Source organism: Neodiprion fabricii, chromosome 4 (assembly GCF_021155785.1).
Source record: "Neodiprion fabricii isolate iyNeoFabr1 chromosome 4, iyNeoFabr1.1, whole genome shotgun sequence".
In the NCBI taxonomy this organism is placed as follows: domain Eukaryota; kingdom Metazoa; phylum Arthropoda; class Insecta; order Hymenoptera; family Diprionidae; genus Neodiprion; species Neodiprion fabricii.
In genome coordinates this window covers 15,808,126-16,055,276 of record NC_060242.1, presented here as the reverse complement: position 1 = coordinate 16,055,276, position 247,151 = coordinate 15,808,126, and the positions used below count along the sequence as shown (strand labels likewise).

General features: G+C 39.2%; 28 protein-coding genes, 6 long non-coding RNA genes and 1 other non-coding gene across 72 annotated transcripts; 21 read left to right on the top strand and 14 right to left on the bottom strand.

Moving 5' to 3' along the window:
- Positions 1-3,811: 3,811 nt before the first annotated feature.
- On the bottom strand, positions 3,812-32,811 carry LOC124179523 (tyrosine-protein kinase Src64B). Of its 3 annotated transcripts, XR_006870088.1 has the most exons (8): positions 32,578-32,811; positions 24,361-24,715; positions 24,006-24,212; positions 23,015-23,225; positions 22,366-22,619; positions 21,574-22,284; positions 20,567-21,495; positions 3,812-3,823 (listed from the first exon to the last, which is right to left on the bottom strand). XR_006870088.1 is itself a non-coding variant. In XM_046564004.1 (7 exons), the coding sequence occupies exons 2-7, from the start codon at positions 24,401-24,403 to the stop codon at positions 21,281-21,283; spliced, it is 1,641 nt and encodes a 546-aa protein (XP_046419960.1). In that variant the 5' UTR covers positions 24,404-24,715; positions 32,578-32,811; the 3' UTR covers positions 19,408-21,280. The 3 variants fall into 3 exon arrangements, 2 of the variants coding, with proteins under 2 accessions (XP_046419960.1, XP_046419961.1); XM_046564004.1 differs by lacking the exon at positions 3,812-3,823 and having other exon boundaries at positions 19,408-21,495; XM_046564005.1 differs by lacking the exon at positions 3,812-3,823 and having other exon boundaries at positions 19,408-21,495; positions 24,078-24,212.
- Positions 7,273-13,175, top strand: LOC124179525. Its single transcript, XR_006870089.1, has 2 exons — positions 7,273-10,473; positions 11,201-13,175. It is a non-coding gene; the product is annotated as an uncharacterized LOC124179525 (long non-coding RNA).
- LOC124179524 lies at positions 15,304-18,439 on the top strand. Of its 8 annotated transcripts, none has more exons than XM_046564009.1 (3): positions 15,304-15,436; positions 16,193-16,283; positions 17,222-18,439. In XM_046564009.1, the coding sequence occupies exons 2-3, from the start codon at positions 16,213-16,215 to the stop codon at positions 17,967-17,969; spliced, it is 819 nt and encodes a 272-aa protein (XP_046419965.1). In that variant the 5' UTR covers positions 15,304-15,436; positions 16,193-16,212; the 3' UTR covers positions 17,970-18,439. The 8 variants fall into 8 exon arrangements, with proteins under 8 accessions (XP_046419965.1, XP_046419968.1, XP_046419967.1 ...); XM_046564012.1 differs by lacking the exon at positions 15,304-15,436 and adding an exon at positions 15,567-15,761 and having other exon boundaries at positions 16,196-16,283; XM_046564011.1 differs by lacking the exon at positions 15,304-15,436 and adding an exon at positions 15,567-15,766.
- A 3,392-nt stretch (positions 32,812-36,203) lies between the features above and the next one.
- Positions 36,204-38,176, top strand: LOC124181373. Its single transcript, XR_006870437.1, has 3 exons — positions 36,204-36,600; positions 36,758-37,745; positions 37,850-38,176. It is a non-coding gene; the product is annotated as an uncharacterized LOC124181373 (long non-coding RNA).
- Positions 38,177-44,018: 5,842 nt separating this feature from the next.
- Positions 44,019-45,056, bottom strand: LOC124180675. Its single transcript, XM_046566419.1, has 2 exons — positions 44,434-45,056; positions 44,019-44,358 (listed from the first exon to the last, which is right to left on the bottom strand). Exons 1-2 carry the CDS (start codon positions 45,054-45,056, stop codon positions 44,019-44,021), a joined length of 963 nt encoding a protein of 320 aa, XP_046422375.1.
- Positions 45,057-54,181: 9,125 nt separating this feature from the next.
- Positions 54,182-55,954, top strand: LOC124181374. Of its 2 annotated transcripts, none has more exons than XR_006870438.1 (3): positions 54,182-54,325; positions 55,089-55,222; positions 55,310-55,954. It is a non-coding gene; the product is annotated as an uncharacterized LOC124181374 (long non-coding RNA). The 2 variants fall into 2 exon arrangements; XR_006870439.1 differs by having other exon boundaries at positions 55,296-55,954.
- A 614-nt stretch (positions 55,955-56,568) lies between these two features.
- On the top strand, positions 56,569-61,353 carry LOC124181371. Its single transcript, XR_006870435.1, has 3 exons — positions 56,569-56,916; positions 60,877-60,996; positions 61,220-61,353. It is a non-coding gene; the product is annotated as an uncharacterized LOC124181371 (long non-coding RNA).
- On the bottom strand, positions 57,618-63,978 carry LOC124181363 (jouberin-like). Of its 5 annotated transcripts, none has more exons than XM_046567869.1 (7): positions 63,917-63,978; positions 61,515-63,512; positions 61,252-61,400; positions 60,770-61,123; positions 60,520-60,675; positions 59,991-60,439; positions 57,618-59,878 (listed from the first exon to the last, which is right to left on the bottom strand). In XM_046567869.1, the coding sequence occupies exons 2-7, from the start codon at positions 63,397-63,399 to the stop codon at positions 58,663-58,665; spliced, it is 4,209 nt and encodes a 1,402-aa protein (XP_046423825.1). In that variant the 5' UTR covers positions 63,400-63,512; positions 63,917-63,978; the 3' UTR covers positions 57,618-58,662. The 5 variants fall into 5 exon arrangements, with proteins under 5 accessions (XP_046423825.1, XP_046423824.1, XP_046423822.1 ...); XM_046567868.1 differs by having other exon boundaries at positions 63,660-63,933; XM_046567866.1 differs by having other exon boundaries at positions 63,770-63,933.
- Positions 63,979-63,987: 9 nt separating this feature from the next.
- LOC124181370 (adenosine 5'-monophosphoramidase HINT3-like) lies at positions 63,988-65,297 on the top strand. The gene is made up of 4 exons (XM_046567885.1): positions 63,988-64,199; positions 64,289-64,409; positions 64,510-64,703; positions 64,819-65,297. Exons 1-4 carry the CDS (start codon positions 64,125-64,127, stop codon positions 64,855-64,857), a joined length of 429 nt encoding a protein of 142 aa, XP_046423841.1. The 5' UTR covers positions 63,988-64,124; the 3' UTR covers positions 64,858-65,297.
- On the bottom strand, positions 64,990-67,840 carry LOC124181365 (mitochondrial enolase superfamily member 1-like). 2 transcript variants are annotated; one of them, XM_046567875.1, is made up of 7 exons: positions 67,703-67,840; positions 67,345-67,599; positions 67,167-67,269; positions 66,971-67,086; positions 66,359-66,513; positions 65,709-66,292; positions 64,990-65,623 (listed from the first exon to the last, which is right to left on the bottom strand). In XM_046567875.1, exons 2-7 carry the CDS (start codon positions 67,426-67,428, stop codon positions 65,325-65,327), a joined length of 1,341 nt encoding a protein of 446 aa, XP_046423831.1. In that variant the 5' UTR covers positions 67,429-67,599; positions 67,703-67,840; the 3' UTR covers positions 64,990-65,324. The 2 variants fall into 2 exon arrangements, with proteins under 2 accessions (XP_046423831.1, XP_046423832.1); XM_046567876.1 differs by having other exon boundaries at positions 67,694-67,822.
- A 573-nt stretch (positions 67,841-68,413) lies between these two features.
- On the top strand, positions 68,414-70,227 carry LOC124181372. Its single transcript, XR_006870436.1, has 3 exons — positions 68,414-68,580; positions 68,963-69,564; positions 69,973-70,227. It is a non-coding gene; the product is annotated as an uncharacterized LOC124181372 (long non-coding RNA).
- Positions 68,735-71,829, bottom strand: LOC124181364 (dipeptidase 1-like). Of its 3 annotated transcripts, none has more exons than XM_046567873.1 (9): positions 71,714-71,829; positions 71,357-71,598; positions 70,954-71,077; positions 70,627-70,798; positions 69,958-70,389; positions 69,601-69,859; positions 69,409-69,493; positions 69,203-69,278; positions 68,735-69,132 (listed from the first exon to the last, which is right to left on the bottom strand). In XM_046567873.1, exons 2-9 carry the CDS (start codon positions 71,441-71,443, stop codon positions 68,898-68,900), a joined length of 1,470 nt encoding a protein of 489 aa, XP_046423829.1. In that variant the 5' UTR covers positions 71,444-71,598; positions 71,714-71,829; the 3' UTR covers positions 68,735-68,897. The 3 variants fall into 3 exon arrangements, with proteins under 3 accessions (XP_046423829.1, XP_046423828.1, XP_046423830.1); XM_046567872.1 differs by having other exon boundaries at positions 71,700-71,828; XM_046567874.1 differs by lacking the exons at positions 71,357-71,598; positions 71,714-71,829 and adding an exon at positions 71,191-71,212.
- Positions 71,830-72,297: 468 nt separating this feature from the next.
- LOC124181367 (E3 ubiquitin-protein ligase rnf146-like) lies at positions 72,298-76,157 on the top strand. The gene is made up of 3 exons (XM_046567880.1): positions 72,298-72,760; positions 72,968-73,210; positions 73,417-76,157. Exons 1-3 carry the CDS (start codon positions 72,610-72,612, stop codon positions 73,716-73,718), a joined length of 696 nt encoding a protein of 231 aa, XP_046423836.1. The 5' UTR covers positions 72,298-72,609; the 3' UTR covers positions 73,719-76,157.
- LOC124181368 (nucleolin-like) lies at positions 74,769-78,605 on the bottom strand. Of its 2 annotated transcripts, XM_046567881.1 has the most exons (5): positions 78,357-78,602; positions 77,513-77,758; positions 77,280-77,420; positions 76,780-76,907; positions 74,769-76,522 (listed from the first exon to the last, which is right to left on the bottom strand). In XM_046567881.1, the coding sequence occupies exons 1-5, from the start codon at positions 78,462-78,464 to the stop codon at positions 76,504-76,506; spliced, it is 642 nt and encodes a 213-aa protein (XP_046423837.1). In that variant the 5' UTR covers positions 78,465-78,602; the 3' UTR covers positions 74,769-76,503. The 2 variants fall into 2 exon arrangements, with proteins under 2 accessions (XP_046423837.1, XP_046423838.1); XM_046567882.1 differs by lacking the exon at positions 74,769-76,522 and having other exon boundaries at positions 76,780-76,921; positions 78,357-78,605.
- A 107-nt stretch (positions 78,606-78,712) lies between these two features.
- Positions 78,713-80,643, bottom strand: LOC124181369. 2 transcript variants are annotated; one of them, XM_046567884.1, is made up of 3 exons: positions 80,412-80,643; positions 80,033-80,320; positions 78,713-79,941 (listed from the first exon to the last, which is right to left on the bottom strand). In XM_046567884.1, the coding sequence occupies exons 1-3, from the start codon at positions 80,506-80,508 to the stop codon at positions 79,808-79,810; spliced, it is 519 nt and encodes a 172-aa protein (XP_046423840.1). In that variant the 5' UTR covers positions 80,509-80,643; the 3' UTR covers positions 78,713-79,807. The 2 variants fall into 2 exon arrangements, with proteins under 2 accessions (XP_046423840.1, XP_046423839.1); XM_046567883.1 differs by having other exon boundaries at positions 78,713-80,320.
- Positions 80,644-80,707: 64 nt separating this feature from the next.
- LOC124181366 (epimerase family protein SDR39U1) lies at positions 80,708-83,294 on the bottom strand. Its single transcript, XM_046567879.1, has 6 exons — positions 83,116-83,294; positions 82,673-82,779; positions 82,297-82,567; positions 81,383-81,648; positions 81,172-81,285; positions 80,708-81,087 (listed from the first exon to the last, which is right to left on the bottom strand). The coding sequence occupies exons 1-6, from the start codon at positions 83,138-83,140 to the stop codon at positions 80,980-80,982; spliced, it is 891 nt and encodes a 296-aa protein (XP_046423835.1). The 5' UTR covers positions 83,141-83,294; the 3' UTR covers positions 80,708-80,979.
- A 1,011-nt stretch (positions 83,295-84,305) lies between these two features.
- LOC124181220 lies at positions 84,306-94,390 on the top strand. Its single transcript, XM_046567558.1, has 8 exons — positions 84,306-84,478; positions 86,842-87,079; positions 87,605-87,822; positions 88,477-88,859; positions 88,959-89,224; positions 89,298-89,593; positions 89,787-90,173; positions 93,398-94,390. Exons 1-8 carry the CDS (start codon positions 84,441-84,443, stop codon positions 93,852-93,854), a joined length of 2,283 nt encoding a protein of 760 aa, XP_046423514.1. The 5' UTR covers positions 84,306-84,440; the 3' UTR covers positions 93,855-94,390.
- Positions 85,146-86,958, bottom strand: LOC124181226. Its single transcript, XR_006870419.1, has 2 exons — positions 86,821-86,958; positions 85,146-86,184 (listed from the first exon to the last, which is right to left on the bottom strand). It is a non-coding gene; the product is annotated as an uncharacterized LOC124181226 (long non-coding RNA).
- A 1,137-nt stretch (positions 94,391-95,527) lies between the features above and the next one.
- LOC124181221 lies at positions 95,528-101,889 on the top strand. Its single transcript, XM_046567559.1, has 6 exons — positions 95,528-95,656; positions 95,894-95,906; positions 96,253-96,553; positions 96,645-96,940; positions 98,198-98,428; positions 98,502-101,889. Exons 2-6 carry the CDS (start codon positions 95,897-95,899, stop codon positions 99,554-99,556), a joined length of 1,893 nt encoding a protein of 630 aa, XP_046423515.1. The 5' UTR covers positions 95,528-95,656; positions 95,894-95,896; the 3' UTR covers positions 99,557-101,889.
- Positions 101,890-102,035: 146 nt separating this feature from the next.
- On the top strand, positions 102,036-104,447 carry LOC124181225 (TBC1 domain family member 7). Its single transcript, XM_046567569.1, has 5 exons — positions 102,036-102,261; positions 102,352-102,701; positions 102,797-103,072; positions 103,184-103,313; positions 103,413-104,447. The coding sequence occupies exons 1-5, from the start codon at positions 102,220-102,222 to the stop codon at positions 103,527-103,529; spliced, it is 915 nt and encodes a 304-aa protein (XP_046423525.1). The 5' UTR covers positions 102,036-102,219; the 3' UTR covers positions 103,530-104,447.
- A 3,374-nt stretch (positions 104,448-107,821) lies between these two features.
- Positions 107,822-113,625, bottom strand: LOC124181222 (hippocampus abundant transcript 1 protein). 7 transcript variants are annotated; one of them, XM_046567561.1, is made up of 9 exons: positions 111,856-112,454; positions 111,007-111,508; positions 110,418-110,819; positions 109,686-109,907; positions 109,315-109,598; positions 108,864-109,161; positions 108,626-108,758; positions 108,133-108,295; positions 107,822-108,015 (listed from the first exon to the last, which is right to left on the bottom strand). In XM_046567561.1, the coding sequence occupies exons 2-8, from the start codon at positions 111,133-111,135 to the stop codon at positions 108,141-108,143; spliced, it is 1,623 nt and encodes a 540-aa protein (XP_046423517.1). In that variant the 5' UTR covers positions 111,136-111,508; positions 111,856-112,454; the 3' UTR covers positions 107,822-108,015; positions 108,133-108,140. The 7 variants fall into 7 exon arrangements, with proteins under 7 accessions (XP_046423517.1, XP_046423518.1, XP_046423520.1 ...); XM_046567562.1 differs by lacking the exons at positions 111,007-111,508; positions 111,856-112,454 and adding an exon at positions 113,366-113,625; XM_046567564.1 differs by lacking the exons at positions 111,007-111,508; positions 111,856-112,454 and adding an exon at positions 113,366-113,625 and having other exon boundaries at positions 108,876-109,161.
- A 55-nt stretch (positions 113,626-113,680) lies between these two features.
- Positions 113,681-117,048, top strand: LOC124181224 (tether containing UBX domain for GLUT4). Its single transcript, XM_046567568.1, has 7 exons — positions 113,681-114,095; positions 114,172-114,227; positions 114,331-114,580; positions 114,659-115,078; positions 115,166-115,523; positions 115,610-115,775; positions 115,851-117,048. Exons 1-7 carry the CDS (start codon positions 114,009-114,011, stop codon positions 116,047-116,049), a joined length of 1,536 nt encoding a protein of 511 aa, XP_046423524.1. The 5' UTR covers positions 113,681-114,008; the 3' UTR covers positions 116,050-117,048.
- A 144-nt stretch (positions 117,049-117,192) lies between these two features.
- Positions 117,193-117,265, top strand: Trnar-ucg. Its single transcript has one exon. It is a non-coding gene; the product is annotated as a tRNA-Arg (tRNA).
- Positions 117,266-117,823: 558 nt separating this feature from the next.
- On the top strand, positions 117,824-122,493 carry LOC124181253 (akirin-2). Its single transcript, XM_046567622.1, has 5 exons — positions 117,824-118,244; positions 119,135-119,328; positions 119,424-119,586; positions 119,691-119,747; positions 119,874-122,493. Exons 1-4 carry the CDS (start codon positions 118,076-118,078, stop codon positions 119,699-119,701), a joined length of 537 nt encoding a protein of 178 aa, XP_046423578.1. The 5' UTR covers positions 117,824-118,075; the 3' UTR covers positions 119,702-119,747; positions 119,874-122,493.
- A 419-nt stretch (positions 122,494-122,912) lies between these two features.
- LOC124181251 (arrestin homolog) lies at positions 122,913-125,281 on the top strand. The gene is made up of 7 exons (XM_046567619.1): positions 122,913-123,066; positions 123,138-123,259; positions 123,333-123,632; positions 123,707-123,934; positions 124,012-124,200; positions 124,258-124,426; positions 124,499-125,281. Exons 1-7 carry the CDS (start codon positions 123,000-123,002, stop codon positions 124,642-124,644), a joined length of 1,221 nt encoding a protein of 406 aa, XP_046423575.1. The 5' UTR covers positions 122,913-122,999; the 3' UTR covers positions 124,645-125,281.
- LOC124181250 (general transcription factor IIE subunit 1) lies at positions 125,019-128,341 on the bottom strand. The gene is made up of 8 exons (XM_046567618.1): positions 128,149-128,341; positions 127,481-127,614; positions 127,227-127,393; positions 127,029-127,157; positions 126,720-126,946; positions 126,431-126,638; positions 126,114-126,342; positions 125,019-126,038 (listed from the first exon to the last, which is right to left on the bottom strand). Exons 1-8 carry the CDS (start codon positions 128,178-128,180, stop codon positions 125,863-125,865), a joined length of 1,302 nt encoding a protein of 433 aa, XP_046423574.1. The 5' UTR covers positions 128,181-128,341; the 3' UTR covers positions 125,019-125,862.
- Positions 127,617-129,626, top strand: LOC124181252 (rab-like protein 3). 2 transcript variants are annotated; one of them, XM_046567621.1, is made up of 5 exons: positions 127,617-128,116; positions 128,452-128,661; positions 128,745-128,893; positions 129,079-129,192; positions 129,285-129,626. In XM_046567621.1, the coding sequence occupies exons 1-5, from the start codon at positions 128,071-128,073 to the stop codon at positions 129,351-129,353; spliced, it is 588 nt and encodes a 195-aa protein (XP_046423577.1). In that variant the 5' UTR covers positions 127,617-128,070; the 3' UTR covers positions 129,354-129,626. The 2 variants fall into 2 exon arrangements, with proteins under 2 accessions (XP_046423577.1, XP_046423576.1); XM_046567620.1 differs by having other exon boundaries at positions 127,618-128,116; positions 129,305-129,626.
- A 246-nt stretch (positions 129,627-129,872) lies between these two features.
- LOC124181247 (putative ATPase N2B) lies at positions 129,873-134,341 on the top strand. Of its 7 annotated transcripts, none has more exons than XM_046567615.1 (8): positions 129,873-129,900; positions 130,609-131,033; positions 131,741-131,926; positions 132,003-132,244; positions 132,314-132,482; positions 132,596-132,736; positions 132,852-132,971; positions 133,100-134,341. In XM_046567615.1, exons 2-8 carry the CDS (start codon positions 130,623-130,625, stop codon positions 133,220-133,222), a joined length of 1,392 nt encoding a protein of 463 aa, XP_046423571.1. In that variant the 5' UTR covers positions 129,873-129,900; positions 130,609-130,622; the 3' UTR covers positions 133,223-134,341. The 7 variants fall into 7 exon arrangements, with proteins under 7 accessions (XP_046423571.1, XP_046423570.1, XP_046423572.1 ...); XM_046567614.1 differs by lacking the exon at positions 129,873-129,900 and adding an exon at positions 129,962-129,978; XM_046567610.1 differs by lacking the exon at positions 129,873-129,900 and adding an exon at positions 130,009-130,344.
- Positions 134,095-141,702, bottom strand: LOC124181246. The gene is made up of 5 exons (XM_046567609.1): positions 141,283-141,702; positions 139,783-140,006; positions 138,637-138,919; positions 138,309-138,495; positions 134,095-138,216 (listed from the first exon to the last, which is right to left on the bottom strand). Exons 1-5 carry the CDS (start codon positions 141,507-141,509, stop codon positions 135,076-135,078), a joined length of 4,062 nt encoding a protein of 1,353 aa, XP_046423565.1. The 5' UTR covers positions 141,510-141,702; the 3' UTR covers positions 134,095-135,075.
- A 17,196-nt stretch (positions 141,703-158,898) lies between these two features.
- LOC124179582 (40S ribosomal protein S4) lies at positions 158,899-174,962 on the top strand. Of its 2 annotated transcripts, none has more exons than XM_046564136.1 (6): positions 158,899-158,903; positions 173,357-173,615; positions 173,904-174,001; positions 174,079-174,250; positions 174,373-174,502; positions 174,785-174,962. In XM_046564136.1, exons 1-6 carry the CDS (start codon positions 158,901-158,903, stop codon positions 174,909-174,911), a joined length of 789 nt encoding a protein of 262 aa, XP_046420092.1. In that variant the 5' UTR covers positions 158,899-158,900; the 3' UTR covers positions 174,912-174,962. The 2 variants fall into 2 exon arrangements, with proteins under 2 accessions (XP_046420092.1, XP_046420091.1); XM_046564135.1 differs by lacking the exon at positions 158,899-158,903 and adding an exon at positions 172,683-172,771.
- Positions 174,963-175,372: 410 nt separating this feature from the next.
- LOC124179580 (transcription elongation factor SPT5) lies at positions 175,373-182,565 on the bottom strand. The gene is made up of 14 exons (XM_046564134.1): positions 182,396-182,565; positions 181,733-182,000; positions 180,152-180,243; positions 179,990-180,077; positions 179,722-179,889; positions 179,363-179,595; positions 178,788-179,286; positions 178,360-178,711; positions 177,909-178,274; positions 177,604-177,827; positions 177,151-177,509; positions 176,646-177,047; positions 176,383-176,558; positions 175,373-176,213 (listed from the first exon to the last, which is right to left on the bottom strand). Exons 2-14 carry the CDS (start codon positions 181,966-181,968, stop codon positions 175,971-175,973), a joined length of 3,438 nt encoding a protein of 1,145 aa, XP_046420090.1. The 5' UTR covers positions 181,969-182,000; positions 182,396-182,565; the 3' UTR covers positions 175,373-175,970.
- A 909-nt stretch (positions 182,566-183,474) lies between these two features.
- LOC124179999 (probable NADH dehydrogenase [ubiquinone] 1 alpha subcomplex subunit 12) lies at positions 183,475-185,159 on the top strand. Its single transcript, XM_046564944.1, has 3 exons — positions 183,475-183,832; positions 183,983-184,065; positions 184,729-185,159. The coding sequence occupies exons 1-3, from the start codon at positions 183,738-183,740 to the stop codon at positions 184,965-184,967; spliced, it is 417 nt and encodes a 138-aa protein (XP_046420900.1). The 5' UTR covers positions 183,475-183,737; the 3' UTR covers positions 184,968-185,159.
- A 5,037-nt stretch (positions 185,160-190,196) lies between these two features.
- On the top strand, positions 190,197-197,528 carry LOC124179950 (neural/ectodermal development factor IMP-L2). Of its 2 annotated transcripts, XM_046564836.1 has the most exons (9): positions 190,197-190,398; positions 193,680-193,794; positions 194,134-194,355; positions 194,697-194,761; positions 194,847-194,931; positions 195,300-195,489; positions 196,073-196,272; positions 196,354-196,476; positions 196,574-197,528. In XM_046564836.1, the coding sequence occupies exons 3-9, from the start codon at positions 194,134-194,136 to the stop codon at positions 196,592-196,594; spliced, it is 906 nt and encodes a 301-aa protein (XP_046420792.1). In that variant the 5' UTR covers positions 190,197-190,398; positions 193,680-193,794; the 3' UTR covers positions 196,595-197,528. The 2 variants fall into 2 exon arrangements, with proteins under 2 accessions (XP_046420792.1, XP_046420791.1); XM_046564835.1 differs by lacking the exon at positions 193,680-193,794.
- A 23,117-nt stretch (positions 197,529-220,645) lies between these two features.
- LOC124179563 (lysine-specific demethylase 4C-like) lies at positions 220,646-230,174 on the top strand. 4 transcript variants are annotated; one of them, XM_046564097.1, is made up of 12 exons: positions 220,646-221,023; positions 221,582-222,453; positions 222,530-222,735; positions 222,963-223,318; positions 223,413-226,072; positions 226,192-226,374; positions 226,498-226,797; positions 226,984-227,175; positions 227,275-227,388; positions 227,858-227,950; positions 228,027-228,068; positions 229,764-230,174. In XM_046564097.1, exons 2-11 carry the CDS (start codon positions 221,674-221,676, stop codon positions 228,066-228,068), a joined length of 4,926 nt encoding a protein of 1,641 aa, XP_046420053.1. In that variant the 5' UTR covers positions 220,646-221,023; positions 221,582-221,673; the 3' UTR covers positions 229,764-230,174. The 4 variants fall into 4 exon arrangements, with proteins under 4 accessions (XP_046420053.1, XP_046420052.1, XP_046420051.1 ...); XM_046564096.1 differs by lacking the exon at positions 228,027-228,068; XM_046564095.1 differs by lacking the exons at positions 228,027-228,068; positions 229,764-230,174 and adding an exon at positions 228,484-229,437 and having other exon boundaries at positions 220,646-220,810.
- Positions 230,175-230,260: 86 nt separating this feature from the next.
- LOC124179564 (nuclear nucleic acid-binding protein C1D) lies at positions 230,261-232,961 on the bottom strand. Its single transcript, XM_046564098.1, has 2 exons — positions 232,531-232,961; positions 230,261-232,013 (listed from the first exon to the last, which is right to left on the bottom strand). Exons 1-2 carry the CDS (start codon positions 232,742-232,744, stop codon positions 231,802-231,804), a joined length of 426 nt encoding a protein of 141 aa, XP_046420054.1. The 5' UTR covers positions 232,745-232,961; the 3' UTR covers positions 230,261-231,801.
- Positions 232,962-247,151: the final 14,190 nt, after the last annotated feature.

Below are 247,151 nucleotides of genomic sequence, written 5' to 3'. Positions count from 1 at the left end.
GAATTTTTTTTAATGTTTCAAATCCAACTTCTCGAAAATTTTTCTTTGCATTATTCTGAAACTAGGCACCTGATGTTTAATCGCAACGCAATTTTCAGTAATTATTTTCAATATCAAACTGGACAAATTTCTTGTAACCCTTACTTCGATTGAAGATTGTTCCTTTTTCTTCCTTGGCATTAACATGTTTTCATTTTTTATTAACACCTGACGACTATCGTATCACCTGGCCGCCTTACAGGAATTGTGCGAATAATTTCCTCTCACTTTCCCCGTTCGCCCAGAGTCTAATATTGGTACGTACGTGTGTATAAACTTATAATGTAATTCGTATATTTAAATGGTTTCGGCTATTATTAAAACGAACATTCAGCTGATTATTGGTATCACGCGTACATAATCTTATACATTATACTGCAGACAGAGGAATGGGATAGGTAAAATTATATTTTTTCAATCAAATTCGTTCACAGTTTTTAAAGTACATGGGTTTAATGCACATTTGCTTATGGTCAAAGGGCAATTTTACGCCCAATATCATCAGTTAGCCAATTTTTAATCCAAATTACGCGAGTTTACATAACGTATATTCCACTTTCTTGTCATGTTGTTTGTTTCTTCTCTGTTTTGGATGCGTATATTTCAGGTAACAGAAGCGTGACGAATAAGGGGTGATTAGACCCTACTATCTGGATCACAACTGACACGAATTAACCTTTAGATGACGGGGATTTGGGATTCTTGGTCTTCTTTAGAAAATGCATAAAAAAGGTATCTAATATGTTAAAACTATCACGAGTAAAGTGTCGATCATGCGTTTTTCCCTTCCTCTGAAGGTTAATCAAGGGTTATCAAACGTGGGCGTAGCCGGAATCAAGATGGTGGCGATCATAGCGATCAGCTGATCGTTTTAGACTACTCATATTACGAATAGCAGAGTATGAAAGGATTCAAGTGATTCTCCGCTGTGTACAATAGAGCTGGGATACTTAGAGAAGCTGGATGTGAAGTAATAATAAGAGATCAATAACACGCGCTATTCGGTAAGAGGCAACAGCACAGTTGGCTGAAGAGTTTCATACCATAAACTTAAACAGATATTTTCCTGACAAGTGTAATAGTTGGCAATTAGGAAACTCGTCGTATACGGAGAAATTGACGAGCGGTGGAAGCGACGGTGGATGGCCGGACAGCCCTACAGTGACGGCTCGAAGTCTCGATTTCTTCAGGGTGCCTTCGCGTCAAGCCGAGCTCCGCGAAACCGGCGCGCTCGTAAAATCCTTTGATTTACGTCCGAACAATTTCGGATCACCCGTGTCGCCTGACAGCTTGACAGTTACGAGCTTCGGTTCTACCGTCGTTTGACGGCTGCATGTTTCAGCTACTACAACTCGGTTTCGACGCTCCCGATTATTCCTTTTTTATAATTTCGTTTTCTAGGTAGAAAATGGAGGAAGCGAAGAGGAAGCAAAAGAAGGATAAACGAAGAACGCAGAGAACAACCGAAGCTTGGATAATCCAACGGTAAGTGCAATTATTATGTTTGAACTTTCTTCTCGGTCGCCGCGCAGCTTCCACTGCATTCATAATCGTATCTCTCTTCTAGAGATGAGGATCACCCTGCGTGTATGAGTACAGCACCAGCGGCACAGCTGTTTCCCTCATGACGGATCGCGTCCGCTTGTATCCACTTTGTACGAGTTTCAAACGCTCGCTACAAAGTAATCCTGTTTATTATTTATTAGCCTGAACGCGTTTGAGATCATGCTTCAACGTTGGAACGTGTACAGCGTTCACCTATAGCAAACTTATTTTACGCATGCGACGAATTTTCTTCTTATCTACTATACATTATCACTGTAATCCTACAGGAAGATCTTGGACTCGGTTTTCATATTCCTCCTATATGTACGTATCGCGTCGATCGATTCTAACGCGTTCTTCTCATCCTTATACGTAATCTGTGCTTCTCTTCACTATTTCGTAACATGAAGTTTGGTTCTCTTATCTAAGGAAATATCAAGTACTGGTTCTACCTACCAGAAGATGGGGATTTTCGAGTGGAGCACAGACCACATCGATTTCATGTAGCGAGGCAAAAAACAATTTTTTTCTCAATGCTCGTATATATTTGAAACCTCTAGAGATTTAGAGGAGTCGGTGATTATTATATTATTCTATCGGCAAAACGTGACGCGATCTCTGTTTGTTATTGCGGCGAAAACGTTTGCTGATGCATTTCGGGTAATTGGCCAGATGTTGCAGTTTCGCAATCTCACGCCATTGCACACCAAAGGCGACGATGACGGTGATTTCGCACAACTGCCTCTAAAATATCGAGTCAAAATGCGTTTCATGTGTACGTAATGTACGCGCAGCTTATTTCGTACGCATCTCACACCTATTTAACGCGATTTTCTCTCCCTGAACTATTTTTATCGCGAAGGAAGTTTAGCCTACTTTGATCTCGCTTCTCTGTCTCTCTCTCTTCTCGATTATTTGAGACCACGGAAGGGGAACGGAACCGACGGCGGGTCTGGTTTAGATTATAATATCTTGATATATAGTTTTCGACGATTGAATTTGACGGTTTTCGCCTTTGTGGTATGAGCCAAGCCTCCACTGCAGCCTGCACTCAATTTTCTCGAATTTTTATCACGTTGGGAATTTGAATTTCTTGGCAAAATTCAATGCTACCAGATTATATTTAGTGTATGTACCTGTGAGTTTCACCGAAATTATATTAACGAGGTACGAACTTCCGGCTTTGGTTTTGATTTTGGCCTACGCAGTATCCGATCCGCGATGCTGGAGAGCTATTCGCCTTGGCTTTTCTCCAGGCCCGCTTGTTTTTACCCGGAATAAATATTATCCCTGAATCGGAGGGCGTTTCCGTTTGCTGAATTATGTCAGCCGTGTCTAAAACCGTATTTCCACCATCCGCTACACCTCATATCATCATAACTTATCTTTCTTCGTTGCATATACCGGTTTTTAGCGATCGTCATAAGTTAAGTACTTTTTATTTTTGTAAAACGTTTTTAGATTATTGGGTTCGATTTTTAATTCGACTTTGAACAGCTAACTTCGTGCCAAATTTTATACCGATTTAGAATAATTTCGCTGCTGTTTTTATGTCAAGTTTGAAAAATTTGAAACTCACAAATATGAGGCAAATAATGTACCACGGTAGTCGAAGAGAAGGAAAAATACTTTTGAAACTATTCCAGATGGTTTATCTAACCGTTAGATTATTACACAGCAATGCAGGAGATAATGTTTCAACGTTTCAAATAAACATCAGTATAATCCGTGACTGAAAATAGCCTCTGTGCAATAGCATGAGAGAAAAATAGAAACAGCTAATTGCATCGCGTCAAAAAATGACGCTGACCATAATCTTTTCCGCAAATCGAGGTGTTACGCACATCGACGCGATTTCGAACCGGAAGCGAGCGACGGGGCTTCCGGAATCAGGGGAGGGGGGGGTGAAGGCTTTTTCGCGGGTTATTGTGTTTTATAAATTAATCGAAATAGATCCGCACAGCGCAGGAGGAAAAGGAAACGGGAGGACGGCCGCAACGGCGAACGGAAGGAAGAAATAAGGAAAGAAGGAGCGCCCGGCGCTTGCGCCGCGACGTCGACGTTGACGTAGCCCCTCGTCGACGCCCACGATTCTGATCGTGAATGGACGAAACGGAGTCAGTTCGCATCCAGGCGTTAACTGTCGACGGCGGTGCGTCCCGGTGAACACTTCCCGAGGGAGAGGATATCAGCCGTCGTTCGCCGATCTTTCACCTCCGGCCATCTGGCTCTTGCGATCCTCAAGCGACCTATCGATCATCCGATAGTCCTACGGCATCGCCGGAAGGATCACGTCCACGTGGTCTCCGGCCGAAAATCGGAAAAGACGAAACGATCGCCGTCAGGATATTCGCCGCGATTGATTTACGAAGTATTATACCTACCATCATTTTTTTTTTTTTTACGAAACACACGGTAGGCGGTTCGCTATTGTCATTATACCTATACCCTTCGTTACGATCATGATTATATCGATGAACGCGTGATTTTTATTCACTCGTTCTTGTGCCTCGACGAGTTTCTTCTTTCTGTTCATTGTTTGCTCCTGATTTTTGTTTCTCAATTTGCGTTTGTGCGTGTCCGTGTTCGTTTTTTTAAATGTTCTTACAAGCCTCTCTTTTTCATGTATTTTATGCTTTTATCGGATGCGAGGCGGGAAAAATTTTTTAATCGCGATTGAAAAACGCCGACCGATTTTCAACCGATTGTTGTTTTTATAACCGCGGTTTGCGAACGCACGATTTGCAAAAACAGTATGAAACAGTGATCTAAGCAATTCACTCGTATAGATGTGGTTAACAACATAACATAATTGTAACAGATGTTTAATATAAAGGAAGAAGAGAAAATCGAGGCTTTCATCCAACTACATGTTTCGAATGTCATATACATGGTATAGGAAACTGTTATGTACGATGATAAAAACAAACGAAATAACACCATTAACAACGACACATAAAATTATTCCGATCCCAATGAATGTGTGTGCCTTCATACTTTGAACTTTGCATGATTAAATTTTTCTTATCTTCTAACCTTGGGTACAGGTATATAATATGTAATAATTAACATTGGTCTTTTTTGTATAACTTGAGAAAAAAATAAAAATAATAACAATAACAATTACCACGGAATTATCGTGTGCTATTTGTACATCTATATTCCCGTGACGATTTTTTGTTCAGTAATATAGATTTAATTACGTAATTTATACATGATATGAATAGGAAAATTTTCAAGTTAATTCTTACAGTTGTTATTATCAATGTAGCAACTCGTTGGAAAAATCTGGCAAACAAGTTGTGGAACAACACGTGGAGTGGAGCGTCTATTAAATTGTAGTTCGGAGAGGGAAATTTTCTCAAGATATGATGTAGAATCTTTGCGCCAAAAACAGAACGATTATAGTTTTACATTATGACAGGCCTGCCGGCTATAATAACGCGTGTGATTCAAGATAAATCCGCGCCTCGAATTGCCGGTTACTCGCAATGTGTTCTTGCCGTTGTTTATTCGTTTCGCAAGTCGGACTAGTTTTCTCTGCAGCATCCGTATCGCGCGGTTTGTTTGCCTTGGAACATACCGTACTGATCGTCACTCATCGCCTCAACCCGCTTGTTTGCTTAGGGATATATAGATATTCGCGGCAGCCGCGTACGTGCAGCGGAAAACGAAAATACAAGATTTACAAACAATGCATCGTACCTTTAAAATCCTCTTGCCGCATAGCTCGACGATCATTTGTAGTACATTCACACTTTCACGCGGCTGGACGACGCGGAATTTCAAAAATCTTAAAAATCCGTCTCTCGCTCTGTGTAGAGGAATTTTGTAACCTGCGAAGCGAAAGATGAACGAAACAATTGACGATACCGATGTGCAAAATGTGACCAACAAGACGCGATCTTGGATCCGTAATATACCACAAAAGAAATTCATGACATTCGTTACCATCAGATCTGAATCGCGAAAATGAAACCTTCGTTTCGCATGGTTGCAGATACCTGCGTTATACTTGCGCCGTAAGCATATATACGCCATGGAGTCATACGTACGACCGCGACGGGTATAAAATATGAGTTAGTCTTACATAAGCGGCAGGCTTAATATAGCCAACACTTGCTGGACCTAAGCCACGATATTCGTATACATTTCATGTACAACCGCCCGCGCTTCGCCAGCCACCAAACAGATGCGCTCGGCGCAGGAGAATTGCACCATGATTCAGAAAGCCGGAGTTAAAATTCAAAGATTGGGTGGAAAATCGAAGCAACGGTAAGTCGAGGAAAGCTCCGTGACTAAAGAAACTTAAATTTTCTCAGAATCATCACTGAATATTATCCTTTTCGACTATTTATCAGCTGTAGGGTTCATCTATATGTTCGATTGCCCTGCGGAAATACGTCCTTTCGAAAATCATCTCATGCGTTAATAGCCGAGGTTCATGTATGGTCGCATCTTTTATCTCGTGACATGCCGTGCATAAAATCAGGCGACGATTTCCTGGTCCGGACTCTACGTGCAAAGGTTTAGACTGATTCTATCCAATATTAATAATTCCGTATACCTTTATTATTAGAATCAGCACATCCGTCCACCTGCTCTCTCGCACTGCGGTAACGACCGAATTAAACGGCCACGCACCTATAGCCGACACTCGGTTTTAGGCGGATTGAACCTCGCCGAAAGCTTCCACTTGGCATTCGATGTGGTCGAAGAAAGCTTCGTAAAACTCGAATCACAAGATCGGTTCACGCTGTCCGATAGTCAAGATCAATTACTTGTTGACTCTGGTCCCCATTTTTTCCCGATTCATTTCTAACGGATTTCCTACCTTTCAGGCGAGGCAACGAAACGTACCGTCGTCGATGCAGCGGGGTTGAAACCTGAAAAGGACGCCGAATGATATGGTGGTGGAGTGTTGGCCGAGGGTGTGTCTTTTTCCGCTTTGCTGCCGCTGAGTTGGAGACCGCCAGCAAAGGGGAACAGGCCGACTCTCCCGCACGATATTGCCAAACTAATTGTTCGTTTGACCATCCGCCTCATGCGGAAGCTGAAACGACCAAGAACACCGTCGACTGGACATCTAGTCAAGATCCCACTGTCAATCCATCGTTCACAACCGGCAGACTGGACTTTAAAAACGATTTGTGTACTATCAAAGCATACCGAATTGATGTACCGCCCGAAATTTTCAACGTCGGGGCTAAATTTTACGAACGCGTGAAATCCTTCTGAGATAAAGGAGGAAATGAGTCGGTTCCATTTCGTCACGAGATAATCGAAGACAGTAACGTCAACGTATAAATTGAACGTGGTGAAGGGAGCATAATCAGTATTTTCCAACTTGAGGACATCTTTGAAGGAGTTGACTTTGCAAAATATACCGGGTTATTCCCGTGATGTATCGTTCATTTAAACCGTGCAACAGGCGTGATTCGTGAATTCCGATTTCCCTACTACTTCCCTCTTACCTCGCTCCGGTCGAACCTTCTTCAGGATACAGTCGACCGATAATTCCCGCGGCCTATTATTAACCCGAAAGTATTTCGGTCGTTTGTGCCTCTCTCATTTACACCCGCCACTTTAACTGACTACATCCTCCCATCGTGCATACTGGTGCAGTAAGTGGGCTTGATCCCTTCTGCAGTTGAAAGTTTAAAACGCGTTCCGTGTCAGCTGATATTCGAAGTGGTTCCGGGGCTTGATCGCTCACTCCGTAAACAATCACCCGCTCACTTTCGGTGATTCATAAACGCCTCAAGTGTATCTCAGCGATTCGGCTTAAATCGATTTCCCGCACTCGAAGAGTGTACGCTTCTAAACCTTTGATTAAGGAACCAAAGTTCTGCACGGCGAACCGTACAGTCGAAGATGAGGATAAACGGAGTTCAAGTTCGTAGCGTTAACATTACAATATCCTTTTTGGAACGACTCCTTATTTCACAACATCAGGATTGTCCAAGATTCAATAAATCGTAATCGAGCAACAACAAATATCGCATAGTTATACAGACCTGAGATGCGCGGCATAGGGACCCCTAATTATAGGCAAATCAGGACACACATCAACTCTGAGCAGCTCCGAGTTTCACCGAGGCGACATCAGCCGCGTGATAACAAAAGAGCATCGGAGCTGCTCAGGGTGGACTTGTACCCGGGTTTGCCAACAATCAGGCGCGCATCGTACAAATAACCCGCTACATTATGCAAGGTCAACTCCTTCGAAGATATCCTCAAGTTGGAAAATAGTGATTCTGCTTCTTTCATCGCGTGTCGTTCATACGTTAACGTTACCGGCTTCAATTGTCTCGTGACAAAAAATAGTCTTCTTTATCCCAGGAAGGATTTCACATGTTCCTAAAATTTACCCCCGACGTTCAAGATTTCGAGCGGTATATGAAATCGGCATGCTTCGGTTGATCAGTAGCCGCATGATGAGTGCGAAGTCTCGTCTCCTTCTTCGGGGCAATAAAGATGGCTGCGATGGCCCCCGGCTTCTGTGTCATTCGACTGCATGGAGACGGCATTCACACGTCTGAGTTATACAGGCGTGTTACACACACCGTGACGTATATCCAAAACTGTTTAACAACCCGCTAACTAACGCCGACCGTATACCTCGCGGCCCATTTATATTTAACTTTAACTTTATTACCGAAACTCTGCACAGGCTCGCCGTACCTCATGGTGTTGTACGTGTGTGTTTGTGCGTCTGTGTGTCTACAGATCGCCGAGCAGAGTTAGGAGTTGTCGGCTATTAAAATCGTTTCATCGTCGTTGAAAATTCCTGACGAATTATTGTACATGTATCATGTGGCATCCGTTTTAGTTATTGGCTGCAGAACGTGCAATTGTGACCTTATGCTCTCTGCAAAATACGATTTTCTTACAATTAGATTTTCCTTCAGTTCTTCTCAAGAAAAATAGACAAACCAAACCACCTTGTCGGATACGTGGAACAATCTTTACACCGCGGGCTTGTACAAACAGACGCGATTTCTTCGCTGTATAGCAGATTGATTATAAATCTTTCATAACCGCGGAGTTTTAAATATTTCTTATTCACGGTAATAAATTTTCACCCTCACGTTTCATATACCTACGCCAGAAACAACACGCGGTTCTAGGTGTCTGGATAAATTAATCGACCTCTTAAATTAAACAACGTTATATCGTTCTTCTGTATCCCCGCGCACGCGTTACACATAACGATCATGACGATGAAAAGTTTTCGGTTTGACTCGATTCTCGAGTCGATAGAAAAATTTTCACGCAATTACACCATCAACGATGAGAAATGTTTGAAAAATTAGAATTCCCTGGTGCTTTCGTTTTTCTTTTTCTTGTTTTTTTTTTCACAGAAACTTCTTGTTCGTTCTTCGCTCTTCGTTCGTCGGTCTTCTTCTTTGCAACTGCATGTGCTACAGCCTTTGATGGTTCAGACCGCCGACCGGCTGCTGCAGTTATACCTATGCATATAACATGCCGCAACCGTAGTCTGATCAAGACTCGTGTCGCTCTCAGCGATTTATGACTAATCGTTAGCCAGTCAGCTTGTGTTTTCCACCGCCTAGTACGTGACGAGGGGTACGTGCCTCTTTTGTCAGCCGATGTATCAGGTCGAAATTAGCACTATATGCAACGTTACATATTGTCCGCAACGTTCCGTTTAGTTTCGTGTTTAGTTACCAAATCCCACGTTGCGACGTTTGTGTCTTTCTATTTCTCTCCATCCTCGTTCGGGCTATTTCGAGTTTAGTCAGTCTGCACTTTGCTCACCAGTCCGTAAACCAGATCGTAAACTTTCCTGTATGGCAACGAGACGCTTACGCCACCGCTCCTTACTTCCTGTGCACCTTCACCATACGAATTTAACGTGTGCAGTACGTGACACCCAGCCGTTTCGGTCTTTTGCACCCTCTGTTGGATGATAGCCGAACAGTTCACCAGTGCAAGTGTCTTATTTACCAGTATTACCGTGTATGAATGCACCTGTAATATATGATACGATGTTAATTGTTTCGCCTAGGATGAAAAGAACGAAGCTTCGTCATAGTCAACTCGCACGCAGGCATGTGCTACCATGAATCTCATGTCTCGTTTTCTTCTTTTCTCCCGAAGACGTTAGATTATATTTTTTCATCGGCTTCTCAACTTCCAGACCGTGAGGCACGGCTGCAGGGATATATTTCACCGGGCGCAATCTGTTTGGTGTTAACTGGCTGGTAGAGGTCTTTCGACGCCACGGCTTCCCGGCGCCGCGACGCATATGCCGCAAGGACTCCCTCGCACCAAAGAACTCGAAGACCGCGAACGGAAGCGAACGGAACGGAACGACCGCGATGTTGGTTCGTTCGTTCGTGTGGGTCCTATTTTTGGATCAGGAGAGGTAATATTTCTGTTGGCAGTAGGTTTCTACAGCGCGGAACCAAGAATAGAAAAGAACACGTTAGACTTCTAGTCTCTTGTACGATTACCACGAGCATGACGATGCTGCAGGATCGTCCCGAAGGATGTGCTACCGCTGTGCGCAACTCTTCGTGATCCTTTCATGCTGCAGACTTTTTACATCCCTGAGCTGAAATACCGAACGATGCAGCTGGCTCTCGCCATTGCGAATGATAAATACGTATTGTTATATGATCGTCTGGGGGGAAACGGCGAACGGAAACGTGGAAGTAGTTTATCCGACACCGATGTATAAATAACCGTGCCTGAAGGATCGGAAAACAGCTGGACCTTGAGTGTGGATTGGGTGATCCAGTTCTTCAAGGTAACCGCGGTTGTGTGCTTCGGGAACTTTGAAGGGTTGAGATGAAAGATCCGAGCGAAACCGCAAGCGTGTAAAACGCCAAAACGCAGACACCGAGGTAACGGGAGCGAAAGGTAATAAAATTCTAATGACCGTTTTCTTATTTGACGATCCAGATTTTATCAGAGGGAATTACCCATTATAACATACGAGGGAATTGTTTTTACCCACTGGCTCGAGCTTACATCACAAACCTCGAATACAATATACTCGTACACGAATCGGATATCGTGTAAATATTCGTGTAAAAATTGACGTAGCGTTTGTTGATTAAATCACACGGTTATATGTTTTATCTCCGGCTGAAAGACCCCTTTCATAGCTAACCGCAGAGAAGGAAAGGAAAAAGAGGAAAAATTGAAAAGAAGAAGATGAAGTAGAGTCCAAGGGGAAAAAAACCATTTCGTAGAATCACGGTGACAGCCAAAGTCCAAGATCTATGAGATGTAGCGTAGCGGTTCTCTAAATATCTCTCTTTCTTGTTGTGGAGCGAGGACTGGCACTTGGGGAGCGATACAATAATGACCGTGGTACCAAATTCTTACCCACCAATGTAAAAGTGCACCAACCATTCCTCTCCTTCTTCTACTTCTTCATCTTCTCCTTTTGAGGTGAAAGATGAATAAATCGTTGCATCATCGCCGAGTACGTGTATCCCAAATATCTGGATGTCGTTCAATTATAATGTCAAGCTCCGGAAATGTGCAACGTCTGCAGTCCGTTAATTTGCCGAAATTATGAAGGACAATAACTTGCTTCGAAAATTTGGCACTGCGGTTTATCTATAACTTGTTCTCGTAGAATACCGAATTGGAATAACCGACGGTACGCATCAGCGGCATGCTGCAACCTCACAGTCTGCAACAAAGTTCGCGATAATTTAGTGTCGAGAAATGAAATCAGCCGTATCTTCCCTCTCCCCCCGCCCTGCCCGCTCAGGTCTTATTCTTGGCAGCATAGGCTGTTCCATTTGTGATGAGCAGTGCATTACGCAGGTCTTCTGAAAGCTTGGAAGACCATAGTTGAATCATGATTCATGCCAAGAAGAGGACTGCAGGACAACACGGCTTCGACGACGAACGAATTTTCGGATCTCTGCTTACAATGTGTCGGATTTATGGATGTGCTAAACGATCACTCTCATCAGCCGTCGAGAACGTGCATGTACAATGATGGAGTGGAATCCGTTGATCGAAACTCGTACAGCTAGTTCTGGTTGTTGAGATGAGTGGAGAGTTTGGCGCCGAGGCTTGTGATATGATTTACAGTCCAATCGCTTAACACATCGATGTACCTACTACGAACATTTATGCATCGTGTACACTGTTATACGCGTTTTGCGTGCGTAGATGATCTTTGCCCAAATGTATGCGTGCATGTAACGATGATGAAACTTCTTCTGGCCACAAATTTAAATAAAATTATGTAGACGCGACGCTGGTGGGGGACTTGGGAGGAGAATGCGTTGACGTAACTAGTCCGCGTCTTTGGACGACGATCGTTAAATCGAAATCAAAAGTCTAATTTACGAGTTCTAAAATTATTACATCATTGAAGTTGGCCCGCCTCGGTTTGCCGTGCAATTTTTCACGTCATTCATACACCGGTGTCTGGCGTCTTTCGGAAAATTAACGAGAGCTTCTCCAACTGGTGTTGTTCAGTTTCATTGTTATCGGACCATGCTTTGCAAAACTGTAATATGCACTCATCGTGAATTTCCGCGGAGTTTGCAAGCCTGGGGATAGACAAGGCTTGTAAAAAAATACAACTCGATGGTTGCATTATTTTTTTTATTCTTATTATTTCCGAAATGTGCTGTATGCTCATACGATCAATTTAGTAAAGCCGACTTGGATATTATATTGGCACAGAAATCTTCACTTGAACTTTCATATATCGCAACATATATCAAATGCCAAAGATTTTGGCAGAGCGCTCGAATTTAAATGGGATTTTTTAACACGAATATTCGACTTTCGTGTGTCTAAGCTTTATTTCAATTTGTCAAAGTGGACACCTTTTGACCCCTTCAATCGTGCCAACTAAGATGGAATTGAAAGATGAAAACCAGAAGTGAAAAATTATTGGTCACATTGTATTACAGAAAATCCCGCCAAACACGCAAAAATTTATTCCGATGAATCTGTTACATGCATAAACCAGCTCAAAACTTCCGCAGCATGATTTTAACACGTGTTCGATAGCATCTGGCCACCGATACTTAAATTAGCTGATCACAGCGAGAAAAATTGTTGGTATTATCGGTATACCTAGGAATGAGAAAAAGATGGATGAACCGCGTATAGGCAGCTATTTTTTGGTCTGTGTAAACACGATCACTCCAAACCGCTGTTCTTTTTCGTTTAGACTGAAACTCGGGCGGATTCTTTTCTCATATTCTTCCTTTTTTCTCCTCGTGATGTCACGTAAATTGGCCCGAAAAAGAAAGCACAGAAAAATACAATTGTAGAAAGCAAGATATAACTGATAAAGCAGAGGAAAACAATTAAGTACTGTAAGAATTAAAGGGGCTGAAAGATAATCGTACTGATTGCCGTGGATAATTGCGGATAAAATGATCAGAGGTCATGTGACGAATAATAAGAGCGGCTGGCTTTTGATCCACGGCTGCGCACTGGTTTATATATAGATATAATAATGTATAAGCCTGTGAGGTGCATAACTGAAGAGCATTGCTTTACAACTCGAGCTTCAAGTGTGCAACATTGTGAATTTTTCGGGCCAACGGAGATATTAAATAAAGTGTTGAAAGATATTAATTTTCCTTTCTCTTTTTTACCTCTTACCGACATGACGATTTATTTCAAGGAATTTGCAAGGAATGTCCGAGGCATTTTTCATCGTTTCTTACATTAGCCAGCATGTGTGGCATAACACTTACACGATCAGCAAGCAGGGTTCTATTTGAAAGGCAGTTAATTTATTCAATCGGAATTTTAGAATCGCGCACGTACGTTTACTTTATGTACCTACATACCAAAGGGGCGGCTATCCGATACCACGAATTCTGCTTTATGCACGTATGTACAGGCATATATATGTATATATATATATATATATATATATATATATATATATATATATATATATATAAATGTAAATATGTATATATATATTTATATATATAATGCACAAGCGTAAATCTAACCCGAAGCAGAATTTTCTGGAAACAGGTGTAGTTCTGTAAATAATCGGATTATATCAAAGAGTCTTTGGAAATGATAGAACGATATTGTACGTCGGCTTCGATTTTATTTTTTTTACGTCGTCTAACAACAATTATATCTTATACATTCAAGAGAATCGCGCATTGGCGTTCTTATTCGGCCTGCAGTCTCGGTGGAAGATCATATAAAAACGGAAAACGAGGCTTGAGGTGAGCTTTCACGGAAATTGTACATATTTCGCAGTCCGCTTAAATAAGCTCTCGGTGAGTGCGTCAGAGCTGACGACCGCGGCCGCGTATTTGAAAACGTTCTCGTAATATGCTTATAGCTGAATCATCCGGCACTTTTTTAGCTCGCCTAGGATATACATCAATGTATACGGGCATAATAAACGCGGCACGGTTGTAATCAAGTTTCGCTTTTAGTCCGACGAAACCGCGAAGAGTGCAGGATGCGAGTAACGACATTGCGAAATTATTGCGAATTTCGACAGTTTTATCTCGTATCAAAAGACCCGTCTACCGTTCAATGTTTCCGTTCCTATAAGCGCTTATTCACTCGAACTGCGTTCTGCACGGTCTCAAGGGCTTTTGCACCACACGAGCATGCAATGAGATATGGCGATACAGGGTTGGAACAATTTGACAGCGTTAAATATGGGAGATACGTAGTCACGATGATCACGGCACTCTTACGTGCTTCACAAATGCCGAAGCTTATGAGTATCATGGACCACAGGCGTCGAAGAGAATGATTTCCTGGTTATACGCGGGATTAGGGATACAGTCTAATCCCCGAGACTTTGTCGCGCTTTCGGCGTGACGATTTGTCGACGATGTCTCTGAAGGTTTTTTTTTTTTTTTCCTCTCCTTCGGATGATTGATATTTTTTTATAATATATTATGTATGTGGATCTTCAGTTTCCTTTGTAATTTTAATTTTTCTTGGTAAACCGAAAAGATGTCAGAGATCTTTTACTCGCGAGTGGGACGCACGATGTATGCATATGTGTAACATTTATAACGCGGTCCTCGATGGTTGACCGGAAATACAGAATATTATACATGGAAATTTACGACTGACGCCTGCGGAAATTTTGTAGCAAATGATGTTATTTTGATCGTTGGTCAGGAACCGATTATAACTGTGAATCCGAGAGTTTAGAACTGTGTTTCATCAATCGTAATTCGGTGTTGGATGAAAAAAAACTAAGCGATATTAGACACGGTACTGTACATATAATTTAGGAAATTCGAGATTTAGACGAATCCCGCATGAAAATTTCCCCACAAATTAGATTTAGAGCGAAAAACTTGAAACAGAAGACACCGTGTTCTTGTTAAAATAACGAGAATTCACGAGCGGTGAAACGTTCCGATAATAATCACGAACAAACGAGGATAGTCGTTATATCGGGCGAATAGCTGCAGGCGGCGGATCGTTGACGAGTTACAAAATCTCTAGAAAAGCGTAGAAAAGGTGAGCAAGGACTAGAAGGGGACAAAAGTAAGTATAATATTCAGACGCCCCGCCTTTCGTACCCGTGAACATCAATCAATCGTCAAGCTTTAGCTGGAAGAAATCGGATATCATTGTTCATTAAACGGCATTTATTCTCGAAATTGCAGTTTTGTCATGTCTGTTTCAACGCTCGCATAAACGCGTCGCGCAAACTGGTGCCGCGTCGCGACGCCACGGACCGATGCCAAAGAAATGGAGCGGGCGGGGTAGGTTCATCATCAGTCGAGCACTGAGCGACCCGCGAGACGGTTGTCCAAGTACAGAGGGCCATGAGAGTTCGATCGATAAGCGTGTTCGAGCGATGTGAAGTGAGCGGGAAACGCAGTCGGTAAGTGGTAGCAAGTGGAGTGGTAAGGATGCAGGGAGCCCTGTAAGGATGATAAGTGGAGTGTCAGTGTTTCAAGATGGCTGACCGTAAGTGTCGCGATGCGCGCGCATGAACCTCGCGATCGGAAATAGTCACTTCCGTTATCGTACAATCGTATTGGGCACACACAGTTGGTAGAGTAAGATGGACGCGGTTGAGTGTTGTGCGTAGTGCTGTGTTGCGTGTTTATTTATGACGTACGTCGTTGAGGCTCATCGCTAGTTGACGCAGTTACAAGAAAAGTTTGCGTATCGGATCGAGGATTATTGGCAAGGAATGCTCTGAGGTTAGGTAGTAATGCCCTGTTTTTAATCGCGGTGTTATAACCTACGCTTGCTGCCAGTTTATGGCAGGGCGTCAGAGCGTAACCCGGAGTAGGTGCTACGCTGCTTGTTTATTGACGCTCCCGCTCTCTCTCGCTTCTCTTCATCTCTCTCCCCTCCGCTAATTTTCATCGTCGTTCTCAAATCGTAAGGCTCAGACACTCTACTTATTTAATCTTACGCCGTTGTCAAATATGTGTATTTTAACTTGGACGTCGAAACTAGAGCTCGAATTTTCCAGAACGTGGTGCCAAATTCGTTCGCGCTGGATGCCCACGATGTAAACAAGCGTTGAAACTCCAGTCCAAAAACGCGCATGTCCTCCCCTCTATCTCACTCTCAAAGTCGTAGTAAACACAACGCGGTCTTGAATGCATCAACTATATTGTTTCAGCGGATACAATCCTTCAAACGATGGTTGACGAAGTGTTGCCGGCTAGCTTGGAGAGGCTGGAAATTGATCGAGATTCCGTCAATTCTGCTCGGTGAGTTGTATACCAGATATTTTTCCTATCTCTCTTTCTTAAGGTTTGATTCTTCGTTGGATCCTATTTTTATACACCATGTTTCCTCTTCACTTCCCTTCTCTTGTCACTCTGTTCTGTTGGCAAACAGAAGCTGCCCCCTCTTTATCGTTGACCGAAATGCTTGACTTGAACATTGGAATATTTCCAGTTCTTGATAGCCGTAGATTGTAGTGCAAATGAGTGCAAAGCAATTTTGTTTAAGCATCTGATTCAGGTATAATGGTTATTATTGAGCATCGCCTTTACATTTCAAGGCTTTTTGCCAAGAGCTATGAGTCACTGATCTGTATTTGGTAACTGGTTTGGTCTACCTTGTTTCTGTTTATTTTTCTACTTTTCATTTCATTTAGTCGAAATCTGAGGTGTTAGTTACTTAAAAACTTGTCTGTCGTGATTTTGCAAGCACGTTCATTTTTACATCAACTTCTGACAACTACCAGGATTTTTTTTGTGTATCAAGGTGCACGATTGAATGTCAAAAATGATTTAGCATCAGATTACTTCATCAGACAATATTAAAAATCTTTTAATAAAAGATCGCCACAAAAAATTCTGGAAAACAACCAATTGTTATTATCATAGGACATTTTCTTGTGTAAAAGCTTAATCGTAATGATGAACTTACGTAACAATATACTCCGTGATGGTTATAATATATAAGTAGTAATATTGTTAATACCAACAATACTATTAGTAATAATTTTGCAGCACGATCGAATTAGGTCTAACTATAAATACAGTACATTTAACATTCAGGTCAAGTGCTAGTTGCTTATGAAACGATACGAAATACTGAATAATACGGAGTACCCTAAAATCACAAGACATGTAGATCGGATTGAAAAGAAAATCAAAGTCTGCTTTAATCCTGACAAGTAAATAAATTTTTGTTGCAGTGTAAAACCAACGGATAAAACGAAGCCAACGAATCCATTTCGAATAACAAGTAGAGGTATTAGGTCTGATACCAGTCATTTATTCCCTCGAAGATCAATGCCTAACAGCAGGCTAACGACATCGTTGTCATCATTGTCTGCAATAAATCCAAGGGGTGTTAGAAGTACAACAAATTTCAAACCGTGTAAACATGAGAAAGTATTAGACAAGCCTAACAAAAAAAGAAATTCTATAATTAAAGAGGCAGTCTTAAAATTAAATAACACAAGTTCGAATAGCGTGAGTTCGAGTTACTTGAGCGAAAATTTGGCCAGCACGTTGCTGGAAGAGGTCTGCAAACGAAGTATCTGTAGTAGTATAAATTGTAAAACCTTCGGTCGAGGCTCTGTTACCAAGGACTTTAAGGCTCTAAACATCAGCCCAACAGAGTTTAGACTTGCTAAAGACGACGCCAGCATTGACGACAACTTTCACGCAAGCATCTTTCAACGTGCCAGAAGCAATACCATGCCCAGCCTGAAGAAAGGACCCGGTCCTGGTGGGGGCAGCGCTTTACATGCTGGACAGAACGACACACAAAATTCCCCAGGATCAAATCAGAACTCGAGTTCCAGCACTTGTTCAATACAGGCCAGAATATCACCACCGCCTTGCGATGTAACAATTGACGAGTTAGCCAGTTACTTTGACGAATTTGTTCATATTCCAAAGAAGATGTCACACATGGCCGAGATGATGTACATTTAACAAATCTTATTCAGCAAGATTTTGTTCAGAGTTATATTGCCGATCGAATGAGGGGGGTGGGGGGGGGGGGGAGAGAGAGATTTATAATAGAGTATAATTTGAACTCAAAATTAAATGGCTCTGTTTCTGATTTGATTTTTTTCACAACAGCGACAAACGGGCAGTCAATTCTTCTTGGTAATATCGATTAATTGTTTAATCAATCACTATTGTTTAATACTATGTATTTACTATTGTATTATGATAACCATGATTTTGGTGCACCTTAAATTATTTTTCAAATTACGTTATAATGTTACTAATATTATTTGGAAGAGAAAAATTGTTAAAAATTTAAAAAAAAATTTACACGTTCATATAATATCTTTTTCTTCTTTTTTGTTTGATTCAATTCATTCTTATGATATATTGATCCAATGGTTGAACGAGAATTATGGTACAAAATGAATAAATAAATGATACGAAACTCACAAAACTTTTTGATCATTTCATCATTTATGATACGTAATATATATATATGTATATATATTTTTTGTCTGCAGTTTTACAATAATTATGTTCACCTAATAGTAGTAATAGTAGTAGTGTATAAAGTAATAATTTAAATAATTAATGATAATAAGCTTTGGTACATAAGCTATCTATGACGACGTTATGACTACTACCGTTGTTATTATTATTATTATTACTATCATCATCGTCACTATGTGAAAATAATTTCATTATTTTATTTCCATATCAGTTGGTGATAATAATGATAATAGTAATAACACTAGTTCTTTTAATATTATATTATTCATAATAGTTAGAATAAACACAGAGATCATTGTCTTCAGTCGAAAAAAAATAATTCAATTTTATTTTTCTTCTCTAAACACGTTTCATTATTAATTAAGTAGAGTTCGTTAAAGAAGAATAAATAGTGTATTTGAAAATGATGTTTTCACATATGATGTGAGAAAAGAAAAGTTACGTACGTATTAACGGAAAAAAAATATTCAATTTTACAATTTTTCTCTCTTTTATTATCAAAAACTAATGGCAGTAAGTGTGCTTTTGGTTCTGGTCAAAAAACTTTCCCAAAGTTTGTAATTCTGTTCTTTCTTTTTTCATGTAATCAATTCAATCCATTCGGGAAGAAAATTATCGTTTTCCTCTCATTTTCAGTCCAAGGTTTATTGTGAAGTTTTTTTCAACTCAAATATACATATATGCTGATCAAAAAATGCGAGTATGAATTACGATTGTGTAATTTACACGTAAAATGTGTGTGTATTATGTACAATTGATATATAAAAAAAGATCAGTAAAGTAGTAAGTAATTTATGGACTTCTCTTCTATATAGTATTGTCTTTCTTTGCTACGTCGGAAATGGATGTTTCGATACGTTATTTATTAACGCCGAGGTTTCTTCTGCTTTCTTCGTTCTCGTTTTTAGGTAAGGTGAGTACGTCTTTCGTTTTCATCGTATGCGTACGCGAGATGTGAACTTTAACTTTTTTTTTTTGTTTTTGTTTTTTGTTTTTTTCTCCTTGGTTACTTTTCGTTCTCCTATGTATTGCCGGTACAAGAACAAGAAAGATAAGTTACTATTACATCACATACATAACAATTTACAACTATACTGCGTTTAACATTAAAACCGAAAAAAAATCTTCACTATACCATATTGGAAAATACACATTTGAACATTTTCTTTCAGTTTCTATCTTTTTTTTCACGAGAGAGCCAACATCGAAAAAGTACTTAGTATAACACGGAATTATAATTAATATTTGGTCAGTACAAAACGCTCATAGAAAAATGTATTTGGACGTATATTATCATGTACGCTCTATGTTCTACTTTTTAATTCTAAATTCTCTTTGTCGCTCGCTCTTTCGCTCTTTTCCTTGACGCAATTTCGCGAATCCGTATTTCTTTCGCCAAATTAGAATTACATCATTTATACTACTATAGTATGTAAACATCATTTTACAGGTAAATATGATTTCTATAACCTGAAATACTTCATCGATTATACACCTACTACTGTAATATTCGCGTTATATACTATAGGAGCATTTCAGAATATTGATCGCAATTATTCGTGTTACTTTTATTATTATTATTTCGTCCGTTTATAAAAGATGCTATTATAATGAATTTTGTCCACTAAAGCTTCAACCGCTGTTCAAATGGTTTACCTTAAGAACGGTTCTTTTCATTTCTTTTCCCTTCGAATTTTCGTTTTCAGAAACTTTACACCTTTGCTAATTTCACCACAACTAACTCGTTTTGGTTTTCCGTTCTTTCTACTATATTTTGTACGATTAACATTGATGACTAACATTATTTTATATTATGTACTTATCGTTTGGAATCTTATAATTTAAGTTTAGGATAATTATTATATCGTCTTTCTCTTTAAATACCGCTACTGTATAAAATTTCTTATCTTAGTTTTTCGTTTTTTTCAGATTATTAAAATCAGTAATGCACAGCTCGATCACTCTGTTTGTAGAGGAAAATTATCACTCGCATATCATCACTGAGAGATTTGCTAAGAAAGCTTAAATCGCAAAAAATAAAATAATTTTAGTCAAAGATTCGACACCCTCGTTAATGCGGTTACTTAAAATACCCCGTGTTACAATATATCAATCCAACGACGACTAGTTTTCGTCACAATCTATATCTCACCGGTCTGTGTTCTCGAAGTGTGCTAAAATTATTCAAGTAACATAATTATCTCTACAAATCCATCGTAGTGTACTATTTTACAAAACATGTAGCTATTATTTGTCTTGATTTTCTTGGTTTTATTTTTGGTTCGTCAATTTTTCTAAAAATTATCCATTTTATCAATCGGAGTTTAGAAAGTAATCGATCTGCGCTGGCTGCCCTGAAATTTGCGATAAATATTCTTCTTTGTAAACGTGTACCACACAAATTCTTCATTGGCAGAGTTTTGACAATTCGCGCAGAACTAAACAGTTGTTTTCGTCGCTATTATTATCAGTTGTACGTTACGATGTATGAACAAGATTTAGTACGTTATATGAAGTGAATTGTATTTTTCCAATCGATTCTCTGGCAAATGTCATGCGCCGCATTTACTCCGTTATTTTTCGTCATCTTCATCACTTTCAAACATCATTTCTATCCATGCACTGTAAAAAAGTGTTCGAGGTTCTTTTTAATACATAAATAGGTAAACGAGACTTGTTCAGCAGTAGATCCCGTAAAATTCCATGGCACAGTTAATGTGCGCCGGGTGATAGTGTCCCCTTGGAATCATGTGGCTCTGCATGTGGTGGTGGGCCGTGTATCAGTCCGTTGGCGGTTCTAGGTACGGTATTTCACTCGTAACATTGAACGACTCGAAATAGTGATTAAGGTATTCAAAAGTCGGTCGTTTTTCCGGACTCGCGTCCCAGCACTGCAGCATCAGGGTGTATATGCTGTCCGGTAGCGGGTGATTCGCCGGTTTTGGCATCCTGTAACCCTTCTCAACGTGCTCGACGACCTCGCGGCCGTGCATGCCTGCGAAAAAACGTATCACTGATTAACCGAGGAGAGAAAAAGAGAGAGACAGAAGTGACAATCGTTGATTCCACTTACCCGGATACGGCACTTGGCCGTAGGTGAAGAGTTCATTGAGCAAAATGCCGTAGGACCAGACGTCGCTCTTTATGCTGAACCTGGCGTATATTATGGCTTCGGGAGCGGTCCATTTTACCGGAAATTTGCTGCCCTGTTTCGGACAGTACTCGTTGTCCTTTATCACCCTTGCCAGACCAAAGTCGCATATTTTCGCCTTGTTCTTCTCGCCTATGAGAACGTTTCGCGCAGCCAAGTCCCTGTGAATCAGCTGTTTGCTCTCGAGGTATTCCATGCCCGAGGCTACCTGCGACGCGATGTAAATTAGGTCCTCGAATTGCATGTACCTGCCGTCCCCAGTCCTCAGGAAGTCGAGTAAGCTACCGTTGCACATGTACTCTTGGACTATGTATATCGGCTCCTCCTTCGAACAGACCGCGTACAAGGCGACTAGGTGTCTGTGCCTCAGGTGTTTCATTATAGCTGCTTCCTGTAAAAATGCCTCAGAGGACATCGTTCCCTCGCGCAACGTCTTCACCGCCACTTCTATCTGGTTTCGCCATTTTCCGTAATACACTTCGCCGAAGTTACCGTGCCCCAGCTTGTTTATCAGCTGTATTTGGTTCCTGTTTATCTCCCATTTGTCACGCAATTCCGGTCCTAGGTCCCACATGTCCGGCAACGGTTTTGGACACGGTTTCGCCAACACGTGACAAAGTCCCAGGGCATTTTCTGAATAAAATCAGACAAACAATGTCACAAAACCAACAATCATTTTTCAGGGTATTCCGTGTCGCGGCAGTTTTCACTTACTGCTGTACGCCATTACGAGGGCTGGTAGAGTGGAGAAAGTTTGATTAGTCGCTATGTAAAATCCACCGTTGTCCAGAGGTTTGATTTTGTAGTGTTTCACGTGATGCCCGCGTCCCTCTTCCCAATCCTTCACCGAAAGACTGTATCCCCTTGGCGTGTGTTCGCTCGGTCTAACAAGAAACGTACCCCGTGGATTTTCGTCGACGAGAAGCAATTTCCCAGCCTCCTTCCTCGATACGTTGTCGAAGAACCAACTGTTCGATAAATATACCATATTCATGACGTGTGAATAAAACACGATATTAATTACCACCTCGTTTGACAGCGAGTAATTCGCTTCAAAGCAGTGAGAAAAAAAAATACCCGGACACTGTCATTTCCTCTCATACATTGAAAACTATCAGATCTACAAAATTTATTATGCATTATATATCCGCATGTGTATACCATACGTAATCAAGTGTAAAATCCTCTTGTGTGTAACGAATGGTGTAGTGGTTGCGGAAATTCCAGAACAATGGAGTCAACTGTTTATAGATATATTAATATAAACTTGACTCTTTGGTTTATTTTAGTAGTTCAATATACGTATACAGTTTTCTTTCTTTTGCAATTCCTATCCAAAAGTCCTTATATTTTTTATACTCACTCCTCGCTCTCGACGGAACGTTCGACGGCGACGAAATTCCACGGTATCAATCCCTCGTGCAGGGTAGTCAGGTGAAGTACTTTCCACCAATCCGGTTCCGTGTCATCCAGCACCTCCATCCTGTCACCCTTCACAAAACTCACGTCGGTGCTTTCCCTCGCCGCATAATTGTACAACGCCACCACAATTTTGTTCGATCTTTGCGAATGTGCTGCAGTGCAATGGAATAAATACAGAGCATTGAACGAATAAATCATCGGTACACGGTAGAAATTAGTTGAATCTTTTGTTACTGACAATAACAACGAGAATGACGCATCACCTAAGAATACATTCTGTGAAACGATAAACATGCGTTCATGCTTAAATTTGTTTGCGAAACATAGATAGATTCAAAAAAATCCTAAAGTATCCATATTCGCACACGAATAAAATCCATTTGATCGATATTTAGATTGAAGTCTGTTAGATTAGTGATGACGGTATGATTTGATAGCCAAAATGATGATCGTATTGAGGAAAGAAGAGAAAAAGCAAAAATCATCATCAACTCATTGCCACATTAACAAAATGAAGCCTAAGCCTACGAGTTGCATGAATCGGTTCGAAAGTTGGTTTTTTTTTACGAGTTCTTATTATATAACTCGTCTTCATTTTTGATCTGGTAGTACTAGCTGGAAGGTCGATTTCATGTCTCAGTTCGCAAGAAATTGGAAAAACCGAGATGCCAGTGATTTGAGTCGGTTAATTGGAGGTTAACGCCGTCCCGATACGATCAGCTGATAACCCATAACGACGCCATTTTGCCCTAGCTATGCCCATTCGTTGGATCCGAATAACGATAAAAAAATCAGTATTATTATGATGGCAAATAAATGAGATTAAATTAAATCTACTGATACATACGATTACACTGACGTTAATGAGGATGAAGTAATAATAATATTAATGATACTAATAATAATAATAACGAAAATAATAAATTACACACATGCAACAGAAAAAGACGGGGAGGATGATTCACGCAGATGAATCGATTTTGGGATTAAAATCGGAGGCTCACAGGGGGTCTGTCTCGGGCGAATAATGTCGACTCTGGTCTGAGGGCAGCGCCGATTTGGATCCTCCGAATATCTCTTGTCGAGGGAACTTCCGTTGCTGTGCGCCGAGTTGAGGCCAATTTCCGATTTCTTGTAACCTGACCGAAAATAGAGTAAGAGCGTGCGTATTTCACCGAATATAGAAGGAAAACATATTTGTGTCTAATATCCATGCATGTAATATACTCGTATATTAATAGAATAAGGTAAAATGGGGAACTATTATTATTATTTGATAGCCCTTACCAATTGGCTGAGGCTCCTGCCTCTTGCTGCAACATTTCCCCATTGTCGCCGTTGATTCGCGGTACCGCAGATAAAAAAAAACAGCCACAGCTTTCCTCTTTCCTCGGTGATGACGATTCGTTGTCTAGCAAAGTATCGTGGGAATGATGTGATATATCTTCATGATTGCGATTTTTTTTCCCTTTTTTTATATTCTTCTTCGTTCCGCTCTGTGCTTTTTTCGCCTTACGGATCAACAAATATTCCCGTATACACACAAGCCTTTCGCGAAATCTCTATGTGTAAAGATCAATCCCGAGGATGGCGTTTGAAGGCTTTTCCACCAGCGTTCAGTTTACCCTCGGGACCCGCGCAACTGTGGGGAAAATAGAAGATTATAGAATATTTAGAGCTACAGTAGGTGAGGTTATTGTAGAATTGTCGCTGATTTCGGACAAATTCGATTTTATTCTCATTCCGATTTGCCAATTATTGCAGTTCATTGCCATCCGAGCCGTTTTCAAAATCCGACCGAAAGGATCATTTTGGAAGTTTCAAACATGTCCAAATTATTCATTCGGTCGAAATATTCGTGCTGTTCCGTAACTGATTTTGAACATTTTCCCTAGCCGAAGATTCGTTGCCCTGTTGAAATCGAAAACTCGCATTCGGAGAACAACGAGGAGAATGGCCGACCCGAGGTGGAGGATGCGAGGGGTGAGCTGCAGGTTTGGGGTTAGTCAGACGTTATTACCGCATGCGCGCAAATATCGGGGTGCACAGAATTTCTAGCTTCTAAACCCCGCTTTCCCTAATCCACGTCGTTGCACGCAGTGTACTGCTGTTTAGTTATGTTCGTATACCTGTAATATTTTATGTAGACGATTCTGCGCGCAACTAATTATGAATTCTCTGCTATACAACAACTGTATAATATATTCAAAATAAATTCCATCACTTTTAGTTGCAATTTTTGTAAGCCGAGCTTGCAAAATTATTGTCGCTGATTTTTGTACATGGAAAAAATATTCTATGTAAATTATTGACAAAACAGGAAATTGACTGTTTGTTGATTCCGTAAAATGAGATTTTTCAATTTAATCAAATACAAGAATCCCATTTTATACGCTTATTTACCGAACCAAATTGTATACAACTGATTACTGAACTGAATAGCATTTCTTTTTGTTTTATTCCAGTCAGAAAACCACTCGGCTGAATTTGTTTGTATTAATTACGTATTGCCACCTTGCTTCGACGAATAGGCTGCTCCTCCTTCTGCAGTGTGTTTTTACCGCGCCCAAAACGGAAACCAGAATCGGGGATCTGTGGACACTTTGTACACACAATGTCGCGTGACTCGCATACTGAACGTGAGTAAACTTTTTTTTTTATTCTCTCCCTAATCGTATATATCAACATGTACATACATATATAGGTATACATATTATACGTATTGTGTACAAGCTGACGAAAAATAATTAACAACCGTTTGTTGTAAACTTGTTGGTAAAACTCAATTTTGGGTTGATATTGATTTTACTCAAGCACTTTCTCTACATCGTTCTTGGAAGTGGTCTAAAATAAGAAACGCGGTTGAATTTTTCACTTTTTCATTTAATACTTAAATTTTTCTCAACAATATGCGACGCATAAATGCTTATCCTGAAATATCGTTCCGATATGGTTTCAACGGTCAAACAGTCCAGACTTTATGCATCAGTTTTATTCCTTTATTTTTATGATTTACTGACACAATGGAGCGAGAAACGTGCAGGGCCTGGTTTACAACATCCGGTTATGGCACTTCTCCATGTAGGATACATGTATTCATGCATACTCATATGTACACTGTGCACATGATGTACATTCATTTTCCTCAATCTGTCTTGCTGCACGTATCCCTTATACTTTCTGTTTCCCGGGAAAAGTAATTGAAGTGCTGGAGAACATTTTTCATCCCTTACTGCAATCAATGTAAATTTTGAAAACGAGTGTATACGATTCAAAATTAAATCAATTCTTCGATTTCATTAAGCTCGACCTTCTCAACGGAAGAACGTTACAATATATTTGCAGTGGAACTGCAAGACAAATTATAGGAGAAAAATATTATTAGGTTCAACAAATTCATAATATGCGGAAGATGAAACCGACTCATGAATGCTGTAGCTCAATTACGCTGCATCTCATGACGTGTGCATGTGGTGCATATCACTTAGAGATGTATCTCTCTGCAACGAATATTATGAAATGCAGTCTGCGTACACAAGATTTCTTTTTTGTTCCTCTCTTCTTCCTTTCCCCTTGGTTTTTTTCTTTCTTTTTTAATACTTGTTGTACACGGTGCAGGTATTGCCGCTGCGGTCGTAATACATATCTGTATATAACACACGAGGGGAGAATCTTTACGATCGGATATTATTTATGTGCTTATGTATTGTACTCATGTTTACCGCGACGAACTATGAATAGACGGGCATAATTTTCAATAATTTCTTTTATTGAAATGAAAGGAAATTTTGAAACATTTTTCTATTATTCCAGAGAACATGTATAAACCTCGCAAATAAAATACAACTGTAAATTTCGATTCTTTCTTTTGAAAAGAAAAAAAGTTTAATCGTCCGTAGTGCAAGCTTATTAGTGCAGAATTACCATGTGATTACGAGTACCTAGTCTTTATGCTGTGCAAAGACATGCGCAACGTACAAAAGTCGGCGAAGCTGAAGTAGCCTCCAAATTGCGAAAATAGATTTGAACCGACAGCGTTGTTACGTGCAAAAAGATAAGAGAAAAGAAAACGACGAGCCAAATAAAACTAAAAATGAACCGTCTTAGCGTACGGCTGAAAATAGGCTGTTCTCCCTAAGAGTCTAAATCCTAATATAATACGAGCGAACAGCGGCATCGTTGCATGCTGGGCGTAATCAATCGATCGTTAATTAAATTCTTAATTAAAAGCTGTAAGATAATTTGAACTTGTGTGCAGAATCCACGATTTTATCGGTCGTTCTTCATATTTTCATCTTCTCAACTTGTCAATTGTGTATTCTATACAAATACAATCTTGCTGACGATAGTGACGATAATATTGCTACATATGAAAATCGGAGACTTTCCTATTACTTAACGGGTGAAATGATTATTACTGTATGAGGGTTCGTTTACCGCGGGCGTAGAATATAACCGGGTCATTTCATGTGCCCTGTAACGCAGATTTGTGTACACCTACGTTGAAACCGAGATGCGCGAACTTGTAATGGGAAAAAAACACGTTATATACCATTTGCCAGCGAAAAAAAAGAAAAGATGCGTAAAAAACTCGTCTAGACGGCTCTGTTGTTTCGAACGATCCTGTTATACACCCTGCTCAGCCCTGTCCAATGTGCTTTTATACGTATAACTACCCAATGCGCCTTCTATAACACAATGTCTACCCATCTACTCGCGATATTTTAATGCCGATCAGGTAATCGAGCATTAGGCGTACACAGAATGTCGGAAAATAGGAAAGAAAGCACGAAGGATTGGTGGGGGGGATTTTGCCAAACGCTGTAATGTCACAAAGCTGCAGAAACAGACGAGACATACAGAATTGACAATCCGTGTCAGTTGTTTTTTAATTTCCAGTTTCTCTGTCAGAGAAAAAAGAAAGTTTTGTAATCACCCGGAAAATGAAACGTTGAGTTTTCACTAGATCTCGACGTTTCAAGGTCTAGAGGGTTACCCCCAACCATTTTCGGACGGATGTCTGTGGTAGTTTTGGTCCCAATCAACGCGGCTTCTTCAAATTTAGAACTGATTAGATTTGGGCTTTGATCGGTTTGGTACTATTTCAATTATTTAAACAACAAAATTTCAATACATCAAATAAAAATTATGATACCTTGAGAATGAATGAATGGATTTGAACGAAAATTGATACCGTGGGGTTTTTTGGGTCGCTAATCACGAATCTAAGGTCAGATTTGCAAAAATTAAATTTGATATATTCACTAAGCTGAAAAAAAGATAAAAACATTATGCATTTTGATGAAAATTGATACCTTCGGTTGGTTTCGTGGTTGATCACGAATTCAGATTGCGAATCTAAAATGGCGATCCAATATAGTGCAAAAAATCTAAAAATATTCCGATTTTGATAGAAATTTGTAGGCGGAGGTTTTTTGGATCACCGATAACGAATCCAAGGTTAGAATATCATATTCTCATAATTCGTATAGAATCGAACTCGCATTTTGTTTCGGACTGAAAACAACTTACAATTAGTCGGGAGGTTAAGCCAGTAATGTATATTGTACGGTGAATACTGTATTCTCAGGTGTTTTTCCATGTGTAGTAGTTGTTGTTGTTTTAATCTGAATTATATATCAAAACTGCGATCCAGTGAAATATGAGTAAAGCATCGAACAGAAAAATTATTTAGAAATGAAAAGCAGAAGAAAAAATATCTGAGAGATGGTTGCAGGTAAAAGTGAGCCAGTTAACAAGGAGAACCACATATACGTGACATACACATATTTCTCCGTGCCTATGTAGGGATATACGTGCTATAAATAACGTAGCACCCTCTCGTCTCCCCTGTGAAACTCTCTAAACAAGATCTTGAAGAAATGCTTCACCTCTATGTGTACATATATACTCATACATACTTTATATATTGCAGCTTCGAATGTAGCTCTGTAGACAAGGGCGCGCGGCTACAAAGTTCAGGCTAAGCAAGCGAAAAGATCGGACCACAAAGGTGCGACTACTTTTGCCGTCTTCCAGATGAGTGCGAGGTAAATCCAGAGTGTAAAGAACCAATGCTTCTTCGATCCGATTCAATTTCTTTCATTTCAATAAATTTTTCGGTAAAGTAATGAATTTTAAAAGCACCATCAGCATAGGGTGCTATTTTACTCTTGATCAAATCTTACAATTAGTCAGGAAACTGAACCCCGCCTCTCTCTTTCGTCTCTAGTAAGGCTCGATTGTCGGCGGACGGTAGAAAGAAAGAAATAGAGAAAGAGAGAGAGAGAGGGGGAAAGAGCTTTTTGATGCAGGTGCATACAGAGGTGTGAAGTTTGCGTATGCACCTGGCAACTCAACAGAGAGGGCCATTGAAGCTGCTGCGGTTCAAGAAAGGGAAACAATTGCCGATAACGCAGCCACTGCTGCACGAAAATGGGAGTTCCTAAACAACTGGCATATCTTTCCGCTTATCTCCACCTCTAGGTAAGGGCATTTCGCCCAACGTACATCAGAAAAAAGATCCCTTGCGAAAAACTGAGGCGAAGGTACTTTAGCGCAAATGCCGAACGACGCTCGGTTTCGTATCCGACGAATCGGCACGCTGCAACGTCAGCTGATCGAACAGCTGACCGGTCGCCGATTGGCCGAAACTAAAACTCGCCGAAGTCGAGAACCGTCCATCGTGCGAGGTTCGCGTAAACGGTGTTCAGGCTTAGAGTTTTTCGGCAAATCTTCGGAATTTTGAAGCTCTTTTTTATCGAAGGTGAAAATTCGTCTATTATCTGAAGAGTTGCCTGCACACGTGCCGGCCAGATGCTTCGAGCAAACCGCTCTAAGTTTCGAGGGGCGGACGGACAAGCTCCGTGTGTGTCAGAGTGACGAAGAGGAGGAGGAGACGGAGAGAGAGGCCGACCAGGAACCGACCCTCGTGCGTTGCTGACAATCAGACACCCACCCACTTACGTTGTGCGTACAGGAGTCGCGTTGACGGGCGCTATAACTGACTAGTATTACTCTTGAACTGGGCACGTAGACGTTACATGTTGAGAATTTCGACTTGAAAAATTAATAGTGACTAAGAATATTGATTCCGAGAAATGCGGGAATACTGTAACCGCAGCGACGTTCTTCGGTATCATTTGAACTCCACACTCTACGATTCGTCCAATGATTTTATTTTATTTACAGTACGAACTTATGTAATTATTTGTTTTAAAGTTATACATGAAATCTATAAGATTTGGACGAGGAAATAATAATGCATATCTTTAAGTCCACTGCGATATTATGCATGTCACAAAAAAGAAAAACGTCACTATCGCAAAAATGTGGGTTAAAAGCAAACAAAACCAGGGGAAATACGAACGTTGAATACCACGGCAACCGTCTTACGTCAGAATTGTTTATTTCTGTCCCATATCGATCGGTGCAACGATGAACGTATACGTCGGTGTTTCTTCCCGTATACACGACCCTCAGAGCTGCATACTTTGGATCGACAAGGCAGAACCAATGGACGTTGAAAAGCCGGGCAACGTAAAGTAAAGTAGAGCAAAGCTAAAGCAAGCCGAGATGCATATCGGGCGCACAAAGCCCCGTAGATTTTCCCCATAAGGGGGACTCACTCTCACTCTTTCTCTTTCTCTTTCTCGCGATAATTCGCTTCTCCTCTTTGCCCCTTGCGTAGGGTGAAAGAAAAAATCAATATCTGCATACGCGGACCATGTCTGACCGTTATAACGCATGTATTTATCACACGTTATGTATGCACGTACGCTCTGAAATTCCATACTCACTTTGGTTTTCTTTTTATTTTCACGTTATCTTCTATCGCCAAAGATTATATTTACCCGATCTTATCATATTATAGGCGCTCGATTCCGCCGATTTTACACCGCGAATGGCACGAGATAGCGCGATCGCTCAGTTGACGGATTTGTGACACAATATTCTAAGCGTTCAGACCTCTTCAAAAACCAGATCCGTTTTGCGGTTAGTTGGTGAGATCGACGTAGCAATTCTATTCGTTATTCAGGCAATTCGCGATTGATGCCAGTGCGTAGCATCGATCAATCGTTTTTGCTTTCGTGATCATCGAGGTTGTTTTCCATTAAGATGACGATTTCATCTTCCCATGATCGACGACCGCCTCTTTTTTAGGAATCGGCATGAATGGAAAATCCGATATCGGTAAACTTACACTGACTGGATTACGCAGTATGCAAACATGATATTTATCTTGAAACGTAGGTATTAATGTAATGATTGAATCGCTCGAATACGTGATAGTTATGGAAATGCGTTTCTCCCATATGAATTTAGAAATTGAACGAAGCATTTTTTATAACTATACCGTGTCTGATTAATCCTCCGCAACGCTGCGAGTGTGACATGGTTGTGATTATCAGTGTTATTATTTGCATGTTATCCACTCCTGGTGTATATTGTAATACAGTATCGACAACTGTTGAAGAAGGATACATTATATCCCGAGAAGATAATAATACCGCACGCAATCTAACCGCTGGCAGTGTGTTACGGTGATAAAATTAGCATTTCCTCATTTTCTTCTTCACGTCGTCGTAGTCGGTCCTTTACATATAAGAATTGAGAGAGAGCGAGAGAGGGAAAAAGGAGTGAAGAAAGAAACAAAGAAGGGTTAACAACTATTTAACGTGCGTAATTGTCGCGGCGTTCATTCGCATCGCGTTTATACAAAATTCCAATTACTTTTTCAGTGACGCTCAAGTTCCATAATTATAATACTGCATGCGGCAACTCTATTTTTTTTCCCTTATTTTGTTTCCCAATTACGCAACATACAATTGCTTGGACTAAGGCAAAAAATAATGATCGTCTGTTTTTCAAATTTTACGATCTCCATCCCTGGACTTTGCATGTCTTATGTATGGGGAAATTCGTCACTATACTAGCAGAGAGCATGGCCGTACAAAGGGGATTGCTGAGAGGCCAGCCAATCCTGAACTTGGCAATATACAAGGGGGGTCGTGATCCCTATAAAGACATCTCACATGCGTCGTCGTGTGTCCATGTAATTTTGTTTTTTCTTTGCTCATCGCACCGTTATATGTTTTGTACTTGTTTCTCACATTTGTCAAACGAGGATAATAACCCGAGCCTAGAGAGTGAAATACGAATCACGGAAAAAGATGCAAACAAAGAGACGCTAAATGTACGAACAATTTCTGAACCTGCGCGTGTCGTTGCACGGAAATTGTTGATTCGAGTCGAATAATAGCTCGAGAAGGAACGACTACGCGGAGACGTCGGTCGCGCATCATGCACGTATGGAGGAGTTGGTTGGGTCTGGCTACAGTTGTCAACTCTATATAAACATACTATTCCGTGTTCGATAAATGACTATCTTTTGTTTACCTACGACGATTGTTGCAGCAATTGACGTTCGATTTGAATAAAAATTTGAAACTAGATTCTGTCTTATATCTAATTGTAAATCTACGTACATAAGCGTATTTTTACCTGAATTTTCGGAGCATGTCTTCGCGTAATCCGGTTTCGGTACTTTCGGCGAATTTTCAGTCCGGCTGAACTAACTGGTCGACATGTCCCTTAACACTCTCACGCACTCCGGTAATATTGGAAAAGGATCGTTATGCGATTACCATCGTTCAACCGTGTCACACTCGCACGCTTTACACAACGTTCGAACTGTAACTGACAGCTAGTCCAGAGTCCTCCAGGCCGCCCACGGCTCATCCGCCACGCTCGCCCCCCCCCCCCCCCCCCCGCCCCTGCCACCGCCTCTTCTATGGAAAATCCACTCGAGGGTGCTTTCAGCTTCAGAATTTAGGGAGCTGTCACATGATAACGACAGTTTGGTGGATCACGGAACAACGGAACGAAACAAACAAAAGTCACTAGATTCCGAATTTCATTGATGGCATTCCGTCAGGTTTGCATGGGTTTTGACGGAACCAGCATTCTGTTCTTAGAGCATATAGACATGAAAGGAAGCATCTGCGCTAAAAAAGTGTCCCTGAGCTAGTGAGAGAGAGGGATGTGTGATACTATATACATTTCCTTTCTGCGGCAGAAGCGTACCTATCGTACTTGAGTGCCCCGAGCATTGCATTGACATAATCCGGATGATATGAATACATATTATACACTAGTACTTAGTGGGTCAGGCTATTGAAACAAACAGTCAATAATATCAGTGTATAACATATTTTTTAATGAAACAATTTAATTTGTCAATGTGGAACAGGCATTCTCGCTGAAAAGTCTGATAGAAACGCGACGTCTCAACGGCATGATTTTAGTAAATAAATTAAACTTAATAGGTACAGCAGGTTTGTATGCTCCCTATATGTAATACATACATACTACGGGCACACAACTAACAAAACCTCAGAGCCAGGCGCCAGAGTCCTGTGGAACGAACGTGAATGCTCAGAGCGCTGCGCGAGTCGGCCAATCGGGGCCTGCGAGACAGAGAACAAACATACTATTACTATCTCCTTCTCTGTATCTTTTTCCACTGAAGTTTCCTACATTTCTATACCGGAAAATCTCTTAAAATTGAAAATCAACTGCGCATGCGCGAGTTTTATCGGCTGTTCGTGCAGACTGGCCATCCCGTGTTTTCATCTGTCAAACTGTTTCTGGCGGCTCTGTAGTTGATACGAATTTTCGAGGTTAGAATCTCAAATATTTGAGCTAGTGGCTCGGAAAGATTTGGGAAGCATTTGTTATTGGATCGGAAAATTGGTTCTTGAAAGAACGGTCGGAATTTAATGCTTGTACTCTTTGAAAATTCAAAAGTACACGCTTTGTGTACGTTGGCCTCCTGCATCGCAAACAAAAATATCGTTGTGGGCATAGCTTAAGGTGTAAGGTGTGCTCGATAGAGGACCAATTTTCGTACAAATTCGCTGTGAGCCTCGCTCGTGCCGCTACCAAGCGGTTTCAAAAGCTAAACAGCCGGCGTGTTAATTTACATTAGAGACATACTGATAAATATCCAAAACAGCAAAATATTATCAAATAAGTGATATTTCCATTGTAACAGTGAAGTGAAAAGTTGAAAATAATGACGAGTTGAAACTCCAGTAGTATGTAGCAATATAATATTAATAAATACACAATGAAAACCACTACCTCTTACGAATAAAGGTTTTTATTATTCTACTTGATAGTTGTTGTTTTATTAGAAAAAATTGGTGGCTGTAAATTCACTAATACGCAGATAACATGAATAATATTATCGATGCAAAAGAACAAATTTTCTGGAATTTTATACAAAATTTGATATGTTTTAAGTCGTTGCATAATTCTTTCGACATGAATTCGAACTCTTGCGATGTTGTAAGTCAGATCTGTTTTTTCTTTCGAAAATTCTGATTTTTTTTCCAAAAATGGTGGCATAATAAAAAATACTCATTTACCACTTGCATCAATGATAGATCTGATTTGAAAAAAACCTTTATCTGCTAAAACCACATCACCATCTTCCAATGAATCTACGAAATTCGATTCAATAGTTAATTGGGAATCACCTTTTCTACCGCCAGCAACTTTCGATTTGAAACAGATGAACCCAGATGGTGTGATACCAATCAGTTCTTTTGCTGTAAAACCTTTCTTATAATGAGAGTAACAGTAAATACGGTCGTCAACACTTGATGGAACATCTATCTTGAATTCAGTGCAGTCTATGATAACCCGAGTATTAGAGTACTGAGGTTTAAAACATTCCGGCATAGTTTTCTGTACGGCAGCTCTACTTGGCCAAAACACTAAATTTGCAGTTGACGAACTCAAATATTGTAAAGTTGAAAAGAATATCTTGGAGATAGTTGACCGATGTAAAGCAAAGAGAATTGCTATGGCTGAAAATGTGAGGCCAGTTTTTATTTTCACTAAAAAAATTAAAAGCCTCTGTTTTCTTGTTATTGTAGATCTTTCCGATGGGTTTTCAGTTTTAGATAATAAAAAATTGAAGTTCTGGAAGTTCACTCCAGCAATATCTAATCAATCTTCATCGGTCTTAATAGATGGAAAACCACAGAAACTACGCTCTTTCCTATTTTGAACTATTTTATGTGATGCGGTTGGAAACTTGTAAAATATACAATCACTAGTTTTACCGTTATTTTTGCAGTTAACAGCATAACAAGTGTAATTCCACATACCGTCTATTATTTCTCATACAAAATGCTATCACAACATACGCTGGATCAACTCACTACTCGCCACCCCGCGCGCTGCGATCGTTTCGCAGGTCCCCTCCAAGCAGCGACTCACAGCGAATACTCCTTACACCATGGCTGCGGGAAGATTTCGCCGACCAATGAAATTGAATTATTTGGCGCATGTGTAGTTGATTTTCAAATTTCACGAGATTGTCCCGGTATGTTCTAAGATTCCGTTGCACTTCGTCAAAACTCTCCTGAGTATAATTTTTGCTATGCTAAATCGGCAGATTTCTGGGATCTACTAGTAATTTCAACATAGTATTTAGCATGACTTTCGAATCCACGTTTTTTTATTTATAAATTTAAAATTCGAAATAATGAAGGATAATATGATGAACACACGTATGGAGTTTTGGAGTTCCGTTCCATGTATACAGAATTGCTTATGCCATGTGACAAATTTCAAACTAAATGACGGAACGTATTTTATACTAACCTTACATATGAAATTCTGATGAAATAGTATCAATATTTAATTCGTAGAAATACCGCAAATTTGCATTGATTCCGTTTCGTTATTCCGTTCGAAAATTGCCACATAGGACTTTAAAGCATATAGGGTGCTTTCCATTTACTGACTCAAATCGATTTGTGTCGCTATTTCTGGTGTATTCCTTTGCCCAGATTGGCCGGATACACCAGAAATAGCGACACAAGTCGATTTGAGTCAGTAAATGGAAAGCACCCATACTGTGGCCGTGTTCGTAAATTGACTGACAGCACTGAAAATTTCCTAGGACAGAGTCAGAGCTATTCGCGAACTTGGAAGCGCAAAAGAGATAAAGGATTGCTGACAGTACTGTCAGTCAATTTTCGAATACGGCCTGTATATGCTCAGCATGGAACCATAAGGCAAATTAGCGTACGGAACGGAATTCTCAAAGTAACTAGATTTCGAGACCAATGATTCCGTTGTTCCGTGATTCGTCGATTCGTCGCTGACATGGAACAGCGCCCATACGTTCGTACGCAGTTAGCGCGCCGTCATACCCTCCTCATTTGCTCGCGCCGCCCTGCGGTGCTGATTGTGGCCATTTGACCTCCTTCATTTTGTGTCGCCAGAGGGGATCCACGGAGGAGTTAGCGGAGTCAGGCCCGATTCCTCCTAGGTTAATCGAGTTCAAAATAAGTTCAGCCTATCTCCAAACTGTACAGAAAAAATTGAGAGCCGTTTAAACTGTGTCGGAGGAAACGGGCTTCAGGAAACCCATGCTCACATTTTGCATGTTTCCAATTTTATAGCGTCCTCTGACGGGAAATAGGTTTTTGGTTGCTAATTTTCGAGGTATTGTATATCGGCGACTGACTAATACTCTGCCACATTTAGCCTCATGAAAGTAGTGAATAATACTAAGCATATTTACTTTAGTAAAGTTGTAAAGTACGATTGTAGTTGTCAAAACTGAACAAATTACAAATATTAACGATTATTATGCCTGCAGTATGAAAAAATACTTGAAATATTTCCTGACGTCAAAATTTACTGTGCAACATTGTACATCAGATACTAGTAAATCTCCAACGAAGGGTTGAATATGGGTTTACGAAAAGGATTGAGCAACAGCACACTGTTATACAAGAATTAACCAATACCAATTAGTGTTACCGCTGTTCTTCATTCAAAAAATCAATTTGGTAAAAATCTACAGAAATGATGTTGGAGTAGCGTCAATTTGATATCTTATAAGTTCAATCAATCCCACAGTACGTTGCCACGGTTAGTTGACTGAACGGTGAATATAGTTATTAGACTCTCAAAAAGTACTCATTTTCATTAGTCAAATACTGATGAGCTGTAGTTTCTCACACTACAATTTGGTTCTTATATCTATTGAACTAAAACTTAGGCTTCAATATTATATGTACAGCACGTATGAAATCGTGATGAATTCAGGTTTCGCTAGTTTTGTTAGAATGAATCTTATTAAATAATTATATTGATGTTTCAGAATGGCTGATGAATTTTAAACTTTGTAACAATTTACCGCGTTAGAGAAAATGGGATTCACGTCTTCTTTATAATAAATAAAAGAGATCTTTCCATAAATGCTGTAACACTCAAAACGCGTTCAGCGTGATCCACTGTTTAATAACTCGCTCTGGGCGTCTTTTTAGCCAAATTCAACTGTCGACAATTGATCTGATTTAATCTCAGAAATATCAGTTTCAAAATGAACTAGCCGTTCCTTTCGGAACTTCATTTAACATGTCAACTACAGGTTTTTATTTATTCACCATCAGTGTCTTCAAAATTGAGTATCAATGTATATTCTTTTCCATTTTCGCCATCCACAAAGGAGATTTGAATTGCGCTGAGAGGATGGTCTGCAGATTTTATTTATAAATTGAAGTTCTGTATTATACACTGTTCGTGGCAGAGTGCCTGAGTACCTATGTGACGTTGCCCTGCGACCATCGAATTTCTTAATAGTATGTATGCCACAAAATTGTTCCCGAATTGCTCTCAATTGCTCTCTATTTTTTATTATTTACTCCGACATGGTTTTCGAGATAATCCAAAAAAAACGTTGCAGGTACCATGAGTCAGTAACGTTTCCAGTAAAATGGCGCCAAATTCAAATGAATGTTGTTGACAAAACCTTCGTTATTCCACCCGTTGACTGAAGAAAATAAAGACCGTTGCCCTAATGGGCTTTGGTGTGACAACCGAGAATCATCGTGCGCTTGCGTCCTCTGAGATGTTTCAACAGTAGAGTTGAGAACTTATTGCAGAACATCGGAGAGTTACCGATTTCGGCGTGATGCTGGCTGCATTCACCTTCCGCGTAACAGTCTTCGCAATGGTAAGCCCAAGCCGGTACTTAGCCCGTGTGTACTTACCGACTTGTCGGCGATAGAAGAAATTAATAATGAGAATAAATTTCTTCCAAAATTCGGAGCAAAACGTTGATTTAATTAAAGTATGGGTACCCGAGAGAAGAATGTATACATAGATTACAAATAATAATGGATCAGATGTAATAATGATGCAGAGCCCAAAAATTATATATGTATATGCGGTCCACGTACGATATTTATATACATGGTCGATTTGGGATTAACACCCCTCACGGAGAAAACCCTGAATTTTGATGTAAATTCGTATCCTCAACCCATAGGTAATGCTAAATCCCCGTGAGAAAAAACTTGAGGTTACGAATTTACACCCAAGTCTAGGGTTTTTTCCGTGAGGGACGTGATGTATACTATATATTTTATAATTTTTCAGGAGACAAACTCGGTTATCTACAATAATACGGCTATAATATGAAAAGAGAATTATTCATTTCGAACTGGGATCCTATTCGACACGTGCTCGATGTATTCCATAACATTAATATTCATAATTATTCCAACAACTTTTCATATGCTCTCTCGATCTTGAATTTTCGTAGGCATTGAATCGAATCGCTGCTTTAGCTAGTCGCAAGTGAAGTATCTACGTTGGGTAGACAAGCAGAATTGTTTTTCGAAAAGTGTTCCATCGGAAGAATATTCAGAGTAACAGTAATATATCACGGATGCGCTAATTTTGATAGATATGAAATGGATGCTCCATATATGAAACAGTATTTGACGCAGTGTAGTGATTCAATGACGAAAAAGGTGATAGGGAGAGGAAGACCGAAGCTTCTTAAAACTTCAAGTGTACTTGAACACACATTTGAAAGGTACGAGCATAATTTTTTATCATCCAACTGTCACAGAACGGCAGCGTTATTAGCTGACCCGTTTTAACTGAAGAATATATCTTTATTCAACGGCTGACTATCGAAGGGCCTGGCCGCTTGAGTCTGGAATTGGCAGGAATGATAAAGTGCGTATTTCTTGTATGAAATGTGAAAACTGAAATCATTATACATCATATCATATCATCTTACATCATATATCATACATCATAGATGACATCATACATCATCATTCATGGCATTAAAGTTCGAATCCAAAGTTTGGATGTTCGGATGTTCAGAAGGTGACGTCACCCAAATTTTTTTTTCTCTTGACGTTATCAATCTAAAATCAGCCCACCGAATTCCTCAGTCTGGACACGACCGCGCAGTAGAGAGGACGTATGAGAATCGCGCTCCGCAGATTTCGAGTATTGGGTTCTCTACTTCCTGGATCCTGCCATCCAGGTGCGCTTCCCGATGCAACTCGACTTCAGGGACGAGCGCTCCGTGGTTCCTGCGCTCCAGGTACGCACCTGGTGAAGTTCAACTTCGAGGACAAGCGCTCCGTGGTTCCGGTTTCATGTTTACAATTAATTATTTTAATTCATTTTTCGCGCAAGCCCAAATTCAGTAGCCATCAGTGCGCTAATGAAATTTCTATAATCTTTTATAATTTTCTCATAATCTTCTTGGTTAAATGTGTCGATACAAAAATTATAATAATCCTTACGCAATATTTTTGATGTGTTCTAATACTGAAAATATGTATTAGTATTCGAGGTATAACCCGAGGTAGGTAGCGGTTGTTGGAGGTGGTTGGCGGTGGTTGGTCGTGGGAGAAGGTGGTTACGGGTGGTTGCGGGTGATCGAGGTGGACGAGGAGGAGGACAAGGAAGACGAGAAGAACAAGGTGGACGAGGAGGACGAGGATTCATGCACGGTGAGTGAAACATTTTTATATTATTGAACGGCAATTGTAATTATATATCGTCTAAAATTTTTCGAACTTGTCATATTCACAATAAGTTATATCAATTCATTTTTCGCGTAAGCCCAAATTCAGTAGCTGTCAATGCGCTAATAAAATTTCTATAATTTTTGATAATTTTCTCATAATCTCCTTGGTAAAATGTGACAATAAAAAAAGTATGTGAATCCTTACACGATGCTTTTGATGTGTTCTAATACTGGAGATATTTGTTAGCATTCGAGGTATGACCCGAGGTGGTTAGCGGTTGTTGGAGGTGGTTGGCGGTGGTTGGCGGTGGTTGGACGTGGTCGAAGGTGGTTACGGGTGGTTGCGGGTGATCGAGGTGGACGAGGAGGAGGATAAGGAAGACGAGGAGAACAAGGTGGACGAGGAGGACAAGGATTTGTGCACGGTGAGTGAAACATTTTGATATTATTTAACGGCAATTGTAATTATATTTTATCTCAAATTTTTCGAACTTGTAATGTTTACAATAAATTGTATCAATTCATTTTTCGCGCAAGCCCAAATTCATTAGCTGTCAATGCGCTAATAAAATTTCTATAATTTTTGATAATTTTCTCATAATCTCCTTAGTAAAATGTGACAATAAAAAAAGTATGTGAATCCTTACACGATGCTTTTGATGTGTTCTAATACTGTGAATATTTATTAGTTATACCTCATGGCCTGAGGTGGTTGGCGGTGGTCGTTGGAGGTGATTGGCGGTGGTTGCTGGTGATCGAGGTGAATGAGACGGAGGACGAGGAGGAGGAGGACGAGGATGTAGAGGATTTGTGCACTGTGGGTATAATATTTTTGTAATATTTCATACAGTGGGAGTAGGATCAGGAGTGGGAGTAGGAGTGGAAGAAGGATCAGAATCAAGACCAAGAGTAGGAGTAGGAGTAGGATCAGGAGTAAAAGTAGGAGTAGGATCAGAATCAAGAGTATCAATGGAAGTATAATCAGGAGTAGTAGTCTCAGGAGTACGATCAGGAGTAGTATCAGGAGAGGTATCATGAATAGGATCAGGAGTAGGATCGGGAGTGGGACCAGGAGTAGGACCAGAAGTAGGAAAAGGAGTGGGTTCAGGAGTAAAATCAGGAGTAGGATTTGAAGTAGGATCTAGAGTAGGACCAGGAGTAGGATCAGAAGTAGGAGTGGGATCAGGAGAGGAAGTAGGATCAGGAGTTGGATCGGGAGTACGATGAGGAGTAGGATCAGAAGTAGGATCAAGAGTAGGACCAGCAGTAGGATCAGAAGTAGGAGTGGGATCAGGAGAGGAAGTAGGATCAGGAGTTGGATCGGGAGTACGATGAGGAGTAGGATCAGAAGTAGGATCATGAGTACGATCAGGAGTAGGTCCAGGAGTGGGACCAGGAGTGGGATCAGGAACAAAGTCAGGGGTAGAATCTGAAGTAGGACCAGGAGTAGGATCAGGAGTAGGAGTGGGATCAGGAGTAGAAGTAGGAGTAGGATCAGGAGCAGGAGTAGGAGTAGGATCAGGAGTAGGTGTGGAAGTAGGGGTAGTAGTAGGAGTAGGAGTTGAAGTAGGAGTAGAAGTACAAGTAGAAGTCGGAGGAGGAGTACCGTCCCCTACCTTTTTTTTTTTTCTTTGTTGTCGCTGGAAAAATGCCTTTTGCACACCCCGAGGCTTCGCGCAAGGACCCTCGGGGTAGTGTGGGACTCGCACCCACTAAAAAACCAGCGGCCATCCTGGTGCGGGTAAGGTGCTCCCCGGAACTGCTCGGAGCATATCTTCAGGGAGCCCCCGGGCACTAATACGCGGCTGCGTGTCCTGCCAGTTGGGGCTTGCGCTTCCCCTTGCCCCCTCCCGCTAGCTGCTATGGCTCCCATCCTCGTGGGTAACCACCTCCTAACCGCGCTGTGGCTGGCGCTTCGTGAGGCGAAGCCGCCCAGTGCCGAGGGCGATTCCCACTTTGCGTCCTCTAGGACCAGGACTACCCTCGCGGAGGTCGGGGCAAGACGGCGCGGCGTCGCGCTCCAGTCGCCGTCCCGGGGGGTTGGGGCCGGTGATGAAGATGAGGTATTAAGCGGAGAGGCCCTAGCCCTAACCGGGAGCCTACTACATCCTACTCTGGCACCATCTATGCCTCTCCGCGCTTCCCCCGGCCTGCCCCGAGGGACGGAGAGGAGCCCGGCCGGCACCCCACCCCGCCGACCCGTTCGGGTCCTCACATGTCCGAGCTACCCGTTCGGCCCGTGTAGCCTGCGCTACCGGGTCCCATTCCCTCCACGCTGCGGGGCCTGTTGCCGCGCTCTCTCCTCAAGTTCTTTCGCGGCGATCACCCGTTCCGCGAAGCGGGCCACCGCCGCCCATCCCTCCCCTGAGCTCGTCATTGCCCGTATCAACCCTGTCAGAGTCAGGTCCCCCCCAACGGCCTCCCGCAGGGCCGCCCTATCCACCGCCCACGCTGAGCAGGTTTCCACCGTGTGGCTTGACGTGTCCGCGGCCCCCCCACAGTGCTGGCAGTTCCACCGTTCCGCCCTCCCTATCCTGTGCAGGAAGTCGGCGAAACAACCGTGGCCCGTCAGTACCTGAGTTAATCGGAAGGTCAGCCTTCCGTGACCCCTGCCGTGCCACCCATCCCAGTTATCCGCGGTCGCCACTCTTAACCTCCCGCTGGGAAGGTCAGGACCCTCCAGGGGCCTCCTCCGACGTTCGCGGGTAGCGAGGAGTTCTCTCGCCCTGACAGTCCTTGCTTCGTCAGCAGAGCAGCATCCCGTCGTCGCTCGCGTCTCCCGCATCCAGCCGTATGCTCGGTGATAGGCACCAGCCACCAGGTGTAGCGGCGTCGTTCGGGCTAGCATTGTGACAGACACAAAGGACGCCGTCCGGTATGCCGCAACCACCCTCGTGCAGATTCTCCTCTGGTGCTTTTCCATGGCACGTTGTATGGGCTTTAACGTTTGCGCCACTTCCCCCGATACCGGGGCCCCGTACAGAATGGCCGCAAACAGGGTCCCAGCGTACAGTCGCCGTTTCGCCTCCAACGGCCCCCTGAGGTTCGGCATCAGTCGCGATAGGGCCCTCGTGATGCCCCCGATCTTCACTTCCATGGCCGCGAAATGCTCCCGGAATGTGAGACCGGACTCCAGCCATATGCCAAGATATTTCACGGACCCCGCCAGTGGAATCCTCTCCGAACCCACCCTCAAGTCCGGGATGTGTTCTACCAGTTTAACCGTTCCTTTTCCTGCGCGGCCGAAGAGGACTGCCTCCGTCTTGTTGGCCAATATCTTGAGCCCAAGGCCTGATATGCACCGGCATACCCTCGCCACCATTACGTTGGCCAGCGCCACCGCTGATGCTGGCTCCACCGCGGAGCTCAAGACCAGGGTGTCGTCCGCGTAGCATACCACTGCGGTGCCTGGCTCCGCTCCAACCCGCAGGACCTCGTCGAACGACAGGATCCACAGCAGAGGACCTAGAACAGACCCTTGTGGAATTCCGGCTGTCACCGCCAGGCTTCTCAGTCCCCCGCCCTCCGTTGTGTACTCGACGTACCTGTGGGAAAGATAATCGTTAATAATTTGCCGCATGTACGCGGGTACCCCGTTCGTCGCGAGCACGTTTCTGATAACAGGCCATGGGAGGCTATTGAACGCGTTGGCTATATCCAAAGATACAGCCACCGCGCAGCCTCCCGTCCTTGTAGCGCCCTCGACGAACTCGCGCACCCTGATTAGCGCGTCGATTGTTGACCACCCTTTCTGGAAGCCATATTGCTCGTCCGATAGCCGGGCCCTGGGGTTCTCTTCCATCCAGTTCCCCAGTCGAGAAACCAGAAACCTCTCGAAGGCCTTCCCCAGTTCGCCCAAAAGGCATATAGCCCTGACCTTTGGAAGAGATCCGCCGGACGTGCCTCCTTTGGGGATAAGCACTAGGCGGGCCCTCTTCCAGGATCGTGTGATGTACCCCTCCCGTAGACACACCATGAATGTCCTAGCGAGCAGCGTAGTCATCCCCTCGGGGACTCCTGCCCACGCGGCTCCTCTAATGCCGTCTAGTCCCGGGGCGGTGTTTCGCCCGCTCCCCTACTTGATCGCGGACCGTACTTCGTCGACCGTGACCGCCCATTCCTCGTTCCAGCTCCGGTCTCCCTGGCTCTCCAGCTCGCTGCCCTCTCCTCTTGGGAATAGTGCTGTGAGGAGCCTCCCCAGGGTCTCGGTGTCGAGGATTTCCGTCAGCCCCCTCGAGGCGGTGCGGAGCCTGCCCAGCACCAGCTTGTCAGGTAGGCCCCATGGGTCCGATTCCACGGAGCCCACGAGGTCTTCCCAGGTCTTGGCCTTCGCTGCTTTTATGCTGTCCCGCAGCCTCCGCTTACTGGCCCGGTATTCGGCCTCTCTGTCGTCGTGGGGGCCGCTGGCTGCTCTCCTGTCCTCGGTGAGGCGCCTTCTTGCTGCCACGCGGCGCCTACGTTGTTCGGCTAGGTCCTCGCTCCTTCAGTACGTGGTCCTCCTATAGCTCTTGGTTCGAGCTCTGGGAGCGGCCACGTCGCAGGCCTGCGTCATGGTCCTCTCCACCCATGCAGCGAGGCCAGCCGATGTAATCTGGTCCTCGCCCGTTGGTCCCCATGCCAGACAAGTGCTTAGGGATTCCCCGAAGCATTCTACGTTGAATCTGCGCCAGTTCCACCGTGCGTGTCCACCCCCGTCCCCAGATTTCACGCGCTGGGGGCCCTGTATCTCATACGCTATATAAAGGTGGTCCAAGAGCGTCTCCCTCTCCGTGAGGACCCGCCACTGCTGCACCGTCGGCGTCAGGCTCGGCATCGACCACGTCAGTTCAACAACTGATGAGTCCTGCGCCCTGACACACGTTGCCGTACTCCCATCGTTGTGCAGGCTTACTCCGCACGACGCCGCCCATATCTCCAAGAGCTCCCCCCTGCGGTCGCTCCCCGTTGGGTCCCATGTCGGCGAGCGGGCATTGAAGTCGCCGCTCACCAGTACCCCCCTGCCGCCGTCGCCTGCTGACCGGACCACCCGCGCCAGGTCGTCCATAAACGCCTCGAACACTTGATGGGGACGTTGGGGGATATGTAGCCAGACACGACTGCTATGTTTCCGCATTTGGCCACTACATACCCCCTTCCCCTCTCCAGTAGGGAGCACCGTGGTACATCGGCCTCCGACTTCCAGCATATGACCGCTAGGCCGTCCTCGCTGCCCAGCCAGTTGTCTGCGCCCGGGATGGAGTGTGGCTCGGATATGAGACACACATCCACCCCCTCTTCTAACGCAAACTGGCTCAGCAGGTCCTGAGCCCCCCGGCTATGGTTCAGGTTGCTCTGCAGGAGGAATCTGGCCATCTACGGTGTCCCTGGCTGCGGGCCCCCGACCCCGTTCACTGACCGATGCGCAGCGTCCCGATCCCATCCTGTGGGCGCTGTTCCTGCCTTTGCTGTCGCACACCGCGCATTTCGGGGCGGATGTGCAGCTTCTCGCCTGGTGTCCGTCACTGCCACACCTGAAACACGCACGCCCACGCGCTGCCGGTGCGTTGCACGCGGTGCCTATGTGTCCAAAGCCCAAGCACCTGTAGCATTGACGGGGCCGCGCCTCCAGTAGCTCGACCCTGGCTATGGTCCAGCCTATTTTAATCCTACTCTTCGCCGCCACGGTTGTGGCTGCCCTTAGAGGGCACTGCACCCAAGCGCTGAAGAGCCCACTAGCCGTTCTCCGAGGAGGGCCTACTCGGATCTCCTGTGAACCGCATCCTCCCTGCTCCGCTAGGGTGCGGGCCAGCCCATCTGTCGTCACCGAGTCGTTCAGCCCTTGTACCCTCAGCTCACCCTTGGTTGACGGTCGCGTCACCTGGACCGCGTCGCTGTATTTTTTCCCGATTACATCGGAGAGTCGCTCCACCAGAGCGTCCGCCTTCTTCGCGTTCTCGGGTCTGGGTATTTCTATGAGCACCCCGCCATTGGCTGCTCGCCGAACCCTGGTCCCCCCTATGTCCAGCTCTTCCAGCTGGATCTTGTCGCGGGCAAATTGCAGGATTTCTGCGTAGGGGGCGCTCTCCCCTCTGCATTTGATCGCGACCGCCGCGGTTCTCGGTGCCTTGCGGGTGGCTCCGAGCGGTTTGTTCGCACCTGGTTGCGCCTGGGTCGACAGTAGGACTCTTGGCCTGGCCTCCGTTGCCAACCTGCTGTGATTTACCCCTCCTGGGGTGTTCTTCTTAGTCAATCTCTCCTCCTTCTTCTTCTTTCCCTTCGCCGTCCCGCCGCTTCTTCCCACTTCGACCCAGGCATCGTCGCCTACCTCCATTGGGGAGCCTGCCGCGCCTGGGGCCTTTTCTGTGGGTTCTGCGGTATCTCGGGCTGCGCTAGGTACCGCGTGCGCCCTGTTGGGCGGTCCAAGGCCCGCACCTTTTTCCCTTACGGCATCCGGGGTGGCCGCGGTATGGCTTGGATTTCCCCCGTCTCCTGTGCTGCGCAGCATGTGGGAGATCCGGCTGACCTCCTCTCGCACTTGCCTGAGGGCCGCGGCTTGCCTGGCCAGCTTTTCATTCCTGGCCCTGTCCTCGTCCGGGACCAGATATAGTTCGGAGTCCGTGAGTCGGAATCCGAGTTCCGAGGCGCCGGTCGATTTCGCTGTCGGCTGACCCTCGCTGGTTTCCCCCGCCGTGTTTACCGCTGCCGCCTAGATGTCGAGCGACAGTGCTGTTGGGTGTATCCCCCTGGTGACCCTCGCGTAGGTGTCCACTGCGGGGGTTTTGGCCCCCGCCTGGGCTCTCCCTAGGGCTGCACGGTACTCCTCGAGTCTTTTCTGGAGCTTCTCCCTCTCCCTTAGTCCATCCCGGACCTGGGTCTCCAGCTTCCTTTTTTCCTCCCGTAGCTCTGCGGGACCGGCTGCCATTTCTGCTTTGCCGGTAAGGGTGAGCAGAGCTTCTTTCGCCCAGCCCACTCTCTTTTTTACTTCGCCGCTCGGTCTGTCGTTCATTGACTTGCATTTCCACCTAATGCCGTCAATTTCTTCCATCCATTCCCTGATCTGGGCTCCCAGATCTGCCACGGTCATGTACCTGTACTCGACGCGGCCTATCCCCTTCGGAACATCTTCTGGGAAGCTCGTTACCACACCGGTGGCCTTTTTCCTGGCCTTCGTGGTAGTAGGGGGGGCTTTTGCCATCCTCAGACGCTGGCTCTGGGTACTTTCCTCGGATCCCGTGTCATCGGTATCTGAGCCCCTTACTGCGTAGGCCCCCTTATTGAGGACAACGCGCCTCTTCTTGTCCTTAGGGCGTGTACCTGTGTTCTTCTTCTGCCCCTCTCCACTCTCTTTGGCTGGAAGCATGGCTCTCGCCTCTCCAGCCCCGCTTTCTGTGGCTCCCGTTCTGCCCCCCCCCCCCCCCCCCCCCCGCGTACTTCCCGGCCTGTGCGGCAGGGTCGGCTCCTCTTCGTCTGAGGAACTCGCGGCTCTTGGTGGGGTGACCTCGCTTCCCTATCTCTTGCTCCCCTGCTGGCACTGCGGTTGCGGGGGTTGCTTATCAGCACGCGCCGTTGGCGTGATCTCCTCTTTCTCTTCCTTCCCGGTGGCCTTAGTCGCAGGTGCCTCTGCCGCTGGGTCCGTTTCCGTCCTTGCCGTAAGGGGGGGCCAGCTAATTCCCCTTACGATCGGACGCCCTCGTGTCTCCCTGTCCTCAACTCCTTGCTTTGATTTGGGTGGTGTTGTAAAACCCATGCTCAAACAAATAATATATATCGACGGTTCGGCCATCATGGCAGCCACACCGCAGTGTGGCATCTCTCCCCGCCGGTAAGATCCCTACCCCCTCGCATGGAAGCCGCTGTCGGTTTGTCGGGTGGTCTGCCCTATCCGCTCGAACCCCCCGTCCCTACATCTTTAGCGTCGCCAGGCCGGGGATTCCCCTGTCAATCCGAAACAGGGTAGGCCCCGACCCAGTAAGACGTTGCCGGATTTGACCTACTGGACGTCGGGTATGAGGAAATACTGACCGGGTAATTCTCCACGCATGCGCCCAGGGCCCCAGGTTTAACTCCCAGATTGGCTCCAGACAGCCGCGGGGAGCAGTTCTCCCACGTTGAACGTGTGGTTTCCTGGGACCTTCGCCATGGAACCGAGGTTCCGTGGACTTACGTTTACCCGTAGTACGCCACAGAGGTCCGGTAAAGGTACTGACTTCACCCGCAGCCTGGTTGGTCGGCAACTACTCCTTCCTTGGTTAGTCTCTGAGAAATCACCCCGGAGGCCCGAGCCGCATCCCATATACACATCGCTCATTCGAACCAGCATTCATACACTTAGCCCCAGGGGGCTGAGCCGACTCTTCTTAGTGAACACTCGTCTAGAGTCACTCCCGCCACGGAATTTTGAAGTCTCGGGGCGTCGGGTTCTCAAGATTCATCGCGACCATCAAGCCCCTACACCGCGACAAGGTGATAGCCGACGTAGGGGACCCTACCCTACCCTACCCTACCCTACCCCACTCTACCCTACCACACCCTACCCCGCCCTGCCCCAACCTATCCCACCCTACCCTTTTTTTTTTTTTTTAGCTGCGAAGGGGAAATCTTCAAAAAGACATCCGGATGTTCAAGTAGGTGTCTTCGGATGGTGCCGGATTTGTACCGGCTCAAACCCCTCCGCCGCTCATCATCCAGGACGAGGCGGAACCGCTTTCGCATTACTTCACCTCGTCCCTGTGGCCGGCTTGTTGTCATAGCCTCCATCACCTGTCCCGTGGTTTGACCTACTGTCGGCTCGGGGCTTGCACTCGCATGCTCCTCGCCGGCCTGTCGGCCCCACATCTCGGCTCCCGTCACCCTTGCTCTACTGTCCTGTTTATCCTATATGTCTGGTGAGTCCCCGTCAGTCCGTTAGTTAGTTTGTATGTCCTGTCCATTGTTGCTATGTTATTTTATTACATGTCTGTATTGTGAGTCCCCGTCAGTCAGTTTGTTTGTCACTTTGCCGTGTCGTTGTTACGGCTCGCGTCCTACTGCCGGCACAGAATTTGCTAACGCAGGGGTTCCGCGCCGGTCAGTCTACTCCTGTCCTACAGTTTAAAAGCCGTCGCTTAGATTTAATCTTACTCTATAGTGTTAGTACCATTTACCGCCGCCCATTTTATTTGCCTGCTAGAAGGCAAATACCACACAATACAATACAATATATTAAATATGTACACAGTACCCGCCATTCTATCACTCACTTGCCGTAATATTACGGCTCGTGACCCACTGCCGGCAACCCCATCCTACCCTACCCTACCCTACCCTACCCCATCTTCTATTCCTGCTTCTACTTCTACTCATTCTCCTCTCCTACTCCTACCGCTTCCTTCTCTACTCCTGATCCTACATCAATTTCCATTACTCCTACTTCTATTTCTCTTCCGAATCCAACCCCTACTTCAACTCCTATTCCTACTCCTACTCCTGATCCTACTCCCACTACTGATCCTACTCGCATCCCTACTCCTACTTTTTTCCCTAATCCTTCTGCTCCTACTACAACTACTACTACTCCTACTACTACTCCTACTCCTCCTCCTACTGCTACTCGTACTACTACCCCTAAAACTACTCCTGATCCTACTTCAACTCCTACTCCTACTCCAACATCTACTACTATTCCTACTCCTACTCCTCATCCTACTCTTGCTGCTCATCTTACTCCTACTGCTCATCTGACTCCAACTCCAACTCCTATTACTCCTACTCCTACTCCTATTCCTACTTCAACTCCTACTCCGACTACTACCCCTATTTCTACTACTAATTCCACACCTACTTCTATTCCGACTCCAACTCGTACTTCTACTTCTACTACTATTTGTCACGATCGAGCTTATACGCCACCTAGCGGTGACGCCTACAGGCGGACAAAATAAAAGATGGCTGCAGGCCGAACACGACAAAGCGTCCGCCACCTCTGTAAAGTATTATACTATCAATAAAGAAACATTAAACACGACACGAGCACATTTATTACACTATTCCCACTTTTACTCCTATTTCTACGCCTACTCCTGACCCCACTCCTACTCCTACTTTCACACCTACTTCTGATCCTACTCCTGGTCCTACTCTTGATCCTACTTCTGATCCTACTCCTCATCGTACTCCCGATCCAACTCCTGATCCTACTTCCTCTCCTGATCCCACTCCTACTTCTGATCCTACTCCTGGTCCTACTCTAGATCCTACTTCAAATCCTACTCCTGATTTTACTCCTGAACCCACTCCTTTTCCTACTTCTGGTCCTACTCCTGGTCCCACTCCCGATCCTACTCCTGATCCTATTCATGATACCTCTCCTGATACTACTCCTGATCGTACTCCTGAGACTACTACTCCTGATTATACTTCCATTGATACTCTTGATTCTGATCCTACTCCTACTTTTACTCCTGATCCTACTCCTACTCCTACTCTTGGTCTTGATTCTGATCCTTCTTCCACTCCTACTCCCACTCCTGATCCTACTCCCACTGTATGAAATATTACAAAAATATTATACCCACAGTGCACAAATCCTCTACATCCTCGTCCTCCTCCTCCTCGTCCTCCGTCTCATTCACCTCGATCACCAGCAACCACCGCCAATCACCTCCAACGACCACCGCCAACCACCTCAGGCCATGAGGTATAACTAATAAATATTCACAGTATTAGAACACATCAAAAGCATCGTGTAAGGATTCACATACTTTTTTTATTGTCACATTTTACTAAGGAGATTATGAGAAAATTATCAAAAATTATAGAAATTTTATTAGCGCATTGACAGCTAATGAATTTGGGCTTGCGCGAAAAATGAATTGATACAATTTATTGTAAACATTACAAGTTCGAAAAATTTGAGATAAAATATAATTACAATTGCCGTTAAATAATATCAAAATGTTTCACTCACCGTGCACAAATCCTTGTCCTCCTCGTCCACCTTGTTCTCCTCGTCTTCCTTATCCTCCTCCTCGTCCACCTCGATCACCCGCAACCACCCGTAACCACCTTCGACCACGTCCAACCACCGCCAACCACCGCCAACCACCTCCAACAACCGCTAACCACCTCGGGTCATACCTCGAATGCTAACAAATATCTCCAGTATTAGAACACATCAAAAGCATCGTGTAAGGATTCACATACTTTTTTTATTGTCACATTTTACCAAGGAGATTATGAGAAAATTATCAAAAATTATAGAAATTTTATTAGCGCATTGACAGCTACTGAATTTGGGCTTACGCGAAAAATGAATTGATATAACTTATTGTGAATATGACAAGTTCGAAAAATTTTAGACGATATATAATTACAATTGCCGTTCAATAATATAAAAATGTTTCACTCACCGTGCATGAATCCTCGTCCTCCTCGTCCACCTTGTTCTTCTCGTCTTCCTTGTCCTCCTCCTCGTCCACCTCGATCACCCGCAACCACCCGTAACCACCTTCTCCCACGACCAACCACCGCCAACCACCTCCAACAACCGCTACCTACCTCGGGTTATACCTCGAATACTAATACATATTTTCAGTATTAGAACACATCAAAAATATTGCGTAAGGATTATTATAATTTTTGTATCGACACATTTAACCAAGAAGATTATGAGAAAATTATAAAAGATTATAGAAATTTCATTAGCGCACTGATGGCTACTGAATTTGGGCTTGCGCGAAAAATGAATTAAAATAATTAATTGTAAACATGAAACCGGAACCACGGAGCGCTTGTCCTCGAAGTTGAACTTCACCAGGTGCGTACCTGGAGCGCAGGAACCACGGAGCGCTCGTCCCTGAAGTCGAGTTGCATCGGGAAGCGCACCTGGATGGCAGGATCCAGGAAGTAGAGAACCCAATACTCGAAATCTGCGGAGCGCGATTCTCATACGTCCTCTCTACTGCGCGGTCGTGTCCAGACTGAGGAATTCGGTGGGCTGATTTTAGATTGATAACGTCAAGAGAAAAAAAAATTTGGGTGACGTCACCTTCTGAACATCCGAACATCCAAACTTTGGATTCGAACTTTAATGCCATGAATGATGATGTATGATGTCATCTATGATGTATGATATATGATGTAAGATGATATGATATGATGTATAATGATTTCAGTTTTCACATTTCATACAAGAAATACGCACTTTATCATTCCTGCCAATTCCAGACTCAAGCGGCCAGGCCCTTCGATAGTCAGCCGTTGAATAAAGATATATTCTTCAGTTAAAACGGGTCAGCTAATAACGCTGCCGTTCTGTGACAGTTGGATGATAAAAAATTATGCTCGTACCTTTCAAATGTGTGTTCAAGTACACTTGAAGTTTTAAGAAGCTTCGGTCTTCCTCTCCCTATCACCTTTTTCGTCATTGAATCACTACACTGCGTCAAATACTGTTTCATATATGGAGCATCCATTTCATATCTATCAAAATTAGCGCATCCGTGATATATTACTGTTACTCTGAATATTCTTCCGATGGAACACTTTTCGAAAAACAATTCTGCTTGTCTACCCAACGTAGATACTTCACTTGCGACTAGCTAAAGCAGCGATTCGATTCAATGCCTACGAAAATTCAAGATCGAGAGAGCATATGAAAAGTTGTTGGAATAATTATGAATATTAATGTTATGGAATACATCGAGCACGTGTCGAATAGGATCCCAGTTCGAAATGAATAATTCTCTTTTCATATTATAGCCGTATTATTGTAGATAACCGAGTTTGTCTCCTGAAAAATTATAAAATATATAGTATACATCACGTCCCTCACGGAAAAAACCCTAGACTTGGGTGTAAATTCGTAACCTCAAGTTTTTTCTCACGGGGATTTAGCATTACCTATGGGTTGAGGATACGAATTTACATCAAAATTCAGGGTTTTCTCCGTGAGGGGTGTTAATCCCAAATCGACCATGTATATAAATATCGTACGTGGACCGCATATACATATATAATTTTTGGGCTCTGCATCATTATTACATCTGATCCATTATTATTTGTAATCTATGTATACATTCTTCTCTCGGGTACCCATACTTTAATTAAATCAACGTTTTGCTCCGAATTTTGGAAGAAATTTATTCTCATTATTAATTTCTTCTATCGCCGACAAGTCGGTAAGTACACACGGGCTAAGTACCGGCTTGGGCTTACCATTGCGAAGACTGTTACGCGGAAGGTGAATGCAGCCAGCATCACGCCGAAATCGGTAACTCTCCGATGTTCTGCAATAAGTTCTCAACTCTACTGTTGAAACATCTCAGAGGACGCAAGCGCACGATGATTCTCGGTTGTCACACCAAAGCCCATTAGGGCAACGGTCTTTATTTTCTTCCGACAACGTAGGAGGTGTTTGGCGGCGGTTGGCGGCGATCGGCGGTGGTTGGCGGTGATCGGCGGAGGTCGCGGAGGATGTGGACGACGCGGTTGACGAGCAAGCGGGGCGGGGGGGGGGGGGGGTGGGGCGACATGGAGGCCACGGAGGACGAAGGTGGTCGGAGGTGATCTGAGTTGGTTGGAGGAGTTCGGAAATGGTAGAAGGCGGATGGCGATGGCAGGAGGAGGTAGTCGGTGGTCGGTGTTGTTCGGCGCCGGCAGGGGATGGTAGGAGGTGTTCGGAAGAAGTGGTCAGAGCTTGCAGTAGGCTGCAGGAGGTGGTCGGTGGCAGCAGGGGGTGGTAGAAGTCATATGGAGATGGTAGGAGGTGTTTGGAGTTGGTAGGAGATGGTAGGTGGTGTTTAGAGGTGGTAGGAGGTGGTAGGAGGTGCTTGGCGGCGGTTAGCGGTGATCGGTGGTAGTCGAGGACGACGATGACGACGAGGGGGCGGCGGCAGAGGCGGACGAGGAGAACACAGGTGGTCGGAGGTGGATGACGGTGGTTGGTGGTACTCGGAAGTAGTTGGGGGTGGTTGGCAGTCGACGCGGATACGCCTTATCTCACGGGGATGATCGAGCTGATCTACATTCCTAAGTCGCAGTTGACAAGCAGTGCTACGTACTCACTTTGTACCAACTCAATCTCAAGTTTTCATACCGACACTACTTTGGCTACTAAGAATGTCAGTGCGAGTTCGTTAGGTAGAGTCGATAGAGCAGAACCCTTCTACGCTCCCAGGCCCACCTGGGCTCACTTGCCCGCCGAAAACTGGTCACAAAAATTTACCCAGGGGTATCAGTCTTTATGTTCTTCAGTCAACGTTCCACCTGAATACGATCAGGTTTGAATTGCTCCTTGATTGCTCTTTCTTATTTTATTATTCAAATGGATTACTTCCGCATAGTTTTCGAATGAATAAAAAAAAACCGAAAAGGGGATTTTCGCAAGGCGGAGTGTGGTCGAATTCATCTTGATTTCTCTCTGAGGTGAATAAAGATGTGAATAATCTGGTAATTTTTCCTAATTCCTCTTCCCTACATAAAAAATCCGACAGACTTCTGTCGGATTCGACACAGATCCGACACAATATCCGATGTTATCCTCCAGGTGAGAGACAAGGATAGAAAATGTCAACGGATTCTATTCGGCTCTGTCATAAATGAATTCGGTTTGCGGCTTGATGACCAAAATTTTATTTCGGAACGTGTCCGGTTTCTATTCCCGCGTCCCGATGAACCTCCCCTACATAAAAAATCCGACAGATCTCTGTCGGATTCGACACAAATCCGATACAAATGCCGGACACAAGTCGGACACAAAATCCTGTCGAATTTTTTTTGCAGGGTTGAATCGCCAATAATTGCTCCGCTAATCTCGTAATTTGCTGCTTCATAATTTTCGTTAAAATTGGGAAAACAACACAGCATCTGGCTTTTAGGTTATGTGGACAAGCGGCGGAATTTGCATCCGAAACAAAAAATATCAATTTGGTCAAATTGACAATTGCTTCTGATTGTTCCTCGATTTTTGATCAATTATCTACCAGTTTCCTTATTTGCTCCCTCACATTTTCCAAGAAAACTGGGAAGAATAATACGAACTCGTTGCGTGACGGAGGATCGGGTAGTAGCAGTTTTAACTCATGCATCCGATAAAAAAATTATAATCTGGCACCGCAGTATATTGCTCTTAATTGCTCCGTGATTACTTGACAATTATCTACCAGTTTTGTTATTTACTTCATCACAGATTCCGAGAAAACTGGAAAGACGACACCAACTCGTTCCACAGCGGAGTTTCGAAGAGCGGTTGATTCGAACTCGTATCGGTGTCAAGAAAATGATACTTTGGTCCAACTTAAATATGCTCGTGATTGTTCCTTGGTAATTGATAAGCATACATACGATTTAGCAACTTGCTCCTGCCTAATTACCGAAAAAACTGGAAAAACCAAAGCGTATGGTCCGTAGGTCATGCAGACGGGCGGCCGATTCGATTTGTATCCAGAATAAGAAGATCTCGACTCGGTCCAAGAGGCACAATTGCTACTGATTGCTCCTCGATATCCCATCAATCATCTACCAGTTTCCTCATTCGCTCCTTTACAGATTACACGCGATTGATTACACCATACAAAAAAAAATAGTGGTCCGTACATTTGACCAGACCCATTTAGGATTATGTACTTCGATGCGCTGAATCCGAATCTGAAGTTTTTGGATCCATACACCTTCCAAATTTGAGTAAATTGCGAAATAATGTTAAAAATAGCACAAACTCGTAAAAAATAGCCATGAAATAGCAGAAAATATTAAAAAATAGTATTGTTCTCACCCACAGCAATAAACTAAACATGGGTACTTATATTATATAGATTGTAATTAAAATGTAAAAAAAAACGACCTTCATTGATTTTACACTGTTCTTCGATTGTATCGAACTCTTTTGAATTTTTTCTTTGAATTTCTCTAAAACAGCGTAGGAGCAAATAATGAAAAATAGATAGCAATTAAGAGATTTTCGTGAGCAATTTTTTTGGTATCCAGTTTGCGAAGAAATTCACAGGCCAGCTTCACATAGGTACGGGCAATATGGCGTGTGAGAACTATCGATACAAGGGTATTGCAGAGAGAAACCTGGTATTGCACGTTATGATAGTAACTGTATACATTGGTATTGGTCTACGAGCTATGGTAAGAGTGCATAAGGCGCTCTTATGGTAACTGCACGTTGGTAAAGGTAGGGCGCAGAGAAGGCGCCGCAGTAGTTAGCGGTTGGGATGTATCGCTGATATTTTATAAATTTATGAATTAATGTCTCAAATGTCGTGTTCCCCAGCTTAAGATTCAGTTTGTTTGACAATTAATGAGCTCAACTTCTTTTGACGATAAAAAATAACTATTCTTGCACACATGTTCCGTTGTCACGAAAATGCGATGCCAGCTGATGCGCCCGACGGCTTGATTTTAGTGGATGGGACAAATTGTGACTGGTCAAAATTTTAAAACTTCCAAAGTGATTACAGCGAATTGAGTAATATGATCGACTTGCTGTCAACTGAATTAATTAGTTTCAACTTTTTTCCAAATTCAGTGCTATAGTTTTTGCTTTTGCTTCACCTGGTTCTAAAATCGAGATTTTTCCAAATTTGAAATTGCATTAGTTGAGTCGAGGTTTGAGTAACATTTAGAGTACAGATTCTGACGGTTCTCAGATGTTTCGCATAGTTCTGCATACTAAAACATGTTTCCGACATATCAATAGTAATAGCTAGCGTTGATAATTTATTTCTCAATGATGAGCAATGGATCATTGGACACAAAAGATTACAAGCTTTTGGAAGAATTTGCAACCAATAATCTACTTTTTCATAATCTCCATATGAAATTCCAAAGCCATGTGTCTGTACTTTTTGGGTTGACATGCTTTTCACTTAAGAATAATAAAACCTATCACACGCACTTGTAACACGAAATATTTCAACAAAGATATTTTCATATGATGATGATAATTATGATTTGTGACAAACTGATTTGTATTATCAATTATAACTCCACAGGATTGCTATTCATAAAAGGTAGGCAATACGTTTAATGCAATAGGCGAACCTTTATAAAACTTGCAAAAAAATTCTCAGGTTACCTTTTTGCTATATTACTTTCGATTACCGTATTTGGTACTCTTTTTATTACAGGTGGCTACAAACCACATATCTCTTTTTGAAGCGTCTCTTCGACTTTTTCAACTCCACCTTTCGGACACGTAACAATATAGGGAATTCCTACTTCTTGAAATTAAATAAATATGCAACCGTGCAAAGTGTAATTATACTGAGTAAATATCATTCTTGGATATGAAGGTCAGTAATAAAAAAAAAAACATTTTTTTTTGTCGTTTCAGCTCGAATGCGGGCCCTCCTTAGAACAAGTATACTCCCTTCAATTTCTTTTGATGTGGAATAGCAGATTATAACAGTATGTTTTGGCAAAGTAGCGATGTAACAGTTCTTGTATTGTCTATTATCTTAATTTCCTCTATGTATGCTTTCACCTTTACAAAACCGCAGTTGCCTTTCTGATCTCTAGCAATACTAGCGAAGTATATATTTTGATTCATTAATCATCATCCCGATTCACTCACTCCCGTCCTCTATCACTAATTCGCGGATCCCACATCAATGAACAAGTATTTATCACTATCTCTCTAAATACTATGAGTATCCTTTGTTGACAGTAGTACATACAGCCAACAGGATAAAAATTGACTTCACGAATAATGTTGTGTTGGAAACAGGATTTAATGATTTGAAAGCCAATGGATTACACCAGTTAACATGAATTTTGAGTCTGTTCTAATCTGATACAGTTTGCTTTTTCTCTCTGCGTGCTGCTTATACTATGAACCAAGTATTTGAAGACTTATTTATCAACATCACAAAGAAAAAAGCATACTTTATAAACAATAAATGGAAATTTTGGTTATTATTCGATCCATGGAATAAAAATTTATTCATTTAAACATAAGGTTAAAAAAAAAATTTTTTTTCTGTGACCTGTGTTATTCCTTTTGAAAGTCAGTTATTGAAAAATAACCGTTGATTTTTCATTTATATTATTTATGTAATACTGAATATTTCAAAATTTGCCCTGTCAGAAAAAGATGTTTTCCCATCCGTTTTAGCAATTTGAAAAACCATGAATAGAAAATAATTAATGTTTGGTATTTCAATAATTGAGAAGAAAAATATGACTTGTTACGTAGATCAATATTATACAGAGGAGAAAATAATTTTTTTTGCTATTTTTCGTCACATTTCCAAAGATGTGTATTACTGAAAGATAATTTTAACACCTTGTCAAAGTTAAAAACAAATTCAAGACTTATTTTTAGTTCCAGTTAATTTCCAATGAACCTCATAGTATATATATTTTCATGATTCATTTTCATATTCATTCAAGCACCTGTGTAATTTTTCTCAATTCAAACCCAATTACCGCTTCCAAATTTTAGGATTAACTCAGAAAATAGGTTCAGCCTTCTACATATTTTCGACGTGCTTCTAGCAAAGCGAAAAGTGAAAATTTATTGGATAAATATCGTTTAGAATAAAACTTGAGATATTGCATTTTCGATCCATAATTTTGAAAGTGCGTAACAAATCAATAAAACATTCTTCATATGAACATCCTTGAAACGATAGGAACTAAAAATGAAGTAGTTCATAATTTTACCAAAATATTTGCAGCTTGCAGTTGACTTTGTAAAAAACATTGAAAAAATAAATTGAGCATCTTAGAGATGCTACTGTTGCATATCGATCGATTCAAGTTAGATCATTTATTTGCGGTGTATGCGAATTGTCGTTTTTTACTTCATTTTCAACAGTAAATGTAACACTGCTTTTTGCCGAGCTACCCGAATCGCTAGCCACCCTGCTTTTGTCTAATATTGAAAATCTAATATCCTTTTTCTTGTCAACGATGTAAGTCCCTGTGCTACCCGGGGTGCTGGTGTCGCTGGGCAAACTGTCTGCCAGGTTCTCTAAAGTTATAATGCAAGTTTCGCTGCTGTGGAAAATCTTGTCGTCCGATGATCCACGACGTTTCGTTCTCCCACGATTTGATTCCACATCAGCCTCAGATTTATTCTTTCCATACTTTTTTTTAAATAACTCACCACCATGTCTATGGATGGAACGGATTTCGTTGAATTCCATGTCACTACAGGACGAAATATTCTGACGATTTTCTGCATGGATATCCGACATTCCTACTTTCCGCAATTTCTCACTGTCTGTTGACTCGTCATTGCCCAACAAACTAATATCCTGCATCTCGTGAAGCTCTCCACTAGTTTTTCGTAATCTTACAGTTGCATCAGTGTTCATAGTTAAGCTCTTGTCCCTGCTTCTGCTCATCTGAGATCTTGATACAACGTTCCGTTCATACTTTTTGCTACAAACGCTTTTCTCGGCGTTGGGCGAAACTGCGCCCAGATACTGGCTGGGTGCGTCGTTGAGACTACACGTTAAACCCGTATGTCGTGTTAACGCCGTATTCACAAGGATTTTGTCAATTTTTTCTATTATGTTATTCAATCTGGCAGCACTTCTTGACTTGAGACCCTCCTTGGAATAGTCAAGTCTCTCTAATTTCTGACGCAATAGTTCTTGTCTAGAAAGAGGATTTTCATCCGTCACATTTCGTGTAGCGTAACTCTTACCAAATTTTACAGTGATCTTAGTATCGTCGTCATTGTCCGGAACCTCATTATTAGCAATCAAACTTAGACCGACACTCTCCCCCGTTGAATTCTTACTGAAGTTCATTACGTGAACAGTAGATGTGCTGCCGAATGTTGAGAATGCCAGAATATGTTCAAAAGGATGATAAGCAACGCAGGCTACGATTTTCGTATCTTGTACCAGATATTTAGCGACTCTCTTTCCGTTCTCGACGTTCCATATATTCAAATACGAATCTTCCCCACCGCAAAGAACAAACCCCCCACAAGGCGACAAGCATGCAGTTATTTGTAATCTGAAACATTCGTAGAAGATCCGATTAGTTACATTAAATAATGCGTTTTAGAATATGAACTTGACATTTTTGTTTGGGCAACACATTTTGTAAAATGATCGTGACGACGTACCTGCAATTTCTGAGACTTTTGTATCGCTGCAAAACAACTCCCGTGGCGAGGTCGATCATTCGCAGTCCGTTATCCCGCGAGTGAACCAAAATTCGCGATTCCAGGGGTTGCGAAAGAACTGTGTTGACGACAATATTCTCGATTTCATTATTTTTAATTATCTTGAAAATGTTCCATTCCCTTGCTGACGAAATGCTAGCTGCCTTCTTCAAAGTCCACAGTATTATGACACCAACGCTATCGGCAGTGATCAGACCACCGTCCTTCTGAAAACATATCGAATTCACGTATCCTTTGTGCTCGTCTAATTCTTGGGTGAGTTCGTAACACTTGCTTTTTCTGCCTTTCATCCAAACTCTGGCAATGCTGTCGCAACACCCTGTCACTACAACGTCTTTGTTCCTAGGGTAAAATTTCCCGCAATAAACGTACGACGGGTGAGGCAACATCTAAAATTGACAATACATCCAAAGATTATCGCAGTTGCTATTTCAAAGCAATTATCACAGGATTGTTAAAGTTTACTTGCCTGGATATGCTGAATTATTTTGTTTCCTACGTCCCAAATGCATGCAGTTTGATCCGAAGATACAGACAGCAAGTACTTGTCGTCGTTTGACCAGTTTAGACCATAGACAAAATTGTTGTGCCCGATGAACCGGACACATATCATTCCCTCAGGAACCTGCTTGAAGAACAATAAATAATCTTTTTATTAAAGCAATCTACTCCGAAACCTATTTTAAAGAATTTGTCTAGTACGAAAAGTAATCTCTTGCCGTGTAGACGATGATTGGGTAGTTGCCATCTTCCGAGCCTACGCAAGCAAGGTATTTGCCGCTGTTGCTGAATGTGACGTAAAAGCAGCCATTTTCAAACGTTTCAGATTGAAACAGGTGGTTGTTTGGAATCTTGCAAGACTGTGCAGCGAGTCTAGTCCACTTTGGCAACTGCAATAGGTCCGAGGCTTTCATCAAACTACCGCAAGACTCGTCGTCTATCTCAGGTAATTTGTTCAGGCTAAGACGATCGTAAAGAACCGGATCTTCAACTGGCAGTTCAACAGGTTTCAATGTCACGTATAACGTGCTTGGATATTTCTCCCTATTATTGGATTTCCAACTGTTGAAGACCTGTGAAACATAGAAATGATGAGAGTGTACATTGACTTGATGCACCAAGTTTTTCAAACTTTGACAAGTGTGTTTTAAGCAGAAAATTGATTTCAGTTTTAGTCGATCCCAGCAGGATCTGAACCCACCTCGCATTGCCCAAGTCTTCCGGATTTTTTAGAAGCTTTAGACGGCTGGTACAGTTGAAGTCTGACTTTCTTGTTCATGTGAGATGTCCCATTTATTCCGACTGGCCTCAGAAAAGCCCAAGCAATTTTATGCCAACATCCTTCACTGCCTGGAAAGAACCATCAAAACGCTGTAAGCCTGATAAATGTTACCTCAATTTTACTATGTGAAAAAAAACTAGTATTTAGCAATATTTTTGCACGTTGTTTTCATTTCTACCCACCCAAGATGTTATAGTTGAATCTGGCCTCGGCAAAATTCAATAAATCCAATACTTCAAACAATATTAATGTCGGTTTATCATCCATTCGAATAACATCGTCAAAGTTGTAATCAAATATCAATTCCTCCTCCCAATTAGGCACGATAGATTTATTCTTCTTGAAGTCAAACTTCCCAGTGATCATTGGTTGCAGATAGCCGCATCTTTCACGATCATCATTTTCTGCAGTCTTTAAATAATTTCCCGTTTTCATGTCCACAATATGAACCTTCACCATTGGGTGTCTGGTAATAAAATCCGTTTCCAATACATCTGCTTTGTGAATGGTGATGGATATAAACCGGTCCGATTTGTCTGCATTATACTCAACCGAATCATCTTTGCTACTTTGCGTACTTGTATTCTTCAGGCCACTACTCGATCTGGATTTTAGCACACACTTTTTAGCAGAATCAACTTCCCGCCTTGAGTACTTTGACTTCTTTCCATCTTTTTTCACTGATCTCCTTCTAGGCAAGTCAGTGATGTCCATCAACAAACAACTGGTATCAATGTTTGCGGAATCATCTTCAGAGAACGGCCGCCTTTTACTCGCTGATGCCTCATTCCAGATTTTTTTTTCACGCACAGCAGACTTCAAAACTTGGTCATTGCTTTTTGAGAACTCAGAAGTTTCAAATGTTGTGCGAGAGTTTAATTGCTGCCTAGACTTGATAGGAGTCAACTGAGCTCCAGGATCCCCGTCTCTCTCGGCATCATGAATTTCAGTTTCAGAATTACCAGAGTCTGAAACCTCGAAAACTTTGACCACCTCGTTGTTGTCTCTGCGATTCGTGTAGTGAGAAAAATCGTCTTTCGATTGGATTGAGTTTGTTTCCATCTGTCTAACACTCTTGGACGAATCGTAGAAACTGCTCATCTCTATCTTAGTACTCTGTCTGTATTTTTGACTGTTATTCGATCCTCCTTGAGGTTCGTAGACCTCCGTTTCAATTCGAAGCACTTCTTCAGCATCGGATCGAAAAGCAGTATTGTCAAACACCAAGCTAGACTCATTAGCCAAGGATTTAGAAAATTTCTTTTTTCGTGGAGCAGGAACCGGTCTAAGCTGAGGATCAGTAAAGAGATGAGAATCGGTATCCACCGACCGGTTTGTGTCGGAGGAATTTGCTATTAGCTCTTGGGTCAAGTGTAAATTCTTCTCACCCTTGGACCACCGTTTACGTCTCCGCTTAGGTGCCTCCATATTCGTCTTCCAAGGTTCTGGTTCAGGGTCTGAATTCCCAGCAGTTGTCCTCAATATTTTCTCCTCAGATCCAAAAAGTTGGGTATAATTCTCTTCAGAGTTTGAATGATCAGAAGATTTTGAAAATATCGTAGAAGGTTCTCGATCAGCAGAAGACATGAAGACTTTAGAGTCTTCTGCAAATTCTTGGATGGTATCGATCGATTCTTCAATTTCCCAGGCCATTCCTTCCATGGCACTTTTCTTTCTTTGACTTCTTGGGGGATTTGCCTTGTTTTCACAACTTATGGCGTCTAACCAGCAGACATTAGCATCTTCAACAATGTTTCTTGGCTTGAATAACTTTATTTCCTTATTTTCGCTGTGAACATCAACAACAATGACATCCAGAGGTCTATGGGCTTTTGCGGTATTTTCAAGACAGTCATTACTATCTCCACTATCGATCGACTCGTCATTATGACACAGTATTCGTTCTGATCGCGATAACCCAACTTCCTTTCCAGACGTAGCGGGCCTTCTTCTCATCTGTCTAACAGAAGATTGTGATTTTTCCCCATTGTTAAAATCTCCAAGAGACTTGGAGCTCCCTTTCCGAGAATCGCGACCTTTTCCGCTTGATTTCTGACGCTTGGTCATCCTGCTATGTGTCGAGTCAACCTGTTTACTTTCACCCAAGCACTTCAACTTGGACAGAGAGTTCGATGAATCATACCCGAAACTTTGTAGTTGCACCGATCATCAAGTATTTGCTAAAAGATGCAGAATAATACATTATTGCTTTACATGGCAGACGAGGAAATATAATTCAAGGCATGAATAAAAAAAGAGATCTTTGAGAATTTGAAGAAAAACTTTAATTTTAATGTCTGAAGTCATTCGCATAAATGTAACAGAACTTTGCAGTAAGGCAATGAGGCTGAAAAATGTGATTCCAAGCTGTATGGTTTAAGATTGAATGTATACAACATTTTGAAAAGCATAACAACACTGAACAACATGACTTAACCCCATTCTTTAATCATTTCATCGATTTATATGTTCAGTAGACATAAACTGACGTCAGTTTACGAAAAAATGAAAATTTAATGACAACGATTTGCGAGACCGTTTTATACGGTGTTATTTAATACAGTTAAAGATATTTATCTTAAACCATGTAGCATTTTTGAGGCGACGCCATGTTATTAGAAACTCATAACCTCGGTTAGGTTAGTTAATCAAACCAAAGCTTGCCTGGCTGTCAAACGAAGCAGCCGACAGGCCATTTGTGGAAAAACTAATATTGCTCCTATTTTTCTTAAGCTTGGTAACACGTAAAGAGTAGAAATTTAAACCAAATCCCGATTTGAATTGTCGTACAAATGTCTGGGGAAATGGATAACTGTATTTTTTGCAAAATCATCGCCGACCAAGCACCCAGCGAAAAGATTTACGAGGTGGGAATGTGCACATATCACCACTTATCATTCATCAGATCAGCTGTCTGAAAATATTTAGAATTCTAATTTTCATATCTAATTTCCAGGACGAAGTTGTAATTTGCATAACAGACATTAAACCAGCCTCCAAGCACCATTATCTTATCATACCGAAGACCCACATAGAGAATGCAAAAACTATGCAAGGCCCAGAGGACAAAAAGACATGTGTGTAACGTAGTTTCATTTTTTAATTTAAATTCCTGTAACAGAGCCTCCATTCACAAATTGCCTGTGAACTTACTTATATTCATTAATTCGTTCGCAGTTGAGCATATGGTCAAAGTTCTCACAACGATCAGTGAAATGAAAGGAATTGACTTGAATGATGCAAGGATAGGGTTCCACTGGCCTCCGTTCAACTCCGTCAACCATCTGCACCTTCACGTTATTTCACCTGTAGGGAACATGGGGTTCCTCGGGCGGATGATATTTCTACCCAACAGCCTTTGGTTTGCTAGCGTGAGTGACATTTTTTCTCTCATTAAATCGCATTACATTGAAGTCTTGACTGAGCGATATACTCCAATGCTTTTTAATCTGCTTTCTCCATCACCCTAATTATCTGCATTTTCAGATTGACTACGTCAGATCTCGTCTACAGACTTGCAGCTAATGCTTCCTCAACTTAGACATGGTACAGCAGCTTGCCAATCTTGATTATGGTTTCTGAACTGGTACCAAAATTATGTAACAAATGTCAAGGGCTGGCTATTAAATTACCCTGTTAGCGAATTTATTCCAAATCACAACGAACGATGTATTGCTTACAATTTATATTAGGACCTTTTTTATTTATTTTTTTTTATAACATTAAATAATGTACACAATAGTGCAACTACTGGTTACTGTAGCTAATAGTTATACAAAACAATCTTAACGCTCAAATTTACTAAATTTTCAACCTTTATTCTGATAGAAGTACAAATAAGTTTTTCGATATTGGAGGTATTTTGGTCGCAAATAATTGCTAAAAATCTCTGTGAAAGAATTCAATCTTTGTGTACACGCATATTTATGTATATTATGTATAAAATATATCCAAATTGGACAGGAGCAGACTTGAACAATTTTCTCTAAGTTTCAATCAACTGGTTCAGGAAAGATTCCTTCCTTAAACATGTGCTGCCACGCGACACCATTTGGATACTCGTATTCAGCAACGCTTTGCTTTTTGAATTTAGTCGAGTAGCCAGGAGCAGTTGGCGGCATGTAATGAGCATTCTGGACATTTGTAGGATCTTCAAAGTGCTCGTGCTGCTGATCGACGTATTCAATGACTCGGTTCTCGCTGGTTCCGCTCAACGCGACAAAATCCCACATTTGGAGGTGCTGTACCATTTCACACAAACCTACGCCTCCAGCATGGGGACAAACCGGCACTGTAACCAGTTAAAAAAACGTGCAGTTCTTGTAAAAACTGCGTAATTTTCATATAGAAAAGCAGGCGCAACAAGTTATGATTACCGCCCAGTTTTAGCGCCATAAAGTAGACTGACAGAATCTCGTTCACGCCACCTATTCTAGCTGAATCAATCTGGCAGTACTTGATTGCCCTGGCCTGAAGTAGCTGCTTGAACATAACTCGATTTGCGCACATCTCCCCAGTCGCCACACCTATGCCATAAGGTTCCAACTCTGCAGCGATCCTGGCGTGTCCTAAAACGTCGTCAGGAGAAGTTGGCTCCTCGATCCAGGTGATTTTGAATTCCGCGAGTCGCTTCACCCAATCGATTGCCTCCTCGACTTCCCAAATTTGATTTGCATCTACCATCAGCTTATTTTTGTAGCCGATTACTTCCCTGATCAGACGACACCTTTTTATGTCTTCTTTTAAATTGATTCCGACTTTGACTTTGAAAGCTGTGAAGCCAAGCTCGAGGTATTTCTTGCAAAGGTCTTTGACCTTTTCGTCCGAGTAGCCCATCCACCCGACTTGAGTAGTGTAAGCTGGATATCCCTTTTTCAATAATACTTTTTCCCTCTCCTCTTTGCCCTGTGCGTTGCTCTTCAGAATTGCCACCGCTTCATCTTTTGTAATAACGTCAGTGCTGAAAGTACGTCAAATGTTGAGCGGACCTTGTGAATAGCGGCAGAAAGCTGTGTCTCATACTTACATATACCGAAAATCAATAGTGGAGACCAACTGCTCTGGGGTCAAATCTACGAGCAACTTCCACAGAGGCTTACCTTCGATCCGAGCCCACAAATCCCAGAGAGCATTTATAATAGCTGCTGTAGCCAAGTGGCTGACACCTTTCTCGGGTCCAATCTGTACCCAACAATCGGAAAAGAATACAAACGGATTGAGATTTTCAATACGATCTATTCCGATTTCTTTATGTAGATACACAGATGTTTCATATTGTTTGAAAAGAATTAATTCGGATAGAAAGAATTGAATCGGATTGATAATTGCTATCCCTTATTCTAAATAAATAACTGAAACGAACAAGCTATTAGAGATGGCATTGTCGCGAATATGACCGGATGGGAAAGAACAGATAAAATCGAATAGAAACGAATAAACACATTAAAACGAACAGTGTCTCATTGGAATAACTCATGCTTAATTCCGAAACTTAAAGAAATGGGATTCATAATTCTACTAATCGTTCCGTTTCTATTCTTTTCCGATTGTTCGGTAGAGATCAAAAAATAAAAAATATATTAAGAAATCAGTTTAGAGAAAAGAAAATGGTAGTAATCATACTATTTATTACACTCACCCATCTCATTTGGGAATCGCTTGTTAATGCTCTCCAGAATGATGCAAAATCAGAATAAATTTCCTTCACATTTCTACCCTTGACAAGTCTGAATAATGATTTGCAAGCCTGAGTGACTGAAATCGATATTGAAATTGTAAGAAATAATGAGAGTAAACAATTTTGCTAGTTACCTAGGAGAGTTATAGGAACGTACCAACTTCTGTTCCTCTGCCTAGGGTAAACGTCATACCGTGCCCTTCGAATTCTGTGTTAGTAACAATAATAACGTAGGCACAGGAGTAATTGGGGTCCGTATGCTAAAAATGGATTGAATATTAGATGATCTGCCAACTTTAAATCAAGAGTAACGCGTTCAAACCCATAGACCTTACCATAGCATCGGTTCCGTCAGCGTTTAGCGAAGTTGGAAAGCGAAGATCTTTGACGATCGCATCAGTGATTGTTGCGTTCTCCATATTTCTGTGTTTTGCTAACTAATCTAAGTTTTGTGGAGAATTATACGTCCGAATAAAGTAGCTCAGCTGGTGCCTCTCGAAACACATACGGTAAATGTGCCAATAACTTGTGCTACAAGGCAGTACATTTTATTATTGTTCGACTGATAACAGCTCGGCCTGTAGATAACTCTGCAATGAGGCAATCGGATGACATGTACGTACTGATTAAATACTTATGATCAAATCTCATATGTAAGACAACAAGAAAATTAGATATAATTACTATTATTACATCATCGTGATGACGTTATTTTGATTATGAATGCTATTATCAACTTATACAGATACAGTATATCTCGATTAAAAGAATAAATCGACAATACTTTATACATGTACAATTTGCAATTTGCGCATGTACCAACATTTGCCACAGACCAATTTCCCCCTCTTGCCAAACCTATTACGCAATTTTGATCAGTTCATTTTCAGTATTGCCACAGGTGCGTCAACGAAATTGATATTTTTATCCAGAATGCGTGATGATGTATCTATTAAAAAACTGTAAGGAATTATAGATAATTTAGGCAAAGTATCAATAGTAAAATATGTTTGGTGACTGAAGGTCTTTGAATATCGCGCCATCGTAGTTTCTCGAGATCGCCGCGCTCTATTGACTCGTGGCAGCGCTGGTGTCTGATTTTCGCGGATAAATGAGCAGACGCGCGCGCGAATTTGTAGCAGTTGTCAGAACGATTCGCTTCGGAAAACACGTTGACGATGAGGCCTAAGGTTGATACACATCCAACCTAACGAGGTTCACGAAAACAGTTCTTGTCATAGAGATGGAAAGAACGACAACGGCTCGAGATTCTTCGATCCTTTGACAATGAACTTCTGACCGAGGGGACGGCAACGCCTCAAGATCCCCCGATACAGATATACGAAAATAATCCGAAAACCAACGTATCATATACGCGAGATTGCGATGGTGCGAGTTAAACGGGCGATGTACATTCTCCTTAGGCCGACTTGATATCATGTAATGATAGGATGTACACGTAACGATAATATATGTAAAATAAGATCGTTGCAACGTCATGGGTTTTTATGCCTTAGGCTTTTCCCATATGAGCTAATAAATGATATTACGATTCGACAGCTCGAATCATTGTGAGTTATCATTCAAATTCATAATAGACCTAGAACTCCCATCCTAGATCATTGAAACCAATACGAAAATCTGAAGTAACTTCGAATTGAAGAAGCTTCGAACATACAAGATATGCTGTGATATTCTATTACCATACAGTTAAATTTATGAACGTTACAGCAAACATTTCCTTTTATTAAAAAACTTTGAATATTTCCACATTTACAGTTGGATGTATATCAACGGAATAGAGAAGATAATCACAGTTACTATGAATTATAATTATACAAGATGAAACCCGCTCATTTCCGAATTTTTTTAGCATCGCGTTAATTCTTCACGCATCATGATACCTGCAGTAAGCGGTATCCTCAATTAACTCTTGCGCTATCCATTCCTCAGATGGTTGCTGCGCCAAAAGGGCCAAAGACTGAGTCTCTGCCTCTTTCAAAACTCTCAACAAGTTTCCACCAGCAAGCTTCTTTATGTCAGCTGCTGACCATCGCCTATCTCTGGTCAACTCCGCCAGTAGCAAAGGGTAGCCAGAGACGTCTGGCAACTCCGCCGGAGGGCTGTAAAAACTTCAATATATAGACTAATCTTGCATCGTTGTCATAACTTTGAATTCATCATGAAGTGTACCTAATAATTCCATCGTATCCAGCTCCGAGTCCAACGTGATTGACTCCCGCGGTTTTTCTGATGTGAGTGATATGTGCTGAAATGGAAGTAAATCGTCAGATTACTCCATCCGCACAATATCGATTAATCGCAAATTAGACAAAAGTCTACTTGTCATCTGTTGCAGACTCGCCAATCCTGCAACAAGTGAAGAACTTAAAGCTCACCGATTACGTCGTGCATTGAAGCGGAGCTGCTGCAGCTTAGATGGGCACTGTCGAAGCTCACCATCACTAATCCTCCGTTAATGGGCTAAAAATAAAAATTGAAGCATAATCTGTATTTGCGTTGCCATGCTTTGCAATTGGAGCGAATCGCCAAGGGTTGGTAATAGTTTGAAAAAACCGATCAATGCTCACGAGATAGCGAAGAATGTCGTCCGGGACATTTCTTGACGAATTGCACAAGGCTCTAGCTGCACTGTGTGAAAAAATAACAGGTGCTTTAGTCACAGCCAAAGCTGCTCTCATCGTCTGAGTAGAAACGTGAGAAAGATCTACCAGCATCCCCAGTCTGTTTAGCTCCTTGACAATAGCTCGCCCGAACGTGGACAGACCACTACTGTGATAATCCAGAGGCACATCTTCGTTCGGGTCCTCTACTAGACTAGAATCCGCCCTGAAAAGTTAAACAACAAATTGCAAAAACAATTTCAGCTAGAATTTTAGACAAATTATAGCTCGTAAAATCGCAACAATTTTTACATGATTTCTTACCACGGTGTGTTGCAGCGATGCGTTAAAGTCATGTATCGAGCACCCAAGAGATGAAAACTGCGTAAAACTGCCAGTGAGGAGCCAATGCTGTGGCCGCCTTCCAGACCAACGAGACTGGCAATCATGCCATCTCTGTGAGCTCCCTCAAGCTCTGCACTCGAAGTTACCAGACGCATACCCGTTGGATGTTTTGATGTTAATCTTCTGACAAGATCGATCTGTTCTAACGTCAGTTGAACGGCATCCAGAAACTGAGCCTCGCAAGGAACGTAAGCCGACCAAAATTGAGCCCCAACATTACCCCGTCTTAGACGCACTAAATCTGTTTGCCACTCTGGACCCCACGTCAAGTTCTTAGAAAGATCATCCTCGAAGGGAAAGTTTCTCGCTGTTCCTCCCCGCTGGCGCAAGTTCCAAGCAAAATCGTTATGCCTGGAGGAATAAATTAAATTTGAAAAGGCTACTGAGGGAGTATTGGTTACATTTATTATCTTGGTGTATTCTCCCGGCTAGGGATAAAAAATTCAAGTGCAGAAACATTTTCTAGGGACATGCATGTAATAAAACAGATTAATATATTTTGTTGACGAAATTCAAGAATTTCGTATTATATAAGAAATTATTTCTAAAGTGACTATTAACCATGGGATATCAAAAATGAATACTGACCCGTCAATAAGTGGCATTTCTGATAGTATTCGTTTAACAACGAGTAGTCTGGCTTCCAATAAGTGTGAGCTGCGAAGTTCGAGCGCCAATGGTAAGCCTACACCGGCAACTAGGGCGCAGCCCAGAAAGAGCAGTCCAAGAATGACGAACCATCGCTTGCCCAATTTAGTTCCTGCAAAACATTAAGGATTAGAATTAGAATAAAAAGTTGGGGAGTATTAATAGATTGAGAATAAAATGAGGATATGACTAGTCGTTATACCTACATAAACAGCTAGCCAGGATCTTATCCAAAATACAGACAAATTTGAAGGAGATTCGGCTTACCATCTTCACGAGAGCTTTGGTTTTCCTTTCTCGAGGAAGAAGCCAGACCCTCTTTAATACGCCGGCTGACATCTCCGTTAGGCATTTTGCAAATGAGCTCTGGTGACGAGAGTTGCAGGCATGTCTGAAAAAACGAGTATGTACTGTAGTTTCATTGTTGGCATTGGCTTAGTCACATATTATTCATGGATTTATAAAAGTTACAACACATAAATGAGTACTGATTCAAATCAATACCTGAGAGAAAGTTCTTTAATAAAATTTGATCAGACATAGTTGGAGATTTTGATAGGGGATTATCGTCCCAGCGAGAGGAGTGGTAAGCTTTGTTTATGTCGTCAAATAAAGAACAACAAACCACATCAGAATGGACGAGTAAAATTCAGATTTATTATAGATATACCTCAAGAATGTCAACCTCTTTTTCTCTGCGATGCGACGGGTGATATCCCAATCCGTCAGCACGCGAATCTTCGTAAAGTTGAAACATTATTTAAATGTTTTATTTACAGTCGAGGGAAGGTGTGTTGTGTGGCGATTCAGCCGCTGGCTGTCAGGACGCGGCTGCGTGAACCGGTCAAATCGTATCGACCGTATTTCCCGAAAATAAGCCAGCGTGATCCGGTCTTGGTAACATCTTCGTGACTAAACATGTTCAAGTTTATCCTTCAAAATCTGAGAGAACGAGACCTATCACAACTGAGCCACAAGCGTACATTGGGCACTATTGGGACTTGGGAGCTTACCTTAACAAAATTACGTTTTTATTTCAGCCCAGCTGTTACTGCAGACCCTGCAGACGATGTTCTCCTGTTTTATCAACTGAAAATATCCGCGGCACTTCTTTCTTACCGAATGCGTTGACTGAGGATTCAGTCAACGACGTAAACAAATAACTGCCTAAAGGAGGAAGTATGAGGCGCCAGTTTGAATTGAAAACTTTCTACCAATCTCATTGCAAGACCATCGATTGGTCGATCTGGAGCATCCCTGCAACCCCTACAACCAATGACACCGGTGCAAAAAGAAAACTAGCGACGCTAGTGGTAAAAAAAATGAACCTCAATTGCTGTACAAGTTTTGTCAATTCTCCCATTGGAGTTCAGTCTCCTTGTAGCAATAATCGGTATTTAAATTTACATCAATCGAAACCACTTTTTAGGAGTATTGATGAATAACACACAAAAATACGTGTTTTATATTTACTAATTGTGTTCTAATTGTTGTTTCGCTTTCGAAGCCGATCGCATATCGGTAAAGTAGAATCAAATGTTAACGTATATACCGACGATTAGACGAATGTAATTTCGAATTTCGACCATAAGGTGCGCAGAAGCAAGTGAAGCCATCTGTGCAGCTTCTTCCGCGGTTTGGTATTTTTTAACTGATAATTATTTCGAACAAAATTTGGTTAAATCAGTGTGATTATAATTCGTAGTATAACGTCAAGCGATTAATTTTTCACGTAGTTTTCACACTTAAAAGAAAAGAAGGCAATATGCGTTGGCAAATTCGGTCGCATTTGCAACCTCCGACGGAAGAACAACACTGAGATTTACAAGACTCAATTATCCCTTCCTTCTCGGAGGTTCCTCCCACGAAGGAGAATTACAAGCGGTAAATAATACTTCGGCAGTCGAACTGATTGCTTAATACATGAAACGTACAAGGCTATGTGAACCCGTCAGATACTCGAAAATACAAAAAATTCACGCAATGGCCGATGCGGTGATCGATTTAACAGAGGATCCACCCGTCAACGAGTCAAGCGAAAAAGACTTCGGTGCTGAAACAGAAGACAGCGACGGTAAACTCCACCTTCTATCTTCAAGGATTTGAGTTACAGATCATTACCAAAGTGTCTCAAAAGATATGAGTGAAAACACTCTGTGTCACTGGACATTGTTTACATCCTTCAACAATTAATTATTCTGAAGAAACCCATCTCCGTTTATCCGCCTGGTTGAGAACCGATTCCATTAAATTTTCTCCTAAGGTTGACAATTATTCGCAGGTCCGGAATGCGCAGTTTGTCTACAGCCCTGCGTTCACCCAGCTCAGCTTCCTTGCAGTCATGTATTTTGCTTCCTCTGTGTGAAAGGGGTCGCAAACCAGAGTAAACGGTGCCCAATGTGCCGGCACGAGATCCCACCTGACTTTCTTGAAAAACCTCGGCTTGTGGAACTTGAAGAATTGGTCAAAACCATTCAGGTTACAGAGGAGGAACAGTATCGCTGGTTCTACGAAGGACGCAATGGTAGGGATCAAATTTTGCTGTATATCTTCTTCGTGAGTTCACTACCAACATTGTAGCACTGTTTAACTTTACTATCACATTTAGGAGAAACCTGCATGTTCGAATTTCCTATGCCATATTTCTCGTGATTACCTCAAAACTAGACTTGTTAACTCAGTTGCCTCTCCTGCCATTTTCTACCCGTAAATTTCACTGATTTGTTTCAGGCTGGTGGCAATATGATCAGCGAACAAGTTCAGAACTTGAAACAGCGTACAAGCAGGGACTAAGATCCTGTGAGCTGCTCATAGCTGGTTTCCTATACATCGCAGATTTTGGATGCATGCTTCAATTGCGTCGTAATGATCCTTCTAGGAGGAGAAAAATTAAACGCGATCTATGTACTATACCTAAGAAGGGAGTGGCTGGATTGAGACTCAATGGAAGGGCAGAAGAGCCCATTGTGAGGGAAATAAGAGGCGCAGAGAGACCAGCCAGTCCTGTGAACAATGCCGCCAATACTACCTGATCATCACGTACATGAAATCCATGTACAATTTAACTATAAGCACGTAGAATATAAGAGATTGATATACAGTATACATATTAGGGTGAGCCAAAAAAATCGACTATTTTTTTTTCACTTTGTACTCCCAAAACTTGGTTGGTAGAGACCTCAAAAACATTCTCTCGAAGTATGAGCTCTTAATTTTAATAGGAAGGTCCTCTGCCTCGCAGTTTTCTATTTTTTTTCTTATGGTGAGGAAGAAAAATACATATCTCGGTATCTATATTTATAAAAAAAAATATGTATCATATTTTCGTAGGAAATTGAATTCTCTACAAAAAAAGGTCTGTTACAATTTTTTTGTATACCTCACTGCTCAGAAGATATTCACCGTCAAACTTCAATGCACACTATTTTTAACAGTGGTGTTAGTTGCACAAGACAAACAGACGAAGCGATAGGATTTAAAACAAAAATCCTCTCGAGCGAAACATTTTATGTATAATTTGTGAAAAAAAGTTATAAAATGTTCTCTGAACAAACGCCATAAAATTAATTAAGAGCATCATTGAGATTTCAAAATATTAAAAAAAAAATTTGTAAAAATACTAAAAAAATGATAAATTACAAAAAGTTTGTGAAACAGAGAACTTCTGTTATAGTTACTTCGACGACAGAACCTGAAATTTGTACAGATTTTCCCGAAACTCATGAAATAAATTGAAATTATTTGAATTATTAACAAAAAACTGTTAAAAATAGTGTGCATTGAAGTTTGACGGTGAATATCTTCTGAACAGTGAGGTATACAAAAAAATTGTAAGAAACCTTTTTTGTAGGGAATTCAATTTCCTACGAAAATATGATACACATTTTTTTTTTATAAATAGTAGATATCGAGATATGTATTTTTCTTCCTCACCATAAGAAAAAAATAGAAAACTGTGAGGCGGAGGACCTTCCTTTTAAAATTAAGAGCTCATACTTGGAGAAAATGTTTTTGAGGTCTCTACCAACCAAGTTTTCGGAGTAGAAAGTGAAAAAAAAAATAGTCGATTTTTTTGGCTCACCCTGATACATATATTATAAAACAATTTCGTATGAACGTTAACCACATTTTGAAAATATTGAATTTTCCTTCTTACCAAGTGGCAATCAATGATTTGTCTTCAAACGGAAATGTACTTCACCGACAGTCCGTTTGTTCATAGTCCAAATATGTCTCTCAAATTATCTAATTGATACGTTTTATTGTTTTCTCATGCTTGTGGGCCAGCATTTGAAATGTATAATCTTTACTTTGTACGGTACAACGTTAACTTTGAAATAAGCTATTCTTTGAGGAAGAGGTGGAAAAGGTTCCGAGTTAAGTAAACATGTCGCTTATTTAGACAGGCAAGAAAGATTACCGTTTTAAACCTGGTAAGAACAGACTATTTATTAATCAGGATACTGAATACAGAAAAACTTTGTGGCTTCATTCTTTTTAATGCATATAGAAACCTGTTTCACAATTTAGTATGATATATACGCGATACATTAACTTCGCATTTATAATCAATAAATCTTTTTCCATTTTAATTTGTTTCGTCTTGAAAATTTATTTAATTTATACGTCTTGACAAAGGATATGGTTTAATGAACTTGCTTGGATCAATTTCAGTACAAGTTTCATATTTGTTTGAAATAAGTTACTACATTACTTGTATAGATATTTTTGTCCAACCAGACAGTAAATGTTCTAAAATGAATTTCATTTCTTGCTTGAAGACTTATCTCTTGGTAAAAGTATATGATCGACATCCTTTAATGACTGATCATTTGCAAATTCATATCCAATAGTAGTATGTAATCAGGAAATGTTCACATTTATATGAAGAATCGATATAAGAGACTGAATGTTCAAATTTGTGAAAGAGTAATAAATAGTTTTTATTTTCAATAATCGTCCATGATTCAATCATCATTAGTACCGCTGATGATATATGTATGTACGTAATTATACGGTTCTTAGATTTGATTACCCTATTCGCAGTTGGGGTCACAAGAGTAAAAAACCATACTGAAAAGAAATTGATTAATTCCAATTTAGAAAAACCCAACGCAGCGTTATCAATATCAATAATATGCTGTCCTTTAAATGAATTCTCAGCCAAAGACGGCGTTATTTTGAATGCTTAAGATTTTATTTAGAAAGACTAATTAACAGGTCCCTTTCGTCTGTGTTATAAAATCAAAACATAAGATGCTTGCAGTTAGAATTGATTTGTTATTTACTAGTTTTTTAGATTAATCATTATTTTTTATGTTTTTTAATTTCATGTTGTGTTTTCTTATTTTCGATATTCTTACAACTAGCTGCAGTTGCGTAGCATGGCCTAACACTAGCACTGAGCTCTAAAGACTGTCAAACAGCTAAGACTCGAGGTGTTGAAATACCAATAAAAGTTCAAGGAACAAGGATGAAAGAAAATGCCAAAGAACGTAAATAATTGTTCTATTGTTATACTGGAATATGATCATGATTAGATTAAAACACAGGAGAAAGTAAACTTACTCGCCTATCCCAGTTTTCGAGTATTCAATTGTGTTCGAATTTCGAGATCTCAGCATTACCAAACTCGTATGGAAGTACAATACGGTAATTATAGAAAAGTCGGCACAAATTTTCTGGGAGTCTAGTATGTTTTTCTTTCCATTTTGGTATTAATTAAAACACGTTAGACCACTTTTCTACTAACTGCGTTTACCTTACTTTATCTTAAAACATATATAAACAAATACGAGGATGTTTGTAGTGTTGCACTTAATCCTCTTTTTCTTCTCTGAAAATAACACATAAAATTCGTTCAATGATAGCAATGATGATCGCCTTATAAAAGCAGTCTGGTCTCAGCATCAAAGATAACATAAAATTGAATAATCGGTGATGCTGTTATATTATTTAACATCAAAGTTTGAGCAAATAGAATACTTAGTACTTGACTTGAATCAATACGAAAAATGATTTCTGTCATCCCTCGGCGTCAATCCAAATGCTAAAGGTGCATGCCTCATGTTAAACAACAGCGTGAATACTCACTTGACAATTTCTTGCTGTTGTTGCCGATCCAGGTGTAACTCAACGATAGTCTCATGACGATTTTGGACCTTGAATGTGACCTGTGCTGCCAAGTACTTATCTTTGTTGTTTACTGACCAGCCAGAATACTGAAAGAAATAAACTGTGACTGTTAAAATCGCATAAAATTCGCACACAAAGAAATTTTGCGATATATTCAGTATTTTAATACTGATAGTGTTGATATGGATAAACTTCCACTACATGCAAAATAAAATTAAATACATTTCTTCAAATTAATGACCTATCAAACTTCAGTCTGCCCTACGTAATTCATGATTAAACTGCAATTTTGCAAGATTTCTGAGCAGAAAATTTTTATATGGCAAATATTTCTTAATTTAATCTAAAGGTTTGAACAAAACTTTATAGTTGAATAAGTAAAAAGTTATGATAGCTTCTCAAGAGCAAATTAAAATTTAGAGTTCTCATTGCTACACAAACCAAATACCAAAACTCACCGTGGATGTGCTTTTGTAAACAGTTTTGTCGTCCTCTTTGCAAGGCAAATATTTTTGGAGAAGTGCTTTGCCATCTATCCTCCACAAGGTAGGGTCTGTATCTCCGTTAATATCTGCTTTAGCGACAACAAAGGCGCCAGACTGAAAGAAATTCAAGAAACTAATTTTTAACATCTGAATACGACGTGATGGATCAGTCACTGTGAAGGTAAAACTAAGGCAACTATGCTCACGGTATAATCCTTTGGTGGTACGCCAGAAGGTTCATTAAAACTGTTGTCATCGGAGTCATCTTCGTCTTCTTCCTCCTTCTTTGAACGTCTCTTCTTTTTTGGTTTCTTGCCCGAATCTGAATCCGACTCCTCATCCTCCTCTTCATCTTCTTCTTCTTCTTCCTCTTCTTCCTCTTCCTCGTCTTCCTCTTCCTCGGAGTGCTGTCTTTTCTTGGCGGCTCTTTGCGGCCTCTTTTTGGTGCCACCCTGAAAAAACCAAGCTCTGGCTTATCTGAAATTCTACGCTATTGATGTATAAGTATGATCTACGAAGCACAATGCCAATAGAATGCTTATGACAAACTCATAGAAAAGTGCAAATGTTTCTATTATTTTAGCTGCTAACACAAAGCAAATCAAATTGGGAATGAAGAAAACCAGTATGTAACTGGATTTAAATCATGACGCGAGTTCGAGAAACGTGAGCCGGCATTCGCGATAACGCTCGGTGAAAATTTATAAGTGAAAAAATGGGTGCAAAAGAATTAACGACATAGAAAATGAATGAAATATCAGAGAGAAAAGCCGGGTATACGAGTTGCGAAAAATGGTGTAAGTGTATTAGCGGAGAAGAGTTGATATCGTGTTGAGCAAAATAAAAACTTTATTAACGGATAGAAGAGTCGGCGAAGATCACCGGCGAGCGGAACGCGAGACGATTTCGAATACGGTCTAAGACTGCAAGATCTTCGGTGATTTGGAGGTCGAATATTGCCGTAAATTGCTCGCGGGCGTCGCGATATAGAGGCAATAACAGATCGTAGAACGATCATGGAATATGATCGGTGGCGTGGGCCTCCCTCACCTCGGCTCCCGGTTCGGGCGTCCATTCGTCTTCGGATACACCTTCGACTTCCTCAGGATCGTCTGCTGAATATTCGTCTTCGTCCGACATGTCCTTCGTCTTCTTCATGCCGCCTTTTCGCGAAATTTTGTTAACTATTCCTCACTAACACAATACCGAAAACGAAAACTACCGATTGGCACAAGAGGACCGACGAACGCGAAGACCGCAAACAATATGGCGACTACAGCGGCGCGACTCGAGTGAAATGGTACGCTCTTGACGCACACCGGCTGCGCATCCATGCCGCTATACGTCACACCCGACGCGGCTGCCGGAAGCGTTGCTCCGCTGCTGCCGATCGACGCCGCCTTGTTTAAATTCGTCTTGAAAGCGATTCCCGAATTCACGAACGTCCGTTAAACGTTTAACGGGTGTATTATGAAACGTATAACAAGCATAAATTTGACAAACAGGAACAATAAAAACAAAAGATTAGGTCTCTTCTATCTAGTATAAGGCATTTTTTTTGCGAGCCACTAGTATAGCAGCCCTAAGTGTACCAGAAGAATATTGGGTGTGATGTAAACTATACTTTGGTTCATTTTGGTACCTACACCAGCGGCTTTCTAAAAATGCCTGTAATAATTTGGTTTAATTGCACCCTTCGCTGCGGGATTCTTGGATAATTGAAACTCTCAATTCACGAGCTGAAAACATTGGGTTCGACCATTGATACACTCGAATAATTTGGTACCGAATCGAACGGTTTTAAACGCCAATTTACTTTCGATTTGACTTCACTTTATGTGACACAGGGTGCGACTATGGACGTATTCTGAAATGTATGCTAGCACATGCGACATTTCGGAACGTTCCGAAATGAATTGGACTCACTGAACTGTCGTAGCTACGTTCGATATTTACATCTGATTCCTCGACTACCGCGAAACGCGTGACGAGCAGAGAGAAGAAGCGTCGCATTTCGAGGTAATCGAGGAATCAGATATAAATACCGAACGCACTATAAAGATATCATTTTCGGTACGTCTGTTCTAAAATGACAAATCATGCATATTCATTCTAGTTACGAAACGACCGTCCCGAAATTTTGCACGTATTAGTACACATTTCGGAATACTTCCTTTATCACCGATTAAAAAATTTTACTCTGACGACATTTTTCAGTACGGAATCAAAAGTTCATCCTGCATACACCGGAGAATCGAATCCAAAGATATGTGCCGTCAGGTTGAAAATCGACTACTCCATGAAGATGTATCTTACTAATTTTCCACTAGTATCTACTTGCCGATTCATATCTACCTACATTTTATAAGAAGTTTTTATGAACAGCATACGGAGCGGCAAATCGACTAGAAAATTTCGGTCGTTACATATGCACTAAACATTAATGCTAAAAATCGTCTTGCACTTGATTGAATATCTTTTTCAAATGCACACAACTGTAGTCACTCCAACATATCTTTATACATCCTGTTAATTTTTCGTTTTTCCAGCAGTATCGAAGATTTCATCGTCCGAGTCTGACGGTATGAGCAAGCGATTGTGATGATCCGGCGGCAGTTTATCGAGACATTCAATTCTGGTTAGATTCAAAAAATTGTGAACTTCTCGACGCATTGTTTGAATTTCCTCCCGATGCAGCCCGCGCGTTGACAAAGAAGTAGTTTTACCGTTCTTTAAAAGAACGAACAGCCCCAAAGTCATGGAAACACCAACGTGTCGAATTTTGCTCAATTCCATTGTAACTACTGATTTTTCACCAGCGGAACCCAAGCACAATTTATCGCTCCAACTAGACCGCCTGAATGTCGCTTTATTTGCGACTTTATCCAAGACGAAATCCTCCCAATCTCCCAATGTGTCCAATACAAACATTATGTCTCCAAAAATCAACACTGTTGATACAAAGACATTTTCGGAGAGACGACGACAAAGTTCGACAAAGACAAGAACAGACACTAAAACAGAAATTTCAATACTCGAGATAATTCGGAAACAATTTTGACATCAATAAATGTAACTTTTATCAAGGTTTTTGTCATTTCTTACGTCCGAGAAACAGCCAGGCGGCTGTACCAGGCCGACGAGAAATGTGTAGTTTCTCATTATCGACAATTTTAAGCCTTGCCTTCGTGGTCAAAAACATTTTGGGGACCCTTGTCTTATAATTTACAAAAATTTATTAACCCCAGAATTATATGCAAATGCTCAAGATTGATTTTGACAGATGACAAAAAAAGAAGAAAGTCGCGCCTGCAGCCGTGAACGAAATACTGATGATACTGTATGAGTAAGAGCTGGATTGGTTATTCGCGGAAAAAGCCAAACATGATAATAACAGCGAGTTCTCTGCCAGAATTTTAATTGTAAAGATAAGTAACTGACTGTGATATAATGTGTTCCGTAAGCAAACCTGTTTCAAATTTTCACAACTGACACAAGATCTTCGTAACAGGTGATTATAAATGCGTATATTTTGCATTTCTATCAAAACAAAGAATGCTTCTATAAGTACAAAGATGACTGGAACATCGAAATTCTTCCACAGACTATGCTAGCACTTTATGACTGATAATTCGATTCGATATTCCTTCGGTCAGAACTGCCGAGTGCTTCATCACCATTTTGCAATATCATTGCAGGCCAAATCGATCGTTGGATACTTGTATTTGAATCCCGACTCCAAGACCCGTTTTGGGATAACTTTTTGTCCTTCCGTCATGATCTGTTAAAAATTCATGGTAATAATATTGTTTTATTCCATAATTTATTTTAGTAAAGAATATCGAAAAAATATCAAATGTCGTACCTTCGCCCTTTCTCTGTTAAATGCAAGCGCTAGAGCAAATTCAGGAACTGGGATTTTAGCCGGCCTCCAAAGTGCAGAAGCGAAAGCGTCTGTGAATTCTTTGTTGGTCACAACCTAAGCAAGAAATACATACAGATTAATTCTAGCTACCTTCGAAGAAGCAATCGCATTTCCGGAGACGCACAATATGGGACTATTAGATGAAATATACCTGAGGCGCAACTCCATTGAATATACCGGATACATTATCGTTTTCCACAACATTTACGAAAATGTTAGAAATATCATCGATGTGTATCCAAGGCATGGGCTGCTTTCCACTGCCAATGGGACCACCTAGTCCTACATAAAACGGGATAAATATCTGCTTGATCATTCCTCCCGTTCTACCGAGCACGACACCTGATCGAATTATGGCCTGTCGCACGTTTAGGTCCTTTGGCAGTTTAGCCGCATCTTCCCACTCGTGACAGAGTTCTGGCAACAAACAAATAGTCGTTATAATTTTAATAACAGGATTGATAATCTAGTCATCAGATCTGGAGGGAATACCTATAGAAGCACGGACACCGATTTGACTGCGAATAAAATCAGAGAAATAAGGATATGTTGCATCTAAAATAGTTGTGTGCTGATTTTGCAACAAAGTAACTACTTGGTAGCTACTTCCAATGACATATAATTTTAGTCACCTGTTGAAGAATTCAGCTAAAATGCAGCCAAATCTGTATCCATAAGTCCATCAATATCCTCAGTCTGAGGTTTAATGAGTGAGAAGAGTGATGGCTGCAGCCAGTAAACCAGAAATTTCATTAATGATGACAAGGAGTGTACAAAATGAGATGTGCATTGCGCATGGGGCGAAGATGAACGAACAAAGGACTTTAACTGTGAAATTAAAATCATCCGTATTTGTAGTCTAAATACTGGATTTGCATTTTATTTCTTTTTAACCTCAAACTTGAAAGAATTCTTGAAACTAATGTTCGTGAAAATTGGATAATATATCAAATGATTTCTGACAAACTAACAGACAATGAGTCGAACAAATTATCTAATTCAGGGCAAACATTCAATTGTCAAATGTTAAGAAGCCAACTAGTTTGAAGGTCCTATTGTCCTGACCTGATAAAAAATCGTACTTGTTACAGATGCTTTCTTCGTTGTATTCCTTTTCGTCGGGTGGATAATAAGCGACGCCAGATATTGTGACAAAGACTTTGGGAGGACAGGCAGTGACGGCCCGAGCCAGTAACTTCGTAGTTTCAACTCTGCTGTTCCATATATTTTGCTTGAATCCAGGAGTCCACCTTTGGGTTGGATCAAGTATATTCTGTCCTGCAACATTCACCACTGCAGTCGTATTCTTTGGTAGACCATCACGCTCAAGATCATGCTGAAAAACAAATATTCCAAATATGGTACAATCTGTTTCTCAAATTGGACTGTTTTACCAGGGAAACTTGGAGTTCAGTAGCGGTAAAAATTGAACAAGTCTTACCCAAGACATGCGAAACGGTCCTGGCATACGAGATATTATAATTGGACAGAAGCCTCGCTGTTTAAAAGCATTGACCAATGCGGTTCCTATGAACCCCGTTCCACCACCTAGAATAATTCGTAGAAAAGGCGTAAGATTGATCTCGTTGTTCGTTGCAACAAACGTCGTTCTTTCATTAAATTCCAATTTCATATTAACGAAATTTCAAGTTCGCAAATTAAATGTATATGAGAAGAAATGAATAACCTTTAAATTTTAATTCATAAGTAAACATATGAGACTAATTCTTGAAAATCGATATGATTTTACAGCTACTACGAAAATTTCGTATACAATAAAAAGATGTATCGTACATACTTTTGAAATGATACTTGATTTCGAAGTTCCCTTTAGGTTATATTACATAATTTTGTAGAAGATAAATTTTAGCCGGTGATACGTACCTATCACAATGTGATTCACAGTCATTGCTCAGCCCAGCGTAAACTAAAATTAGTTAATTGTACTGGAATTGATTCGCTTCTGAGCTTTTCAAGTTCACATCGAGGAAATATTTACAAAGCAGACAGATTAAAAATATCGCGACGCACAGCTGTTAGCTATCAAATAGTCGGTAATTGAAATCTGGTCGGTACATTGACAGAAATATGGTCGATAAATCAGTCACGCACGTCGGCAATGCAGAATTGATACTGGCCGGCTATTCTTGTATCTGTTGGTAGCTCGATATTCATTTTTTTGGCAATGTGGGTAATTCAATATCTCTCAAAATTGAAAGTAAACGATGCTCTATTGAATCATCGTACCGAAAATGAGTACTGCACAATATTTTCGCCACAAAACTTAGTAGAGATCTTCTGAGATAATAATTGTAGTTTGGCGAGAAGAGCGGCATGTCGAGAGACGCGCCTTCATTCAAAGAACGTTCGAGTTGCGTGCATCAATACGCAACGTAAAAAACGCCTTGACCACAGTTACAGAATTGCGTCTAGGATTAGTTGATGAAGGAGATAGCCCCGTTTAAATTTAGTGTGTAACCTACTTACAATTAGTCCGCTTAAGGCGATGATTTATAGGCCAAACTTGATATAGCAAACGAGGACTCGTCCGGTATCGCGGTCAACAATATGCGACATTACATTACAAATGAGCTGTAATGCCATTAATTATGACTGTATTGATAGAATATTTTTTTTTTGGAAGCTAATTAGTTCTTGACGGATGAAAATTTGCTGCTGGAAAACCGATGGTGCAATTGACAATCGGATAGTCGAACTTTGGAATACGTTTGATAATTCATTCGTAAAAATAGCATCCATGTAAATTTAAAATATTTACATGAAACGTCGTGACTTGATTTAAAGCCTCTTCTAATAGGTGTGATTCTTCGCGAAATCAAGATAAATTTTTCATAAGTGTGTCGGCGAAAGTATAAATTGTGGGTCAAGGACGATCGCGAAGTCCCCCGCCTGTGTTTCCGCCGCCGTAAATACACAGGGTGCATGTCAAGAGGCAGGAGTATTTTGCCATTCCTCGAAAGACTCGGGGATATACATAACGCACGCTCCTCCACCTTCGCCACTGCGCAACTTATACATGTATTCTGCAGGTTCTAATGGCTCCTGGTGCCCCAGTCACGCTATGAGGTCGGCCGATACCAGACGCGTTCCGTGTCTTAGATTCGTGCGGTACGCAATTCGTTGATTCCTGTAAAAGGTTTATCCTACAAGGTGCAGTCGAGTAAAACTGCATCAGGTGCAACAATGCGATGGGCGAGACCAAGAAAAAGGATCAGCCCACCAAAAGGTAACGATAAAAAAAAAAGATCCCCGATCTTCAATCACGTTTACAGTTGAACTATATGGAGCCGCAAAAAACTGGAGATGCCGGGGATCGAACCCGGGGCCTTTCACATGCAAAGCGAACGCTCTACCACTGAGCTACATCCCCGATATGTTACATGCACCAAGTATTCCAGATCCCGTTAACGCTTGTAATTCGTCACCGAATTCACCGCGTGAACATAGTTTTGATGAAAAAAATCATTCTAGAGCATCGAAACTATTGCAAAAATACACGTTCATCGTACTAGAGAGTTAATGCCATATTCGCCACGTATCTACAGTGATAATCAAACTTAAAAAAAGAAACTGTTATTACCCACTCGTCACATGCTGTTTACTCAGGTTGGCTCACGCGCCGTTGAGTTACCTTCGCATGCGACAATCTATATATTCATATATTTCCCGCTATTTTTTTACACGAAGATTATCGATGAACCGCAGTGCAACAGAGCGGTCGGCGTTGTTTAATTCTGGTCCTGCGCGAGCGTTTACCAAAGCCCATCTATATCATGCATAGTTTATGTCGTATTAGTTGAAACGACTGGCAGCACTGACCGTCGCGCTACGGCGCCTGATATTCAAACCATTTGAAATTCGAACCAGGAAATAATTTTTACGTACCGTAATTGCATTAACTGCCGGTCTTACGTCGATCAAATTCATTATTAGTATAGAACTGCTCAAAAATATCTACGATACAAAATCACTGTATTATCTGGAATACTCAATTTATACCTACAAGCTGTCCATCAGAAATGAAGATTAAAAGGAAAACGTAAACCTTCTGCGATGTTTCGGGTATCGAGAAGAAAAAATCTCTGAGGTTTGTATCATTCTATCTATATTGATGATAAAACTTGGCAGATTACATCAACGAGGCAGTTAAATTATGCAGTTAATACCGCTAAGTGGGTATATTAGAGCTGAGCCGATCATCGCGTGATCCGGTAAAGATGAGCGATCATCCACGGATTAGGAGTAAAGCGAAAAGCGCTTTACATACGGACGAAGATAAAAGGCAGGATGGCGGCTCGTCGAATAATTAATTGCCCGAAACGTGATTGGCACCGGTGTATTTTTGGTCCACTTTCTGGATTGCCTCTTAATTCGATTGCTTCCGTGTCGGGAATCCATTATACCGCATAAACCGGATTTTATTTCTCCTCGTGTTCTAAATCGATGTTCCCCGTATGCGGAGATGCCTGTGACGGCATGTACCTTCCTCCCGACGCCCATTATCCTCCCTGCAGTCGTGCTCAGTTTGTTTCGAACTCTCGGCCCGGCCCGCAGCATGCCTTTTGCGAGTTTTTAACACGCGATTTCTGCCGTCGGCATCCTGCAGCTTTGGTAACGCGGTCGCGAGACTTCGCTTCTTTGGAATCTATTTCTATATATTTCTCTCCCTTTTCGTAAGTTATTTTTGTCATTTTTATTCGCAAAATTAAATTTAGACTCACTGCAAGCTAGCGATGAATGGTGAAAACGATTCAATATTGTCTTTGAATGTGAGTATATATGAGTATATTTAGAGGAAATTAAAGATAAAGCCTAAGAGTGCGTCAAGGTATACAGATTACATTGGATTTTGCGAAAAACAATTGAAAAAACAGCTTCTCTAAGCAACTCCTTCGTCCAACTCAATTATCTTCAATCTTCCCGAACGAAACTCTGCAACAAAACTTTCTCCTAATCTATACATTTAGCTGCCTGTTTGGGGCGGGGTATGAAATTCTGAATTTAAAAATTTCCGAAAACTCCTAGTTCCGAATAATTTGGTGGCTAAACGTGAAGTAAAGAAATCAAACTTTTACGAAACAACAAAGTTTCGAATGGTTGGAAACTCGACGGCTCAAAGTTTCGAAAACTCAAGTTACGATAGACCAAGGTTCTAAAAAATAAAGTTTCGATAGAGTAAAGTTCGGGACATGAAAATATACTTATACAGCGTAGTTTACTCAACGACCAGGTGTAAAAAATCCAAAAAAATATTCAAAATCCAAAACAAAGAAAGTTCAAAGCAATGAAATTTCACCAAACCAGAAATTCACAGAACTGAAGATTTTCGATCATTCGGAATTTCTATGATTTAGATTTTTAAATTTTCTAATTTTCGCACTTTTCGAACTTTGACTTGTCGGAGTTACGTCCTTCAGCATTTTGTCATTTCAGAACTCTGCACTTTCGGAACTTTGAGCGCCGAGTGTTGGACCATTCGAAATTTTGATGTTCGTCAAAATCTGATTTCTTTATTTCAATTTTCGAACTTTTAAAATTCGGAATTTCAACACCGTCCCGCCTGTTTACCTTCTTGTGCAATAATTCTAGACGACGGCAGCTCTGCGGGTTGGGCAAGTCTTCCTCCGACTCTGAGATAGCGCGAGGCAAGGGCAAAGAGCGATGGCCATTCCCACAGAGTCTGACGGTGGACGAGCTCGCTCGTTATCGCCGAAGACGGGTCCAGGGTCGGCCCAAAGACAGCCTCTGCAGGGCGGAAGGCTCCCTCGGGAATCTCATCACCGAGTATCGCAGGGCGTTCCGTGCTAGTAGCGAGGACATCTGGAAGGTAACTGGTACAATCACTGTCGGTAATGAATTAATGATTTTTCATTTTCATTTTGCCTTTTGCGCAATTTCGTAGTTCTTGGTACGAATAAATTTTGCAATCAATCACGCTTTGTGAAGCCTCGTCTACAGGGTTCTTATCCATTCTACATTGCGTGGCTCTGGCGGTGTGGAAAAGTACGCTTAGTATCTCGTGCGTCTTTTGAAGAATATTGATTCCTTAAATCCGAGCTTATACAATGAAGGCGAATAAAGAACGTAAAAATAACAAAACGGATGTTCAAAATAAAGGCTGTACAGCTGCGAGAAAGAAAAATATTGATCAATTTCCACCTTCCAATATTCATCGCTCTGAATTATAAACGAACTGAAATCGAAAATCGACCGATCGCTTAGCCCGAATTCTATATTCTGCTCTATTCCACATTTCAGCACGCATTCCTAAACCAATTATAGATAATCCGAAGCTCCGCAGACTTCTTTGAAATCGTGCAACATTTATATTCCAAAGTTTCATGGATTGCAGGAGCGTGCCGCCGCGGGATTTGTTCCTGATTCACTCAACCATCACGATGATCCGAGTCTCCTGACGGAACGAGCGATAATCAAGGCGGAAGAAAGGAGCAAGGAACCGGCGTGCAATCCGGAGGTTGCTGACGCTCAAGAAGTTATGGAAATGAAAACTGAAAGTTCGCGATTTGTACCTCATTTGAACGCTCCAGGTCGGCCACCGCTCTTACGGAGGTGCGATCATGTTCATCATTTTAATTCTAGGTCAAAGGATGAAAAATCAGTTCTGCAGCGTATTATCCAACAGAAGTATTCTTTAGCGAAGAAGAAAAAGAAGTCTGTGAACTCCAATTAATGAAATCTCTGTAACAAAAGGATGAAAATTTGAGTGAATGTATAGATTTCTTGGGTGGAAAAACAATACGTCGTAAATAATGAGTCACAGTTAAAATCCTGCAATGAAATAAACCGAAAAATTTTTTACCCTCACGGAATGGCAGAAATAAAGAAGCGACTCGACCGTTGCGAGACGATTAGAATTACGCGTTTCTGCTGTTCAGAGCCGCAATTGATCCCTTCGAAATGTATAATCGTGTAATCTTAAATTCCGGAGTACGCAACGTCGTAGAAATAAATCGATCAGACGCTTCTCTCGGAATTATACTCGGAAAGCGCGGTGCCTTGCACGAAATACCTCTGCACCCTGGGGCCATACGAATTATGAATTTTGCCCCATAAATCATAGCTCGTCGCGGGAAAATCCAAAAAGGAATTTATTCTTCAGGGTGACTCAAAGGTCGCGTTCTTGGCGTTGTTATCGTTGTAGTATTTTCTCATTTTTGCGAAACAAATGGAGACAGAAAAATTACTACTCTTATCTTAATCCAGGGGCACTAGTCTGAAACACGAGGGAAAATTCATCGCCGACACGGAACAGTCGTGCTACGTTGCCCACGAGGGTGTTCACCGCGCGGAATTGGCGCGGCGACCGACGTCCCTGAGGATGGAAGGTGACATGAGCATGATGTCGGAGAATTGCGAGAAATTCATCGAATGGCTCAACGTGAGTCGCCCGGAACTGGCCAGACTTCCGACTCATCTCAGGCTGGAGGGTGACTTCGAAACTTCGACCGAAAACCACGAGAAATACGTGCCGTTCGTCGGTGCGAGAAGACCGGAAATACTCAGGCAGAGCGCAAACTTGAAAATGGAGGGAGAGTCTCGCCACATTCCGGAATACAAGGACGTATTTAGGAATCACAATCTGAGCGGTGAATGAGAAAAAAATTATCATTCGTACATATGGATTATTTTCAAAATAATTAATATTTTCGGTTACGTATATTGTCTATGTGTTGAAATTTTCGCAGGGAAACGTTCTTTGAAGAAACCGGAAACGCATCTGACGACCGAGGGTAATTTTTACAATACGACCGAGACGTCGGAACAATTCGTCAACCCGCGATCAGTCGGCGAGGCGAATTTGGACGGCGAAGAAAACCGAAAGCTAGACACGGATGACGAAGATGACGTGGAGGATTTGACCAATACGGACAAGATTGAACGCCTTGCCGCGGATATGAACGAACCGAAAGGACCGCCTCTCGAGATTCCGGAGTACAGGGATGCCTTCAAGGTAAGATTGGAAAAATTCGGTCCTCGATAAAACCCTTTCGATTCTTCTACTCACCCATTGTCCTACATATCAGGATTTCCCAAGAGAGCGTCCGAGGCTGATGAAGCCTGACGACGAGATCGGTAGATCGGACGGTTCTAAGATATCGTCGTCGTCACCGACGCGTGCGAAATTCAGCACGAAAATCGACATGGACCCCGAGTACAAGTCCAAGTATTTAGACTACTCCAAGGACTCGCCGGTTTACCGGAAACCGCCGTTAGCGTTGCGGCCCTCGGGTAGAAACAGCGGTCTGATCGACAGCGTTGAGAGAACAGCGCGGAATTTGGGTAGCGGAAACCGATCGTCGAGACCGCGGAACGACGCAAGGTTCGAGCTTGTCTAGTAAAATTGATGAAAAACCATTATTACCGGTAAAACATCTGCACTGACAATTACAAAACGATTCTCCCAATCGGCGCTCGTTAGAAATTGCCGCATATAACCGGATCAACTGGTGTAAATTGAATATTTGTATAATGCAGTAAGAGAAGCTACAGAGTTTTTTTTTGTTAATCCGTAGAGATGAGAATTTCCGCCAAAAGTTGTTCGAGGCTACGACCGAAGTGCGGTCGCAGTACGTTCCGTACGGAAATATTCCGCGGGTCGAGTCGGTCAAAATGCCGGCCCACTTGCAGCTCGAGGGTAGCATCGACTTGCAGCCCGAGTATCGGAACGCCTACTGCACCCAAAGGAATCACCACTTGCCGACGGGAGAGCCCAGGATGCATCGCAGACGCGAAAGAAGCTCCAGCGAGTCGAGGCGTAGGGACAATTATTGGACCAACAATAACAACACCGAGAATTTCGGCCGTCCGAATCCCGGAGACGACCAAGACGCCTTCCAGGTATTGCAGACGAGGGTCCATGAGGACAGCCTCGTTGGAAAACCACCGTCTGGCAGTCGGAGGTAAAAATTCGCAGTCTATGATGTTGCTAATATTGTTCACCTGAAATATTTTCAACGATTTCGTAGTATGAATCGGCCAGAACGTCTGAATCAAAAGTTAGCAAAGGAGGACAAATCTTTTAAAAAAATCTCATGTATTATATATGATAGAATTAGATTAGTCTGACAAAGGAAATTCGAATAACTACAAGATAACCATATACACCAACCATTTTATGTAATATTTTACAGTGAGAACGTTTGGAACGATTAAACTCTGCTATTTTCGAACTGATTCAATGTTAGTTTCATTCGTGTTCTCTATTATTGGCACAAATAACATATTTGCTCGAAATTTTCTAAACGTTCTTTTCTCTCTTCCGAATTTTTTATTCATCATCAGATGGTCCGGCCGATTCGTCAATAATTATACTAAAATGCGCGAAAAAGTCATTTTTCTACCAATTTCCCACTATCGCAACTCCGTAGCTCTTCCTATATGTATATATATATATATTTATATGGGCTATTCCGCGTCAACCGGATCAGTCATCTCTCAGATATTTTTTTAATTTGGCATGTGGATTGTGTGGGAGGAGTTAGATTTTTGTGCCAAAGCGCGAATCTCATAATGCAAAATTCGATTTTTTATTAACAATAACAAATTAGACTCCCATTTTTTTCAAAAATTCATAACTTTGGCAAAAAATTAGATACAATATTTTTTTTTTTTTCAAATTACGCGGAAAGCTCCATAGAATTTGAAAAAAAATACGAAATGTTAAAAAAAAGTTGTTATCAATTGTTTATTTAACAATTAATTTTTCAAAGATTTTTAAAACAGTGACTGACACGATCAAAAAATTTTTTTAAAATTCTGACATGTTCCTTGAACTGTACTACAACCTGTGAATTAATTCCAGAGGGGTGTTTTTTTTCGTTTTCGAGTAAAAAATCATTGAAGGTGTCGATGCGCATGAAATTGCGGCGCGCCGAGTCTCTACGTAATGGCGGGCGGCCGGTTGCCGTCCACCGCTACCCCGCGGCGGCGTCGCAGCGTTATTTTAGAGTCATTTTCACGATGTAGGACACGATTGAAGAATCTGAAAAAAATACTGTACCTTCACAAGGCCTGCTCAAAGCGATAAGTGAAGTTTCAAGAATGTGTTTTTCACCGTTTTTTTATTACAGAGATTCAAAATAACGGTTACACACCATGAGAGTGCACATAAATGATAATAATTACATAACTTGCTACTTATTTCAAAATAAAAACACATTCTTGAAACTTCACTTATCGCTTTGAGCAGGCCTTGTGAAGGTACAGTATTTTTTTCAGATTCTCCAATCGTGTCCTACATCGTGAAAATGACTCTAAAATAACGCTGCGACGCCACCGCGGGGTAGCGGTGGACGACAACCGGCCGCCCGCCATTACGTAGAGACTCGGCGCGCCGCAATTTCATGCGCATCGACACCTTTAATGATTTTTAACTCGAAAACGAAGAAAAACACCCCTCTGGAATTAATTCACAGGTTGTAGTACAGTTCAAGGAACATGTCAGAATTTTAAAAAAATTTTTTGACCGTGTCAGTCACTGTTTTAAAAATCTTTGAAAAATTCATTGTTAAATAAACAATTGATAACAACTTTTTTTTAACATTTCGTATTTTTTTTTAAATTCTATGGAGCTTTCTGCGTAATTTGAAAAAAAAAAATATATTGTATCTAATTTTTTGCCAAAGTTATGAATTTTTGAAAAAAATGGGAGTCTAATTTGTTATTGTCAATAAAAAATTGAATTTTGCATTATGAGATCCGCGCTTTGGCACAAAAATCTAACTCCCCCTACACAATCCACATGCCAAATTAAAAAAGTATCTGAGAGATGACTGATCCGGTTGACGCGGAATAGCCCATATTAGACCTGTCCTTAAGAAGGGCAAAATCGAATTTTAATGGTCTTACCCCCCAAATTGGTTCGTAATAATTCAAAAAAAATGTCAGAATTTTAAAAAAATTTTCCCTCCATATTTACCCACCGCTAGGAAGCCTTACTTTTTCCCATAGGAAAAGCATTGATTTTTCGTGATTTTTAATCTTCTTTTTACCGCTGGCCTAATTATCAGCTAAAAAATCGTAAATTCTCAGAAAATGTTGACAGTTATGTTACCTTTTTGACGAATTTTTTGGAATTCGATACAAGCATTATTGGGCTAGATCAATCACATCTTTATTCTCTGTATGTTGCGAAAAAGGCGGAAAAAACCAAAAAAAGTCGAAGAACGTCGTTTTGAGAGCTAAAAATAGGAGGAATAAAATGGCAGAGGTTACAAAAAATAGGAAACTTTTCGCTGAAGATGGTAAATTCTCAGAAATTGCTAAAAATAGAACAAAAGTCGAAAAGTATCTTTCAGAGGTATAAATATAGAAGTTAAAATCGGTTGAGTCTTCACACATTTTTTTATTATTATAGAATAATAGAACAGAACTTCTATATTTAGACCTCTGAAAGATACTGTTACAAAGGGTAAAATCACCCGTTTGGTCCCCTTTTTAATGATCTAGTAGTCGTCATAGATAAAAGACGTTTATAAATCTCTTGTGTCTTTCAAAAGAATAAGGTTGCTGCGTCAACCAACATTATTGTAAAAACAGTCTATCTCGAGACTTTAAAAGGAGAGCTTCGTCACAAAATCAATCCTTTTCCTCTCTTAATTTTCCGCTTTGTAACAATACTTTTCGACTTTTGTTCTATTTTTAGCAATTTCTGAGAATTTACCATCTTCAGCGAAAAGTTTCCTATTTTTTGTAACCTCTGCCATTTTATTCCTCCTATTTTTAGCTCTCAAAACGACGTTCTTCGACTTTTTTTGCTTTTTTCCGCCTTTTTCGCTACATACAGAGAATAAAGATGTGATTGATCTAGCCCAAAAATGCTTTTATCGAATTCCAAAAAATTCGACAAAAAGGTAACAACTGTCAACGTTTTCTGAGAATTTACGATTTTTTAGCTGATAATTAGGGCAGCGGTAAAAAAAAAGAGTAAAAATCACGAAAAATCCATGCTTTTCTTATGGGAAAAAGTAAGGCTTCCTAGCGGTGGGTAAATATGGAGGGAAAAATGTTTAAAAATTCTGACATTTTTTTTGAATTATTACGAACCAATCTGGTGGGTAAGACTATTAAAATTCGATTTTGCCCTTCTTAAGGACAGGTCTAATATATATATATCTTTTTTCAGAGGATCGTTGGGCCTGCAGCGTCCGACGACGCACGTCGAAGCGACGGATCCGTCGGTCCTGCGACGACGCTCGCCGAGTCCTACGTACCGGCTGCACGTCTGTAACGTGGACGACGAGCCGCGTGGTTTTGGCCGCAACAGACATCCAGGTCCTGGAGTAGTTCCAGCGGAGGTTTTACCGTCAGAGAATGAAAGTATAATCTACAACCCTAAGAGTCAGAGGCCTTACTCGCCGAGCTTTGGGAGGGAGGATCCCAAGTCTTTCGTTGTCCTGCAGGACAACGATTCGGCACAGGCGAACCGCGACCCGGTTACTTCTCGCGGGCGAAGTCGCGCCACTTGGAAACCGAACATTGATAAAATTCCTGGAAATGTATTGGGCAGGGAATTAATCGGAGGCAGCAGTAGGACGCCTAAAAGTTGGATGCGCCCCTGGTACGACAACGCTGGCAACTGAGAAGTTCCAAGACAAGATAATTTAATGAACTGCGTTTTCAGGCCAGATTTCTATCACCGATATCCGTAGAAAATAGGTATATTCATACGAGGCTAAGGCGGATCCGTATTTTTGCTCTCTAAAAGACGGGGAGAACGTCGAGGTAAAATAAATATAAGAGAGAGAACAACGACAACGCGCTTGTATTAGAGATTTTAGAAGCAAATTTACACATGATAAAGTAATCGTTGTTTTATATAATATATATACCAATAAAGTGTAGTGAATATGTATAATTCAAATGCAGGGTACGTATACCTGTATTCAAAGGATAATTAAGATTCCAGATTTTCTAATCAATTTACGCGCAACATTATACACATTTCAAATTCCTTCCATAGGTACGTATAATATAGTAGTATAATGATAGACTTGTATAATTTGTTATAGTCGCTGATATTTTATGAAGATGTGTTTATACGCCGATTTGAAATTTAAAGCAAAAGAAACGGACAAAAAAAACCTTGAAAGAAGCTGCGAAATCAAGATTATAAACAGTATACTCAGGTATTGACTGTAGATGTAAACTCCAGAATACACATTATATACTGCCAATATTAACTATAAATTAATTTATTACCCACAAGAGATGTAAACAAGCAAAAGATTGAATGAGAATATCTTATGTTATATAGTAGTAAATATATTTATCGCGGTGGATCCGATAAAATAACATGAATGTACGCTGTAGTTGTTATGATTAAAATAAACTTGAAAAAGACACACAAAAATAATCATAATAAGAACAGCTGTTTGCTAAAAACATGCGTGTTATAAATGCTAATTCCTTCATCTTCCGTTGGATCGATAACATTTATGGTGCAACAAGTGTCACTCAGGTAGCCCCGGCTGCCGAACACTAGGCGGGACATCCAACACCGCATTCACCATAAAGCATTGACAATTATCTGCACTATACACCTGCAATTTTTTAACCCACAAACAAATAACGACGCGTAATATATCTGGCCTCTTTTTTCTACACTAATCAATAAACAAAAAGGCTCAATTAATTAAAACCGAGGAACGCTTCCTGATCAACAAATCTCCTAGGCTCGACCTTGTTATTGTTGTGCTTACCTCAACCCATGCTCGTCACGCGATTCGCACTGAACTGATGGCGCAGATCTATGGCGCAGATTTTTGCAGCCCCCCCCCTTCACCCCGCCGTGCAACACCTGTCGCTCCGTTATATGCATGTGTAAACACACATACTTCCGGTCATGTGATCCCATCGAAAAATTCGTTGTCGAATCATCACTTCGTCTCCCTCTTTTTATCTAATCTCTATCGCAGTTTGATTCAGATGTTGCCTTGAACTAAATTGAGTGATTCTATAGACATTGTCTCTAAGTGTTTAATCACATTTATAAGTGGTGAGTTACCGTGAAAGGAATTGCATGATAGGTGAATTCTATTTTTAGATGTAATGGCCATAAATCTAATTATCACGCGTGATGTATGGAAAATTTATTGATGGTGGTGGTCAACAATAATCGCGCGCCCGTTTATGATCCGTCACTGGGAACTCGGGCGATTGTGAAAGGCGAGCGAGAGTCAAATGAAACGTTGAAACGGCGACGTCGTTATTACTAATGAGTCAAGATTGTAGTGCGGATCTCGAATCGGTTGTTCGCTCGATTGATGCTCTGCCATACGTTCCCACTGTCCAGCTTTGTGCGGTGTGCCGAGTGTGCTAGTTGATTGTAAGTTTGTTGGGCAGTGTGTTTGGGCTGTTACAAAGCGCGCGGGGTGAAGACGCGGTAAGTAAACTATCGCCGTATTCTTTATTGTGCACAATTAACGAGGAAAATATTGAAGCGCTAGTTCGGCAAATGCGCGACGATACGTCTGTGTTTATCCCAATACAACCATCGATCCTTATACGCATAACCTTATATTCAATGTCCAATTGTCTTATCGCTTAGCTTAATTTATATCTGCGAAACTTGATTTTTATTCCTTCTTTTTTGCGCTATCGCCACCTTGAAATCGGGCAGGAAATGGATCCAGGTACGATATTGTATATTCAATAACAAAGTTACGCCTACACCGTTTTCTGCACTGTATGTTCAGTTGGGTTTGTTACATAATTTGACAACCGCTGATCCAGCTTATCGCCTGTTTTCGTTTTTATCATAATTTTATTTCTGTTCTTGTTATTCTTCATTCGACACCAAGCACTTTGTTATTTCTCACATTGCTTTACTCTTTCTTTTCAACAATCGAAAGTGTCAAATCGTGTTATATTTGGTCAATGATTGACATCAATTTTTTCCAAAAAAAAAAAAAAACAGAAAAGAAGGGCTCTGTATAAATTCTGTTCTGTTTAAATACTGATGCTTGACCTTATGTGCAGAAAACATCGGAACTGAGGCCATAGTTCGAGTGACACATTGGCTGCGTGGTATTTGGGAAATGAAACGGCGGGCCAGTCCGGTTCAACAATGGGTTGACTCTATTCCGTCCTACGAGAACGCAAAACCTCCATTTGACCAGGGAACCGGCAGTACGCAAACACCAGGCAATTTACAACCAGAAAATACTGCAGAGGCACATTCGTTCCTTAAGAAGAAACATCAACGAAAATCAGATATGACCGCCTCGGCGCCTATCACTATTCCTAACTCTCCGGCCATCACAATGACTGGCCCACTCAGGTAGGGCACGCAGAATGATTAATTCAACTTATCGCTCATTACATCTGGTGTTGCTTAATTTCCTGTTTGTTGTTTCTGTTGTTGTTCGAAGCTCTGTTCCACACAACAGACTCGTCAGGGATCTCAGTCTTCAATCTGACAGCAGCCATTGCAGCAGCGTTGAGAGTCTTTTGGAATGGCGAAAGGCTGATCCAGAAGCGATTCTGCTGAGTCTTGGCTTTGGGTACAATAACAGTCCTCAGGAGAGCGGGTCAATGCCTAGAATACCAAAGAGATTTTTGCAGCCTTCTAAGTTGAAGGGAATTGTTATAAATGATTTCCTCAAACAGCAGCAAGAGGACAGCGAATCACTCGACACCGCGTCTCTGGGATATAGAGGACTCACTGGTAACGATTGTTTCCATTCTTTTTCTCCTTCTTTTTTTAAAGAAGCAGAAAAATAACAGGAACGAGGATAAGCAGAAGCAAAATCATTCGCTTTCATTCAATCATGCAGCTAACATGCTACACAAGTTGACATGAAGAAATCTAGCATCTCAACGCGAACGGAAGCTTCATATATATTTGCTAATATTGACAGCTGTCAAGTATTTCGAGATTTGGCTAGAGAATAGAACTGCCTTTGTCACTAACAACATCGCATAATCAATTTCATCAATTTCGTTTTTATAATGGTTATAGGAAACGATAGCACTCTATGTGTGCCTCCGTGTTTTCCGAGGCGTAGACATTCCGGGCCAAGCGATTTAGTAAGTGTTCCCATCACGACGTCGCTAACAAATTCTATGTGTGATTTCGTTTTTTCGTTATTTGATTTGCAGTCCACTGTTTGCTTCATTAATTTTTCTTTTCTTTTTCTCCCCTGCATCAGATACTCAGTACTTGTATCTGTGTTTCCCGATTATTTTTTAATGGTAAAGCATGTTTATTGTCTTCACTATGACTTGCGTTTTATCTTTGATATTATTAACGAAGAGTGTGAAGATTCATATTCTCTGATTGGCTAAATTTTGTAGTTTATCGAGCTCAATCATCGTACAAACAGCATCTTCACGTCGGGCCGTGTTTCATAATGTACGTAACAAAATGAACTCAAATTTGAATTATATGGTTAATGGAAGACACAATTTAATTTCTGTTTCTATTCTCTGGTAATAATTGCAAATTCCTTCCATATAATCTTTTTTATTGGATAGTTGTCCTATCTGAGGACTTTCAAAATTACGTTGCATGCATAACGAACATAGAAACATCTAGTTGGGCAATTATTTTTGTTTCATGTAATTCATTAGGTTAAGTAAATTATTCTTTATGCAAATTATTTTTCACCTCTCTACAGTATTACAAATTGTCTCTGTAAGGATTGATCTATTTTTTATTGTGATCACATATCCAGTACAAATACTTCCCACTGTACAAGAGAACTCTAAACCAGAGGAGGGAAGGTGTTTATCTATAATTTACATGATACACAAATTATCTCAAATTTGCGTACCACCAAATACATCCATATTAAAAATTTCCAGGATTAAATCAATTGCACAAATCGTTTCACCGTATGTTTTATCGAAAATATAAATACGCAATTCAATTGAATTCTATCTCTTGGTGGAAAACTCTAATTTTTCCTGTGCCTTTTGACAGGCTCCCCGTACGTAGCTCCATCGGAGATTGTACAAAAGATTATGGAACGCCTACGAGAACACGAGAGTCACGAAAATGATTCTTGCACCAATACAAACAGCAGCAGCAGCGAGCTCTTCGGTTCCATGCAACAGGAGGGCCGATTATCTGTTCTTTCACCAGATAATAGGCAATACCTTGAGCGACCAAGATCGAAGAGTCCTGATATGCGTAACAAACGGATGATCATAGGTAAAGTTTGTTCTTGTAAAGATTGAATATAATAGCGAAGGAGTTTTGGCAAGTAACACTTCTTTAATTCTAGGTGAAAAATCATTCGCCTTTGGAAAACATGGAGACTTAATAGAAATGAAGTCATTGGACATCACTGAAGAAACCAATTTCGATGGAGACACCAATGACTTTCAAAGCAAGTCGATAGATCCTGTTGACAATTTTGACGAAGATATACATGAATTAGGTCAAAGTCTTGAACATATCGCACAAAGTGTTGATGCAGTGATTGACATTGAAAAATCTAGAAAAATGTCTGCGAGAAAATTGGCAAAACAATTATCATTCGACGAGGACAACTTGAAGTATGGGCAACACATAATGGATACGGAAGGAGAGTTTGCGTTACATTGTGAGAGACTGAGCAAAGATCAGAGCGATTCGTTAGCGACGGTCGTCTCGAAGTGGTCTGACACTAATGAGACCACCACCGACGGGAACGAATCGATTAATCAGGATCACGACGGTGACCAGAAGGCAAATCCGATATCACGGCGAGCAAGCGATAGCCTATGCGAAATGCAAAAGAGATATCTTGTACCACCAGGTGAGGAGAGAAGGCTAAGCGACAGTACAATACACAGTAAATCAGAAAAAAGAAGACTGGTTGATAAAAAACCAAGCCTAAAGCGACAAGCTAACGTGACCGATTCTGATCCAATAGTATGTGAAAACTTAGGAGATCGTATTACGGAATATGAAATGCACAGTGAAGAATCCAGCACGCCGGATAAATATGGTTTAAAATCTGTAAATACCTGGGATTCTAATTCTGGCGAAGGGAACTGTGATGCAGAACATGAATCGGGTACGCGTAAAGATGCGGAAAAGTGGAAAGTTTGCTGCTCTGAGAAGGCTGATCTATGTTGTAAAAACGATGAACTGGATCAGATCTGTGAACACGAGGAAACGTCAATAAAATGCTGTTGTCACGCTAACAGTACAAATTGCTGGCGAAAAATGTCGGAAATAATGAAGAAGAAACAGAAAGTGAAAGATATGGTAGCTAAAAGTAAACAAGAAATGGACGAGCTTCGAGAAATGATTAACAGCGTAATGTCAGTAACAATGAAACCCGGATGTTGAGAGCCATAACTACCAACATTAGTTGCAACAATGCGAACTTATGGGACAAACAGAAAATATGAAACAGCGTTTGTTGTTTGGAAGTCAAAGTGTGACGCATATGAAACGTCCGTCATTAGTAACTCATCAAATTCTGTCTGAAGATACGTTCTTCCATAGATTTATCGACGATATGTGATATTTTACATTCCACAAAGTTTGACTTTTACTTCATTTATACACTGCTAGCCAAAAGTTTGGGTATACCAGTCGAAATTTGGTGCCGCACTAAAAATTAGATAGGAGATTCAAGGATAAAGATAATCAAACGTTCCAAGCGGCGTTTTAAAGAGGAAGAATGTATCTTCATTTTGCCTTTTTGGAAAATTCCTCACATTTTTTTTTACTCTGTTACGTATTTTTGACGTGGCGATTTGTCGGTTATTTTTTAGCCGCCGAAAGTTAACCGGACAGCTTAAAGAATAATTTTTCCTCGGTTTCTACTATGGTAAACCTCAAAAAAATATCAAAACCTATATTTTTATTTTTTAGAAGGTTCCGTAGAATTTTTTTTCATCTCAGTATTGCATTTTTAGCTAAAAGACATGTTTAATAAAAAAGCTGTAATTCAATAACTAGGGGGTTTCAGAGGAAATGTCAAGAGGGTAAAAAGTTGTATAGGTTCACACTGAAGTAGCTTGAATTTTTTCAAAATGTTTGGTCGCGACTCTGATGAGTGGAGAGACTCTATTTGGGAATTATGTGGTCTAGGACAATATATCATGAGAGAAATTTTTTTTGTTTTTTTATTTTTAATTAACAATAATTTTTTCAGATTATTTCTTTTAAATTCTAATAATTTCTCCATAATCTAAATAAAAATTATTCTAACACATTTTTCAAATTTTTAACGTGGAAAATTGACTGAATATAAAAAACTTGGTACTAAAAAACGAGGCGTGATTGTTACTTAACGTAATCATGGCATGGCAAAGGTGATTTTTTCTATTTTTCAGCACAAAACTCTTACAGATAAGATAAGAGACGTGATTGACTATTTTTTTTTTGCGTTAAAAACAATTTCAAGAGCTTAAAGCTTTTTCTTTATGTTGTCTTAAGTCTGATAGTTCTCGCGACATAATAACTCAACTAACGATGATTTTTCGAGTGCAACCGAAAAAATTGCCCCTCCACTCATTAGAGACTCAGTCAAAAATTTGAAAAAAAATTCTGAAAAAATTCAAGCTACTCCAGTGTGAACCGATGCAACTTTTTACTCTCTTGACATTTCCTCTGAAACTCCCTAGTCATTGAATTACAGCTTTTTTTAACCATGTCTTTTAGCTAAAAATGGAATACTGGGACGAAAAAAAATTCTACGGAACTTTCTAAAAAATAAAAATGTAGGTTTTGATATCCTTTATAAGTTCAGCATAGAAAAAACTGGTGAAAAAATTTTCCCTGACCTGTGGGGTTAATTTGCTGTGGCTAAAAAATAGCCGAATAACGGCCATGTTCAAAAATACGTCCGAAGGTTAAAAAAAATTATGGAAAAGATTAATTTTTCCTCTTTGAAACGCTACTTGGAACGTTTGATTATCTTTATGCTTGAGTCCGCTATCTGACTTTTAGTGCGAGAAGAAATTTCGACTGGTATATCCAAACTTGTGGCCGACAGTGTATGTATGAATGTATACATTATTTGCACTGTAGGTGTATTTATAATGTGATATATTAGTTTTAATATTGGAGTACGATCGTGAATAGATAAGAGTGAAATACTATTTTGCGGAACATAATACTAGAGAAATAAATAATTGAAAATAGGTAATCATAGAAAAATTCTTGCCATTCATATTATAATTGTGGGTTTTACCAGGGAATCGTATGACGAATATTCTAACATTCCAGTGCTCATTCCAAGAATAAGCTGTTGTATGTACTTGATTATACATATAGTATACCAGGTCAATTTCACTCCTCATGATATATTCTAATAAGTCGCATAATATTTCACGTAAATTTGGATATTGGGATATATTTTATAAGTATTTACGTCATGTCAGATTTGCTATTCAAAAAGCAGAGAAAATTTCTTAACAATATCTTTGTATTATGATATGTTACATACATGTGATCAGGATTCTAATCTGATATTGAATCCGACCAATTAGATTTGCCTACGAACGCGCATTTTATGCAATTTAATTATTGTTTTCTCGTCGTAAGATAACGGCCATAATTACAAACACCATAAATAATAAGAGTTTTGTTTCAGAGTTTTATTCCTCGTTTGTAGATAATGTTCAAAGACTCGCCTATAATGATAGTAATAAATACGATTGCTAATACCACGAGAATAGTTTTTGTTTTCGAAAATTCAATCTCCTCACCGCCGAGCCTAAATGCCAATGCAGGTGTGTATTTATTCGGAAATCTATCTGATCGGTATTGCAGAGCTTAAAATAGTCGTGGTTGAGAATAACGATAACTGAGGGCGCTGCTACAATCTATCGAGAGAAATGAAAACATGGAAAATTTGACAGACACAGGGGGCACCGGAGTGCGAGAATTCGAAGAATTCGGAACAAGTCATTCCAAGCGATTTGTGCAAGCCTACCGAAGCTGAATGCCAGATCCTTTACGAATGACAGCGACGAGCTGATTTCAACTGAAATCGAAACATGACAGACGAGCGTAATTTCCGGTCATCCTATTACGAAAAGGTTAACAATGCATGAAAAGTAATATTTTCTCAGACTCTTATGGGTGATTAAATTAAAACTAAACTGAATTCAACACCTGAAAATCGACAGGTGGGATTTCGCAGTGTCGAAGAGAAGAAATCCCTGGAAATATTGCTGAAGGAGCGTCCGCTTGACAAGGCGAAGCTTAAGCAGTTTTGCCTGAGGTTCGCAGTACCGGCAATATACAGAAATTTACTATGGAAAATAATCCTGGGTGTCGTGCCAGTCTACACCGAAAGTCATGCATTTGTTACAGCGCAGAGAAAAATAGAGTTCGATGACCTGAAACGTGCACTTTGTACGATCAAAACAGTCGAAGAAAACAGCAAACCTCACCATCTTTTTTTAACGATGTGGATTTTGCGATCAAGACGTGTGAGCTTAGACATGAACGCCGTATTAGAAACTCCGCTACTAAAGTAAACTGATTACACATACGATCGGAGTATTCCAACTGGTGTGTGACTACAGCATTTTCATGTACTCACATTGTTCTGGTTCGTTTTTGCCTCAGGGCTATGAGTCAGCTGGCTGAAAGTGTCACACAGATCATAGACGCCACTCACGAACCGGTTGACACTTTCTGGGTGCTTGGTGGGCTCCTGGACATCGTGCAAAAGATTCATGGCGACGTCGGGAGGCTCCAGGAGTGCACCTGCACATTATTGGAAAGAGAAGACTCCGAGCTTCACAGACACTTGGTGAAGATCAGCACGCTACAGTTTCTGCCGTACGAGACATGGTTTTGCTCCTGTTTCGCAGGGACGATTAGCGATAGCTCCATACCAAAGTAAGTGCTGTGAAAACGGAGAATTAAAGCTGGATGAGCATCTGCTGTTCTATCATGTTCTTTCCACCATCGTTAAATTATGAGATTATACATTCTTTTACCTGAATCCAGAATCTGGGACAAGATAGTTGCCGGATCCTATAAGATTCTGGTCTTTGTCACCCTTGTGACTTTGACCAGTTTGAGGCGGCTCTTGCTTCGCTGCGAAGGAATAGATTATGTACTTGACTGCATTAATAATGTGAGAGTTACTTAATTCAGAATAACAATTATGAGACTCGAAGCGTACGTACGATGTTAACTTTTTTGCAACTAATCAAACGTTCATTTTTGACAACAGATATCCGAAGAGACTGCTGAGATGATAGTAAACAAGGCGATTGAACTGTGGCAGCAAAGCGGTTCCGCGCTGGCATCCATGTCTCAAATTACAGTGAACTCTGTACAGAATACCTGAAGAGATTCTTTCATTATTTGCGGATTTTCTGCAATAACGATTAGAGGAGTTGCTCGTAATACCCCAACGGCAATGACGGTTTCAACTTTGATTGTATCATTTTTTGGAATCTCTGATGTGACGAAAATCGTCTTGTATACATGAAAGTCTTGCGCATATCAAAATTTTGTCAATATCCGGTGTATCTAATAAGTGGCTCATGTATTTATCAATCTTAATCTCATGACTATTTCTGCTCATACACTAATATACTAATTTCACTCAACAATGGTTTTTGAAATTTGAGGAACAGGTAAAGGTTCCATCACAATGCTTTTTTTTCTAGCAATAATATCTCCTCAAACATCTAAGAGCCATAGAGTTTGGAAAAAAGAAAATGGATCTTGCAGATAACAAAGATCGAAAAAAATGAACATCAATCTTTTTTTCTTTATCTTAAAAATAATTGGTTTTTATTGACGCATCCATTATCGTACAATTACATACAGTGTATAATCAACTACGTTAGAAGCTAGAACTATATAATAATCTATATTTATAATTTATACCGCTCTTGAATGTCTTTTTATTTAATAATAGTTTTAAATCTATGGTGCAGCGGGTGTTCATGTCCTGAGCTGCTTAGAGACATAAATTAATAGGATCCCGAGTACGTAAAACAAAAACCTGAAACTATACAATACGAGTCTGTACATCTTGCAAATTTGTCAAGAATACTGCCGATACAAATTTAAAGAGTACGTTTGTGCAACAAAGACGCACTCGCCAAAACTTCATCGAAGGAAACCTTTGCCAGTCCACAATTTCATTAAAAAACCAACTGACGTAAATGTCCACGTATTGTTACTTGATTTCAGCGTGAAAATGTTTAACCACGTATCAGTTACCGAGGAACATGCGTGCATACGATGAGAGCATTGGTCGATGCAAAAAATCGTTGTAGTTTGGACCAAAATTATGATTTAATCATCTCTTGCCCTACAATTACATTACGAAAATAGATCAATCGTCAACTCGCAGTTACACAATCGTTATGGTAAGGACACAAGGGAAATGTAGCATAAATTAAACAGTTTGGAACACGGGATGATATTGTTGTATCAACGTAATCGTAGTATCAGATTATGCATCAGTATTACCATTTAAAATTACCTCTTTTTCACACAACGTTAGATTTATCTAACTAATGGCAATGCTCGTGTACTTATATACGGATATGGAATTTGATTCTTTTTTCAAAATTTTTGTTTTCCACTTCGATTATTGTTAACAGTATTCTTCCAAACATGCATTAGCTAGTTATGCCTGATTTTAAATTCCACTGCACGACAATTATATAATAAACCGCCGGGGTGCCTGGCTATGCATTATAAAAAAAAAATTTTTTAAAAAAGCAGAATATTCATTAATTACTCAATCTTTGGCTTCCTGGGAGGCTGCTTCTAAAGCGCCTCCATTATTTTCATTCGTAAGTTTATTTTTCAGCATATTTTCTCTCTTCTTTAGTTAGTTATTGTATACTAATAGTTATGCGTTCGCACAAGCTGCAACTTATGGCAAGAATAACGGAAAATCTAGCAGTGCGAAGGTTCTCGGAATTCTAGTGAATCCCCAACGGGTACAGGGAGCTCTCCGTCAAAGGCCAAAGATTTTATGGAGTGTGTCTTCAAAACTTAAAACTCTGCATTTCCTAATTACAACCTTGCATACTCTAGCATGGCGTTAGTAATCTTACAAATATTATTTGTATCCGTTGGTTCACTAATCCAAATTCAAGTCTATTATTTCTGGTAAAACTTGATACTACAGGCATGAAACAATACACAGCAAAACAATTACTAATACCAACATAATGCAAGTATGACACTATGCTTTAAATGAAAATGAAGAAGCAGCTCGAAGCCAATTAAATACAAGGCAGCAGAGGAAAAATTGAAGGGAACGAATATCTCTCTCTCTCTAACCTCTAAGAATTCTTGAACCTGCACAATACTAATATAATCACAGATTACAATTGCATTTTATTTACGAATATTGAAACGCAAATACAAGTCTGCAAGTGCAAAACATACACACGTAAAAGTAGAAAGCTTTTGCATCAGGCAGTAAAGCATTTTTGTATTTCAACAGAACGATAAAAGTATAGCTTTCTAAAATCATTTCTTACATCAAATATTAGTCATGTAATCTGTAATCATAATTTGTAGATCAAGATATTGAAAGAGAAAAGTAGAAAACGTAGCATCCAGTATGATTGGCACGAGTATAGTGTCACAGTAATCAATTGAAAGATTCGTTTATACTTTGAAAGCAGATTCTGACAGGGTGAAACACTGCATTAAAAAATACCCGGTGCATTATCACTGTATTTTATCTTCACAACGAAGAAACAAGGAGCTTAAGTAAAAACACAAAATTTGTTAATGCCGTTTTGAAAAATCTAGGCATGCATGGTTCCAATGAATGTTTGAAAATTTTTCGCCGCAATATTCGAATAATCACTCTGATCAAATAATACATGCACTCGAAGAAAAAAACCTTTTTCTTTCTACAAAAACCGCTTCAAGAAGTGATATTTTAATTTGGATGATGATGTTTTTCTTACTTGGAGCAAGAAAGGATTCAACGACCTTATCGCATTAAGGATTTATTTTTCGGTGATATAAGAAAAGTATAGATTTCGGTTAGCAATCGCTTTTTCTAATTTCAACGAATCTTTATGTCTTCGAACCTGTAGAATCCGAAAAACAGATTTTTAGAAAAATGTCGGTCTCTCCAACAAGTTCCCACAATGATCTCTGAAACTGCTCGACGAAAAAATTCGAAATTAACAGGACTTTACAACCAAACAATGAATAAGAAAAATTGCCATATCCCGTTTAATTTGAACTCCCGGTTCTATGGAAAATGAATCGATTTTCAATGTTCTCCTGTTAAACATATACTTTTTCCTCTCTAATACTTTTTCTGAATGAACGATTATGTTTTTCCGAGTTGTATATTTATTTTTTTAAATGTTATAAATTTTTTTTTTCAATAATTTTTTTTCTAACTTGTCTTTCAATACTTTTTCAGTTAGCTGCCAAGTCCTGTCAGTTTCAGATTTTTCATTTTGTCGTTTTCGAGATCATCACGGAAGTTTGTCGGACAGAGCGGCATATTCTTTTCTATTCATGGTGGTGAAAAGTATCGTGAAAACTCTGTTTCTGGCTTGTTCAATTTGAACTTATGGTTTACATGCTTGTTTCGATGAAAGAAAAGGAGAAAAAAAATTAAAATAAATGTGTATATATATACACATCAACCTCTGCATAATGTCCAACGCCAATTTGTGTACGAGAAAAATTCTTGAAAATAGGCTGTTAAACAAAGTTCCCACTCATTACTGGCCAATAGCCCAGAACTAGTTCCTCAACCAATAACACGCGCATTACATACGCTCTGCGAATCGTATAGAAATAAAGTATGAGACAATGAAGTACATGTGAATGGGGGAACGCGTTGGAATAAAAAGTTATGCCACAGGCACTTACCGGTAGGCTGGTGTGTATATATCATGAAAACAAAAAAAGAAAAACTTGGCGGAAGAAACAATAATACCAAAAGTGAGAGTAGAATTTAAGTAGTAAAAATAAATAAGTAAGTTAGTATTTATTTTACGGAAATACTGATCGCAATTTTTATTAATATTTTCATCAACGTTATGCCGAATTCTCATCGTCATCTTCTCATCTTTATCTCTATGGCTAAGCGTATAGCAACAACAGGAAAAGCAATGGACGTCAGCTAGTGATCCTGCCAAATAAGTAGTAGGGTATTATGATTTTGTACAATTTCACGACAATCAATAATAGACTGTGTATCTGTCTCTGTTAACAAGCTTATATAGCTTATTCATGCAACAATAAACAGGCTTCTTCAAACGTATCGCATCAGTAAAAATAATCGATAAGAATTCTACTTACATATAAGAAAACTGAAATACTTAAATCGGCCCTTTGTAGGATAGAAATTATACCTTTACACTTATTTAGCATGTTATTATCTCGTAGATGTTGGCAAAATAGCGATTAAAAAAAAAGTAAAAAAAAAAAAAAAAATAGAACGTATCATATAATAATACGTTTGAATTGGCTTCCAGCATTCGACGTCTCACCGCGCTCTCTCGATTTATAGCCAATCTCACAACCAAATGTATTCTAGATGTAAAAAAAAGTAATTAAATCTATTTTTTCCCACCACAGTGGTCCGGCGGGGGGGGGGGTATCACCACGAATCAACAATGGTACATCTCGATATTATGATGTGTTATAAACACACCCCGTATATTCTTTCATCTTCGTCATTTGCAGCACATCACTCCCAAGATATGAGATTGGTTATAGAGCGGCTGAGTTTGAACTGTCAACCAGTGGTGACAATGGTCCAACTTTTCCCCTGGAGCCAGCCACTCTCTCTGTCTCGTAATGAACATCCAATGAAAGGCCTGAAATATACGTACATGTATTTTTAGAATAAAAATAGAATATTGTGAGTTAAAATAAGTAAATCAATAAATAAAAGAAGCGGTCTTTTGTAATATTGTATGCAAATGAAAACGTACGTCAGAGTTTAGTAAGATACTGAACACCTGGATGAAACGTTCCGTTTCGAGCATAACTGCGTTGGACATCGCAGGGATTGAGAGGAATTGAGGAGCATTTTTAGCGATTCATCATCACGATAAATGCTTGTCGGGTAAAGCGGTATGTTAACTTTGCTGTAATCTAAGGATGTTGGGAGTGGGAAAACGTCACAATCGATCAAAACGCGAAGTAATGAACAGGTAATTCTCAAATGAAACAGTTACCATAATGTGCATAGAACTACAATCGAGTGCTTCAAGACTGGGTGGAATAACCGTAACCATAGTCACAATACAACAAGATCAATGACAAAAATAGAGACGCGCATACACCCGCACGCACACACACACACACATGCCGTGCAAATCCAATTTAAACCGAAAGCATCCATCGGTCGTTGTATTTTTCTTTTTGGTTTTGTTTTTTGTAATCCTCAAACTTATAACGTACATTTTTGATATGCGTATTTACCGGAGGGCCTCCGGGATCCAGAAGGATGCGCCGATCCGAGCATAGTCGATCCTGAATCAGGTATAAACGCGGCGACGAGGAGCGCGCAGATTACCAAGAAGGCTCCAAAGACAAAAGGCGGTCCTGGTATGAACTGAAAAACGAACGATGAATAAGCACATTAGAGATTGATTGAAGATGCGCACGAAGCACATGGAAGTCTCGAACCAAGATAAATTTTCGTTAAACTTGCACTCGCCTGTGGAATTACCTCGAAATGCGTATTTGACGATGTTCCATTCGCATCACCTGGTGACGGCGGTTTCGGGGTGTTTCTGGGTGAACTCGAGGAATCGTCGTTGAGGTCAACGTGAAAGAGGTAGAATATTACACCGAACATTGCGGGTCCGAGGCCGTTACAGAGACCTCGCATACCGGTAACCATTCCCTGGACGAGACCTTGCTTATCAGCATCTGAGTGCATCGAAACAAAGGCTGATATTGCGGGATACGTGATGCTCGAAACTGAAGCGAGACCTCCGGCGGCCCACATCATCCTGAAATTAATGATCATTTTCAATAATTAACAGTAATGTAGTAAAACTGAAACAATTGTTTTTAGAAACAAGTGTTTTATCTGTGAGAGCCAACTCGCAATAATATCGGAGATGATAATGGAAGTGGTAAAAGCATGGAAAGGGATATATTACCAGGTCTGCGAGCCAAATCCGTACCACATCAGCTGTAGCATCTCAAAGAGAAGACCGAGCATAATTGTGTGCTTGCTTCCGAGGGTCTTCATCAGAGGCCCAAGTATTATTTGTGCACAGACACTTAATATTCCAACTACCGCTATAAATACTGCCACCATTGTGGCAGAGAAACCCATTACTAATTTAAGGTAGACAAATATACAGCTATACTGGCCTGCTTCAGGCAAATAACTCAGGAATACGGTGACACATAGCATCAAAATTGTATGATCCTTGCCCACCTAGAAAAAAAATGCACCGGTTATCAATCTGATAATTCTGAAGGCAGAGTGCGGCTAAATGCGAATAAAAATATTGAATTTGCCAACCTTTCCCAAGGCTGCGAAGGGATCTGCTTGTTCCCAAGAAATAGGGGCTGGAGGACGAGCTTTTTCAGGCAAGCTTTCCGGCACAGCAACCAATATAAAGAAAACGTCTAGGATAGCAATGGCTGTTGCCAAAGCAACGGGGAAATTTTGTTCGTAAACTTCCATCAGGTACGAACCGAGCGCAGGACTAATTACCATACTAGCTGCGAACGTGGCAGACACCTGAAAAACAGAAAAATTAATCAATACGAAATATTGAATGCTGAGCAGTATACGTGAATCAAACAAAATCAAAATATTCTGCCCCTTTTTGGTTTTAAGCATCAAACTTTTTTATTTGTGCCAACAGCACACGACATGGATCAGATTACGAGAAGATTGCAAGTAACATGACGAGTGACGTTGTCTGAAGTTGCAGTAGATTACAGAAAAACATATGGTTTAAGCTATATTTTGATCAGTGTTAGATATTGGACATTCATGCCTTTCGTTATCTAATCAAAATGAACGCAATCTAATCCTTATATGGCCAATGTGTCACCAGGCTAGAATACAGAAAACGTGTTGAGACACAAGTGGACTTATAGGGATATTAATGCTGCTGACTAAGCAAATTCCAATCTAAGATTAGCCAATAATGACTGTTGGAAAAAAGACTCAGCAAGTTACATGTGGAATTTTATCGCCAGATTTGTTAATTTTCGATGTGCAGATATGCGCGAAAATACTTACCAAACCGTAAGCCAGAGAACGTTCGCTCTCCTCGGTGACGTCAGCGACGTAAGCAAAGACAACCGAGAATGTGCAGGCAAATACTCCGCTGATTGAAATCATGGCGAAAAACCACCATGTATTTATGCTCATGAGTGGTATAGGCGCACAGGTAAAAGCTACAGTGATAAGCAGGAAGAATTTCCTTCCCCAAACGTCGGAGAGCGCGCCGATCAGTGGAGCTGAGAGGAACGAGAGAATCCCTTTGATGCCCATTATCAGACCGTTCATCAGAAAGGTATGATCGGGAAATGTCTTGTTGAGAACGGCAATAATGGGCATTGTCAGCAGTCCCCAGGCAAAGAACTCCAGGAATATGACGACAAGGGCATGATAAACGCTGGCTTCGCCGATTCCCGAACTCTGAAACAATGGAAATGTAAAGAAAAGTTAGAAAATTAGAAGACATTTATCGGCAGGATGCTAGCAACGTCAAATTCTTACACAGCTGTGACGAAAAACTGAACAGTCGAATCAAATATTTGCACAACTGACTTCTCAGTGGGCGGCGCTGCTCGTTAAGCTATAGAAATTTATACTACCAGCTGACCTTGAGATGTCTGTAGCAACGCTGAACGGGCGATAATAAGGGTGGAGGCTTAGTCAGCGCTGGCTCCTGGCCATCGTGAGCTTCGGAGCACGAAGGGCCCTCCGAGCCCCTGTCTGCACCAGGGGGCATCGCCCCTGCTCGCCCCTAAGTTCTCAATAGACGCATCTGCTCATCGACGTGATTTTTTTTTAAATCGAACCAGTGTTCTATAATGTCTCAAAAATGACACCTAAACCGTGCAAGTTTTTCAGAGCAGTAAATACCTCGTTGCGTGCCGTTTATTGGCCAGGAAAGACGTTACTGTTGGAGGTATCCAGCTTTTCTGTATGCTCTGAATTAATTTTATCCGCATTTTCATTGATATATAAACTTGATCATAATGTTCGTTTTGTTGAAAGATATTTGATTATATATATCACCGTATTTGACGGACGGATTTATAAGTGTGCCCTGTATTTACTAAGCTAACTAAACTTATTCGCACCAGTGTTCCTCTTAGGATCTATCGAAAAATAAATCCAAACAACTTGATAGATTTATTAGAGTTACGAGTTGTAAAGTTTTTCTTTTTCACTGTAATAATTGCGTGCAAAAACTAATCGAATGTCAAAGACTGTTGAAAGTAGTCAATTGAGGTTTGTTTGGCCGCTGGGTATTATATTCTACATTACATCAGTGATGCAAATAAAATTCTTTCCAAAAGTTAGAATAATTGTATTACGACAGATGTACTTCTTCCTTGGCTGGAAAATAAAAAGTCGCGTTTTTTCTATTCCTATGCAAAATTACTTGTGGATATGGAAAAGCGATGCACCGAGTAAATATATAAGGGGAAAAATATTTTTATACCAACGTAACGAGGAGGGAATCTATCAATCAACGTAACTCATCACACACGTTTCATCACACAGTTGGTGAGAGTCAGATATTGCTAAAAATACACACGCAGCATTGGCTGAAGGCCTGTAAATTTTCGTTTGATTGAAACGCGCTGGTCCATCGACTGTGTCTCCGAAAATTGGTGAACGTCAACTGGGGAGGCGCGATGTCGCGGTTAAACTCGGTAAATTTTTGTCGAGGACCGTGAGAAACACGCTCGAAAATGCGACGACAATGCCGATGATATGCGGTGAAACGCGAATACACGGGGTTACGGAATCCTCGAATCATGAGGCCGTGGCGTAACTTTTTCGGCGAACGGAACAAATTCTGACGAGCGCATTTTAAACTGACGTCTGTCAGCTGTGGGCCAACGTCAGTCAACGAGTTGTCAATAAATCTCGCCCGGTAAACATTCGCCGCGTGAGTTGGACATTGCGTCTTAATAACGGCGATTTTCCTTCTTTCCTTCCTTCGTTCGAGAAGAGGGCGAAGTATCGGAGAATTTTTTTACGCAAGAGCACCACTACTGCGGTAGCATTTCCAACCCCCCTCCCGCCGCGAAGCTGGTGCCCAACTACCCTGCTGCGGCCCCGCCATCATCGGGATTTTTCGTACGCGCATGATTTCTTCTCGTCAGCCGCTACTTGAGGGCACAGGTATATCAGGCTGAAGTTAGTAACGTTAGTCTAACGAAACCTCAGGCTAAAATGTTATCGTTATTGGGTAATTCAAGAATGACTTTCAAGGAGATGACTACAAAATAAAAATATTATGTTTATAATGGTTTATTACATTTCGGACATTTCTGAAGAGGCGAAGTAGCGATTTTCACAAGCATGTATCGTTACAGTAACAATACCAACTTCATCCTCATACAGATACCGCAAACGGGTTATGGGCATAGCCTGTTTGCGGTAATGTAAATACGAAGATCATCTCGGCTGATCGACCAATGCCTCGGGATGATTCCAGGGACGCCCGTGTGTGCGGGACGTCAACGCGATGGTGATTCCAGAAAGAGTGGGGAAACCGCGGCTGGGTGTTGGATGAGAATTAAAACCCCTCGACCACACGTCATCGGCAAGGTTATGATGATAACACGTATGTAATATCGTTGCTATCCTTGACGCGAATAACCGCATTGCAACAGGTAAAACAGCGAGTTGAGGTGAGTAATGCGGACAGGTTGCTGGTTGTTGGTTGGCAGGAAAATAGGGACGCGAGATAAAGACTGGGATAATTAGTCTTGGAAAAGCTTGTTGCCGTACAAGATAAGGGGATATTTGTACACGGATCTATCGTTGGACGCGCGTCGCAACTTGACGAGCAAGTACGAGAACGATGCTTCAGCGTCGAGACGTCGCTGTGACAAATGATTTTCCGAGGATGATGAATCTCTCGGTTTTTTCTTTCCGTCTGTCACCCAGCTTGTCGATACCTCTCAACATTAAAGGAAAAAACCAATTGAAATACGTACCGTGATCACACCATCCTTCATGATGGATTTTCGACTCCTGATTATCATCCCGACGACCTTCTTCGACACCTTAGCGGGCATACTAACGCACTGCACGCACCAGCTCTTTCGCTTTTTCAATTTCATTAAAAATTCAACGTTTATTCACCACATTTTTTCAATCATTTATCGTCGAGTACATAGGCCCGACTTATTACTCAATGCACTCTCATGGCGATATCAGTTCAACTGAAGTTCTAACTTCAGACCATGCACCTACGGCGCCGCACATTTGATTAAATACCCGTCATACAGATACACCTAGCGGGATTATCCTCAATCCGCTGGCGCAACTCACTTCTTCGTCCATAGATTCATAAGTCTCAAGAGATGGGAAATCGCAAAAAGTGAAAACTCAATCAAATCTCCAATGAGAACTAGCTACGGTTAATTAGCCAATTTTCACGTTGTCATCCCTATTATGTTTCTAAATGTTTTTACGGCGCAAGTTTCACCGTTCAAATAACCCAAATCGGCTTCGTCGTTACCGATAGTGGCGCTATGTAAAGAAAACTAGCGAGCGTTATGACGTCATGCAAGACCGCGCGCAAATGCTGAGGAATGATTAAGCAAGACCGTCAGCTGTTTTCGAAGAAAAACAAGAATGGCGGCAAGCAAAAGTGTCATTGTGCTCGCGCCGAATGGTCGCCGACAAACCGTGAAAGTAACGCCAAACACGACAATATTGCAGGTATGATTCATTTCTTAAAATTTGTTAAATCAACGTGATCACAGATATACAACTGATCCGATCAATTATTCTGTAGATACTGGAACAAGTGTGTCAAAAACATGGCTACGAGACCGAGGAATATGACATCAAGTGAGTCTTACCAGGATAACTATGCTCCTTTCCATGCCTGCTTATGCGCCGATCCCTGAATATTTTGCCGCCAAATTATATCTCAGTCTTCGTCAACCCTCAGGCATTACAATCGCGTTCTCGACGCCAATGCCATCTTCCGATTTACCGGTTTACCGAACAACGCTCAACTGGAGATGGTACCTTGCACCAAAAAGAGACTTGACTCAAATGTGATGGTCGGCATTCAAACTGAAAGCGGAAAGCGAGTGACAGGTGAATTTCAGCCTAGTAATTCCTTGGCTCAAGTTCTGAATCAGCTGTGTCCGGACCAAATGCTACCAACTGCAGCTCTTATCTACATGCATCGCGAGGTTACATTGTTACGCTAGTTTTCCAAGCCTGTGTAGCCTGTCATTGATCAACGCTCGATTAATAATTAAAAATCTCAGGTCTGCGGGTTGGACCTACTGGAACAAACGACGCTCAGATCGCTGGGACTGAACTGCGGCAGAGCTATGCTTAGATTAATTCATCGCGATCCTGAGCAACCCAGAACTCAGGCTCATGTGTCGGCTCCTTTGGCTGCAAGGCCGTCTCAAGAAAACATTGACTTGGCACGCCGTATGGCTGAAACTAATCGACAGACAGCGGCATTGCGAGGAGGTGCACAGAAAAATATAGATCCCATATCAGTCCTGAAAACAGGAAAGACTGTACAGCATCATACACAAGCTTCAGTTTCAGAAAAGATCCCAAAACTTGATTGCGATCTGAAGGTTGAAGAAAAAACGGATGTAACTGAAACTGAAAACACAGGAATACCAATGGATACATCTGAGAGTAGTATAGAAGAAACAAAAGTTGAATTCGTAAGATTCCAATCTTTCTTTTCTCTCAGCTTATTTTTCATTTCATTATATTCGCAGCGCAAGAAATTAATTATTGATAATTTTTAGCTGGGAGAGAGAAATGCCCTAGTGTTTAATCAGGCTGGAGCAGAAGCCTTGCCACGTAATGAATTACCCGACAACTTTTTTGACCTTACTGTCGAGGACGCTCGGCACTTACTGAAAGATGCTATCCGCCTTAGAGCAGAGCTGGATGAGGCTCCACTTCTAACTTCGGCTCAGAGACAATTGGACGAGAACAAAAGGATTTTGCATCATTTACATAAATATCGTAAAACCGTGATTAGAATTCAGTTCCCAGATCAATTGGTACTTCAGGGCTTGTTCGGCCCGCTTGAAACAGTTCAGGCAGTTAAAGAATTTGTAAAAATTTACCTTGCCAATCCTGACGCCGAGTTCATGCTTTGTAAGTATTTCTGCATACCTATATTTCTCTTTTTGATGCACTTCTTATGCAACTGCAAATCGTATTACATAGTTTTAATGAAACAGATACAACACCTCCACGTACTGTACTGGATCCCGGTGCACGGTTGGTTGACGCCAATCTAGTGCCCTCAGCTATACTTCACTACTCTGGCCAGTCTAGTTTGAAATCTGAACTAAACAACAAACTTACCGATCCCAGAGTTGCTGGTATTCAAGCAGTAAAATCTAGGTGAGCAGAAAAAATGGCTAATTGTGTCGCCACAAATACTTGAATAAATAATAATGATGATAATTTAATCGTTAGAATGGCAATGGCGCGGAGAGGTGTGGACAGTTTTGAGAATGAGGATATACCTGACATCAGTATGACACAGGAAAACAGACTGGAAAGGGTAGTAGAAACACCAAAGCAATCAGAACCCACACCTGGACCGAGTCATAGAAACCTTGCACATGCAACCAAAGCTAATGTACCGAAATGGTTTAAGCAGCCGTTTAAATAATCATTGAACCTTTTCTGAGATATCCTGGTATGGAATACCTCATTGAAGCAGTATGACTGAATAATGAGCTGTCATTTACGTGTTTACTATTGTTATCTATTATTAAAATACAGCAAGAGGAAAAGCTGTTATCCCGATTTTTCATGTTAAGACCCTGTAGTAGTCCTGCCTTTACCGTCCGAGCAAACTCATACCTTTTCTTCGTATATTAAATAAACAGAAGGGGTTCAAGTCTCGACGGTGCATCATTCTTTCGTAGCGGATTTCAGGAATGTTACTCGTATTCCAAAAATCATCAAAAACATGATTTTTTAAAACATTTTACTATTTCAACATTTTTCGCATCTCAGGGGCCAAAAAGTGCATGGTTGAGATACTTTCCGCAATTCCAGCAAGAATGAGAAATAAAATGAGACATCGCAAGACTGCTTTCGTGCAATATTAAGGCCGCTCAACGAAAACTAGGAATTATAGTAATTTTGTAGATAAATGACGCTCTCACGCTGTGCTCGGGCGACCATACCAACCAAGGAACTTCGCGCCCAGCTGATCGCTAGAGCATTTTTTATTTACGAAATTATTTGTATCCCTAGTTTTCGTATAGCGACTTCAATATTGCATGAAAACAGTCTGACGATGGCTTATTTTAGTCCTCATCCTTTCTAGAATTGCGGAAGGTATCTCAACTGTGCACTTATTGGCCCTTGAAATGCGGGAACTGTTTAAATAGTAACGTGTTTCAAAAAACCACTCATGTATTTAATGCTTTTCAAGATATGAGTAACATTTTTGAATTCCGCCATGAAAGGAGCGATGCACCGTCGAAACTTCAAGCCTTTCCGTTCATTTGTTGATTTAATATCGGAGGAAAAGGGATGAGTTTGCTTAGTCGGTAGGGGTAGGCTGTCACAGGACCATAAATTAAAGATTGAAATGATTTTTTGTAACAATACAGTTCCTCACAGGCCTTTGTAAAACAATAAATGATCTTCAAATTTATCACATGCAATTCATTTTATATTTTAAATATGTCATACGGAAACTTATATTGATTTTGTTCCTGTAAGGCTGAATTTGTGCAAGGTTGTTAAAGAAATTTTTATCATGAAGATACGTACAATTCTACGGCCTAGACCATCAACAGACCGTATGGCCTAATGGATAAGGCGTCGGACTTCGGATCCGAAGATTGCAGGTTCGAGTCCTGTTACGGTCGAAGTAAATTTTTTAGTTCTTCAAACAGTATTTTCACACAAGTAAATCGCGCAGCACATTCGAAAAATTCAGATTATCGTTTCAAAATCGATCCTGCAAATGCTAAAAGATTCGAAGAAGTTTGTTTTGCAAATCGATGAAAATTCAAATTATCCTTGAGCGGATGTCAATTTATCGCGCATTTTTTCAGCGTTCTATTTTCATTTTTAACTCTGCCCAGTTTCGAAATCTATTCTTTGCATTTGCGAGCATCATTCTTTGCAGTCAGTTGGTCGAGATACGATTTTTTGCCATTCCGTGCATCTTTAACGTGTGCGTGCAATTTCCGTCAGTCACGTGCGACAGCTGACAGCTGCATCTGCATCCCACGTGACTATTGCCGGCGCTGCCGTAGGCTGAATATCGAATGAACCGTTTCGATCGGCCACCCCTGCCCTTCCTTATCGATGCAGCTGCGTCGTGACGCACGATGCAACGGCTCGACCAATGAGAAAACGCGGAGAGATGACCAATGGCAGACTAGGCTAGGTAAACGTTGTGGAAAATGTTCAAGTCGCTGCGGCTGACGAAGTGACGACGGAGGAGGCCATATTGTTTTACTGCAGTGTTTGTTTTGGTGCTGCGGTGGCCAGTCTTAAAATCCAGTTAAATCAGCCTGGAAACTTGTCGAAAGTCTTCGACGAGACCGCTAAACGAAAAGGGAATACTGTGCAATTTGTAGTACCGATATATTTTCGGGAAATAAAACGCCTTTTGCGGTTCCTCGGCGATTTTTTGGTGTCAGTCGCGTACGAGACTGTGAAGAGTAAAAATGGCCTGCGCCACCCTGAAGCGATCACTCGAGTTCGACCCCGTTCACAGCCACGTAAGGCCTTCGAAGAGGCGAAGATGCGTCCCGATGTGCATGTCGCCAAACACACCGCCGGCGAGGAATCAGAACCCATCAGCTTTCGGCGAAGTTACACAAAAATTGACGCCTGGTAATTATATTCGGCCATTTTTTTTTTTTATCACGGGGTGTTAAAGGGGGAAGCTAGCTGCAAACGTAATGTATAGCGATTTAAAACTCGTATATACTATGGACGGAGGCGTGAAGTGGGGTGAGGGGAGCGTAAATCATATGGAGATACCGACGTAACGGTCGCTGCTGATTTTCACTATTTTTACAAACAGCTTTCAAACTGGTTTTCCTCCACTCATCGCGCAATTTGAAATATACGTTAGAATGACCGTTTTTCTTCACAAAGTTTTTTCTCATTCGACAATTCCCCTCATTACCTCGGTGTTCAAACGCGCTTTTATGTCACTAAAAAAAAATTCTCCATTGTGTGAGTTTTGCGTACCCAGGCATTATTTCATTCAATAATGTTGAAGTTCGAAACGGGAGAAAAAGGACCAAGCCGAATCGTATGCTTGTAATCTTCATTTACGTATTCATCAGACATAATATTAGCATTTCCATGCTCAGTCTGATACATTACCACGAATCTATTGAAAATACCCATCAAAATTCGACCACCGCAAAGGCAGACTATTGCAACTTCACTATTTGCATAACTGTGAAAATTTTGAATGAATGCATGGAGTTTGTTACTCAACTTGAACATTTACATGAGAATTAAGCATTCTTACTAACCTCTTTCAGCCATTGCCAATAACTTGGAAATGATGTTGCAAAGACCTAATATTGTTTCGGTTTTCTTATTTATTATTTCCAAGTAATTTCACAATCCGTTATTTGAACATCATCAATCAAAACAATGCCTGGTTGCAATTGTGATTGCGATCCGTCAGGCTTGGTTATTCAGTCTAAGAAACTGAGGTCAGGTATCTGAATTGTTTACACCGATGCTGTAAAATGTTTTCATAGAAAAAATGGCTGCCAATATTAGAGAAGAGATCCGCAGGCTTCACCGGCGCAAGCAGCTGCATTTCAACCCGCAAAACAACAATGGTGGAGATTCTTCAGATACTGAAGGTCCCGCCAGTCCATCGACTAGTGGGCCTAGTGCTTACAGTCATAGCCCAAGCGGCAAAGAAAAACCACTGTTCACATTTAGACAGGTGGGTGTATTTTCAAAATGAAGAATGAATGGATATCGACATAATTGTGAGATCGTTTATTTGCTACAAATAATGGTTAACCAACTTGTGTTTAGGTGGGATTGATCTGCGAGCGGATGCTGAAGGAACAGGAGACGCAGATCCGAGAAGAATATGACCAGATTCTCAACATGAAGCTCTCCGAGCAGTATGACGCATTCGTTAAGTTCACCTATGATCAGATTCAGAAGAGATTTGAATCTGCGGCTGCACCGAGTTGTGAGTCCTTGAATACTTGGAAACTTGTAAACTTGTAAACTCCTGATTTCAAGACTGGTGACTCACATGCATTGTGTTTTTTCTAATGTTTGATAAATTTGTAGATTTGTCCTAAAGGAGATTTGCCACTTCCACGGATGTGTTTCTTCAAAGAACGTTAGGTAAGTATCCTAGCATGTAAATTCTGTAAAGTTGAATCGTGACTTTACATGATAATCGTCTAGGTAATGCGGCGAATGATTCAATTGTTATTGTCAAAAGATACTCTAGTGGTTTTCTCATTACAGATTTCTATGATATAAGTGAGAAAATAATTTTGCTTGGAGTTATGAGGGAAGAAATGCGCGGTGATGTTACCTCGCTGTGGAGACATGGGTTGATTAAATTTGAAAAGTAATTTCATTCGAAGTATAAAATAAACAGATGCAACAAAAAACATAATTAAATAATTTAACAAAAATATCAATAAATAAAAACATTTCAAAAAAGGTAATGAGGTGTGCGTATATATATATATGTGTGTGTACCCTGCCATATATGTATATATATGCGTATATAGGAAAGTAAGTTATAGAAGTAGGCTGACTTGCGGAGAGCGACCAGACTAAAAAAAATCGACAACGTATACTACTAAATTAACCATATTTGTACCATCCGGTTTTCAAAGTACGCTGTTATCAGGGAATCAAATAGAAAATTTACAAAGCTAAAGTAGCACAAGTATAAAAGTATTTGTAAATAAATTGCACACATGTGATCTGGTGTTGATACTACATACACCGTGGTGGTGTGAATTTCCTACTCTTCGAATTTCCTGAAACCAATTTTTGCAAATTAATTGTAAAGCCTCTCGATAAGGATCTGATTACATGCGATCGATTGTAACATCAATTTCTCCCAACTGACCAACAACGATTAATAACGTACGGAATAAGATTGGTGGTGGTCACAGTTACTTTGAGTATCGATCAATGATGTGAAATCTAAGGTGTAACGTGATTTATTGATTTCGTCTGTTCCGATGAAATTTCTCTTGCAACAATTGATTATGTTATAATCATTTTCTAATATTTTTATTTCTCTACTCTCGCAATTACAATAACAAGTAAAATCTGCATATTTGGATGGTGATATATAGGTATATACGTTTTTGTAATGCTATGTTATTAGGTCAATCTCAAAATTATGAAGAATGTATTTTTTAACGAATATATTCCCTTATTTCGGGGTATTGCATTCATACTTTTATTAGAGCTTTTAATTTGTCATCTTGACCTTTCCCTCTTTAAACAAAAGTTTTCTGCTGGTAGATAAATTTTTCATCCTTGCCTTATTTTTTCTCTTTGATTTTTCCTTTTTATTGAAATGTAGCATTTATAAGTGTATTCTTAAATTATACGCGTTGGAAGAAGTAGAAAATTTATAAAAAGAACTGTGCACCATGCTAGGGCGAAAATTCAAAAAGAACTGATACTGTTTTCACATTATTGTCATTATTATTATTATTATTATTATTACTATTACTATTATTGTTGTTGTTATAATTTTTTCCCTGACAACAGCAACTTGCCATAGCATAATGAAATTAAATGCAGAATAATGAATATACATACTATTACCCATACATTTACTGTGCCTATTATTAGACATATTTATTACAATTACCCAACACTGCTATAATTATTACTTATTACTATTCATCGTAATTAAAAAAAAAAGAAAAATAATATTGAAAAAAAAAATTATTTTTAGTTGATAATGATTCTACATATGCGATGTTCGTTTTTTTTCTTTTTTACGTATACGTACTATTCATATACATAGGTATAAATTAGGCGCATAATTTTCTCAAGATGAATCCGATAATGATAATTCGTCTTGGTTACCATATATATTTCTCTGCTATTCACGCGGTTCAAAAATTGAACGAAAGATGATTTCTAAGTATCAAGGAAGAGACTTAGCAAAAGAGTATGAGGAGTTTATGAAAACAGTTATTTTTTTTTTTTTTGTTGAATGAAAATTTAAGGAGCCGTGCTTCGTTATTTGCCAAATTGAAATTCGTTAAGTTTTATTCGTTCGATCAACAGATACTTGAAACTAGTTGACTGGAGAACAAAAAGTAGTTAAATACAATTCGTCAATGATATTTGGATTTTGGGGCGTAGTGACGACCTTGTTATTCAATACCAGGCAAGAATGCCACATCTTCTGATCTTATTACTGTATTTAGTTCAAGTGATAGCATAGTAACTTTTGTTGAGCTAAGAAAAACTTGTGGAACGAGAAACACTGCGATCCTTTGAAAAACGACTCGTATTTATCGTAGTACAACAAGGGATTAAATACTTGTACAATTATCTTATTACTCCTGCAAGACTATGCTGAAAACCAGATAAACTGTCATAGCTATTGTAAAACCTTAGGTAATAAATGTAAATTAATGATTGTGTAAGTCTTGAAATCAACAAAAGTTATTGCGCGAACTGTACGTTATAATAATTTTAATATTAAGAAACGTAAATAAATAAAAAAATGGAAGTTGTACGGAGTATTTCGTCAAGCAGCATAAATATATCCTGATGACAAGGAAGAATAAGTTACAATATTCTGAAGAGAAAAAAAATTATGAATGATGTATAAATATGGAAGGGAAAAACAAAACGAAAAAAAAAAAAACAAAAAGAAATACAAATAAATTTAGTTAGTATATTGAATAATGAATAATACCTAATACTAATGATTAATAATGATTATATTAAGAAGCAACGATGAAGAAAACAGCTAAGGTAATTTCCTTGGGAGAAATCAGGGAAGATTTGATTTCAATGATTAAAAATACCTCCATATTAATATTATGTAAACACTTATTAATGAAATAAATATAAACCTTAAGACTGATTTTTATCTGACTATCTATAAATAATTCCACATCCACTTTTGCTATGCTTCTATTTGTATAAAAATTTTAGCCCGCTTTTGCCGACGCAAATAATCAATATAGATCTAATTATCAATAGAAATTCGATATCGAATCGTTTCACCCCTCTAAACAAGGCTTGAAATACTGAAGTATGATCTTAATGAAAGTAGCTCTAGTTCTCAGTTCACTGAAGAGTACTTCAACTATTCTAAGACACTGTTGTCGCACACTCTGAAGAATGGAGAAAGAAATTGTCATAGAATGGGATGGAAGACGTCACAAAGCGAGCCAATTTCTTGAAATTCCTATATTCCGATCCTGTTAAGAGACTTATTCAATAGTATAATCGCATTAGTCTGGATATGGCTTCGTAGTAAGAAGCCCCATTAGATCTATAAGAGTAGATGTACGTCAGAGGGCCTCTGTCACTTCTGGGCGGGAAACAACGCTCGGTTACACAGATTCTTTACAGTCCGACACTATCGGTCAAATGTTTCCTCTCTTGTTCTTGGCCTATGTCGTGGCCATCAAGGTTTTCAAGAAGACTACTCCAAATGGTGAGTTTCAAGTACCATCCAAAATACTTCCAGCACTCCGTAGTGACACGCTCCTATCTTCTGACCAATAGGCAAAGTCACCGTCTACCTTGGTAAGAGGGACTTCGTCGATCACCTAGAGTCGGTGGATCCAATCGACGGCATCGTCGTGGTTGAAAATGATTATCTACAAGGAAGAAAAGTCTATGGCCAGGTACGTGATGAATTTTTTCTAAACCACAATTCCACCCCGAAACCGAGACTCTTCAATCCTCCTTGAATCCAAGGTGATCACGACTTACCGCTATGGTCGCGAGGAGGATGAGGTAATGGGAGTGAAGTTCAGCAAGGAGTTGATCATCGCTCGTGACCAGATCATCCCCATCAAGAAAGAGAAGCAGGAGACGACTCCCATCCAAGATCGCCTGCTCAAGCGGCTTGGACCAAACGCCTATCCCTTCATCTTCCAGTTCCCGCAGAATGCTCCGAGCTCCGTAACACTTCAGCCCGGTGATGACGACAGCGGAAAGCCTCTTGGAGTCGAGTACACCGTCAAGATCTATGTCGGGGAAAACGAGGAAGACAAGGTACAGCGGTTTTTATACTTACGTTACGTTATTAAGATTAGCGTCGTTTTCATGCACATTACACTCTGCAATAGGGACACAAGAGGTCGTCAGTCGCTCTGGCTATCAAGAAGCTGCAATTTGCCCCGGCAATGCGAGGACGCCGCCTGCCGAGCTCCCTCGTCTCTAAGGGCTTCACCTTCTCCCAGGGAAAATTGAACCTCGAGGTAACGTTGGACAAGGAGATCTATTACCACGGGGAGAAAGTCTCTGCCAATGTCATTGTCACCAACAACTCTCGAAAGGCAGTCAAGAACATCAAGGTACATGGTGACAACCCTCAGCCTCTATTTGGCAGAGAGAATATCATCCTCACGATGTGTCTTTTACTCTCCGACAGCTCTATGTTGTCCAACATTGCGAGGTGACAATGGTGAACGCTCAGTTTTCACGGCATGTTGCAAGCTTGGAGACCCGCGAAGGCTGCCCCATCACACCTGGTGCTTCGTTCACCAAGCAGTTTTATCTCGTTCCATTGGCCAGTAGCAACAAGGATCGTCGCGGTATTGCTCTTGACGGACATCTGAAAGTGAGGGAATTCATGATCTTTCCTGTATCGGCATATCTAAGCGTTCATTTTTTTTAGGACGATGACGTGAATTTGGCCTCCTCCACATTGGTTGCTGAGGGAAAATGCCCTGCAGAGGCAATGGGTATAGTCATTTCGTACTCCGTTCGCGTAAAGCTGAACTGCGGCACTTTGGGAGGTGAACTTGTCACAGATGTTCCGCTCAAGCTGATGCACCCTGCTCCTGGTTAGTTGAGTGGCTGAACATTATTTTACCTGAGTACGCTTCATATCTTAATCGTCATTTCTTCTGCGACAGGTGCCCTAGAGAAGGAAAAAGCAGTTTTGAAGAAGAGCAAGAGCATCGATCGTGCACGCTATGAAAACTCTTGCTACGCCAATGACGACGACGACAACATTGTCTTTGAGGACTTTGCTCGCTTGCGTCTTAACGAGCCAGAATAAAACACCGAGGAGTATACGCTGCACATGCTATGAAAAGAATGTAAATTTATCTACTTTTGCAATGGATATGCATCGTAGACGACTTCGCACTATGAATATTCAATTGTTGAAATTAGTCGCACCAATTTTACGTTTGCAAGTGAGTCATAGAAGATTGTTAAGTCTTTATTCTAATCATGCGTCTATTCTCATTTTCGAGTTGACAGCTTGTAAGGGCAAAATATCAAATTGCCTGGCGTAACAGTCTAAGAATTTTGAAATGCAAGTATGAAAATGTAATCCTTTCAGAAGTATCAACAATCAGAAAATCTGATCAGATTTTGTTGATGTTACCACGAATATTCTGAAAGCCGATGACATTTTTGTATGATCTAATGTATAGGACGTGAAGAAAAATTATTGAGGGGGAAAAACGATGCGCGATGCCATTGCTTGTGTGATATTATGCGATGCTTGGGTTCTTTTCAAAGCAAGCAATGAAAAGTAAGTAGTTATAAACCAAATTGTAGAGTGATATATCAAGTCTCGTAAGTCAAGTTATAATGTACATAAAGTTACCTCAAATAACTTGTTTACGATAAAATTATTACCTATTGAATTATCGAAAAAACTGATAAAAAGAAAAAAAAACGAAAAATATGCAGAAAATCCTTGTTCTATCATCCCCAAATTTGGGTTCGATTGTGGTGGTCGAGCAAAAATTTTGAAATAGACGAGCAAAAAAAAAGATATCCCCAAGTAAGTTTTACTTATTATCCAGTGCTTACATAAGAAGTTGGTAGGGAAAGAAAAACATTTAATATAATATAAATAATGATATTTCCCGTTCTTACCAGAAGTGACATGTATTATTATTGATTAATTATTTTAGTTCTTTTATTGTTAATAATTCAGTGTTATTTATTATCACGTATTCAATATATTTTCTTCATCAATTTATCGTTAATTCCACATGTTATTGGATTGATATTATTGTATATTAGGTTTCAAGTATGTTAATAAATTCTTAAATTTGACCAGTCTTTCATGGCAATTATAGCTCAGTATCACATGAGTCAGCTGTTAAAGGCAAATTACAAAACACGGAGCTGTGAACAATGGATTTTTATTATATTCATACTTATACAAAATATTCTCATACTCCACGTATATGTGTGTAAATTCACAGTCATCGTACAATTTAATTTAAAAATATAACTCTCGCAAGCTGTTTTCAGACTAATCGTACATGTGCGAATAATATTCTTGATACGTTTGAATGTAAGCTTCTTTCTCTGCCGGTGTCATATCGGCAATCAAAGTGTCATTGATATCTGTAATTGAAACTGTTTTTCCTCCCACACTAACCGTGGGCACCAAGTCGTCGTCCTCTGAATCCATCGTCTCTACATCACCTGAATCGTTCAAAGAAAGTGTCTCAAATAAGCGTCTTAAAAAGCTGAGAAATACAATCATCTTGCAGCAATTACCCATATCGATAGCCTGTATCTCCGTAACATCCTCATTATCGCTACTGTCGCTAGATTCTTGAGGTATTACAGTCTTAATGGCATTGGCAGCATTAGTCCCTCCTTTTTTCTCGTGCGCCAGTAGCACCGACATTATGTCTTCGCCCTGTTTATTCGTTGCGTTCGTTGCATTCGTCGCGTTCGTTGCAGCCTTATCAAGAATACTGTCCTGGCCTCCAACCACGTCCGTCTGAAATAACAAAAACAATTTTCTCAAATTCAGCTTTCTGAAATTCGTTGCCGAATTCACATTCTCTACAATATCATCATTTACACACCTGCGATCCATCTGTGTTTACCACAGTGCTTTCCATCATCCAAATCGGCCTCTCTTTTCTACGATTGGCAGTGTTATCATTGGCCGATTCATCGCCGATGGTAACATCCACTCTCGTATCTTCGACAGCAAATCCAGACGACCTCGTCGCCTCTCCTGACCATTGTTCACCCGGAGCACGAAGCCCAGTTTGCTTCCTCGTATCGATGCTGTAATGTCAATCGAATATAAAGTTTACTTGTCATTTGCAGCTGTCCAACAAGAGTGAAAATTATATTTTTATTGCTAACCCTCGTATGGTATTGATGTCAACAGGTTCAGGCTCGAGAATTTCAGGTGCCAATTTTATACCCTCGACTTCTCGCAGCAGAATGTAGAGTGGCTCTAATTGTTCGTTAAATTTTGCCAGAAGTAGCCTGGAGTCTTTTTTCGGAAGAGCAGATTGATCTTCCTCAACGATGTTCCGACAATAAGTACATCGGAACTCGTCTGTTGTCATATCAAAGAGTTGATCTGCCTGTGAATAAATATTGTTTGCCATAAAAAAAATTGAAATTGTGATTGTGTCCATCAAGACGTTTGTCTATCGCTAGATTCACCTCAAGGTCCGTGAAAGTCTTAAGACAATTTGTGCACTTGAAGCTGGCTCTGCTGGTCGCGTCTCGTTCTTCCGTTTCCATTTTCTTACGCATGTGATCCAACTTGTACTTGACAACGTTGACAAAAGTCTAAAGGATTAAGATTAAAATTCAAAATTTAGCAGGCATTTTGGAGGGAAAATCTGAGACAATTTTTACCTTGTAATTGATGAAATAGTAGTTCACTTTCTGCGCCTTTCCATCAGATCCAGTTTCCATCTTAAGTCTAACTTGAATGAATTTGTCATTCCTTAGCGTAGATATTCTAGCTCTCAACATTTTTCGCTCGAATTTTAGCAGCTCGCATATGTCGTCCTCCTTCATACCTGATAGAAGGATACAAACAAAACTACAGTTGAAACTTTTTAGTTGGCTGGGATGAGCGATGCCAAATTAAATAGATTTAAACTTACAGGGATTTCTGACCAGCATGTCAACGATTAAGGCATCCTCTATGGTATAAAAACCGCGAACAACAAGCCGTGCTAGTTGTTTCAAACTGCTAGGCACTTCGGTGACAAATCTTTCCTCCCCACTCATTTCTCTGCTAATAATTCGAATACAATAATTCCCACCATTTACTCGGACTGTTAGTGAGAGGGATTTTTTTAGGGCGTTGATGTGGTCTTATGCATTTCTTAGGTGTAAAAACATTCAATTCGTTATCTACTTATTCGCCATCACAACGATATTATAACCTTCAACTATCGGAAAAACCCGGTTCTTCTTATTTCGACGGCCTATTTGCAACTCCAATTAACGAATATTGCCGCATTCTTAATTAACAGTTCCAGCGGTGGTACGATCACGAATGAATAACGCGTAATTGCATAGTTTTTCGGAAATTTAACACAGGGTGCATCGACGGCTAGAGTCGTTATTTGAGGTTATGATGCCGCGTTCGGAGGGGAGGTGGAGCTTGTCAAACAAAAACTGTACCTAGATTCCGCTCCGCCGGTTGCTGTCAGGAAATTCAAGTCAGAATTCGAATGTAACTGTACAAATGGCAGCGATCGATAAGGTCAAAATAATCGTTGTCGGAGATTCTGGTATAATTATCCTCTGCTAACTTATCACTTACCCATTGACGGCATTCTTCGTTCTTAGGATCATTCGCTAAAAGAATCTGTTCACAGATCGTGATCACCACGTATACGCAATTCACTTTATTTAATATTTTCTTCGTTTGCATCGCCGCTTTACCGTTCCTCCGGCAATAAATCGTAGATTTAATTTGGTTACGAATATATTCATTCATGGGGAAATCACGAGGTTTTTAAGGTTATTTACCCATCTATGCACTGTACATGCATATTTTGATCCACTTTTGTTGTTACTTATTATATAAACGGTCTGTAAGCAAGTCTTCCTTTTATTTTTACAGGTGTTGGAAAAACCTCACTGACTCATTTAATATGCCATCAACAACCGATAGGGAATCCGTCGTGGACAGTAGGATGTTCGGTTGAAGTAAAGCTGCATGAGTACAAAGAAGGCACTCCGAATCAAAGAAGATACTTTATAGAGTTGTGGGACATCGGCGGTAGTCAGAATCACCAAAATACTAGATCTGTATTTTACAATCCGACAAATGGTATGCAAAGTACTGTGTAAGAATCTCAGAAATATACGTGATAAACTTGTGTTCTGATTATAACAGAATTTTCTCATTTTCAGGTATTATCTTGGTTCACGATCTGACTAATAGAAAGTCGCAGCAGAATCTCCAGAAGTGGCTTCAGGAAGTTCTAAACAAGGACGGTAACCATTCCAAGTCTAAATCTTTCGACGACTTTGATCCCGAACAGTTCGTCGGTTCAACACAAGTAACTATTTTTTAATTGGCTGCTTACCCGATGAAATGAGAATCTGTCAACTTTGAATGATGGCTTGAGAATTGCTTACAAAAATGTATAGTTTTACAAATTTCATTCATAGATTAGTAATGTTTTGACAATTATCAAAATTAAAATCACCTCACAAGAGTCAAAACCTGAAATTTTATTTCCAGATACCAATTTTGGTAATCGCAACAAAGTTTGATCTGGCCGCAGAAGTGAGGTCAAGTGTTCATCGACGTTCATCTACAATTGCTGAGGAATGTGGAGCGGACGAAATATTCTTGGTAATAAAATTAAAAGGCAAACAAATTCGATGCCAAATATTGTGTATGTTCGTTTCATTGGGTTGAAATTAATTTTAATTTTTAAATTAAAGATTTCTTTGATCATTGTCAGGATTGTCATCAAGTCAGATCCTTGGCTGCAGGCTCGAGTTCTTCGGTGAAGCTGAGCCGATTTTTCGACAAAGTTATCGAAAGACGGTATTACTCAGCGAGAGAAGGAATCAGCCCAGACAAGCGAAGACTACCAGTATACTCTTCGCAGTATAGTCCAAAATTTTATCACAATGACTGAACGAAGACCCTCCACATCATATTTATTGTAATATATTTCACTTTACTCTCCCTTGTACCCTATTTTACGGAACTACACAAAAAAAAAATATATATATATATATTTCTGAATAAAGAATCAATACATTCAGAAGCTCACTTGAGACTCGAAGGCCGTTATCAATTCCGTATTGAGGGGTTTTAGTCTTGAAGCAAAAGAAACTGATTTTCGCAGTTACTGTGAAAAATTGTTTCTTCTTTTCCTTTCATATCGACGAAGCAGTATTCGATGAGAGATTTTCATTCCGTACAAACGATTTCATATTACGCGGTTTTTACGGTAGCTTCGTAGCGCCATGTGGTAGTGGTACGAAAGAAGCGTTCGAAAATCGTTGGTCATTACGAATCGATACTCGACAACGCTCGACATTCCTCTCAGTTCGTTTTTTTTTTATCCATTTCATTACACCGCACGACCGCATGTAACGTGTGTGTGTGTGTGGAAATTTGTAGAAGGTGACATGTGATAAAGGCGATATGAGTGTTCCGCGTGTGTGCGTGCGTGTGGCTAGATTTCGTCACGGAACTTCAGTGTCAAATCAGTAGCGAGACAAGTCGCAGCGCGGTCTTGGGATGAACGTTTAAATGTTGTGCTAACGACCGCGAATTCGCAGAATAGGTCCCACCAAGTTTCCAGTGCAAAGTCACGCGTATCATGATTCGGTAACGATCGGCGATAATTCCGCTCCTACAGCGACTTCATTGATTACATAAAAGTTTGAAATATTTCCCTTTTGACGCGCGCCCTCCCTCGATATCGTAAGTATGTATGTTATATACTTCAGCACACGGTAGAACATGCGGTAATACATATGCACACAAGTAGGTATAACACTGCGGGAAAATTTTTCGCAGGGCGTGTATCTATTTATATACACACTCGTGACAAATCTTCAATGATAACTTTACGTAATTAAAGCTCTCCAGACTGTTTCTTCGATCTATTGTCTATAAAGTTTAAATATGTGAGTCGAAATAGCCACCCTTGAAAACGTTCTAGATGATGAATGATTGATGATTAAAAACCACTGAAACGATTGATTGACTTATAAATGTTTAGATATAATGATTCTCTGCTATTTTCAGATAACAACTTAGCCATGGCATGTATCACGATGATAAGACCGTCAAATTTGAAACACTTCTACCATTTACTGTCAAAAAATTCTCACCCCTTGCTGCTTAGCTTGAAATGTTGCAATTATTCTGAAAGCTCGACAATGCCTGTCACTGATGGACCAGTTAAGCTCTTATCCGATAAGATAGCGCGGGGTGATTTAATCCGCGACGATCACCAATTAAGAATAGCGGAAAGCCTAGAAAGGGTTTACCAAAAATTGAGAAATTACACCCCGCCGCCGAAGCCCAATTTTTGGAACAGATTGATCGGGAGAGTTAGGGGAAAAGCAAGGGGGAAGAAAGATGATAAAACGCCAAAAGGATTGTACCTCTATGGAGCTGTGGGTGGAGGTAAAACAATGTTGATGGACCTATTCTATAACTGCTGTCAGGTATCTGCTCACATCTTAAGTAGATTACATGCGAAGAGCCAGAAATATAGTATACATTCTTTTCATGTTTGGTATCACACGTTTTTTACCACATTTTCATTGTCAGGCTGTTCAATCAGGTTTTTAAAATTTTTTCGTTCTACTTTCTGCAAAATTAAAATTATACCAATTCTGTCTCTATTTTTACTTTGGATAATGCGCAATTGTTCAATGAGAATAGAATATAATAGAATTCAGGTAAACACTCACTTTTAGTTTCACACTTCCTTGACTGTCCTGTCTTGCTTCCTTCTTCGGAATGTCGAAATAGAATCAAGAGTTTACCACGTTCTCAGGATTCTGTACAACTTTTTAAACTGTATTTTTCTAATTACAGAAGGAAGCTCTGTAATCCAATGAAATGTGACGTTTAAATTACCCACCGGCTCGTTTTACATAAGAACAATATTAGCCAAATGACACAGCAGTAGAATTTAGTGGAAGGAACATGAAAATGACTGAATTCATGTATTTAATGAAATGTAGCTGCTGTCAAGAACTATTCAAAATCATACATGACTCCGATATTTCATAAATTTTGTAGTCCACACGCACCAAATGTATACAATTTGGTCTTTCATTTAAAATAAGAAAACTCACTTGTCTCAAGAGTTCACAAATCACAATATCATTTGTGCATTCACACATCATGCATTGTTTGCTTACAGGTTGAAAAGAAAAAACGGGTTCACTTCCACTCGTTCATGCTTGACGTGCATAGCAAGATTCATGATGTTAAGAAAAATGTCGTTAGAGATCACAGTAGCACCAAGCTTCAGCCTTTCGACCCGATTCCACCAGTTGCCGAGGCGATTAGCGATAAGACTTGGTTGTTGTGCTTCGATGAGTTTCAGGTAATCAGAATTTCTCTGAAATAGCTTCCAATCTTGAGAAATAAATAAATGAATTTAATTTTAATCTTGCTTTCAGGTTACAGATATCGCCGATGCTATGATCCTGAAACGATTGTTCACCGAACTCTTTGACAACGGAGTGATAGTTATTGCCACGAGTAATAGGGCACCGGATAATTTGTATAAAAACGGTTTGCAGAGGGCAAACTTCTTCCCATTCATCCAAATCCTAAAAGATCACTGTATAATCGAAACACTCGATTCAGGCATTGATTACAGGCAAAAAATTGGCCCTGGCAAAGACAAGAACTATTTTATGTAAGTCTAGTATGAAACCTTCACCTTATTCTCTGTATTAACTTCATTCTTTTTCCTTTTTATTTCCAGCAAGGGGAAAGACGTGGACGACGGTGTTGACAAGCTGTTTAAATATTTGTGCTCCATGGAAAATGACATCGTTAGGTCTAGAACCATCAGCATCAAGGGTCGTAATGTTACGTTTTCTAAAACATGCGGGCAGGTTCTTGACTCTACGTTTGACGAGATATGTGATCGGGTAATAACTTGAATAGTTTTAAATTAGAATATGATTTTCTTTTCCTTGTAACATTCAAAACTCACTGATAACTGTATTCAGATTGGAAGGTAACATTTTTTTTTTTCACAAAGCCTCTCGGAGCCAGCGATTATCTCCAATTATGCCAGTTCTTTCATACTGTGATTATTCGAGATGTACCACCACTGAATTTCAAGCTCAAATCTCAGTCTAGACGATTTATCACGCTGATTGATACACTCTACGATAACAAGGTGAGAATCACGAACCTTGGTTGCTAATTTCAATATTATTTTCACCTACACCTTATATACACACACATATATACAACTGGAATGATATCATCTGTCTTTTTGGCATCATTCGCAGATTAGAGTAGTTATATCTGCTGATCTTCCGCACATGCAATTATTTACTCCTGAAGGAGAGAGCGAGTACACTGATGAAAAGCGAATGCTGATGGATGATCTAAAAATAAGTGTAGGCTCGGTATGTTATTTGAAAAAATAATAGTAGAGTTCACTTCTTTTTTATACCATATTTCTCATGGTGCTGACAATGCGAATAACATGTTTATTATCACGTATAATACGATGTAAACATTTTTTTTTTTACAGGAGGATCACAAATCGAGCATATTTACCGGGGAGGAAGAATTGTTTGCTTTTGATAGAACCATATCACGACTTTCGGAGATGCAAACCAGGGATTATTGGGAACAATGGGAAAAGCAAAGATAATAGTGGGAAATTAGATACTAGTTTTTACATGCAGCAAAACTCAACTGTCGAATATAGTGATTAATTTTAAACGCGTCCTTGTACGTACGGTACAAAGCAAGACCCTCTCTTTTACTTTTAGAGTTTACAATCGTGATTAGCAGCTCGACGAAACAAGAAAAGCATGTAAATGTAAATACGTTAAAAGCCATTCGACGTGAAAAAACTTACTCAGCTGTTGTTTTCCGATGGTGTTGAGAGATGACTAGGTATTTAATTTCTGGTTAATAACTTATTTGTTATAGTAGGTGTTTTAACTTATTAAATTTACATACAATTTTGGTATGTAACGATGTTGAGTAAATATCACTGACGTTGTTTTCGTAGATTTGTTGATAATAATATAGTCGACAATGTCGTTTAGAGAACAAGATGAGATGCAAAATTGAAATAAAATTAAAGATTATTCGAAATAAATCCGTTTATTACGTTTTAGTCAAATTATATATATACTTTCAAAACATAATAATTCAATCTATGCGCTAAAATAGGTACACAAAGTCGAGTAAATTTGTAACAAAGCAGACTTTAAAAGTACTTGAAACAGTCGTCAAACATTGCACAGCTAAGTCATACACAGTTTTAAAATAAAGCCTATCGTTACCACACTGACATTTATCAAATAATTCAAAGGTATATTCATTCTTCTCGTCAATAAATCCTCAACGCCTTTCCACATATTTGCATGCGTCTGGTAAAAGAATAGATTTATGGTAACCATTTTTTGTGCAATGAATAAATGGTTTGATACTGGCGACAGGCAGATAATGTGTTGAAGTTTTTTTTTCTTCATGTTTTTCTTTTGCAAAATATAATCATTTTTTGTGTTAAAAAGTTATATTAAGGATGCTAAAATTGTTCACCACTCTCTGAAAGAAGAAGTAATAACGATATTTAGTCAAACTGATTAGCATCGTAAATAAATAATTAAGAAAATTGATGATTGCCATTTCTACTGACGTAATAATTGTTTAATGACGATATAAATACTTTGAAGGCAAGGTGTCATGAGAAGGATAAATCTATGATTTAATACATGTTACGTTATTCGTAAAATTCAAATTAAACAAAGTTAAAGAATTTGAATAAGTTTAGTTTTTTACATCATGTACATAACTGTCGATGTTCAGTTGCTTCCATTAATCTTACAGCGTACTATCCTGTGACCATTGATATGAGAATAGAAGTACAATGAAATGAATAGTAAGCCTTGTGAAAATGAAAATCAACGGAACGAAACTCTCATTTTGTTGCGAAATTTTTAATAACGCCAACTGAAATCGGATATTTATGGGTTGAAGAACATAAAATTGTGCGAATAATTCTGCTTTGCATGAATCCCTGACGCTGCCAAGAAACTGGTATTGCTATTACTGTTAATACGAACTAAGAAACTAAAACACTTTATCAATTGTCTTTAGCTTGCGCTGTGTAAAAAACAAATTCTGATCTCCAGGTTACATATTTATGGATTTCAGGCTAGATGATGAAAATCTTGTTTTCATAATAGGTTCGTTACGAGACAAATAATTATTCTGTGCATGAAAATAAATACTGATATTCTACACGTTGTAAAATTATGTACATATACATATGTATTGTACATGTACTACGTATACACTATACATATGACATACTGATTTTTTCTCTTTTAAATTCATATATTGTTGTCCATAGAATTCAGGATCTGAATTGAATTGACTATTTGTTGATATGGCAGATGAAGTCATTTACTTATAGGAAAAAAAAAAGCAACATATACGCATGTTTAAAAAACACGAATAGCACATGCCCAGAGTTGTGTAATTAACAGGTCACTCATTTCCTGTTAATTTTTTAATTATGGAGACAGGCAGTGTTATGCCTTGTTCGCCAGACGTCATTTTATCCTTGCAACAATTTTGAGTAAACACTCTTTGCAACTGCTGTAGCGTTTTAAGGCATACAATGACACAGCAAGATCTGCATCCCCCTATTCTGCTGTCGCATGAGCAATCGCTTTCTAAACAAGTTCCAAAATCATCGACCATCGTTTTATCTAAAGATTCGTTTCGATGTTCCATAGATATGGGGAATATCGTTTCGCTATTATCATAAGGCTTTGATATTCCATGACAGCGATTCAGATTTTCTTTACCAGAATCATTGGCGTCATTTTCAAATTTATCTGTGATGTTACTACTATCGTCGGTGTCTTTACCACTTTTATAATGATCGTGGCATTGCGTTTGCTTTTCATACTCTTCAATAGAAGAACTGCTGCTCTTTATACTCTCTACATTGAAGAACACATCGATTTTGCCACCATTAGGAATCGTAGAACTCAATTCCCTGTTGTCTGAAATGTGTTGAATTACTTTGGTAGCTGGAGAAGAATTTAATTCTGAATTTACGATGCTATTCGTATTACTGCTATCCTCCTTACAACAGCAGCTAGTTTTCAGCTCATTTTTATCATTCTCATTACTATTCTTTACGCAGCACCCATTGTTCTTGTTCTTATTGTTACATCTGCAACCACATTTCTTAGCTGAATCACCAATGTTCTTTTGCATGTCATTTATCAGTGCAGTGGATATTGATTGGCGATTATTGTAATCGTCGTTAGATCTGCAGCATGGATTTTCTTTGGTATTTTTTCGTGATTCGATGTGACATTTGCTGCCAGAAGGTGCCTTCTCGTTACTCTCTTTGGCGCCAGAATCTGACAAACTATTATCTTCTTTGTCATTGTCGCTTTTCTTACTAATTATATTTGGTATAATGCTATCAGAGCCTTGGGGGAAACTTTTGTTTGTTATTATATTTTCGATTTCAATTATGGCCTCGCAGAATTTTTTCCCGTTCTCAAGCACCAAACATTCGCACGATTTCTTGTCTATGAAATTCTCCATTCCCGTGATGTCCATGAATTCAGATTCCATACTCTGTTGAATACACCCGCACGTACAGTCTTGACCTTCCTCACTCTCAACTTTTGTTCTAAACGTACTATTGTATCTATTAAAATCAGTCAGAATTTGAGCCTCTTGGCTCACCGCGTCGCTCGAGTGAGCAAACTCTTTGGTATAACCGATACTCTGCCCAGATTCGAAGTTTGACAAAATGTTCAGACTTTCAGTCTCCAACTGAGATTCTACGCTCGATAAATGCACCGTTTCCCTGACTGCGCCGTTATTTGTCTTCGTATTCTGTTCCACGTTGCGCGGCGCTGCAGGGAAGCAATTTTGGCAATTTTTCAAATAGTCGCACTTGCAATCGATGCATTTACAAATATCCGCATCGGCCGTAATTTCCTGGAGAATATTCCTGTTGATTGTATTCCTCCGACTAGTCGTTTTGGATGAATTCTTTTCATTATGCGCGCCACCACCGACCACCGCAATATTTCCTGAGGCATTTACGGCAGCTGCCAGGTTAACATTGTGCTGAAGTTCGGAGCCTAGCTCTAAAGGATAAGGTTCAGGACCGACCAGATCCACTAACGAATGAACGGCAATGGGGAAGGCGTTGAACTCAGACCATGATTCGGCTCTCAAAGAAGGCGCTGATGCTAGAGCCATGACATCGATCCAAGGCGACGGCATTTCTTCTTCTGAGGCCATTGCCAGTTCGACAGCTTCCGAATGCCAGTTGTTCTTCGTTCGATCCACCACATGATTTCCAGATTTGCCATTCTTGAACATAGCGTTCGAATAAAGTTCCAAACTCTCGGAATTGCTTTGAATCCTTGATTCTCCGACAATGTTGTTGTCACTAGATAACACATTTTGAGAATCGTTATTCTCTATACCAATACAATCAACTGACTGGAATATTGCATCTGAACATATTTTTGCAAGTGAATGATTTATGAACCCATTCGCCATAATGTCTTCAACTTCCGGTACAATTTTTTTATCGATCTGTGTACTCGAGTATGCGTCACCGGAATCCAAGCAATTTTTAATGCTCACGATGGAATTAGGATCGACGCTTTTGTAACTAGACAGAGCAGGGCTGCAATTTTCGGTATACGGAACAACCACATCTTTTACAAATGCTTGAGAGTCGTTGGTGGCAATATTATTCACACTTACGTTATCACAGTAAGAAGTCGGTGTGTCACCGGCAAATAATTTGTGTTCATCCTGGGTATCAATTATGTTCAAGGCACTGTCAGCAATAGAATTACCGCTGTAAAATGTTGTGTTTTTGCAATTGATAGACAAGCTGTTGTTCCCTTGATTTGAAAATTCATTTTGAACGATGATGTGGCTGTCGCTTTTGTAGCGTTTTGGATTGTTTGAAAAGTTTTTAGGTTCGGATATTTGCGCGATCGTGTTTTGCAAGCCATTTTGCATAATTTCTTGTTGCAAATTTATCGCATCCATGTGCTCCTGTTTCTGGATTACTCCGTTACGCTCGTCGTCGATAGGAATCGAAAGTAAAATGTCGTTCTGATCACTCACAGCATTCGGTGTTGAGTCATTTTGGCCGATTGAGGTAGATATGTGATTGAAGATTTTCAGTTTATCGTATTCTCCATTGTTCAACGTGTCGATAGTGCTCTGAGTCAAAACATCTATCGTGATGTTTCTCGGCGTCGGTAGCTCATTATTATTAGTTTCACTGGATTCGATCTTCAGCGGTGATCCCGCGGATATTTCAACTCGTTCCTCACTGTGATTCGACGTGCCATATTCAACCTCGCCATCGAAATGGTTTTTCTCATTATTGTTTAGAACATGACTCAAAGAATTTCCTGCCAATTGATCGATATTACCAGAATTCTGCGTCGAAACGTAAACTACGTTTTCGGTATCTCGACTGTTTTCTGGATTCAAAGGTATGATCGTGTAAAAAGGTACATTGTTGCTTTCACCGACTTCCTTGATCTCGATTTTGGCTTTAGGTTGATTTTCCAGACCACCGTTGTCTTCTTTTGTACTAGTCTGCGAGTCTTCCTTCAGCTTCTGCAATTAACGATACCATTTTTAATTCGATAGAATCAATTGATGCTCGCTAAATGTGAAAACCAATTATTTCTTCGATTGCATGCACCCACCGCTGATTGACTTTTTACGATTCTCTTGTGCGTTTTAATGTGACTCTTCAGACTGTGTGGTGTTGTGAAAGATCTCTTACAGTAAATGTAAGAACACGTGTAAGGCCGTTCACCAGTGTGTGTTCTCTTGTGAGTTTTGAGGTGATGCGAAGCAGTGAAGGCCTTGCCGCACCCACTCTCTCGACACCTGGAACAATAGCGTTGGCATCTGAATACTCGATTGTAATTGAATAAAAACAAAACATTAACGGACGAGTATAAGCGTGAAGAGCGAATAAATATATTCCCCAAGTATAGTGTTATAAAACGTGAGGAAAAAGAAACGTACTTGTAGGGCCTTTCTTGAGTGTGAGTTCGTATATGTTTCTTGAGATCGCTCAATGTTGTAAAGAATTTAACACATCCGGTCTCTTCGCAATTAAATGTATTCCCGCTATGAAGTCTTTGGTGAGCTCTTAGTCTATATAATGTGTTGAAAGCTTTTTCGCAGCCGTCATGATTGCACTCGAATGGTTTTATCTTCGTATGAACTCTTATGTGAATCTTCAGGCTGTACGAAGTCAAGAATGCCTTGCCACAATCTGGATCTGTGCATTTGAATTGATACTCGCCTAGAAAGATTTACAATCCCAATCAATGATGGATTCAATTTAGAAACTGCATACTTCTGGTGGTATTGTATTCTTTATTAAAAAGCTTGTCTTCATATTGATACAAGATGCAGTTAGGATATTTTATAGACGTGCAAACTTACCGAGAATGAAGATCCTTGGAAAGCGTAATTATTCAAATTTTCTGGATTAGTGAATAATGCACGATACATTTTTAATGTTAAAAAACAGCACTTGGATGCACCCGCAAGAAATACCATAGTTTGCAAAATTGCGCCACTGAAAAGCAAAACAATGATCGGTAACTCAATTTCTACATGAAATGATAGAAAGCAGAAAGTTTATTTTACATTGAAATAGCACAGCGAAAAGTTTACACGAAATTGACAAATCAGGGTCAAAGCCATTTATTTTTGAATAAGTACACACACGTGCACACACAAGCAAAAAAAAAAAAATATACCAACGTTAACCTTCCAGTATTTGAATTTATTACTTGAGGCATGTAAAAAAAATGCTTTGAGGTAGTTCTAATGGGCAAAGTACCAAGTCTCTGAATGAATTCTAATAACAGAACCGAGTGTTGCTCTCGATCAGAGTTACAAAAATGATATTCTATAAATAAGGTTTGGGGGGGGGGGGGGCTTTTTAGAAAGCTTTTATTTTATTTCAAAGCGGCTTATGAAATCATGGTAACGATATGCTGCAGCAGCATGCGAACAGGTATTTTTTCACAGCCAATTAGCCCAAACGTATTAGCAAACATATAAATGAAGCTCTCCGTAACTTGAACAATTCCAAATTTATGGCGCCAATATTATAGTTATTATTTTCTCTGTGTCTTCTTTTCAGAGCTAACATACCCTTGTGAGTCTTCATATGCGTGCGAAGATTGCCAACCGTGCTGTAGGTTCTCGTACAGCCTTCGTATTCGCACGTGTAACGGCTGATGTGTTTTTGGTTAGTGTCAGGATCTGTGCTTTCGATCGTGATAGTTGCATGCGATGGATCGTCGGGCATGGAGTTATTTTGCCCAGGATGAATTCGCATGTAGATTTCATCGGGCCTGATCGTGTGGTAGATGTACCTGAGATAAAGAAAAAGTAAAATAATCATAATAATAATGAAACGTTGTTGTTGGACAGCAAGCGAAACATCGGCAGGTGGTAGAGTGAATTATTATTGAAAAGTTATGCCGTTTCCGCCACTTGATCCCTGCGCAAGGTTTGGGCAACTGGCATGGTTAGATATAATCTGATGGCAAGCCACACGGGTAATGCTATCTAATAACTAAAAATATATTCTTAAAGATAGGTAATACTGTATGAGTAATGCTTTCGACTCATACGTATATTATTATTTGAGGACACTAAGCGACTGTATTTATAGGACTTCAATAAAACACCTGTGTTTCGCAAAAATCATTACACAGCAATGGAAATGTATCCAATTGGCCATGAATTTTTCACCGCGATCCTGACCATGAATATGCAATTTGGAGTTACTGCTAATAGTATGGCAATTTAAAAACAAATATGTAAAAGAAAGGCAAGTTTTTTGTGACTTTCAATTTTCTTATTTTAACCATTATTACCACAGACAATCGTTACTACCAGCTGGCGGTGGATGATGCAAGGTGGAAATATGTCTAAGCTATGAAATGAATCCATGTGTTGTTAAAACAGTGATTTGTTTACAGAATAATTATGATGTCGATATTTAAGTCAGCTTGAATATACATTAGGATGTTTACATTACAATCGTTTTAACGAGACTGCTCTACTTTACAGCACTGATGGTTGAATCAAATAAACGTTACTGTGAAAAAACAGCAGTTTGGAGCAGGGGAAGTAATTTACAAATCCCAAAAACTAATCATTACCCACAGGGGATTGGTGTGAAAATTTGGATTTTTATACAAAAACTATGCGCAAAGCTGACTGATAGTTTTGGGTTCGAATCAACGGTCGATTAGGTACTCTGTTGCAAATTAGGTAAACCGATCTCTGAATAGGCTAGATAAATAACAATACCATGTAATCTTTGTCTAATATTAAATATAATATGTGTTCAGCGGTTTGATGCGAGGTCAGTGCCTTGACTTTAGGGTAATAATAAAGTTGAGAATTTTAGGTCGAGTTTGTTTGTACAGTACTGAAAACTGACCTGATTTTTCGTTGAAAAAATGGTAATGCCCTTATATGGTAATGTGGTAAAAAAAATACGGGAGAATTCAAGTAACGCAAAAGCTGTAAGCGGGTTTTTGCATTGTTTGGGCAATTATTTGCAACGAGTCATCGACGAAATTGATGAGTTAGATGTGAAAAGGAAATGGAAAATATGTTAGCGATTCTTATTCTTACCCAGTATTATCATCCCGCAGCTTTTCCATGTAGGACGAGCTTTCGTCCGATAATTTTCCATAGTTCAAAACTGGTGATTGATCGTACACTTTGCCAAAACTTGACAGATCCAAACTGTCGTCCAAACAATCTTGCAGGTCATGTGTCACTAATATATTGTCAAAATTTCCGTCGTTCTTCTCGACAATTGTATTCGAGTTAAATTTCTCACTCCCCCATGTCGCCATGTTTTTTTTTGCGACTACTAAGCATAGACTTATAGAGATACACTGCGCGTTCTGTGCACCAAACTGAAGCCGTAATTGAATAGAGAAAGCAACAGCTGGACTGGACTTCTCTGTTGTTCCATCGAAGGAGTTGGCGAGCGGTCGCCAGGCTGGGAAAGCAATAAAGCAAGCGTGTTTCCCCCACGAAGTCACCGATTAGAGTGAGAGGTCCGGCTCCAGCTGTTGCTCTCTCTTTCTAATTACGGATTCAGCTCGGTGCACAGCCGCGCAGTCTATCTCTATAAGTATACCGTGCTATAAGTCCATACTACTTCGTGTTAGCTTAGGCACAAACAAGTCATGAAATAATTATACGAGAAATAGGTGACCGCCATTTTGCATCATTTTCTCTATTCTTCATGACTACTTTATGCTTGAAAAAAGATACGTTACCGGTAACATTGCTTGAGATGAGTCTGAGATCGCACAAGCTCACGTTTATCGTGCCCCTGACTAACGGTAAGTAGCACTCTCTAACACAAAATAGGTTTAGTTTTGCGATGCATGTCGGGTGAATGTGTGTCGAAAAGCAATCTATATTTACTCTACTTACTGACAGTAGATAATATCACTGATGCACGACACGATGCTTGCGAATCTGTTACCGACCACGTAAATCCGTGTTACACTCTACGTACTGACAGTAGATAATATCACTGATGCACGACACGATGCTTGTGAATCTGTTACCGACCACATAAATCCGTGTTACCGATATGCTCCCGGCATCCGAAATTAGTTCCGAAAACCTGGACAGAGAACTCAGCGCCAGTTCTAGTTTTGGCGCGTACGCGTTGCTTTAACAGCGCTATAACTTTAAGGTACTGTTGACTGAAAAATATACAGTCAACGTCGAGCATCTTTATATCCTCCGATTTTCTAAATGACCAATAATTCCAGCTTAAGCTTGTCCGCGCAGCTCTTATAGCATGTAGACTTTTGATGTTGCAAGAAATTTAAATACGTTTGCTCCTCTCCAGCGACAAATCTCACGCACCATCTCGCCGTACGCAGCCCGGCACGCGATTTTTGTGCTAGCGATTTTTCGAATTTCTGTTTGAATGGAGGTATCAAGTAATCTACACAATATCAAATTCGACAATTTTCTTGATTGATGTGATCACTATATAATCGTGGCCTTCATTATTTGGTATAACAACGAATCGCTGCCTCCACGAGCGGCGGGGAATCCCCCTTCGATGGAAATAATTTTTACGCATAACTACGAATTCGATTTTACGATTAATTAGAAAAAGTTGGACACTTTCGTAGTTGCTAAATATTGAAAAAAAATATATATGACGCCCTTTTGACTTGACATTTAGATATACGTTCTTTTGGCTTTAAATTTTTTTTCTGAATATTCAGCTTGAAAATAAGCCTGCGGAATTATTAGCAATGAAGATGAAAATTATACGCTCTTTCGGCATTAGCACCGCGATATTGTACTTTTTCGTCGTTTTTAATAGATATGTCTAGAGTGGGTTGTATTTGCGCAGTAGTTTTTCTTACATCAAATGCTGCAATGGATATAATTTGACGTAAAATATCATAGAACTCCTAGTTCACTCAAATAACAAATATTAGTTTTTTCATACGACTTTCTTTAAACTATCAGATACAGTTCATCGACCATGTCCCAAATACACTCTGTTAATTAATTTTTCTGTTTTGCTATCTTCGTTTCTTTAACCTCTACCCTTACTGACCGAGCTAACTCATCCGTTTTTTTCCTATATTAAATGAACAAATGAACGGAAATGGTTCAAATTTGAACGGTGCATCGCTCTTCCGTAGCAGAATTTAGAAAAGATACTCATATCCGCAAAATCGTCAAAAAAATATGGGGTTTTTTGACACGTATTACTATTTCCATATATCCTGCATTTCAGAGGCCAAAAAGTGCATAATTGAGATTTTTTACACAATTTCGAAAAGAATGAGGATTAAAATGAGCCATTGTGAAACTGTTCTCATGTAATTGTTGAAGGGCACTTTAGAAATTGTGAAGTCGAGTGTGTATGTTTGTATGTTTGCTCTTGTGTACAATGAGCGTGTCACCTTATGTGTATGATTTGGATGACCTGAGAGACCGAACGAAGGAGTAGCAAGCAGTACGAGCGTGAACGTCTAACGATCAAGTCGACCGATAATTACCATAATAATATCGATGTTGAGCATATTGTATTTCTGTCGATTTTGTATGATAATTTATTTGCTTAGTTAGAATTCTTTCGTACGTATCAACCGAATAAAGTCGGGCGATAATATTCCTTCATAGTTGAAATATTAATATTGTTTCTGAGTTTATTGTTATCATAATTTCTTTCTTTTTGTTTTGCTAAATAAACTTCTTTCGTTTTCAACAACCAGAAGTGGGTTAAGCATATCAAAATCAAGGAAAAGCGCGAGTAATCAGGAAAACGTGGTATAACGAAATCAGTGCATGGCCAGTGGACGCCGAGTGAAGAGACAAAATTGTAAGCACGTGCGAGAAAATTCGAATTGATATTGAGAGGAATGATCACGTGCCGACTGTACCGGAAGGGCAATTCGAACAATATGGAGAAGCCCTCGGATCTCTGCGAATGGTTGAACTAGAAAACCTTTGAAAGGCCATAGGGAGATAAGCACGGTAAAAGTGCCTTTTGTGAATATGTTAATGATATTCAATGGATACGTAGGTAGTATCAAAATATTAGGACCTGAAAATTTCAGTCTTTAATCTAAATCAGTTTTTGAGAAAAATCAAAATAAGTAAAATACGGAAAATAATATATATTTTAGGCTTAAGTGGACTGATTTGTTTGAAAATTTAATATGTTATGAAGGCGATTGAGAGCTTTCATAGACACAATGGACCAATTTTCAGCCTAATAAATTCATGATCAAAAAAATATTTTCTCTTAACTTCTCTTCAGGTCCAAGCAGAGGAACCAGAAGAGTTTTTTCGATGAGCGAAGTACCGGGTGCGCAACTCCTGTGCCCACCGGGAACCCAAACAACAACGACCGGTTGAGTGGCGAACGAGCGCGGAGTGAGTGAGATGGAGCTAAATGATTCGGTCAGCTCTTGCAAACAATCGACCAATTGACCACGTGACCACGCGAGCCGTTTGTAAGGAGCGGTCTGGGCGGTGGTAGAAGAAGAAAGACGGTGAGTCGTGAGGCTAAATCAAATCTTTGAACGACTGAATATCAACAATGAAGAACCTCCTTCTCCCGTAGTAGACTAACCTTCCCGGTACCAAACTACCACATAATGATCGACCTTAGCGTCAATATTGGTGATTTCAATGCTGATGCCGACAGTTTACACATGCGCAATTGGATGGAAACAATCGAGAGTATGAGACGATTCTATAATTGGCTCAACAACTTCGTGCTCGAAGCCGCGCGTAAACATTTCCAAATATTGTACTCAACCGCGCAGAGATTTGTTGTGTTTGAAATGCAAGGGTGAAGGCCATACGCAGAGGTAACTACCGTGCAAACGAGTACGGCGGAAAGAACGGTTAACGTGATAGTTAGTAACAACCGACAGGCGATCAGTAAATATTCAAATAAATTAAAGTAAAAAATAGTGAATTAAAAGGTTGAATCGATCCCGGAAGTTCCAAGTGTACTGTGAAAGCTTCGGTAGCTTTACTCGAACAATTCGAAGTGATTTGTGTAATTTCACAATTAAATAACCTCGCACGAGATTATTTTAAAGTAAAATTTTCCGGAATATTGCACGCAAACGTGACCGTAGACGAGATGACAGTGTGAACGTAGTTTTGCAGATCGTATCAGACGACACGCAAGCAGTCGATGTGATAGTCTGTCGAACTTTTACGGAAGCACCCGTCCCAGAATTCCATAAAGTGGGCAATGATTTAATCTTCAAGTTAAGTGAAGACACTCGGACCCATGAGATGACCGTGGGAATAAACAGTGAAATTGTTCGAGCAACAACGGACCAGAGTGAGCTACCCCCACTGTCCGTAAACTTTATCGAAATGGCCACTAACGAACACTTGCATGCTTTACCTCTGCTTAATTTGAATTTCTCCACGCAACGATTCCTGGGAAAGAAAGTCTGCTTACCGGATGAATTAGCGAAAATTTCGTCGACAGAACCGCCGGTATCCTACGAGAGCATCGACCGGGTGGAATCAACGTGGGACCGGAACAATCGAAGATGTAATAGAGGACTTGCCAAACGTATTACATAAGTTCCGTGTTGCGTAGCCATGAATTTCAATGAGCTAGGGTGCGCCCGAGATGTAGTCATGGATGTACAAGAGATTCTTGGATCTACACCTGTAAGTAATAAACCCTATCGGCAGAGTAATAACGATCGCGAAGCTATGAAAAAAATTATGGAATAATGGAAGAAGGCCGGAATTGTAACTGATACCGAGTTATGCGAGCCCAGCGTATCGTTATAAATTACCGTGATTTGAATAAGCAGACGAAACGGTTTCATGTTCCACTACCCGACTTAGACGAGAATTTGGTCCAAATAAGAGATAGGCAGTTGGTTATTACATTAGATTTAGCTTACGGCTACTTATAAGTACCCCTGTCAAACGAAGCTCGATCAAAAACATTTATCACACCCGACGACAGGGGAGAATTACGTATAGTATGACGTTCGGTTTTATGAATAGTCCTTTCTATTTTTCGAAGGCCATGTACAAGGCTGCACTAAGACCCTTATGCGATCAAGCTGCTCTGTTTGACCCGGACGACATTTTCATATTTGTTAAGGACTGGAGCAATTTGAAATATCGTCTGACTGTCGTTCTCGAAGCGCTATGAGAGGTATAGGTTTAACGATTAAAATGTCAATTTCGCAAGAGAAAGTAAACTACTTAGGTTTTGAAGTTTCTAAAAACGGGATAGAGCCAGGTAGTTTTAAAGTTCGAGCGATAACGAATATTCTTACTTTGACAAACCTACATGAAGTACGACGCTTTTTTTCGTTTAACGCGTTTCTTCCAACGTTACGTACCAAAATTTGCTCAAATTGCGGAGCTTTTGCATGCCCTTCTGAGAAAAGATCAACCCTATACGTAGAGATAGCAAGAAAACGAAGCATTTCATAAGTTAAAAAGCGCGGTAATAAACAAGCTGAGCGTTCAGCCATTTAACACCAAAAATTTCATGGAACTACCCACCGAAGCTAGTTCCAAGGGCTTAGGAGCAATGCTTCTACAAAAAGGGAAGGATAATAAATTACACCTTGTTTATGTGATAGGTCAACGAACAGGTGAGACTAAAAAAAAATTTTCATCTCGATATATCTTTTTTCCCTGAATAGATAGAAAAAAACTTCACAGACGTTTTTTTTTCGTGAAACTCTGAAATTTTAAACAAAAAATATATCAATATCCAATGCTATGTTTATAACGTCGAAAATCAAAGTTGAAATCTAAAAAACAATTTTTCAGCCCTTGCCCCCAATTTTAGATCGTTGAAAATATTTTTTTCGGAACATTCAGAGTTTTTTACATCGAAAATGACTCAAAGGAACTTAGGATCTCCATAAGTACGTAGGACAAGAATTAAAATTAAAAATAATGACAGCAAAATTTACCATATTTTGTTTACTTTTCCTTTTTATCGGTTATTTGTTACGTAAATAAGTTAAAAACTTATTTACCAACATTTACAAAAACCATTTGCAAAATTGATTCTGTTCCTTTCAAGGGTTTTACTTTTGGATATCTTTCTTTCAGATACTCCTTCACTCGATTTTTACGCATCGTTAGATACCATAGCAAAGTTCATTTGATCAAAATATTCATCAGCTCACTTAGTACAACGCAAAAGATGTTGACATTTAATTTTTTGTGCCCATTTGTAATGCTTTTGAAAATGCTACAATACCTTCTGCCGGTAAAGCAGTTTCCTTCCCGGGCCTCCGGGTAGTGTGGCAAATGAATTCAAGCGCGACCACTAGAGGCGCTTAAGTCAGCATCTCCTCAAGCAGTTTGATAATTATTCAAATAACTATACTAACATTAGTGTTGCAGTGTTGACGTATTTTTTTCGTTTGTGTTAAACGTTGGACATTATAATGTCAGTTTTTCACTATGCCCAAAACACCAAGAAAGCGGAAAAATAAAACATGTTTCAATCCATTTGAGAAACCAATCTTCTCGTATAAGTAATTTGAATATGTTTTTCTTCTACAGTAAAAAGCAATTTGTTTCGTTTGCATTACAGATAACAAGAGCAAAACTGATCTGCGCAATGGCTGAAAAATTGTTTTTTAGATTTAAACATTGATTATCAAGGTCATAAACGTAGCTGAAAGAATGTAAATTCGAAAAATTGGTGATTTCGAAAAATTAACGACGGAGCCAGGAATCGATCCCGGCGTCTAGAGTCTTATAAACATAGCATTGGATATTGATACATTTTTTGTTTAAAATTTCAGAGTTTTACGAAAAAAAAATGTCTGTGAAGTTTTTTTCCATCTATTCAGGGAAAAAAGATATATCGAGTTGAAAATTTTGTAATTTCGAAAACTCGAAGATTTGCCGCCGCCATTGCTCAAAAATCACTGGCCAAAAAAATTTTCAAAAAATCATGGCTATCTTTTTGAGTACTATCTTTCGAAAGGCGAATTTAGTTTTTTGAAATTTTGACCACTCGGTACAACTTTGGCCAATCATTGGCGAAATGACCCACATGGTGTCCAGCTGATTTCCACATTCCATGTTACTCCGAGATATCTCGCCAGATTAACATTGCTTATTACATTTATTTATTTTATTTATTTACTTATTTATTTGCCAGGCAGTACAAAATTGAACATAATATGATATTCAGTATTTATACCCTACGGAGGTCTAAAACATCTGTACATAGGATCAGCGTGGGAAAGAGATTTTAACAAAATTAGGTTACTATATAATAGATGAAATCAAAAGAGAAAATAAAGACAAAAGAAGAAATAAAAGGTTTAATAGATTTAGGTGGTAAAATAATTACTTCAGTCCGACTAGCCAGTTTCTCAACTCCCTTTTTATAGTATTTTTTTTTTGTGGTTCAAGGATTTAAGATTATTATCCAATTTATTGAAGTATATCGTAGCAGTAATGAGACTGCTTCTATAATAGACTTCCCTTTTGTTGTAGGGAGGAATAGCGCTTTGTTTCTAATGTTGGAGCTAGAAATATCGAGGTTAGATTTTAAATTTGTATAGTAATGTATTAGTGATTTTCAAATATAGGAATCTTTGAGACACAGGGGTGTTCTGAATCGAAATGGTAATCTTGGTTATCGAGGTCATTAAACAGAACAACCGAAAATTTGTTGACGTTTCGGCTCGAGTGGGGGCCTTCCTCAAAACGAATATTTATTTATTGACCACATCTATGACAAGTGAGAACAACAGGTAACAGAAGGAAATAAGATAAAAAAGATAAATACAGAAGGTAGCATTAAGAAAGTAAAACTTAGATTTAAAATTATATTATAAGAAGACATATCAGTATCGAGGCAATCTGTGCCAAACGAAAAAACCAGAAAAACGAGCGGTAAATGCCTGATCGTAACGATGTCAATTGCATAAATGATGAACAAAAACACGACGGACATCACAGGATAAAACACAAAGGGGTGACAAGCCCAACGGTATAGTGTAAAAACAGAGCGACGCGTTTTTTCCAAACGTACATCTTAATCAATTAATTATTAAAATTGAAGTTAATAATGTTAAAAATTGATAATGTTATTACGTTCCGAGAGGAACGTTTCGAGTCGATTCTGATTCACTGCGTGATTTAAATTATTCTCCTGACTTTCGTATTTGGTATATGTAAATCTCGGAAATCCGCTGATCAGCTCCTCAGATCTTCTCGTTCAACTCGCCTACAATTCTAAGAGTTTGTTAGGTAAGGCTTGTGCCAACCATCACTACGCGTGATTGAAATAATTATTTATAACAACACTTGGGTTAACTACACATTTATTAACAATCTCCTTCTAGTTCTCAATGGTAGGCTTACAATTGTGGTACAAACTGATGTTAATCACTATCGCAGTCACAAACTGTTAATAAGTCTCGGAGGTTCTGAATTAATTATAATGTGATTTAATTCTAGGATTTCAGTGAAGTTCTGATCTGCTCTCTATGATGTCTGAATCTTCTCTTGTGTTCTCTATGATGTCTGAAGTTCTTCTCTTCTATTCTATTCTCTGGAAGGGTTGAATTGGAGGGAAAGTAGGAGGAGTTCAAAAGGAGTCGCGGTTTCTCGCGGGTCTCGGATGATTGGTTAAGGATGATGAAATAATTGCGGGTAAGGTTTCTGGTTAGTGCATGAGATCTCGGTGGTGGATTAGCGCGAGGTGGTTGGTTTACGGAAGCAAGCGGCGAAGCGCTAATTGGTCTTATCGTCATTAAAATGAAGGCGCTATCCTGAATTCTGAGAATAAGGGTTTCTTTCTCTGTGAGCTATCCATGATTTCTCTTCCCACGTTTCCGGTGTTTAGTCTACTCGATTATCTTAACTATTGCAGGTGTTTATGATTTTGGGTTATTGCGGTTGAGATCGTAAATCAAAGGTTTTATGTGAGAGTTAATGTTGAAAGGTATAACGGTTAAATGGGAAAAAATATATATACCATATATGTTATGAATTTGACTGATGAAATAACGGTTAATCTAGCGTATAAGAACTATGAATATAAGAATTTGGACGTTACGATGGTAACTATGTGTGTTGGTATCAATCTACGACTATTGGTAAGAGCATGTACTGCTCTCTTATGGTAACTGCACGCTGCTAAGGTAGGGCGCAGAGACGGTGCCGCCGTGGATACCGGCTGGCACGTAACAATGTTACAAATTTTAAAACTTTTTAAAAATTATTGTGACCGAAAGGACGAAAAATAATTTGAAAAAGCACGTGTGGATCTTCCGACGTGTGAGCGGGAAAAGAGTTAATGGTAAGGTAAAATTAAGGTAATAGACAGCGCGGCAGCTCAAACTCAAAGAGTTAAATAGATAAGATTATAGCATGGTTAAAGGTAAACTCAGTCGGTGTTGGTTAGGCTCTATGTATCAGTGGAGTCTAAATTATGCTAAGATGTTCGATGTCCTGTCTTAAGTTAACAGCATTAGAATGTGCAACAATATTACACATTTCTAACAGTAGACGTTTATAATAATGCGGCTCAACTTCTAAGGTGCTGGCTTGATCATAATTAAGAGCATGATCAAATTCGATAGAATGTCTCGTGAGAGCTGTGTGATTGTCCTCATGTTCTAAAATATTGCGTTTGTTTTCCTTTATTCTGGTACGCAACTGTCTGCTAGGTTGATCTATGTATAGACTGTTGCATTATTTACACGGAATTTTATACACGACGCAAGAACGTTTATCCAAAGGTAACAAATCTTCACCTGAGTTGAATAAGGAAGATAAGTCGTGAGTGTTTTTTCCGACAAATTGAAGGTTGAATTTAGAAAATATTCTGTTAAGTGTTTCAAATAGACCAGTCACATATGGGAGGCAAACAAAGTTTTTTTGAATGATAGGTGCGACGGTTGTGTTGATGTTGTCAGAATCAATAACCTCCACAATTGACTTATATTTCGCTTGTATATGTTTCTTAAGAAGGACAGGAGCATAAGCGTTCTTACGTAATACATCGTCTATCAAGGACAAATTCTTATTATGAAATTCGCTACTGGATAATCTGATCGCTCTGTCAACCAAACAATTGATCGTTCCGATCTTGTATGATCTGGGATGGTGAGAGTGAAAATTCAGGTACCTTGGTGACCAGGTGACTTTGTGGAACCAATCAGTTTTGATGAGATGATTTTCCTTGATTATTAGAACTTCCAAGAAACTATTCATCATTAGTTCTTCTACCTTGGAATCCCATTTTTTGCGTCGTCTCTTTAGGATCTGTGCCATCGCCTTGCACTCAAATACTTTGAAATTTCTTAAATCCGGTTTTAGACCAGTCCACATTTCTTCTGGAGTCTTCCCAGTGATTTCTCTGATTGGAGATCTGTTATTCAGGTAAACAGCCGTAGCTACCGTTTCTCCCTCTCTCAACGATAGTGCTGTTCAATCTCGAATCACGAACTCACCTTCGTTGTCGGGTCGGATGTATTGTATTTCTCTTCCGGTCTGTTTTTCCACAAACGTTTTCATCTCCGTGGTGCTATCTTTCTCTTGGTCCTTTTTTTTCAAGAAATAGATAAACACTTTACGACTGAAATCATTGATTAAGATTATGAAATATCTCGATTCTCCAATAAATGCACTCTCCATCGGTCCACATAAATCTGTATGTATGACTTCGAGTATTTCGTTAATGTTTCCCTTCCTTTGGTAACGGTTTTTTTTTGCAACCTTACCCTTGACTCATGGAATACAAGGTTATTCTTCAATGTTACTCAGCTTTATTCCTGTTGCTGAGTCGTTACCGAGTTGTGATATACCTCGGTAATGAAGATGACCTAGTCTCCTATGCCAAAGTTCCACTGTTGGTCGCTCTATTGCGTATAAAGCCTTCTCCTTTGCAATCTTGAGTTTGTATACACCTCCTTCTAACGACATTGTGCCTAGGTTATTCCCCTCATCATCGCAGAACTCGCTGATCTTTAAAGAAAAATCTACAGATAAAACCTCTTTAACAATTTGATTTACTGAGAGCAGGTTGATTGTGCTTTCCGGCATGTAGAGCAAGTTGTATCTCTACACTTGTACTTGTGGGAATCTCTAGGTTCATATCTCCGATTGACCTTGCTGTCATACCTTGGTTTTTTCGCCATAGTCACTTTCTTTACTGAGCATATCCTCTGGTTTTTCTATCCCTCATCCTTTGCCGAAATATGGTTCGATGCACACGAGTCGACGAACTAGTTTCTACCATTCATTCTCGTCGATGGTAGAAAATTCCAATACGCTTCACCTTGTGTTGGCGCTTTCATCCTTTCGCTTTATTCGTGTGTACTCGGTTTTTCGATTAGCTTCGCTTTGCATTCGCCAGCAAAGTGTCCTATGCGCTTAAACCGAAAACACCGTACACTTTTCGAGTTTGGTTTTGTTCCGTTTGTGTAGAATGCCGTATTACTGTTCGCACCCTTAGCCATCTTCGTACTCTTGATGTCTTGCAGCAGTTTTCTCTTTATCGAATCTGCCGTTATCGCTGTTCCAGAGTTTTCCAGACCCATAATCATGGGGTGATATTCGTCTGGTAGTCCTGTCAGAAGTAGCGTTCCTACCCACTCGTCCAGTACCTTAAATCCTACGCCGTTGAGTTTGTGGGCTGTTGTAATTATAATGTTTACATAGTCTTCAACGTCTTTACATTTTTGTAATTGAGGAGTTACTAAGAACCTTAAGAGGCTGACCTTGTGCATCAATCCCAAGTCTTTGAAAATAGTTTGAAATTTTTCCCATACCTCTTTCGCAGTGGCGCACTCCTGAATATGCACATAATTTATGGGGTCTACTGATAAGATAAGTTTCGACTTAGCCTTTGTAGCTTTTTTCTCGTCAGCTACGTACTCTTCTGTATCGATTACGTACGCCCACAGGTCATCGTGTTCCGGTAATGCTTGCATCGCTAATTTCCATGTTGGGAAATTTTCTCTTCTATACAACTTCTCGACGAGTAGTGTTTGGTTTAAGCTCGACATTCTTTACGGGAATGAAATTTGTTAGCAGCGAATCGCCAATTATTGCTGAGAAATAACAGAAGGCTTTCACATGTATCTCTCACGTTGAGCGGCAAGAAAAGTTTTTCTTTTGAGGTTAGGTTACCCACGCCTCGTATTTTTTATTTATTTTTTTTTGCTCCGTACGTACTGATACAAAAATAATATAATTGACAAAAAAATAATAATAGATTGAAAAATGATAATAGAATAAAAGATATATTGGATACAAAACAAGACGGCCAGTGCTGGCCTCGACTGTCGAAAAAGCGCGAGGGGTTTTAAATCATGAGTTTACCTTTTCAACATTTTCTGCTTTCCCAGATTATTTCTGCTCCTATGACCTCTGCTCCTTGTGGCATTCTGAACATTTATGTTCTTATGTAGTAGATTTTTGTTTATCTAAGTTATCAGACCCCCGCATTTACTGCTGCTTCATCTTTCCTAATAATGTTTAAGTTTTTAACTGCTGGGTTGAACCTGGAAGTTAACGATAGTCTGGTCTCTGGTAAGCATAGTATATCACATTGTTAAGCTGATTTATCACGTCGTGATATTTGGAACATATTCCATTTAGGTTCCACCCTATAATCTCCATTATCCTTTAGTCTATTTATTCTCAGTTGAATTTTAATTAAGTTTCCAGAAGTTATGTGCCATACAAATTGAGCCCGGGGCTTCTATCCTCTGGAGCTGAGAGATCTTGATTCGGATGGATTCCTCAGTTACCCCTCTCTTTTCCCAGAGGGGGTCGAGGACCTGTCCTACGTAGTTCCAACTCAGGCAATCTTGTGAATACAAGATGGCCTAGCCATCTGGCCTGGCCATTATAGCCTGGGATCGCCAGATTGGTTATTTCTTAGAAATGGGGGAAGAGATGAACTTACGTCCTGTTTTTTCCATTACTTCATTAATGGCCAGTGCCTCTGTTTGGCTCAATATTCTTAGTAATTCCGAATCCTTTCTATGCTGACTTACCAATTTTCTTCCAATATCCTCGACTACCTCCTGATTGATATTAACTTTATCGATTTTAGAATTTAGTTCTGAGGTAGAATGACTTGTCGCAATCTCCTACTTACGAAATTCTCCTGGCCTGCTTCCTTTGTCTTGGAGATTATTAATACTGACTGCTCCAGCACTTGGCGGAAGGTCATCACTGGGTTAAAAACTTAGCTGTTCCTGCTTCCGTGATCGTTACTCCATGATTTGCGCCGAAAAACTGCAGGGTCCACGCCTCCGTCTCCTTGTAGTCGGTGCCCAAGGAATTTCTAAGTTTTATCCCCTCTTCGTTATAATTAAATATAATACAGTTATGGTCCGAAGCGCAGTGTGTTTCCGAGCAATTGGCACATTTGACATGATTATCGCAGCCCTTCTCCTATGTCCTGCTCCACATCTGTTGCATCTCATGGGGTGGTTGCAGTTGGCTTTATGTCCGAAGCGCTGACAGTTAAAATACAACACTCACCTTTTGAAATAAGGTGAGTTTAAGAATATCCAACAGATTCTTTGAATCCATCTATATCTTACTCATGATCATGAAAATTAGAATTAACTTGTCTGCAATAAGTTTTCCTTGTGAGAGAGACAGAGAGAAACGGGATTATTATAAGTCCTGGGACACTACGATCCCCGAAAGACTTTGCACCAAGTACACACAAAGAAGATAAACAAAACCAATAAAAAAAAGGAAACAAAAATTACGATACATCAATAAAAATAAATAAAATGAGGAGTAAAATAAGAAAATTAAAAAGTAAAAATAAACAGTAGTTAAGAAAATAAAGATTGAAAAAATTAAAATAAGAAAACAAAAAATAAGTAACTAAAAAGCACGAAAATACAAAGTACAAAAATGATGCTACCCCAAAAATTCAAACAGCCAGTTATAACTACAGCTAGTTCACATATAGGGCTTAAGATTTGAATTTCGAATTTTACCTGACGGTAAGAGCTTCTACGAGTCTAGTCCTGAAAGTCGAAAGCGACCTTGCTTCATGTACAGCCAAGGGAAGTGAGTTCCACAGGGAACAAGTTTGAAGCAAGATAGACAGATTTTTGGAAGGCTGCCGTTCTGGCATACGAAAGATAAAGGTCATTAGATTTCGATCTTACGTCCCTCTGCTGTACAGTTTGTTTCCGCAATACACGCAAGGCGAGATATTGGGGTTCCTGTGTGACTAGGAGTTTAAAAATAAAAAGGCCAAGAAAGTATTTCCGCCTAATCTCAACTGATAGCCATCCCAGCACGTGATAGAAAGGGGATATGTGCTCAGCCTTTCGCACATCAAAAATAAATCGTACGCAAGAGTTGAGCGTACGGTTCAACTTCCGATTCGTTTCATTAAAAAGAGAAGAGATCCCAAGACAAAGCCCTGAGGCACACACTAGTCCAAGGGTGCCCAGGCAGACATCGTACTAGATTGACCTACAACGGCTTGGGTGCGACCCTGGAGGTAACTTGAAACCCAAGTTAGCACGTGCTGAGAGAGACCAAGAGATAGGATCTTGAACAGAAGGGTTGCATGTGCGATGGTATCGAACGCTTTACTAAAATCGAAGAGCACTAATATAGTGACCTTACGACAGTCAAAACGCAACGGACATCTTCTGTGAGCTTCAGCAGTGCGGTTTGCGTACTGTAGTCGGGTCGGAAGCCGGACTGACGTGGGTTCAACAACATGTGGTCGTCAAAAAATGTTTTGAACTCCACCAAAACAATACGCTCAAGCAACTTAGAAGTGAGGCACAAGTTAGCGATGGGCCAAACTTGCTGGAGCGAAGATCGTGATTTTATTTTGGCTAGCGGATGAATACGAGCTCGTTTCCACTCAGCTGGGAAGATAGCGGTATTAATGGACCGATTAAACAAAGCCAGCAAGTAAGGGAAGATTACCAGCAGCGCATCTCTGATGTTACGCAAAGAGATGTCATCAACACCCCGCGACTGTGACGAGAAATGAGAAATCGCATCGCGAAGAGCAACGGGAGGGATGTCACCAAAGTAGAAAAGTGAGTCATCGTACACTGGCGGGGGAAAACTGGCGAAGAAGCTAGCTACTTCCTCATTTGCCGTAGGACGCTGAGACACAGAGGCGAAGTGGATTTCAAACTCATCAGCACTGAACCTGCTGAAATCATTATGGTGCGAAGGCACAAGGCCAAGGAGCCTAAGTTCATTCCAGAGTTGTTCATTCCAGCAAGTCGGCTAGTATAAAATGCAATTGCGAGCGGCAGTGATGCGTTTATGCAAAGTGTCCCTGGGGTCACGATACTGTAGAAGAGAAGCGTGGCTACGCGATCGCTTGTAGGCTCGATAGTAAACGTCCCTGGTGCGAGCGAGGGACAGAAGCTCAGGTGAGATCCACGGAGGCTGCCGACGCTTTACATGAAAGGTGCGATGTGGCGCATGCACATTTAAGGCCGAAGTGATGTTACCCTGCAGGCACGAGAGCATTTCGTCAACAGAGGCAGCTGGGTAGAAACTGACCCAATCGCCGCTTTCGAGCTGTTGAAGAAATCTTTCCGACGAGAAAGCCCTGTACGAACGCGCTCAGCTTACGCTCAGAGTACGATCAGCTTGTCCGCAAGAGGGGGGGAATTAATCGCGATGGTGATGAAGATCAGATGAACGGTGCATCCGTCTACCCATGGCCGAGAACAGCATTCAGATCGCTGACCAAGCAGAGGTCCAACAGTGAATCCGCAGTGTGCGATGATGAGTAGCCTCCGACGGTAACAGGTGAAGAGCATGCGCAAAGCAGAAGGAGTGAACGTTTTAAGCATGGTAGGAGTTACCGAGCTGGTCCGCGTTGAAGCCGCCAAAGATTAGAGAGAGGCTGTAGTTGTTACAAAGCAAGCCATAGTCCTGCTCGAAGTTAGCTAGGTTGGCTGTTTGGTGGCCGATAAACAACGGAGACTAGAATAGGTGGAGTACACCACGGTTTGACTTCAGCAATAAGGTACTCAGGGTTAGAGGCGTATTACAGAATGAAAAGTTTCCGACAGTCGATAGCATGCTTGATATTGTAACAACGGGGGAAATTAACAAAGGACTAAGAAAATCAAAGGGTTCTCTGTGCGATTCAAGCGAACGCCGAGCCAAAGAAGTCTCACAAAACAAGGAATATTTTAGAAAGAAAATGGATATATTTGATTACGAAGCTCTCTTTTTAAAGTCTAGAGACTGACTCATAGAAGATACTTCTTCCCACTGAGGCCTGACTCCTGTGGATTTCCAATTCCGAACTAGGAGGAGTTCTGAATCTTTCTCCTGGGCGATGATCTAGTCTTCTTTATTTTCAACGAGAGAAATTTGACGAACGTTAAGCGAGGGATCTTACTGTTTAATTAAACGAGAGCACTGTTTGCAATCGTCCCCGCACGGACGACGAGAAAGTGCATCAGCATTACCATGCAGAACTCCGGGACGGTGTTTAGTTTCAAAGTCATATTAACCTAACCTCTCCAACCATCGAGCTACTTGGCCTTCAGGTGATTTGAACGAAAGAAGCCAAGGTAAGGAAGCATTGTCTGTCCGAATCAAAAATTTCCTTCCATAAAGATAATGATGGAAATGGCAAATAGATTTTACCATCGCTAATAATTCCCTACGGGTAACACAATAATTGCGTTCCGGTTTAGACAAGACCCGACTGAAATAACTAATAACGTGCTCTTGGTTATCCTGAATTTGAGACAAAACCCCACCTATACCACAGCGAAAAAGCGTCAGTATCTACGATGAATTGAGAATCGGTGATGGGATAAGCTAATATCGGCGATGAAGTTAATAATTTTTTAAGGAGAACAAAGGCTCCTTCGCATTCGGAAGTCCAATCAAAAACAACTTTAATTCCTGTAAGAGCATGGAGGGGTCTCGCTATAGAAGCAAAGCCCTTAACGAAACGTCTGTAATAAGTACAAAGTCCTAAGAAACTTTGAACCTTTTCTTTTGAATCGGGACGAGGCCAATTCGAGACCTTTTCTATTTTAGAAGGATCTGTCTTAACACCTTCTGCTGAAACGACGTGTCCGAGAAAGGTTACTTCTTTTTTGAATAAATGACATTTTTTGGGACTCATTTTTAGACCAGCTTGGAATAAACGACTAAAAACCTGCTTAAGATTTTCCAATTCTTTATCAAAAGTCTTACCGAACACGATAATGTCATCGAGATAAACTAAACAAATCTTGCCAGTGAGACGTTGAAAGGCGAGTTCCGTCGCTCTTTCGAAGGTAGCTGGAGCATTACAAAGGCCAAAAGGCATAACTTTAAATTGCCAAAGTCCACCTAACCCTGTGACAAAAGCTGTTTTCACTTTATCTAACGGATTCATTTCGACTTGCCAATAACCGCTCTGTAAATCTATCGTAGAGAACCAACGGGCACCAGATATTAAATCAAGGGTATCTCCTATCTGAGGAAGCGGATATGCATCTTTCTTGGTGACCTCGTTCAACTTCCTATAATCTATACAAAACCTCTTGGAACCATCTTTTTTATTGACTAAGACAATGGGAGAAGCCCACGGACTAGAAGACGGCTCAAAAACATCTGCTGTTCTCATATCTTCTACTAATTTTTCAACTTCCCTGCGACCGTTTGAAGGAAGCCGTCTAGCTGCCTGTTTAATCGGAGCGTTATTCCCTACATCTATCGAATGCTTAGCGATGGTACATCTCCCGATGTCGGCAGAGTCTTTAGCGAAAGTCTCTTTAAAATCGTTAAAAAGGCAAACGAGACTGTTAGTCTGAGCGATATCTAAATCTTTAGAAGACCTAGTAAAGAGTTCCGTGAGATAAGAAGGAACGATTAAAGAGTCCGAAACATGTTCTAAAACGCGCAAAGACGAGAGGTTTCTTTCTGTTGAGGAGAGTTAATATACCTAGACGTTTCGTGGTTGATTTTACGGTAACCAGAACAGAGAGTCGAATCCCCGGTAGAAATGACGCAGTTGTGAGCGGAAAGAAAATCTACGCCTAAAATGCCTTCATCTTCTATATCAGCTACTAGAACTTCATGTGGGGATTGGAGATAATTCGCTACTGTTACCTGCACGACCATCTTACCTACGACAGGGGTAGTTGCTCCGGTAGCGGTGCGAATAGACAAATTGTCGGTTTCTTCCAAGTTCCTTAGCCCTATTGCTTCACAGTTCGTGGTAAGAGGTCTGCGTCGTACCGGCCTATATGCTAAAGGTTCCGTTAACGGACTAGGTTGTGAATGATAGATACCGGAGCCGAAATTTCCGTTGTTCGTCCTGATATGATTTCGTCTATTGCTTCAATTAATCCTTCTGTGTCTATTCGCACAGCTACCGGAGCAACTACCCCTGTCGTAGGTAAGATGGTCGTGCAGGTAACAGTAGCGAATTATCTCCAATCCCCACATGAAGTTCTAGTAGCTGATATAGAAGATGAAGGCATTTTAGGCGTAGATTTTCTTTCCGCTCACAACTGCGTCATTTCTACCGGGGATTCGACTCTCTGTTCTGGTTACCGTAAAATCAACCACGAAACGTCTAGGTATATTAACTCTCCTCAACAGAAAGAAACCTCTCGTCTTTGCGCGTTTTAGAACATGTTTCGGACTCTTTAATCGTTCCTTCTTATCTCACGGAACTCTTTACTAGGTCTTCTAAAGATTTAGATATCGCTCAGACTAACAGTCTCGTTTGCCTTTTTAACGATTTTAAAGAGACTTTCGCTAAAGACTCTGCCGACATCGGGAGATGTACCATCGCTAAGCATTCGATAGATGTAGGGAATAACGCTCCGATTAAACAGGCAGCTAGACGGCTTCCTTCAAACGGTCGCAGGGAAGTTGAAAAATTAGTAGAAGATATGAGAACAGCAGATGTTTTTGAGCCGTCTTCTAGTCCGTGGGCTTCTCCCATTGTCTTAGTCAATAAAAAAGATGGTTCCAAGAGGTTTTGTATAGATTATAGGAAGTTGAACGAGGTCACCAAGAAAGATGCATATCCGCTTCCTCAGATAGGAGATACCCTTGATTTAATATCTGGTGCCCGTTGGTTCTCTACGATAGATTTACAGAGCGGTTATTGGCAAGTCGAAATGAATCCGTTAGATAAAGTGAAAACAGCTTTTGTCACAGGGTTAGGTGGACTTTGGCAATTTAAAGTTATGCCTTTTGGCCTTTGTAATGCTCCAGCTACCTTCGAAAGAGCGACGGAACTCGCCTTTCAACGTCTCACTGGCAAGATTTGTTTAGTTTATCTCGATGACATTATCGTGTTCGGTAAGACTTTTGATAAAGAATTGGAAAATCTTAAGCAGGTTTTTAGTCGTTTATTCCAAGCTGGTCTAAAAATGAGTCCCAAAAAATGTCATTTATTCAAAAAAGAAGTAACCTTTCTCGGACACGTCGTTTCAGCAGAAGGTGTTAAGACAGATCCTTCTAAAATAGAAAAGGTCTCGAATTGGCCTCGTCCCGATTCAAAAGAAAAGGTTCAAAGTTTCTTAGGACTTTGTACTTATTACAGACGTTTCGTTAAGGGCTTTGCTTCTATAGCGAGACCCCTCCATGCTCTTACAGGAATTAAAGTTGTTTTTGATTGGACTTCCGAATGCGAAGGAGCCTTTGTTCTCCTTAAAAAATTATTAACTTCATCGCCGATATTAGCTTATCCCATCACCGATTCTCAATTCATCGTAGATACTGACGCTTTTTCGCTGTGGTATAGGTGGGGTTTTGTCTCAAATTCAGGATAACCAAGAGCACGTTATTAGTTATTTCAGTCGGGTCTTGTCTAAACCGGAACGCAATTATTGTGTTACCCGTAGGGAATTATTAGCGATGGTAAAATCTATTTGCCATTTCCATCATTATCTTTATGGAAGGAAATTTTTGATTCGGACAGACAATGCTTCCTTACCTTGGCTTCTTTCGTTCAAATCACCTGAAGGCCAAGTAGCTCGATGGTTGGAGAGGTTAGGTTAATATGACTTTGAAACTAAACACCGTCCCGGAGTTCTGCATGGTAATGCTGATGCACTTTCTCGTCGTCCGTGCGGGGACGATTGCAAACAGTGCTCTCGTTTAATTAAACAGTAAGATCCCTCGCTTAACGTTCGTCAAATTTCTCTCGTTGAAAATAAAGAAGACTAGATCATCGCCCAGGAGAAAGATTCAGAACTCCTCCTAGTTCGGAATTGGAAATCCACAGGAGTCAGGCCTCAGTGGGAAGAAGTATCTTCTATGAGTCAGTCTCTAGACTTTAAAAAGAGAGCTTCGTAATCAAATATATCCATTTTCTTTCTAAAATATTCCTTGTTTTGTGAGACTTCTTTGGCTCGGCGTTCGCTTGAATCGCACAGAGAACCCTTTGATTCTCTAAGTCCTTTCGTTATTACAGTGACACAAATAAGTGCACTCTGCGTACTAATACCCTTTCGGAAACCGGACTGCCATGGGTCTAAACAACCACTCTCGCGAAAAGAATCAGATAGCTGATTGAAAACAAGTTTTCCGAGCAGCTTAGAGGTAGCGCAGAGAATGGATATAGGTCGAAAGTCATTGTACTTTTGGCACTAGAGATTTTAGGAAGAGGGCACAGTGTGGAGTGCTTCCAAATTTCCGAAAAGACATCATGCATTACCGAGAAGTTGAAATATCGAGGAGGATGGGCACCACAACTGATGCAGCTAGATTCAGGTAGCTGACAAGGATGCCATCGCAACCCCTCGCGTTTGATTTTACAGGGATAGACACTTCTTGATCTGGGCTAATGTGACATACCGAAAGTTGAAGTCGGAGTCAAAAACGGGAGGAGGACAGACGATTCATAATCCTGCACTCCTCCCATATATTCAGAAATGAAGAAGTCGTTAAAACCATTGGTCGAGAGGTGATTGGGTATAGCATGGCTTTTGCGTTTGATGAGGCCCATTTCCCGAAGTTTTTTCCAAAGCAACCTGGAATCTGTGACCCCTTTCAATTTGTCCGCAAAATATCTGCTGCGACCCGCACGGATCGTTGTTTGAACCCGGTTCCGAAGGGATTTTAAATTAACTCTGACCAAAGGGTTACGCGAGCGAAAGAAAGCCCTACGCGCAGAGTCCCTTTCTCTGATAAGCTGCCTGATTTCATCATTGAACCAGGGTGCAGGGGCCTTTGAGGGGCGAACCGTGCGCAGAGGGACACAGGAGTCAATCGAGGCTTTAAGCTTGTTAGTGCCTGCACCATGCAATCAACCGAGCTGGATGAGGGAACAGCTGACCAATCCCTGCAGTGCAGGTCCTGAATGGAAGCCAAAACTATAGACCAATCTCATTACTGTCTAATATTGCCAAGGTTTTCGAAAAGTTGTTGCACAAAAGACTGTCCAACTTCATCAAGGAAAATGAATTGATCGCTAGCATGCAATACGGTTTTAGACAAGGCAAGGGCACAAAAGATGCGCTGGCTTTCGTCACAAATACACTCTATCAAAATATAGACAAAACGAATGCCACCATTGTCACTTTCCTGGATTTGGCAAAGGCTTTCGACACCGTAAACTTTGAAATTTTGTTCAGGAAATTATACAGATACGGTATTAGGGGAAAGGCATTAGACATTATCAAAAGCAATCTGACAGATAGAACGCAGGTTGTAAATTTAAATAGCACCAAAAGCAAAGAAACAAAGGTTGAAATGGGAGTGCCGCAAGGTTCAATTTTAGGGCCACTGCTTTTTGTTATATACATAAATGATATTTTCGATGAATTACCACAAGGATGTATTGTTTCTTTTGCTGATGATACTTCGATAATTAGCACCGACTCAACTTGGGAGCAAGCAAGACTCAAAATGGTGAATTATTTAGATAAAATTGGAGACTGGCTCAAACATAACAAATTAACTTTAAATGTAGAAAAAACTGTGTTCATCCCTTTTGGGGCTTATCAAGTCAGCATTCCGACAGAGTTCACAATTACCATTAACGGTATGGAAATAAAGAGAGTACAGAGTACAAAGTACTTAGGGGTTATCTTTGATAGTCATCTCAGGTGGAATTTTCAAATAGACCACATTGTCAAAAAAACCAGACGTTTGCTCTACGTTTTCTGGAGACTATCGCATTTCGCTCATAAAAAAATTCTGGTAATGATGTACCATGCACTTTTTGGAAGTATAGCTCACTACGGTATAATAGCATGGGGTGGAGCATACGGAAATGTAATGGACTCTCTTGAGAGGGTCCAGCACAGACTATGGAAGATAATTGCACGAAATAATGCTGATTTGATGGAACCTCTAAACATCCGCGAGACTTACACATTGGAGTCACTGCTATATCATTATGACGACTTGAAAACCAAATACACCCAATCGGGAAGCAATACTAGAAACAAAACCATTGTTATACCAAAGACTTCCAAAACTATAGGCTTTAAAAATCATGTGATTCAGGGAATAAAGAGCTATAACAGACTCACGCATGAGCTGAAAATATTAGAATGTAGTAAAAAAAATATAAAGAGGCAAATAAAGAGCTACCAAATATCACAAAGAAACTACTCAAGCACCGAAAAACTACAACAAAAATGATCATTTTATTTTATATTTCACATTATATTTTATTATATTATTATTGATAAACTTTCTTAGTTATATCTTAAATAACTATTTTGTTATTTTTTTCTCCATCTACTTTCGCCAGTCCTGCGCGATATTATTGTCCTTGGGACTATTAGTCTTAAGTCAAGTATGTATATGATGTAAATTGCTGGTTTAAATCTACAAATAAATATACAAATATTGAACTACTTTGATAAATTAGATCATTAAAAAAAACTTACATGTAGCGACATTCCTTAGCACTTATTATGTTTGGTACATGGTGTTCAAGAAGGAAGTGATTATCCATATGCCTCTACTGACAGACTATTCTCTTAATATTAATTATAACAACTATCTTTGAGGTCATACATCTATTTACATATTTGTTGGTATGTTGGAAAATTGTTTACAGAACAGTCAATACATGTACTCTTGACAATTTATATCATGTCAGAATAGAGGTGACTCAAATCCTGAATGTCAGTTCTTTTGTTGATAGTGTTGTTTTTAGAAATATGCAATGTAGCATTTCCTTTATGATCCTATTATACCAATTAGTTTCTTTGTCCATAATCTTCACATTTTCAAAATCAAACCTGTGGCCTTCGACCAATGAGTGATGGGCCAACGCCGATGTATCTGGACCCCGTGTTTTTATATCATACTTATGATTAGCAATCTGTTTTTTTAGATGCTGCGATGATTGGCCAATATAGCATTTATCACAATCTTTACAATCGATTTTATAGACAACATTGGATTGTTCCAGTGTGGCTGTTTTTGATTTTAAAGACGTAAATATATTATTCAAGGTATTAGTAATTTTTTACGAGACATTGCTGTTTTCTTTAGACAGTGCCTTTTTGATGTTTTGTGATAGGCCTTCAATAAAAGGGATTGATCCAAGACATTTGTGTTTGCTAGTATCAATGTTATCCACATTGTTTTCTATGCAACTATTATAATGTTTACCTATTCGTTGTTCTTGTAAATGCCTGATCAGTTTTGCTGGATAACCATTTTTCTTCAGAGTTTCGCGTAATAATTTCAAATTTCGCTTTCTAAATTGAGCATCGGAGAGTATAATACTTCTATCAAATAGGCCTATTGCTACTCTTTTTTTTTATACTGAAGCGGATGGTGAGATTGATAGTTTCTGTATCTGGCAGACAAAGTTTCTTTGTGGTACCAGTCAGTTTTCACTATTCCTTCGTAATTAATTATCCACGCATGAAGAAAACTAATTCTATTGGTTTTTTCAATTTCATAAGTGAATTTTATACGTGGATGATACAAATTAAACGCATTTATTAGTAGTTGGATGTTGTCCTTGTGCACACATGTTATTATATCATCTACGTATCGTTTGTAGAAAATTAATTCGGAGGGCAGAGAATTGATGACTGTGTGTTCTAGTTTTCCGTCACCAAATTAGCTACGCTCAGACTAATTGGTGATCCCGTAGCTGATTGAATACAAGTTTATGTTAAAATCGTCCACGATAACTACATTGTCGTAGAGGTAACTAAATCTCAACAATTTTGTTCAAAAGTAACCAACCCTCCCACTTTCGGAGGTCTGTAAACCAACGAGAACATTAGCTTCGAAATGCCCTGCCCCGACAAAACGATAATCAAGAACTCAGGCCTGTGAGGGAGATACGACATCTAGCGGTTGATTGAAAATATTACTTCATACATTCCCATGCATATTCGTAATCTTATCAAACTAAATCGAATTCTAAAATTGTCCATAATCACAATTTTTGGCAAAAATTCGTCCAATTTTACGATAATTTATGGAGTTTATAAAAAGCTGTAGTTTTCAATCAAATGCTTATAATACTACGAGAAAGAAAATTTATGTTGTCTGAGTTCGAAATCGTAATCATTTTTTATAGGAAATTTTCAATTTTTATCATTTTTTGTAGAAATTCGTAATTTTCCATACCAGCCCTTACGGAAAAAACCCCCAAAATAACCCTCAACCTCGTACCCCTTAATTCAGGGTTAACCTCGAAGTCGAAGGATTACTCCCAAGTCGAGGGTTTACTCCCAAATTGAGGGCTTTCTTTCAAGTCGAGGGTCTACTCCCAAGTCGAGGGTTTACTCCGAAGTTGAGGGTTTACTTTCAAGTCAAGAGTCTAATCCCAAATCGAGGGTTTACTCCCAAGTTGAGGGCTCACCTCTTAAGTGAGGGTTAACCCCAAAGTCAAGGGTTTACCTCCAAGTTGAGGGTGAACCTCCCAATTGAGGATTCACTTTGAAAGAATTCTCGAGTCAAGAGCTTATTATGTCATTTTATTGGGATTATAGATATAACGGTATTATAAAAGTGCATTACACACCATTAGTAAATACAATACAAACTGACTAATCAAGAAGTTGTCTGGTTATTTCTCATTTGATATCTTAAGGCAATCATATACATATATTATATATGCATTTGGACATTCATTTTTATCATTGAATGCCACGAAAATGATATATTAACATTATTAAATTCTTGTATATCTATACGAATTCGCGTTCAATATAGAAGGAGGGTATAATGTATTCCCAGCGAGAAAAATAATCGTAAATAAAATTTAATGTTTGTATATGTATAATTCATATAGCCATGAAGAATTATCTATACCCAATGCATTCCATTTATTATTATATTATAATGAAGATGTATGCGTACATGTACATACACTATATGAAAATATATAAAATATTCAGATTCGATAATTTTCAGATAATTTCTAAGAACTATCATATGAAAAATCACTGAGATAATCGAAGAGGGTCAATGTTTTTGATTCACCGAGTTGACGTGGGAATCCCTATATGAGGGTTTCTCTGTCAACTCGGCCACTTCTTTTTGACCATCTCAGATCTGCCCCATAATTGGTTATATCAAAGTACTACTAAAAGGTACTCTATGTGAATTTTTTCAGATTTTTTAATTCATTATTTCAGAAGTTGCCGTTTTTTTCAAATGAATATATCTCGGAAACTTGAAGTAACTGAAAAAAAATGACTCTACATAAAAGTTGTAGTTTTTTGTTAGCTTTCGAGAGGAATTGAGGAATAAAAAAAATTTTTACGTTCCGGTAACGCTGATTTTTTACCAAAAAGGGAAAAATTTATTTTTTTTATTCAAGATGGACCCTTTTTTTGCTAAAAAAATTACAGAGTCTTCCAATATGTGTGACAATATCACCAAAAATCTCCAGAGTGGCACGGGTCGAGGTTCTAGGGTAAAAAAAATTAAGCCACTCAAATAATAGGTTACAAAATAATATTCTGAAAATTATAAGCAAAAATACATTTATAACTGAAAATTACCCTTTAAATCTTGAACAAACATATGCGCTTGAATCACTAGCCTATCACTATTCAAAATTATCAAAACTCCATAATGAATCAACAAGCAAAACAAGGTATAAAAGCATATAGCTACCAAAAATATGTAAGACGACGTGTAAAAACATAAGCTATGTTAATGAGACAAAACTTTTTAATAGACTTCCAAATGATTTAAAATCACTTGAAACAAAAAGAAGTAGTATAAAAAAGGAATTAAAAATTTGGGTGAAAAATAACATTTAAAACACCTGATTATATATTTTCCATTATTGTAATAAAAGAAAAAAATAAACTCAATTATTTACAAAATCAAACTCTACAAAAAATAAATCACTACTTGTTTACTACACTACTACCAGACAGCTGGTTACTCAACTGTTTTGCACTACCTTGTGCACTTTTTATTTTTTTATTTTTATCTTAGTTATTAAGTTATCTATAAGTTATTTTTAAGGTTGTATTCCAGTCCTGTGTACAAGTGTCTCGAACACTTCTATAGACGGTAGTTCATCCCATGGATGACTACCTGTACTTTAACTGGTCAATAAATTAAATTCGGTCGAGGTTCCGGTAAAAAAACAATTAATTTGTGTGGCTTTACCATCAATTTTTGGGGGTAAGCCCCTAAATTTACCCCTAGGCTTAAGCCTGCGTGCCAGTAATAAGTAGGCCCGTTTTTGGCGCAGAGTTGGCATGCAAACTAGATAGCTATCAACAACTGATCAACACTCAATAATCATAATATTTGAACTACTAAAGAACACGGACGCAGCAAGTGGCAGAAATCGATACTATTAATTCTGGGCTGAAATCTGGCCCGACTTTGTTTTCCGGAGTTTCATCTCCTTCTCTCTTACTTCCTAGTCATGGATTCAGAACCCCATTTAAGATAGATATTTTGTTCTCGATATTATCTTAATATCGATACTGATCTCTTGATATATCATTTGATATCAATATTGATATTTTTCATTCGATTCTCATCCCTAGTCCGAATTGTCGCAGAGTACTCGTAGGGATTGAATTGCAGAGCAAGCCAGAAGCTGATTCTCCGGCTGAAGATCTTTGTGAAAACAACGCCCACTAATAATAAGACTATGAATAAGACCTTCACAGGTAAGAAGAGACCAGAAGTATGCAAAGAGCGCAGTTTTTTACCTATTGAAAACAATACGCAACGTGAGAATACTAAACCGATCGGTGATGTAAGCTTGATAAAATCGCTTCTGCTTGGTTGGAAGTATTTCATTTTTGAAGTTATACTTCTTTAGGCGCGTTATGAAAAACTGATGAGAGTGAAATTTCAGGATGCGCGCGCATCACAGTAACACAAAACTGTAACACAAAATTAACAGGATGAAGTTGCCCACTCAACCGAATTCATTAAGTCTCGAAAAAAAGCTAAATATTTATCCACATGGTTTTAGTTTTTACAGTCACAACACGTGTTTTATTTTCATACAAGTGCGAATTATATATGTGGCAATAAAATATATTCAGTAGTGATTTAAATTGAATATTTGGATTAATATTATTTACTATTTGTGAATATTAGTGAAAAAATTGTGCTGAAATACTTTTTCAAGTGCTCCAATATAATTGAGGTTAGTTATCCGTATGTATTATTTATTGATATAAATTAAAATATCATTATTTAATATAATTAATACTAAATATTATTATTAAATTATCAATGTTGAATATTTATTATTGGTTTTTTAATATTTACAAAATGAAGAAATAAATTTAATAGAACATTTAATAAAAAGTTCGTGACAAAAATTTAATAGATTATTTAAATATAATGTAAGACATCCGTTATTTGTTTTATTGTTTTTCAAAGATGCCAAAGAAGTATAACTTCTCACGCGCGTACATAAGTACACGCACCCATTTTTTATTTCCCCCTTTTTTACATCGATGACTAAGAAAAATGTACCTACATCAAATGAACATTCACAAACATAAATTATTTCCATGTATGTGTTTTACGCACTACACGATGATAATTTTTGATCACTTCTAACTTGATGTTATTTTATAATGTTAATGTCTTGTAATTTCCGGCATTATAATTATCTTCATTACTATTATTATTACTAGTACTGCTATTATTATGGGAGATAGTGAGACCTTGTTTATATAGGTATTATTTTTAAGCTGGTAAATTTGTACGTGGTATTAAAAGAGAACAGCCTGGTCAAAATGATTTCTACGATTTTCTACGAATTTTGAAAGAAATTTCAACATTTTGTACAAAACAATTTTTCCTACAGAATTGTAAATATGCATGATTTTTCATAAAAACTTGTTGATTTTGAAGAAAATTTGAATTTTTTCTGTAAAAAATATGCAAGGCACTACAATTTTTAAAGCAAATTAACAAATCTTTATCGAAAACCATACATATCTACAATTTTATACGAAACAATACGAAATGTTCCAAATTTAGTAAAAATTCGTAGTAGTAAGGATTTTTACTTCGGTCATTCGACACTTGCTTAGCTAAAATTGTTTCAGAATTCTTTTGGGAATAGTAGATGCTATGATAACACTATTAGAAAAAATTGTCTTGCGTTCTTTACTATATATTTCAGTACAAAATTCCATCTATAACAACAATTACCAAGAGGAATGATTCTGGTGGAGGATCCTGCATCGACAACTTTTATATTAAAAGCAATGGTGTAAACTTTTAAGCTCATAAACTTGTATACAACTTAACGGATTATGATCCAATACTGATACAATTAGATGCAGTTCGTTCATTAGAATCTACTCCCATAACTGAAATATACCGGATAGTTGTCTTTAAAAACTTTACCAAACTAAATGACCTTGGTGATAAATCTAAAATGAATAAAAAAATTAATAAACGGAGACTTCCAAGGAAACCTTGGATCACCACGGCTATTATTAAATCCTGTGACATTAAAAACACTATATATAAAAAATGGTAAGTTGATCTAAATAATCAGGAAAAGAAAATGTGAACAGTATTCTGATAAATTAAATGGAATTATTAAATTTGCAAAGCAACAAAATGGCTCAGAATATATAAAAAAGATAGAAAATGGTAATGAAGGAATACGGAAATATATTAATAATAAAGTAGGTAGACAAATTAACGGAGAGGCTAAAATAAGTGAGCTAGACTGTGATAAATGTGTAATTCTGAGGATGTAAATATTGCTAATGAATTCAATAAGTTCTTTGGTACGGTAGGCAAAAATCTAGCCCAAATTATGGCATCGGTTGACGCCTATGTTAGTAATGAATCAAATAGTAGAAGCATAAGGGAGTCAATATTCTTGAAGTCTACTAATATCTCTAAACCAGTATAAACAATAAGTCTACTAAAAAATAAAATGACTTGTTTAGATCAACTACATGCAAACATATTGAAACAAGCTGGCCCGTATATTTATAGCTAAACCTCTGAGCAAGATTTTCAATGAATGTTTAGCAAAGGGATATTGCTCTAGGTATTTTTAAAAAGCGGAAATTGTACGCATATATTGCAAATCAAAAAATACTACATTAGCATATATCACCGCACATACTGAATTTGAGCTAAGCTCAAAGGCAGGTATCAAACCTATGTGCAGCCCGTTGTAAAACAACAAAATTAAAACAATAAAAAACTTTTCGAATTTTGAAAGAAGTTGGAGATGGCTAAAGTTACATGAACTTATAATCAGACGTATTACAAACGAAGAAAGCATAATACCAAGTTTCGAGTGATCGAAATTGATAATGACTAAAAACGAACAAAATTTTTTTGTTGTCACTTGGAATGGGGGTCGTTAAGTCTGACAGAAGATGATAAAAGTGGGGGGAGGGGATCAAAAACTCAAAATTCGATGACGTCAATTATGGACGCTCCCTCTATTGTGGATCTTCCAAGTGATTTTATTTTAACGATTAAAGAAAAAATTATAACCTGGGCAATGCCGGGTATTTCTGCTAGTCTTGAATAAATTGATAGTCAGCATGATCATTCAAAGGATTGCAATCAATTCTATATTAACCCTTACTTACCACACTTCGGTACAATCACATACTTGCCAGACTGGGATGCTTCTAGCCCCAGCGACAAACATTGTTTTAAAAAATAAACTGTCGAACATTTGTACGTCAAATTTTTTTTAGAACATTGTGCAAGTTTACCTTAAAGCATCATGTAGTTAATATAGTCAATAATTAAATTTAAGTATACTCGAAAGATGCAATGGAAATTTTAAGAAATAATTATTATTTTTCCAAAAAAATTCACGATTTCTTTTCATTTTTATTATTATTACCTTATTTTTTTTAACTTTATTTAATTTAGGGGAAAAAAGGCCTAGGGGATTTACACCCCTAGATGGCAAGTAAGTTGTCACAAGTGTTTCGTCCAACAAAAGTATTTTGTTGAATTAAGTAAGGGTTGTGTTCGCCGCATTTGACAATAGCATTTAGTTGAATCAAATGAATATCACTCAACTCAAATAATCCTTTCCCTCGCAGGATCTTCACATTTGCTGTACAATACTTCTAGAAAAAAAAGATTGATACAATTATAAAGAAATGTAAATAAATTTTTAAAAAAGAACCGCACAAAGAGACCGAGACTAGTAACCCAGTCGGAATGTAAAAAAAAGAAAATACCTCAAGTTGCATTGATTTAACAGCATGATTTTATTTTTGTAATCGTTGGATCGATGAGGGTGGGGGGCTCATCGGTTGTCTAATTCCAGATTTTCTAGCTTCGGCCGCCATATTGAATTAATAGTTTGAGTCGGAAAATATCAATCGTAGACAAAAAAATGTTCGTAACAAAGTTGTAGAGAATTAAATTTACTACAAGTTTGGTTATTACCATTTTTCGTTTAAAACTGGAAATCAACGAATTATTTGATAATAAAAAATTCCCCCTTCATTCAAGAGAAATGGTTTATTTTTATTTATTTTTCTATTGAGTGGTCTATACATTATTTCACGTTTTTTTTCACCTATGTAACAAAGTCTAAAATAAATTCAATGAATTGTCCTTACCGGGTGAAATAAACCAACAATCCATTATTATAAAAATGTATTGAATTTACTTTCAACGAAAGGTTAATAACGAGTAAATAGGAGAGAAGCTAGGAGAAGCGAGAAGTTATGAAGTCAGGGAAAATGGGTGAGCTTCAGTCGATATTTAATGACGGCTTATAATTGTTCAAATTACAATATTATTCTTAGGTTAATAATTAAACTATAAATGATATTTAAATATTGTATAACGCATGTGGAACCGTGATAAACTCGGATTTTCCTGGTCTATCAAAGTAAATTCCGGTAAATGTATCAACGTTCCACTATTACAGTACATATTAATTTTCAATCTTTGTATAAAATCGAGTGGGTCAAAGAAAATCAAACTTGCGTTTTCCATCACTCCTATGTAATTTGAAAAACTGAAACGGAAGTAATTTCTGTCGATCAAGAAGGAGAACAGTATTACCGGTATTACCATACGGATAGTGGTTGCCATCTTATTTACGACGTCACTCGGGTTCGCTTCTTCTTCGCCAGCCGTGTCCGCCTCCATAGCCTTCTCCCTAGTCTACGGTCTCTTTTCCGTTCAGAAATCCAAGATGGTAAGTTTGTCCTGTGACCGATGATACAAATCCTTAAACATCGCCAATATCACGCATCACCATAATAAGTATAGTATAAAATATGGAAGTGTAATCAACGGTGTGGGATAACATATCCGAATTTTATGTGAAATCGAAGAATAAAGTGCGATAAGCCTGTCTGAAGTGAACGTGTGTTTTCGGCTTGTGTCTGTTTGGCACGCACGCGAGCTCAAGTTATCCGTATATGCTCCGAAATTATTTATCGCGTTATTTGACTCTCCATAAACATACATTCTTCCGGGAATAATTCTCGAAATCTTTCTCTACGTATTCGTGAGCCACCAAGGTTGTACTTAATCTGCAAGCCGAAGCAACAACATCACGACAGAAAATTTTCACCATAACCGCGATTTGACAGTTTACTTAATACTTTCGCAGTTGCAGTAAAGAATCTTAGGCTCTTCTTTTCGTCGTCGTTTTAAAGTCAGGTTGATAGTCGTAGGAATTATTTTGCGACATAACCTCGACGGACTTTCACTACTGTTTATTATATCTGATGGCACGATCCAGAATCTTAGCTAATTGCAAACATTTAATTTTCAGGCTCGTGGACCCAAAAAGCACTTGAAGCGTTTAAACGCGCCTAAGGCATGGATGTTAGACAAGTTGGGAGGTGTCTATGCACCTCGGCCATCAACAGGGCCCCACAAGCTACGGGAGTCTCTTCCGCTTGTAATTTTTCTTCGCAACAGGCTAAAGTATGCCCTTACGAATTGCGAGGTAAAGAAAATTGTTATGCAACGCCTCATCAAAGTTGATGGCAAAGTCAGGACCGACCCCAACTACCCATCCGGCTTCATGGGTAAGATGTGAATATTTATATATTCGTAGACCAAGTATGCTTAGCACAAATTGTTGTATTTCGGCCTTTCGAAGCTATGGTAGTTTGTCTTGAATAATACTGTAGTCAAAAGTTGGCCGATAACAAATCATCCTTCTTATGGTCACAGATACACTGTCAAATGGTTTAATTTGTATTACCCAAGGAGGAAACAACTAATAAAACATGGAATGTCTAACATATTAGTAATAATAATAGCCCTGCAACTATCAATGCATGCGCTTCTATACTTTCTTTATATTCTTACAGATGTCGTGACTATTGAAAAGACTGGTGAATTTTTCCGCCTGATCTATGATGTCAAGGGACGTTTTACCATTCACAGAATTTCCGCCGAGGAGGCTAAGGTATTTAAGCAACATTCAGGTTAACTTTTAGAGATTTACACTTCGCGGTGGTAATTATTCTGTGCTTTTATTTTCAGTACAAGCTCTGCAAAGTTAAACGTGTACAAACCGGACCCAAAGGAATTCCCTTCCTTGTTACCCATGACGGTAGAACATTGCGTTACCCAGACCCTGTAATCAAGGTGAATGACACCATACAGCTGGACATTGCCACAGGAAAAATTATTGACTCTATTCGATTTGATTCTGGTACATATCTTTCGCTATCTTCTAGATTCTGTGAATTGAAAATACTCGAATTTGTGTGAAAGTAATAGTTCACCCAACGCGAATTTCGTAAACTTATTCCAATTTGTTGTCCAATTTTCAAGGCAATTTGTGCATGATCACGGGAGGCAGGAATTTGGGTCGTGTTGGCAGTGTTGTGAGCCGTGAGCGTCATCCTGGATCCTTTGACATCTGTCATATCAAAGATTCTCAAGGACACACCTTTGCCACCAGGTAGTGAAAAACCCCTTCTATTAAATATTTATCTTTTTTTCAATTTTGTACTTCATGAATTTGGCCGTATCGAAGCTAAGGCATTGTATCTTGAAACGTGTCTCAGTCAAAAATTGGCCAAAATGAAATTAATGTCCCTCCAAGGTCACTGTCAGGTCACAGCTCACCTTTCCGTATTACCCAGGAAGGATACAAACAAATTGTCATGTAGAATAATTTCAATTTGCGATTGTTCATGCACCTCGAAATAAGGTATCTCTAAACTTGATTTTTCTTTCTTAGGCTGAACAACGTGTTCATTATTGGCAAAGGATCTAAGGCTTACGTTAGTTTGCCAAGAGGCAAGGGTGTCAAGTTGTCCATTGCTGAAGAACGTGACAAGAGGCTGGCTGCCAAGGGTGGAAACTAATGTAAACATTCAAACAAAAATCAATAAACTAAGTGATTTATCTTGGTGAAATTCCATGCTTGAATTTACTTACCGTGTCAACAGGGCGTCTAATGCTCCTTAAGTTCCGGAAAATGTCTGGAATATTTTGATTTATTCTGAAAAAGTTGACATAATACATTTTTGATTCAAAACTCCTACGTTTCATTTGTAATGCGCGGCTTTGAACGTTCTTTCAATCATGCAATTTTTCTGGGTCGCCCTAGATCCCACTCTCTGCCGTTGAAATGTCAATTTTTACTGTAATACTCACCATAGACGTATACTTGGGAATGCCTATGATACTCACTGATTTCGCGTAAAACTGTGATATATTTATTCATAGCTTATTAGCCGACGCAATACTAAAAAAAACTCGCGTTTTTGAGACTTCACGAGACAGCGATTCGTGAGGGAAAAATGTGAGAGTTAAACGACTGATATTAAATTTTGTATAGAAATTTATTTGTCAGCAGAAAGATCCCATCTAGATCGTTACAACTATTAATCTTTCAGGCCTATGTAAAGTGTTGGGATATCATAACGAATATTTCATTTTAATTAGGTACTATACGTAACGAGTAATTATCGCAAATCTTGAATGCAAAACAACTTAATGCATTCTTATAATGTTAGAGTTTCGACACTTGCAGACGTTGGTAAGATACAATTAATTCCGTTTTTAAATTTTACTGAATCCGAATGAGGCGCAATGAATGATCCAACTGACATTTTTTGCAAGTTCGTAGCTTAGAATATTTTGAATGAAGATTTTTGAATCCTTTTTGTGGGCAGCGTTACTTTATTTACTACATTTTCTTTTCATACTAAAATTGATCTGTTCCAGTAGAATTATTGTATTAACTTGTATCAAACTTTGCGTGGTACATAAAACTATAAGATTGCTGTAGATATTCGACGCGGAACGAATTGCCCCTAAAATAACTTATTTCCCAAGATTAACGTCTGCACCGATCTCTTTTAAAAACTGAGAATGCAAAGTATTATCCGACTCTGTAACAAGACACTCGTGTTAGCTTATTAAGTCGTAGAAGCCTTCATTTTACACAGAAATCGCAGGTGCAGCATCTTAACAGCGTCTGTACTAAGTTTAACGACCCCTTCTTGGTTATCAATAGAAAGAAGAATTCCTACTGCTTCTCTATCTTCGCCGACGACAACTTTGACCTGATCGCCGCGAGATGGAACGACAGGCTCTAGTTGCTCGCATAACAGATTCACCACTCTGTCTTCGGCAGGCAGAAAAACTGCGCACATACCACCCTGTAAACAAAATGTGGAATAGTTTATTTGTTACAAAGAAACTAAGCGATATTACGTAATGATTTTGGTATCAGTTCGTGCACATTCTTAATCTTCTTGCATTGGTGAAAGTTTAAAGCTGATGTAATTTGTTGACGACTGTGACGTTTTTCACTCAAGTATAACTTACCGATATTCCACGGATTACTCCTTGCTGTCCTGCCAGAGCCGGATCCTGGTGAGTATCGCGTATCCGTACTTCTATATCCGGGGTATGCCATTCCGAGCCCATCATCATACCACTACTAGCCCCAGTGTCAAGTCCGGCGCCGGGTGTTTGAGGGTTGTAAGGACTGCCTGCAACGCCTGTATATTCGAGTGAAAAAATTATAGAGTTTGAACTAGTGGAAAAAAAACATGCAGAGAATTTCCCATAAATTTTTATTAATTTACCAGGCGTCATCGGGCTATAACCCATCGGTGACGGCGATGCAAACGCGCCGTGCGGACTCGTAGTGTATCCAGTTCCCGAGGGAGATGGGGTGGCCACATAACCGGCTGGACTCGGACTTGCGCTTGCGCTTGCAGCCGGACTAGGACTAGGCTGATAGGGACTGTAGCTCTGCTCTGAACCGTACATTGTCCCGGGTGTTTGGGGTGTGAACGGACCGCCAGTCGAAGGGTAACCAGGAGCGTAACCCGGAGACCCTCCTTCTTCCATGCTGTAATTGTCGAAATCGTTCGCTCGCGCTGGCGTGTTTGTCACAGCCGGGTCCCATGCTCCTGATTGACCAGGGGTACGAGAACCGTCGTGCGAAGGGGTCATCGAGCCATAATGAGGCGTGCGCGAGCCGTCTGCAAAAATAGAAGAAGTTGAATGACACAAATGACCACTGTTGTGTTTTCACTGATCATTCACCATAGTATAAACGGTGTTTTAGATTTTTTCAGTACTCACTTTCGTACATCGGCGTTTGCGAACCGTGCATCGGAGTCTTTGAACCATCTCTAGCGTACATTGGAGTCTGACCACCGGCCGTGTAAGCCGGGGTCCGGTTGTAGCTACTGAATCCACCATCCTTGGTCGGCACGCCAACGTTCGCAATGTGTGAACGATCCACAGATATCGTTTGACACGTCGAGTGAAGTTCTACACGCGCCGTATTCTCTGTTGCGTCTTTTACTATTCCAACGTTACCTTTGTATGGCCCACCCGTTATCTTTATCGTTGTTCCGATCAGCTCTCTGTCACGTCTCGCACCTCCACCTCGGCCTCTGCCTCTTCCGCCACCTCCGCCACCTCTTCCGAACCCGCCACTGGTTAAATGATAGCGTAAATTCATTGGTTAAATTTTTCTTGAGAGAAGTACATACGATTTTTGTGGCAAGAATTCTCATTTTAGATACCTACCCACTGGGATGCATCGGTGATGCGATTCTGGGAGACATAAATCCGGACGATGGCGACATCGCAGGGCCCATTCCAGCTTTGTTGCCTCCAGCTAGCTGAAGGTGTCTAGTTTTACATACGAATATTCCTCCGTTGTCCAAATACATTCTCGAGTGCAGAAACGCGAAACTTCTGTAAAGATGCTTGATCTCACCTCCTCTGCCTGCGTGCGGTCCATCGATTACCTTTCAAGTTAATTTGAGAATTGTGTTAACATTTTGGATCATTTTTTGGACTCGATGTTCTTAGAAAATCCGAAAACATACCTTCACTATATCCTTTTTCTGGATCGTGTTTTGCTGCGAATCTAACGCGACTGCGTTTCTGTTTTCACGACGCTTTGTAAGACCTTGAGGTCTCGCTTCGACTACTTTTCCGTTCATCGATAATACGTGAAAATTCTCGCGCTCCAAACGAACGATTACACCGACGGTCTGAACATCGAGCTGTACTAAATCACCCCATTGAAATTGACCCAAACTGTCAACGCCGGTTGCCATGTCAGAACAAAGTTGTAGATCTCGTGGGAGTACCTCTAGCTCGTGCATTGATAAATCGGAAAAAAGAACAACCCTATTTTGTTCGACACGTACAATCAGCCCCGTGTCTCCTTCGTATCTACCAGCTACTACCTGCAAATTTGAAAAATTGACGATTTGGAACCGTTTGAATAAAAGATAATACAAATACGGAATCCAAGATTTGTAAAAAGATTACCTTTGCATGATCTCCCATTCTAAAGTATTTTCTTAACTCATTTGCCTGGAATTCTAAGGCTTCTTTGAGTTCCTCGTGCTTTGGCATGACCATTATCATGTTACCATCAATTGATACAATTTTTCCTTGTAAATTCATCAATTCTCCCTCGCAAACTTCTACATTGTCGCCATTACTGAATGAATGAGTAACTGCCTGATCCTCTTTACCGGCAGAAACTCCTGTAGTCGGAGTGCCGCTTAGTTCTATGTCTATACCCTCGGGAGCTTCTTCAAATCTCTCCAGTTCAGAGAGCGTCGGTTTAACACCTTCGGCGATAATGGCACTTGTCGTGAAATTTTTGTAGAGAAATCTAAACGGTAAAAGTTCAGTTAGACCTAATTTTTTGGTGTTAGAAACTCGGAGCTTAAGTGATTAAAATAACAAACCCTTTTCGACTGTATCTGTTCCCTTCAAATATTAAAAAGTCTCCGTCGCTGGTCACCTCGCCACCGATTGCGCGGATCGCTTCTGGATCGAAAGGTTTCGCCGGTGGTCGTCTTTTCTTTTTGCGTTTCAGTGCCTCGGATTCACTTTGTGCAGTTCTTAGGGCACCTCGAGGTCTCGTGTAGTCTATTCTCGGTAGCAGTTTTAAATGTACTTGATTTTGCGCCAAATCCACATAGTCCACTTGCGCTATGTCATCCTTGTATATTCCTCTCTTTAAACGAACCCATTGCTTTGCCTTCAGGCCAGTTTGCTCCTTGACGACGCGCAGTACATCCGTCATCTCCTTGATCGGAACCATTTGTTGTTTCCAAATACCCATTCTCAAATTACCGACGTTTTCTATAACGGCCTTTACATGAGGCTGTTTGTATGCCTCGATGTAAATATAACCTTTAACGCCCTCGGGCGCAACAACGGACTTTATTTGCAATGGTTCTCCTGCGAATTAAATAGGAAAGAACGTTTAGCAAATGGAAAAATAAAATATTGCAATTGGGAAATTGAACCATCGTACCTGAAAACTGATACGTTATGAATTTTCGCATGAGTAAAAGCACGGTGGCTTTTTCTTCACCGATACGGCACTTGACCATCCAGAGATTGGGGTCCTTCACACCAGGCAAAAGCGTTTGCTGGGTAATTTCATCGCTCATTTCTTCACCCCCATCTCCGAAGTGACGCGAAACGACAGATTCGTCGGCATATTTCTTTCTGAGGTACTCTTCAATTTCATCTTCTTTCTGTGAACTAAATTCGCAGGATAGCTATTGTTAGACACTGGTTAACACTGATTATTGTACAGGTATAGATGTGGTTATTTGGCAAACTGTTCCGTGTATTTCTTGATTTTTATATCCTTATCCTTTTACTCACTCCCACAGATTTGTGCCTCGACGTCTTCCCTCAATTTCAGGTGCAGTCGGCCCCAATTCGTCCACTTCGTTTCCAACAATTCCAATCTCTTGCGCTCCATCCTCCCATTCGTCGTCATCTTCAACTTCGTCATCCACTTCAGCCTCGTCGATAATAAAACCACCAAATCTGTAAGAATAGCAGGTAAACGGAATACTTGCCGTATTTCTTTAAGGATTATCAGTTAAAAAATCATCAATTAATGTATGGATCGGATCATGTAACTGACTTGTCTTTCTTCTTCTTTTTCCTGCTTGGTCTGTCATCATCCTCGTACTCCTCCTCGTCATAATCACTACTACCATCCAAATCTTCCCCTGAAAAAAGTACATCAGATCTCGATAATCACATCTGCTTTATCAAATCAGTCACAACTGTGTTAAAGACTCACCTTCTGGTTCTTCCTCAGCCTCAACTTCTTCATCATCACCAGAATGAGCTTCTTCAGCCTCATCCGCTCGATGGCTACCTCCAGCATCCGAACTTTTGCATGAAAAGAAAAAATATTATTCACAATTAAATTTCGGCTTAACAAGGCGACACTACACCAATGACATTTTTGTAATTTTTCATAGTTATGGTACTGAAAGGTGAGAACTCGAATAACAATTCCCCAAAGCTGTTCGACCCCACGGCCTACAGTTTTCTAGAAAATCGATTTTGAAATACTACAAACGTGTTATGTACAATAAACGGTAAGTACCCGGCAGCAAGGTCCATGGCACACCGGGTAGCATACTAGGCCAGTAATCGCTGGATCGCTGGTACGATAACTACCATGAGTAACTTTTTTATATTCATTTACATTTTCTTTTATATGTCGGCTTACATTATTTAGGTGCGGATTTGATCAAATTTATGTTAATCAACAGACATTTCATGATTTTCAATGACAGAGACAGATCTTGCTTTTGCTTACCTCTCGCTTTAAAAGTCGGGGTTACTATTGAAAATAGTAATTCTTAACCAACAATATTTGTGATAAATTGAATTTTCATACAAAACTTGCTAGCCTTCCTGAAATTCTGCAGAAATCTTCTGTGCAATTGCAGCTGAGTTCCGCAGGTAGGTAATTCTAGGATATCGCTGTTCGGCCCATTATGGGCTTGTGGGAGAATTTCTGCAGAATTTCAGGAAGGCTGGCAGGTTTTGTATGAAAATTTAATTTATGACAAATATTAAGAATTTCAGCAGATAGGTTATACTAGCGTGTGGGCCTACAATGGGCCAACCAGCCATTTCCTAGTATTACCTACTTGCGAGATACAGCTGCAACTGCACAGAACATTTCTGTAGAACTTCAGGAAGGCTGGCAGATTTTTTATGAAAATTTAATTTATCACAAATATTGTTGGTTAATCTTTAGACGGCCGGGATTTGTGAGTTAAAATAGCCCTTGAAAAGTATCCAAATTAGTGTCTGATATCATGTATCAACTATATACAAAATTTATATCACAGGGTCAGCCGATATATCGGTTTTCCGATCCTCTAGAGGTTAGGAATTACTATTTTCAACAATAAGCCCAACTTTGGAAACGAGAGGTAAGCGAAAGCAAGATCTGCCTTTGTCATTGAAAATCACGAAATATCTGTCGATGAGCATAAATTTGATCAAATCGACAAGTAAGTGATGTGAGCAGACATTTAAAGAAAAAGTAAATGAATATAAAAAACTTATCAGCAATTCAACAATTACTCACCTGGTACGCTGCCTGGTGTACCACGGACCTTGCTATCGGATGCTTACCGTTTAATGTACATAACACGCTCGTAGTAATTCAAAATCGATTTTTTCGAAAACTATATGCGGCGGGGTCGAATGGCTTTGGGGTATTGTTATTTCAGATCTCACTTTTCAGTACCATAGGTGTGAAAACTTACAAAAATATCATTGGCATAATGTCCCTTTGTAAAAGAACAAGATTATTGTGCATGACTTGTTGCTTAACACAAATTTAGTATTTACTAACCCAGAACCAGAACGAGAGCGTGATCTCGATCTTGAATGACTTCTGGATTGTGATCTTGATCTGCTTCTGCTCCTACTTCTCGATACGCTACGAGAACGGTGTCCACTACCTGCGTCGCTACCGACTCCAGATTTTACCGAACGGTTGTCTTCAGGCTCGCTTTCACTTCCACCACCACCACGGCCTCCCGCGTCACTGTCATTGTCCGAAAAATTACTAGCCTCTGAATCTGACATTTTCTTTATTTCTTGGTGTGGAAATTTCGCTCCTGAAATACATGAGTAATAATTGCAGTAGCTTTAAATATGGTTGCAGCTTGTGATACTCAATAGTGCAAAGAAATTGGAGTGGTACTGAAGTTGAAGCATTGAGTAAACATTTCAACATATAATTTAGAAACTGTTTGAGCCATATGTGAGGTTACTTGACTGGTTAAATGGGAAGAAAAAAAATTCTCACTGATAATTGGACGGTTTTCAACAGTAGCAAAGATTCTTAGCCTTAATTAGAGGACTACCGAGATTTGTTTAGTGGGTAAATACACACTCAGCACCTTATGAATGAGGTATAAAAATGGAGACAAAGTATGATTTCTTCAATTGTAACCACGACTGGAATAATTACTGTTGATCGCCAGAAAATTTTTTCTAAAATTTTACTCACCTTAACAGCAGAAAAAGAATATTATCCAACAACTGTGTTACAGTTATGAAAAATACAGTATTATGGTACAATCGCAACCAACTCGATAATAATTATCAAAGCTTCCCTCACTTCACCGAGCTTCACTGAGTAACTGAATGTAAGCGTATGCATGAAGTTGGCTCGAAACGGTACTTAGAGCATATACTACTGCAGACTACCTATGTCGGCAACTAGCCCCTCGGCACTCGATTAGATTTTAATATAGCAGGCAGTCCGCCTCAACGTCCCCCGCCACTACGTAGCGCTGATAGTAACCTGCTCTACCCCTACCCTCACTTCGCCCGCCGGCGTCGATCACCTCCCGCAAATCTGCTGTCAGCATGGTTTACGTTGTTTCTAACCTCGACATAATGCATATAACCGATATAAACTATAGTTCTTTCTGGTTTTTATTGCTTTTATTCGTACGTTTACAATGCCTTCGCCTGTTGTACCGGGTGGTACCTCTGTCTACCAAACGAACACGGAAAAATTACATTGTTTTACCGTGCCGTGTGATCCCAAAACCCTGGAATTGTCGAGGAAAGCCATTAAATGTGCGGACATAATAATAAAGTCAGGGTTCTATTGTATCAATTCCTACTTCATTTTCTAGCTACGATATAAGTATGTGTAATTTCTATATAATAAATTTGGAATAACAAGATTCAAACGGGTCGTATGTAGACCCGCGCATTGTGAGCAGGTGACTACTAGCGCCATGTAGTGGTGCGGGAGATCAAGATGGACTCGAAAAAATTGGATTGTCAGGGAGCTGTCGGTAACCTCGTAAAACTGCGGCCATAATGATGAAACAACGAGATATAGGTATGTCCCCGGGCTCCCCGGATTACCCTGGATACTCTGTCTCTCTCGCTTTGCATTTGATTGGCTGAGTAAAGACGTATCGGCCAACCAGATTGTAGAGCGAGAGAGACGGGCTGTACATGGCGGACATGGCATAACTACTCCATCTCACGCCTCCGTCACACTTTGTGTAACCGCGAGGCTACCTCCAATAGTATATGCTCTAAGGACTGGACAAACTTCTGGGAGTAGTGAATCTTCAAAAATATCCCAAAAATTCAAAGTTGACGAATCATTAAAGACTATTTAATTGTATTCCAAACATAAATTAAAGAATCGCTATAAATTTTAGATTCGCTATCATTTGGTCATTCATCTTTATTGCTTAGCTATGGCTTAGCTTATGGTTCTAAGCCGCGTATCGAATTTCTCGCAGCCATTTTGTATTTACATAATTTGTTAACATTTACATGTCCTAGCTGCAGCAGACAGTCAACGTTGTTGATTTAAAAAAATGGCGAAATTTTTTGGAGTTGATAAAGTCGTGAGATTTTTCCAGATTGTAAGAGATAATGGTGGCATACGAGGATCATTACGAGCTCTGTACAGGTTTGTATCGTACAGCGTTTTTTAACTATTGGTCGAATATTGTTTCGACCTAACCTACACTAACGTTCATTTATGCTATCAAAATATGAAGATAAGCCTCTTCGAGTTACGTATTACCATCAACGCTTGTTTTATCATTATTTTCTGTAGACGGGATGAATTGAAATCAGGAACTTTGATTGGCGAGGACAAATACGGGAATCGCTACTTCGAAAATAACATGCACTTTTATGGTAATTATTATATTGTTAAATTAATGCTGAAACATCCTTTTATACCCTATTCTATCGATCTTGTTCTAAGGTGAAGTTTAGATTTCTCAATTACTTCTTTCCCAATTTCTATCACCGGTTTTATATTTACATTTATACCTGCTGTTACTGCGCAGTAAATACATCACATGATTCACAAGATGCTAACTGTAGCTGGAGCCAAATATCGTTGTATTTTCAAATAATGTTTACAACATCCAACATTCCCAGCATACAAAAGGCGTACGCACACGCTTTGTTTAGTCGCAATCCTTAGCTGAAACAAGAGCTGTAAGACTTGGGTTTAAGCAATTTCTTTTTCTCTTCTCTTCTTTTCTTTTCTTTGTTCTTTTTTCTTCTACCCACTTACCGGTTAAAGGGAGAAGAGAAAGAAAGCAATAAGAAGTAAAGAATGCTCCAATGTCGTCTACTTTTCAAATTCACTTGGCTGTTTTATTTTTTATTACATAACTGCCTACTTTTGCCCCAGATTGCCCTTGAGCCAGACCATAATATTGACCTTGTGTAAATGAATACCTTGTGACAATTCTGTTACAAATATGAAACTACAAACATTTCCAACTGTTTGCTTCTCTTTTTCTATAACTTCGTAATTGATAAAATTCGTTTGTTGGGCCATTTTAGGACGCAATCGTTGGGTTGAATATGCCGATCATGTTGGTCTAGACTACAACGCATCTCAAGTGCCTCCTGAATGGTTCGGCTGGTTGCATTACAAGACTGATCTACCTCCATACAAGGATCCATCTCGTCCCAACTACAAGTGGATGCTTGATCATACAGAAAATATGACGGGAACGAGAGATGCTTACATGCCTTATAGTACGACTCGTCCTAAAATTGAAGCGTGGAAACCCAAGTAAGATTATTTCCAAATCTAGAGTATGATGAAAGTAGAAAATAAATTTACAAGCATTATAAACGTGAAAAACGTAGTCGTAGAGACAAGCTAAAGAAATGAAACCCTTAGCTAAATTATTTCGTACATGTAACATATATTATAGTACGCTGTGTGTACAATTATTGTAAATAAATCGCATCTCTGTTAACTTCAAGATATTCACAAATTGTGTCAATATATGAAGTATGAACCAGACTATCCTCATGGTGTTCTTTGAATGATTGATATCTTCCCAAATTTTTATTTCTTATCATTTAATGTATATATATATATATATATCACAAAGGTAAAGAAGAAAAATTTTATTCCAAATTCAGTGCATTTTCAAATTTGATCCTGCTTAATTTTTTGCTGATAACGAAAACAATAATAATACTTGTTGTTACAATAAGTAATATTATTGACACAAATGTTCGATCACAAATTATCGGTATTGACGTTATTTCTATTATTATTGTCATTATTATTGTAGTGAAAATAACGTGGTGTGGGATTAAGAAATTACGACCATGCGCTGTATTTCAAGATATGAATTGCGTGCGTAGCTGCCGATTTTATTTTGCACTTATTACGTAGAGTCCTTGACTTTCACATACAGCTGAGTTGGCGGTGAGGGAAGTGGAAGAAGAAGAAGAAGAAGACTACGGTGAAGAAGAAAAAAATGATGTAAAGAAATAAGGAGTTAACTGGCGTTGTTCTGTAACATAAAACGCGCGAGATGCGAAGAAGATAGTAGTAGTAGAGAAGAGGAGAATGGGTGGCGCAGAAAAGAAAGAGTAAAAATTGATCGGAAATGGGGCGACGAGGCAAGGACAAATTTTAATCTACGTATTGCACACAGCATACGCATAATGCACGTGAATCGGCATTCATATTGAAAGCTGAAGGTGATCAGGCAGGATCCGGTGATGTCCGGCGAAAACTGGCGCGAACTCTCGCAACCGATGAGCCACTTTCTCATCCTCACTTTATACATATACGTACACGTATATGGAGGTACATTAATTTCTTTTTACATTCATACTTTATAAATGTATATATTTACGGCACGTGTTACGATAAACGTGTTTATCTGATTCTGATGTAAAAATTAATGAATTATCGATCGCGCAGCGAGAAACCCCACTGATGTGCCTTAATTAGCAATCAGTCGCAACGAATGACTTTGTACAGGGTTGGGCTCGCGCGTAAGTTAAACACTGACGCAGCTATGTAATTCTAATTTAAGAACGCACCGCGTCCACATCGTCGGGCAAACAGTGTAAATATGAGTTGAAGAGTATTATTCTCGCAGACAAATGCAATTCTCGAACTTCAAAGCACAATCTTGGAACCACGATTTGTTCTGAGATGTGAACGAGTCAAACACGTGTGACTGGTCAGTTTCCAAAACCAACCCGAAAAGTCGAAAAGAAAATACTCGACCATTTGATAAATGAGTTTGAATTATGGTATAAAACCAACATGGCCCCTGTTCGCCTCTCGATTCGAATTCTATTTTGGCTCTAAAATGGTTTCCAACGCTGGTCGTTTTATAGACGTTATTATACGCCGAACAGAATTGCGGCAAGAATAGTTTAGTTACAAATTCGCTGCCGACGAAAGCCCAGCGAACCGAAAATTTAGATTGCGAAATTCTATCATACGCGCGCTCTCCGCTGTTTGCAATTGACCCGCGACATCATGTATCACAGAACAATTATATCGTCCAATTAATTGTACTGTGTAATACGTGCGTTGACGCCTTCTTCGTCTCTTTTCCACTATCCGCCTTTAACCATCTATCCGTCGGTCGTAAGCGGTATTCGTGTTTGTCCATTTATTAACGATCAATTTTGCTCAATATATCTTTTATTAATAGTAATATCAGGAGCAGCGTGACGCCCTTCTCCTTTCTTCGTGGCCACTCATCGTTATTTTCTTCCTATTAATTATCACCCTCGGCTCTATTTCAAGGCTTTGGCTGTTGTACAATTAGTCGTAATTAGACATAAATCATCAGAACGAGGAAAAAGGGATGCTTTACCCAAGTTGATTTCAAAGGCGATCGTCTTTTGAGAAATTTTTCATTTAAAAACTGCAAACCTGCTTCGTTAGGGTAACATTTTATCCACACAAAGTTCATCTGTCCCTTTATCTGTTTTCCATATAATATGTGACAGGCATATTTTATTTTGTAAAGAGACCTCGTAAACTGGAAACATGTTTTCGCATAAAAGGAAAATTCATTCCAAATTTTCTGATTTTTCAATCAATTTTTATAATTTTTTTTTTTTTGCAACTGATTTTGCGAACGCAACATCTTTCGAGAACTTCGAGTATGGTGTTACGGGTGTACTTTTCTTGTTTTTTTCTCCCGTGTTTGCGGTTTTTTGTTTATCTATTTGTATGTATACAGCAATGTTGGGCATTTTTTTCTTCCCTGGCTTTTTTTATTTATTTTTTTTTTTAATTTCACTCACGATTCTTCCTCCTCACCTTTTCGCCACTCTGTCGTCTTTTTCTCACAGCCAAGAATATAAATATGGAGATTAAGTTCTGACTGCTGTTTAACCTTGGAATTAGCATGGGAGAAGCTGAATTTATCGTACCTACAGAAAGATTTTGCCCTCCGTTTTTCTTCTCCTCTTTTAAAGTTTCTTCCTCGTTCTTTTCATTCGTCATCTTCGTCTCTTCGTCTCTGACTTCGTCTTCCTTCGACTCTGTAGTTCGTGCAGGAATTCGCATTGCATACATGTAGGTTGTTGCGCGTTCACAATATATTCCTATTTGCAACATTTCGATGCATCGTTACGTCACAAATTAGCTACCGATTCTTCAATTTTTGTGCATATAATATGTATCCCATTTATGACGCGTATGTACATACAAATACATGGGCACTCGTAACACCTGTGAGTGCATATTCGTATATTATTAAATCTCGCTCGGTTCCCACGAAACCTGTTTTCCACGCATTGAAATCGTTCTCGTTTTATATATGTATGTATACCACACACCGCATGTACGGCGATGAATCACTAATTCTTTTTAAAAAAAAAATCACCGTACACTCTGGTGTACATATGTACTACATATACACATAAACATATACGAACGTGCGCACCTTGCACCGGTTAAACCACCCACCTAAGTTATAGTGAAGACACGCGGATAATAGGAACGGGGTATTCGTTTTTATTCCCATTATCATTAGATATTACGTATGTACAAACGGGAGAATTTTGTCTCTCCCTTGACAGAAGGAGGTCGGTATGTGTTAATGCGTAATTTACGGCTCTCTCTCTCTCTGTCTCTGTCTCTTTTTCGTCCTCTCTCCTTCTTCATATACTTCTAGGAATCAATTAGTTATTAGATATTCACGGACAAGAAGTAATAACGTCAGAGGAAACTACGAATCGTTGAGACAGTTTCCTGCATTCCGCGGAGAACACTCATTGTACTTTTAAGTATAATATCAGAGTATACCTACTTGAGTTTTCGTGCCTGAAAATAGGATAAAGTGATCTGCATTTATTGCAGGATAAAAAATAAGGGAAGGAAAAATGAAAAGATTCGTTGTTGAACAATTTGTTCGCAGTTGGAAATAATGACGAGAAGGATGACGAGGAGGAGGAGGAAATAAAATGAGGCAATATAATAGCCGTTTGATTTTCAATATATGCATCATTAGCTAATGGTAATGATAATTGAAAGATTGTTCACTTTTCGCTGCGGGGGAAACGCGTCTCGTTAGCCAGACATGCCGATATATATATTATACATACATACCATCAACCTGTATAATTATTTACACAACATATCGACATTGTTATACATTATACGTATTTTGTGAAAAAAATTTAATTTGTGTCAATTGATTTTTGTCTCCGAAATATTGGACGACGTTTTTTCTTGTTTGCTTCTTTCTCCTCGCATCCGTCACGTTTCGAGGTGTCCACACTGCGCATAGCGTTGGTATACATACATAAGTGATACGTAATAAGTCGAAGTTCTTCTCAGAACGAGATAACAATTACTAGATTCCAAGATTGAAACCCAAAGACGGGATGACGACAGAACCGTGAGACAGAAGCTCACTGTAGCTTTTATTCTTTTGCAAGCTGCGCAGCGCAGGGTGGTAATTTGCATCATGTGCTGTAACTTTAATTACCATCCGCAGGCAGCACTCGAACGGATTCGGCAGAGCTGATGATACTTCCGCGAAAAGTGTAACCGTGTCTCTCGTGGTTACCCTGAGCTTGTATCGATACAGATATACCAGCAGGCATTTAATGTGTATATATAAGTAACGCGCATACACAGATTCGGAGTATGTGCGTATTCGTCATCGGATGAATTGAACTAGTTTTAAAAAGATCAAAACGAACTTCCTCTTTACGTTGTAATGATGATCGTTCTCCGCTTTCGTTCTTAATTAACCGCTTCTTCTTCTGAATGTATGTAAAACGATTGACACGCCAAATTCTCCTTGCCGTAAAACCCATGGGGATAGAATCGCATATGCGAATACCGCAGTTATACTTGTTTCCGTTATGACTTGAATGTTACGAAAATTGAAATCTCACCGTGATAATTCATGAAAATCGAGGACCGGGGAAAAAAGAGAAAAATCGTTCGTACTGTATACGGACAGAGATTCTATTTTTTAATGTTACTTGTGTAGAATTTTGTTTCCTCATTATTGCATTATAACTGGCGTAACAGCATGTGCAGTGTGAACAGTTTAAAATCATTTTTCCGTTGTTACCAACAATCACCCCTGCAGCAGTTGCCCCTTGCAGCTTTGAAATGTATATACGCAGTGCAGTGAAAGAGTGTGAAAGGGTAGTTGTTATAGATTTATCAAATGTAAAATCAACGGCTACAATGCGAATTGATTGATACCGCAGTGGGAGAAATTTCCAAGAAATAAAACCTTTTAAGTGGTATAATATCAGGCATACCTTGCATATATATATATAAAATATGCTTACGTATGGGTTGCGTGCGCACGTTTGTGTGTGCCTGCGTACACCGCGCGGTACGGAGAACCAAGTATACTAAAATGTTGGAAATGATTGGTTGCCATGGGAAACCTCTCCCCCTACCCGCCTTAATCCTAACCAGCGCTAGCCAATCCAGTAACAGCGAGGGACAGCATTGTTGTTTTTGAAACGTATAAATTGACCGACACTAACCCTCTGCAAATCAGTTCCCAGGTTGAACGCGGTCTTATATAAAGAGAGTTTTTTCACGTAGATAAACGATAACGATATCGCGTATTATTTACTGCAACGCGTTCTATTACACAGAGCATTCGGATATACATATTGTAAAAAGGTTCGGCTAATTGTCGTCCTATCGTACATATCTGCCGCTGTAGCTTCTGTATATCCTCAGTCGTCTCATCGGTGAGTAGAAAATAACATATTATTGTTGCTTGCGTTGTTGCATTGGCGTTTTTATTGTTGAAAGAAAAGAGAACGATAACTCGGGTGATGAAAAATTCTATAGATATCACGTCGTTATCTGCACATGATAAGGCAGTAAAAAATGCATTTCCAATTAAACGTATCACGGTAAGAATATATACGAATTGTACAGATAAAAATTACCATATTCGCTATAATTATCGTCAGCACGACACAATGCTCAAATTTTTTTGGAGTTGATCCTCGTTCCTTCTTCCGCCTGTTCGGCTCACCGGAATTTTTTTTTTTTTTTATTAGTTGTATAATTCGCTATCGGGCAAGGAACACCGTTTTCTTTCTTCCAATTCCCGAACTTTGGAATTATTCTAGTTAAGAGGGATTATAGTTTCTTTGTTTCGTGTTTCTCTCTCGTCTTTTTCTTTCAAGTAACAGTAGAAGATTAATTTCAGTAAGGATATAAATGACGAGAATAATTCGCGTATATTGCATATACAGGTGCGATACGCTTTTATACCTATGCGGTGTAATCACTGCAGCACGAGGGAATTGTGGTCAGGTAACAATTTATACACGTCCATCCATCCTGTCAGCATTAATTGCAACCTGCATCGTATACCTGGATACGTTGGGTAGAACATAGATATGCCGGGTATCAGCGCTGCTACAATATTCCGGGAAAGTTTAAAAGAAATGATACGGTGTATCTTGCGCAGGGAATAAATAAAGAAATATAAGGAATGAATGAATGAATGAATGAATGAATGAATGAATGAATGAATGAATGAATGAATGAATAAAAGACAGGGAAACCAGATATAGATAATAAACAAAACATCGTTAAGCTTGCTCAATGATCAGCGGAGTTCCACGATCGTATTTGATTAAACAGGTATAGGTGTGCGCATACATGGTTTATTATACATTGTACCTATGTTCAACATGTATAATATGTATAATAGACACATGTGTACACGTCTCCATTCTCCCCGTACGTGTAACTCGCGGTCGTTGTATTGCGGAGTTAAATTACACACAAAAAATTTATCGTTTACGACATCCGGACGTGAATAACTACGGGTGTGTGTGTGTGTGTGTGTGCGTATAATATCGTGTACATAAGGCATTATTCGCGCAACTCTGCAGCAGCACGTCGTCGCGCGAGGTTTGCGTTCGGCACATCAGCCAATTTTTCGAATCGACTCATAGAAATACTTACCGACGTCGCCATATTTATACCTTATTTATATATATATATATATATATATATATATATATATATATGTATACGTATATTATGTGTGTCTGTAAAATGTATGTTTAGTTGATCGCCCTTGGCTCTGTATTATTTATTAGATGGATTTATCTTTAAAACATGAAATTCGTGACACGTGCCTCTCGCGATCTCAAATCTCGCGGTCCGCGGCGTCGCCGCACGATTCTCCGCGAATTTGAATCTCATATCGCTGTAATTCGGCGTAGCTGGATGAATATATATACATACATATATATGTGTATATATATATATATACATACATGTGCCTAATATCCAAATTCCATAACATATCTGGTGAATCCACATAAAATATGACGAAATCTATGATTCAATATCGATATACAGATGTATTACGAGATATGCACGTATGTATATACGTATTTATTCTCTCATCTCTCTCTTCCTCCCTCCCACTCCCCCTCCACCCTCTCGCTCTCTCTCTCTCTCTCTCTCTCTCTCTCTCTCTCTCTCTCTCTCTCTCTCTCTCTCTCTCTCTCTCTCTCTCTTGCTTCGAGCTCTTCTGGCTCGTCGCATAAAGTTTGCCCCTGGCCCGCGCGCCAAACGATAATCAAATGCGAACCTCATCGAGTTTCTATGAATAAATAAGCAATGTCCGGTAGATTTCTTTACGTCATCGTTTTCTAGGAGAACCGGGTCAACGGGACCGAAGGTAAGAGCATCTAGAGATCCGACTGATAGACGTACTCTCCTGTGTGTGCATGTGTGTGCGCGTGTACTTGTAATAAACGTGCATAAGAGAAGAGATTTTCGGAACTTTACGGCTCGTCAAGTTTCACACACAGCGCGACTTTTATACGCTCTGCATGTGATTTTCTCAAGCACTAAACTCGGATGCTTTTATCACACGGACTCGGCGCGCTACGCGCGTCGACGCTCACGTGTATAATAATAAGCTGCGTAACTCGTAAGCAGAGCGTTTTAAAAGACCAAACGATCGCGCGATGCGGTATCCTAATTAACTTATACACATACATCAAAAGTTTCCGGAGAACTCGTTTATATGTATACATCGTCCCGGTTTGTGCCAGTCAGCAGCAGTTCCTTGTCTCTCTTTATTTCTGTATAATTTTACCGCAATTTTTCACCCGCACACGAATTATCTAAACGAATCCGCGGTAGAGTTCCTGTAATTTAAAGCTAACAACGCCCATTTGTTGGATGCCTAATTCGGTGCGCTCGGCTTTACGAAATGCCTGAAATTGTGCGTTATCAAAACATCGAGTCATTCTTGTACTCGTTAAACGGAAAAACGGGCCGCAGGTAGGGACTCATCGTGATGCCTACGTGCTACTCCGTACGTGTGCTACTGATAATGCTTAATGTGCGGTAGTACGATACGGTCAAATTTTAGCTGGGACCTTTACCCGTCTGATCTATGTATTATTCATAGATCCGCGGGTGGATTTATAAGGCCTTACCGAGGGTTTATAAATATTAAAATACATCCTTCTTGGCCTTTGGGGTTTGTATGTGCATATTATTATAACATTGTCTCCGCATAACAGCGTGGAGTAAGACACGTATGCCGCATCCTAGTCATCGCGGCCAACAGAACATCGAGATGAAATATAGGTTCGATTATCATAGACGTTTTTTGAATGAACCTCAAGTCGTAAATCTTTAATACGGGGTTTAGTATACTGTTTTTTTAGTATCCTATTTTTTAGTATTCTCTCTATCTCTCTCTCTCTCTCCCTACATACGAGCTTAGGAAATTTATGTTCGAGATGTTCGGAAAGTACCCGGGATATCTTACACGCCTTTCGGCTCACTCAATAATTGGCTAGCCCGTTATTATTGCCGGATCGGGTTTGAACAGAGCAATTTATTGCTGTATAATGAATCAATCAATCATAAATCGGCACAATTTTCAGGCTGCAGCGCCGTTCGAATTCAAATTACAAACACATTATTAGATAACGCAACCGATAGTTAATGTATCCATCGAATTTTTTTTACCACGTAGTTTATCCCCTGAAGGATCGCGCCACGACGTCTTTTCATGGTGAATTTATAAATCATTCGATCGCTGCGGGCAGGAAGACTACCATTCAACTATCGCTAATTCCTCATTCATCCATGTATGTATTTACTTACGTAATTCGGAATTCGCTGTACCATAGGTTTATTATCTTATTATTTGAACGTCGCGAGATTTTTTGCTATTAATGTTCAGATTTCGCCGTGGTTACAGGCATACTAAGGTGTCATTCTCCCTTACATCAAATCGTCTAACTATTACTCTGTGATAATAAACCTCCAACCATTACTGTCTAACTATAGTTGAGTTGTTATCGACTAATTATTGAAGACGTCGTATATTCTCGGATAATAAATCTAGTTTTCAATCTATTCGAGGCTCGCAAAGTGAAGGGAAAGGTTATGTTCATTATTTCAGACATAGAAGTCTATGATTTCAGATGCATCGACTGGTGTTGATATGCTCGGCGGGCTTTCTGCTCGTGTCTACAATTCTCGAATTTGCGAATGGCAGCCCGTTGTCCTTCCTGAGGGGTCGCGTCCAAGAAGCCGACGATGATCGGGTGATCGAGGGGAATGAGATCGATGGTGACGTTGTGGTGGCGCCACCGGTTGTCATCTCTCAAACGCGACAACCCGTCAAGGGAAAAAATAAATTTAAGGTAAATGAAGATGTAGCCGTTAGTTACAGTACGCTTTCGAAAATCTGAACAACTCTGTGTCATGTCCTCTGACCGAACTTATTAGGAACTTATTCCATTATTCTTTCATCCTCCCTAACAATGGCGAGTAATAATGCACTGCGCGAATGGGAAATCCTGGGTAATTTTGCATTGCACGCGTGGTCCTGAATTCGAAACCGTAGATCACCGAGATGAGATTTTTCCAATAAATCGAAGCTAAGAGTATGAAATAGAATTTTCATTTCGGCTTTGAAGATTCGTTGGGAATGAGATTGTATTGGCATTACTAATTCTCAAATGTTCCAATTTCGAAATTCTAGATAATCAACAAGGAATGGGTACAGATGCCGAAAAGTCCGCCAGGTGCTATCAGTGTTCCCTTAAGGTGAATACGATTTTTGATTTCATTTGATTTCGTCTCATCCACAAACTGATAATGGGAATTTATTATCTCAATTTTTCTAACGTAGATCACACATTGAATTGGAATGTGAGGCGATTGGAAGTCCTGCGCCTCAAATTTATTGGCTTCGAGGAACAGAGCCCCTACGACAGGTATCTTAAACTGTTGTTTGATGTACATGAGATCATTTCAGGGTCACAGAAAATTTAACTGTATATTAAATCAAACACAGAGTTAAGTTTTTATTGACGTCAGCTCACTTACGCTTTTGTAAGGATCTATATCCCGGGCAAATGATATACTTTACTTTGATGCCTTATGCTTTGCTAGAAAGGTGATATAAGCAAACGTTAAAGCCGCATTTCCAGTTCAAGTAGATGCTGCAATACTCGTAGCATCTGATAGTGCAGATGAAATCCAATCTTTGTAATATCTACAAAGAAGAAAATCGATTCTATATCGAAGACTGGAAGTGATATTGCTCTTCCATTATTATAATCATATTTTTCTTCTATTATAGCTAGATGAAGTGGTTGGAAATAGCGTAGCAGATATTAATACTACACCTTCGATTTGGGGAGGTATTGCAAGAACCAGATCTCGACTTGTCATTGACTGCGCTTCACCTAGAGACCAAGGCATCATTCACTGCGCCGCTGTCGCTGGCAGTAGGATAGTTCTTTCAAAGCCAACCATGCTTATTATCGACGGTAAGGATTCTTCTTATTTCTTATAGCTACACCGCAGTCCTGAATGTGCCAATACGGTAAGGATTGCAGCATGGACTGTGTGAACCAAAAGACTATTTCAAATTTCAAGAAGTCTTAAAAATAATTCTGCAAGTCGTTGTGTGCAAACGAAAAGTATATTTTTGACCACATCGAGAATAGAAAGATTTATATCAGTAGTTAAAACCGCAGTTCTATTTCTATACTGCATTAACATATCGGCAATATGGGATACGTTCGTATAATACGAAGTTGTATCAAATTTGAATAATCAAATCAGCTCGTGATCTGAATTTTTGGAATCGGCTGCCAATAGACATATGACCATATCTCTAAATAAATCATTTCTAACAGCTGCCGAATATCAAATTGAAGTCAGATTTGTAAGGCACAAAAATTTATGCAGATTCAATAGGGTCATTGATTTCTAACTGTATTGTAGGCTAGAATTTTCAGAACTATAGGCGTCTCATATCTCATCAACTAAGTATTTAAAAAAAATGAAATCACTATTTGCTCTCCATAAGCCCTCCCCCTTGGTATATTTAGACCACTATTTTTTCAGAACTCAGCAAGGGTAACGGTAGCAGCTGTGGAGCAGAAACTAAACCCCGAGTCACTCTTTATTCTCCAGTTATGCTAGCAGCTATAGGATCGACGGTCACCTTGCCATGCCGGGCTAACGGAAGACCTCGCCCCCCTCGTACTCTTTGGCTGGACAATGATGACCGGCCTATAACATCTTCCTCTAATCCTCGCTTTAAGGTATTATTCGATTTATCTGTTGCATTATTCGTTTTCCTTTATCATATTCCTGTAGAATAATTTGAAATATCTTTGCATCAGGTCTTGGGGACGGGTGAGTTGGTGATTTTTCCCTTGAATTGGGATGACATGGGTGGATACACATGTATCGCTCAGTCTGATCGAGACGAGGATGCTGCCAGCACGTTCTTATATCCAACGCTGGTTGGTTTTTTGCAATTTTATAAAATTTCATGCATGAATCTGGAGTTGAGTATGAACAATATCTTCACTATTTTTTTCCCCTGTTTCTATTTTACAGAACGATGAGAACAATAGCTAAGCATGTAAAGGGGCAATGCGGCAGCGTACAAATAAACTCGGTCATTGGTGTACTGTCAAAATTGAATTCAACGATTAGAGCAACGAGTCATATTTGCATACTTATATATTATAGTTGAGTTGCGTTACTTTGAGATGCATTCAATTAAATGTTCTAGTCACTAAGCGTTAAGTAGTGTTTATTTTTGGAAAAGTATTTCTTTTTGAAATTTTCTTTTAGTTGAAAAGTAATTATTAGAAAAAGTAATAACATTCCGCTGCTTAATATATTATGATTCTTATTTTTATTATCATTATCATTATTATTATTATTATTATACATCAATATATCGTATTTGGTTTGAAATGGGTAAATGATGTAGTGTAGGGAATAGTACGTACTTCAAAGTATTCAATTGATTATTATTATATGTTAGTTAACATTGCCAAACAGTAAATACGAATACATGTATACACTCATTTATTGTCATCAGCACTTTTATTACATTACTCAATAATATTATCAAATAATAATATATATATATGATTTCATATACACCATAAATGCATAAAACAACATCGTAGACACGCATACATTCCATACAGATTATAGTACAATTCAGAGTGATTGTTTCTGTTCCTATAATATTATTATTTATTACTCGTAAGATTGATTTCTATTTACGAATACGGTATTCTATACATGCTTGTACATTTTACAAGTGCATACATACATAAGTTACAATTTTGCGCTGTATAACGTATTACCCTTCTAAAAATTTTCTAAGCACAATATAATTGTTTATGTTAAAAATAATTTGCAAAATGAGAGAGAAGGTATGGAGTATAGTTTCGTTGCTCTCTATTAAGGAAATAATAAATTTACAATGTAAGGACAAAATCATGAATGTACTTAATCAAAAATGAATAATAAAGGGTAAAAAATATTAAATTAATAATGAACAAAAGTTAAATTCAGATTACTATTGAATTTGTACCAATAAAATGTTTGAAAGAATTCATATGGTAACCTGGATAATTACTCTAGGTTACATGAGTGAAATGGTGCTACGTGACAAAATGGTAAGATTCAAACTGCCGCGGATGATGTATTGTGCAACTGCGCATGTGGGATAAAAATAACCGTTGATCCCATAGACATATAAAGTGCCGCTGACCTGGATCTAAAAGATGTAATCGATCGAAGCGCCCTCTGCGTAAGTTTCCTCGGTTCCAAAGCATTCGAAGGTGGTACTCGCCACCGGGGAGTAGCGCAACACAATATTAGACGAAACGCGGTCGGTAAGAGGCCTGAATCTGAGTCGGTAACCATACCAACAGGATGGACTCGAATTTTGCATGCAAATGATGACGTCATGCGTGTAGCGATTGCATCACGACCGAACTGATTATTTTGATAGTTTTACGGTGAATATAGCAAATTTAATTTATTGTTCCGTGAAACATCCTTGAATATGGGACATTCTTTGACGAATCGGACAGATTTAGATAAAAATCGACCGATACAATTTTGATGTAGCTTAAAATTGTTTGACGGGTTCTATATCGAAAAAATAGGGATACGTATTCGAGGATTTTTTCATTTTACATATTTCGTAACATAGAGGAGATAGAAAATTTGATAATTTGGTGTTTTCTGGCACGGAGAACTCATTTTCAAAAATTCATAACGCCGGTTCCGTTTGAGCTGAAAAGTTGGTTTTTTAAACCCAAAGCTAATAAAATGAATTTTAATGCAACAATTGTTTCATTTACGATTATTCCGAAATTTATTTTGTTATAAATAATTAATATGTTTAAATCGATTTTTAGCAATTGCCTTCACCTCGTAGCGAGTTCTCAGCACGACCATCGTATTCCACGTCAAATTATCTATCAATAACGCATTTTTATTTGATGGAGAAATTATTATTACTGTAGGAAAAAATTAATGTATCCAGCGCGGCACGTCACATCGGCGCGCCGGTTCCATTGCGCGCCTCTAATGCCTCGTATCGTTTTCTTTTGTAATATAAATGATTACTGTATATTCTCAATTGAATAATAATATTCAATAGCAAGTAAGACCTTATAAAAAATGTAACAGAAAAATAATCAAATACAATATATTATTGTGTCAAATAAAAAATCAATTTATTAAGATTTCAATACATTATTTTTAGTTAATAAGTACCTCGTCCTGCAGTAGGTCGTACAATATTTACATTTATTGTTGAAAATTTGTGTGATTCCAACCTCTCTTGAAGAATTGGAAACAAAGCAATTCTCATTGTGTCAACAAAAAAACGGTTTTACAAATTTTTAAACGAAAAATACTATACATATTAAAAGTGAATGTAAATATTGTGAGACGTAATGCAGAACGACGTGTTTATTAAATAATAATAATGTATTAAAATCTTGGTAAATTAATTTTTTATTTGCCACAATAATATTTTTTATTTTATTATTTTTTTGTAAAATTTTTTATAAAGTCTTATATGCTAATAAATAATATTATTCAATTAAAAATATAGAGTAATCATTTATATTACAGAGGAAAACAATACGAGGCAAGACGATGAGGCGTGGAACTCGCGCGCCGATGTGACGTGCCGCGCTAGATAAATTAATTCTTTTCCTCCAGTAATAATAATTTCTCCATCAATTCAAAATACGTTATGGACAAAAAATTTGACGTAGAATACGATGGTCGTGCTGAGAACTCGCTACGAGGTGAAGGCAATTGCTAAAAATCGATTTAAACATATTAATTATTTATAACAAAATAAATTTCGGAATAATCGTAAATGAAACAATTGTTGCATTAAAATTCATTTTATTAGCTTTGGGTTTAAAAAACCAACTTTTCAGCTCAAACGGAACCGGCGTTATGAATTTTTGAAAATGAGTTCTCCGTGCCAGAAAACACCAAATTATCAAATTTTCTATCTCCTCTATGTTACGAAATATGTAAAATAAAAAAATCCTCGAATACGTATCCCTATTTTTTCGGTATAGAACCCGTCAAAAAAATTTTCAGCTGAATCAAAAATGTGTCGGTCATAAAGGTGTTCGGTTGTAAAAGAATGTCCCATATACATTAAAACATATCGCGCAATATTAGTTTTACACAGCACGAAGTATTTTCAAAATGATTTCATAAATATCACCATTCACCATTTGTAGATATTTGGAAATATGTTCGAAAAATACTATTGAAACAAAACGGGTACGAATCGTTGTGGTCTCGTTTTATGAAGTTACGCCATCGGTCGCCCCCCCCCCCCCCAACTCCGCTTCTCGTTGTCGCAAACTTGAATGGTCATATTTATTTTCCGTCCGTGCATTACATTTTATTCGATTATTCGCTCAGTCTACGGATAGTGACTGTGCGCGAGAAAAAAAAAACTTAGTGTCGTCAGACGACTGTGCTCGAACATTTTGTATTTCGAAAATAAAGAGTATTTCTCATTCTTCTTCAGAGGTTTCCTATGAGGTACATACATGATTATCTCTGGTGAGTATTTATACATATATATATATACATTATACAGTTGTATAAAACGTGCACCCAGACTTACGTTTTTTTCGACTTACGCCGTCAATGCCGGAACGACCCATAGCGTAACTTCGGGGTATTACTGTATCGGAATCATTCTGAAATTGTACATCGCTTGTTACACACAACTCTACTGACAATAATGAAATAATTTTATGTTCGAAGCTATTTTACGAGTGAAAAGGGTTTCAAAAAATGATTATATATAATATTGGAACACTTTATTCATGTTACTATGGATATATGACACAATTGTTGACATCGACGTTGAGGATTATTTTTATACCTTCTGAAATATTAAATGCAAGGAAATAGTATCCGAGATTCGAGGTAACTATGAAGCTGCGGGTTGTGCGAAACAGTTCCTTCTCCCGGTTGATGGGAGTTTCTAACATCCTTTGCGAAGTAATGTAATTCGAACATAGTTCACCACTCCACGAAGATATCCTCGCGACATGTGACATTGCGTCCGTCCAACGGTTACGACGAATTATCCTGTAAAATATAAGCGTGTTCATTTGGTTGTTTCGCTTTTTCAATGCAGAATCCATAACATGATTAGTACTTGTCGATAAAAATATACTTTGGCAAAGAATTCGTGCCCTCCCCTCCTTATCATATAAAGACACATACAAATACATGGTTCCTCTTCTGTTCTCTTACAACCATGTGTCGGCGCCATCTCACTATACCCAAAAATGTTAAGAGTGAATGGTCGAATCTGATGAAATGGAATAGTGTGATTAAAAATTTTGATCATCTTGAATAATCCGAAAAGTTGAGATAATTCTTTTGAAATTAAGATATTCATTTTTTACGAATCACTCTAAATCTCACCGTGTTCAATATTTTACTACCGATAGCAGATATCTAATGAATGGTCATTCGGAATGAATATGAACGGGAAATTCCTCGTCAAACCCGACGGATTATTTGTAATCGGAAAGATTTTTTACAGAATGTATAAAACGGTAGAAGCCTCGCCAAAAAATAGTACCATTAAACAATTCGTTCGTTAATAACAATTACAATGTTCAATGTTTCCGGATAAACCAAAGTTTTCTACGAAAGCTTATCCTCTCTGCTCGCGAATGTGCTGTGAATAATTTTTCTACGTCAAATAGAACCGGAGATGATATATTGATTCTTCAAGTTTACTGCGCGCTCATTTTGCAACAAAATTGAATGACTCGGCGCTTTCTGGAAAAAAATCGTAGAAATAGGTTTTGACTTTTTATGGTCACATATCACTTCGAAAAAGCTTTCCTTGTTTTGGAAAATACGCGGTCATTTTTTTTCAGAATGTTATTTCTGACTCAAGAACCTAAATTTCGTCCCAACTGACTTTTTATGGTTTATTTGATGAAATAATAACAGTCATAATATTTATTTTCCTTAAGATTTGAAATTTCTCGCATATTTGCATCGTACTTAGTGTATATGTCAACACGTGTAAATTTCTCCAATTATCGGAAAAGAAAATTACCGTACGATTATAATAATTGAACTCTCCGAGCATTCGAATCTAGGCTCCGATAAAATTGTGGTATTCGCAACGAAGCATTCAGCAATTCTTATGTTCTGCACACTCCTAACGAAAAATCAAAATGATTATATATGAAGAGAACACAGAAAAGAAAATTTGAAACACGTATACAATTTGGTTACTCAATATTTTGAAAAATGTATAACAAAACGACGATCGAAACAAATGTCAACAAAACGACGATCTTTCGAACGCCACTCTTTCGAAGCAAACGTAAACAGACGATTTGTTTTCTACATTTTTTTTTTATACTATGAAAATGCTGGAAGTCCCTCCCCACTCCTCAACGGTATACATTTTCGTAGAAATACAATGAGCATCATGGGTACAGTGAGAACACTCTGGGGCGAGTGTTTCCATACTTATGAACGGTAGTGTATATTCATTTAAAAAAAAAACGGCAATTTCTCAAATAATGAATTGAAAAATCTGAAAAAATTCACACAGAGTACCTTTTAGTAGTACTTTGATGTAACCAATTATGGGGCAGATCTGAGATGGTCGAAAAAAAAATGGCGGAGTTGACGGAGAATCCTTCCTTTTCGGGTTAAATTCCGAAAATATCGATTTTTGGAAAAAAAGGTGAGAACCGAAGTAGTTCAGAATTTGATTCTCAACAAGTTTGTTACTATTCATTTATGCCATTAAGTTGAAAATGAACGAGATAACGGAAATATTTCGAATTTGTCGTTTTTTCAGGTTTAATTCCAAAAATCTTGATCCTAGAAGAAAAACTGTAAGAACTAAACTTGTAGAGAATCAAAATTTATACAGCTTTTGTTGTTACAGTTTTTCTGTAAAATCAAAACCGGCCGAGTTATTCAAGAAAAACCATTTTAACCTAAAAAAACCATTTTTCGAATAAACGCATAAGCATGATTTGGTCGCCATTTTGAATTTACACTCCCAGTGATCCCTGCGAGACAGCTGTGAAAAAAAAATTTTCGTACAAATTATTTACAAATGAACCGGGGAATTTCGATATCAATTCTGACGATGACCCAAGAAATTAAAAGGTTAATCGAAACAGAAATCCGAAAAAATTAAATTTCCATTTCTTTGAATGAAAAAAGGCATTTTCCCGAAAAATTTCTTAGGAACTTTCGACTCCAATTTTGACAAGGATTCGCCCTGTCAAGTATTTGCTGTGAATTACGAATCACCCTGAATAGCAAGTGCAGATTTGGCAGGATTCTTGTGAATGATATCTATAATTGCATAACAGAAATTTGCAGTATAAAACACTTACCATTGCAACGAACGATTCGTTCGTCGGAGCGTCAAATTTAACCTTTTTTCGGTTCAGCCGTGCGACGTAACTTATCCATTAGTGCACTCACAAGATTATTGTTGTTTGTAACAAATATATGTATACACACTGGCCGCGTGAAAATTTGCACGTGATTAGAACTTGTGACACGGCAAATTACCAAAACACTCGCGTTTGCTTCGTTCGCCGCAAAAAGTGGATTTAGACGGTACGCGAGGAAACGCAGGAGTGACGGCCGCGCGGATAGTGGGGACAGTGGCGTGTGAGGGATAGTACTTGGAATCCGAAGAAGTTGATTCCTTCGAGAGTTCCAAATTTCTGTGAAATATTATAGGATTGTGCTGGACTTTGATGTACAGCAGTAACACATACCCTGACTTTTCGTAGGTCGTATACGATGCAGAAACCAACCCAAAACTCGCTAGCGTATCCGTAGCGTATACCATCTACGAGAAGTCACGGTATGTAGTTTTATAACGATTTCCACCTAATGAGTAACTTTCAGGTAGTTCGTCTGATGTAAAAAAAAATTTTGGTAGCATCATTCAGAACTAGGCGTAATTGACAAATGAAACGAAGCAAATAAAGTATGAAATCCTTATTTGTTGAGAATTAAAAACAGAAAAAATTGGCAAGCAAATCTTCATCAGAATTTTAACAAGTATCGGCCCTGTAAAATATTTGCCACGAATCTTGAACCGTTGTATGCAGTAATTGTATGTATGTACACTGACATAGATTTTTTGCGGGATGTATTTCTAGTATTGTTAAACACATCCGGTTCAGAAACAATTTCGCGTATGTATTAGGGTAATCTTTAAAACAGGCTCGGACGATTATCAACCGCCCCCCCCCCCCCGAAATTTGCTATAAATAAATAAATAATGGTCTGTTCAAGAGCACAATTTTTTATCTCAACCCTAAACCCTCACGCCTATACTTGCGTGTTTCCTGCAATTTCGGTATTTATTTTACTGCCGCATCTAATCTTTTGGTCAATAATCTGTAAGTATGACAATTTTGCGGACATCGATGCTACTATTAGATAAGGATATCCGGAGCGTATATGGGGCATTCTATGTCAATTATTCGCCATTTATATCTGCCTTTTCGACGAACAGGAATTAATGGATAGGTATTTTCGTTTTTGTTAATGATTTTCCATCAAATCTATGAAAAAAGGCAGATTTAAGTGGTGCGTACTCGATGTAGAATGCCCCAAAACCCTTCAATAAAATAAAAAATAATAATTTTCTTTGCGGAAGTACGACTCAAAACGAGAAAAGAAACAGTATGTTATTTTAATATCGGGTTTTGGAAAAGCCATGAGCATTTAAAAAAAAATTGTGTGATATTTTGATAAATTTATGGTGTTCGGATGGGTTGAGACAAACATCTAAAATATTTCAGAAAGACTGCTTTTGGCAGGTACAAGAAAGTGTAAAATTTTCAATAAAATCAAAATTGGTCGGGGTCACGGGTTGGTCGGTTTCGCATGGAATGTCCCGTTCACGTATAGTCGGGCTACGTGCGATTACGAATAGTTACCGCGATTGTGAACTGATGTTACCATTTCCAAACGATGCCTTATAATATGCACGAATTTCAAAATCTAACGGTTATTCTGAGTGAGTTGTACATTTTTTCGTATCCACCTAATAGCCTATGTTCTCGTCGGCACTGCAGATTGTTGCTTTAGTAGAAACATAGGACATGTGCGTATTACCATGTCGTTTTACCATCTGGTACCGCTTCGGTTGACTACAGCGCTTCTGGAGGTTCAACGTTGAACTAAATTACAGACTTCTCGTGCATCGGAACGGGCTCTTGTCACCTGAAAATCGCCCGCACAAATCGTGCCATATTTACAGAAAACTGACTAGTGCTGTAGGTTTTCCCGGATTACGTGTGTGTTTTTGTACGTCGGTATCTCCCTGGCAAAAGTGAAAGAAATTCTGATATCGTACAAGCGGTGAATATTCAACAAGTCGCTAGCCCGATCGGCCATGTTTGACGCGACGTGATTTTATTGAGTTCATCATTATTTTTATTAGACGTTATCAGTGATTTGCAATAGTAGTGATTGAGATACAGACGTACAATTTTATTCAAGCTATCTTTTGAAAATTTTCCCAGTCAGATTCGTACCCCCGTTTTATCAGGATTTGTGCGGGCGATTTCCCCGCTTCTGACGTCACGAAATATATATAGGACATGCCAGGTCAGCGGCACCTTATAAGACTCCATGTATGCGTTGACCTCCGGCAAATGCTGCGGTGACCAATCAGGAGCCCGGCGCAAGTCCGGCAGCGGCTACCTCCGGCATGCCGCACCGCACTGCGTTGAGATCATTCGGCTAAAGTCGAGAACCTTCGGGGCCATTCGGAATCTGGCAAAGCTCAAATCATGACTCAAATAATGGTCAACGCGACGTAGGTTATGTCGTGTAAAACAGTTTATGAAAACAAACCATCAATAACATCAACAAAAGATTCCACTATGGAATATAATTGTGATGACGTGAATGAACTTGTAATTCATTACGTGAGAAACCGCCCGGAATTATGGGATAGAGTATTCCTTTCTTTTAGGTTATGTAGCTATCGTTTGTATACGTTTTTACGACGCATCTTCGATTTCCGTACGTGGCGTAGCGCTAAAGTGTGCCGCGTGCATGGAGTCGCCTTCCGCATGCGTTTGCCGGAGCTCGACGCATACATGGAGTCTTAGCTTTATATGACTATGATCCCTTATACATATACAAGGCTTTTCTCCTGATATCAGAAAACTTCTTAAATGTAACATTGCATTGTGGCTGTGTGATTGAGCCTGATGTGTGTATGTGTGCAAGTACCGAGCGCGAGCGAGCGTCGACGGCGTCGTCAGTCAGTCGACACCAGAGCCTTGTACCATGAATACAACACTACTAATATAGTTATAAATATTGTGTCGAAGTCATTCGTTACCTTTCACGCTCTGTTCCTAGTATTCCCAAAACTCTCCCACAACATCAAAATTAAACAAGAGGGTATCGATATTTCTTTTAAAACTTTGAATACGACCAATAGTCTTTTTACTCCACTTAAAATCAAAACAGCTGTTCAAGATCAAATCAACACGGTTTATAAGATTGATCGTTTAGAATGTAATAAAACCTATATTGGACAATCATCATAAAATTTGAAAAAAAGAATATCCAAACACAAATCAAATATTAAATGTCATGACAGCGACACTTGTGCTTTAGCAGCTCATGCTTTACAATTAGGACATTATTTGGATTTTGACGAGGCAACATCTGAATCAAATTGGTATAAACGGAATATCAAAGAGATGATCCATATTAGTAAAAACAACAATACCGTTAATGGATGTACGGATGTACAAAATCTAAGTCACCTATATTTAGATATACTATAGTTAAAAAATTTCGCGCCAAACAACAGTTATGGTAATTCTCACTTTCGACAATTGACTACAACATCGAATTATTGATTCTGGTAATAGATCGTAATCAATCCTCCTGTCACTTCCTTCCATCATGCCGTTTAAACAAAATCAAAGCGGAAAAGGTTGTCACTTATTCGTAAGTAATTTTTGTAACGTCGCTCTCCTATAATTTATATTCCAATTCTAAACCTTGTATATAGTCCTTTTCTAACATGTGCTTCTATTTTAATTTATAATTTTTAAATTAAAGACACAAACTATTACAATTTTAAAAAGAAACTGAATCGTCATGATTTTGCTGCCACTTAATAAATTGACAGTATATGGTTTCTGAATAATAAATTTACCTGCTTTTAGAATTTATAAACAAAATTTTACTAATCATTACTCTATATAAGGATAATGTAAAGAATGTTTAACAAAACAATTCTGTAATTTTATTTTAGTCTGAAGATGGTCGGCAGGGCCCGACCGAAACGTTGAATTTACATGTTTTGTAAATAAAATAAAATTGATGTAAAATCACTTTCAACCGACGAAAATTTTTTCTTATTAAAAGACGACAAGGTCACGAATAATATCTAAATGAGTACAAGACGACCAAATATCGATATTAAATGACATGCGGTTACGAAATATGTAAGAAAATTAGGAACAAGCTGAACGACATCGTATAGTCTATCAGGTGTGGACATTTAAATAACTTATAAAAAACAGTCACAATCATCAAAAACCACAGCCCCAGAAAAAGTATTGGTAGTATAACACTATTTTGTACAAACAGCTTTCACTAACCTCTGACCTTTGACCTCACAGTGTTACCTTATTGAATGTATGCCGATCACTGCGTGCTGCATCTACAATTTTTTTTACCAATGTAATGCAATCTACTGGAATTTAATTTTATTGTGTATTCCAGGCTCGGACCGGGCCCTGCTTTTTTTGCTAGATCTATTAATGCAACCTATTGCCGGATAGTGAGGCATGTTGTGTCCAGAGCTAAAAATTAAAATAATAAATTTAAGAATGGAACACGTGTTATTCATAGTTTACAAATAATACTACCCCACAATTGAAAGTAAATTTGGATGCTTTAAGGTATAAATGTATCGGATATCATAATCTATAAAATTTGAAGAACGATCTGTCGCGATAAATTTCTATATACATACATATACTTGCAGTACATAAATTTATATCAATATATTTCATTCGCCACTATACCACTTGATCAATATCATCGCCTACCTTTTGCTCGTTACGTTGTTCTTAAGGGAGCTTTCCAGTGTGAAATTTTCAAAAAATCGATTTTTTTTTTTTTTGCTTTATCGAATAGTATACACTCTTCCGAATATTCCCTGAAATTTTCATGCCGAAATTCAGATTATTTCGGTTACTGTACAGCATTTCTTGGAAGAAGGCAACGGAGCGCTACAGCTGCCGCGTCGGCCGTCTGCCCGTGCGACTGTTATTTCTATTGTCTCGTTCCTACCTGCACGTGCATGAACTTGGCTCGCCAATTGTTGAAAATGTGAATTCGGTCTATTGCATAATTTGCCGTTAATTAGCCGTAAATTAGTCGCGCGACTTATTTTTTTGTCGCACTTAATTTTCAAAAAAAAAGCGGATGGCGTGCTAAATTCTTGAAAATCAATCAATCACTGTGTGTGGCAACTAGCCCCGAAGCACGTATTCTGCGGCAAGCAGATAGTAGAAATCGCTACGCAGTGTGCTGTGTGCACCTTCAATGAAGGTTACCACCCAATTTTAAAAATTTTGGAGACGATGGGATGCACGATAGGGCCGAGCGCCGCAGATTTCGCCCCTAAGTACAAGAATGCGCGCATCACCCAAGCAAAGAGGACAGCTCGTCGGACTGAACAATCCATTGAGCACGATCTTTTCGAAGAAGCAGAAGGGATATTGTATGGAACTGGCATCGCTGATTGACCGTAAGTAAACGATTTACCTAAAATTTCCTCACTTGAAACTTTGAACGCGTTTTTCTCGAAACACCATTTTTCAAAACGGTATCCAACTTGGAGGGCAGAGTTTTAAAGATGTAGAGTTGAATTTTTTACACAATATTCTTAACGTCATTGTTTATCGTGCTATGGAAGCTTTTTTTTTTTTGACATCTTCCTATTTTTTTGCCAAAAAAAATGCTAAAATCGATATTTTTTGTTCAAACCGGCGCCATTTTTGCAAAAAAAAAAAAAAGCCTCCATAGTACGAAAGCCAATTATATACCGATCAATAATCTTTTTGTGTTTTTTGTTTCAGATCAAAATTGTGACCCCCAACGTGGATACCACATCCAAGTGCATTTTCTGCAACAATTGTTTCATCATTTTTATAGATATTAATTAATAAATAAGTCGATCTTTAAAAAATTGTTTTGTATTCTTCAATACCCAATTAATATACAAAAAAAAACCAGACCGATTAGATTATTTTTTCTTTAAAAAAAAAAATCGTGAAAAACAGCGATTTTTCGGGCTGTCACACTGGAAAGCTCCCTTAAACGCACAAGCGGCATGAGCAGTACGTATAAATACCAAGTCCATGATACGTTGCACTACATCTACATCCTTTGACATTTCCCAAGCAACAACATTTGTTTAACAGACATCTATAAGATGCAAATCAAAAGTTATCTTTCGGATTTTCAAATTTGTGAACGAAAAGGCAATTATAAGACAGAACGTTTTGTTAACGTTGAATAGTTACCGAAAAGATCACCACTAATGGATAACTAAGCGAGCTGGGTGAATAGTTGTCTACATCCACACTTTCTTTGGTGTACACGTCGTCATTTGAAAGTGTCTATATGTTATAGTTCGAGGGATGCCATAAAGATATCTTTCTTAAGATAACATTTCGTAACCCAAGGTAGTATACAACTATCGATATCTACCAGCTAACAATTAAGACTACATATAGATAACGCTAGTTAGTCATGTTATCGCTATCGAAACGTAGATGACGTTTTGTACGCCGAAAAAGGTAAATGAAAGACGTTCTAACCAAGCCAAAACTGCAGGTCAAACCAGATTGTATTTGACGTATTTGGCGTTCCTGTATATCGCACGGATATTTTACAAGTATAATTTTAGCTCGATCAGTGCAGTTATTCGGTATAATAGTGCATTATGTAACGAGGGAATAAAGTCAACTCTTATTCCTGTGTTACATATAGGACTTTATTTCCGTCTCAACTATGGCTGTAATATTTATTTGAAAATTGGGATTTTTAAATTGACCGCGGCGTAGGCAATGCGGTGCGTCTTGTGGGCAATTGTTTGCGCTCGCTTCTTTTGCTTTCTTCAAGGCGCTCGTTTCTTCTGAATTTTGATTTCCGCTGATTTGGATTTGCGGGAAATATATGCCACTTTCGCCTCACTTTTAAGGTAAAAAAAGTTGACTTTATGGCTGAATCAGGAATAAACACTATAATGGGCCGTCGCTGGTTTTATAGTGACAACAAAGCTAATTCATATTTCTTATGGGCAGGAACATGCATTTACTTATTTACCGAATGGAATAGTTCAATTTTTTCAATAAAAGGATTGATTGATTGAAGTGAATGCGAAGAAAAAAAAATTCGTCAACCTTTCGCGAAGGCAACAACTTCGACAAATTCGTCAGCATTTGCCTGATTATTCTGCGCTTTGTGATATATCCACGCCTGCCTTTGAATAAAATAATAATGACTATGCTGGGCCAGATGAGCGCGAACATTATGATCATGATGACGATATGTCAGAACAGTACAATCATAATGAATAGAATAATGTTCTGATAGAAAATAATTGTCAAATTGATTATCCTACAGTTTATGAAGTCGACTCATTTGATCTGACTGCATTTCTGTAGAGTTGGCATGTTCAGAATACCCTAACCTTCATGGCCACTGATCAACTTTTGAAAGGTCTTTACAAGCAGAACTTGCAAATATTCCATATTCTGCAAGGTCATTAGTTGGCACACCTCGTTCAAATACTCATAGCACTAGGTTCTGGTTTTTTGTCATCTTACGGAACAGAGAAATCATTAAGAGAACAATATATTTTTCTCGATACATTAAAAATTCTATCTCATTTATATTTATTTGTTAATGTGAAGGGTAAGAATTCTCGACCTCGTAGATAATATATTATTGAGTCTTGGTGAGCGGTCATAGAAATATGATTCGGCAATCTTTAAATTTAACAACGACACATACGCACAACAATTCGGGTTGCCTATGGGATCCCCTCTCTCTCCAATCTTGTCAGATCTTGTGATGGAAGACCTAGAAAGGTCATGCATCAGCAATCTACATTTTGATTTACCCTTCTATTTCCGATATGTTGACGGTATTTTAACTGCTGTCCCTAAAGAAAAAAAAGACTACACACTGAATATTTTCAACCAATATCATCCACGATTACAATTCACCATCGAAATAGAGGATAATAACGCCATCAATTTCCTGGATTTACTGCTGATACATAACAACTCTAAAATCAAAACAGATTGGTTCCACAAAAAAACTTGGTCTCAAAGATATTTGAATTTTACTTCCCACCACCCGATGTCCTGCAAGATAGGTACCATCTTTAATCTGGTTGACCGAGCCATCAAATTATCAACTATAGAATTCCATGAAAAAAATTTGTCACTCATATATAATATTTTAAGATGGAATGATTATCCACACGGCCTTTTACACAAACATATAAATAAGAGACGCTTCCATATCAATAACCTACTTGACAATAATATTGACTCTGCTTCTGCAGACGACAACAATAGACCAGCCACTACATTTATTCCCATCCCATATGTATCGGGTCTCTTTGAGTCACTGAATAGGTTATTTACCAAACACAATGTCAAGTTTGTGCGAAAAAACTCAAAAGACTTACAACCTGTCTTTGATTCGGGAAAAGATAGGATCCCTATGGGCAAACGATCCAATGTTGTTTACAAAATACCCTGCAACGATTGCAATCAAGTTTATATCGGACAAACTGGCCGCCATCTACACATTAGAATCAAAGAACATCAACGCAATGTACAAGATAATGAGGATCGACATACTGCTCTAACCAAACATGTGACCAAAAAACAACATACTTTTAACTATGACAATGCAAACATCCTTTGTGAAGAACCCAATTATTATAAACGGTTACTACTAGAAATGTGCAATATTGTAGGACACCCAAATTCCGTTAATCTTAGACAAGACGTTGAACATCTTAGCAATATTTACAAACCGCTGATTACCGCCCACATATCACGCATTGTTTAACCTTAACTAAATACATAAATTTATTGTCCCCATGGCACATGTTTTTATAAATGTTTATACTTGTTCACCTTCACTCTGGGTCATATTTGATTCTCCCATCAGTCATTGTTTACCAGTTGACTCAAACGGTTTAACAAAAATTGTTCAGACATGGAGAACAGGGTCACAATGATATCAGTACCATTGTTTGGACATCGTTTAAACTATTTTAACTACCAAAACCCCTTTCTTCAAACGTTTTGATACATTGACTTATAGACAGTGAAGATACATAGTTTTTTTGATTAATTACTTTCATATTTTTAACACCTACACTTTTAACAATTGGAGAAGTCGACAACGATTATTGTCATTCTATTTGATGAACCTGCGCTCGCCAAACTGTATTTTACGATTCTGACTTGTATCTTAATCCTCTTTCCTATAAAAGGTAAATTACTCTTTAAGTTTTATCACTTTATAATCATAACAGATATTTAATATGTACTCACTAACCTACAATAGACAATAGCTTCAATAGTATTACATCTATAGTAATTAATGTCTTATTGTATATTTAAAAAAAATTTTTATGTTCTTGACAGTCAAATAAAAAAATTAATCGTTCTCAGTAGGGCCCATATCCGGGTCGAAACGTTAACGAAAATACGTTATACATTTCTATGACCGCTCACCAAAACTCAATAATATTTTATTTGTTAATGTCGATGGCATTCCAATATCCAGCAGTTCGAAGAGCGAATAATTGCGGCCTATTTTAGGGAGAATGGACGATCCGTCATTCCCTAAAGTATTTTCCATCGCAGTATGTCATGGCACTGGGAAACCTTCATCGCAGGAACATAACTTTAATATTGATTACCTACCTTTACGTACAGAAGGATTCAACTTCAATAATCATCGTTTCAGAATTCATATTAGTAATCAGAGCATTTCTTCCTGATACTTCGGCAAGAAATCTTCTGACTTGTTTTCCGGGAAACAACAGCCGTTGTGCTAAATGTTTGCAGGAAGGTATTACCATACAGTACCGTAGACTATCCTTGTTACTGATTCACCGTTACGTACAGACAAAACTTTCCGGGCTTGGGTTACCCTCTGATTTTGGAAACGTCTGATCGGTATTAGAAGATATAAATATTAGCATGTCAAGACAATTCTTATTAGAGTATATACACCTCACGTGTCTTGGTGTGATGAAATAGCTCCTCACAATATGGATAAATGAATATAAATCGTCGCAAGCGACACGAAGATCATTTCATTTTATCGATCAATTTTTCCGTACTTTCGCAGCCAATTTTTCCCGTGAATTTGTTCGTAAATGTCGCACTTTTGACGAGCGCCACCACTGAATTTCGCGTATGTTTATTATACTTGGGTCTTATTTTTTTTTCAATTAATTTTGCCACACGACCTTCTTGCTTATTTCAACGGCTTGAATTCTGCTGCTCGGATCTTATCCTCTCCATAAAATTGCACAAGTAATAACCAATATGCCAATGATCTCTTAGTTCACTTTGTAAAAATGATGCGATGTTTCTACGTCGATGAGACGATGATTTTTAATATTCACAATTTAATTCTCATTGCAAGTGATGTTTTGATGTACGGGCCACTTGATTCATTTAGTGTATTTCCATTCGAAACTTTCTTACAGACGATGAGGAACAAATTTCGTTCAGGAGCACTGCTTTTGTCTCAGGTGATGAACAGATTAGCTGAAAAATCAAAGTCTGCACCCTTGAACCATACGTCAGTGCGTTCGGGTTATAATTTGCAGAATAAGAAAAAAATGGGTGCCTTTCCAGATGGTTGGCACAATGCATATGATAAAATTGTATTCCCCACATTTACATTGATTAACAAACCTCCTGATAATGCGTGATAGCCGAAGGATGGGAATGTTATACACATTGAGTTCATCTGTTATCGCGAGGACTGCCATGTCCTGTTATTGTTGGTCGTCAATTCATAAATTCGTTATCCATGAAACATTATCCTCGTGCTTCCCGGCAATTAACCCTTAAACGATAACGTTGGGTCATTCGTGCCTCGGCAAAACTAACTCTCATTGGTAGCTCGAGGAGGAGGGAAGGGAGCACGGCCGAACTGTGCTGGAAAAATTGTATTGTAGCAGGCTGCTAGAACCCCGAGCACCGACGCCGTAATCCTTCACCACCCGTCGTGAGGATCAGAGATATTTTCGAAAAGGCACGAGTGACCCGACGTTACCGTCCATGAGGGCGAAAAGTGTAAACCGTCACAGGATAGAAAGACTTTTGTGCTGCAGCAAGTCTCGCAAGCCTGTCTGCGAAGACCACAGATACGATATACGCATTGATTGCGTCTAATTTTAGGCCAATCTCTTATATTTTTCTACTAAATATTTTTTTTTTTTTAAACAATTCATGTAAAAATCACAAAATTAAAAATAAATGTTATTTTCATTAATAAGTTGATTGAAAAATATGAAAATGTCTTCTTTATTAAAAATTTCGTACATTTACGCATTTTTTGAAACCGATTTTTCATGCTCAAAACTGAAGCATTCCATTCATTCGTATCGCCATTCAAGTTTTTTTTTGTTGAAGTACAACTTTTAAACTTTCATTTCCCGCTTGGATCATCAAAAAATATTAATTTGATAAAAAATTGTGGATATTTGAAAAAAAAATATTTGACACATTTTAATTTGCTTATTTAATTATACAGAATTAAGAAAAAAATCAGCAATATTGTGAATTATTTTTATTTTAGGATAGTCAATAAGTCACCATGAATTTTTTCAGATTTTTTAAAGCATTTTAAAGCACTTTTTTAAGCATCGGACACGAGTGACCCGACGTTACCGTTTAAGGGGGGAACCCAGTTTAGACCGATCGAAAAATCGTCTTTTTTTTATTGCATGAATCGTTAGTATAACTATTCAAGAATATGTGGTCTAAATTTCAAAGCAAAATTCCCATTAGTTCGAATGCTATGAGCACTTAAGTGACCGCCCGTCGGTTCTGTGAAGAAGCGTACCGTAATTATAACGGTGATGGAGATTCGAAAACGTTCACAGCAATTCTAAATTTGAATCCCTACGGTAATGAACTGAAAGTTGTTAAAAGTGAATGTATAGGCCATATTCAGAAAAGGATGGGAACTCGGCTCCGAAACATCAGGAAAGATAAAAAAACTGGGCGGAAAAGGAAAATTGACAGAGGCGTTGGTGAGAAAGCTCAGCACGTACTACGGCTTAGCGATTCGAAGAAATATAAACAGCGTCGAAGACATGAAGAACGCTATAATGGCAACTTTTCAGCACATGATATCCCCAGACAACAATCCACAACACGACAACTGTCCAGAGGGAGAAGATAGCTGGTGCAAGTGGCAGCAAGCTAAAGCACTTGGAACAGAGCCTGAACCGCACCCTGCCCCATTACACCCCGACGTTGAAAAAGAAATTCTTCCCATATACGAAGATTTATCGAGAGACGATCTGCTGACGAGATGTTTAGGCGGTCATACGCAGAATGCGAACGAAAGTTTCAATTCAACCGTTTGGCGACTGGCTCCAAAGCATCTACATGCTGGTTTAAAAATAATCGAGGTTGCAGCATTTTTGGCTACTGCATTATTCAATGACGGAAATTCAGCCCTTCTAATGCTGATGAATGAATTAAATATCGTCGTTGGCTCACAGAGCTTCAATTATGCCGAGAGCATGGACAGAAAGCGCGTGACGAGACAGAATAGGCGCAGATCATTGGAGACGAAGGAAGGTCGTATAGCTCGTCAAGCGGAGTTGCAAGCTAAAAATGACGCATATGAGCAAGAAGAGGGATTGCTATATGGTGCCTTAATAAATACTAATTACTGCCTAATTACTGCCTTGAATTTCTCGTTTTCGCTACATTTTATTTCGAACGCGTTTTTCTCGAAACGACTTTTTTTCGACTTGTGAAAAGTCGTTTCGAGAAAAACGCGTTCGAAATAAAATGTAGCGAAAACGAGAAATTCAAGGCAGTAATTAATTATAAAAAATGCTCACCGGTTAATCAGCTATTCCAGCACCATATAGCAATCCCTCTTCTTGCTCATATGCGTCATTCTATTATTCAATAGCACAGCGGTATTGAGGCAGGTAGCTGGAAAAGAAGGGCCTGGGCGATCGCTCCGTTATAATTACCGTGCGCTTCTTCACAGAACCGACGGGCGGTCACTTAAGTGCTCATTGCATTCGAACTAATGGGAATTTTGCTTTGAAATTTTGACCAGATATTCTTGAATTTTTATACTAACGATTCATGCAATAAAAAAAAGACGATTTTTCAATCGGTCTAAACTGGTTTCCCCCCTTGAGGGTAGTCAAAATGACGTTACCCTCGAAGGGTTAAGTATTTTTTAAATTTTACAGTTATCTTTTCCGCTGATCCATACCGAAACATAGGTTTCTTATCAGTATCTTTTAAGACTGGAATTTACCCTTCTTGTCATGTTTTTGTCAATTTTTTATTCTTGCCGTCTCTTGTTATTGACTACACTTGACATCGGCATTATACTATTACTAATTGCACACGGCAGGTTAAAATTTTTGTTCTACTCGTTGCGACTTTTTCACATCAACCATGCCACCTATAATACTGCCACCCATTCGGAAGAGTAACCAAAATATTCTACGTGAGTAATTTCAATATTTGTTTCACAGATAATGTCCAACCCCCTCCAGTAAACAACGTTGCTCGCATATCAACATACCAAAATGCAGGTGAGCAACTCCAACGGCTTTATCAGGGTCAAGCTGCATCTATTTGTTCGTTTTTCGTGCCACCACAATCGAATAAATTACAACGATTCAAAATAATAAAAGTATATAACAATCAGCTAGTGGACTTGCAACAATTACAAATAGTTAACGTGATTGACAACCAACCGCCTGATTTGCAAAATAACACGGAACCAACGCAAAAAGAGGAGCATGTAGAGGCAGAGGAGTATGTACAGGAAGATGACTACATTGAAGATGATAACCAGGGTGGAGAAGGTGAAGGTGTAGTCGAGAATGTTGAAGTATAGTATATATTCACTCCCCTACTATTTGCCGTATGTACTTGACTTATGATAACATGCTTGCCATTTTTCGTTTCCTGCACAATGACGTCATTTTGGTTAGTCTCATTGTACGATGGTTGCAGGGCAGAAAATCGAGAGCTCAAAACTATAATAAACAATCTCATACAATCTACCGGAAACATATTAACATTTTATATTCCATTTTATCAACCTATAATATTTATATATTCATATGTCCACTCATTTCAGGCACAAAAAATCTGTGAACAGGATGGCCTAAATTTGCAAAAAGCTATCAGTAAAGCTATGGCCACCGTTATGGCAGACCAATTGGCTACCAGGTATACGTGGACTGGTGATACACGTAATCAAAGCATGAAGTATTACCATGTGAAGTACAATGTTATTGCTCATGTTCTCCACTTAAATGCTGTTTAATATTTACAGGAGAGGATGATATTTTACGTGTTTCAACGACAAAGTTCGCCCAAATCATCACAGGCAAATATAAAAATATTCTTCACTACAACGATTATTTTGCAAAGTAATTAATCATGGCCATGTCTTTTTAATAGATATATTACGCGGTGAACACAGTATTTCGATTCGTAACGTATAGAGGAGAACATTATGCTGAGTGGTTACGTCGTCCGGTGACCGAATGAAAACTGCTGAACGAGCTGCAAGTAATTGTCGTAACCACAAGTAGGGCAGGTACAACCCAACAACAACAATCTGCGAATCGAAATTTAATCTTACCGATGATCATCAAAAATTAAGGCTAATACTCGATGTATAGGTATATTGCTGGTTGCGGTAGAATCTTTCTTCTATTTTATTGTTTTTTTTATCCACCCAGGTTGAAATTTTTTCTTATTTACTTAGGGGGGGGGGGGGGGGTAAGGGTTGTCTTATCTTATTGTTAAACATTTCAAGAATATATTCCCAAAATTTTAAGTCGATCTGAGCAAAACTCTTGAAGTTATTGTCTAGCTAGTTTCCTACCTTTTAACACTATAGCTCTCAGAGCAGGTATACAGCTTATTCACTTCTATCGTTCTGGTCCAATATCCTGTTTCGAGAATATTTTATTTAGTAAACACAGTTAAGTAAAGCCATAAAGACATATTTTATATTTGTATGTATACTATACACTGTATAATATTTTAAAACGAGAGACGAGCGTCAGTTTGTCGTTGTACGTTCGATCGTGCGCTTGTGATTTTTTCTCAAAACTACTTTTTCAAAGTCCGTGTTCACTGCCATTTAAAAACTACTTGACCGATTCATTTCAAACTTGGTACACATTTTCTACATATAAAATACCTCCCCCCAACATTTAGTTAAAATTATTTTTTTTACATTAAGGGGGTTTCCCACCCACAAAATGGCGGAATTTTGCGTGGAAAATAGCAGTTTACGTTTTAGATGGCCACCAAAAATTTTTAAATGAAAAAAAAATAATCAAAGAACGTTAGGGGCAGGATTTGACGATACTTTGACTACATTTTAATGGTTTTTGATATCAGATAATTTCCGACTCAGATATAGTGAACACCGCAAATTGTTTTTTTTCTGAGACGTTCTGGGGCAAGCTCTGTCACCGGCTTGTTTTTCAATATTTCCGCACGAAAAAATCACAGAATATTGTTAAAAGTATACTTAATAATCTACAAAAGGTTTCACTAAATTTGCTCAATCCATACTTTTAAAAAAAATTCACAAAAAAAGTTTTTTTCTTACGCTGAAACCCTTACCCCCCCCCCCCCCCCCCTTAATAAGAAAGATCTCGTTATAAGTGTAATACGTCACTCGAAACCTTGACACGAGTGTTTTTCTTTGGAATTAACGAAAAGCGAAAACATTAAGTTTGGCCTATTTTTAAGAAATCTTGATATTCCTTTATACGTCATTAAATAACTATGGTAGTAAGATTTTCTTTTCATTATTCTACAAGACGTAAGTACTCAAAAATCTACATCACATTTGCTGCCAAGTATGCGAAATACGTCTCGTAGTACGTTGCACAAGGACATTTTTTCAGTTCAGTTTTTACTTTAATTCGTATGTTGAGTAGAAAATTGACCAAGTACTTCGTACATAAATATAAGGGTTTGACTGAAGCTAACCAAATACTTGAGAACCTAGTCTGTGATTTCGTTACTTGTTTAATAATATATTTCATTAGCAGGGCATTTTATGCTCAATTAAAATAAAGATAAAAAAATAGGATAATCGCATTTGCATCGCGCCGAGGCTGTGACGTTTTTTAATTTAAAGTTTATAATACATGTAATAGTGTAAAAATACGTGTAATATTGTGGTTGTATTTTTTCATCATGGAATTGTTTATGTAAATCGATGCACTAAATTAATGTGACCATCATTTTAAATATGAATAAGTTATAACAGAATCCTATCGGCACCGAAATAATGATGATAATATTTCTGTTTTGTCCCACATGAGACTTTCGTGGAGTGAGGGTATTTAACCGGGGATTATTTGTTGAATCGATTTTTGAAAAACTTCACTATTTATTATTGTGTCCGTTTTTTCTAATTTCGTCTACACCAACGCTAGTCCGATCGTGAGTTTGTGCATCGATACCAAGAATTTGACGTCTCTTCCACACAAGTTTTCGTTAACTGACTTGCACCAATGAAGCACTAGTAGTTTGGTAGTATTAAATCCTATGCCACAAAGATGTTACTTTCGAACAATTGAAAACACAGCCCTTTGATTTTCTAGGTATATTTACTGCAGATAAACCATTCGAAGCACTGTTTTCGTATTGGTCGATTATTGTAACCAGTGCGAATTTAGGATTGGACAAGAACTTGTACCGTAAGTGTTGGTTATACGAGTGGCAATTTTGTACATACGAGGGAAGTGGAAGCATCCAGGTATGCTTAAAACTAAACAATACGCGACCCTTCCGCACTTTACAACCTTACATTCCAGGTAGGCCAGCGTGCACATCCAGCCGCCAACTGAGTCCTGTAAATGGGTAAAGGCCGTGGATAATTAAGTTGTAAAAATCCGCGCTGGCAGTCTCATACGACTCTTCGTTTATATAGTCGCTATTCGATATTCCTTTATTGTTTAGGGTCGTAGTTCCTTCAGCGCGGTATTATCTTGCTAGACCTTTGCCTTTTCTGTATGGCTTTACCTGACTTGCAATTTACCTTCCATGAAAGTCCCAACGGTAAAAGAATATGTAGATTAAAATAAGTCTATTTATATTGAAGAAATTGTGTAAACATATAAAAATTTCAACATCATCAAGTTGAATTTTATTACAACTCACTAACAATTTATGATAATATTAATTTAGTGCATCGATTCTACATAAATAATTTCTCAAATCCTCAATCCGATCCTAGCCCTCTTAATGCTAACTACCGTGCTTAAAAAATCCGACAGAGATCCGACAGTCTGTGTCGGATTTTTTAAGCAAGGTATTGGATACCATATATGATCACTTATAGTGATTGTTTCGATAACTTGTAATTTCGTCAACCTTGTATTACGCTACTTTTATAGCGATATATTTTTCATTCTATCAGAATGTATACCAAACAGACATCATTTTCAACATTAAATGGTGTCGTTAGGCCAGACATTAGGCAACGAATCTGACAACCTAAAAAAAACTTCTTTGCCATACGAATTGTCATCCTTCACTATTTCGAGATACCTCACTGACATGTACCGGATGTCTTGGTGTTGCTTGGGTTGTTCAATAATCAACTAGTTTGAAACTGACGCGCAAATGACTCCTATCAATATGGCTGCCGTTCTGACCTCCCCGCCCCCCACCCGCGGCCGTCTTTCGGGACAGCCACCATGCCGACTATACCACTTTGCGCTTCGTCCATTAGCAGTAGTCAGCGGTCGATCTCCACCAGGGGAAGTTTGTAATGGTGGTTTGTCATTTATCCGAGGTATTGGGCTAGCGTCGTCGAGATTGGTGAAAAACATTAATGTTTAGACTGAGTGGTGTGCAGTTGAGTGAAAAATGTGATCGCATTTAATTTGCAAACGTAGTGAGTATGAGAACTGAATAACTTATCTACTTCCTATTTGAAATTTCCGTAAAATACACAGTACCCTCGATTTGGCAGAGGCCCAGAATCAGGGCTAGGATTCGCTGTTAGACTTCTTTGTCAAAACTCAACAATGGGCAAATGATTTTCGTGTGAAAAACTTGGAACAATCAATTAAAACTCGCCGCTATATCTTGGTGTCAATGTATCACGGTATGAATCTCTGAATTGCATCTAAATAGCCGATACTGTCAATAAGGGCGCCCATTTTGTTTACATGATGTGTGAAAGCGGTTCGGTCCTGTTCTGAAAACATTGGTCACTTATCTAGGAGGAGGATGTTCGGCCCGTCTTCCCGATCTTCATCTTATTGTTTATATTTTCGTTCTATTGTTATTATCCCTAGATCATTTTCTGTCGATTATACAATCCCTCGGATCTGCTAAAATCAGTAAATAATTTGCACGAAATGTCAAACTCACTAGATATCTTTAAAACTTTACCAATACGTATGTACACCGAATGTAACGGTCTGCAAGGCTAAATATCTCAGATTTAAAATTTTGTATACGTTTACTTTCCAGTCAGACACGTGCGTTCGTTTATCGTAGTTTACAGATAAGTTATCGAAAAAAGAACTTCCAGATATTTCAGTTGTACCGAACTTTCTGTACCGAAAGATATTCACCTCCTCCCTATTTTGTCTTAAACATTATTTGGAATATCAAAAATTGCTCAAATTATTCGATAATGCTTGTTTTCGTTTTGCAGAGGTTTCACGAAAATCTGTTGAAAAATAAAAAATAACTAGGAGAATAAAGACGGACAAAAAGTGAGCCAGAAGTACCACGCTACCGTCAAGTATGGCTGTCGATAATAATTCTGGGGGGGCACCCCGAATCATGGTATTCAGGCCGACTTACGAAGAGTTCAAAGACTTCAGCAAGTACATTGTGCACATGGAGAGCAAAGGGGCGCACAAAGCAGGGATAGCTAAAGTTATACCTCCACCTGAATGGATCCCGAGAAAGTCAGGCTACAAACTGGAAGACCTCGACATAACGATACCAGCTCCTATTTGCCAGGTAGTTGATGGCAAGCAGGGTCTCTACCAGCAGATAAATATACAAAAGAAATCAATGACTGTAAAGGAGTACAGCAAGCTTGCAAACTCGGAAAGGTACAACACTCCGAAACACTTTGACTACGAAGATCTTGAGAGGAAGTACTGGAAAAATATAACTTACGTCGCTCCGATCTATGGCGCTGACGTCTCAGGGTCGCTCACTGACCCGGAGGTCAAAGAATGGAACATCAACCACCTTGGCACGATTCTTGACTATGTTAACAAAGATTATGGAATATCCATTGACGGCGTCAATACAGCCTATCTCTATTTTGGCATGTGGAAAACAACTTTCGCATGGCATACAGAAGATATGGATCTATATTCTATTAATTATTTGCACTTTGGTGCACCCAAAACTTGGTACGCTATTCCGCCTGAACACGGACGCAGACTAGAGCGATTGGCCAATGGTTTTTTTCCATCCAGTTATCAAAGCTGCCAGGCCTTCCTTAGGCACAAAATGTCCCTCATTTCACCACAGATATTAAAGCAGTACTCGATTCCTTGGGACAAGGTACGATAGGATATTAATTTACAATTGATGTGTATTAATGAAACTGATTCTAATGACCGACTGTTTCTCTTTTTAGATAACGCAAGAAGAAGGAGAGATCATGATCACATTTCCCTATGGCTATCACGCAGGCTTCAATCACGGTTTTAACTGCGCTGAGTCAACTAATTTTGCCACACCTAGGTGGGTCGAGTATGGAAAAAGAGCTACGCAATGCTCCTGCAGCAAGGATATGGTCAAGATATCAATGGACACGTTTGTTAAACGATTTCAACCAGAAAGGTGATGGATGGACCAGCTTAATACTTTCTCATCCTTATTTATTTGTCATTGGTGGAGATTTGTCAAAAACTAACGAAAATAAAGTTAATGGATTTTCAAAAAGTATATGATACGAGAGATATCTTGGCAGGGAATATATTATAGGTTGAAAAATTGATAAAGTAGTTGGAGAAATGTGTACAATATTTCACATTACAATTATTAATTAATTCGGCCCATCATTCTAGGTATGAGCTGTGGTTACGCGGCGAAGATATTGGGTCACATCCGGAAGATCCACGACAGACAGCAGCTCCGCTTCCATCCCAGATGGATTTACTCTGCGGTAATAACAGCAATGGGCAGTTACCCCAGAGCTACTTGGATGCTCCTAAGAACAAAAGACATCCCATTCACCGCAAGAAAAATATAGCTGGGACAAACCCTCATGTTAATATGGCAGACTTAGCCAATCGTCCTGACATACCTCCAGACGTCAAGAGAGTACTGCAGGATATGGAATTGGAGGAACCTGAAGAGGCTGCGCCTGACGAACAGCAATTGCAAGTCCTCGAAGATATATGGTTGAAAGCCGGTGAGATGGGTAAGTGAACAATTGAGTCTGTTTACCATAATCGTTCAATTTATTCAGTCGTTAATTTACAATGAAATTGATTCTCTAAATCTTTATATGACAGACGTGAACGAAGCAACAGTCTACGATGAAGGGTACGGTTACAATCGTAAAAAAAATCGAAAACGCAAGAAGAAACAACTGAATAAATCGGACAATCCCATAAAACGAAAGTCAAAGACGAAGAAGAATACAAGTAAATTAAATCCCACTTCATATGCTGCTAGCAACTCGGAATCTGATATGAAACATAGCGATATAATGAACATTATTGAAGCTTCCGTTCCATGTCTTGTGCTGACCAATATCAAGGGCAAGAATCCCGAAATTTTGACTCAATCCAAAAAAAGCGACGACAGTAGCATCGATGTCACAATAGAGAGTGTTGTTAAAGAAAACGAAAACGAGTCTGTAGGCGATAAAGCTAATGACAACCCTAACGATTCTGAGATTTCAGTAAAACCAGCTAAGCAGAAAAGGAAATACGTCAAACACAGTGAGTCTAAAAAGGTCAAGCAGAAACACGGCACCAAGGGTAAACATAGAGCAAATATTCCATTGCTCACAGCCATGGAACCCCTGGATATTTCTGACATAAGTGTACAACGGAAACTCACTTCGATGCCAAGTCTAAAGGCATCCAACACAAAAGACATGTCCATCGGTCAGAGTAAGGTCAACTCCTTACCCGGAAATATTATTTCAGTTGGAAATGAATTCAGCATGACCACCATGAGGAATAAGACTGTAGTTAATATCACAAATGGCGGACAAGTACAGGGTTCTAATCACATGATGGAAAAAGATTTGGATAAGGCTATAGAGAGATACAATGAAGGTATTTCAAAACTTGCAGAGAGCAAGGGTAATTTTGCAGAATCGATACATATTGATTCTCTAGAAAATACGAGCAACGCATTCACCAGCTCGTGTCCAAATTCGGTCAGTGGTTCGCAAGAGTTTTCAATAAATTCAGCTAACTTGACCGATAACACTTCAGGATCGAAGGTTTCATCTCAAGTAAAGCCTGGCCGAAATACTGCTCGTAAAAATATATTGAAAGCTGCAAAACTGACTCCCGCTATATTGAAATCATCAGCCACAAAAAGGAATCCAACATCCATAAAAACGGTGAACTTGGTGAAATCCGAAGAGGAAAAAGACATTTCAAATGCAGCCGATGGGCTTTTGGTTCTGCAACAAAATTCCTGGGAGGCTGTTCAAAAGAATTCCAACTCTCCGATTACGTACATCAGTGTCGGGAGTCCTGAGCCGAGAGATACCCCTCCAGAGTTGAGTCCACAGACGAATTTGAGTAAACCGCAAAATTTAACGTTTAGAAGTATGGCGCAGCCTCTGTGCTCCATGACTTTGGTGAAGAGAGAGTTGAAGGACATGAATGTGACCGTTCTTGAAAATCAGGACTCGTCATTGAACGAAAGGGCGCAAGGCACTGGCATGGAAATCAAAAAGTCTCCTAATAACATAATGACCATGTACAACACGCCAGAGGTAGAGAGATTTATGCAAGGTGGCACATCAAGGAGTATTCAATTACAAGGTTCAAAGCTTGTTAGGCCTGTACAGCAGGGCACAAAAATTATTCAAATGTCAAATGGTGCGAAAATGTTTGTGCCTGATAAGCAGGAGACTAGAATACTTTATGGAACCGATTTTAAGCGAAAGCCACCAAAACTGCAGAACCAAAGTACTATTCAGACCGCTATCAATTGCGCAAGTTTGAAGCCACCTATTCTGTCTTGTTCCGAAACAACAATTACCAAAGTAATCACGAGTAATTCACCTCGCACAATGTCCAGCTGCTCCTCTCCGTCAGCAATAAAATGTAGTAGAGCTACGCTGACATCGCCAACATGCTCTGGTAATTCTTTTAAAACTGGCAGTTTGTCGTCGACCTTCTTCAAAAATAACGAAAATAAATCAAGCAATGAGAACTCAGTTTTGCTTGAGCTGATTACAAGTCCGTTGGATTCAAGCCAAAATTACCTTTCCAATCAGGCTATTCAATACAAGCCATCTTATAACGATGATTCTAGCGAAACTAGTATCAGAAATATGTTACAGTCGTATAATTCTATGACTAGAAATCAGCATAGCATAATTCTAGCACAGGAAGATTTGGAGCCTCTGACGAATGAGCAGTGCATGCAAAGTGTGTTGGAAAACCTTGACTCGGATTTGAAAATCTGCGAATTAAAAGAATCAAAGCTGCAGTCATCATGCAGTAATCCACGTCTAACAATAATGACTTCTACCGGGGAGAACAGAACGCCAGTCAGCAAGTGCCCACTGAAAACAACGAAATCTCATTCACCGGCTAAAAGAAATTACAAAGAGAAAGCAAAGGCAACTGGTAACGTTGAAAAGAAGACCATTTCTCCTTCGAAAACTCAAGGTATCACTAAGCCTCTGCCAGCAAACGTAGAAGAGGACAATCATTTGTCAAATGTATCGAATAACTCCATCAGCTATCCAACACCAAATTCACAGCCTGTAATACCAGGACATATGATGGAAATGCTATATCCAAGCGTTCCTGATGACAATCTACTCCAGGCCTTCAATGACTACTGGAGCACTCAGGTTTCCCACTGTGCGATTTGTTCAGCATTCGCCACAGCGGCTACGGGAGGCGGCAGAGCAATGACATCTGATTGGAAATATTGCACGACGATCAATTTACCAGACACTTCACCAATTTGGGTAAGTTTAATCAGTAGTTGAAATTCAATAAATTTAATATATTTGACCTAAATCCTTTGTCTACTTGAGCTGAATCGTCAATAGTCACTAGATGAAATTTTTCGTCATAATTTAAACAGGTATCCTCGAATACTTTTGCTGCCAATTCAAAGGAACAAGGTACGGAACCAGAAAAAAACAAATTATTAAGCTGCAGAAAGTGTCATGTTACCGTTCATGCTTCCTGCTATGGAATCAACGTCTTACCCACAGACTTACAGAATTGGGCTTGTGACAAATGCAGAGCTGGTATGGTACATGTTGTAAGTATTATGAGATATTTTTAACATTCACTTTCATGTAAAATTTTTAACATACCTTGATATAGAGTGCGAGAAGTGAGTTTGGACACATTATTCAACAGTGTAATGATTACTATTTTTTAGATGTGCTGCTTGTGTCCTATGCGAGGTGGTGCTGTAAAGCGAACTAGCGACGGTAGATGGGCTCACATTCTGTGTGCCCTTTTACTGCCGGGTGTTACCTTCAAAGATCCAATCAATAAGGATCCTATCAACGTCCTAACAATTAAAATCGAATTGTTGAAACAACAGTGCGGCTGTTGCGGTCAACGAGACGGTGCTTGCCTCAGCTGCGATCATTGTGAGGCCTACTTCCATCCGTCCTGTGGCCTCATAGCTGGTGCGACATTTGCTGTACCAATATTTGACTCCTACAAGTTACAGGTTTGTAATTTTTTTCTGTTTGTTTTCAATTTTTTCCTGTTTGTTTTCAATTCTTGCATTGATGAGGACAGATTTACATTTTCCAAAACCTATGTTTATATGAATATGTGACACGAAGTTTCGCCTCGAAGTTTTGTGAATGTCACCCCTTTGAAATATTTCTCATATACCTTCATTTTCGTTCAGATATCCTGCCACAGGCACAATAATGAAAAGGAGAAAATTCCAATGGTGAGACAGGGAGAGGCAGTATGGGCAAAGCATCGCAATTCCCGATACTACAGAGCGAAAATTGACTCCATAAACGACACGCTCTTTTACATGGTCACTTTCGACGATAACAGTTTTCGCGACGATTTATATCCTTCGGATATCATTGTGAGTTTATCATCGCTGAGTAATTGATAAGAGTGTCAAGAATGAAATGCTTCAACCGCCAATTGGTAAATCTAAAAATTTTTATCCCTCTTTTTCTAGAAACTTGAATCGGGAAATCATCCTACGATCGGAAGCTCAATCATGGTCAAGAGGCCAGACGGCCAGCCGTACAATGGTACTTTTGAAGGCACGAACCATCGGATCATGTTCACGGTGAGATATTTTCGCGCGAATATATATACAAAATAGAAAAGGGTGGCCACACGCTTAGAACATCTGGAAAACGTCGAATTGTTAGGAAATTTTTTATTTGGTCATGGAAAAAAATGAAATTATAAGTTTGCTATCATGGGAATTAGAAATTATTCTTTGAGGTACTAAGTTCACTTTTGTTCGTCAAAAAACAAATTGGCTTGAACATTTTGTACATTATATTTTTCTTCAATTCGAATTGAATTTGAACCGAATATAGAGTTAATAAACTGAAAGATTGAGGTTTTAGTAACTTATTAGAACTGGGAAAATATCAGGGAAAATTAGGTTTTAGGTCCTAAAAAACCGGGGAAAGTCATGGAACTTTTTTCCCAAAAATTTGTGGCCACCCTATACAACGAACTGCCATCCATTTTCGTCAATTATTCAATTGAAAAGAACAGTCACTGACTAACTACGTTTCCTTCAGGTGGTCTTCGAGGATGGTTCTCAATTGCTTCTGAAACGTACAGACATCTACAGTCTGCAGGAAGAGCTGCCGAAGCGAGTAAAATCGAGATTGGTGAGTATATTATTGACGTTTGATTGATAGTTAGAAGCGTACTGATAGATTGCCTGGATCGTTTTTCTCCCTTTAGCTCCTTTTGCAACAAGGCAATAAAGACATGACGTCATTCTAGGTAGAGTTGTTTGAGAGAGAGATGAATAGGTTGATAGATTTTGCAGAAAAAAAGAATACTTGCATTTATTTGAAAGAAGAGCTTTTTTTTAACGTATCAACTTATGTAGGACGATTGACGATGCAGCTGGTATTTTTCTACACGTTAGTTGATAGCATAATTTTAAAGAATTTAAAAAACCTCGCAGATCACTTGTAGAATCGAAACATGCTGTATCTTTGTGCACAATATTTTTATTCGCTTTAATTCTCGCTTTATCCACATCTGATTTTGTTTCCTGCACTGAATTACCACAATATTGTTGTTCTCATGATGCATCTAGTTTTTTTAATTGATTTAATATTATTTCTTTGGTGTACTAATTTTTGTGATTTTATTTTCTCTGTTTGTTCTCTGTTTCTTTTATTTGGCAAAGTCATTCGCAACCGATATGAAGTATCGGTATCATCTCTACGGCACCGAGGGCGAATCAAAAACGCCGAGGAAAATCAAACCGGTCAAGAAACACGAATAACCTTCAATTAATTTTGACCTATCGTAAAAGAAAAGTAAAAGAAACAAACTAATGAAAGAAAAGAAAAATAACCTGGGATTAATTTCCAAATATTTTTATAATAACTTCGAAGTTATTTAAATGAAAGTGATCACAATTATTCAGTGATATTTAAGTAGAATTTTCTGATTACACAATATTTGTACGCTACGTTTTTTTTCTTTTTTCATATACTACACAACCGTCCATGCCTGTTTGTTAGATTAGATGTTTTTACAACACTTTGTAACGTACGCTGATGCATGGAATTTGATACTTCCTTAAAGTGGTCTATGATTAGCATTCGAAAATTTAACAGATCTGTAACGGATAATAACCGTTACCGGCATTCCTTATCCGCTGTAATACATTCAGAGAGAAATCATTTTAATTATTTATTCTTCTAAATGCCTATTTATCGGTAGCTGAATTTTGCGTGAAATAGAATATTGATATTGCGGCAGTCTAAGTGAAATAGTAATCGATTTTTTGGCTTGATTTTCTTTGCAATATGAATTATTGATTGCAGTGATTCCTGGGAAAGGTGATGGCTCGATGAGTCTATTAGCATAAAACGTTCTTTTAAATGTCGTATAGATTATTATTAGTATTTTCATTTCAATAACTTGATGTTAATTGAATGGATCCCTCGGAAATAGAATATTGTACGAAATAAATTGTGCTGAATAGCATTAAAGCTATTATTGAAGTGTACATACATCGAGGTATCGTTTTAAAATAACGGACTGGAATATACCTAGATAATTAATTAGTATTGTAATTCTTCATCAGTGAAGCCCACCGATTAATTTGCAATTAAAGGTAATAATTAATTTATACCATTGGTGAATATATTTTCATCTATTCTTGTCATTTGTACCTGTAGAAAAACTTTAAGGTGTGAATGAGTTTTAAAGCAGAACTAGAGCCAATTAGAAATACAGAAGAATAATCAATTGCGTATACTTGAAAACCCTAAATACCCGAAATATACAGAGAATTGTAATCCAAATATTGAACCAGTTTAGTATTTCCCAACTTTTGCCACCATTTTTTTACAATTGATTGTAAAAGTGTAATAAAATTGTAAGTGAAATAGTGTACTGATTTACAAGTGTTTCGAAACCACTTATTAGTATCTACTTTCTGTATAAACGTTGCAGAGCATCAAATCGGAACGAGTTTCTTATTGGGGTACCGGATCACAGTCGTAATCATCAAGGTTGAAAGTGTTCAGAATACGAATTGCAATTGAAGGTGAACAGACATTAACATGAAAAATAAAATCATTATACAGAAAATATCACTATCTACTTTCTTCTTTACAATTCTAAGGGAGAAAAAAAAGTGAACAGATTCTACGAGATTAGGTTGGAAGCAAAAATTAATATACAGGTATATTGAGAAGTGTACGAAACGGAGGAAAAAGATTTATTACATAGATATACCTAAAATAAGAATAATACACATTTACATAATTATGTAACATGGTTTGCTATAGGTGATGATTATATTTAATTTTATCGTGTATATGTATACAGCTGGTAATAATATATCTATATTATCTGTATTAATCATATAGAGTGATGAATCAGACAGTTTCAGTGATGATTCGAATATCAATACAAGAATGAACTATTAATATTTACTTTTTTTTTTCTTTGACATTTCATTATAACAACAGAGATTGGGATCACATTAGACTCTGTCATAAAAAGCAAATGCTTATTATTTTGCTCATGGTTACATTAGTAGTTGCGTGTCTTTCAAGCACGCCCCTAGTGTGTTTAAATTGTGTATATTTGTACACCGATAACCACCGTTTAATTTACTTACCTAGAAATTACGTTTATGTATATGCCACAAGAACTTGGTCTATTATTTTTAAATTGAATGCAACTAGTGTATACGATATGATTGCAATAGTTTCTTCAGTTGTGTAGCTTTGAAAATAACCTCAGGCGTTGAGATGTTGATCTACATTAAGTTTTAGCATAATTTTGTTGCATCCTAACGTCAAAGAAGAAGACGTGCCTAATTGTCGATGTTTCAAATGTTTAATAAGTAGTAATTATTGAAAAATGCGTGATTCTAAGGATGACAAAAGTAATTTATTATAAAATACTGCAATCGTGTATGCATTCAATATAACGAATGTAGCAATAGTTTATATTTAATTAAGTTGATACGGTAAGTTTATTAAAAATGTGCTGTAAACCAAATTGATGCGTGTGTTTTGAAATTTCAATGCGTCGAATTGAATGTAAATATATCATAATGACGACGTAAGTGACAAGCTATCACAATTAGCATTGATTATCGAATTGAATTTCAAACATGCGAAATTCGAATTACAGTACTCAAAAATAGGATTAATTATCGTTTCTTATTAACATAACGTTAACATTCACCTATAGTTTATAAATATTTTCTTGATCACTTGAACGATTAGTTGTGAAAATAATATGCTTTAGAGACTTCAAATGCAAAATATATGTGTGTAAACGAAACAACGGTAGTATTATTAATCATCATTTGTAATAAGTTAAACCTAGTACACACTTATACTTGTAAATAGTGTTGCGTTTATTTAAGCTTACTATTTAAATTATTCTTATTATTAATAATAATATTGTATAGTCACTAGTTTTAATAGCTTGGAGGATGAATGTATTACTATGTAACTTTAAATAGTATAACTTAAACAGATATACTTTTAAATATTTTTAAACTAAGTTTCACGAGCAAAATAATGGTATAATAATTTCATTTCAATTAAAATTTGTTTTATATATCATAGACTATTTTTTCAGTTTTTTTTTGTCCGTGCCTCTGTATGTCTGATGATTAATAATAAATATCTCCTCGATCTTTTTCTTTTTATTTAGACATTTTAAGTCATTTAGACAAGTTTTTTTATAATCAACAGAATGTAAATTGAGGCAAAATTTTCAGAGCCGATAGTTTCTTCTGGAATACACGTTAATTAGAAAAATATTATTGATAATATTTATCGTCTTTTGCTTAGAAGAACATAACCAAAGGATACAAATTCATCATATTGGTGTTGATTTGGATCTACATGAGTTTCTCTGACGTGCATTTGATTATAATGTTGAAAAATAGTCAAATTTTTACAAAGTTATTTGATCAATGTTAACGCAGCTCACATTGTACTTTGAAAATTGACAAATTCAGTTTTTAGGTGGTATTTTTTCTTGGGCCCTTCATCCCTTTACTTTTATCCTTATCACTTCTACATTCCCAAAGGCCACTTCTAACAAATCTTTGGGCCACTTCTCTGTTTACTCTAGGCATTATGGTGTTCCTGTCTTTGATTTGTTTTGCCCGGGCCATATATTGTTTCAATCTCTCGTTTTCAGACTTGATTTCATGCTTCATTGGATCCTCACCTGAAAATTGTGATATTCTTTAATGTTGAAACATATAATTTTGAAAAACTGGTAAATTCGAAAAATTAACGACGGAGCCAGGAATCGAACCTGGTATCTAGCGATGCTTTACCGGAGCCTTACTCCACTAGACCACCTAGCCGCCCTGACTCTGATGTCGTTAATTCCTCTCATCACCAGTAAGTTCAAATTTGTTTTCTTGTGCTGTGATAGTATGTGTGAATATAGAAAGTGTTCTTCCTCTTCGAGTACAACTTGTAAGAATGTCTGTAAGTGTGTTTACATTTTGGAATCTTATGCTTCTGATGCGAAGCTCGTAAGACAGTCAATGACCGTCTAATATTGAAATGCGGATATGCATCATCAATATTAATATTAATCACGAGGCATTTTTCATTGTTGAAACGTATAATTTTGAAAAACTGGTAAATATATTCACTTTCTATATTCACAGATACTCTTTAATGACTAAGCATGAAGATACACATGATAGTTGATTGAAAATGTGAAGCCAAACCTTCGAGTCGCAAGTACATCCAAAACAGTGTGTTCAAACTGTATGACATTAACAAGTTATACTTCAATTTATCAGAATTTGAAAGCTTCTCGTAGAACTCGGGGTTAGTAGCAAGTTTCAGATGGTTATTTATATCATCTGTTGATTTGTGAAAGTTTTTAACTTTCGCAACAAGATTAGGATCACTGGCTAATTCTTTAAACTCAACTTCCATTTTGCTAAAACTTGATAAAAACGTGGATTGCTAGAGTGATTCACAAGTTTATGAAATTCAGTTAGAAGAAATTTTAGTTTGAATATTTCCCCTCAAGGTAATAGATTATCAGAACCAACTGAAGAATTGCAGATTACGTGTTCCTATCCTAAAGTCCGTTAGAATGATACCAATAAGACTACTCGTAAGCCTACGGGGCATGGAGCTTCTAGCATAGACTTATAAAGATAGACTGAGCGCTCCTATAAGAGGCACTGACAATTACGTATAAAGGACAGAGATATACCGGGAGTACTGCTCTCTCTTTTCAATCGGCGTCATGGTGGGAGGCAACGGAGTAGTGGAAGTGGACAGCTATAGATACAGTCGCATAATTTCGCCTCATTCTCCTCTACCGCCTTGATCCGCGCCGCAAATATCGTCAAAAAAAAAAAGGAGTACTCCCGGCATATTTCTGTCCTTTAAATGTTTGCATTAAACGGCTCATTAGAGCGTTCTGTCTATCTTCATAAGTCTATGGCTTCTAGGCTCCATGCTAAGGCCGTGCTCCATGCTAAAGCACGGTCTTAGATACGGGTCTGGCAACATCTGGCAACGAAGCCAATTTTCTGCAGAGCGACGTGGTTCTCTTGTTGTCCGTGGTTTTTAGTGTTTGAAATAGCCATGTCGCAGCGCTGTTATCTAGGGATGTACGTGGGGTAGAGATGAAAATGTGTCACCGTAATTATATTTGAAATGAAGCATATAACCTAAAATCAGCGCGTGCGTCATACTCACGGTCTTACATACGCGTGAAACGCTGTTGCGTTTAAAAAAAAAAAGATGGTTAAACCGTGTGCGGTACTGCGGTGTAAGAAATTATCGAAATTAGTTAACCAATAAAAACAACACAGTTTCTTTAAACAACATACGTTTATTTCATTTATTACCTTCGTAGATTTATTATTCGTACATACACATGAAATTTATATATTTTTTTCCTTAAAATGAACGAGATTGATATAGATAATTTGTTTACATTCTTTTCAAATATTTAAGTTATAACCCCGCTTGGGGTTTAATCAAGCTTGGTGGTTTATTCGGTTAGGTCACCGCCTGAATTAATTCAAACGCAAGCGATACAAGTATTCCATAACTTGGTAAGTAAACCATAAATTTCAATAATGACGGCTGAAAATAGGAAACGGAGATGATACTCTTTGCCTCTAGTCTCCATACATATATCATTCATAATAATTATATCATACTAATATTTATATTAACTACTTTCGTTCATAACGATTCATTACTTTTAATAACAATAATAATATTATTATTGGGTTGGCGCTGCATTGCGCACGCGTTGATTATCCATCCCTCGATCACAACGTCGACCTGGCGGCCACAAAGTGAGATAAATAACCGACCGTGAAATGAACCATCCCCACTACCTTCATTGCCAGACCTGTATGTAAGATCGTGCTTTAACTCTTTTAAGTCTATGACCAGCCCCCTGACACTCACCACTGCTCGTATGCTAAAAAATTGTACGCATCTTGTCCCCGTTTTTTAGTTCCTCTACGTGGCGCTAGTAGACTTCTGACACAATCGCTGCCCTTTTGCGAACCACTTTTAGCAGCGTGTGTCAGGGGGCTGTCTATGACTCCAACGCGGAAACCGCCATTTGCAAATTGTCTTCAACATGGCCGTTATGCCGGACGCGGAGGGCATGGAGACCAGAGATGAGTAGGGAGATCTCCAACGCTCGGCTTTTCGTGATACCAGCTAAGTTGGAGCGTCGACGTGACACCTAGGCGGCCACGCACCGAAGGTGGCCCATTTCCGACCTGACATCAAGCGGCCATGCACCGAAGGTGGCCCACAATCGTGTATATATAGATACACTCGGCTGCTCGAGCAAGTGGTTGCCAATCGCATCCTTGTCCCCGCTCGCACAGATGTTTCCAGGAATGCAAGAATTGGGATTTTTTTTGTTTCAGTTATGAATGTCAGCGAATAAAAGTATCTCCAGATTTGATAAATCTTGGAATCAATTAGCGGACGCTGAACCAAATTAGTTAACTATTCCCAGTCCGAATACTTTTTTTTTTTTTTTTTAATATATATTATTTTTTTATTGATATGAAAATATGTGACGCCTGGTATTCTCGAATATTTGTGCACGCAGTCTGTGGAAAAATATACGAAGCCAGCTCGATAACATTTATGCAAAATGTGCAATGGGCAAGTGGTTGGGGGAAATTTTTTTTTTTCTCGAACTGAATCTTCCAGAGAAGCATCAGCGAATTCCAAGCAAGCTCCATAAACATACCGAGCAAACGCGCGCTCACGGACGTAGCTGTGGTGTGGCTGAGTGGATACCACATGAGGATGAATTTTCAATCACAGGTTTTTGCGCGAAGTTTTCCTGTATTTAAGTTAATTACTGCTGCCTTTGCTATAATACTGTATTCAAGTCTTAAACAAAACACTAAAAAATAAGTTAACCACTTAATGTAAAACAAAATGTTAGATTGAGCTTAAAATTTAAGCCGGAGTTACATAAACTAAGATAATTACAAGTGCAACATTGTAAATATTGTACATTTATTGTTCATCTAAATAAATATGGTTTCCTTCTCAAAAAAGAAAAAAAAAATGAGGATGGAGTGATGCGGGACACGGGTTCGATCGCAGTTCACTCTTTTTTTTTTTTTTTTTTAAATTCAATCCCGGCTTTTGTTTTTGTATTTTCGGAGAGAAAAAACAAATGAAAGAAAGAAAATTTCCAGAGCCGGTCGATTTTTTCCTTCTTTCCTTTTGCTTTTTGTTTTACTGAACCCACCCTTTTTGTAGTGGGGGTAATCCAGAAGAGAACAAATAATTGAAACAATAAAATTCCGAGTGTGAATCGATTTATTCCCCGTTTTTGGCGCCTCTTTTTTAATAAGGAAAAGTTTTGACAGTAATGAAAAATAGAGATTACTAAAAACAAATGTATTGTTTTTTAATAACACCGGTCCACAAAAATAAAAAAAAAGTGGTCTGTACTTTTGACCGGACCTACCTATCTTTATGTATTTTGACGCAGTGAATCCGAATCTGAAGTCAGTTTTGCCCTTACACCCTCAAAATTTTGAGTAAATTGCAAAAAACCATAAAAATAGCCAAAAATTAGCAGTTTGGTAAGAAAAAAATTTGTGGAACTATAGACCAAGTATGATTTTTATGCATTTTGGTCCGCTAAACCCAAATCTGAAGTTTATTCAACCATAAGCCTTTTAAAATTTAATTGGGCCGGTGTTATTAAAAAACAATACATTTGTTTTTAGTAATCTCTATTTTCCATTACTGTCAAAACTTTTCTTTATTAAAAAAAAAACGCCCATTTTATATCAGTCTTGACGAGCATTTCTTAAGAATTTTAAGAGATGCGAGATCGGAACGACAAAATTATTTCAGTAGCAACAATGTATGGACCCCTCTCCTTTTCTGATATTGGCAGCCAGTTAAGAGGCTTCACAGTGTTCAGTTTAATGCCAGCAGCTCTCGAGGTATCAAGATGGTAAGTGAATTACATAATTATTTTACATGCATGCAAAAACCGGCAGGTTTGACGCTCGTCTATTTACTTTATAGATTAAAAAAGGGAAGGACCTGTAGTCGTATTTTATACTTTATTTAATTTTCCTTGAATTGTCAAACGTTTTTATTTTTGATTGTATAGGAAGAAGATGTGTGGGGAATTCCATTCTAGTGCCCAAGAATGTAGTACACATTTTCGATCGTTTTAACTTTTTTTTTTTGGGAAAACATGTTCCTCAATTTCCAAATTTCCTTAATTTTTTGGTATTCAAATCGATTCTTAACAATTTTGCGCACAGGTGGGATTTCTTTAATTATTTTTTCCCTAAACCTGAGGATATTTCCTATCTGAGATCACTGTCAATAGGCGAGATTCCGGAAATCATTAATTACTTTTTTTTCTAATTAAAAAGAAAATCACATAAGGCCACTAAGAGCTCGAAACGAAAATCTGAAAAAATTAGTGATGGTTTTTTGTATTCGAAGCCATTAACGTAAAAAATCCGTTTAACGACCATCCTAATAGATATACATTGTATGTTGGGCATTTCACGTCAAATTTGCAACCCATGTACCTCACCCTCTTCGCTTTTGATAATTGTTTGGTATGATGTTGCAACCACGGTTTCAATCGACTTAAAACTATCGGAATTTTTTGCAGATTTCTTTAGCCACCACTGAAATAGAAAAAAATTGAAAAACCAATTCCGAAAACGCTTCTTTCAAAATTCTGAAAAAATTCACACTGATTTTATAATTAAAAATATGATTCTTTAGCACGACACGATAACGGGATCTCAACATTTACTACTTTTCTAGCAAGTTTTTTTTCTCATGCCGGAATTGGAGTTTCTATTTATTTATTCGGTCATAAATTTCTCTATTATTAATGGATTTCAATTTTTCTGAAATCTAGAGGAATGCCAGAAGGCCTGAATATAGTTCATACCATTTCATTCTTTTTTTTCAAGTTATTCAAAGATCCCAGAAAACTAAAAACTTGCGAAAACTATAGTAAATGTAGAGATCCCATTATCGTCTCGTGCTTAAGAATCATATTTTTAATTATAAAATCAGTGTGAATTTTTTCAGAATTTTGAAAGAAGCGTTTTCGGAATTGGTTTTTCAATTTTTTTCTATTTCAGTGGTGGCTAAAGAAATCTGCAAAAAATTCCGATAGTTTTAAGTCGATTGAAACCGTGGTTGCAACATCATACCAAACAATTATCAAAAGCGAAGAGGGTGAGGTACATGGGTTGCAAATTTGACGTGAAATGCCCAACATACAATGTATATCTATTAGGATGGTCGTTAAACGGATTTTTTACGTTAATGGCTTCGAATACAAAAAACCATCACTAATTTTTTCAGATTTTCGTTTCGAGCTCTTAGTGGCCTTATGTGATTTTCTTTTTAATTAGAAAAAAAAGTAATTAATGATTTCCGGAATCTCGCCTATTGACAGTGATCTCAGATAGGAAATATCCTCAGGTTTAGGGAAAAAATAATTAAAGAAATCCCACCTGTGCGCAAAATTGTTAAGAATCGATTTGAATACCAAAAAATTAAGGAAATTTGGAAATTGAGGAACATGTTTTCCCAAAAAAAAAAAGTTAAAACGATCGAAAATGTGTACTACATTCTTGGGCACTAGAATGGAATTCCCCACACATCTTCTTCCTATACAATCAAAAATAAAAACGTTTGACAATTCAAGGAAAATTAAATAAAGTATAAAATACGACTACAGGTCCTTCCCTTTTTTAATCTATAAAGTAAATAGACGAGCGTCAAACCTGCCGGTTTTTGCATGCATGTAAAATAATTATGTAATTCACTTACCATCTTGATACCTCGAGAGCTGCTGGCATTAAACTGAACACTGTGAAGCCTCTTAACTGGCTGCCAATATCAGAAAAGGAGAGGGGTCCATACATTGTTGCTACTGAAATAATTTTGTCGTTCCGATCTCGCATCTCTTAAAATTCTTAAGAAATGCTCGTCAAGACTGATATAAAATGGGCGTTTTTTTTTTAATAAAGAAAAGTTTTGACAGTAATGGAAAATAGAGATTACTAAAAACAAATGTATTGTTTTTTAATAACACCGGCCCAATTAAATTTTAAAAGGCTTATGGTTGAATAAACTTCAGATTTGGGTTTAGCGGACCAAAATGCATAAAAATCATACTTGGTCTATAGTTCCACAAATTTTTTTCTTACCAAACTGCTAATTTTTGGCTATTTTTATGGTTTTTTGCAATTTACTCAAAATTTTGAGGGTGTAAGGGCAAAACTGACTTCAGATTCGGATTCACTGCGTCAAAATACATAAAGATAGGTAGGTCCGGTCAAAAGTACAGACCACTTTTTTTTTATTTTTGTGGACCGGTGTTATTAAAAAACAATACATTTGTTTTTAGTAATCTCTATTTTTCATTACTGTCAAAACTTTTCCTTATTAAAAAAGAGGCGCCAAAAACGGGGAATAAATCGATTCACACTCGGAATTTTATTGTTTCAATTATTTGTTCTCTTCTGGATTACCCCCACTACAAAAAGGGTGGGTTCAGTAAAACAAAAAGCAAAAGGAAAGAAGGAAAAAATCGACCGGCTCTGGAAATTTTCTTTCTTTCATTTGTTTTTTCTCTCCGAAAATACAAAAACAAAAGCCGGGATTGAATTTAAAAAAAAAAAAAAAAAAGAGTGAACTGCGATCGAACCCGTGTCCCGCATCACTCCATCCTCATTTTTTTTTTCTTTTTTGAGAAGGAAACCATATTTATTTAGATGAACAATAAATGTACAATATTTACAATGTTGCACTTGTAATTATCTTAGTTTATGTAACTCCGGCTTAAATTTTAAGCTCAATCTAACATTTTGTTTTACATTAAGTGGTTAACTTATTTTTTAGTGTTTTGTTTAAGACTTGAATACAGTATTATAGCAAAGGCAGCAGTAATTAACTTAAATACAGGAAAACTTCGCGCAAAAACCTGTGATTGAAAATTCATCCTCATGTGGTATCCACTCAGCCACACCACAGCTACGTCCGTGAGCGCGCGTTTGCTCGGTATGTTTATGGAGCTTGCTTGGAATTCGCTGATGCTTCTCTGGAAGATTCAGTTCGAGAAAAAAAAAAATTTCCCCCAACCACTTGCCCATTGCACATTTTGCATAAATGTTATCGAGCTGGCTTCGTATATTTTTCCACAGACTGCGTGCACAAATATTCGAGAATACCAGGCGTCACATATTTTCATATCAATAAAAAAATAATATATATTAAAAAAAAAAAAAAAAAGTATTCGGACTGGGAATAGTTAACTAATTTGGTTCAGCGTCCGCTAATTGATTCCAAGATTTATCAAATCTGGAGATACTTTTATTCGCTGACATTCATAACTGAAACAAAAAAAATCCCAATTCTTGCATTCCTGGAAACATCTGTGCGAGCGGGGACAAGGATGCGATTGGCAACCACTTGCTCGAGCAGCCGAGTGTATCTATATATACACGATTGTGGGCCACCTTCGGTGCATGGCCGCTTGATGTCAGGTCGGAAATGGGCCACCTTCGGTGCGTGGCCGCCTAGGTGTCACGTCGACGCTCCAACTTAGCTGGTATCACGAAAAGCCGAGCGTTGGAGATCTCCCTACTCATCTCTGTGGAGACTAGTGTGAAGGAGTCCGAACGACGGTCTTACATACAGGTCCGGAAACTAGTGGGGTGGGAAATGACTCAGATAATGAGGCAGAACCGTGGTTCTCGTCTTCGCCGTCTGCAGCGCTGCCCTCTTGGGGTGAGCAAATCATAAATCAGATCCGAACAGCTGATTTTTCGGAATTAACTATCCTGAATAACACTCAAAAATGAAGAAAAATGCGAATAAAAAATGATTGAGATGCTTACTAGCATTCCATGACGGGCGTGATAATTGTTTTATTTTAACGGAATCCTCAAATGTTTAAGTCAATAAAATCCATAAACATCAAGCGAGGGCTCACAACTTTTGAGACAGTTTGACACACACTTCACGCTGAGTTATGAACTGTCAAAAACTTCGATGAGCAGGTTATCTTATCGGTATATATCTATATCTATCATACCCCGGGCCAATGGCGCCCCTAGTGGATAGATGGGAAACAAGGTCGTGTGCCTCACTAACGGTGACACCCCCTACCACTCAAAAGTGCCGGAGTTACGAGACCTATATGTAAGACCGTGGTCCGAACGCATATGGCGGAATCGTCGAAAAGTGGTTCGTGAAAGTGATGAAAGCTCTTGTAGTTCGAGATGTATCCGCAAGCGATACCAGCGCCTGGTTACGAATAGGATGCATAGTTGAGGATCGACGATTCAAAATCACCGCGCTGACGGAGCCCGCAGTGGTAGCGCTGCTAGGTGGTTATAATCCGCGGATCGTTCATCACTTTCACCGATCATTTGGCTAGCATTGCGTTCGGACTCCTTACCTCTAGTCTCCATGGCGGAGGGTCTGGAGCGATCGGAACGCCACCTGGATGCTATATGAAAAAAGGTGCCACATTCGTAGTCACAGTTTGTGCTCCTCTTCAATGCTCCGTGGGAGTAACTGTGACGTCGGAACGGTACCTGGTGGAAATTTCCAGATGTTAGACACCGGAATCGTTCACACAGCTACAGTTAGACTCACATCAATAGTTTGGGTCACCGATTACCGATAAAGTATTGAAATACACCGGACAACGGGCATTCTGTCGCTCTAATCGAACGAACCGAGGAAGGAGTAATTATTGGATAAAAGATTTAATTAATTGGCTTACCTTTTGAGAATAATCTGGATATGATGACTTGCAGCGTAGATTGGTGAGAGGATTTAACGGAATGAATGATTTTTATATATTTGGATACTTTGATTAACTTGGATTTATTTTATAAGTTCAATATTGCAAGTCACAAAAACGGAGTTACTTAGTGTAAGATCTTAAATTAATAGGACAAAATGGAGCTGAAAGCTCGCTGGACTTTTGGGCAGAGTAACGTTGTATGAAAAGTTTAAATGCAAAAGGCAAACGGATTTTACCGCGAAACTGTACCGGAACAAGATGACGAATCTGGTGGTAGAAACCAAGAGGACGATCCGATGATCGGTCGCCGTTTTTATAGGTGTCGATCGTTGCGCAGAACGATCCCCTTCTTTAGATTTTGTCAACTTTTGCGCACCTCCCCCTTTTTCTAGGAATTATAATTAGGGCACGACATCTTCGCCGTATGCACGCCTGTGATCTTAGGACTTTAGCTATTACTATATTGCAAGCTTTTATATATGGTATAACGATGCGCTGGTGTGGTGGTGTAGGTGCGGGGTCGTTGTTCTGTAATTTTCCATTCTGCGTGGGCTTTGTTGTTGGGGCGCAAGCCCCCCTTGGCCCCTTGGCTACCGTGCTTCTTCGCCCCTGTGGCGTGCTTTCAGCAGCTATTTCCTAATATGGTAATCGCAGTGCGTATGCGCTAGTGGTGACCCATGTTTCGTGGTGTATGTTAGTGCCGTGTGCATTTTCGGGGTCACGATGCGCAGAATTCTAGTTTCTGTTTACTCCTCAAATATTCCTACTATCCTGTTCGTTACAAAGTCTATATATTAAGATTGTCATATTGGTTACTCGTCGTTTGTTAGTTTTATAGCGTGTAACTATATAAAATTGCATATGTATCATAATTGATTACTGTCGTTATTCACCTGGAGTACAATAGCGATTGTTTATCAGACATAGTTGCTATTTGCTTAACATTATTAGAATTGCGCTGCTGCGAATATTCTTAGGTGTTTGTGTTATAACTATCTTAACAGATTTAGGGTATTTAACAATTTGATAATTCGTAGTTTTAGAGCAGGTTTACTTGTGTGCTTTCGTATGTAATTCTCTTCTGTAATTATTAATTCTTATATTGACTAGGGGCATCGCCCCTGCGCGCTTCGCGCGCCTCGGGCACTCGGCGCTGCGCGCCTCACTATTTCCTTACGCATTGTCTAGTAGACAGGCGAATTCCTTCATGTTGATTTGATGACAGGTCTGCACTTGCTGTCCACTTCAATTCCTTCTGTGCTTACTTTTCTTTTTTTCGTCAATCTAAGCTTCCATTCGTTGGTTGATAATTGGTGTTCCTTCTCGATTGATATCGATCTATCTCCTTGACTTGCTGAATTATTTTTGCTACCGCTCTGCCCGTTATTCTCCAAAATCACCTTCTTTATATTATTTTTTTCTCTATATTTGCGTTGCTGTTCATTCCGCAAAACACCTCTTTCTCTTGTGGTTAACATAGATCCTGGTCGTCCTCTTGCCTGGTTATAGGAATATTTGTTTATTATTATTCACTGGCTTATTTGGTTATTCGCATTTACAATTTTATTTTCCTTTTTCTTTTGTGATACGTCCGACCATCCGCCGTCTCCATCGCCTTGTCTGCTAGTTGAAACTCCTCCTTTCTGTTCGTTGGTTGAAAAGCCAGTATGATATTCTTTGTTCGCTTCCCTATATTTTCGCTGCTGTTCTCGTCGTCTAATTTTTCGCTCTTCTATGTCCATCACATTGGTTGGTCGTCCTCTCGATTTATTCTCCAAATCAATAATCACAATCGATTCTTCTAATTCTTCGACACCCTTCGTTGAATTATTTTTACTACCGCTTTGACGGTTATTCTCCAAAATCACCTTCTTTATATTATTTTTGTCTCTATATTTGCGTTGCTGTTCATTCCGCAAAACACCTCTTTCTCTTGTGGTCAACATCGATTATGGTCATCCTCTTACCTGGTTATACGAATATTTGATGGATATTATTCTATGGCTTATTTGGTTCTTTGCACTTACAATTTTATTTTCCTCTTTCTTTTGTGATACTTCCGACCATCCACCATCTTCATCGCCTTGTCTGCTGCTTGAAACTCCTCCTTTCTTCATTGTCATCGTAAATCCTGGCTGTCCTTTTGACTATTTGGAGATATATTTAGATTTACTATTATTTGATTGTTACTTTTCATACTTATTACTCACTATCTGAATTTTATTTTGATTCTGCAAGACATCAAAGTGTCCACTGTCTCCGTCGCCGGTGAAGAGTAGCGAGAATTGTGTTTCATTTTGTGATCCGATCCGGTGTGGATGAATTTGTTCTTCGCGATACACGATTAAACATATCTTAAAAATGTCCGCAGCTGCAGCTAATTCTGCTTCTCCTCCGTATATTCCATTTTTATTCATATGTGATTTGTAATCACCAGGTGACCTAATCACAGAACCGTTTGACTCATTACCTGTAATAAAACCCGCAAATGTAGACCAATTATCCACTATATTTGAGACGATACTCAGTCTCACCTCTGCGTGTCGATCTTGAGTGCCGTATACACAATACGCCATCGCGCGAAAAAGACAATTCCCGTCGGGAATGATCTTGATAATTTTCGTTTGCATGTTCATTTTTTGCGCGTCAGAAACAGATACCTATAAAGATATTTGTCAAAGACTGTCATAAACAGCCGATGACAGCTGTCAAAGGGTTTGCTAGATGCTTTTTGTTTTGTTTTCGGGATCTCACCCCACCGCCAACTTCATGCGTATACTATTGTTATTACAATCTTTTTTATACTATTGTTATTGTAGTCTTTTCTTACTATTGTTATTATAATCTTTTTCTACCTGTTCATTTGTTTGAAACTTTTTTATTAGATAGAGAGATATAAATCGGCTTGGAAACTTCTAGAACGTTTTTCTTATGTTTGTTGGTTGCCTGTTACTGGGCGTTGCCACGTGTGTGTATCTTTGAGTTTATTGCGAGTTGATTTACCTTCGATCGTTTCGTCGGTAAGTTTCCTAATGTGTTCTCTAGATGAGGCTCTGTATGGCTTCACATTGGAGATCTGCATTGCCTTCAAAACGTTGCGCGTGTTGCCTACAATACGGCGTTAAGGAGAAGAGTATAGTTCATGCTGGATAATTAGTATTTACGGTTTTGAAGGTTTTGCAGTCTCTGGTTTCATGGATTATTGCAGCAGTGCTATCTTTACATTATATTGGTTATACATTTATGTATGGTTTTACAGTCTTCTATACTCCAGGCTATATGGTATAGCGTAAGTTGCTTATAGTGTAGCTCGCAGCTCCGAATGCATAAATGGCATTGTCGAGTGCTATATAATAATTGGATATAATCGTGTTAGTTAATTATGGTGTTAATATGATAATGATATATAATAACATATAATAATATTATAGCTCTTTGTAGTGCGAAGATCTCGTAACATGGTTTCTAAGCTTTGGTTAGTGAATGTCATAGTTATTTCCATTTAGGGATATTCTAAATAGTTAGACAGTTGTTTTAATTCCTTATGGTTACAAGGTTCTCGTACTTCGAGTTTGGTTGGTTGATAAAAGTAACATGCAGTAATAATAGTCGATAAAACATACGGACGTTCCGGTCGGATGTTACAGTAACCATGCTGGGTGCTTTCCATTTACTGACTCAAGTCGACTTGTGTCGCTATTTCTGTTGTATTCCTTTGCCCAGATTGACCGGTTACATCAGAAATAGCGACTCAAGTCGATTTGAGTCAATAAATGGAAAGTACCCACTGAGATTAACAGAGAGTTCAGTGGTAGGGGCATGGTGTAAAAATAAGAGGTGGACCGACTTCCCTATACTTCCTTTGTGTGGCAGAGACGAGTAAGATCTCCAACGCCTGGCTTTTCGTAATACCAGCTAGGTTGGAGCGTCGACGTGACACCTAGGCGGCCACGCACCGAAGGTGGCCCATTTCCGACCTGACACCTAGGCGGCCAAGCACCGAAGGTGGCCCACAATCGTGTGCCAGGTATGAAGTTAGGCGCACTCGCAGAGTATATATAGATATACTCGTTCGATCGAGCAAGTGGTTGCCAATCGCATCCTTGTCCCCGCTCGCACAGATGTTTCCAGGAATACAAGAATTGGGATTTTTTTTGTTTCAATTACGAATGTCAGCAAATAAATGTATCTCCAGATTTGATAATTTTGGATTCAATTAGCGAACGCTGAACCAAAATAATTAACCATTCCCAGCCCGAATACTTTTTTTTTTTTTAATAAATATCATTTTTTTATTGATATGAAAATATGTGATGCCTGGTGTTCTCGAATATTTGTACACGCAGTCTATGGAAAAATATACGTAGCCAGTTCGATAACATTTATGCAAAATATGCAATGGGAAAGTGGTTGGGGGAAATTTTTTTTTCTCGAACTGAATCTTCCAGAGAATCATCAGCGAATTCCAAGCAAGCTCCATAAACATACCGATCAAACGCGCGATCGCGGACGTAGCTGTGGTGTTGATGATATAAATTTGAAAAACTGGTAAATTCGAAAAATTAACGACGGAGCCAGGAATCGAACCTGGTATCTAGCGATGCTTTACCAGAGCCTTACTCCACTAGACCACCTAGCCGGACTTCGCATCAGAAGCGTAAGATTCCAAAATGTAAACACACTTACAGACATTCTTACAGTTGTGCTCTAGAGGAAGAACACTTTATATTCACTCGTAGCTGTGGTGTGGCTGAGTGCATACCATATGAGGATGAATTTTCAATCACAGGTTTTTGCGCAAAGTTTTCCTGTATTTAAGTTAATTACTGCTGCCTTTGCTATAATACTGCATTCAAGTCTTAAACAAAACACTAAAAAAAACAAAATGTTAGATTGAGCTTAAAATTTAAGCCGGAGTTACATAAACTAAGATAATTACAAGTGGAACATTGTAAATATTGTACATTTATTGTTCATCTAAATAAATATGGTTTCCACCTCAAAAAAAAAAAAAAAAAAACATGAGGATGGAGTGATGCGGGACACGGGTTCGATCGCAGTCCACTCTTTTCTTTTTTTTTCTTCTTAAATTCAATCCCGGCTTTTTTTTGTATTTTCGGAGAGAAAAAACAAATGAAAGAAAGAAAATTTCGAGAGTCGGTCGATTTTTTCCTTCTTTCCTTTTGCTTTCTTTTTACTGAGCCCACCTTTTTTGTAGTGAGGTAACTCAGAAAAAAACAAATAATTGAAACAATAAAATTCCGAGAGTGAATCGATTTGTTCCCCATTTTTGGCGCCTCTTTTTTTTACTTAATCCCCGCCCCTTTTTTATTTTGGGTAACTCAGAAGAGGGAAAGTAAATGAAAGTGAGAGTGGGCCAATTTTTTTTCCTTACAATTTTTTTTATTTCATATTTTTACTTAATCCCGCTTTCTTTTTTGTATTTTTGATAACCGAGAAGAGAAAAAAGGAATGAAAAAAAACAATTCCGAGAGTGTGTAGATTTTTTTCCACTTTTCTTTTTTTTTTTCTGTTTCTTTATTTGGTAACCCAGAAGAGAAAAATTTCAGCTATCTCTCTCGCAATCATGTGTCGGCTGATCAATCCTCGCGTGCTCTTAGTAGAGAACATATATATATATATATATATATATATATATATATATGTCGGGGTGAAGCCTCGGAAAGGCGGAGAGGATGTAGGATTTGCTTTACGTGGATTGGTCATTGTAAAAAGCGCGATGATCCCAACACGTCCGGTCAATTCGCTTGCTTTTCTGTGACTGTCGATTTCATCCAAGCGTTGTTATAAACAAACCATTTGTTTGTTCTATATTCAAAGCATGTTGAATAACGCTTGACGCTTGATACGGCGGACTCATTCAAAGTTCCAGTTTCGAATTCACTTGATGATGCATCCTCTTTATTCTTCTCCGACACGGCCATCCTGACAAATCACATGTTGGGATCATCGCGCTTTTTACAATGAGCAATCCACGTAAAGCAAATCCTA

Coding starts and splice junctions, on each gene's coding strand:
- LOC124179564 (XM_046564098.1), bottom strand. CDS start 232,744: ATGGAAGTTGAGTTTAAAGAATTAGCCAGTGATCCTAATCTTGTTGCG. Junction 232,014..232,530: donor GATGTACTTGCGACTCGAAG/GTTTGGCTTCAC, acceptor CACAATTTTCAG/GTGAGGATCCAATGAAGCAT.
- LOC124181370 (XM_046567885.1), top strand. CDS start 64,125: ATGTCTGGGGAAATGGATAACTGTATTTTTTGCAAAATCATCGCCGAC. Junction 64,410..64,509: donor CCCAGAGGACAAAAAGACAT/GTGTGTAACGTA, acceptor ATTCGTTCGCAG/TTGAGCATATGGTCAAAGTT. Junction 64,704..64,818: donor ACAGCCTTTGGTTTGCTAGC/GTGAGTGACATT, acceptor CTGCATTTTCAG/ATTGACTACGTCAGATCTCG.
- LOC124181225 (XM_046567569.1), top strand. CDS start 102,220: ATGACAGACGAGCGTAATTTCCGGTCATCCTATTACGAAAAG. Junction 102,702..102,796: donor TTAGAAACTCCGCTACTAAA/GTAAACTGATTA, acceptor TTTTTGCCTCAG/GGCTATGAGTCAGCTGGCTG. Junction 103,073..103,183: donor AGCGATAGCTCCATACCAAA/GTAAGTGCTGTG, acceptor ACCTGAATCCAG/AATCTGGGACAAGATAGTTG.
- LOC124179950 (XM_046564835.1), top strand. CDS start 194,134: ATGCATCGACTGGTGTTGATATGCTCGGCGGGCTTTCTGCTCGTGTCT. Junction 194,762..194,846: donor GCTATCAGTGTTCCCTTAAG/GTGAATACGATT, acceptor TTTCTAACGTAG/ATCACACATTGAATTGGAAT. Junction 196,477..196,573: donor CGTTCTTATATCCAACGCTG/GTTGGTTTTTTG, acceptor TCTATTTTACAG/AACGATGAGAACAATAGCTA.
- LOC124180675 (XM_046566419.1), bottom strand. CDS start 45,056: ATGCGGAAACATAGCAGTCGTGTCTGGCTACATATCCCCCAACGTCCC. Junction 44,359..44,433: donor AAGAGCTATAGGAGGACCAC/GTACTGAAGGAG, acceptor CACCGAGGACAG/GAGAGCAGCCAGCGGCCCCC.
- LOC124181365 (XM_046567875.1), bottom strand. CDS start 67,428: ATGGAGAACGCAACAATCACTGATGCGATCGTCAAAGATCTTCGCTTT. Junction 67,087..67,166: donor AGGCAGAGGAACAGAAGTTG/GTACGTTCCTAT, acceptor TATCGATTTCAG/TCACTCAGGCTTGCAAATCA. Junction 65,624..65,708: donor TATGGCGCTAAAACTGGGCG/GTAATCATAACT, acceptor AACTGGTTACAG/TGCCGGTTTGTCCCCATGCT.
- LOC124181220 (XM_046567558.1), top strand. CDS start 84,441: ATGGGCGAGACCAAGAAAAAGGATCAGCCCACCAAAAG. Junction 84,479..86,841: donor AAGGATCAGCCCACCAAAAG/GTAACGATAAAA, acceptor CAATAATTCTAG/ACGACGGCAGCTCTGCGGGT. Junction 90,174..93,397: donor CCACCGTCTGGCAGTCGGAG/GTAAAAATTCGC, acceptor ATCTTTTTTCAG/AGGATCGTTGGGCCTGCAGC.
- LOC124181367 (XM_046567880.1), top strand. CDS start 72,610: ATGAAACGTACAAGGCTATGTGAACCCGTCAGATACTCGAAAATACAA. Junction 72,761..72,967: donor TGAAACAGAAGACAGCGACG/GTAAACTCCACC, acceptor AATTATTCGCAG/GTCCGGAATGCGCAGTTTGT. Junction 73,211..73,416: donor GTTCTACGAAGGACGCAATG/GTAGGGATCAAA, acceptor GATTTGTTTCAG/GCTGGTGGCAATATGATCAG.
- LOC124181247 (XM_046567610.1), top strand. Junction 131,034..131,740: donor TATTCTATAACTGCTGTCAG/GTATCTGCTCAC, acceptor GTTTGCTTACAG/GTTGAAAAGAAAAAACGGGT. Junction 131,927..132,002: donor TGTGCTTCGATGAGTTTCAG/GTAATCAGAATT, acceptor TCTTGCTTTCAG/GTTACAGATATCGCCGATGC.
- LOC124181368 (XM_046567881.1), bottom strand. CDS start 78,464: ATGAAGAAGACGAAGGACATGTCGGACGAAGACGAATATTCAGCAGAC. Junction 77,759..78,356: donor CGCCCGAACCGGGAGCCGAG/GTGAGGGAGGCC, acceptor TGGTTTTTTCAG/GGTGGCACCAAAAAGAGGCC. Junction 77,421..77,512: donor TACCACCAAAGGATTATACC/GTGAGCATAGTT, acceptor AATTTCTTTCAG/TCTGGCGCCTTTGTTGTCGC.
- LOC124181369 (XM_046567883.1), bottom strand. CDS start 80,508: ATGTTTTTGACCACGAAGGCAAGGCTTAAAATTGTCGATAATGAGAAA. Junction 80,321..80,411: donor CGCCTGGCTGTTTCTCGGAC/GTAAGAAATGAC, acceptor TTTCTGTTTTAG/TGTCTGTTCTTGTCTTTGTC.
- LOC124179523 (XM_046564004.1), bottom strand. CDS start 24,403: ATGGGGAAATGTTGCAGCAAGAGGCAGGAGCCTCAGCCAATTG. Junction 24,213..24,360: donor GCAGGAGCCTCAGCCAATTG/GTAAGGGCTATC, acceptor ATTTTCGGTCAG/GTTACAAGAAATCGGAAATT. Junction 21,496..21,573: donor CGGCCAAGTGCCGTATCCGG/GTAAGTGGAATC, acceptor GTTTTTTCGCAG/GCATGCACGGCCGCGAGGTC.
- LOC124179999 (XM_046564944.1), top strand. CDS start 183,738: ATGGCGAAATTTTTTGGAGTTGATAAAGTCGTGAGATTTTTCCAGATT. Junction 183,833..183,982: donor TCATTACGAGCTCTGTACAG/GTTTGTATCGTA, acceptor TATTTTCTGTAG/ACGGGATGAATTGAAATCAG. Junction 184,066..184,728: donor AAATAACATGCACTTTTATG/GTAATTATTATA, acceptor GGGCCATTTTAG/GACGCAATCGTTGGGTTGAA.
- LOC124179580 (XM_046564134.1), bottom strand. CDS start 181,968: ATGTCAGATTCAGAGGCTAGTAATTTTTCGGACAATGACAGTGACGCG. Junction 176,559..176,645: donor TTATAGCCCGATGACGCCTG/GTAAATTAATAA, acceptor TCGAATATACAG/GCGTTGCAGGCAGTCCTTAC. Junction 176,214..176,382: donor GAGTAATCCGTGGAATATCG/GTAAGTTATACT, acceptor TTTTGTTTACAG/GGTGGTATGTGCGCAGTTTT.
- LOC124179524 (XM_046564007.1), top strand. CDS start 15,822: ATGGCAGGGCGTCAGAGCGTAACCCGGA. Junction 15,850..16,192: donor GCGTCAGAGCGTAACCCGGA/GTAGGTGCTACG, acceptor ATATTGTTTCAG/CGGATACAATCCTTCAAACG. Junction 16,284..17,221: donor GATTCCGTCAATTCTGCTCG/GTGAGTTGTATA, acceptor TTTTTGTTGCAG/TGTAAAACCAACGGATAAAA.
- LOC124181224 (XM_046567568.1), top strand. CDS start 114,009: ATGGCGGCAAGCAAAAGTGTCATTGTGCTCGCGCCGAATGGTCGCCGA. Junction 115,079..115,165: donor AAGAAACAAAAGTTGAATTC/GTAAGATTCCAA, acceptor GATAATTTTTAG/CTGGGAGAGAGAAATGCCCT. Junction 115,776..115,850: donor ATTCAAGCAGTAAAATCTAG/GTGAGCAGAAAA, acceptor TTTAATCGTTAG/AATGGCAATGGCGCGGAGAG.
- LOC124181363 (XM_046567869.1), bottom strand. CDS start 63,399: ATGACCAAGCGTCAGAAATCAAGCGGAAAAGGTCGCGATTCTCGGAAA. Junction 60,676..60,769: donor ACCCAATCATCGTCTACACG/GCAAGAGATTAC, acceptor TTCTTCAAGCAG/GTTCCTGAGGGAATGATATG. Junction 60,440..60,519: donor AAATAATTCAGCATATCCAG/GCAAGTAAACTT, acceptor TGTCAATTTTAG/ATGTTGCCTCACCCGTCGTA.
- LOC124181221 (XM_046567559.1), top strand. Junction 96,554..96,644: donor ACAATGACTGGCCCACTCAG/GTAGGGCACGCA, acceptor TGTTGTTCGAAG/CTCTGTTCCACACAACAGAC. Junction 96,941..98,197: donor GGGATATAGAGGACTCACTG/GTAACGATTGTT, acceptor GCCTTTTGACAG/GCTCCCCGTACGTAGCTCCA.
- LOC124181251 (XM_046567619.1), top strand. CDS start 123,000: ATGTTTCCTCTCTTGTTCTTGGCCTATGTCGTGGCCATCAAGGTTTTC. Junction 124,201..124,257: donor CTCTTGACGGACATCTGAAA/GTGAGGGAATTC, acceptor CATTTTTTTTAG/GACGATGACGTGAATTTGGC. Junction 124,427..124,498: donor GCTGATGCACCCTGCTCCTG/GTTAGTTGAGTG, acceptor CTTCTGCGACAG/GTGCCCTAGAGAAGGAAAAA.
- LOC124181252 (XM_046567620.1), top strand. CDS start 128,071: ATGGCAGCGATCGATAAGGTCAAAATAATCGTTGTCGGAGATTCTG. Junction 128,117..128,451: donor AATCGTTGTCGGAGATTCTG/GTATAATTATCC, acceptor TTATTTTTACAG/GTGTTGGAAAAACCTCACTG. Junction 129,193..129,304: donor GAGCGGACGAAATATTCTTG/GTAATAAAATTA, acceptor GATCATTGTCAG/GATTGTCATCAAGTCAGATC.
- LOC124181246 (XM_046567609.1), bottom strand. CDS start 141,509: ATGGCGACATGGGGGAGTGAGAAATTTAACTCGAATACAATTGTCGAG. Junction 138,920..139,782: donor GCATATGAAGACTCACAAGG/GTATGTTAGCTC, acceptor AAATCTTTCTAG/GCGAGTATCAATTCAAATGC. Junction 138,217..138,308: donor TCGTAAAAAGTCAATCAGCG/GTGGGTGCATGC, acceptor CGTTAATTGCAG/AAGCTGAAGGAAGACTCGCA.
- LOC124181253 (XM_046567622.1), top strand. CDS start 118,076: ATGGCCTGCGCCACCCTGAAGCGATCACTCGAGTTCGACCCCGTTCAC. Junction 118,245..119,134: donor TACACAAAAATTGACGCCTG/GTAATTATATTC, acceptor ATGTTTTCATAG/AAAAAATGGCTGCCAATATT. Junction 119,329..119,423: donor CACTGTTCACATTTAGACAG/GTGGGTGTATTT, acceptor ACTTGTGTTTAG/GTGGGATTGATCTGCGAGCG.
- LOC124179563 (XM_046564095.1), top strand. CDS start 221,674: ATGGCTGTCGATAATAATTCTGGGGGGGCACCCCGAATCATGGTATTC. Junction 222,454..222,529: donor ACTCGATTCCTTGGGACAAG/GTACGATAGGAT, acceptor TTCTCTTTTTAG/ATAACGCAAGAAGAAGGAGA. Junction 227,951..228,483: donor AGCGAGTAAAATCGAGATTG/GTGAGTATATTA, acceptor TATTTGGCAAAG/TCATTCGCAACCGATATGAA.
- LOC124181250 (XM_046567618.1), bottom strand. CDS start 128,180: ATGATCCTAAGAACGAAGAATGCCGTCAATGG. Junction 126,639..126,719: donor GACATCAATACCATACGAGG/GTTAGCAATAAA, acceptor TTGACATTACAG/CATCGATACGAGGAAGCAAA. Junction 126,039..126,113: donor GATACAGGCTATCGATATGG/GTAATTGCTGCA, acceptor TGAACGATTCAG/GTGATGTAGAGACGATGGAT.
- LOC124181222 (XM_046567560.1), bottom strand. CDS start 111,135: ATGCCCCCTGGTGCAGACAGGGGCTCGGAGGGCCCTTCGTGCTCCGAA. Junction 110,820..111,006: donor GTTGCTACAGACATCTCAAG/GTCAGCTGGTAG, acceptor CCATTGTTTCAG/AGTTCGGGAATCGGCGAAGC. Junction 109,162..109,314: donor GGATTTGGCTCGCAGACCTG/GTAATATATCCC, acceptor CATTAATTTCAG/GATGATGTGGGCCGCCGGAG.
- LOC124181366 (XM_046567879.1), bottom strand. CDS start 83,140: ATGACTGTGAATCACATTGTGATAG. Junction 82,780..83,115: donor TGTGAATCACATTGTGATAG/GTACGTATCACC, acceptor GAATTATTCTAG/GTGGTGGAACGGGGTTCATA. Junction 81,649..82,296: donor CAAGTACGATTTTTTATCAG/GTCAGGACAATA, acceptor GTTTGTTGCCAG/AACTCTGTCACGAGTGGGAA.
- LOC124179582 (XM_046564136.1), top strand. Junction 174,251..174,372: donor CTCTATTCGATTTGATTCTG/GTACATATCTTT, acceptor CCAATTTTCAAG/GCAATTTGTGCATGATCACG. Junction 174,503..174,784: donor GGACACACCTTTGCCACCAG/GTAGTGAAAAAC, acceptor TTTCTTTCTTAG/GCTGAACAACGTGTTCATTA.
- LOC124181364 (XM_046567873.1), bottom strand. CDS start 71,443: ATGTTTCAACTTTACGAAGATTCGCGTGCTGACGGATTGGGATATCAC. Junction 69,494..69,600: donor ACGACATTCTTCGCTATCTC/GTGAGCATTGAT, acceptor TTTTATTTTTAG/CCCATTAACGGAGGATTAGT. Junction 69,279..69,408: donor TTCAATGCACGACGTAATCG/GTGAGCTTTAAG, acceptor CTTCCATTTCAG/CACATATCACTCACATCAGA.